At 45.9% G+C, this 288,358-nt stretch overlaps 1 protein-coding gene, 1 long non-coding RNA gene and 1 pseudogene across 4 annotated transcripts; 1 reads left to right on the top strand and 2 right to left on the bottom strand.

The window, feature by feature from the left end:
• The first annotated feature begins 72,390 nt into the window (after nucleotides 1–72,390).
• LOC146200545 (uncharacterized) lies at nucleotides 72,391–187,831 on the top strand. Its single transcript, XM_084595555.1, has 6 exons — nucleotides 72,391–72,537; nucleotides 96,894–97,120; nucleotides 98,492–98,592; nucleotides 107,061–107,166; nucleotides 114,916–115,047; nucleotides 187,589–187,831. The coding sequence occupies exons 1-6, from the start codon at nucleotides 72,438–72,440 to the stop codon at nucleotides 187,778–187,780; spliced, it is 858 nt and encodes a 285-aa protein (XP_084451681.1). The 5' UTR covers nucleotides 72,391–72,437; the 3' UTR covers nucleotides 187,781–187,831.
• LOC146200547 (uncharacterized) lies at nucleotides 134,139–140,107 on the bottom strand. Of its 3 annotated transcripts, none has more exons than XR_014705255.1 (4): nucleotides 139,958–140,107; nucleotides 138,745–138,833; nucleotides 137,980–138,034; nucleotides 134,139–134,174 (listed from the first exon to the last, which is right to left on the bottom strand). It is a non-coding gene; the product is annotated as an uncharacterized LOC146200547 (long non-coding RNA). The 3 variants fall into 3 exon arrangements; XR_014705256.1 differs by lacking the exon at nucleotides 134,139–134,174 and adding an exon at nucleotides 135,837–135,925; XR_014705257.1 differs by lacking the exon at nucleotides 134,139–134,174 and adding an exon at nucleotides 137,683–137,701.
• Nucleotides 161,659–162,907, bottom strand: LOC146200546 (uncharacterized; annotated as a pseudogene).
• Nucleotides 187,832–288,358: the final 100,527 nt, after the last annotated feature.

Raw genomic sequence — 288,358 nt, 5'->3', positions numbered from 1 at the left:
GAGCTTAAACAGAATGGGGACGTGTGAAACATCCGACAAGGTCATGTCGGAGTGATTTAAAAATATTCGCTTTGAAATGATATCGTACACACCCTTTTTTTTTTTTTTTGCTCTAGGATGCACTTAGCTATGCTAAATGAAGAAACTTGCCATAGTTGCAGTCTGAAGGTTGGAAATTTCAAAACAGTTGTGTTATGCATTCATATGGGTGCCACTTTAAGCTGCTGCTTGCTCCCACAAATGGCTTGTACCGCTGCATACTGCTTATGTAACAATTTGACAATTGTTCATAATGATGTAATTGCATATGCAATCTCCCCACAGTACAGGTCTCAGTCTTGACATAAGGGTAAAATTTTAGCAAAGGGCATTGTGTTCACTACTTATCCACCTCCATTCGAACACTTACAATGATGCTTGAGAAGCTGCATGTTTCACCTTTGATAGCATTGTTGGAAATAGAATAACGCAGTGTGTTCTCTTGAACTCTTTTTTTTTTCATCACCTTCAAGAGTAATTTATGAGCTGATAAGGTTGTTTTTCTTTGAGTTTTGAAGGCATATACTCGGTTCAAACATGCCATAATTGGGAAAAGGTTTCATGTGTTTTCATTTTATGCATAAAAGAAACATTCATACTCCTTTTAAGCACCAATTTTCTTATCTATTCTGTACCTTTAGAGTAGGTGAACCTCACACTCCTGGAGAAAAAATAGGCTCTTTTGAATCATGACCTTTTCATCTTTAGGGAAACTGGAAAGGCTCTCCTATACAAACGAGAAGCACACCATGCAGGCTGGTTGCTTTTGGCAAACAGTACATTGCATTGAGGCTGAAGTCCAGTACTTTCTTAGTTATTTGAGCAGTCGTCTTAAAGCTGTTTGCCCGGAATCCTTATGATTGTAGGTACTGAATATATAGCTGTGTCTCTTTTCATTACCAGGAAAATAGTTGTGTGCTCGGTCTCACTTGTCGATTTTTCCCTCTTTATATACGCAGTTACCTGAGCACTTCAGACTGGCCGATGCCTGGAGCCTGCCTGCTGCTCACCTACACCCCACAGCACGAATGAGGAACACACTAAATCATCTACCAGCAAGCACACTGCAGTGCCCTTCTGCAAGCCATCACCACATTCTATGACACGTTCAGGGATGCGTGATTAAGTACACACCCTAAGCATAGCTAAAAATGGTGGTATGAACGGATAGCTGCCTTGGTTTGGTTGCTTTAGCTCTTTCTTTGAAATCTTTGTTTTACTAACGGTGTAGTCAGCGAAAAAAATCATTCTGAAGAAAATTTGTTTGCATTGTTGTGAATAGCAAAACCAAATTTCGTACCATGTATGATGTATCTGAAAGTTATGGTTTTGTGTTTTCTCTGTGAACGGTGCAGCATGTTTCTTCCACCACCTGCTAACTATGAGGGTTTGAAATGGACAGGTACCAGGAAAACACAGTGAGTCATGCCTCTTGTGTCTGAAATTATCTCATGAGTCTTGTTCCACCTAACTTGGTTCCACATATGAATGCTTCAACGGCATGTGCTGAAGTGTGCGTAAGCTTATCCATGAGCTGGAAATGAAGCTTGAATTATTTTAAGTATTGTGAACAGTAATACAAAGCGATTTTATTTTGTATTTGTTAGGGTACACGTGCGACTACTTCATGACAATGCCGCTTCACCTCAAAAATGGCCTGTCTTCTATGCTGTGCAGGGAAATAAAGTAAGTTTATTTCCTTGCATAGCATAGAAAACAGGCATGCGAATGGCATCCAAGCTGTGCTGCACATTATGAATAAAAAAAGACCATTTTCACAAGATGCAATGTCTGTTTTTGGTTTCTGTAACTAAATATACCGGCACTAACTGAGTTGCATGTAGTGTCAGCAACCAAGATCACATCAAAAACTAAAGTGAAAGCCACCAGACGCTCAATGGTCAATACTCATGAAGAACTCACAAGAAATGCACACATTAAGTGCCAACGAGAAACACGGTGGCCAATTTGTTTTAGACACACAGGAAGAACTCAAGAGAAAATTCATTTGAAACTCAGAAGATACTCTGGTGTCGCCATTGTGAAAGAGCAACATACTCTCATCAGACACACACATAAAATTTTTATAAGGGGTATTGGGAGTAAGAGCCCCGGAAACATCTTCGAAGCAGCCGTCGTCGTCCTTTCGACGGACGCGGTTGCGTTTCTTCAGTTGGTGTGCGTATAGTAGCCCAGTTGGAGCAGACTGCCAGTCTCCCTCCCGTGCACGTTCGTTCCTCCGTATTTGATATCTGCGCAGGCAGGCTGTGCAATTAAATATTTGCCGAATATGCTGCTCGGCGTTTTCCCCTTCCGTTTCTCGTCATGCGCATAATAAGCTTGTGAACACAAACTGTAGTGAAAATTAACGGCGGCGCAACACACTAGACAAGAAAACGAAAGAAAAAAACAACGAGAAAGCAATCGTAGCAAAAGCAGAGTCAAAAAGGTGAAGCAAAAGCAGTCAGAAGCCTAAAAAAACCCAAACCGACAACAAAAGACGAACATAGCAAAAGCATATTAGTCAGAGGCAAAAGCAGTCAGAAACCTAAACCACCACCACCAATTAAAAGACGATCGTAGCAAAAGCAGAGTCAAACAAAAAAGAAGCAAAAGCATGCAGACAAAAACTTATACCAACAACAACGAAAAACCCCCCAAAAAAAGACGATCGATCGTAGCAAGTCAAACAAAAAAAGCAAAAGCAGTCAGAAACCTAAACCAACAAGAACACTCGTAGCTCAAGCAGAGTCAAACAAATGAAGCAAAGCAGTCAGAAAACCTAAAAAAACAAAACAATCGTAGCAAAAGCAATATAGTCAAAAAGGGAAGCAAAAGCAGTCAGAAACCTAAACACAACAACAAAAAACGATCGTAGCAAAACAAGAGTCAAACAAAAGAAGCAAAATCAATCAAACCTAAATAATAAGACGCTCGTAGCAAAGGTAGAGTCAAACGAATGAAGAAATGAATTAACAGCACACCTAACCACATAACGTCACGTTATATACTGACCGACTTTTAAGCCCTGAATGTTTTAGCGACCTAGCTTCTGTTGTTTGGTTAGGTGTCGTTTGACTCTGCCTTTGCTACGAGCGTCTTTTAGTATTGTTGTTTTAGGTTTGACCGATTTTGCGTCTTTTGTTTGATTCTGCTTTTGCTAAGATCATGTTTTGTTGTTTGTTTAGATTTCTGACTGCTTTTGCTTCTTTTGTTTGACTTTGCTTTTGCTACGTTCGTCTTTTGTTGTTGGTTTAGGTTTTTGTAGGTTTCTGACTGCTTTTGCTTCACCTTTTTTACTCTGCTATTGCTACATGTTTTCTCGGTTTTTTTTTTCGTTTTTTAGGGTCTGGACTGGTTTGCTTCTCATGTCTTGCTTTGCTGTTGCTACGAATGGTCCACACTGATTTTTCTAAGAGTTGGCCTGCCTTCCGTTTCGATTTTTTTTCCGTTTCGATTAGTTTATCTGCTTGGGTTAGAAATATCTTGTCTGGTATCCTGATGTTGCCGCCTGGCTTCCTCGTGTTGGGTTCTCAGCGGTTATTTGGCGATAAATGTCATGCTTGAGCTGCACGTATAAATATGCCACTTTTCCATTCGCAAAATTGTTGGTCCTGCTGCTTAAAATGCAGGTTACACACCGTGCTCCTGCCGCTTGGAATCCAGGGCTGTTTCCCTGACACTGAAAAGCAAGTAGGGCCATAACAGAAATGTACTTTGCGGACATCACTGAAGGCAACGGAAACTCTACCTTTACAGCATCAGCTGACGATCGCAACCCTTTCCTTCTAAAATGATCTCGCTATCACAACGGACGCCGTCGCCCGGAATGCTCGAATAAGGCGATCTTATAAGCATGTTTAAAAGCTGGTGCAGCTTCATAGCTTAAGTTTGGCTTGCCGCGAGATGTTCTTGAGCCACTGATTTCGTACCTCTGTAAGGTCCCTGTCGATGTTCACCCGCTCGACTTGCAGTGCGGCACGCAACGGTAGACCAAAGTGCGCGTAATGATGCCGCAAACGCGTAGGCATCCGCCGCCACCCACAGGCACAGGGCACGTCAAAACTGCCCCCGGTTAAGTTATTTAGTGCCTACTTAAAATAAACTCGCCGGCACCGAGCTTTGCGGCCGCTCCAGCCCGTATATCGACGGCCCACACGTGTTCAATCTTCGCGCTCCGTAGCCGGTCGACGCGTCTCGTCGTGGGGGTGAGTTACAGCGCCACTCTCAACAGTGACGTTTTAGAGAACTAAAAAAAAACATCACAAGCAAAAGCAAACCTCCGGCGCTGGGGAGGCGGCGCACGCGCAGGTCGCCCATTATGCAGTAGGTCGTGGTCCAAGTAGTGTCTGCATATTTTCCTGTAGCGCACCAAAAACAATAAAAAAAATCACCGCCTCTTCAGCCTTGTGAGCTAAGCTCTTCCTAACCGAGCCGCTTATTCTTAGATTTTGCTCATCTGACACTAGCGCAACCATACCCTGCCTATCCTCATACTCGGCGGCGTCGACATAGACTACGTCCCGTCGTCCTTGATATATCTTCTCCAGCATTTCCGGCCCTTTCTTCCTTCTTTCCTGGTGATGTTCAGAATGCATCTTCGTAGCAGCAGGGGAATGTTTAGTAGCTTCATGACTTCCATCGGGACATCCTTCTTCTGGTCCATTTGGCTTTCTTACCGAATGCCTAGTTTCCGCAGTATGCTGCTTCCAGTACAGGTCTCTGACAGTCTTTCGTACTGGGAGATTTGGTTGGCTTCTATGACCTCGTCTAGCGTATCGTACACCCCGAGCTTCTTTATCCGGTTCGTAGACGTACTGATGGGGAGAACAAGGGCTGTTTTTATGCTCATCCTGATAACTGCTTCAATCTTAGCCTTCTCGCAGTTAGCAAGGCGTAAGTACGGGACTGTGTAGGCGATCTTGCTGATGACATAACGCATGTACAAGTCCTAAGAGGTTTGCTTCTCTCATGCCCGACTTGCGATTTGCGATGTGTCTAATTAGACATATCGTCCGTTGAGCGCAGCCTTCGAGTTTCTTTATGGCTTCTCCGTGACGACCATCTTCCTGCAGCCACATACCTAGGATCCAATCTTGTCCACTCGGGGATAAGAACTCCGTCCGCATTTACTTCGATTCTCGGTTGTTCTTTGCTGCATGGTGGCTGGTACACGAGCATCTCGGACTTTTCAGGAGAGCATTTCAGGCCTCTAGGCGTTACGTATTCTTCAACCGTTTTCACAGCAGCCTGAAGGATGTTTTCAATTTGTTCATCACTACCTCCCGTGGTCCAGAGTGTGCTTTCGTCTGCGTAGATGCTGTAGTTTAGCCCCTCAATTTCTTCTAGCTTTGACAGAAGCTTGATGAGGGCAACATTGAAGAGCAGGGGTGAGAGGACTGAGCCCTGGGGTGTTCCTCTACTGCCCAATGTAAATTTCTCCGAATTGTGTTCTCCAATTTGGATGGTTGCTTCTCGCAGTGAGAGAAAGTCCCATACATGGTTGTAAGTGTTTTCACTTCAGCCGAGATCTTGTAGGTTCTGAAGTATTGCTTTGTGTTTGAGATTATCGAAGGCCTTGGTTAAGTCCAGGCCCAGGATAACTCGCGCTTCAATGGCCAGGTGTGGGATTTGCAGCATAATGTCCTGGGTTGACAGACCAGGTCTGAAGCCAATCATAGAGTTTGGGTGGAGTCCGTAGTCTTACATCTATCTGTTTAGTCTTGCCAAGATGACGTGTTCCATGAGTTTCTCCATACACGAGGTCAACGAAATTGGAAGGAGCAGAAAAAAATCGCCCCCGCAGAAGTCAGAAATACTTGCAGCGACGATTGAGCAGTGTATCTCGCGTCACGTGGTAGGTACAACACAAAAAAATACTTAAGAAGAGAAAGAATTCAAGCGCGAACAATTAGGAAAAAATATATATTTTATGCTACCTTGTCTCATGATAACAAATCGCGAGCACTAGCGCTTACAGATAGCAAGGAATAACAAAAACCACGACCACTGGAATAAACCTTACCCAAAGGAATCCGTACCTACTCCCTCGAACTGAAATACTAGATTGCAAATTGTAAAAGAACAGGAGATTATTTTCAAGTTAGCATAACAGAAAAATGGGTTATACGCTGGGATCGTCTTTTTCGGGAGAAGAGGGCCTCCCCTAGTTCTCGTGTTCTTTTATCCTGGTGCCAAAATATAATGCTTCTATTAGCAACAAAAGGGTGCAGGTCTTTCGTTTTTTCCCTTTTTTTGTGGTCCCGGAAAGACTTTCGCAAGTAACCGCTAGGCGGTCTTTTGTGGCTTCCCTATTTGTGGTACATTGACATATAGAACACATAATAGACACTTTGTTAATAAGGGTAAGCGGTAGTGAGACATGGTAGCTATAGAATTGTTATGCAGGCAGATGTTTTTCTTATTAATTTACAATGGTCTCACAATAATTATCAGATCAGACATTCCATAGCCAATAGTGGTAATAGCGACATCTGACATGAAGCAATAGGCAATAGCAATCCATACATAGCTTCCCTATTTAGCACTACGATTTTCCCTGTCAGTGGTGCAATTTTCGGTCAAGAACACATCTCTATACCTCTTATATCCTGTCAGAGTTGTGTATCTATCAGCACCATCACATCAGCAGCACATGGGCGGTGCAATGATAGACGACAAATTGTCACCTCTGTTCGCCCTACTGTGGAAGTTTGTGAAGAGAACGATAAATTCGGACTGACAATAATAGCTTGACATATACTACTGGCTTAGTACTGTATGACAATGAGTGTCCGAGAGAAAATAGAGGCACACATTTTGGGATTATCGCTCCATAAAAACTAGCAAAGTGCATTACGCGAAGAAGCATTGTGAAAGAGAAGCGCGGATAGGATCCGCTAGCGCTGTGCATTGATATTCTTAAACCGGAGTTTAAGGCAACTCTGGCTTTTTTATCATTTCGATTTAATATTACTTTCACAGTGCATTCGTTTCAGTTTGCTGGTCATTTGTTCCAAATTTCGTGGTGGTTTGAACGCAAAGTAATTCGAAATTGTCATATTTCGAGGATTCAATCAGTAAAAGGTCTAAGGACGGCTGCATAGGGTGGGTGACATGACTGGATGAGCGGCTATTATTACTCGTTCTGCTGTTGCTGCCAGATAAATATTTGAGCTTAGTTTCGGTCAGTTCAGACAGTGTCTCCACATTTAATTCACAGTCGCCAGTTTAGCTAATCAGTGTGCGGACGATTGTTTTCTTTTTTTTGCCACATCTCGGATGCCATAGATTTATATGTCGTGACGTCACAGGCTGCTCAAAGCTTAGTTCCTGTGTCTCAGGGATTGCTTTTGCAGAATACATCTTCTTAGTCTTTAAAACAATTTGTATTCCTGTGGCTAAGAGAGGCGGGTCTATAAGAAATGTGATGGGATGATAAACTCAGCATTCTCAAATATCAGCCGGGGTTGCCGTTTAAGTGTCGCGCCCATTCTCTTTCTACTGCATTAAACCGACCAGAGATATCTGCTTCATGCGCCTGTGTTTAAAGAAACCATTCTTGCCAACAAAGTGACACTCCCAATATTGTCGTTGTCAAAATTTAATATATCGTTTTGGTGTGTAAATGGAATGGATGAACAAAAGCAGGATGTAGGGAAGGAGCAGATGCAGCGCTCGGAAAAAATTTGGTGTGTGTTCTGACACCTCTTCCCCCTCACCCTGCTTACGCCAAGCTCGAGAATGCACAAGATGCGCAATGTAGGAAGCTGAGAAAAATGCTAGGGGTGACATATGGGCTGCTTCTTAATTAAAAAAACCCGGGCGCCGTAAAGTTTGTCAATGTATTATTCCTAAAATAAGTTCTTCTTATGCTTTGAAAATGTGAAACGCTTTTCTTGGTGCAAGACTTTTAGGAATTAGCGGCGACCCTGCTAAGAGAATGAGCGGCAACAACGATCAGTAGAACCACTGGCCGAGAGCATTATGGCTAACCTCTGCGCAGGACCAAGTCATCGAGCTCCGCAAGGCCGACCCTCACAGAAGAAAAGGACGACAAAGACAAGCGGGACAGGTTTCTCTGCATGCTCATAAGCTGCCTTCTGCTCCTGCTGCCAATGCTGTTTTCCTTGCTTTGGCTCACCACTGCAGGTTCGTGAGGGCAACTAGGCGCCGCTAGCATACCAATAGCGTTTCACTCAATATGGGAGACCGCTATAATTGCGGCTCGGCTCACTTTATCTGTGAAAATTATTTCGTGAGCAGCTTGGTGTGCACGTAACTAGAAAATTCGTCGTAGTTGCTGACATCACGCAGTGGTGTAGCGCTAGCATTTTTACAACGAAAGGCATATCTAGCGAAGTTTGTCAGAGCGAGGCTCAAGGCTGCTTGTAGCATTCAACATTTCACCACTTGCTTTACGGAGCTTCACATTAACGCCAAGGAAGAAGGTTTTCTCGTTATACATTCAAGTAGCTCATTCTATACGTTCTATATGTTATACGTTTTATTCGTTAAAGAAAAGTTTTTCTCTTGTTTCGGCAGTGCGTGGCTACGCTCAATAAAAACATTCAGAAAGTAGGATGAACTTAATTTTTGTGTTCAGGGGTTGAAACACTTTAAAACAAGGCAGCCTATTTGGTAGAACAGAAATCCTTAATATATAACCCTGCGCGCATACAGACAAGAATAGTGAAATTACAATAGTTGTGCAATACGGTCCGTTGCCTTGTAAATTAACAGCCTGTGTAGCCAACATTTTCAACACAATTTGAAAATTCTGCTGTGAAGGACATTTATCCGTGTCTGGGAGCCCTGACAGACATCAGCAAACATTTATAGGCGTCTGCTTTAGTAGACTTTATTCACATAAACTAAATATTTCTTTTAGAAACACAGTGCACATAAGTTGAAATCGGTTCCGTGGGTACAGAAACCAGTCGCTATGTGACATCGCACGTGAACTGAGCGTCGAGCACACCTCTTTCTGCGAGGCTCGTTTTTTGCGTAAAATTCGCGAACGTTGTTGAACTGTTGCGCTCAGGAAACGCTCTTTGATAAAAACAGGAATGTTTGGGCCGCGGAAAGAAACTCGGAATGAGGTAAAGCAACTATGCTCTATCGATCAAGCGTAATAAACTTTATTAAGTTAATAATTTAGGACTGCTGTAAACATTATCGACGTCCCTATATGTTGAAAGTTGTCCTTTAATTCGATCACACTATACATATACGTGTCCCGCAAGTACACTACAATGCTAAATTAGAATCCTCTTTTCCCAATTTAGCAGAATTTTTCAAAGTGTTTCTTGTGCGCAATTTTAGCCGCTGTGGACTGTGGACTGTGCAGAGTGCAGTGTGTGAATGCGGAAGTAATTTCTATCAACTTAAGCATAACTTAATATCCATGACAAAGAGAGTTGCGTTCCAAATTCACAATAATAGACATTTGTGGAACAGTATTTTGGTCAAACATGTCACTGACACATTTGATGCTTCGCACGCAGTTGTCGATACCACAACAGACGTCTTCGGTAAGTACAAAGGCATCGTTATACGAATGCTCGAATATAGTATATCGCGTTTAATTTGCCTGGTGCTTTCGGTACCTGTTGAGAAAAGAAAAAGAACCGCTAGACAGAAAATGGGAGTGCTCATTCAAGGTACAAAGCGTTTGAAGGCACACTACACAGAAACAAACTATTCTAAATCCATAGAGCAAAAATTAAGCAGACATCCACTGGCGATCCTGTCTTTCTTCTACCTTGAAAGCGGCAATCAAGAAACGGTGGGCATTGCGTCACTTTCGTCACACTTCTAAGGAGACACACCGGTGACTGCTTCACGAAATCTGGCAAAACTAATAAGAACAAAATGTGCTGACTCCATTAGCAGGCTAATAACTCCAGGGCAGCCTTTTTGAAAGGCTAGAATGTTGAGAAATACCCTTAGGCAATTCTAATTCGGCTAAAATCCGTAAGCTGAATCTGAGCACACTTGTTAGTAAGAACGTCCTCGCGCCTCAACACGATAAAGGGTCACCCCGCATAAATGACGACAAGGCTGCTTTCAACACGTTATTCTCAAACGTAACAGCACCTTCGCACTCGGTGCGTAATTACATCGATTCATGTACAAATCACTAAATATTTCTTTAGGTGCAAAAACAAAAAAAACTACCTTTTCACACTTGTGCATCTCTTGCAGAAACATTTGTTCCAGCCGATATAGAATTTCTTCGTGATAAACTTCGATTTTATATGCCTGTTGCTGCATTCTTCAAGTACTATGTTATTGTTGTGTTGGGTTTAATGGCACATAAGCAATTAAGGCTATCATGCGCCAAACACGAGATATCCCCTGGTAGTGCGTCCTCGTTAACGTATATGGTAACACTGTATCTAGGTTAAATTTGTAACATTGCTGCGCCGTTTGGCATCAGGTCCAACTACCTGACTCAGATGACGCCATATCTGAAATACGTATGTCAGAGCTGTCCTAAATCTCTGCACGCACCAGTTTAACGATAAAAGTCAAGAAAAGCTGGCAGCTACGTAATTCTTTTATTAGACAGTTCTAGCGTATCGTTTCAGTGTTTACGTTACCGTTTACCGGCTTAGCGGATGGCGAACATTACGGTTATCGTTGAAAAATTCCGAACACGCTTTCAGCATATCCTTTTGTCTCTATCTAGTTATCAACCCTACATTAGCCTAACGAAAATAGACTGATGGCGATGGCTGATGGTCCCGCGAACAGTACGAGCATACATCTGCGAATATGCTAAGATGTTTTCCCCCCAGAAATGTGCTGCACGCTCGCCACTATTGCAAATGCATGCGCATTCAAAGTATTTCGCCGCAGTGAGTGGCTGTATGCAAGTCAATAATCGTTACTTCGGGACGTACGTAAAAGCGAACAGCTTACTCATCTGCTTTTAAAATATTGGTAGCTTTAATGATAAACTGGCTGTTCTGTGACCAGCAGACTTATTTTAGTACATAGAGCGAAGATTGCGAACAAAGTGCTGAGTGGCTCACATAAAGTTCTGTAAGCAATGCGAATGCGTCCTCTTTCATTTCGCCCTCTGCGTAGTGGCTTTCGAGAGTGATGGCGACATATAGTGACAGCAAGTTAAAGCTCTCCAACTATGTTTGAAGAACCGTTTCCTTAACAAAAAAACTATTATCACCTATCAATGGTCATTCAATTACCAGTTTTATTTTTCCTCAGAGACGGAACTTATGAAAGTAGAGGACAGTTTACTAGCCCATAAAAACTGAAAGCACTAGTGTCATAGGCGTTAGAGCTTTCAGAGTGTACGCTTAGGCTCAACTGCTCGTAATAGGTCAATTACCTAGAAAAATTGGTTTAGTGGTCAGATATACCCACAGGTATAAGCGAGAGTGTGCGCAGTGAAAGTGAAGCGTTTAGAGACGTAACGAATAATGTGGTAGCAATGCTGTGTTTCGTCCGAAGCTGGCGACCATTGTGCAGCTGTGTTGGTCTTCTAGCTCTTCGAAACATTAAAATGAATCTTCTAAAGCGCTCGCAAAACGATAGCGGCCCAGCATGTACAAATGCCGCCTTCCTAGCCAGGTAAACGATAAGGTAAATACGGTAACGATATGCTATGACTCTATTTGCTCAGTTGAGCGTGATAAATACGATGAGTGCACAGTACGAAGGAGAAGTGAACAAGGGTTGAAGGTCGGCGTCAGTTCGCGAGTCGAGCCCACGTTTCGACAAGCAGACGTGTCCCTCATATTCGCCCTTCGGTAGTGGTAGATTCTATGGGATGCTTGTTCTGTTTATTTCTTTATTTGTTTTACAGGTACTGCCAGCCTTGTTATCAGGCCTTTGGCAGGAGTGGGCAGTTCAGGTGAACAAAAGCAAAAACAGCAAACAAGTTACTAGACACTGAAGGATAAATCACAACAAAAACACAGAATATTTACATGATGAGGCCATTTCACGGGGAGAGGCACATGTAATTGTGGCTTGGGCGCACGTGCGCAGGGCAATGAAGATATAGTTGGGGAATCAACAGTGTCGGCGGGTAACGCATTCCATTCGCAAATAATACGCCGAAAAAAAGGAATTTTAAATGTGTTAGTCCTGCACGAATTATCTATAACTTTGATTTGAATGAGACGAGCGCATGGAGCGGCGATTAGCTGGTAGAATGTGTAAGCTTTCATCTATTCCCAACTGATTCGCAATAGTTGGCTGCTGTGGAAACAGTTTCTTAAATAGGCCAATCAGAAGCAAAGTAATTCAAGGATATTTCACCTACTGATTAATGTCCGTAATTTTCGGAGGAGGCCGTGGCCTCCCAATAACAACTAGAGTCTTGAGTTGGGCTTGTTGGTAGAAATCCACACTAAAAATCGACAGCGCGAATTGACATGGAGAAAAATACAAGAGGACAGGCATTGTCCCATTGATAGGCTACAATATTTTTGATCGGCATTAATATAACGTTCCACTAGCTTTTTTCGGGTATCTGACTTAACGCCATTTTTAGACAGTTTTACTGATTACTCTGGCGTGGCGAATATGACAAGTTTTAATTTTCCATTCTGTGATATCATGTTGCAAGGAACAACGGAACCATTGTATGTCGGATCCAAAAGTGCACCACCAGCTCCGGCCAGCCTTGTCTTACCCGAGGAAGCAGCAACAGCATCAACAACGTGTAAGTGCTCGCCGCTTTTGAAGGTGTCTCATGCTTAGAGCGAAGAACATTATGAAGAGGCAGCTCATGGGATCCGGACCGACTTATGTCACGCTTCTTTTGCAAATTTCATTGTTATTTGATAATTTCAAAGTAGTGGGTTAAACGGGCTGCTCTTTCCTAGACGATGTGCATAATTTAGTCCTTTTATTTCGAAACTAATGCAGGCGGACTTCTGCTGTAAATGTTGACGTTTAGTACTAGCTACGACACCTGCCCTGTTTCACTTCTGTATCTTTTTTTTATTCAGACGATGCTTCTTTCGGATTTCTAACCGTGCTTGAGGTTAAATCTCGGAGTAGCCCTGTCTCTTTTTCAGCCGTCCTCCTCCCTCCTCCGCGCATAGGCACGAGGTATACAAAGGCGAAGAGCTTATATATGCAAATAAGAACTTATTTGCCTTATTGGTGTGAACATGCTAAGAAGAACAAAAGAATGAATACGTGGTTTTAATTATACTAAAATTAAAAGAAGGTTATAAAACAGCTGAAAAGTACCTAACTTCTTCGGAGGCATTTATACCGTGCTTAGCAGAAGTAAGAGAGAAAAATGACCAACAATAACATTTCCTTAGTAACATAGGAACTCCAAAATAAACAGATATTAAACTATCCGTGTCTAATAAACAGCGGAACATACCAACATTTCTGCATATAGCTAACAATGTCACATTTAAGGACTGTATATCGACTATCATGCATCTTTCAAAAATGTAACCGAAGATGAAAGCAGGAGTCAAAAAACAGAGGTAGTAACGACGAAGCGGCAACACTGGGAATTGAGTGCCGTTTTTATGCAAGCGGATAAGTTTAGCACAGAAGGTGCGGCATCTTCAAGAATGCTAGTGTATTTCACGGCGATTATGTTTGCCGTCCTTCATATTATGCAATGGCTAACGCGCAATCAAGAATGTGTTGCTACGCAAGGTAGATTACCGGATCGTATCGCCCACGATATCACTGAGATTTAGTTGGTAGGGGAACTGTACGTGCCTATGGAGAAGTGAAATGCAATTTAATTGTGATTGTACGTTGTTGATCTCAGTTAGGTTTTGACGCAATGAGCTATGAAAATGAATTCTCAGATCTGTATGACATGACGGGAACAGTAAAGCAATTTTCGGCACAAAGCTAGGCCTCTCTCCTGCTCACTGCTATTGCTCACATTCATCCCTACAACGCCTTGAAATGTTTTAAAACAAGTGTTGCGCTACATTCCTACATCTCGCCTCGAACAAAATACCCTTGGCTGCTAAATTAATATCGATGATTGTCTGGCTGTTTCCGCAGCGTAGACTATGGTTTTGGGCAGTCCGGTACGCATTTGTTACACTTCAGTAGGGTTCATTATTCCGAGTGAATTAGCAGCTCCTGAGTCGGGGAAACATCGTTCTTTCGTAAGCGCCGGCGGCCACAAGGCGAGCACCCCCTGGATGAAGAACGAGAGCGGGTTCGTCATTCCGGTGCCTGCGGTGCCGTCGATATATGCACTGCGCGCAGTGGACTTGGCGGCACCGCGTAGACCGGAATTCCGAATCCGCTCTTGTTCTTCCCTAGGTTGGTGAAAAGAAGTCCTTTAAATCTTTCAGACATATGAAAGTCGCCGTTTAACAGTGCTGCCAAGCCCACATGTCCTATGTTCAATTGCCTGTGAGCGTTAGAATGTTATTTAACTGTTGCTGCTGTGCTTTGGCTACATAGAAATAAAGAAATCCCGGCACAGATACAAGTACCATTGAACTGCGCCAACATTTTCTCAAGGGTAAGATGAAACTAGGCTCACATATCGCAGATGAAGATGAGGATGCTCACCCAGAAACAGCAATGTACAAGTTGACTGAGCTGTCAAATAAAGTTGAAGGATGGAAGAAGAAAATTGCGCATCTACGTTCAGCCATAGTTGGTTGGCAAGAATGATCGGTAACCTTGGATACTGAAGTCGTAAAAATAATCTGGTCATTCGAGGTATTAAATAGGAAACCGATGAATCATAAAATTAGAAACGTTGCTTGGTAGTAGGAGTATTTGACGAAAAGATGGGCGCCGTGTCACAACCCCAGATCGCATAAATCTAATTGAAAAATGTTTTACTCACTCCCATATTGTCTGTTATCTTAAGACTTGGCGGTCTTTCCAAAAGAAGCAGGTACTACGCAAAATAATTTGGAGAGAAGATGCATTTCAATGTCTGACGATGTTTCCGATATTACTCTAAATATACTGAACATCTGGAACAGCATTTCAGAAGAAAGAAAAATGGACGAAAGGGTTCTTGATTGTCGATAAACTCAGAATGAATGCTGTCTTGTACGCTTAGGATGATATCACCGTCCAAAGCTATCCTGCAATATTTCATTTGCTTAATAATATTGCGCGTAGGTTTGTGAATGGAGTATCGGACTTCAAACCTATTTTAACTGAATAAGAACCCGATATAGTCGTAGTAAAAAAACCCTCGCTAAAAATGGACATTTTAAACTGAAGTTATTCCCCGGTTACAGTGTTGTAAGAACTGACTGTTCTAGCAGAGGCGGTGGCGTGCTATTTTTATTCGTGTTCGCATAAAACACTGTGCCATTATTATTCCACCTGCAATGAAATCTTGTGGTGTATAATATTTCTAGACAATAACGAACTATAGTATGCAGATCTCTGATCAAATAACTGCGCTTAAAAGTACAAGCAAAAGTATTAAGGTGTGCACTGCAAACGATACTTCATGATTCACCGCAAAAATGTCGGAAACACTCGGTACCAACAAAGAAGTCAATTAGAGTAAATTTACCGTTCTTTTCGGTTAGACAGAAGCATATGCGTCTGTCGTTTTTACAGCATCATGAATGAAACTGTTGGCATTGCTTTATTGAACGTTGAAACTTAATAAACAAAGTCAGAATGTCAAAGAATTCAAAGCTGCTAAAGATTGCTTTAAAAATTCCTTTTTACGCTTACTGCCCACGACAAGATGAAGATACCTGCCGACGTGTTGCCTGCAATAACTCGCGATAAATTTTCATCTCTGGTTTATGATCGTTTGTGTACTATCTAGCGACCGTATTTTAGCTATTAGTTTGTGTGTATCCATTTTTCTTGCTATGTTGCATTGGTTGCTATTGGAAGTGATGGCCTCCACTCCTACCTTAGCCCTCTAAACGACTGATAGTATGTGATAAATAAATTATTCAGTTAGCAGACTACAGTGAATGCTGAGTCGCGTTAAAGCTCAAGATCTTGTCCGCGGAATTACAACACGTACTTCGTGTCACCATTTTCTGACAAAAACTTCTTAATCTGTTGCATGTGTTGTCACATTTCTGGTAGATACCTGCCGTTTAGCGATGAAATGTACTATGCCCACTATCTCACTGAACTGCTGACAGTACTTGTGCTCTAACGAAGGAAATAACGGAGGTACTGATCCGGCACTATACATCTGTGGAGTCTCCTTTCGTTGGGCGCAGTAGCGCTATTCTCTTTACGATCCAGTTACAATTCAGGCGCCTCTGCTTGATTTTCGTTCCAATGTCGACTCAGTACTTCTAAATACTTGCTTTCCATGTTCACGGATGCTGTCCCAGGTAGTCTGGTTAAATTTGTTTTCGCTAGTTAAAATCTCAATGATGGTTTCGGCAAAGAAGTGCTTACAGTTTGTAATCGTGAAAATACGAGTATGAAGAGACGGTGCATAAAGTATACGTCGAATTTCGACCACACTTTCAAAAATGCGCTGATTTCGGCTGTGGCGTCGATATGTTTTTTTTTTTTGGTTTGGTTGAAGGGATGAGATTAGGTGGATTTGTGGTGGTGCCAGACTTATATTCCAATTTCTCTCTCTGGAGCTCTGCAGCTGCCCAAATCCCACCTCAATGACTGATTGCAGCCCCAACACTACCGGCGCCGCTTCCTCGGCGCCTTATATTCCATGTTTCGGGGTGCTTCCCCTATTGCAAAAACCAGCCTCTTCCAGTGCGAAGCCAGTAAGAATTTCGCGCTGGTTTTGCACTGGATCTGCTGGGCACGCTGGAGGTCTGCGATATTCACTGGAGCAGTAATGGGAAGACACTGGCTGCACTGGTGCGATGGGAGAAAAACGCTGGGATTAGATTTTTGACGCTGGGTGTGTCGCTGGCATCCGCAATGCACTGGGAGAAGCGCTGTATGTGCGCTGGGGCCGCCCTGGTCCCAGTGCCCCAGTATAGCCGGTGCGGTCTGCGGCGGCAGCCGGAGTCGTCCCTCAGGGGCCAACATGGCAACAGCGTACTCGAAATCGACCATCGGGGCGCATATGAAAAATACGGTTCAAGCAAGCGCTTTTTGCTGCGAAGTCGTTGCACACCTGTAAGAACACGAAGGCAGTATCTTTTTCCTAGAGTTTCCATGTTTCGGTAGGTCGTTTCGAGCGTTTCGAGAGAGACCACGACCGCCGCGCCTCTATTTCATGACACACTGACGATTAAAGCAACACTAAAACTGGACTTCACTTCACTTTATTGAATAATGTGGGCTACCATGCATAACAAACTTCACAGCTGATATTAAGGGCACTCTAACACATTAAAAACTGCCAAAATATTCAATGCGGGCTCGATCGCAGGCGAGCGTAGCCTGCACCACTGCCCAGTATAAAGAGCAGAAAGAAAAAATAAAACGAGGAAGAGAGTAGTTTACCGAGTGATGGGCCTATGAGAGAAAAAACAACAAACAGCGCTTGTAATGCATAATATTTTGCGTGGTTCTCAAGCTTTTGCGCTCCTTTCTCAGCGTATAAAGCAGCCGAGCCCTCGGTCATCGCAACGCTTCCCGAAATGTTTACATACAAATAAGGTTTAGTTACACGCAATATAGGATCATCGCTGCGGCGCTTGCCGGTATTGAAGCTTGGTCGCACTTTTTTCCTTGAAGGTTTGTACTAAAGCTCCGTGTTCAGAAAAATTACGCCCACGGTAGCAGAGCACCACCGAAGAGCCGGCGTTGGTAAATTTGCCAGCGATGTCAAACTCCACATGTTAAAATGATTCCAGTGCACAAAATAGCACGCATAGGCACCCAGAACGTTAGTTGCAAGTCGTGAGAGCAGACAGCAAGCTCCAATGATGAAGGAATTGTAATTGTTAGAGCAGTAGCAATGGCCTGTAGACTGCTAAACATAAAGCCCCAACCTTATAAATGCGCGTCATGACATAAAATGCAGAAATGCTTTAAGAAATTCAAGTTCTCGGCGTAGCCGCGTGGTTAGCGTCGTGAGCTAGTGATTTAATAGGTTGCTGGGGGCCGAGTTCGAATTGCGCTTGGTGCGAGCTTTGTTTTTTTTTGTTTGTTTTTAATTTTTTGGGGGTTTTTATGTACCTAACTTGTTTCGTTACATTTTACTTTTTAATTTTTATCTCACGCCTTTTTTTCGCCGGGCGAACAGTGCCACCAGTGCGGAGCGTGCCAGTATGCCGCGTCCCAGTGTGCCCAGTTTCCAGCGTCATACTTGGACCATAATCAGGTGTGGCGCTGGGGCGCTGGGACCCAGTGGCACTGTTTTTTGCAATAGGGGATCGCCCCCAGAACCACCCAGTCTTCAGCAGTACTGAAGATCAGGACGCGGAAGAGTGGCTATCGTCTTAAGAACACGTAAGCACCCACAATAAGATGACGTCTTGAAGCTCAACAACATGATCATCTGGCTTACGCACGTAGCCACGTTGTGGTACGCAAATCACAAGGCTGAAATCCCAACTTGGTTCTTCCTGAAATGTCGCTTCATAGATGACCTTCGGTCGTCCTGCGGTCTGAAAGCATCGCGCCGAGCATCGTTTGCGAGAGAGCGCAGTAGACAGGAGAAACGTTCACTAGCTACATTAGAGATGTTTTATGTATGTGCCATTGTGTAAATACATCGATTTTTGAAGCCAGTAAGATTTGCCACATAATGAAAGTTATGCACGAAGGCGCATTCCTCATGATAATGGCCAAACATCCCAGCACTGTAACTAATCTTGTCAACATATCCCGAAGTTACGACGACCTTCGTTGCAAACGCGTCGTACTTCGACAACCTGAACCCACGAACGGGACTTTGTCTGGTGCCACCGTCACCTCCATCCTTATTTAAGAAGTCAGACTTTGTTCAACAAGTTGCTAGGCAATTGTCACTACTTCCAAGCATTCCGCACTCCAGATCACGCCTAGCTCCGACCATACGCCAGGTTATTCAGGAACAATTTGCCGAACCACTGCCGCCCCCTCTATAACCATCCCTTTACGCCGGTCCGCTCGCACCTCTGCTCACTAATGTCGACGCTGTCTGGACTAGGAGACCCAATATACTATCTTATGCTGAATTTGCTGCACTACTACACCCCCCTACGCTTTTTCTATCGTACGGTTCACCCCAGTTGGCATTTTGCACTCAGCGCCGTGTGCCGCCTATTCTACACCTTTAGCGTACCTCTGACTACCGGCCGATTTGCTTCGCATGTGGCCTCCCTGGCAATATTGTGCGCCTGTGCCGCCGTCGCCCGGCCCCGTACCTCTCCGATCAGAGCAGGGCTACCTATGCGCAGCTGCCGGCCCCTCCCCGTGGCCATCTCAGCCGTTGTCCCACTTTGACCACCCCATCTCACATGCCACCCGCTCAACTTTTCCGTGCCGTCGCTTGCCGTCGCCAATTCGTCGCGGTCCTACCTGAACATCGCCGGGTAACCACTAGACACAGAGAACTGCGATTTTGTCGAACACTGAAAGTCCTGCTCTGTCACCGAACAATTTAATCAAACTTACCATTGAAAATGGTTGTACCCTTGCTCTTGTAGATACTGGCGCTGCTATGTAAGTTACTGATGCCAGACTGTACCGCTTGCTACGAAAAAGGGGCCCTGCCGTTTTCTGGGGTTTCCATGCGCACCGCCACTATACAGCACTTTGAGTCGCATGGTACTTGCATGGCTCGAGTCATGATTCAGGACGTTCTCTACATCATTAGTTCTATTGTTCTGCGTGACTGCTCTCGTGACATTATTTTAGGCTGGGACTACTTGTCTCGTCATTGCTCCATAATTCATTGCGGCCGTACTGAAGCCGAGCTTTCTCCGGTGTGCACAGCACCGATCGCCGCTAACATTTTGAAGAAGCCAAATGTCCCGTTCCTGTTGCTGTCGGTACCCTCTCTTCATGGCTGTCCAGTGCTCTTCACCCCTTTTTTCCTTTTCGCCTCGCGAAACTTCCCTTGCCCGAAGCCATCCTAAGTGAACGCAGCAGCTGCATTGAACTAGCTATTAGTAACGATTCTTTCTACCCACTAACTTAGCGACGCGGCGAGTGCGTTGGCCAAGCCGAACCTCTTATTTCCGACATTTTTTTATTGCTAAAGAAATACTGGTAACACTTTTCTGCCGTCGCTGGAGGTCGTTCTTTCGCTACCGCGTGACAGCGTGACTTCACGACCAGAGGAGAGCAGGGGCCCTAACTCGTCTCTTCGGCCGTAGTCGTTCCTTCGCTCGCCGCGGCGGCTACCACGTGACAGCGTGACGTCACGACCAGAGGATGGCAGGGGCCCCAACTCGTCTCTTCGGCCGTAGTCGTTCCTTCGCTCGGCGCGGCGGCTACCACGTGACGGCCTCCTCGGCCCGCTGCGTGAGGGCGCTCGCTAGGAGAGGAACGAGACATCGCAGGCGCGCTCCATCTGTTCATGTCTGAGGAGTTGTACAAGGCGTCGCTGGTGCAACGTGCTGCGCGCAAACGCCGGCGCCGTGCCGAGGAGACAGATGAAGAAGGGCAAGATGGGCTGGCTAAACAACGCGCCTATGCCGCAGAATGGCGAGCCCGGCGGCGTTTTGCAAGTTCAGTGAGCGAGAGTAGTTTCATGGACTCTCTGAATGCCGAAGAATCGTCTATGAGTAGTGCCGAGCCACGGCCGCTAAATGGAGGCGCACTTGGGTTCCATTGAGCGGCCGTGGCAGAGCGATATAATTACCACAGACGAAAGCGCTGCGCAGAAGAGCCACCGAACCGGAGAGAAGAACGGCTTGCTAAAAGAAGAAAGACGTATGCAGAGAAGAAGCAAAAAGTTGTGGTGAACCGAGGCGGCGACATTATGGCTCAACGACTGGAAGAACAAGACATGAGAATCTGCGGGTTTGAGTGTGCTAGGCGTGAGTTTGAGAAACGCTTCACGAACAATTCGTTTTTAGCTTCAGGGCGTTCGTAGGCCATGTTTGGCGGTAAGTAGCCTCGCTGATTAAAGAACATGAGGCGCCCGTATCGACTTCGAATTTTAGCGGCCTTCCCTACCTTAGAGTCACTATTTCACGGACCACTAAAGCGTGTTCATTGGAATAAACAAACAGTAGAAACCATGTTGTGCCTAGAGTAAATCCTTTAGTTGCACAAAAGGCGAAGCCATGCCAAACCACCAGCAGAGCCAAGCGCAGCCATGGAGGTTTTGCTTTCGCAATCACTCAGGCTTAACCAGAGCTAAGCCACAGCTAATTTTTTTCTCTGTCCCGCCGTCTCTGTCCGCCTGTCCTGATACAATCTGCGACAGCGTTAGTGACCTCAGAAGACCTCGGTCCTCGTCCCCATCATCGATTCCGACTGCCTTCGAAAAAGCCGTCGACAGTGCTTTCTCTCCTGATCAACGCACCAAGCTCCTCGACTTGCTGAACTGATTCCGCGCTTCCTTTGGCATCCACCACCCATCTTTGGGTAGAAAATCATCTGTGGGCAATCACATCTATACTCGTACGTACACCCATTACGCCGACGTCTTATCTTGACTCAGCCTCGGAGCACCGCATTATTGATGAGCGTGTCGACCAGTTACTCAATAAAGGTATCGCTCGGCCTTCTAGTAGTCCCCGGGCATCCCCGGTCATTTTCTTCATGAAGACGGGTTTATTCGATTCTGCGTGGATGACCATCGCCAGAATGCGATTACACGAAAGGACGTCTATTCTCTACCACGCATACACGATGCGCTCGAAACTCTGCACGGAGTGGAATTTTTCTCTTTAATCGATTTATCATCTGGCTCCTGGCAAGTTGCAATACCTGAAGACGATCCTCTTAAGGCAGCTTTTGTCAATGCCAACGGGCTCTATGAGTTAAGGTAATATCGTTTGGCCTGTGTAACGCGTATTGAGCCATTGCGACCTGGCTGCTCCTATCGAACTGCACACCGATGTCAGTGACGCAGCCCTCGGCGTTGTTCTAGCCCGAAGAAAGGCCAGTGTTGAATACGTAGTGACGTACGCAAGTTGACCGTTGACCAGGACCAAGACCAACCACTCGGTGGCAGGAAAGGAATGCTTGGCCATTGTTTGTGCGCTTCAGAAATGTTGGGCCATATTTGTATGTGCGCTCACTCAATACTAAGGCAAAAGCCTTTAATGAGTCATCGTTGTCGACAGAATGTTCTCATCAGAGGTGTCACGCTTTCGAGAACGAGAGTTGAAAATAATATAATAAACCTTGTCTCCACAGGGAATTGAGGCTCCATCCTTTTGATCCCCAGTCCAGTGCTTTACCAACTGCTGACTCTGCCGGGCGTCCGATCAAGGCGTCCGTGTGGCGCCTTTTATGTGCAGCTTCATCAAACGCCACACCACACAGCAAACGGATTTTGTTGTGCCAACTAAATATTCCACGGGAAGTATTTTTGGTTACTTTAGAGAAGTTCAAAGGGGGGGATTTCTCTCTGGAAGATTTTCAAAAGAATAATTATCAACTATGAAAAAGAAAAAGTTATACAAAGGTTTGTGCGATGTTGTTCTTCCGGGACTCATCTTTAGGAACATATACAGGGCAGGAATGTACAGAAGAGGGTAAAGCGAATGAAAGTACCGGAAGCGGCTAAAAGTTCCTTTTTTAAGTTGCACACTGGAACTTTGCCAGTGAAAGTGGTTTTGCAAGAAAAAGATTTATTTCCTCCGTGGGGTGCAGATTTCTTAGTTTGTAAACAGCCAGAAACGATAGATCATGTATTTCTTCTCTGTTGGGAAGGGGTTTATTTTGGGACGTACTTTAAAGAACCATAAAGAAAGAATTACCTATCAATCCTTACGGAATACGGTACTTACCCACGCAAAATGAGGAGGGGGTTCCATATGATTCAGTCATGCTAATGGGCCTCCAGAGTATATGGCGTTCACGCATGGCAGGATCCTGATGCGCGTCCTGCACGAATTGTTTTCCGCGAGGCTGTCCATTGGTTTATCGAGATTGTGAAGTTGGACGATGATAATCCTGAGTGGTTGCCAAAGGTAGAACCTTTGATGGATCTAAAGGAATTTTTGAAAGACGAAGCTAGCCCCTGGTAGGCTTATTATATCAATGTCTTATGTGTGTTTGGGATGTCTTGCGAATATCAGGCAATAAAGAAAAAAACACACAGCAAACAGAAGAAACCCAGATGTCTATGAGACGTTAGTACAGCAGGCATCAGAGGCGTTTGAAGTTGATTGAATGGATAGAAAAGGCACATTATCTGTCACAATTCTCCGCGTTGTTGTTGTTGTTGTTATGAACTTTATTTTTCCACCGATGTAGGAGGCCCCCTACTCCCCGCCCCCGACACGCAGGCCTATGGGACAGAGGCTGGCGCCTCCGCGACTAAAGACAGGCGAAGCGACAGTGTTTCTTCGCGGCTTCAGCCGCCAGGCGGATAGCTTGCTGCTGGCTGGCGGGGGACTCGCTCCGCAGTAGCAGTTCCCAGGCTTCTCTACCATTTATGTTTTCCTTGGCGCCAGGGGAAACAAGGCACTGCAAGATTATGTGATCCAGAGTACCCCTTTCTCCGCATGGTTCGCATTTATCGTCCGCCTTTTCCTCCACTTGCGTGTGGGAAAGCCAGACGAGACTTGGGAAATTCCCAGCTTGCAGGCGCCGCCAAGCGATGGCCTTCTTGTTAGTTAGCGTTCGGTCCGGTGCTGGCAGGGACCTTCTGCTAAGTCTGTAGTGTTCTAAAATTTCCTTATAAGTTTGCATCCTCTCGTCCATCCCATCGCAATCAGGCTGCTCTACGGCTGCCCGGAAGTAGAGAGCTCGGGCTAGCTCGTGAGTCGCCTCGTTGCCGACCGAACGCCTCCTCGAAATGGGGGTGGACAATTCTCCGCGGACACTTGTACCACGTCATAAAGGAAGAAGGTGGGAGTGAAAAACGAGAGGGAGATAGATGTGCCATAGTGGAGGCCTACGATTCACCACGCTTTAATAGCTTTCGCCTCATCGCACTTTAGTGGTCCAAAGTGCCCTCTAGAATTTTTCGTTACAGACCTCCGCGCTTTGTGTTGGTTTTTTTTTCACTTAAAGGGCCCATCGGCATTTTCGCCCGCTGGTCGCATAGACTACAAACGTATGATATCAGAGTCGTCCATCGTGCAGGGCGCAAGAAGTGAGGTGCAGACGCTTTATCTCACTCGCCGATGCCGCCTTACAATCCGTTGTCCGCTGCCTCCAGCTCTGCCTTGTCTTCCTTTTCCATCGTCGGCATGCCATCGGAATAGCGCAAGGACCCATGGCTAGCATAACTCTTCGATCTTCTTACGAACTCGTCACTTTCGTCGGCCCCTCGCGTCCTTCGTCGTCAAACGCAGCATTTCGCCCTTCGTGACTGTCTTCTCTATCCAATCAACTATACGCCAAATGACCGTAAGTGACTGCTAGTCGTATCTCATCGCCTTAGTGGTTATCTGCGCACCTTACAGTAACAATCCACAGTGTGCCAATGTAGGTGTTTTTAAGACTTATGAACGCCTGCGACAGCGCCTTTACTGGCGCGGTATGTATCTTCATCAGTAGGTATGTCCGCTCGTGCATCGATTGCCAGCGTCGCAAGTCTCCTTCCCCAATTCGCTGGCTCCACTCATCGTGGCCGTCGATCACCTTACTCGATACGCGGAAACAGCATCACTTCAGGATGTCATCGCACCGAATATTGCATCCTTTCTTCATGACTTCATTATGCGGCTCGAGGCCCAAGTGAACTTTTAGATGCTAGAGGCAAATCTTTCTTATCTCAGGTGTTTGAAGCGCTTCTACAAGAATGTTAAAAAAATCCAGTGGACAGCCAGCGTTTATCACCCTCAAACCAACGGCCTGAAAGAGTGCTTCAATCGCACACTGGGTGAAAATTTCTCCAAGTACATCACCTCCGATCACTCCGATTCGTACAAGATTCTCCAATTTGTAATATATGCCTACAACACAGTTGTTCAAGTAACTACCGGATTCTCAAAATTTTTTGGTTGTACGGCCGCGAACCTTTACCTCCAGTCGTCACCATCCCCCAATAGTTTTGACATCTCAGAGTATACCTCGCTTTCAGCAGCTACCAAGCATGCTGAAGAATTCCGCCAGCTGGCTCGTTCGCTTACTTCAGAAGAACAAGTAGAAAGCGCACAGCGAACGCAGTTGCCCTGCCCGAAAAGTCTTTCCCGTTGCTCAGGCATGGCTCTGAGTCCCATCCACACCACCGAGTCTGTCCAGCAAGTTTATTGCTAAGCAACACGGACCCTATCCTGTGCTACAACATGCTTCTTTAACTACCTAGATGAATTGCCAGCCGCTTCAGCTGCCCTTCAATGCAGTGGATGTGAGATAGTTCACGCCGGCCATTTAAAGCTCTCTTACGATCCCGCTATCCTTTTGTCTCAGTGAGTCGCCAGGATGGCTCCTCTTTTCTGCGGGGACCAGATTTTAAATAATTTACCTTTATGCGGACAGATTGCTGAAAGAAAAAAAGAGGAAATGCTTGTGCGGACTAGCTGTCTACAAGCTAAACCACCACCGTTCGGGTCCTGCCCGCTATCAGTGCCTTAACCGCCCCCCCTCCCCTCCCCCGCTTAACAGTAAGATCTCTTCGCGTGTTTCAGCAAACTGTTCAGGATGCTGGACTACTTTTTGTAGCGGGTAGCTAGCGAAGCGTCAAAAGGCTGCTTCTTCGTTTTTATGCACAAATTTTCGTTTCACCGCATACTGCTTAATAAACTATTTGTCAGCCACGGATTGGGAGGAAATTTAAATTCTCTTTAAATTTCACTAGTGTTGGGCTCGCAGATATGTACTTAGAAAGGAGACGACAAAACGCTCCATTGGTCTCTCCGGTTTGATCGACAACAGACATGACCAGTCTGTGTTACTGATAGCGTCAACAAAATCTTCGTTATTGCATCTGGAAGTGTGGAAAATGAGCCGTGAAGGACGAGGAGGATCACAGTGCTTAATGAAAATATGAAAATGATCTGTAACGTCTACTACAATGATACCCAAGCTTGATGAAAGCAATATATTGGTCAGGGCCCCCCCGCCCCCCCCACCCCATGGTTCAATAAAGACGATCTAATTGAAGAACACATGCATGAAGCTGGGATGATAGATTCGTAGCCGAATCCACTGAAGCAATCGATATAGGAAACATTATGTTATTTGTATCTAAAATGTTAATAATGTTGCCAATAATTAAAATATTTTGCTTTCGAAAAACAGCTTTTTAAGCTTTTTAATGTGGTGTCAGATGTAACAAACTCCGATATTAGTGAAGACGGTGAGCGGTAAAATCAGCCGAGTGCCAACTTTTTATTTTTTTATTTTTTTTTATTTAGAACATACTGCAGGCCTACAGTAGGCCCAAGCAAGAGGGGCGAATACATAATATATGCAAAAAGAACAGGATTAGCAAAATTGAAAAATGTTAAAATACAAGTTGTAACACAAAATACAACAATAAATACAAGGCACAGATGCAAAATACAAAAAGTAAACGCAGAAATAAATGGCTCTCAAATTAAATGCTGTGAAGAAAACATTGAGTCAAAAGAATCAGCTCTGGTTAAAAGATCTGGCGGACATCTGTTCCACTCCTCAATGGTGCGTGGAAAAAATGAGTATTTAAAGGCGTTAATCCTAGCACTGTAAGGGGTTAATGATTGTGCATTATGATTTCGTGTTTGGCGCGTAGTGTTAGGTTTAAGGAAGGGGTCTGCATTCATAGACAGTTTATGGTTTTTTAGTAAGAAAAGTAGTTTCAGTCTTTGAATTTTCCGGCGCAGCTGTAATTTTTCAATACTGTGAGTTCTCATGAGGGTCGTTGGTGAGTCAGTTACACGATACTTTGAAAAAATAAGGCGGACGGCTTTGCGTTGAATCATTTCAAGGGCCTGGATGTTACGTTTAGTGTAAGGATCCCAGACGGTGCACGCATATTCTAGTGATGGCCTTATTATTGAAAAGTAGGTTAATTTTGTAAGTTCAGGTGGGGCAAGTTTTAGTTTATGTCTAAGAAAGCAGAGTTTACGTAAGGCTGAGGAGCATACGTTTGATACATGTTTATTCCAGCTAAGGTTTTTCGTTATTGTAACTCCTAGATACTTGTACTCGCTGACTTCGGTCAGAAGGTGAGATGAAATATTGTAAGGAAATGAGAAGGAAGCCTTTTAGTTAGTTATCTTCATGTATACTGTTTTCTCTAAATTTAGCTTCATGTCCCATTTATTACACCATGTATGTATGTTCTGAAGATTGGAGTTTAGTAAAACTTGATCATCATGGCAAGTAATTTGGTGAAATAAAACGCAGTCATCTGCAAATAATCTAATTTGAACAGGGGTAGTTATAAGGTTAGTAATGTCATTGATATATATCAAAAAGAGGAGAGGTCCGAAGACGCTTCCCTGTTGGACGCCTGAAGTGACCGGCAGGTAGTTTGAATAGCAATCATCAATACAAACAAATTGTGTGCGGTGAGAAAGGTATGAGGAAAACCAACGAATTATGAAATTAGGAAGACCAATAAGTTCAAGTTTGTAAATTAGTTTGGCATGAGAAATAACATCAAAGGTTTTGCTGAAGTCTAAAAAAATAACATCCATTTGACCAGCGCTATTTAGTACACTTGCAAAAGTATGAATGACAGAAGTTACCTGAGTGACAGTGGAAAAGCCTTTTCGAAACCCGTGCTGATGGGGGGTAAGCTCCTTGTTATCGTTTAGAAATGTAGTTATCTGGTTAGCTGTGATATGCTCAGCAAGTTTGCAACATGTGGAAGTTATTAATATGGGACGATAATTAGCAATCAAGGCAGGATCAGCCTTTTTCAGCACGGGCACAATCCGCGCTTTCCTCCAGTCGGAAGGAATGTTTCCTGTTTCAAATGATTCGCGGAGAATAACAACCAGGAACTCTGTGATGGCTTCTGCATAACGGCGCAAAAAAATATTTGGTATCCCGTCACGTCCAGCGGACGCTTTAGTTTTGAGGTTGAGTAGCATGGAGAATACGCCAGATGAAGAAACAATGTCGGAGGTCGAGTTGGGAGACATGGTACTAGGTTGAACAAATAAACCATGATGGGAAAACACACTGTGAAAATACTTATTGAATGCCTCAGAGATTTGTGATTTATCAGCAAGCTGCACACTTCGACATGAAATGTGCGTAATTGTTTTTTTCTTTTTCGATAAAAATTTCCAGAACTGATGTGGTGAGTCACGAAGGAAATTTGGCAGGCTATACTGAAAGTAATTTTGTTTAGCCTGCCGCAAAGCGCTTGTGAAGTTAGCCTGATGTATTTTAACTATGTTTCGACAGGCACCCCTACGCTTCAGTCGTTTGATTTTTCTTTTCAAATGTATTATTTCTCGCGTGATCCAAGGAGTTTTTTTACACGTTTTCTTTGTTCTATTAGGAATGTAGCTATCAATGCAGTACGTACACATTTCTTTAAATTTATTCCAGTTCATCAACATTAGTTGCTCGAAACATGTCAAGGCGTAAGCTGAAGTAATCTAACACACTTTCATCATTAGCTCTGGAGAAGTTTTTCATGGAAATAATTTTTGCTGGTTCACTATCGACATTTTGTTGAATGGGACAAGTAAAAACCACCATGCAGTGATCAGATAACCCAGTTTCAACTGATACAGTAAAACGTTCTGTTTCTTTGCTGAGAAAGACGAGGTCGAGAATAGATGCAGCTTCACCGTGTATGCGCGTTGGGTGCTTAACTCCCTGTTGCAAATTATGCATCAGCATAATATCACACATGTATGAAGCATTTATGTCATTGTTTGTACTAGAGAAGGGACTATTCCAGTCAATATTTGGGAGATTAAAACCACCGACAAGATATATTTTATCACGGCGAAATTTAGACATGTGATCGGCCAGATCACATAAATATTGAGGTGGTGAATCAGGTGGTCTGTATACAGCAAAAAACACAAACGATCTACCCCCGTACGATAGTTTTAAAGTCACACTTTCATGGTTAGCTATTTGCTGCAACGTGTGTGCCTCTGTGTTTTGATTCACCAGAACCGCAACTCCCCCTCCACGTGTTGCTCTATCACGGCGAAAAACTTGATACGGGGGAAAACAGTTTCATCATCAATATCATCTCGCAGCCAAGTCTCGGTTATAACTACGGCGTGTGGATTGTGAATCAACAAGATAGCCTCCAAAGCTTCCGAATTATTTACAACGCTACGTGCATTAATATTAAGTAAGCGAAATTTCTTAACACGAGGTTGTGAAAGTCAATCTTTGCTTTATAACTGTTTTTACCACCGAGTTGAACTCTGCTGTTATCGCTGTCATCCCAGGCGTAAAGCATTTTTTCGATTCGCAGCTTGTCATTTATCAAGGTATCTTTTTTCCCTTCATCCCTTTCTGTTTTTGCGCTGTCCCTCAGTAATTCACGCTTCCTAAGTGTGTTTTGTGAATAATTGTTCTGTATTGAAATATTACTGCCTTTTAGTTTATTGCAGTTTCTAAAGAATTCTTGCTTTTCGTTATAGTCCTGGAAGAACACAATTACAAGGCGGTTTGTTGCCTTTTTGCCCAGCCTGTGTATTCTGCCCACAGAACTGCAAGATACTTTAAGCTTTTCTGCAAAAACTTCAGTTAGAACCTTCTTTTTCAAGTCAGCCTCAGATTCCCCTGGTTCCTCTTTTACTCCAAAAACAATAAGGTTTGAGCGGCGGCTCCTGTCTTCTAAATCAGTTATTTTCGCCTGGAATTCATATATTGTTTGTTCTAGAGTGTCAATCCTGTTTGTCTGCTTCTCCAAGGCTGTAAACCTTAGTCTCATATCATTCATGAGGTTTTCCATATTGCTCTGTTGCTCTCTCAAAGCAGTCACTTCAGTGGCTAGGCCTTTTTGCCCTTCAAGTCATTCTTTCAGCATTTCATTAGTATCCGGACAGGGATTAGTTTCAACGTCTCCACATAGGAGCAGTTTGCACATACAAAAAGCATTGTAGGCAATTTCAACGCACTGCTGAGGGCACGGCAGGACCAGAAGACAGCGGCAATCACTTTTAACTGAACAGTAATCGGTACTAACCTGCACAAGGCAGAAGAGAAGCTTGTGAGACCACATGCCTACGCTGGTTCCGCCGCGCCCACTGAAGACAAATTCCTGTTGACGTTCTTTTAAAGGCGATTCGGACAAGGTCACGTGGTGGCTAGATGGCGTTCCAGGCTTGATGTCACGCGGGAATGGACAATCAAAACGAAGAGGCTCCAAAGGTGACGGTGCAGCCAGAAAACACGTGTCGATTGCTGATCCATTTACTGCAGTCGTTGATGCGGCAGAACTGGACAAAAAAACCTGCACAAGGCAGAAGAGAAGCTTGTGAGACCACATGCCTACGCTGGTTCCGCCGCGCCAAGGGGAGCAAGTCAAGGGGAGCAGTCTTGGTGGTCGAAGAAGATTTGACAGCAGGCGTTAACGCAGCGCCTACAAGGATTCTTCTCAGCGCCACCTCCTCACGGCGAGTTAAACCGCCGGAAAAGTTTGATCCACATGGTGGAACTAAAGCATGCGTGTAGCGGCGAAGAAAGTCTTTCGTAGGCACTACGGTATCTCCTGCAGGCAACTTTACCATAGGCAGAGGATATGTCAATCTCTGGGAACAGGACTTATGATCAGTGCTTACCTAATGCGCTACATCCAAATCGTATTCCCCTAATTATTTCACTTTTGCGTCCAGAATCTGCGCTTACTACTTGTCCCCAAGTAGACATATTCACCTACCAATTCCTGTGCATCACTCCCTAATAATGCGATAGCTTTTAATGGCTCGCGGATCGTGTCGTCCGTCCGTTGGCCCGCCCGCCCGTAACGTTTTCCTTCGGTGGGAGGCGGTAGCTGGCAGTTGCTGGCAGTTGAAATGGCCGAGCAATAACTGGACGTAGGGCATCCTGGCATTACGTTTGGCAGGAGCTGCCAACTCAGGTCTCTCCTTTCATATGCGAGAGTGATATCACAAACAGCCTGGCAAAACCCCTGCATACACGTTATCGATGGGCTACGCAGGTACGCTCATACGGCTCATTTAAGTCGAGTCTTTATATTGTGGCATGGTGGCATATGGTAAGCGGTGGAACATGGCAACACAACAGAAACAGAACGACGTGATGACATGATGAAATATGCTTTAATGGCCAGGGAGCCTAGCTCGAGCTCTTCGCCCAGCGCCACTGCCCGCTTCGTCGTCTTCGTAACATGACCCGGTGCCACCGAGCCATCGTCTTGATCGATTGCTTCGAATCCAATGCATGATGTGAGAAATGAACACAGGCGGAGGACTCGGAGATGAAATGCTTGGCACCACAATGAATGTAAAGATGGGATGAATGCTTGCCCAGAAGCATTAGGTCCAATGTTCACCGTTTGCCGAAGGCCAAGGCTCACGGACACGCCGAACGGCTTGGGCAGCTGAGCTGTCTTCGCTGGAGTAGTCGTGAGGTCGCTTCATCGTGGGGTCAGTCAGGTCAGGTTTTGGCTCTTCCTGGTCGTTGTGTGTTGTAGTAAGGGCTGGGGACAGGACTGGGGAAAGCAGCTGGTCGCGTTTGAGCAGAAAGGACTGGGGCAGAGCTGGGCGGCGATCTCCACAGGCTTTCGGCCGATGAACCCGGCCTACGGTTAGCGTCGACAGTGCTAGGCTAGGATGGGGATGAACCGCACCTCCAACCAAATGTTGCGCGGTGCCATATGGCAAGCAATGAAACACGGCGACACAACAGAAACAGAACGACGTAATGACATGGTGATGAAATATACTTTAATGGGCAGTGGGCCTAGCGCCAGCTCTCCGCCCCGCGCCATTGCCCGCTTCGTTGTCTTAGTAACAATATGTTGCCTGATATGTTATGCTATCGCGTCATCGTGAAGGTGGTATTTAAAACAGAGTGAACGAGGTACAGTAGTAGAAGGCTTTGGACCACCGAGTGATAGAGGCTTTCGCCTCACCGCAGTTTATTGATTTAAAGCGCCCCACAGAATTTTTGCCAACTGCTATTCCTTTTCGACGATATTCAGCAATACGTTAGCCTTGTGCAGACTAATTTACAAGACTAGCTACCAGCTTTGCTTGTCTACGTCATCAATTGTTCACTGAAGTTCATCAACAGTTATTTAGCAAGGCAATGTCACCAGGAAATCGCATGTACTGGGGCATTCTCCATCAACCCTTGTCCCTAACTGCTCCCATTTTAATTCTCCGAATGGTTATTGTATGCAAGCTGCGAATAAAACTTGATAGATTGTGTCGCCTCACCTTAATATATTTTACGAAAATTTGTTTTCCTTTAACTGTTTACAGATTGGTAATTTGAATATTGCCAGATATGCATCGGTGCAGTCCATTCAGGTGATTGTACATCGAGGCGGGCATTAGGTGCGTAATAAAGCTCAAAAAGATATTAATTAGGAAAGAATTAATAATTAACTTTTTATTCTTGACTTTAGGGGTCAGGATTATATGAAGAAGAGGATGGACGTGAAAATAAAGGCTAAGTCCAAATTCCCTTTATCGCATTTTTAGCCCCTAAAGTTGCCTTCCCGCAATGCAGATTTTTAAAACTGCGTCGCCGAGCTTGGCATTGTTGCGGAAATAATGCTCACTGCTTTTACAGCATCAAAAATACACAGCGACAGCGTTGTAAAATTTCGCATTGCGGGAAGCCAGCTTTACAAGCTAGAAGTGTATAATTGGCATTCAATTTTTCGAATCGCTTTGCCGGTGATGAAAACTTAAACGCTGGGCTCCCCTTTTCATTAAACATCCTTCGTGTTCTTAATGCAATAAACAAAAATACGAAATACATTAGATATGTAAATTATTTGATTATTTACTTAGCTCTGTCATGTAGACAATTTCCGCATTTCTTGTACAGTCAACCTACACAGACGGCACTGGTGTATCGTTCACAGGGTTGAAAATAACGACCTGTAACCAGCTGAAGAAAATACTTTGTATATATATTTTGCTACATTCACGTATGGATCATATACACCCTGACATCGCAATACCTGCAAGACTGCTGAGGTTTTTCACCGATTCAAATGCCGTGGTTCTGTGGTATGTAAGGACAGAGTTATGAAGGCCTAATGCAATACCATCGTGCATGCATGAAATGACAAACAGCGTTGCGAGGGCTGGAAGGAACGACGAAAAGCTGAAGGGTACCCTAACTGGTTTCCAATAAGTATGCCTTCATGTATTTCGAACGACGTTCCTGGCGCAGGTGTGCATGCTTGGTTGAAGAGTTGTTGAAGAGTAGCGTCGATCAGATGTTCATGCTCGGTTGTACCGCACCGGGGAAGTCCACCGAGAGAGGAGATAGCCGTCAGAGTCGCCATCGCTTTCCCCTGTGTCATGTAGAGGGAAGCTGAACAAACAGTCCGCGCGAGCGTGACGGCGTCCGCTTTTATATGGGATGCTGAAGCCATATTCATAGAGGCGCCAGGCCCAAAAAGCAAGTCGACCGGATGAATCGCGCCGACCAGAAAGCCAGCAAAAAGAATGATTATAAGCGAGGATGTTGAAAGGACGTCCATGTAGATATGATGCAACGTTTGGAGAGCAAAGACTATCCGCACGCTGCCTGTTACCGTGTTGTTCCTTTCTGTATGGCCAAAGTAGGGCTTGCATACTGTACTTGGATGTCGATAACAATCTGTATGAATCCCGCACTCAGCCCCAAGCTCTGGCATCGGTGCGGACTCCAGTAGATGCCACTGCGACAAAGTGGCGCAGAAATGTTAACAAGATCTGCAGCTGCTGGAAGGCAGAAATGCAGATTATCATACCAATGGAGCGTCGTTACTATAAGGTAGGAAAACAATGGATAGGCGAGCTGGTCCAATCTGAATGAACCGACGGAAGTAGCACAGTCAGGAAGTGTAATGAATGATGTTGAAAAGCTGAGAAAGTTATGAGGAATGTTGAGAGGTGAGGAACAGAAAAACAGGCATTTTGGCTGAGTTGCTGACCATAGCCTCACTAATCTGCTCAGTCCCCATCGTCATGAATAAACTCGTTTTATTCATTACACGTTTTTACCCCTTAGTGGTGGCACGCCATGTAGATTCAGGACCCACCAGCCATCCAAAAGAGCCGATCTTTGACCGGGCTGCGGCCACTGTTGCCCAGGATAAACTTGAAGGAAAACATCAGTCAGCGGAGCGTCTGGGACAAGGCACCGACATCCTTGGGATGGCCCCAAACTGGCAGGTTTTGGTGGCATAAAGCGTGGTGCGGATATTTTGACATAATTTTACAGATTTCTTGAACGGCGGAAGAACAAATTAAACTGCGGCTCAAGCATTACTACCAAGATGGAATTTTTAACTGCCGGGACAAGACCATGCAGCTGGTGAAGCTGATTTTCTTATTGAATGTCGACTCTCTTTTGGTGCGAGAACCATGTGTACTTGCTCACCACACGGAGCAGTTTCGTCAAAGAACTCAAACCCTTCTACGGCGCAAGCCTTTTCGGCGCAGAAATGGTGTGAATAAACTCATGTCCAACGAGCCCAGCGGCCGGGTGAGACCTCGAAAATGTACATAGATGAAGTACCAAAGTACCAAGGTTGTACAGCAGTGTTATCCACGCCGTGATAGACAAAGTCAAAGTTGGCCACCTTCTAAAAGGCACTGTTGAAGGCATATGCCATTTCCTTGTCACGAGCGGAAACCTCACTACTTCTGACGTCTTTCATGATAGCAAGACCTTTGAAGCATAAAAGATCCGCGTATTGTCTCAATGTTCGGCCATCTTGTCAACGTCCCCACTGTTCGCAAAATAGTGTTACAGCCATCACCACATGGTATCCTTCATTCAGCGGATTTTCCCGAAATTCTGTCGGAGGTAATTTCAGTACCCTCCAGCCGAGACTGTATACTATCAGTGGGCTGTACAATGAGTCCAGCCACTGCCCCTCAACTAGTGCCGGTTTTCAAGCCGTAACGTGGAAGGCACCTACGTCTCGCGGCTACTCCAGCCTCCAACGACTTCGCCGTTCCTCCATCGCACTGCTGCTACCATCCCTCCAATCACTTTCCCGTTCAACCAAAACTCATGAGGCTCCGGTTCGTTACTGCTGTGAAAGTCGCGACCAACATCCACGTTCTTGCCTCGTGCCTAGGCATCGCCCTCGCAGGCATTATATGACAAATTCCACAAATCAATCTCTGTCTCGGCCGCCGCAGCAACGAACACTCCACAACAACTGACGTGTTTACGGCCTCAATCTCACACCTACTATTAAGCGACGCGTCCTTTCGCCGTCGCCACAGTGTCGCACTTTACCGCCACTTCCTAAAAACAGTGCCATGCCCGATAGAAGTGAGGTCGCGGAGCTGTGAGCATAAGGTTAGCATAAAGTCTGTTTATCAGCGGGTATCTCTGTGTGTGTATATGTGCTGGTTTGCAAGCGTGTGTATGTGCACTACGTGAAGCTAACGTTGAAAACTACAAAATGGGCACTTTTCACATAAAATATTTCGAATTGTATTGGCGATAAAGAAAATTTAGAACTTTTAGCCTTCTAATTTCCGGGATGGCGGGAACTAGTATATATACATATATATCATGGCGTCTTGCCCTATCAAGTCCTGGAGCATCATAGGTTAAGAAGTGGAAGCTGTGACAGATTTTCTCTTCTTGGGCTCCAAGATTACGTAGTTGCACATACACACGCGTGCAAACCAGCACATATTGTCACGGACAACAGGGCTAGACTTGACTAAAACGACGGGACGAAGCTGTACCAGCAGGCAAAACGTTCGGCGCACAGCACGAGAGTCAACTTCAGTGTCCTCTTCTTCCAGGCGCAGCTAGAACATGGGGACACCAGGTGGCATTACTCCCCCTCTTAAAAAAAGAAATAAGGGACGGAGCGCGAGCGATGGCCAATGTAAGCGAAAAGAAAGATCCGCACATGGATAGCATAGATAGCGGAGGCGGGGTAAGGTGTCCTACGCGACAACGAAACAAGCGCATAGCGCACTACCGCGTGAAATAGGGCTTCATGCGGACAACGTGCACGACTTCGGAGCGTGGTTACCGACGCGAGGGCTGCACAGTACCCACTGGAAGAACTTCGTAAGTCACTTCCGTGACTCGGCGCAGAACTTCGTAAGGTCCAAAGTAACGGGAAATCAGTTTATCACACAAGCCGGACCGACGCACCGGGGTCCACACCCAAACTTTCTCTCCAGGATGGTATGCGACGTGTCGATGACAGAGGTTGTAGCGGCGTGCATCCGTGCCCTGCTGTTGTTGAATGTGAATGCGGGCAAGTTGACGTGCTTCCTCAGCGCGCTGAGCAAACTGCTCGGCGTCTGGCGTGAGTGGATGATCATCTAGGCTGCTCGGAAGCATGGCATCCAACATCGTCTGAACGTCACGTCCGTAGACTAGCCGAAATGGTGTAAAACGCGTCGTCTCTTGGGTGGCCGTGTTGCAGGCATACGTGATGTAGGGGAGAATTTCATCCCAGTTTTTGTGCTGCGAGTCTATGTACATTGCGATCATGTCGGCGATGGTTTTGTTGAATCTCTCCGTGAGGCCATTCGTCTGCGGGTGATATGCGGTAGTTTTTCGGTGGCAGGTATGACTAAGCTCGAACACGTCGTGCATGATCTGTGCCGTAAACGCGGTGCCTCGATCGGTTACGACTAGGGACGGCGCGCCATGACGCAACACGATTTGCTGCATAAAGAATTGAGCGATCTCAGTTGATGTGCCCCGCTGCACTGCCTTGGTTTCCGCATAATGTGTGAGATAGTCGGTCGCGACTATAATCCATTTGTTACCCATCGATGACAGCGGAAATGGGCCCATGTAGGTCGATGCCGACTTGGTCAAATGGCGTCTGAGGTGGAATAATAGGTTGGAGCAAACCCGGGGGCTTGAGAGGAGGCACCTTTCGACGTTGACACTCGCGGCAGCCTCTGACGTAGCGATGGACGGCGTCAGAAAGTTTAGGCCAATAATAGGCTTGACGAACTCGAGCGAGTCTGCGTGCAAAGCCCAAGTGTGAAGCACCGTATAATTACTCCCGACGATGCCTGCCATATACGCCAGCAGCCGTACCGCATCTCAACGACGGAACGTGAAGCAATTCAGACACAGGTTCAGGAGATGCTTCGTGATGGTGTCATCCAACCCTCCAACAGTCCGTGGTCTTCCCCTGTCGTGCTGGTGAAAAAAACGGATGGCACCCTTCGCTTCTGTGTTGATTATCGAAAGTTGAACGACATCACTAATAAAGACGTCTACCCGCTGCCCCGTATCGACGATTCGCTCGACAAGCTTCGTCGCGCCCAGTACTTCTCCTCCATTGACTTGAAGAGCGGGTACTGGCAGATTGAGGTCGATGAGCGGGACCGCGAAAAAACAGCTTTTGTCACCCCAGGTGGACTGTATGAGTTTAAAGTGCTGCCATTCGGCCTATGTTCAGCGCCGGCTACTTTTCAGCGCATGATGGACACCGTTCTCGCCGGCCTCAAATGGCAAATCGGATTAGTTTATCTCGACGACGTTGTCGTGTTCTCCGAAACCTTTGGAGAACACCTCGAACGCCTTCGCGCAGTATTAGATGCCCTCCGGTCAGCTGACTTGACGCTCAAGCCCGAGAAGTGCCACTTTAGCTACAAAGAGTTGAAGTTTCTCGGTCACCTTGTGAGTGCCGCAGGCGTTAGGCCTGACCCCGACAAAACTGCCGCTGTCGCCAAATTTCCCGTTCCTGCCACGAAGAGGAGTTTAAAACGTTTCCTGGGTTTGTGTGCGTACTACCGCCGCTTCATCGCCGACTTTTCCAAGATAGCCGCACCCCTGACCCGCCTCACGCGGAATGATACACAGTTCGTGTGGGCCGCCGAGCAACAGGAGGCTTTTGCGGAGCTGCGCAGACAACTGCAAACTACCCCTGTTCTTGCGCACTTTGATGAAGACGCTGCCACCGAAGTCCACACCGAGGCCAGCAACATCGGCCTTGGCGTTGTACTCGTTCAACACCAAGCTGGCGTGGAAAGGGTCATTGCGTATGCCAGCCGCACGCTCTCCCGCGCTGAAACTAATTATTCCACTACGGAAAAGGAAAGCCTCGCGGTTGTGTGGGCATCTATGAAATTTAGGACTTACCTCTATGGCCGTGCGTTTAAAGTCGTTACTGACCACCATTCTTTGTGCTGGCTGGCCAATCTCCGTGACCCATCGGGGAGCCTAGCACGATGGAGCCTTCGCCTCCAAGAATTTGATTACTCCATTGTGTACAAATCTGGTCAGAAGCACGAAGATGCTGACGCGCTCTCCCGGGCACCCGTCGGATTTGTGGATAACGTCACGGATGACAGAGGTTTTCTTGGACTAGTGAATGCCTCAGACGTAATGACCCGACAGCGAGCTGACCCAGACCTTCGACCTGTCATTGACCACGTGGAGGGTCGCGCTGCTGACGTCCCCCGCCAGTTTGGAAGACACCTGTCTGCATTCTGTCTTCGGAATGGCGTTTTATTCAAGAAAAACTCCAGCACTGTTGATCGAGCGCACCTCCTTGTCGTGCCGGCCGACCTTCGCGACGATATCTTTTTTGCTTGCCACGTGTCCCCATGTTCTAGCTGCGCCTGGAAGAAGAGGACAATATAAACACACAGAGATACCCGCTGATAAACAAAGACAAACACGCACATGCGTCCACAAAGACGCACGCACATTTGCACGCACGACCACGCAGAAGTGTGTGCAAACTCAACGCAGCAATCAGCAGTTGCCAGAGATTGAATCTTGGTATCGTATACAAAATATTTATTCGTAGAATTTCTTTCGTAGTATTCTGCACGAACTAGCGACACTACCAGCGGCCCAAGAGCAGTTTATCCTTTCTCGTATTAATAATGTCTAAATCGGTTTCAGAGGGGCCAAAGCTACCCAAGCATCGCGGATAGCACTGCGGGCGCCTCTGAACAATGCGCTCTTCTGGCAACGCCGCATACTTTATCGGCCAGAGCGAATAGCTTGCCTGTGTACTTTTGTGTTTTTGTGCTGTCTGCACGCGGAGCCAGCTCGCTTTCGCGTGCTCGCGTTTGTTGCTAGCTGCTCGAGCGCGCGCACCCTGACCGCAGAGATAACTCGCTTTGCGTGCGCTTTTGGTGATCGCGCTCGGATTTCTGTCGTGAAAGAAAGCTGTCTTCCGCGCGCGCAGGCTCCTGCTTCTCGCTTGCTCTTCACCGGCTGTAGGTAACAAACCCGCGATTGGGCGAAGTCGTGCTTAAAGTGAATGGGCAGCGATGTACACACTTTGACGTGCTCTGAAGAAAATAGCCGAAAAACTGTGGTCATTTTGCATTGCAAATGTAGTAAAGGGTGAGCTGTAGGTTCGCCGTCTGCATAGGGGACACTTTTTCCCATATGCTGTGAGGTGGCTGTAAAAATTTTGAAGCGCACTTCCATCATTTAGAGAATTGGTATCTTGCGCTTATCTCGTCAGGTAATTTTCTTTTGTGAGGGAATAACGACGTATACGAAGCAAAAATTAGAAAGATATCGTAAAGGAATCTGCGGCACAAATGAGTTTCGCTTTTTCGCGCCTTCATACTGCACTTGGTCGGCTTCCCGTGGTTGCTCCCGGCGAGTTCTTGTCCTGGTTTCATTTTCCTGTTATTTTTTGGTTTTGTTTCTGCTGTGCCTTATTCGCTTTGGCTCCAAGCTGCTGACGCGAACGTTTGTGATTGACACTTGGTGCTTTTTGATGTGGACCAAATACGAAAGCGCATTTTGTGATGTCGCTGCTCGTAACGTAAAGCAGGTGGCTGAAATTTCTGAATGACATACGTTTATATTGATTGTCCAAATCAAGACAGTTTTGCTGAGTTGGACGCGTCCGCTGGCGTGAAAATTCAACTAAACCGCCTGAGGCCGCTCCACGCGTCTGTACAACTGACTGCGCGGCGTCGCATATCGATGGCTTCGGCAAAAACTCCCCATTTTGTTTTCAGGGAAAGGCTTGGGTACGATGGACTGAAGCCTTGGACCGCTTTTGAGTTTAGGCCGCATTTCCCGTCCAGGACTCGACGGCATGGTGCTGCGTGCTCTCGTTCAAGTCGATGCGCCTAAATAACAATGTCCCTATTTTTGTTTTCGAAAATCAGCTTAGCACAACTGTGTCTCTCAAAGCACACACAATGGCGCCAGCGTGTTCACGCCTTTAAAATTGCACCTCATCTCCTCCTCGGCATCCCTGCGCAACAAGTGAATCGCGTGGGTGATTCGATATGTGACCGTTCTTGAACAATAATCACATTTATTTCCGAGCCCGTCATCACTATTTCCGGGCATCCGGCATCTTGCCGGAGAGGAGAGAATGTGCCATTTTGGTAATGTGTCAAGACCGCGCATGTGACTAAAAAGAATTACGTATTACACCTTATATATAAGGTATATTCTTCACCCAGGGACATATGCGCAAGAATGAAAAAGAAGGCCGAAAGTTCTCCGCTTCAGTGCTCACCGTATAAATAAACCTGCTCTCTATAAAATTCGGTCCATGCATCTCTGCTTCGACGACTACCACCCATCTATGACAGAGTGCCTGATGCCGGCACTTACTCAGCCCCTGGCTGCCTTGTAATCATAGACAGTGCTGCCTTAATTCACGGTCGTGGTTAGCGTATTTAACATATGGGCTGCTCTATGGCATTTCTTCTTATCCAAAGCCCTTCAAAACGATTTTGATCGCCCGTCGCAATCCTTCTTGGATGGAATCTCAAAAACTACTACCATGACATTGTTTTCGTATGTGCCTAATGTTGCACCACATCTGCGCCGTCATGCAGAAGTCTAATTTGGAAGGGTTACAAACTGCAGACCTGCGCTACTTGCTACCCACGTGTATGACAGAGCTTTGCATATGAGATGGCGTCTGCCATTTTCGTCTTTGAACTTGTGTGCACTGCCAGTTTACAAGGGCCGAATCAATGAATACTGTATAGTGAAGGGACACCGGTGTGCTAGTTGTTGCTGGCGATGTATCATTTCAATTACTTCCCAGTCACAACGATAGAGTCTTGACCGGCTTCTTTCGACATTTCACTCATATGCAATTCGTGCCACGTGCGTAGAGTTTCAGTGAATAACGCGCAAGAGAACTGGCGAATGCGTCATCTGACGAAAGCAAGGCGCAAGGGAAGCAAGCAAGACCCATCCAGGCTTTTAAGCAGTCGTGAAGTCCCTTCAAATATAAACTGCCCACCGACAAAAGCAATCGCTCTGTTGCCACCGGTAATATGCTTGCACCAGCCGCAGCGCCGCAGAATGTCGCCGCTTGGGCAGGAAAGCGCGCTGGAGTCGCGCAGCCAAACTTGAGGTTGGGAACCGACGACGCCGCGTAGTATAAATTCCCGCAGGGATACTCTACAAAGCACTAAGCTTGCTGCGTAGGAGAACGTTGCATATACTGAATAAGGAACGTTCTGTCCACAGCCCACCTATGGACGAGCGCGGTGTTGCGCGGTCGTGTCGCATGGAGAAATGATGCCAGCTTCTTCTCACTTATGAACTTATGCCTTTGCGAGATTTCCTGTCGTCTGGGAGAAATGAAATTCTCGCGGAGTTCACCTAATATCGGCACGTCAGTAGTGGCAAGCATAGACGCTCAGTGAATTTTGGCAAGAGCTCCACGTGAATGCGTTTAGTGTAATAAACGTCTGCTGTTATTGGAAATTTATATACTATCCACTTCATGGTATCAACTCGAAGCGCTTTAGTTTAAAATTTTGCAGGTTTGTTGTGGGGAACACTGGCAGAGGGTAGTTCAAGTATAAGTAAGGTTGAATGAGAGGCATGAAAATTTTTAAAAATATTTTTCGCCAGATCAGCTTTTAAGGACACACTTCGCTTCTCTGCAACGTTGGCGTAGCACAACTCCATAATTAGAAATCAGAGTACAACGATGTTGCGCATGATACCATTGACGATATGCTAATCAACTTATTTGTAAACAGGTGACACCACGAGCGACAGATTGGTGACGTCGAGTGCAAGCTTTCAGAACAAAAAATAGTAACGAGCAAAATTTACATCGCAGAGAAGTTTTGAATTAATATAGCGAGGGTTTAATAAATTTTTTTTACTCAGGATTATGCGCGACCATGGTGACAATTTTGCAAGGAGTACACTGTTCTTTTTTCTACTGTTACAGACAAGCCGCTCGACCCATCCTATCGCAGAAAAAGTAAGTATGCTTCACGAAACATCAGCGCATTTCCAGCTGCCGCGACTCCACAGTGCCCCGCGCCTGCTGTCTCCAAGCTGCTCGTAACCTAGCCAGCAGTACACGCAGTAGTGTGAGCTCGCTCTTGTCATTCAAAGATTCCTACAGCTATAGATATACTTTGGCAAAAAGCAACTTGCGAGCATGCACAAACCATAAGCAAAAGAAGAACGCTTGTAGTAAAACGCGGTACCGCGTTCTGCTCACGATGCCTGCAATGTGTCATTTTCCTGCAGAGCACGCTTTTTCAATACTCCATCTTATGGAATAGGTTGGACGTGTCTGGATGATGTCATCACAGTTCTGCAAAATCAGTCTTCGGGGAGGTTTGGTCAGTTTGGGTGGGACATGTTGCGAAAAATACGAGGCAGGATTTCAAAGTGATGGACGTCTCGTTTTATATAAAATTGCTTACAACCTTTAGACATGTACCAGAACAGCCACTACCGCCCAGAGGAGTTGGGAACGTTAGGCCAGATTTTGATTTTCAATATACCCTGTCTTGCTGGAGCTACGCGAAGGATTTCCTCGTTCTTCTGAATGCACAAAGTTCGTCCTGCTCTAATTTGTATTTTGTCACTCATCACCAAGGCCACTTGTCCAATATTATATCGCAGCGGCTACTGACAAATATCTGTAGACGAACAAGACCGCGAGAAGACAGCGTTCGTCCCACCAGATGGACTTTGCCAATTTAAGGTCATGCCGTTTAGACTTTGCAACGCCCCTGCAAAGTTTGAAAGGATTTTGGACTCCTTACTCCGCGACTGCAAATGGACGTTTGCTTATGTTATTTGGATGACGTGATTGTTTTCTCGCCGTCGTTTGAAAGCCACCTCCGTCGCCTTTCGTCCATCTTGGCACTTTTCCGACGTGCCGGACTTCAACTGAATTCAAAGAAGTGTAGTTTTGGTCGCCGCGAACAAATTAAAGTGCTTGGTCATTTAGTGAATGCCACCGGCGTGTAACCCGATCCCGACAAAGTTCGCGCTGTTCATGCTTTTCCTTCTCCCCGTTCACCCCGTGATGTCTGCAGTTTTTTAAGACTGTGCTCATATTTTCGCCGGTTTGGACCGAACTTTGCAGCTGTCGCTCGCCCTCTCACAAACCTGCTGAAGAAAGGCGTTCCTTTTTCTTGAGGGCCAGAGGAGGCTAACGCATTCTTCAGCCTTATCGCTGCTCACCTATCCTCCTGTGTTGGCCCATTTCAAACCGTCTGCCTCGACGTAACTACGAAATGACGACAGCGGCCAAGGGATTGGTGCCATTCTTGCACAGCGACAACACAGCCAACACTGCATGATTGCGTACGCCAGCGGCCTACTTTCTTCAGCGGAGCAGAACTATTCCATAACAGAACGGGAGTGAGTGGCTCTCGTTTGGGCCATTGTAAAATTCCGCCCCTACTTGTTTGGCCGACCCTTCACAGTTATTAGCGACCACCACGCCTTGTGTTGGCTATCTTCTCTCAAGGATCCTGCTGACCGCCTCGGCCGCTGGGCGCTACGCTTGCAGGAGTATACCTTTTCCATTGTGCCCAATTTCGGTCGGCTCCACCAAGAAACAGACTGCCTGTCACGTTATCTCGGCGATTCCCCTTCCCCTACAGACCATGAGTCGGACACCTGTGTCTTCTCTATATCCGACTTCTCCCACATCGCCGGCGAATAGCGCTTGGACCAAAACCTCCGCTCTATCATCGACCGCCTCCGCACAGACAGCCGTGACTCTTCCCTCGCCATGTTCTTGCTTCTTGAGAACACGCTGTACCGCCGCAACATGCGACCTGATGGCGCTCTGCACTTGCTGGTCGTTCCCCAACACTTACGCTCTGCTGTTCTCGAACAAATGCATGATGTTCCTACAGCTGGCCATGTTGGCCTTTCACGCACATACGGCCGCGTGCGCCGGCGATTCTTCTGGCCTGGCCTCTATCAATCCGTCTAACGTTATTTAGCCGCTTGCGATCTCTGTGAACGCCTGAAGAAATCCCTGCTCTGCCTCCTGGACAGCTGCAGCCGATTGCCATCCCGATTGAGCCATTTTGTCTAGTTGGCCTTGACCTCCTAGGGCCCCTCCTGGAATCTTCGTCAGGAAACAAATGGCTCGCTGTGGCCAACGATTATGCCACGCGGTACGTTATCACTCGCGCTATTCTGACTAGCTGCGCCACTGACGTTGCTCACTTCCTTCTGCACGAAGTCATATGTCACCATGGCGCTCCCCCTCAACTACTTACCGACCGTGGCCCCTGCTTCCTTTTCCGAGTTGTTAACGAATTACTTCGTTCGTGCTCCAGTCGTCACAAATTTACGACCGTATATCACCCTCAGACAAACGGCTTTACCAAACGTCTTAACCACACAATCACCGACATGCTCGCCATGTATGTTTCCGAGGGCCACCGCGACTTGGACATTAGCTTGCCATTTGTCACCTTCGCATAGAATGCATCGTGCCATGATACTGCTAGGTACTCTCCATTCTATCTTCTCTTTGGAAGAGACCCTTTACTGCCCTTCGACACTTTGCTGCCCGCAACTGGACCTGTCACTAGTTATGTCCACGATACCATCCCCCGAGCCGATGCCACTCGGCAGAATGCTCGTGACAAGCTCTCTGCCTCCCAGCAAGCACAAAAATGCCGCAACGACACTCACCCCTGTGATGTTTATTATCATCCCAGATCACTGGTATTACTCTGGCTCCCGTCCCGCCGTGTGCGGTTGTGCGAAAAACTTCTGCCCCATTACACAGGTCCGTATCGTGTATTACGCCCATGACTGACGTAACACATGGGATTACGCCGCTCAGCCTAAAGTCACGTTCCGCTACACCCACTTCTGAAATAGTGCACGTGACCCGACTCAAGCCATATTATTCCCCCGCTACACCGCACGCCAGCACGCACCGGGACGGTGCCTTTTGCCGAGGAGGATAATGGTACCGCTGAACGCGTGCACGATGAAGTGGTGTGGTCGCAGACGACGAAGGCGACCACCAAGGAGCGCGTGCAAGATTAAAGGCTGTTCCAGAAGACGACGATGCAGAAAGTGTGAATGCTAAACGACTCTTAAAGTCTATGCGCCGAGTTCGGCCCCTTGCAGCTGAAGTCCTACCTGATATATCCCAGTAACAAAAGTTTGGTTTAAAGAAGCCCTCTTCAGTCAGTTTGTCCAGCATTCTGCGGACCATTTTACTAGCTAGTCGGAAATGCGCTAATCGGAGAGGTTTCATCAAAACTGAACTGACCAATGTCAAACCAGTACGGACGAGTGTGTACCCGCGAGGATGGCGTAAATTCCACGAGGTCGTTTACCTCTTCCGTTTAAAGAGGGCAACGGGAGGCAACCGCCAAACAACAGCAAGCACATAATATCAGCACATTGAAATGCCACATCTACCTGCCATATTTTAGAGCATGCAGTATCAGAGTTCTACTGCCTCTCGGCAGATTGCAAAAATATTAACTAATCATTCGACAGTAAGCAGCGTGTTCTTCGTGCATGCCCCTGGCAGACAGTACACATTCGACGCCAGATACTACACTTTTCAATATTAATACGCCGTTGTTATATCTTTAACGTTATCGTGCACTTATATCGCACAGCACACGCGCATCTTTTTGTTTAGCCAGCATCGAAACCGAGCCGGCCCAAACCATAGTGCCTGTGTTAAAGGCGCTGATGTGAAAAGGTTGTAAAGTAATTTCGACCTTCTGGGGATCCTTAACACGCCCTGAGTTTGCATACGTCTAGGGCACATCCCCGTTTCGCCTTCATCAAACCGAAGCGTTTATAGGTCTTCGGGTTCTAACCGGGATACTACCTGCTGTAGCCGCATTCGCACCCGTAGCATAGGCTAAAATACCGCATTAAGCCCCGCTTTAACCAAGCCGCATCAACATGTCCGCAATGCCAGGGGTAAATTGAATTCAAATGTCATGATAGGCTTATTATAATATTCCTCTCCTGCATGAAAGAAAGGCAACCCTACTGATAGTCAGTCTGCGGCCATGTTCTCTACCAGCTACCGCCTGCCAGCGCCATGTTATGCCATATTTAACACACTCGGAGCAGTCTACGGAAGGGCATGGTAAAGGGTTCGCTTCATTAACTGCTAAAGCAACTTTAAAGGATGAAAATAAGTATAAAAAGCCAAGAGTGTGAACACTCGGTTCCACGCAGAAACTGTAAAACAAAATCGTAAAGCTACATTTATCGTTTCTAACTACTCGAGTGATACTAGCACTACAATCTCTAATATTGTCACGTGGTAGAGACAAGGTCGTAGGCACCAAAAGAGAAGGCAGGCATAATGGCACTGAAATCAAACATTTATTGTGCTTACTTGTGCCCGCAAAGAAATAACGTACCCGTCAACGTCCAATTTAAACGCGGCCAAGAAACATCGATATAAAGCCGCAAAAGGTGACTAGCACAACCTAAAACATTGCAGAAACATACGCTAGTGGCTGCAGACTTGGAGACATATCTCGGCGCATCTTGCGTGACAAATAATCTGATAATGCTGCATCGCACGGCAATGAACACAAAAAAACAAATAATACAACTGATCGCGCGCCAGAACCAGAGTGATAAGGCCGCATGCCGGTGGTTGTCAAAAAAAAGGAATAAATACAGATTTTAATGATTTGCCGCATTGCTCCCCCTATAAAAAGTCATCGACCCGATGCCTACAAAACTAAACACAGAAACGTAAACAAAATACTTGACATTAGAATAACTTTAGAGTACGAAATAAGGTTTGAGGCGCTCGAAGTGTACGATTCCTGGTTGTTCCCGGCGCTGTTTGGAAGAGGTCGTGCCGTCGTGGATGTCCTCGTAGTCAAGCTGGCCGATGCGTCGAATGACTCTGTATGATCCGAAGCCGCTCCGAAACAGCTTTTCACTCAGTCCGCGGCGGCTTATCGGCGTCCAAACTCACACGTGGTCTCCCTGTCTGTACTTTGCGGTCCCGTCGACGCAAGCTGTATCGTCTGGTGTCAGCGTGTTGCTGGTCGTTTATGCGCAGCGGGGCAAATCGTCGGGCTTCCTCTGCATGCTGAAGGTAGGCGGCGCAGTTGAGGTCCTCATCGTCGTTTACGTGCAGCAGTATTGCGTCGATCATCGTGTGTTCCCTGCCGTACACAAGCTTGAACGGGGTCGATCCGGTTCTCCTGGACGGCCGTGTTATACGCAATGGATGGATGGATGGAAAAACTTTATTTTCGTCAGAGAGCATGTATAGATGATTCCGTGTTAGATGGCCATCAAACCATGGCTGACGGCGACCTGGGTGGCCCACTCCACGGCGCTGGTCTGGACGACCGGGTCTGAGCTGGCCAACACGGCCTCCCACTGCTCGAGAGAAGGATCACGCATAATATCCGCCGGTGGCGGTGCTATGCTACAGCTCCATAATATGTGGTCATAGGTTGCCAATTCCTGACACCATTTGCACTCCAGCTGAATGTCCGGGTAGATTTTGCTCAACACATATGGGTTGAAGAAACATCTAGTCTGCAATCGTCGCCAGACGCATTCCTGCGCCTTCACCAATTGCTTGTCCGGGGGTGGGTAAATCCTCCGCTCAAGTTTGAAATGATTAGTAATGTCATGAAAGGATACCAGCCCATCTCTCGTGGACCTTCCCGGAACGTCCGGCTCACCTACTCGGCTGACGAAACCTCGAGCATTCATGTGAGCCGTCTCGTTCCCAGGATTTCCAGAGTGTGCTGGTACCCAGACAATTTCCGCCTCCGTAGTCCCTCGCCCCGTGGCCTGATTCAGCAATCGCGCCGCTGTGACAGCTATTCTGCCCCTCGCCAAATTTCGGATGGCTGTTTTGTAATCGCTGAAGATCAAGTCAGCATTACTACTAGTAATAGCTAGTGCTATCGCCGCTTCCTCTGCAGTTTCTGGGGAGCAGGTTTTGACTGATCCGGAGGCGATCAAGCGTCCCCGCCCGTCCACCCCCGCAATTGCAAATGCGTCCTTGTCCCTATACTCGGCGACATCTACATAGACTGCCCCGTTGTACTTCCCGTACTTAACATGTAAAGCTTTGGCTCTTGCCTTCCTGCGGTCCTCGTGATGTATTGGATGCATGTTCTTGGGCAAAGGTTTTATGTACAGCCTCGTCCACTTCTAGCTATAACACGTTCACTGCTTTCAAGGTGTCATTGCATCCGACCCGGCCACGCAGTAATCTAAAGAGGCTGGCCATGTGAAGCAGCACATCCGTGTCTCTGTGTGCTTGCATCGCTTTGCATCGATATCTGCCTGCGTCAGATACAATGTTGCTTTAAAAGCAGCGACCGTGTTCTAGCTAGAAGTGGACGACCCTGTACAAGCCCTTGTGCATTTCCCGCCTAATCTGAATTTTAGTGTCACCAGCTGGAGCATCAACTTCAATGCCGATCCTTTCCAATATGTCCCTTCCTGCTTTTGTTTTTGAAAGCCTACCGAGCTGCATCACCAAGTGCGCCTCCCGTAGTTCTTCTGGGGTGTTGTGCACCCCTAATCCCAGCAGCCTTTCGGTAGACGCATTGTGAGGCAACCCAAGGGCCGCTTTATATGCCTGCCTAATCATAGCCTCCACCTTGCCTTTTTCCGTCGCGTCCAACTTCAAATAAGGCGTCGCATACACTATTCTACTGAGTACAAACGCCTGCACCAGCTTACACAAGTCCTCTTCCTTAACACCTCTCTTACGATTAGCGATTCTCCTGATTAGCCTCACGGTAGCATTGACCGTATTTTTAAGCCTTTTCAAGGACTCGCTATTTTTCCTGTTAGTCTGCAGATACATACCCAGGATCCTGATCGTTTGGACCTCAGCGACCGGTACGCCCCCCACTTTGACCTCTAAAGGCGGTGGCGGCACATAGTGCCTCGCATGTATCCCTCTTGGTTTGTCCCTCCGCACAAAAAGCTCGGACTTGGGCTGAGAGCACGAGTTCTGCTTCCCCTGCTAGCTCCTCAACAATATCCACCGCGTGCTGTAGAGTTTCTTCCAAGTGTGCGTCACTGCCTCTTGTTACCCAAAGAGTAATGTCATCCGCATAAAATGTATGTTTAAGTCCCGACATTCCTTGCAGCCTGGGTGGTATCTTGATCAAGGCGAGATTAAATAGGAACGGCGATAATACCGACCCTTGCGGTGTCCCCCTGCCCGCCAATGGGAAGGGATCCGCTTTCATGTCTCCGACTATAATTTCTGCAGTCCTACGAGGGTGAACAGCGCAAAAAAGACGAGGACGAAGGAAGACACACACGAGCGCTGACTTTCAACTCGCTTTACTGCTTGTCCCGCGAAAATATATCCATGGAACAAACAACAATAAAACGTGAAGACACTGATAGTCAAAGATACAATAATCTCCAGCTGTGGATGACAACAGCGGCGTCATTGCCTTGCATTAAGAAACCTCATTTCCTTCGCTGTTAGAGCCACCGAAGCGCTACTAACACAATCATCCTCTATCTTCGCGATTTGAACGGCTTCCAGAATTTCCCGGGTTAACTGATTGCGGTGTTTGTTTATCACTCTCGTTTGTTCAAATTGTGGCGTGCAATTATCACAATCCCTGCAGTGAATGCCAAGGTGCCCTTTCACTGCTTCGTGCACATTGTAGTGATGTTCTTTGAGGCGTTCATTGAGGCAACGTCCCGTCTGTCCGATATATTGCTTACCGCAAGAAAGCGGAATAGCATAAACAACACTCTCCTGACAGGGCACAAATTGTTTCTTGTGTCTAACTGAGCAACGTTGTGCAACGAACGCGGCGTTGTTAACTTTCTTGCAAATCATCCCCAGCTTGTTGGGGGCCGAAAGGGCGACTCTGATATTAAATCGGCTTCCTATTTTCTTCAACTTGTGTGAAAGGCCGTGAATATATGGAACCACAGTAACTTTTTCTTTTTCTTTTTGCTGCACGGTCGCAGGTGGAGCCTCGTCCTCGTTCCTTTTCTTCGACCTTAGGCCTGAAAGAATTGATTCTGCTGTTGTGGCAAGCAGCTGCTTGGGATACCCGGCATTCACTAGACGTTGGGTTTGATACTCGAAGCTGTCTTTCATGGAATGGAAGCATGACTTTTTAAGTGCATTGATATAACAGGACTTGACAACAGCTCTTTTTACTAGTTTTGAGTGAGATGATGCAAATGGAAGTAATGGTTTACTGTTCCGTGGTTCGTACATCCAGCATGTGTGACTAGGTGAAAAGGACAGCTTGAGGTCAAGAAATCTGATCGTGTTATCTTTAGGAAACTCACAGGTTAACATCAGCGGATAAAGGCACTCTTCAAAAATAGATGTAATGTCGGGCATAATTCTCTCAAAGTCATTAACGTTAGTGTTGATCAGGACAAGAAAGTCATCAACGAAACGGAAGCACTGCACAACCTTCGACCCTTCCAAACGATTTCTCAACTTTCTGCCTTTTTGCGCTAAAAGAAGATCGCTTAGCACTGGTGCAATACATGAGCCAATGCATACCCCTTGTTTTTGCAAGTAGGTTTCGTTATTCCAGGTGGCAAAGGTGGAAGTCAGATATGTTAGTAATAATTCTAAAAAACCTGCCACAGACAGGCCTGTCTCGTTCTGGAACGACAAGACACCTTGACGGTCAATACAGTCTTCTATGCACGAAAGGAGCTCATCATGCGGTAGCGAGTAGTACAAATCTTTCACGTCAAACGAGCAAGCCATTAGACCTTTGTTCTTATGCACTTCAAAAGATTTTAACACATGCTCCGAATTCTTTACCTGGAAAGGGTCGTCTAAGGTTAATGAATCTAAGATTTTCTTTAAATAAGTTGCCACAGAGCTTTGCCACGTGCCTCTCTCGGAAACAATTACTCGAAATGGGTAGTTAGGTTTATGGGTCTTAGCGCTAAAGAATAACTGTAAACTAAGACCTTTACTATTACCGAGTGAATTTCTTAGACCTTCAAGGTTAAGTTTCTTACAAACTTTCTTTGCATTAGCTTTAGCCTTTGCCAAGGTGACATTTTTAATGGGATTGAAACATGAGAGGATAGCTTCTCGGCCTTTCGCAACATAAAGCTGTGAAGGCAGCACAAGAAAACCTCCTTCCTTGTCTGCCGGGAGCAGGCTTAACGAATGTACAAAGGTCAAAGAACAAAGGTCAAAGAGGTCAAAGGTCAAAGGTCAAAGAACAAAGGTCAAAGAACAAAGGTCAAAGAACAAAGGTCTAATGGCTTGCTCGTTTGACGTGAAAGATTTGTACTACTCGCTACCGCATGATGAGCTCCTTTCGTGCATAGAAGACTGTATTGACCGTCAAGGTGTCTTGTCGTTCCAGAACGAGACAGGCCTGTCTGTGGCAGGTTTTTTAGAATTATTACTAACATATCTGACTTCCACCTTTGCCACCTGGAATAACGAAACCTACTTGCAAAAACAAGGGGTATGCATTGGCTCATGTATTGCACCAGTGCTAAGCGATCTTCTTTTAGCGCAAAAAGGCAGAAAGTTGAGAAATCGTTTGGAAGGGTCGAAGGTTGTGCAGTGCTTCCGTTTCGTTGATGACTTTCTTGTCCTGATCAACACTAACGTTAATGACTTTGAGAGAATTATGCCCGACATTACATCTATTTTTGAAGAGTGCCTTTATCCGCTGATGTTAACCTGTGAGTTTCCTAAAGATAACACGATCAGATTTCTTGACCTCAAGCTGTCCTTTTCACCTAGTCACACATGCTGGATGTACGAACCACGGAACAGTAAACCATTACTTCCATTTGCATCATCTCACTCAAAACTAGTAAAAAGAGCTGTTGTCAAGTCCTGTTATATCAATGCACTTAAAAAGTCATGCTTCCATTCCATGAAAGACAGCTTCGAGTATCAAACCCAACGTCTAGTGAATGCCGGGTATCCCAAGCAGCTGCTTGCCACAACAGCAGAATCAATTCTTTCAGGCCTAAGGTCGAAGAAAAGGAACGAGGACGAGGCTCCACCTGCGACCGTGCAGCAAAAAGAAAAAGAAAAAGTTACTGTGGTTCCATATATTCACGGCCTTTCACACAAGTTGAAGAAAATAGGAAGCCGATTTAATATCAGAGTCGCCCTTTCGGCCCCCAACAAGCTGGGGATGATTTGCAAGAAAGTTAACAACGCCGCGTTCGTTGCACAACGTTGCTCAGTTAGACACAAGAAACAATTTGTGCCCTGTCAGGAGAGTGTTGTTTATGCTATTCCGCTTTCTTGCGGTAAGCAATATATCGGGCAGACGGGACGTTGCCTCAATGAACGCCTCAAAGAACATCACTACAATGTGCACGAAGCAGTGAAAGGGCACCTTGGCATTCACTGCAGGGATTGTGATAATTGCACGCCACAATTTGAACAAACGAGAGTGATAAACAAACACCGCAATCAGTTAACCCGGGAAATTCTGGAAGCCGTTCAAATCGCGAAGATAGAGGATGATTGTGTTAGTAGCGCTTCGGTGGCTCTAACAGCGAAGGAAATGAGGTTTCTTAATGCAAGGCAATGACGCCGCTGTTGTCATCCACAGCTGGAGATTATTGTATCTTTGACTATCAGTGTCTTCACGTTTTATTGTTGTTTGTTCCATGGATATATTTTCGCGGGACAAGCAGTAAAGCGAGTTGAAAGTCAGCGCTCGTGTGTGTCTTCCTTCGTCCTCGTCTTTTTTGCGCTGTTCACCCTCAATGGATTACCAACTTGCCCAAGCGTCTGTTTTATGCAGTCCTACCCTCCAGAAACGATCTGATGTACCGGAAGATTCTACCCCCCGGTCTTATGTCCGATAGGTTCCTCAATATTGCCTCATGGGTAACATTGTCAAAGGCCTTAGTTAGGAGATTCTACCCCCCGGTCCTATGTCCGATAGGTTCCTCAATATTGCCTCATGGGTAACATTGTCAAAGGCCTTAGTTAGGTCGAGCCCCAAGATGCCTTGGTGCCCGTGCCGTACCCAGGATCAACCACGTCTTTTTTAGCTGTATCATGACGTCTTGCGTTGATAAATTAGCCCTGAAACCAATCATTGTTTCAGGTATCAACTCCTTGTCCTCTACATAACCCTGAAGCCTGTTCGGGACCACATGCTCCATCAATTTGGCTAAACACGACGTTAGCGAGATGGGACGCAGATTCTCAATGCAGAGCTTCTTCCCTGCTTTAGGAATAAATGTAATCCTAGCATGCTTCCACTCTTGCGGAATCTCCCCGGCCACCCAAAATTTATTCATCAAATTCGTGAGTGCCCCTACTGACTTTAAATCCAGGTTCCTCAGCATCTTATTAGTAACCCCGTCCGGACCCGCTGCTGACGTGGTACGAAGCTGACCCATTGCAAACTTCACCTCCGCCACCGTAAAGTCTGCATCTAATTCAAGGTTTTCCTCTCCCGAGTAATCCGGCAAGGAACCGCCCGCCTCTGCGTTTATGTAACGTCTTCGGAGTTCATGTATAAACTCCCCAGTCGTATCTTGATATCGATGCACTAACCTAGCCATTTGCCCCTTCTGCGCAGATTTGGTTGCCATCGGGTCTAAAAGGTGCCTCAACAACTGCCATGTTTTTTTGCATCCGAATTGCCCATTCATCCGGTCACAAATCTGCCCCCACTGTTTGCACTGCAACTCCAATGTGTACGTTTCGATTTCTCGTTCTAACTTGGCCATCTTTCTACGGAGCACACCATTTTGCCTTTGCTTCCTCCACCTCCGAAGGAGACTCGCATGTGCTTCCCACATGTGTAACAATCTGGAGTCAGCCGTAGAGCCCTCCTCCTCCTCTGGAACCTCTTTTGTGCTACTCTTCACGGCCTGCTTGAGTGCCTCAACCCAGGCTCCTAAGTCCTCGATTTCCCCGGTCACTGTATCATTCCTGACTTCCCGAAATCGGTCCCAGTCCGTCACTCGAGTTCCTTTAACCTTGTCTTTGTGCTTAGCAGCACTAAATATCGTGGAAAGGATATAGTGATCACTTCCCAGTGGCTGTCCCGTGTTTACCCACTTTGCATCCCTGACATTATTCACAAATGTGAGGTCTGGAGAGGTGTCTATGCTCACGCTGTTGCCTATCCTCGTATGATCTAGCGGGTTGTTCAAGATCGTCCATCGCAGGTCCTGGGCAACCTGCCAAAGTTTATTTCCCTTCGGGCTGGCTCGGATGTAGCCCCACTCCGGATGAGGCGCATTGAAATCCCCCACCACGATGAGTTGAGACCTAGCCGCTAGCCGTTGCGTCTTTATCAGGAGGTCTGGCAAGCCCACCCCCTTATCTTTTGGAGAAGAGTATACATTAAGAGCAAAGAGACTCTTATCGCCTTTTCTTTTGGGTAAAATCTCCAGCAGGACGTAGCCCTCCCTGCTGCTATCTATGGTATGCTGAATGACTGTGGTGTTACGATGGACTAGCATGGCTGTAAAGACGCTCGATACGCCCCCTCGATCAATCTCTGGTTGTGTAAATGTCTTAAATCCCGGTAATTTAACCGAGCCGCTAGCCTCCTGCAAAGCTATAATGTCCGGCTTACTATCTAGATTTTGTATGTGCAACTGCAGGTTCCCCCGCTTGCGACGGAAGCCCCTGCAGTTCCACTGCCAAACCTCAATTTCCTGGCGAGGGGCCATGGTGAGGCACTAGGTTCACTAACATCGGCTCCTGGTCGACTATGTGAGGCAATCTAGCCTGTAGCATAGCATTTAGGTGTTTAAACATACCCATTACTTGGGTCTAGAAACCCCTTAAGTCATTGGTGAAGGCGTCAAGACGCTCCTCACTCTTGCCTAGTCTGGCTTCGATCTTGTCGACCCGACCTGCCAACCTATCCTTTCTTCCAGTTTTCCTACTCTCTCTGCAAGGGTAAGCATGTCCCTCCTAAGACTAGTGACTTTAACTACTGGCTGCGGCGTGTCCGCCGCCGAAGTTTCTGCTATTCTCTTTGCATGAGCTCCCTCATCTGCCAGCGGCGGCCTTTTGACCGTCCTCCGATTCTCCACTTCCATAGCTGTACAGTTATCGTCCACGCTAGAAGCGTTCGCCTGCGCCGCTTTCTGTGGGGCCTGGGCCAGCGGCGTCTGTACCCTTTCTACTCTGCCGGCTTTAAGCGCGCGTTCCATTTCTGCGATCCTAGCTTCCATCTTTTTGATAGTTTTGGCTTGCTGCAACACCTGCCTTTGTAGCTCCTTCGCTCGAGCAGTCTCATTTTGGGAGCCCGCGTTTGGCCAGCTCACCTTTTTCCTTGTGGCACTTGGACTTCTTCCATGACCGGAACCTTGCCCTCCTCCTTTGCCAGGCTCTGGTCCGAGCAGTGACGGGAAGGAAGCTGACCGGTTTCTTCTCTTGCTATCGCCTCTCGCACCGCTAGATGACCGCTTCCTGGACCTCGAACGCCGCTCTTCCTTGCCAGTTTGGCTCTTGTCCTCGTTGCTGTGCTGCAGACCCGTCGGCTGCTGACGGGCTAGACGAAACTTGCAGTTGCGGCTTCCCGTGCTGTGCGCCCCATGGCACACGATGCAGTCCGGCGTGCAGGTCACCGACCCTCCGTCCGGTGGTGCAGGATGTTCCTTCCCGCAACGGCGACACAGATTAATCTTCGGACGATAGCAAACGTCCGCCCGATGTCCCACTCGTCTGCAGTTATAGCAGATCTCGACTAACTCTCTATACGGGATCACAGAGTACAGACAGTTCCAATAAATAACTTGCCGGGGAACACGCTTCCCGCCGAAAGTGATCTGAATCGCCTTTGACTTGCCCAAAGGTCTGGCATCCAAAATGTCCATGTCTTCGTTCTTCTTCAAGAATCCTGCGCGAACTTCTGCCAATGGGCATCCGTTGTACGCATTGTAAATTACTCCGCGCACAGAGTTCTCCGGCGCCGCCACGTACGCCGAAACCTCAAGGTCACGACCGCCCAGCTTGAGCGTCTTTACATTCGCATATGCCCCACTACGATTCATACACGGCGTGCTCACCGTCATCGTGTTGTTTGTCTCATTGACCCGCACCAGGTCTTCTTCCACCGCAGTCGCGTTCGTCAGCTCCGCTTCCGCTCTCAAGACACATCCGAGCTCCCTCGGCGTCACTATACTCAAGTCCCAATTCTTGGGCCGGCACACAACCTTGAAATCCTTGGCTGGCATCTTCAGAAACGATCCCCGTTTCTTCCACACCGGCGCTTTCCCCCGCTTGACTTGGGCTGCTCCGTGCGTCTGGCGCCCGTCGCTGCCCGCCTGTTTCTCGGTAGGCCTACTCTCGGAGTGATCTCCGTACACAGACTTCTTGAATCGATCTTGCGCCTTCAAAACCCAGGTCCATTCTCCCGCCTCAAACTCTTCGGGCGTTATAGATTCTCCCTCAACAGAGTACTCCATTGCCTTCAGCCTCGCAAAGGCCCACAACCACAAGTCACAGCCCCGGAGCCCGGTGCCGCAGGCGTCGGCTCGGCCTAATGATTAGGCCTGATTTGCCGCACCGTGGTCGAGTACAAATCGTGGAAAAACCCCTAAAAGGGGGGAACACTTGCCAAAATATGGTGCCCACAGGTACAGGGCAACTGCCTGCAGACGATTCCACAAAAAGCAAGTCCAAGGCACAGCGCGTTCCGCCGAAAATCGGTCTCAAGGCGGGAGCTCATGCGGAACACGTCCGCACAGCGTCCGCTCTACAACAGATCTGTTATATGTAAAGATCCCATACGGCAGGATGGCGTCCCAGGTCTTGTGTTCGGCGTCGACGTAAATGGTGATGATGCCTACGAATGTTTTGTTGGGGCGCTCCGTACTCCAGGAGTCTGCGAGTGACAGGCAGTTGTCCTCTGGTGGTTCGTTTGACTGTAGTCCAAGATGGCCTGTGTGAGCTCCGCCGTAAATGATGATCGCCTGTCCGTGATGAGACCTTCGGGGGCGCCGTGCCGCAGGAGAATGCGTTCGACAAAGCACTTGGCGACTTCGTCCGCGGTGCCTTGAGGCAGTGTTTTCACTTCAGCGTAGCGGGTAAGGTAGTCAGTGGCCATGATGATCCGCTTGCTACCCGCAGATGAAGTTGGACTGGCGCCGAGATTTCCCCCAATTTGCTGAAATGGCCTATTCGGGTGTGGTATAGGATTGATTAGCCCAGCAGGTCTGACCGGGGTATCTTGCGTCCCTGGCACTCACGGCATGTTTTCACGTAATGGGCAACATCAGCACGCAACCGCGGCAAGTAGTACCTCTGGATTCGCTGCAACGTGTGCGCAAACCTGAGATGCCCAGCTGTAGGCTCATCATGCAACGCCTGCAGAATTTCTCGCCGGAGACTTTTAGGCTCAACAAGAAGCTGCGTGGCCCTGTTGGGTGCGACGTTCTTCGTCACGAGTACGTCAGCTTAAAGCGAACAACGACAAATTACGCCTGAACATAGCAGGAGGGCAAGTGGTCTTGCCTTTCAGATACTTGGCTAGGTCTTCAAGATCAGGATCTGAGCGCTGCTGGTGTGCGAAATTGTTGGCGCTTACCGTCCCCAAAAAGGCGTTGTCGCCGTCTTCGTTCTAGGTAACGTCGACGGGGGCTCGAGATATGCAGTCTGCGTTGCCATGCTTGCGGCCAAACTTGTAGACTACACAAATCTGAAATTCCTGAATACGTAGGCTCCATTGTGCAAGGCGGCCGGAGGGGTATTTCGAATTGCCGAGTCAGAAGAGCGGGCGATGATCGCCTGCCGCCTTGAATGGTCTGCGGTATAGGTAAGGGCGGAACTTCGAAGTGACCTAAGATGATCGCTAGACACTCCTTCTCGGTCGTCTAGTAATTGGCTTCAGCTTTTAATGGGGTCCTGCAGGCATACGCAATAACTTTCTCCTGTCCGCCACTCTTCTGAACGAGAACGGCGCCTAGGCCGACTCTACTTGCGTCGGTGAAAATTTCATCCTCGGCGTTTTCATCAAAGAGGCCTAGACAAAAAGGGGACTGTAGGCGGCGTTTAATTTCGTTGAAGGCTTGTGCTTGCGGCGCTTCCCGTTTAAAAGAGCCGTTAACCTTTGCAAGCTAAGTCAATGGCTTGGCGATGTGCGAAATGATGTCGGGTGTGCTCATCCGTGATAATGCGGTTATTTGCCGATCGAGTTCGCCGCACCTTCGAAACTAAAGATAAATGCTCGCTGTAGCTTTCTCGGAAGATAGCCAGTCCGATCTTGTCTGTCTTGGAATAGTGCTGCGTTGATGTCGAACATGGGCCGTCTGGCTCGGTTGTGTGCATCGTCTTCAGATTGGCTAGTGAGGGCGAAGATATCTCCAGTGCCCGCAGGTTCTAGGAAAGCGATTGTCGGGCTCTTTTTCAGGTGCCGGTATTTTTCAGGCAATTTTTTCACCGACCCTTGTGCTTGTTCATGGCGGAAATGAGCGACACCTGTTGTGATTCCAGTAGGCGCTCTAAAAGCAACTGAGTGTTTTATTCGGCGATACCTCAGTAGTTTCGATGTCGATGGCAACCACGGAGATGACGATGTCTTATCGGGGCAGCACGCTCAATACTTCATCGAGGGCCTTTAGAGACCGTGTTACGTACAAGTCGTCGTAGAAGGTATGGCTTTGTTCGTCAGGAGCTTGATGTGGTTGTATCGGAAGTCGATGATCGCCTGATGTTCATTTAGGAAGTATGTGCCCAAAATAACGTCGCGCCAGCACTACTTTAGAACCATGAAACTCGTTGGGTAAGTTCATTTACGTTTAGCCTTGCACTGCATCGGCCCATCAGAGTAATGAGGTTTCCGCCTGCGGTGCGGATCAGTAGGCCATGCCAAGGGGTCGTTACTGAGCTGGGAGGCAAACGGTCCACTGATGACTGTATAGTCGGCTCCGGCGTCCACTAAGGCGGTAACCGTGTGACCATCGACATCCATTTCGAGATCACTTTTTCGTGTCCTCGTATCATATGTTGGCGTCGGAGTTCGATCTCTACATCGTCATGCGTTGAGGTCGTGGCCGTGGCTCACTACTGTCACTTCGCAGGGCGGTGACGTCAACTTGGAATCTGGGTGCGTTACCGTCGAGAGCACCTTCATAAGAAGCGTTGGCGTAATAGGGTCGTCGTTACTCGTCGTCAGCGGCGAAGGCTCTTCGTTAGTGCCCCTTGATGCAACCTAACCTCCAAAGGTTTCTGCTTTTAGTTTCCCTTACGGGGGCTCGAAGACCTTCCTAGGGCGCAACTGTGGCGTGGCGATGCAAATCGGGCGCTGTACGGCGATTGAGAGCGGTACTGAAGGCTAGGTGGCTTTGCCCTCCGCAAGTAGTGTTCGATTTCATCTGGTCGTACGCCAGGACGTGGTCGTGGGGCATCGATGGCGAAGACACGCAGGGCGATGTGTCTGTGCGGGCAGTAGCGTAAAAGATGGCCGGCCTCACCGCAGTGGAAGGATAGAGGGCGGTCGTTCGCGGTCCACATGGCGTCGCGCTGCCTGAGCTGGGGGATAGTTCGTAAGCTTGGCGGATGGAGGTCAAGCGGCGGCGTTCAAGAACAGCCTGGTTTCATTGAGGGGCGAGGCTCGGAGTGTCACGTAGGAAAGGATTTCAGCGTAATGCAGCAGCATAGTTCATTATTGCTGTTGCTTGCGTGAGAGCTGTCTTAGCCGTCGCTTGAGAAACGTCCAGCGCCTGCTGGACTTCTTCGTGGACAACATCCGCTAGAGACGCAACCTGCGGCGGTGATGGTGATGTAGGATTCGGAGCAGCTCGTCTCGAATTACCTCATGGATGATCTGACGGAGGTTCGCCCCACTTCTAGCTGCGGCGTCGCAGTTGTCTGCGGAGTATACTTGAAGAGGCCGGTTGTACTGCCGGGTACGGGCGTCTGAGGATGCTTTTCGTTCGAATGTGGCCACTGTTTGGGCTGGGTTTCTGACGAGGCAAGCAAGGAGGGGTTCTTTGAAGCCACTTATTAAAAAGTTCAGTTTCATTTCCTCACTCATTGCAGGGTTTGCGCGTCGAAATAGATGCTTCATTTGTTCTGCGTACGTGATGGCAGACTCATTAGAGAGCTGGATACTCGACTGAATGAGTGGCCGGGCTCTTTCTTTTCTGATGGTGCTTGTAAAAGCGTTAATAGCAATACCTTGAAACTGGTCCAGTCCTTTGAAAGAGCCTCCTAGTTTTCAAACCAGATTCTGGCTGATCCCTGGCCAGCAAAGTACACTTGCCTCAGTTTCGTTTGACCATCCGAGGCATTGTACATTGACAGGCATTCGAACAGCTCGGGCCAGTCCTCCGCATCTTCAGTGGGCTGTTCTTGAAAGATGGGGGACTCCCTGGGCTGCACAAAGACAATCGGGCCTGTCGACATCGCCATTGTTAATGTCGACGCCTTCCGCGGTCGAACAGAGTCCAGTACCATAACAAGTTCGGGTTGCAGCCCTTGAGGTCGGCGGCTGGTTCAGTGGCCTGTTGGCTGGTCCCCCAGGGTAAAAGGAAAAGGGCTGTGGTCTTGGCGTGAAGCAGTAAAGCAGGACTCTGTGGGCACCACCTCCACCAGATGTCACGTGATGGTAACAAGGTCGTAGGCACAACAAGAGAAGACAGTCATAATCGCGCTGAAACCAACCATTTATTGGGCAGACTTGCGCCGTCAAACGAACTGAGCAATCGGTGATGGCGATAGCAACAGTCGTGGTCGTCGAACAAAGGAAAGCCCGTCGCACCCGTCGACGTTTAATTTAAACGCGGCCAAGAAGCATCAAGATAAAGCCACAAAAGGTGACTAGCTCAGCCTTAAGCACTGCAGAAACATACGCGAGTAGCCGGAATCTTGGAGACATCTTGGCGCGTCTTGCGCGAAAATTAATCTGATAATGCTGTATCTCGCGACAATGAGCATGAACAAACAAGAATACAAAACTGATCCGTATGCCAGAACCAGACTGATAAGGCCGGATGCCGGTGGCTGTCGAAAAAAGACCAAATACAGATTTGAATGGTTTGCAGCAATATGAATGTTTGAGCCAGTCTCCGGAGCTCTCAAGCACGGTGTGATATATATAAAGTCGGTTTATTTGACAACTTTTAGTATGCCTTATCGCCTATCACGACAGCCATTACGCCGATTCACCTGACACCCAGTCCTAACAGCTATTCTTTCAGAGCGCAGTCCACGCCGACCAAGCTGGAGAGCGGACGTGCAATCTATGGGCTTCATCGACCACGAACGCTTGCGCTCTATTTCGGCCACTGGATTTCGGAAATTTTCTGGGATTCGACTCTATTCAGGAAGCGCTCACCACGGATTATCAAGACTCCATGGTGGGCCGATTCTTTCGCACATTTTTGAGGCTTTGAAGAACTTCAAAAGCCACGGGGGACACTAGGCCTAGTTAGGCCTAGGCAAACAAAGACACCCCCGGCCGTTTAGAATTTCGACGAAAATGATGGAAACCGTGGAGGGAACGAGCATAGATCCTGCGGAGCTGAAAGAACCTGGCCAGTGGTTTATTGCTAAGAAAAGAGGAAATGTGGTGCCACTTGAGAAGGAGCGACGCCGCGTCACTGATGATCAAGGGAGAGAGCGAGCCGCGTACAAGCTCGCCGAAAAGAGATTGGCAGCAAAGTCGGTTGAAAGGCAATCGATCAAGATACCCGACGGAACTGACAAATAATTCTCCGCCCACGGGGAGGAGTCAGCCGCCTACTTACGTATGGCAACATTGAACTTGCGGAGTTGATCGCTCGCACCGCGAATAAAAACATCAGAGAGGCCGCGGAAGGTACCTTCTCGATCAACACAAAACAGCAGTCTATCCTCATCGCAACAGACAGTAAAGAACGGAAACGAAAATACGTCGCACTACGCGTCCTCGAATTCGAGGGCCAGAAAATTGAAATCACGGCGTACGTCGCTATGGCCGAAGACTGCGGTAAGGGGGTGGTACACGACATTCCCCTTCGCATCAAGGAGGAAGAAATAGTGCAACGGCTACGCACAATCAATGGCAACCCCCCCGAGCTAGGAGCCAGGCGCCTGGGCAGGAGCTCAACCACCGTGCTCATACTGTTTGAAAAACCAGAGGTTCCGAGGTGGGTGAAACTCTCACTTACATGGCAAAGATGTGTATTATATAGAAAGAAATACGAGGTTTGCAACGCATACGTGCGCCTGTCTGCCCAGATCCGAATAACGCTAAGTGCAGAGGATGCGGAGAAGAGCGCCCAGATCAGGGACACACCTGCGAAATAAAATGTCAGCTGTGCGGTAAAGACCATCCGCTTGGCGACAAGAAGTGCAGAGAACTCTACAGGACTCCCTACCAGACCAAAAAACGTCAATGGCAGCAAAAAATTGCCGAACAGCAGCAGCAACAGCAGCAGCACAACGAGCAGCACCAATATCCCAACACCACACATGAGAGCGGCCGCAGAGGACACTCGAAATTCAGAAGAGACCACCGTGACCGACGCGGATATTCTCAAGACAGGGACGGAGGCTTCCGGGCGCAGAGCGGGGACTTCCCGCAGTTGGAGGATGCCAACCGACGTCACCGTTCAAGCTCCCGCAGCAGCACGGAGCGGTCCGGATCCAAGTCCAGGTCGGGGTCCAAACCCAGAGTCACGGCTAACTCCAGGGACCCAAGGAACCCGTCGGCCACCCAAAAGCGAAGCGCGAGCGGGGACAGTAAAACCGTGAGTTTCAGCAGTGGGGTTCCCCAGGCTAAAGATGAAGAAAACAAAGAAAAAGATAAAGAAATAGAAAAGTTAAGAAAGGAAGTTGAGGAACTGAGGGAGATAATTAAGAAACTCACCCAGGACCAATACCAATCCAAATCACAGCCGAATTCCGGGGCTCCCCCGCCTCCACAGGCTCCCCCCGTAAAAAAAGTAGCCAAACCGACACCTCCACCTGCGACGCCAAAGGTGCTAACACCACCCGCGGCGTCAGACACGGAGGAGGACGCAATGGTCACTGAACAGTGCAGGCCACCTCCCCCGCAGAAACGAAGAGGCGGGGAAACGGATCCGCTGGCGGCAATAGAGCGTAGACTAGACGCCAAATACGGGGCGAGACTCGAGCGGCTCGAGACAGGCATGACCAACATCATAGGCGCCCTAAACCGAATTCAGGAATAATCTAAACAAACAAACGCGGCTCTTGCTGCTATGGCAGAAAGGTAAACAGTGAGAGAAGGGATACTTGACCAATTCCAACATGGGCAAAACGCAACCAAAGATTAATTCGACGGTATGGCAGTGGAACTACCGAAGATTCCCGCGCGAGCGAGCGTTAGTGCAACATCTCGAGCAAATAGTTGAAAAACCTCTAGCCGTAGCCCTACAGGAAACTGGCAAAGGAGTAATTAAATTATCAGGATATCAAGCGTTTGCTAGCGGCCGGGGAGAAAAATCCCGGGTCACTATATTCGTCAAAAGGAACGTAGCGGTGATCGAACATGAAATTAGTTCTCGCGACATTGAGGCGGTTTTCGTTGAAATCATCACGGGCAGGAAGAAGGAATCCAGTATTTTCGTCCTAAACATATATAGCTCTCCTCAGCAGCGCAAAGTTAGGTTCAAGACATTATTGCGCAAAGCAACGAAGGCAGCCGGAGCTAACCCCCTGCTAATTGTAGGACACTTCAACGCCTGCCACCAAGAGTGGGGATATAACAGGCAAGATCCGAAGGGCAGGCTGTTATGGGAAGATTTTCACGAATTAAACCTCACCCTGCAGACAGACTCTGGCTGCCCGACGAGGGTGGGAAACAGTGTGAGCAAAAACACAACCCCAGACTTAACATTTACAAAAACATAGAGGAGCTTAGGTGGAAGAACACAGAGCTCAACTTTGGAAGCGATCATTACGTCCTCGAAATAACGTTTAAACGGGGAGTCAAAGTAAGACGAGAAAAGATCATCAGCGCAATCGAATGGGAGAAATTCAGACAAATTAGTGAATCTGCAAACATGGACGAAAATATTGAAAATATCGACGATTGGACAGAAACCCTCATGCACCACGTTACATCCGCTACCATTACCCTAGAGGGGGACGATGCACCGAAAACAGTCGACAGGAAACTCCTACACATGTGGGAAGCAAAAAAAGGTATGGAAAGACGCCTCCGGTGTCAGAGATGGAACGAGAAACCTAAGGCGAAAAATAGCCAGGCACAATAAGGAAATTGAGTATTATGCAATTAAACTCTGCGAGCAAAACTGGTGTAACAGGTGCGATGAAATGGAGGGCAACATGAGCCTTTCAAAGACGTGGAGCCTGCTACGATATCTTCTTAATCCCGACAGTTCGAAAACACAGTCAAACACAACAATAGCAAAGGCAAGACACGCGTTCGAGGGGACTGACGCGGAACTAACTAAACTCGTAGACACATATGTCGGCGATACAACATCCCTCCCTCTTAGGCAATACGCGGGCCCACCGAACGAGGCCCTCGATGCGCCCATCTCAGAAGCGGAAGTTAGAGCCGAAATCCTTAGCTTACAGACGCGATCAGCTCCCGGCCCCGATGGAATAACAAATAAAATGATACGGAACCTAGACGACGCTTCCATAACGGCACTCGCCAACTATATGCAAGAAGTATGGAGTAGCGGTCGTCTTCCCCAGCAGTGGAAAACTGCAAACGTTGTGCTAATTCCAAAACATGGCAAGCCCCCGAAATGGGAAAACCTCAGACCTATTTCTCTAACCTCATGCATTGGAAAGCTTATGGAACGCGTAATCTAAACAAGGCTAACTAATTTCATGGAGAAAAACGACCAGTGGCCGCACGAGATGGTCGGGTTCCGACCGGGCCTGTGCACACAGGATGTAATGCTCCGATTACAACATGATATAATTGACTCGAAATCCAGAGACGCGAAGGTAATTCTAGCACTAGATCTGACAAAAGCATTTGACAACGTAAAACACCAGGCAATTCTCGCGGGACTACAGGAATTAGAAGTCAGCGAGAGGACATATAATTACGTAATGGATTTCCTGGCAAACAGGACGTTGAAACTAAAGTTTCAGGATCTAGAATCCCCCACTGTCCACCTAGGAAGTAAAGGAACTCCGCAAGGCTCGGTGCTCTCCCCCTTCCTTTTTAACGTGGTGATGAGAGGCCTTCCTGCCGCTCTTAAAGTCATAAAAGACCTGAAGTTCGGCATTTACGCGGACGACGTTAATCTCTGGATGAACAATGGCAGCGATGGCAGCATAGAGGAACGCCTACAGGCGGCGGCGGACAGCATTGTGTCCTACGCGTCCGAAAGGGGTCTTTCGTGCTCTCCGCAAAAATCCGAACTTTTCATATATAATCCAAAATCAATGAGGTGCAAGGGCGACTTTAACGTAGAAATTAAGGTCGACGGCAAAACCGTACCAAGCGTCCAGCAAATCAGAATCCTCGGACTTTTTTTTCAAGAGGACGGGTATAACGACGGAACGATAAAAAAACTCACTACCTACGCGACGCAAGTAACAGGAATATTTAGGAGGATTGCATTCAAAGACAGAGGCCTCAAAGAGAGAAGCCTCTTGAGACTGATGCAGGCGTACATAATAAGTCGAATATGCTATGCCACACCGGTCTTCAACATCAGGACCAATGAAAAAGATAAGACACGCACTGATCAGGCGTTGCGTCAAGAGGGCGCTGGGTCTACCCATCTCCTCTTCTACGGAACGCCTGATAGAAATGGGAGTGCATAATAGCTGGACGGAACTTGCTGAAGCGGTGAGAATCGCCCAACATGAAAGATTAAGTAGGTCGAGTACGGGTCGAACCATCTTAGAATGGGTGTGTCGAAAAATAGATAGGGGCACAGGCGACAAGGTTGCCCTACCACCACAATGTCGCGAGAACATCATTGTCCGTCCTCTCCCCCACAACATACACCCAGAATACCACAAGGAGAGACGGGAGAAGAGAGCAGAAGCACTGGTTAAAAGTGCAAAACAATTCAGAGTAAAAGAAGTTGCCTACGTAGACGCTGCAAGCGGCCTATCAGGGCCGGCAGTCGGCGCGGTAGTCGATGGTAGCGGCGCACCAGTCGTCTCCGCCACCATCCGAAGTAGAAACATAGACACGGCTGAAGAGGTCGCAATAGCGCTCGCTTGCGTCGGAATGAAGGCTAGATTGATCTTTAGCGACAGTAAAACTGCTCTCTGGAATATCGGAAAAGGCAGGGTCTCACAAGAAGCCGCCCGAATTCTAAAAGCTGCAACTAAAATCGATCGCAAAATCACCCTAATTTGGGTCCCAGCACACACGTCCGTCCCCGCAACGAGGCGGCCCATGATTTAGCCCGAGATCTCTACTTCCGGGCAAACGCGGAGCCGCCCGACTGCCAGGCGATGGACGAACGTTTGCAAACCTACAAAGAAATAATCGAAAATTATAGATTAGGAAGACAACTGATGCTGCCACCGGATCCTACCTTAAATAATAAAGAGGCCATAGCCTGGCGGCGATTACAAGCCGGAAATTTCCCGAACCCTGTCTGGTTGTTTCACACCCAGATAGAGGAGAGAAAAAACGATAAATGTAAAGCCTGCGAAGCGAGGGGGACCCTCGACCATATATTTTGGGAATGCCCTAAGTCTCCGGGCGCTAGGGACAACATTAAAAGTAGAGAAGCCTGGGTAACCCTGCTGCGAAGCGACGTCCCCGCTGACCAGCCGAAAGCCGTCCGCCTGGCGGCTGAGGCCGCGAATAACCAATGTATATTCGCCAGTCCTTAGTCGCGGAGGTTCCAGCCCCCGTTCCTCAGGCCTGCGTGCCGGGAGCGGGGAGTAGGGAGCCTCCTAAATCGGTGGAAATTAAAGTTTTAATCAATCAATCAATTCAGAGCGCAGCTCTTTGGGGCCCGTTCCTACGTTTTGCGGTGTAGGCGTTGTCCTTCGCAACCAGCTCCACTTTCACTCCCACCTTCCTTCCTTTCCTTACGGCGCGTTTCAGATGTCCACAGAAACAAGTGTGACAGATATTGCACCTTTCCATTCATGTGAACCAATTATGAAAGGCACGCTTCAGAGCTCAAGTGGTCTTTCACTCCCACTTTCCTTCCTTCTCTTACGGCATGAATCAGGCTTCCACAGAAAGGAGTTAGACAACTACTGCGCCTTTACATTCCTGTTGTTGTTGTGGCTGTAGGAAGAGGGAAAAGAAAATGCACGGTTCTGCTACTGGCTCTGTAGCTGAGCCACCTCCGCTGCCTTGTGTGGACAGAAGAGAGAAAGTAGAGAACCAAGAAAAAGAAGAGGGAGAGAAAGACGCGCGCCGCAACAGCCGTCGTCCACCACCTAAGCGGTGGCGGGTGGAATGGTGGCCTACAATGGATAAAAAGTCGATGGCAGGCTAGTCCCCGCCGCAAGCGGGGTTGACCTACCAGTCTCAGCCCCATCGGCAGGCTAGCCCTCGCAGAAAGCGGCGTTGACCTACCAGTCCCGACCCCATAGAGCCAGAAACAGCCACCCTTCACCACCACCCCCTTACGTTCCTGTGACCAAATTATAAAAGGCCTGCTTCACAGCTCAAGTGGAAGACGTGACCACACATAGTACACACTACAAAGATGATTCAGGTGTCCACAGAAACAAGTGCGGCAGATTGAGCTCATTTCCATTTCTGTGAACCAATTGTGAAAGGCACGCTTCAGTGCTCAAGTGGAAGACGTGACCACACATGGTCCACAATGCAAATATCATTTATGAATAATGCGAGCGCCCACACCGAACTGCAGGGTAACATGTGCAGTAACCGAGAATTGACACTCATAGAGAAAAGCATCATATTGATACGTGGCGAGGTTAGTGCACGAAGGTTAGTCCAGGTTGACGCAGCACACAAAGCACAGAATCACAACAGCCTTAACCTTCTAGCACTAAACGTTGCTACCACTTTGTCGTCGTCTGTGTCACCGTTTCTGATCGTTGTCTTCTTTAGCATCCAGCGATTCAGTGCATATATGTCATATATACCCCCCCCCCCCATGAAAAGCACAGTCCCGGTGCGCGCTAGGACGAACTACTGCAGGGGTAGTACGGCTTCATTCTGGCGACATGAACAATCTCGGTGCGTGGCATAGAGGACTGTCGCGGCGGATGTACAGGGGCGACCTCGTATGTCACAGGGGTGACTGGCCGTAAAACACGGTAGGGTCCTACGTAGCGTGGCAAGAGCTTCTCACACAGCCAAACTTTACGAGCGGGAGTCCAGAGCAAGACGAGAGAGTCCAGAGAGTAGTGGACATCCCGGTGGCGAGAATCATGGCGCCGTTTTTGAGAATTTTGGGAGGAGGCCAGTCGTCTGCGAGCAATAACACGGGCTGCGTCAGCTCGGGAGATGGCGTCACGAACGTAGCAACTGGCGTTAGCGGTGGGAGGCAATACGCTGTCAAATGGAAGGGGAGGGTCACGGCCGTATAGACGCCCCGTATCATCTTGGTGGAGGTGACCAAAGATCCCCGTGTGCACACATAAATCCATTTAAGCAGCCGAAAGCTGGATTTGCGCAGTGGCCGCCACCTACCTGGTATCACAACGTCAACAACGGTCACTATGACCACTAAGGCAGCTCCTACCACCGCAACAACATCGGCGCAACCAATCGTCCTCACAAAAATCCGCCACCCTCCGATCTTCAATGGCGAAGACAAGACAGATGTGGACGACTGGCTGGATGAATACGAGCGATGTAGCTGGAACAATCATTGGGACGCGACCATTATGCTGGCCAATCTGATATTCTATTTGGTGGTAACCGCTCGCACATGGTTTCAAAATCACGAGCATGAGCTGGTGACCTGCGAAATTTGCAAGCAAAAGCTTCATGACTCTTTCGGGAAGCCCATTGGACGGGCTCTCGCAGCCAAAACCGAACTTTCGTCTCGCGCCCAATCCACCACGGCCTACATCCAAGACGTGCTCGCGCTGCGTCGCACGGCGAACAGCTCCATGCTGGAAAGTGAAAAGGTAAGGCACATCCTCAAGGGCATCGCAGATGACGCGTTCAACATCCTCTTCTGCATGGATTGCTCTACCGTCGAGTCGGTGCTTCAAGTTTGCAAAAGATTCGAGCAGGCTAAACAACGACGCCTGGTACATCGCTTTGAGCGCCTTCCGAACACGGCAGCCACATCAACCTGTGATGATTTGGCTCCTCTGCAACAGCCTTCTCAGTCCGCGACAATGACTCGGATCGTCAGGCGAGAACTCGAGAACTTAGCTCCTGCACCATTCCCATCTCCAGTGCCTGACACCGTGGCCATGATACAGGCTGTTGTCCGACGGGAACTTGCCGACGTCGGTCTTTCCTCCAACGCCGTACCGCCCTCGTCACCATCTCATCCTGTTCTTGTAGTGGCTGCTGCAACCACTAGCCAAGCTCCCCCACGTCGCTACGTTAATCGCAATCCTGCAGAGTGGCGCACCTCAGATGACAGGCGAATTTGTTTTATTTGCTGTCGAGCCGGCCACACTTCCCGTTATTGCCGCAGTCGCACCTACCCCGCACCTCCACCAAGATGATACGTGGCGAGGTTAGTGCACGATAGTTAGTGCAGGTTGACGCAGCACACAAAGCACAGAATCACAACAGCGTTAACCTTCTTCTAGCACTAAACGTTGCTACCAATTTGTCGTCGTCTGTGTCAGCGTTTCTGATCGTTGTCTTCTTTAGCGTCCAGCGATGCAGGGCATATATGTCACAATATTTTAATCTATCTTGCGTATATACTCCTTGTTCCACCACGGTAAAAAATAAATTCGCTTTTCAAAAAATGCCTCGAATTGCATACTTTCAGCATTACGCTCTTTGGCGCCCGTTCCTGGGTTTTGTGTCGTCGTCGCCGATGTCCCTCGTAATCAGTTGTCTGTAATTGTACTTACATGCATGTCTTGCTGGAAGTCTTTGCTTCAATCTATCGAAACGCTGAAAAAGCTAACTAGCTCCTCTCAAATTTCGCATTAGGAAGTATCGTAATCAACGCCAATTTTTTTTTTTTTTCATTTTTCCGCCACATGCCCAAAAACAACGCATTTCGGCTCAGGGTAGAGGGTTATCTCTAGTGCTGACTTGCACCAAGGTCGTGTTGTTAAAATTCATTAGATTGGTTTATACGAAAGCAATGGGACAGTATCTCTCAAACTTTCTCCTTAAAGACCTGAGCCGCATGCCCTATGGAAATGAAGGAAGATGGGAGCAAATTAGGAGAGTGAAAAAGAGGTGCAATAGTAGTGGACGTGCCGCCTGCGGTCTGTGCAAATTCAGGGTACCATGTTTTGTAGTCAACGCCTTCACAATTGAGCAGTGTTGGTGGGATAATCGCGTTATTTCGAGTCTCCCAAACGAATGGCGATCAGTATGGAAACGACGTGAATCCTTCGTCTAGGAACAGGGCGTACCACGGGAAGGGAAGGCGCATTACCTGTAACTTTTCTGGGTAGACACCTGAACCGCGGCTTAAGGTAAAGAAAGAGAACGGGAGTAATTAATTGCTATTATTTTATTGGGAGACCTTAAGTCTAAAAATAAAATGATGTACGGTTGTGGATACCTATAGAATAGTTGCAACCATCAGGTGATTGTTAATGTGTTAATGTGCCTTGATTTTGTCACGTGGTGGTGACCAGGGTCGATGACACAAATGAAGACACAGGCTTGATGGTACTGAAATTGCCACTTTATTGGGCTGACTTGCGCCCGCAAAAGAACTAAGCAACTCGGCGGCGGCGATAGCAACAAGCGCGCTCATCGATCTTCGAACGAAGAATGCCCGTCACACTCGTCAACGCTCAATTTAAAGGCTGCACAGAACAATCTAGATAACGTCGCAAACAGCTACCAGCACGGGCTGAAACATTGTGGAAAGACACTCGAGTGGCCGGAACCTTCGAGACAGATCTCGGTGCATCTTGCGCTACAACACGAACCTGAAAAAGGTGTGACTCGCCACATCGAGCATTAACAAACAAAGATTACGGAACTGATACGCAGTCCAGAATCAGAGTGATAAGCCTGTATGCCGGCAGCTGTTAAAAAACATCAAATACAGTTTTGAAGGTTTCGCGACAATATTGCCCAGAACATGTTCGCCTTGCGTTTCTTTATCGAAAGGAGACCGCAGGGATAAGGTTGGAACGCGGGTGATATCAGTGCAGATCAAAGACTACCAGGTGGTCGATGTTTTTCTATTTCTAGCATTTCTCTCTTCTTTCGCTCCATCATTCCTCTCTTTGCTTCCTGCGCAGTCATGTGTCCGCCAAGAAGTGTGACAGGTACTGAACCTTTCCTTTCGTCCAGATGAGATTAAAAGTTTACTAATAAAATAAATAAAATTCCGAGAGCACAGTGGAATGTCCACTGTAGAAATACGAAAGCCTAAGCATTACTAGTGCACACGGTTCATGGTGCACCACGTTTGCTCTCATTATCATTATCAACTAAATGCGCCGTCATTCTCATTGCTTATGTCAACATTGTTATCTGTAATTGCAGCTTCATTATCATAACTGCTATCATCCTCAAGGTAGAAAAGAATGATTAGGATGTGCGTTTCGTGAACCCAGGCGTGGTGCAGTTGGCTAAACTGCTCGGCTCGGAATCCTAGAGATAGAGGTTCCATTCCTGGTGGAGACAGCCTCGCGCGACACGCCAAGCACACCGTTGCAATCATTTGTATCATGGCAAATGTTTATGTTGTGGACCACTATGTGAGTAGGGTGCTTTGCTGCTAGCTCGTTCTGCGGGTACTCGCGAGTTTTGCTGTGGCTCAATTTCCTCCTTTTTTTGTTTTCATTCTTCTCGGCAATATTTTGTTTCAAACTGCTGTCAGCTTTCAACACGATTCTTCGCTATATTTTGTCTGATATATTTGGTTGCTGTCATGCCACGTCTACCTTGGTTCGAAGAAGAATCAACCTCGCAAGGCTCATGGATTATAAGTCAGGCGCGCAAATCTTAGCTCACGCAGGCACGCTAATAGTGCTTGGTTAAAATCAGGGCTTTATACTTTCGATCTGTGCAGGAACAGCGAAAAAAAAGTGAGATTGCTCTGCAGTGCTATTTTACTCTTCTCTGTTCGCATTCGCAGATTTAACTGGCCTCCTCTGCCAGACAAAAGTTCACGAGTTTCTCTCGGTCAACATGCCAGACGCCTGCGACTTCTTCATCGTGGAATTTGGGCTCGCCACTGCGCGGCAGCATCCCATCTACCCATATATGGCGCTTGTTGAGAGTGTTTCAGGTAAGAACGGGTCGATTGCTTGCACGCTATCTTGAGCCACTTCCGATCGCAGCCTGGGCTCAAAAGCCGGAAGGCTCATCTTTGCAGACGGAGGCTGCGATTCCTGAATAATTGTAATATATTACGCAATAGCATATAGAGCTCGTCCGACGGAAAACCACACCGTCATGACCACATTCTAATTTGAGAAGAAGGTGCGAAGGAAGTGTTGATAAAGTGCTGTGGCGCTTGAATGCAGCTTCTTCAGGGACACCATCGTGAGTGGATAGAAATGGTGCTTCGCATTATAAGGTTACAACCAGTGTGTGCAGGGCAAACTACATCTACGTAGATTCCCTTAAAAAGAAAAAATAAAACAAGGAAGAGAGTAGTATACCCAGCATTTGGCCCATGAGAGATAAAACAATATTCAGCGCTTGTAATGCTTAATATTTTGCGTGTTTCTTAAGCTTTTACGATCGAGCTCTCGGTCATCGCAAAGCTTTTCGAAATGTTTGCATACAAATAAGGTTTAGTTACACGAAAAATAGCATCGTCGCTGCTGTGCTTGCCGGTATTGAAACTTGGTCGCACTTTTTTCCTTGAAGATTTGTACTAAATCTTGTGTTCAGCGAAAATTACGCCCACGGTAGCAGAGAACCACCGAACAGCCGGGGTTGGTAAACTTGCCAGCGATGTCAAACTCCACACGTTAAAATGATTCCAGTGCACAAAATAGTGCGCATAGGTTTCTAGAACATCAGTTGCAAATCGTAAGAGCAGGCAGCAAGCTTCAATGATCAAGAAGTTGCAGTTGTTAGAGCGGCGGAAATGGCCTGTAGACTGCGAAACATGAAGTCCCAACCTTATACATGCGGTCATGACAAAAAAGGCAAAAATGCGTAAAGCTTCCAGTTGTAGGCGTGGCCGAGTAGAACTGGAAGCTTTGACGCATTTCCAGTTCTACTCGGCCACGCCTACAACTGGAAGCTATGATGCATTGTTGCATTTTATGTCATGACCCGCATTTATAAGGTTGGGACTTCATGTTTCGCAGTCTAAAGGCCATTTCCGCCGCTCTAACAACTGCAACTTCTTGATCATTGAAGCTTGCTGCCTGCTCTTACGATTTGCAACTGATGTTCTAGAAACCAATGCGCACTATTTTGTGCACTGGAATCATTTTAACGTGTGGAGTTTGACATCGCTGGCAAGTTTACCAACCCCGGCTGTTCGGTGGTTCTCTGCTACCGTGGGCGTAATTTTCGCTGAACACGGACCTTTAGTAAAAACCTTCAAGGAAAAAAGAACGACCAAACTTCTATACCGGCAAGCGCAGCAGCGACGACACTATTTTTTGTGTAACTAAAACTTATTTCAATGTAAACATTTCGGAAAGCTTTGCGATGACCGAGGACTCGATCGCAAAAGCTTGAGAAACGCGCAAAATATTATGCATTACAATCGCTGTATGTTGTTTTTTTTTCTCTCATGGGGCCCATTGCTCGGTATACTACTCTCTTACTTGTTTTATTTTTTCTTTCTGATGTTTATGCTGGGTTACAGTGCGGGCTACGCTTGCTAATGCGTAGGCCCTGTTTACAGCCTGCGATTGAGCCCACATTGAATATTTTGGCAGTAATCATTCGGTTAGAGTGACCTCAAGATCAGCTGCGAAGATTGATAGGCATGGTAGCCCACATTATTCAATTACAGTTTTAGTTGGACGAAATAGTGTGTCATGAGATATCAGAGGCGCGACGATCGTGGTCTCTCTCCAAATGCTCGAAACGACCTATCGAAACAGGGAAACTCTAGAAAAAAAATACTGCCTTTCTTTTCTTACAGGTGCGCAACGACTTCGCAGCAAAAAGCGCTTACTGTACCATATTTTTCATATTTTTTTCATGGTCGATTGCGAGTACGCTGTTGCCTAGTTGGCCCCTGAGGGATGCTAACCGGTCGACGCCGCGGGCCGCACCGGCTCTACTGGGACCAGTGTGGCCCTAGCGCACATACAGCGCTCCTCCCAGTGCATCGCAAATGCCAGCGACGCACAGCGGAGGTGGCAGTTCCTGGCCCTACGGGGCTGGGACGGTAGGTCAACGCCGCTTGCGGTGGAGGCTAGCCAGGCACCGAATCTTTATCTGTTGTAGGCCGTTATTGCACCCGCCACCTCTTCGGTGGTGGACGACGGCTGTTGTTGCTGCGCGCGTCTTTCTCTCCCTCTTCTTTTTCCTTTCTTCTCTATTTCCTCTTTTGTCCGCACGAGGCTGCGGAGGCGGCTCAGAAACAGAGCCAATAGTAGCAGGCCCGTGCATTTTCTTTTCCTTCTTCCTAAAGCCACATCAACAACAACACACACAGCGTCAAAAAGCTAATCCCAGCGTTTTTCTCCCATCGTACCAGTGCAACCAATGTCTTCCCGTTACTGCTCCAGTGAATATCGCAGATCTCTAGCGTGCCCAGCAGACCCAGTGCAAAACCAGCGCGAAAATCTTACTGGTTTCGCACTGGGAGACGCTGGGAGACACTGGTTTTTGCAATAGGGATAGCACCTGGGTTCGAATACGACTGCCGGCGTCTGCGGTGGAGGCAAAACAGAGAGGCATTCATGTGCTGTGAGATGTGAATGCAGGTGAAACAACACCATGACAAAATTTCCGGAGCCCTCCACTACGGCATCTTTCTTAGCCTGAGTCGCTTTTGGACATTACACCCTATAAATCACACAAACCTGTGCATTTGTCCCGTATACCGTCCTTTGGCCAATCTAACAAGCTGACAGCGGCATGCCCAATATAAGACACCTCGACTTTCGTGAGTGCAAATTTAGACGCTGTCATTTGATGAGAGCGCATGTGGAGGATTGCGCTCAAAAATAGCGAAAGACCCTACAAGCCCACCAAGCTACCCCCGTAGCACTGCACAGTCGTGCGCGCCCACCTTCCTGTCCTGAACTTCAGTATGTCGCCCCAAGTTTTCCCAGAAGGCATACCCCTTGCTAACGCCCTCTCACAGACTGCACCGGCTCTGCTCTCAGGCCTGGCCCCCTTCAAGCATTCCTCACGTATCCGGAACCCCCCCCCCCCCCCCCTCCATTTCAGAACCCATGTCCGCGATGACTGCCTTCGACCTCTGCCCCGAGGACGCTCAGGATCTATGCATTCTTTTGTTGCCTTTTACCGATATATTTTATTTGTTACCGATCCTCCAGATCAAACATCAGTTGTGACTCCCGGTATGGACTTTGGTGATGCAAGACCTATGCATCGAATGCCTGATCATGTGTCCCTTTGAGAGCGCCAAGTCATCCAGCAGGAGGTCGAGAAGATGTTATCTAACGATATATTCAAACCTTGGAACAGCTCCTGTCATACTCATTAAAAAAGAAAGACAATAGACAGTTGACGCTTTTGCGCCGGTTGTCGACATCTGAACAACATTACAAAGAAGCCTTCTAGCTTCCTCGAATAGGCGATGCCTCGGATTTGTTACAAGGGTTAGGCTACTTTTATTGCATAGAACTGCATAGCTGCTACTGAAAAATCTATTTATGAAAAAGACCGTGAAAAGATTGCTTTCGTCCCACTCGATGGATTTCAATAACTTAAGCGGCTTTAAGTCGACGGCTCGTTTATAGTACTCTGGTAACGCCGTGCCGGCCTCCGAACGAACTCAAAGAAGTGTAGTTTTGATCGCCGCGAGCTTAAAGAGCTAGGCCATTTTGTAAATTCCATCGTCGTCCACCCTGATCCCGACAAAGTTCGCGCTGTCAGTTCTCCATCTCCTCATTTACCCAGTGACGTCGGCCGTTTTATAGGAATCTGCTCTTATTTTCGCTGCTTCGTCCCTAACTTCGCAGCAGTCGCTCGCCCTCTTACCAATCTGCTGAAGATAGGCGTTCCTTCCTCATGGGCACTAGAGCAGGCAATCGCATACTCCGCCCTCATTGCAGTTTTCACCAGTCCTCCTGTTTTTGCCCATTTTGACCCGTCTGCCCAGACGGAACTTCACACCAAAGCCAGTGGCAACAGGATTGACGCCATTCGTGGGCAGCGCCAACGCGCAAACACAGTGATTGCGTGCGCCAGCCGCCTCTAGAGCAGAGCAGAACTATTCTTTTAAGAAATAGAAGTGCCTGGTGCTGGTTTGGGCCATTTGAATATTCCGACCATAGTTTCTTGACCGATCTTTCACTGTTATACTGACCACCTTGCCTTGTGTTGGATGTCTCCTCTCAAAGACCCTGCTGGCCAGCTTGGCCGCAGCGCATTGCGCTTACAGGTGTATACTTTAACGTTTGTATAGAAATCCGATCGGCTCCACCAGGATTCAAACTGCCGTCACGTTATCTCGTCGATCCCCATTACCATGCAGACTACGAGTCGGACGCCCGTGTCTTGTCCATATCTGACTTCTTCCACAATGCTGACGAAATGCTCTTGTACCCAATCCTCAGCTCTCTCATCGACCGCCTTATCACAGATCGCCGCAACTCTTCTCTCGTCATGTTCTTGCTGCATAGGAACACGCTGTACTGCCGCAATATGCGACCTGATGGCACTGTGCATTTGGTAGTCATTCCACAACACATGCGCTCTGCCATCCTCGAGCAAATGCATGACGCTCCTACAGCTCGTCATCTTAATTGGTGTCTCACGCACGCATCACCACATGTGTTGGCGTTTCTTCTGGACACTATCGCTCCGTCTAACGTTATCGGTTCCCTTGCGACCTCTCGAAATTCCAGAGGCAGCCCCCGTTCTCCTTCTAAAAACTTTCAGCCGAATACCATCCCGACTAAGCAGTTTTCTCATGTTGGTCTTGACCTACTTGGCCCCTTCCCGGAGTCGTAATCAGACAGCAAATAGCTCGCTGTGGCCTTCCATTATCCCACGCGGTAATTGATCAACTGCGCGATTTTCCCCCGCTGTACCATTGAGTTTCCTGACTTCCTTCTCCACGATATCATACTCAACCATTACTCTTCCCGTCAACTACTTACCGACCATGGTTTCTGCTTGATCTCCCGGGTTGTCCCCGTGTTATTGAGGAAAGCCCTCGTTCGTGCTCTGTTGGTCACAAATTTAACACGACCTATCACCCTCAGAGTAATAGCCTTACGGAACGCCTCAAACCACACGCCATGCCCATATCTGACGGTCATCGTGACTGGGACATAGCCTGCCATTTGTCGCCTTCGCATAGACCTATGTTCACCATGGTACGGGTAATCTACATCCTGACTTCTCTTTAGAAGAGATCCCTTACTGCCCTTTGACGGTTTGCTTGCCGCAGCCTGCCCTGTCACTACTTAAACGCGTAATACTATCTCCCGAGCCGATGCCGCCCGCCAAAGTGCTCGTCACAAGCTATCCGCCTCCCAAGAAGATCAAAGCCGCCGCTGCGACGCTCACCACCATCATGTTCACTATCCTCTCGGATCTCCCGCCTTGCGCTGCCTTCCGTCCCGACGTGTGGGGTTGTGTGAAAAAATTCCGAGAGCACTGCATGATCTGAAAGCCTCAGCGTTGCTGGTAGAAATGATACATGCGAAAGCGTGGGAACGTACCTAACATGGGATTCGTAGTTTTGCCTAAATGCGTGCCTGAATGCCATCCGCATATTTGGTCAAATAACTAGACACAACAAAGTCCGGTATCACGTTGCCTAAGCGCATCTACATCAGTGTGTGCAACAAAGAATCTGTTTGATCGCGCAAAAAACGAAATCGGGAAATAACTTTTCTCATAAACAAGTTCGAAAGACCAAGGTCACCCCTTTTCATGGGAACAAACAATTTAGTGCAGCTAGTTTGATCCCAATTTGTGCTCCAAATAAAAACTGCGAATATTCTATGCAGTTTCTGCATATTCAATTGGGACATGCATAAAAATTGCAGCAAATACCAAACATTTGGTAATCAAAAACAAATCAAACACTTGCGCGTGCGAAACTCAGAGGTCGCGCCCTTTCCACCCTTCCGCTATTTGCTTAGTCTTTTGTGTTGTGTCGTTCCACAACTTTCTGCTGCTCTTAAATGCTGTAATGGTACACCCGAGTACTTGGCTAGAACAGTCGTCTACCGCATATTAGCAAAAATTGCCGATGTATTATCCCATTCACCGTTCCAGCAACCAATGTTCTCCCAGTGTTTCTTCTCCCAATTCTTCTCCCTGTCTTTTCGCAGTAGTCACACGCAACTCGAACGACTTCTTTAACACTTTCCCGATGTGCGCAAAAAACTGCGATATCGTTCTCGTAAGCCAGTAGTTTTACCTGCGTAGACTGGAGCGTGAACCCGTAGACACGTTCATTATGTATCAATGATAACAAAAACGGCTCAAGATAAATAGCAAAAAGCAAAGGTTAGAGCGGACAACCTTTCCGTAGTGAAGAAAAGGCAGCACACATTTTGAGAACTGCTTATTCACAATGATACAAGCGACACATTTTTCATACGCCATCCGCACACCTTTTGATATCACCGAGCCAAGATGTACATGTTCTAGTATTGCCAAAAGAATTTCGTGCGACACTCTATTGAAAGCCTTCGCAAGATCAAGCTGCATCATAGCAACACATTCCACAAAGGGCCACAGCGTTCAAGAACAGTTCTTGCAATGTAGACATTGGTTTCGATGGTTCGGCCTTTAATACCGTACATTTGATGTTGCCCTAAAAAAGATCTTTTATAACATTCTGCACTCTTCTGGCAAGTGTCTTCATAAATAGTTTATAAAGACATTTTATTGACATTTGTGAGGCTTATCGGACGATAAACCCCAAGCGACAACAATTTAGCATCGTCCTCACATTTAGGTATAAAACCACATGAGTCATTTTTTTTTTTCGTATAAATTTTTTTAAAGACAAAATGAAGAACCTCAGTGATTTTTCCTTTAAAACGCTTATAGAAGTCGGCACCTAAGCCGTCACGACCAGGAGATTTTCCAGCGCTCAACTCTTCGATAGCTCTTTCAATTTCTGTCATACTGATTGGCCTCTCCAGCTTTCTTTTAGTTTCGTCTTATAGTTTCAACAGGTGGGTCAAGAAAGTATTTCTAAACTCTTCTTTTTGGATCCGTCGTCGCTCAAACAAATCCCGGTTCTGCTCAACACAATCCAACATAATTATATCAGTGTCATTCATTACCTCGTTTTGTACTTTATTTTTTTTATTTCATTCTACGTCGAGTAATTCTTTTCTTCACTCAGCGAACGCTTAGTGGGCACTTTGTCGAGCCAGAGACGCTCGGCACGCGCACGTATCGTGGCAGCCCTGTAATTGTCTTCATTGATAATCTCAAGCTGACATTTTGTTTCTCTTACTTCTTTCTTGTTTGTTTTGTTTTTTATTACCGACTTTGGCATGGGACAGGTACAAAGCGTAAGTTTCACGCTGTTTCGTTCTAGTGAAGAGGCATCTTGTGTAAGCTTTTCTGTATGCTATGTCATTAGAAAGCACCTATTACAGAACTAAAACAAATGAAGCGAGTAACACAGTACGCTTACGTAAATATTGCACTTTAAAGGGATACTAAAGTGAAACATGATGTGGGCTTGGATCGATAGAATGCCAATTCCTGTTTACAAAAAATCCATCGTTACTGCACACAGAGCTGTGTAAGGCAGTAAAGAGGGAGAACAGAAAAGCAGGTATCGCCGCCGCAGCCGAAAAGGCCGAGACTCGCACCTACAAATCACGTGACGAGCAAGAGATCCAGGAGGCTGTCAAATGAGAAATACGTTGCCCATTTGAATGTGGTAGTAGGTTTTGTCTCGAATATAATAACACGTTTTTATCATACGTAAACGACGGCGATACGACAACGTAAACTTTGCAAGGCAAATACAAAAATATACTTGTAGGAGCCACAGGCGCCCAATTCAGTTTCGGTTATGTTCCGGCTCAGGCACTTCGTGCGTGCTTGGAGAGCTTCGTTTTGGACCTGCGGCGCCTGAAATACGAGCTCGAAGCAGCAGATGCGCCTGGATCGTCCACATGTGAGGATTCGGAGGCGCGAGCGAGCGAAATTCGCTGCCACTGACGCGCTCCTTCGTTCACACGCCTGAGCCAACCTATCGCCGCCGTCGCCACTTCGACTGCGAGCTCCCGTGAGCCCTGACCTGACCGCTCGAGGGCAGTTACGTAGGCCACGAAAAGCATACATCAGCTGGGTGCTGAAGGAAAAACGCATTATCATTCAATTGTTCACTAACTCATGGCACATCTGACCCACATAATGTGGCAACAAGAGCTTCAACGTGCTGTTTGCAGGCATCGTAAACACAAGGGGAACATACTTGCCGATCATACCAAGGAGAGCGTCGATCTTATTCCAAATGTCATTGTTCCCCTATTGCATCCTTCCCTATTGCTCCGGTCGCCAGGCGAAAAAAAGGCCTCGGATAAAAAGTAAAAACTAAAAAGTAACGAAGGACCACAAATACATTCAAAACGCTAAAAAAATCGATTTGTAGAAGACAAAAATCGACACAGCCCAAGCGGGATTCGAACTCATTACTTCTTCTTACGTACCGTCCTGCGCTAACCACTCCGCCATGCCGAGTTTTCTTTTCTTTACTGCCGGTCAACAAAATGCATACAGGCATATAAATCACTAGCCTACCTTTGACCTAAGATGTCTTAAAACATTTTGATTGTGAGTATTGCGTCATTCACATTCATCCACTGAGGCTGCCCAAACATAGGAAACTGGGAAATATCTGTGCACATTATGTCCCGTCCGCATTTATAATGAGACCATGTTTCGAGGTGTACAGGCCATTGCTGCTTGTCTAAAACTTACAGCGTCTTGACCATCGGAGCATGGTGCCTGCTCTCACCAATTGCAATTATTGTTCTGGATACCTATGAGCACTATATTGCGCACTGGAATCTTTTTAACATGTGGAATTTCAGAGCGCTGGCAAATTTAGGAGCGCCGGCTCTTCGGTCATGCTCTGCTACCGTGGACGTAATTTTCGCTGAACACGGAGTTGTAGCACAAACCTTGAAGGAAAAAAGTGCGACGAAGCTTCAAAACTGGCAAGCGTAGCAGCGAGGGCCCCATTTTGCTGGTAACAAAATCTTATTTGTATGTAAACATTTCGGTCAGCGTTGCGATTATCGAGGGCGTGGTTTGTTTATACGCAATGCAAGAAGGGGCGCAAAAGCTTTAGAAACGCGTAAAATAGTATGCATTACAAACGCCCTGTTTTTCTTTTCTTTCATGGGCCCATCACTCGGTAAATCCCTGTTTTCATCGTTTTATTTATTTCGGCTGTGGCCGTCACTTATTGTGAGCCAATGGTCGATTGCTAGCACGCTGTTGCCATGTTGGCCCCTGAGGGATTCTAACCGGTCGATGCCGCGCGTCGCGCCGGCTCAACTTCCAGCAGGCCTATGTGCCTCAAATTCATCGTGAAATAAAGTTTTTTCCTCCTCCTCCTTCTCCTCAATTCCGCTCTACGCGCGCAAGCAATCACGGAGTCTCCTCTTACGTCATAGTGTGCGTCATTCTACCCTACTACGTAGTAGGAGAAAACAGTTTAGAATTCGACCGGCGGGAACAAAAAAAAAACTCAACTTTTTAGCATAGTATGTCTGCAGTAATTCGATTTTTTGCTGCTGGATATGCGGCGTCAGTGTCACGAAATGCCGTTTATTAGATCTTGATAGCATATTTTGGTGACTTTAGTGTCCCTTAAACAATAATTGCAGAAGACTAAGGTAATGTTCAACAGCCTCGGGAAGGAACAGCAGTTTACATTAGGTAGCGAAGTACTGGAACTAGTAGGAGAATATGTCTACTTAGGACAGGTAGTAACCGCAGATCCGGTCCATGAAAAGGAAATAACAAAAAGAATAAGATTGGCATGGTGCGCATTTGACAAGCACTCGCAGATTATGACTAGCAGCTTACCGGTATCGCTCAAGAGGAAAGTATACAACAGTTGCATCTTACCTGTACTCGCCTATGGGGCTGAAACGTGGAGGCTAGCCAAGAGAGTTCTACTTAAGTTGAGGACAATCCAGAGGGCTATGGAACGAAAAATGGTAGGGGTAACATTAAGAGATAGGAAGCGTGCAGAGTGGGTCAGAGAAATACCTCAAGTTACCGACATTCTAGTAGAAATTAAGAAGAAGAAATGGACATGGGCAGTACATGTAGTGCGAAGAGAGGATAACCGATGGTCGCTTAGGGTAACAAACTGGATTCCAAGGGGAGGAAAGCGTAGCAGGAGCCGGCAGAAAGTTAGGTGGGCGGATGAGATTAAGAAGTTCGCAGGGGTCAAGTGGATGCAGCTAGCACAGAACCGGGTTAACTGAAGAAATATGGGAGAGGCCTTTGCCCTGCAGTAGGTATAGTCAGGCTGATGATGATGATGGTGATGACGACGACGACGATGATGATGATGATGAAGCAATAATTGCTTCACAGGGAATGGAAAGCGCAGTTTCTTTCACACGTTTTGTGGACATCTGGCCCACGCTGGAAGGAAAGGGAGGAAGGTGGGAGTGAAAGTGGAAATACAGAAAGAAAGAAGAGCTGTGGTGGAGAGCTCCGGACTAATTTCGACCACCTGTGGATCTTTAATGAGCACGAATCTGTCATAGCAGACTGATGCCTCTTCGTTTTGCCTCCATTTAAAGGCGGCCTTCGGCGTTCGTGTTCGAACCCGGGTTGCGGTTTGCTAACATGCAGTTTGGTGGCTACATCATGTGGGCTTCAACCAGAACCTGATATAGTATGTCTTCTTTAGGGTCGATGGCGCCACTACATTCATTAATTCAAAAACAATTATTTATGAGGATGACCTGAGGCCTCGAGGGGAAATGAGTGGGTTAGGTGAGGTTGAGGGCGCCAGACTCCAACATGAAGTCCAGCAGGGCACTAAGCTTGCGCTTGGCGTTGGTATTGGGGGCTGTTCAGACTTCGTAACTCTGAATGTGGTCTGCAGATATGTAGCGGAGGCCAGCCGTGCCAGGACAAGTCCACATCAAGTGCTGCAGGTCAACGGAGTCAGCAGGGCAGTTGGGGCAGCTCAGGAGGAGGAGGAGGAGGTAAACTTTATTAAAGAAGAGGTCGTAGGCGCGGGGTGGTTTGACGTTCCCGTCCCCGCGGTGGGCTCCTCTTCTCGGCCGGACGCCAGATGGCCGACCGACGATGTCGTTCGGCGACCTCTTCGGCCCACTCCGTGACTCTGAGTTGAACCTCCGGGTAGGAGCTGAGCAGCGCGGCCTCCCACTGAGATTGGGTAGAGAGCTGCAGACTCTGTGATGGCTTGTCTTGATTACTTGAGTATAGGATGTTTGGTGTGTCTGCCTTTTGATGTCCACAGAGAGAACAGACTGGGCTGAACTGATCTGGGAACCATATGGAGTACATGTACGGATTAAAGAAAGTGTCTGTTTGAAGCTGCCGCCAGGTGACTAGTTGTGTTTACTTAGAGATCTATGTGGTTCTGGGAAGATTTGTCTTTCTTTCTTGAAGTGGGTAATAATTTCTTTGTAGGTTGTCATCCGCTCTTTGGCCGACCTGAGCTCAGGGCAGCGCACCTCCCGGTTAACTACGAATCCTCGGGCAAATTGGTGCGTTGCCTCGTTCCCAGGATGGTCCGAATGGGCAGGGACCCAGATCAATGTGATAAAGCGGGTATGGGAGATTTTTTGTAAGATTTTGATGGCTGCGGTGGTTAGGACATGTAGTGCGAAGAGAGGATAACCGATGGTCGCTGAGGGTAACAAACTGGATTCCAAGGGAAGGAAAGCGTAGCAGGGGGCGGCAGAAAGTTAGGTGGGCGGATGAGATTAAGAAGTTCGCAGGGGTCAAGAGGATTGAGCTAGCACAGAACCGGATTAAGTGGAGAAATATGGGAGAGGCCTTCGCCCTGCAGTGGGTATAATCAGGCTGATGATGATGATGGCTGCGGAGGGGGCCCTTCCTTTTGCAAAATTTCGAATTGCGGTTTTAGAGTCGCTAAGGATGTATTTAGCAGTGGTGGAGGTAATGACTAAAGCTACGGCAGCCTCTTCGGCCTCCTCCGGAAATTTTGTTTTATTGATTGTCGCCGATGCAAGGGGAGAACCTCGATGATCGACAACTGCCTGGGAAAAGGCATCTCTTTCGGCATGTTCTGCCACGTCCACGTGCGCCGTGTCTCTCTGTACTGAAAATCTTTCGTGTAAATTTTGTGCCCTAGCCCTTCTGTTCATATCGTAGTCTGGATGCATGTTTTTAGGCAGAGGACGGACTATTAATTGCTCGCGCACGTGTCTTGGAATCGGCAAAGTGCGGGCACGGGTCCCTTCATATTGTATTCCTGCTTTTTTTAGGATGAAACGTCCCGTGTCAGTGCTTGATAGTCGTTCGTATTGTGCGGTGAGGTGTGCTTCCATCATTTCCGCTAAGGTGTTATGAATTCCTATCTTTAGTAGTGTTTCATTTGGGGAATGACGAGGGAGGTTAAGCGCAATTTTATAGGACTGTCTAATTAGAGAATCCAGGTCGTCTCTTTCTCTAACTGTGAGGGTGACGTATGGTATAGAGTATATATTTCTGCTAATAACGAAGGCTTCTACTAGGTTCCTGGTCTCAGCTTCTTTAACTCCTCCACGCTTATTCGCGATTCGTCTGAGGAGGAGGGAAATTTGGTTGACGGTGTTTTTCAGTTTCTTAATTAGTCTGTCGTTTTTTTGGTTTGACTGTATGAGCATTCGCAAGATTCTTAGTGTTTCCACTTCTTGGATGGCTGCACCTTCCGCGTAGATTTTGATCACAGGCGCTTTATTCTTTCTTTGACGCTTTGGGTGTAGAATGAGTAATTCAGATTTCTGGGGGGAACACGCTAGTCCCGCGGCTTGCGCCTCCTCTACGACTACGTCTACCGCTTGTTGTAGCGTATCTTGTATCGTGTCAATACTCCCCTTGGTGGTCCGAAGGGTGATATCGTCCGCGTACAAAGAGTGTTCTAGGTCTGGGATTTTTGCGAGTTCATGTGCCATTTTGATTAGGGTTATAATGAATAGAAAGGGGGAGATGACCGATCTTTGCGGAGTTCCTCTATCTCCTAAAGTGAAGGTGTCGGATTTGATAGTGCCAATTTGAATTTTAGCCGTCCTATCGGAGAGAAAGTCCTTGGTGTAGTTAAACGTTCTTGCGCCTACTATCAGCAGTGAAATAGATTCTAGGATTGCTTTGTGTTTAACGTTATCAAATGCTTTGGTTAAATCTAGGGCTAGGATTGCCCTGGTAATCATGAGATAGGACTTCGTTTGCTAGTCTTAGCATCGTATCCTGTGTTGATAAATGTGGTCTAAAGCCGACCATAGTGTTTGGATATAAATTCTCTTTTTGCATGTGGGACTGGAGTCTGTCTAGTATTACGTGCTCTATCAGTTTTCCTATGCAAGAAGTAAGCGAAATAGGTCTGAGGTTTTCGAGCGCGAGCTTTTTGCTAGGTTTTGGGATGAATTTAACGATGGCATGTTTCCAAGACGCTGGGAGTTTTCCCTCCCTCCAACGCTCGTTCGCAAAGTCCGCGAGGGCTGTGATAGAAGCTTCGTCTAGATTTCTGAGTGTGTTATTGTTAATGCCGTCCTCTCCTGGGGCGGATGTTGTACGTACCTTAAAGAGGGCTGCTCTTATTTCCGTCATTGTTATGTCCGCATCCAGGATGGAGTTAGGCTCTCCTTTATGATCGGGCAGGGACTTCGTCTCACGGGTTGTGCAGAAGCATTTCTGCTGTAGCGTGTCTATAAAGTCCTGAGCCGTGCCTGGGTCTATGTTTAAAATTTTGGTGATTTCCTTTTGAGTGGTAGCTTTGTTGGATTCCGGATAAGGAGATGCCGCAGAAGATTCCACGTCTCCCTCGTGCCTAGATTGCCATTCACATTTTTACAGATATGGTTCCACTGCTTTCTCGCTATTTCTGCGGTGTGGTGTTGAATTTCTTTCGTGAGTGTGACGATCCTGTTTCTAAGCTTTTTGTTATATTTTTGCTTAAGCCATCATTTTTGTAGGCTCTGCCTTGCCTCCCACATGTGCGTAAGTCGGCTGTCAACCGTATTTACGCCTAAGTCATGTACTAGTTCCTTAGTGGCATTTCCCACACCCGATAGGAGGGTCTGTGTCCAGTGTTCTAAGCTGATCCTGGTTTGGCGCCATTGACTCAGGATGTCCAGTGTGTACGCTGCACCGGCTCGCGCCTTGTGAGTCGTTGCTAACGGGCAGCGCTTCGCACTTTTCCCGCAATATGGCGCCACCAGCTCACACTCTCACCGGCCGGCCGGCTAAGCAACCACGCTGTATTTTGGCCTTGCAAATTTTAAGCCGAAGGCTTTTATTGCCTAGTCGTTGTCGAAAGAAGGTTATCAGCAGAAGGTCGTCAGTAGGCGTCACGCTTTCGAGAGCGAGAGTTAAAAATAGATTAATAATCATTGTCTCCATTGGGAATCGAAACTCCATCTCTTGGAAACCCAGCCCAGCGCTTTACGAACTGTGCCACGCCCCGGATCGTGAAATGCTCTTCATAATTCCATAGTGGGTGGAACAGAGCGAAAAGACGAAACACAAGAAGAGACGCACAACAGACAGCGCTCGTCTGTTGTGCGTCTCTTCTTATGTTTCGTCTTTTTGCGCGGTTCCACCCACTATGCAATTGTACCAACTCGCCCAACTGTCCATCCTACTTCATAATTCCCCTTGAATACCGTGTGGATGATTGCGAGATTCAGCGAATGACAGGTACTACGACTTTAATTTCCTGTAAAAGAATTATGCAACGCCGGTGAACTTCGATGCGTTCAATGAAATGCTGGTTATATTCGACAAGGGGCGCGCCATGTATCTTCAGAGCAGGCCATGGCGCCACCAGGCGATTCATGCATATACGTTCCATACGACGCACATGTATTTCGTGAGCGTGCGGATGGGGAGCGCTTGTAGACGGCGGCGGACACCGTAGTGTCCAACGCGGCCGAAAGGGGCCTCTCGTGCTTTCCCCAAATATCGGAACTGTTTATCTACCACCCCAAGGTGCTCAGGTGCAAACGCCAGATAAACATCAACACAGCAGTAGACGGCCAAACAGTGCTGAAAGTAGAAGAAATTAGGATCCTGGAGCTGTTTATACAAGCAGATGGGTATAAAGATACAACGGTAAAGAAACTGAACGCGTACGCCACGCAACTCGCGGGTCTGTTCAGGAGAATCGCACTCAAGGGTCGGGGCCTTAAGGCACGAAGCCTCCTGAAACTAATGCAGGCTTACATCACTAGTCGCATATGTTACGCCGCACCATTCCTAAACATCAGATCAGACAAAAATCAGAGAATAGACGCACTCATCAAACTATGCGCGAAGAGGGCTCTGGGACTACTCATCTCGACCTCGACTGAACGCCTCTTGGAAATGAGGGTACACAACAATTGGACGGAACTAGCGGAGGCTGTGCGCATGGCGTAACTAGATAGATTGAGCAGAAGCATCACGGGCAAAGCCATCTTCAGCTGGGTGGGACTGCAGTCAGATAGAGGAACAATCGACAAAGTGGGCATTCCACGAAATTGTCGCGAATATATAATAGTGACCCTCATACCTAGAAACATGCACCCTATGTAGAACAAGGAGAGGAGACAAACAAGGACCGAGACGCTCGCAAAGAAAGCGGGGAAAATGAAGCCGGGGGAGGTCGCCTACGTGGACGCGGCTAGCAGGTGGTCGGGGGCGGTGGTTACTGCGGTCATCAATGGCCGCGGCGTATAAACCGCCGCCGTGTCCGTTACAAGCCGAAATGTAGACACGGCTGCAGAAGTTGCGGTAGCACTCCCTTGCGCTTGAACGGAAGCCAGCATAGTTATTAGTGACAGAAAACGGTTGTCTGGAACTTTGGAAAAAGGAGGGCCTCGAAGGAGGCAGCCAAATTATTAAAGAAAGGAAAATTTGAAAGAAGGATTCGAATTATTTGGACCCCCGCGCACGAAGTCGTCCCCGGCAACGAGGCGGCGCACGAGCTAGGCCGAGCTCTCTACTTCTGGGCAGCCGTAGAACCGCCTGATTGCGATGGGATGGACGAGAGGCTGCAAACGTAGAAGGAAATCTTAGAGCACTACAGACTGAGCAGAAGGTCCCTGCTACCACCAGACCGAACGCTAACTAACAAGGAGGCCGTCGCTTGGCTGCGCCTGCAAGATGGAAATTTCCGAAGTCCGTCTAGCTTTTCTGTACGCAAGTGGAGGAAAAGGCGGACGATAAATGCGAAACCTGCGGAGAAAGGGGTACTCTGGATCATATAATTTGGCAATGCCTTGATTCTCCTGGCGCCAAGGAAAACATAAATAGTAAAGGAGTCTGGGAACTGCTATTGCTGAGGGAGTCCCCCGCCAATCAGCAGCAAGCTATCGGCCTGGCGGCTGAAGCAGCGAAGAAACACTATCGCTTCGCCTGTCTTTAGTCGCGGAGACCCTGCCCTTCGTCCTATAGGCCTGCGTGCCGGGGGCTAAGAGTAGGGGACCTCCTGCATCGGTCGAAAAATAAAGTTCTAAACAACAACAACATGCATATACGAAGCAGACGCCGCCGTGCGTCCGATCCAGGCGTCCGTGCTGCGCCTTTCATTGGCCGCTTCCTCGAACACCACACCACACAAGCCGTGTATACATGGACTAGACAGCACCGGATTGAGTCAGCGTCGCGTAAGCGAGATTACCATCACTCGACCCGGTTGGTGTCTACATGTACTCACTTTTTAGCGAGGAAGAATCGCAGCAGCGTGATAGCGTCGAAATTTGATGTTAGTGTGCAAGTTTCTTACTCGTATTTGATTCCGCTGCCTTTTACTATCGAGAGCTTCGATTATTATTTTTTTATCGTTGATGAGGGCTAAAATGCAGTCAACTTCGCTGACGCTCCTCGCTGCTCCGGTGGCTTTTTGATCCCAGAGTTCGCCATAACTCGACTCTCTGACTCGACAGCGTCTACATTCTTTTAGACAAACGGGTCAAGTGTGTTAAATAAACCCCCGCAAGCGAGTTAACGCGACCCGCTTCGCGCCTATTTTACTAGAATCGACTGCGTATACATGAACCCGACAACTGGTTTTTTACTCGACAGGCTTACTCGACCCTACTCTGTCGAGTCCATGCATACAGGGCTACAACAAACAGAAGCAGACCCAGAAGTCTAGGAGGCATGAGTACAACAGGCATCAACGGCGTTTGAAACTGATTAACACGATAGAAAAGGCGCTGTATCTTTCACAATTCTCCGCGGACACATGTACCACGCCGTAAAGGAAGGGAGGAAGATTGGAGTGAAAGAAGAGAGGGAGATAGAGGTGCCATAGTGGAGGTTACGATCCACAGTGCTATAATGGTTTTCGACTCATCACACTTTAGTGTTCCAAGGTGCCCTCTAGAATTTTAATGAAAGTATCTCTGTAAATAAATCAGTGATGTATGCGCTGCTGACGAACAGTGGGGGACGTTCGTATCAGTCGTCTTTGTCTTCTACAAGTGCGATGCTGTATCTATGTCTTGCTTGAGAGCCTTCTACGAGTGCGGACGCTATATGTACGTCTCGGAGGCAGCGTTGGTCAGCAAATCTGAAGCTGACCAGGCAAAGAAAAAGGTTAAGCTAGCAGAGATGATGAGGGTTAGGCGAAGAAAAAATGGCTGGATGCGGGCATGATAGGCGGAGGCAATGCTACAGTAGCGTGCCCGGCATGTGGATTATCGTGAGACCCCGCAGGAGGCCAACCGGTGTAGCCAACATCCCAATGTTCGCACTGTCATTTTGGATGGAATAAAGATAGCCGATAGTGACTGTGTCGCTAAGAGTAGAAAAACTAAAAAGCTCACGCGAACAATTTCAATTAACCGTGTCTGTCCAACAAGGACGTTCACTTTCCCCTCTTGATTTTGCCGCATATCTGGAATCCTTCTTTTTAAAAGTTATTTAAAATGAAAAGATTGAAGGTTTCAGTACAGTGTACCAGGGAAGTAAAAATACTATCTTACGCACATAATATTGTTGCGGGCGTGGCAATGGCGGGCAATGGCGTGGGCAGGCGCGCTCGCGCTAGGACCGCCATCATTCATTAAAGGTCATCTACCATCGCCATCGGCAATGTTCTGTCTCCTTTCTTCATCGGTTTGCTGCCCTGTAACGTTTGGTTGGAAGAGATTGTTATATCATCGTCACTCGGCATCCTAGCCCGGAGCTTATGCGCCCTGTGTCATCTTGCGCCATCGGCAGCGGGTTCTTGGGACGACGCATCACCTGGCTGTTCCCCAGCCTGCCGGACGAAGAAACGCAAGTAGTCCAACTTTAAGATCCCACCGACCCGAGACGCCATGAACGCGTGCAAGGACACATCACAAGACACAGTGCATGGAATACCTGACCTTAGGATCTGACCGATCCGAGACGCCGACCAGACGAACCCGCCGACCCGATACAACGCTACACGTGAAGACATCGCCCCCGCCTGTGCCGTTTGATGCGTTCCTAGGACACAGCCATCAAATCCTGGCGACCTGTTCAACGAGAGCTTCCTGGGCCAGGCTTCATTGACCATCATGGCGGCAAGCCATTACCTTCTTCCTCTTCTTTCTTCACCGGTCCGCATAAGATCACCGTCATGTCATGAATCCGATCAACTTTGACTTCTTCGTCCACCGATCAGGACGATCGCTCGGTGGCCCCGGGTAGTGTTACGGGCGTGGCAATAGGGGCAATAGTGTGGGCAGGCGCGCTCGCGCTAGGTCCGCCATCATTCATTAAACGTCATCTACCATCGCCATCGGTCGTGTTCTGTCTCCTTTCTTCATCGGTTTGCCGCCCCGTAACAATATAGCCATATTCTGTCGGAACAAAGAAAGAGTCGGCGAAGCTGTGCAAGTTGCGCTTTATTGTAAGATGACAGGCAGTGGCACATGTTGGGATCAGTGTACATATAGGCTCTTGCACAGCATCTGGGTCAATACACCGGTTAGTATTTAAAGCATACAGTGGTCAGTAGTCACTTAGACTAACAAAGAGGTGTAAACATTGGGGAGGGGTTGCAGGGTGGCTGCTTTTGGCCCTATGAGACTGGAACTGGTATGTCACTGCCGCTTTCGGCGGGGCTAGCCTGCTTTCATATTTTATCTTTTGTACGCCGTCATTACGCCCGCTACTGTTTCGATGGTGGGCGACGCCTGTTGCGACGCGCGTCTCTCCTTCTCTCTTCTTTTTATTCTCTATTTTCTCCTCTGTCCGCACGAGGCAGCGGAGCTGGTTCAGCTACAGAGCCAGTAGCAGGCCCGTGCATTTTCTTTTACTTTTTTCCTTCAGTCAAATCGACAACAACAACAATAACAGACCATCAAATTACCTGGGTGTCCCGCTTCAGCCTCACGAAAAACCCTGCCGACTAATGGAATGACGAGGTAGAAAGAGTACGTGGGAAAACGTTAAATTAAAGTGACAAAAATGTGTCCATAATTGTTCGTGCAACTATTTATAATATATTTCCTGTAGCCAAAGTGTGCTACGTACTACTGGCATTACGCATGGCTATATTTTTTGATACAGCGCAGCGGGCGTGGATGAGAAAAGGACACCAGCAAAACACATACGGGCCTTGAACAGTTCAGGGGGCTTTCCATATTATTTGCCGCCAAGCATCTACATTATGCATGCATTATTGCAAGTCAGGCTCCCTCTCGAACATCTCCCTGATTTTGTCATGTCATCGCACAGCGTTAAAATGACGAGGCTCAGGGGTTACCTCCGTGAAGTGGTGGACGTTTTTCATGGGAGTATCTGGGTACTGTTTCCAGAAAGAACCTCTATAGGGATCTTGATGATAGCATGTTGCCAATACCTATGTACCTCGAGGTACTGCATGTACGTCACCAATGACGTTTTGAAAAGAGTTACAATGATGCGTGTTTGACTTTTTGTCTAAACATTCTTTTTTCAACTTCAGAGTGACACGCTCCCTGTCAAAACTTGGCTCCAGGATAAACGTATTTTTGTTTATTGGGCAGCAAACTGTCTTCTTTGTCGGAAGCCAAAAACAGCCGAATGTTTTTCTCGATTGCTGGGATGCTGTTTTTCACTTGGATAGCCTTACGCGCACAATCAAAAAAGAACTGCCCATAACGCCATATGGAATGCGTTTCCTGTCCGTGGATGGCAATTGGAGCGTGTCCTACGGCATGTTAATGACCTTGATACTGCATGCCATGTAGAAAACGCTTGTGCTTGTGCACCACGCTGATGTCAACAATCGATTTGTAAAAGTTAATTTTATTAAGAGTGTCATATATGTTAGTGAAGTTTTCGAGGCTCAATAAGAGCCCCATCATGGTATCACTTTATTCGAGTTGGCTACTTTCAAGCGCTTTTAGTAATTAACAACAGCCATATTGTGGTTGTTGTTTTTGGAATGTCTGTTTATGCTTTTCGCTTTGGTTGTGGAATTGAGTAGGCAAGAAAGAACAAAGTCCTGCTGGAGATGCTGACTATGAAGCTAGGAAGACAGACGCCATGCGCCAGAAGCGGGCGGAAGATGCTCAGTACCAGTGAGAGAAGCCAGACACGGCGTGACATATTTATTATGGTCGCTCTGCCAGCCATCCAGCGTTTGAGCTAGTGTTGCAGCGAGATAGCAAGTACTCCTAGTCGACTCCCGAGGTTCACCCGCTGCTGTCAAGCCCACAGATCTTCGAGGGAGCGGCGCGCGCCTTATATAGCGGCCACATCGTGACTCTCCAGACGTCGGTCTGTGACAGTGCCCAGTGAACATTGCTTATTTGACGCCCTCGTCTTGTTCAGTGTTGTAAAGGCTTTGTACTATTGAATGCCTCTTTAGTAGCATGCTTTCCACTGCCTTTTTTGTGAACCGCATGTCTGTGTATTTCAGCGTTAGTGTATATTCCTCTGTATCGTCTCTTGCTGTGTACAAAGTTCGTTTTATTTGCCACTTCTGAGTTCGACCCTTACTCTGACATGAACCGGCAAAATCGGGCACTAAACAACCAACCCCTTCTGTCGCTACCAGGTAGTTGACTTCCGGCTGAGCTTGCCACGCAAATCGAGCGCGTCTCCTTTGACACCGGGACCGCTACCCCCACTCACTTTAAGGGTGTGCGCACCAATAAGTGTGCACACCAATAGTGGCGCTTCGTTAACTCATAATAATTAACGGGTGACACTATTGTGGGTGGTCCCGTTCCGCTGTAGCGGCCAGCCAGGTTGAGCACTCATCTGCGCCGTCATATCCTCCCTCTTTAAGCGCAGCTGCCGGGCGTTGTTCAGGCGTCCGTGTACTGTGCGATGTAAGCGCACGTTAAAGATCCCCAGGTGGTCGAAATTACTCCGTAGTCCTCCCACTACGGCTCCTCTTTCTCTCTTTCCACTTTCACTCCTACCTTTCTCCCTTCCTTAACCGGCGCGGTTGAGGTGTCCACAAAAAGCAAATGAGACAGTTACCGCGCCTTTCCCTTCCTATAACTCAATCAATTAACCAATCTCGCTGCAGCTACCTCCCCCTCGGTCTTCCCTCCTCAACAAGTGCGTAGCGAGAATTTCTTGCCTGTACTTTCCCGCCTAAAAACCACGCCGGGTGGTTTGATTCAGTTGAATTTCACGTCGACGCCGCTTACAAAAATTATTCAAGTTATTTATTAAGATTCATCAAGAGACTAATGTCTAATGGGTTCAGGTAGAACGAACGGAAGAAGATGGTTTGCACGGTATGAAAAAGAACTGAACAAAGGTAAATGGGGTACGCCTCAGTTCGCAGATGAGCCAAGGTTTCGACAAGTGGACTTGTCTTCGTCTGGCCCAGATTCGTCATGCGCAGACGTCATGCCCAGACGAAGACAAGTCCACTTGTCGAAACGTTGGCTCATCTGCACACTGAGGCGTACCCCATTTACCCTTGTTCAATGTCTAATGGGTGACGCTACATAGATTTCGTGGTAGAATGGAGAGATCCTTCGGCAATTGTTGGTTTAAAAATGAAACTTAAAGCAGGTAAATGTGGCGCAATAAAGGCACCAGGCCCGCGAGCGCAGCGCAGGCGTAGTGCGAACAAACGCTCTAGGAAATCACAATGCAGAGGTCTTGTGGTTAGGTGCGAGATTATTGTTTTAGAGCATATGCATTCAACGTTCGCGGATGACCTTCAAATGGAGAGGAGCGAATGTGTGTCTATGACGTCATAATACGCGACTCGCATCAGCGCTTAATTTCCGTTTGCCACAGCTACGCTCGATCTGAACCTCAACGCTAGCTCGGCCCCCGCCACAGCTGCGCCAATGCAGCGTAGATAAGAAACCGATTCTCTTTTTCGGTTACGAAAGGGCTGTGATTGGAAAAAAAGCATGCGTCATGTAGAGAATGACATGAAGACATATTTCATTAGCTTGGCAGTGTCTGTTGATGATCATGCTGTTTCGTGCGAGCACGCTCTTTGTCCGCCGGAACTGTACTTGTTATAATGGACGGACAAGTGTCCAGTGCGTCGCTTGGGGACACCTGCTTGGATATTTCTATTCGCATTGCTCATTGCAAGCGACGAAGCTACCAAGCGATCAGGGTTTAAGCGAGTGTCGTCCGATATACGATAGGCAGTGAGCGGTTACGATGGTGAAGTAACAAGATGGATATGTGCTCACTTTAATTACCCACCTCCCTGGTAAAGAACAATGCACGTCAGCTTGCCTGCAAGTTGTACCCGTGCAGTATACATACAGCAGTGCAGAAAAACTGTCCGCAAGATCCAGTATCTACCCTTCAGAATCGGCCCACATATCTGAGTAATATTCGGATTTAAATGTATCCACGAATTGCCAAAATGTGAATTTTTTAGGTGCACGGTCTTTTAGTGTGCATGTGTATATCGCTTGAAGGCTAGAATTTACTTTCATAGATGTTCAGCTGTACTACCAAATGCTAACGTTTCTGCCGTGTTGACCCATTAGCGGTACTAAATAATGAAGCTGTGTTTTGCATTGGAATATTTAAAACTTATGAGTACATTTTCTCTCACCTGTGCAAGAACCTGAAAATCAAACTTGTCGTTACAAAATATAAAACAGATATTTCCTCGTATTTAAGCAATTATAGTGCTGTAAAGCTGATGTGAGCACTCATCAGAATTGTTTACTATCTAGTTTGTGGGTACCTGCCTATTATTTTCTTCGTTTCGCCATGTCTTTCGCAGCAGACATATCCGTGAATCCTACATGCGCAGTGGCAAAAACAAAAACATATTTGTTACTATATTAAATCCTTATTCCCTCGGAATAGTGCTGAGAGCCAATACGATGGTCGACTCTGTGAAATGCTACTATATACCTGCCTGCTAATGATTATTCGACTTATCATGAATCTAGGTATTTTCAAAGGTTTGGGTATAAGCGTGCCTTGTTTTTTAGTCATTCAAAATGCGGCATAGCGTGCCTTATTTTATTGCTCTTTTTTTTTAGTTGAGAGTTCAAAGTTTATTCAGAAATAAATACAAATCTTTTCATTATACAGAAGGTTACAGAAAGAGGCGCCTATGTTTGATACTGTTTGGGACCGCTGTCGCTGTGTTGTGATTAAAAAAAGGAGTCATGCGTGAAATGGTTCTTCCTTCAGATTTTGCATTTTAGGTTCCTGATATGTATACGACGTGCGCGTACACCACAGAACAGGTTGCTCCTTCATTACATAAAAGAAGACGTAGACAGTGATTGCATGTACAAGCAGGCCGATGCCTTTCTTAAGCTGCTAGGGAGAGCAGTAGCCTGATATCCTTGAAAGCCAGCAAAGTACTAACTTCAGACCCTTCCGATTACTCTCGTTTTGTGCAGCCTTGAACATAAATACAACAAATGTGCCTTATTTCGTTATAGGCTCATTGGTTATGAGTGCACTTGCCATTGATCGACATATAGCTCTATTTCGCATAAACTAAATGCTTTTCACTTTAGTTTCATCTTTCCTTATTCTTGATGTTGAAGCATATTCGTCTTGTTTCCGCACGCCGGGCTCAAATTCTGAGAGTCTAGCTTAACAGCGCTTTTGCTCGTATAGTACGTTTAACAGTAGCCAAACTTCTGCAGTTCTGTCTGCAAATTGGCTCTTTTGTCCCTTTTTTTCCGATATAGCGTTTTTGTTATCACGCAAAATCGAAGAAACGTAAGGACTATATCACACATCACGATTTCTATCAATTGCATGGGTTATTTGATACGCTTTCTCCGACAAAAATCCAATCGTAAACCGCGAGCACCGCCAGCTATCGATAGTAGGGTAGAGCGACGGTGCTGCCTCTTGCCGGTGTGTTCCGCGACGAATATGCTCACACCGCACTTTGCTTTCCAGTGGCAGAGGAGAGGGAAGTGGTGGAGAAGATTCGGAGCTCGACCAAGGCGGCGCTGCTCATCCTTACGAATCGCCTTGTGCTTCGCGTTACTTCCGAAGGAGTGGGCCCGCGAGAAGTGATGCGTGGCCTGGTGCAGCTTGTGGTGAACACGGGAGCTCATGGCGTGGTGCTCAAATATGTGAACATGAAGGAAGAAGACCTGCCTGAACTGCTGGAAGACGCGCAGGTGCTATGAGTAGTTGTTTTTAAACCTAGCTGAACCTGCGTCTGTCTACGTGCTCAACATTTGAGGCCGTGAAATGCCCAATGTAATATTCCCTGGAAATAATTTCTAATGTCCACGTTTCCTAGAAGCTACAGTATCATGCACATCTGCTGCCTCATTACTGCCGACCGAACGTAGGGTATGTTGTCAGCAATTAATGTGGAGTCTTCTGAAGGAAGATATCTTGTACTAAGGGGATATCAGCTACTCATAAGCGTACACAACTGAAACCACGTGTAGTCACCAGGACTTATATTATAGCGAACGCGACACGCATGCTTGCACTTAGCGAGTTTAATATGCATTTGGCGCCACTTATAGTTTATATAATCTATGTTTATTTGGATGTTTCTCGGTCCTTTTTATTCATACCGCAAAGTTTCAGATGAATACTATTGACCTATTGTTTGAGCGCTTCATAGAGCACAATTTTCCATTTAGTGCTTGTCAATGCATCTCGTTTTGGGTATATGGGTCTGATGTTACACACTGGGCACACACACTTTTGCTTGTCTGTTGGCTTCTGCGAACAATATGTCATGCGTTGCATTTCAAGGGGGCTTTTCATCTCTTTGCAGAACTATATTAATTACTTTTAAGCGCAGAACAGGTAAGACAATGGCGAGTTGTTTAAATTACACTTAAAATCTAGATTCTGAGTTCATCTTGTCTCCTCCGAAACCGAACTAAACGTTCTGATTACTAAGTAAAGACGAACGCTGTAAGTTCACCCATTACAAACGGGGCCGGTGAAGTCGCCGCATCCTGGGACTGTCTCTGTTTTGACCTCTTGCCTCCTTGTAGATAAGGACACGTTCAGTGCAGAGGACACTTGCACCATTGCCGCCTAGCTGTACGTAGGAGATGCTCTCTTTTCTTGCCTGCATGAGTACACCGGCCAGCGGAAGCTCAGTGCGTAGTGAATGGCACCATGGTGAAACGTAGTATTTCTAGGAGCGCCATTTAATGCAATACGTGCATACTAATTGTTAACAACTGCATCTCACGCTTGCAACACTAGGACGGAAGCGAAATAAGAACAAATTTTCTGCCTACTATAGGCAGAAAAATATTGATCGACTGGATGACTCTCCGCCACTTCATGTAAAAGGTTTTTGTCGATTTAAAACCTGTGCGAGCTATAAATATGTGCTTATATTGCTTGCTCTCACCACTGCTTGTCATTATCATGCATATATAAAAAATAGGCTGCAAATATCGCCACGTAAAATGTTTTGCCTAGAACATCAGCAAAAGTGCTACGCAAAGAAATGGTGATCTTGAATTTAAAAAAAAAACCTAATAATTTTTCTATTGGCGTTTTCTTCCTAGGTCTTATCCGATGGAATCGAACCATACCACGGCCTCCTCAGATACAACACGTACACAGGAGACAAACAAGCATTCAGAGATGCTCTCATCCGTGTTGCCAGGTATGTGCCCCAGGCCTCTACTCTTGGGCCTCTACCTGTTATATTCTCACATGTGTTCACACTTATTGTTTCGTTGCAATTCCAGAATTGCTTATTGCAATTCTGGAATAAAGCAACGTTTTTGAAGGCTAAAAAGAGCCTTTTTGTCTTCCCGGTGAGATATGAGCGATGAACGTGTGTTTTGTTAGGGAGGAGAAGACTAATTCATGACCCCCACCCTGTTGCTTGGAAGTTGAACAAAACAAGGTGCGTAAGCAGGCCTACTTATAGTGCAGCAGTGGTTCGGCCCCTCAGCTTCGTAAATGATTGCCTATGCAATATATCATCAGCTGCTACTAAACAGGTCATATGCACAAACGAGAAGATAGGTGTATTAGCCCTAAAATCGACTCTTTATTGTTGTGACTTGCATCACAAAAGAACTAAGCAACTACGCGGCGCCGATAGCAGCCGACGGGCTCTCTGGTCGTCGGACTAAGAATACTCGTTGGATTTGTCAGCGCTGCAATTAAACTAGCCGAAGAACCATCTAAGCAACCAGCCAAAAGAGCCTGGAAACGTCGGAAGCGATATAGAAAGATTTTTACTTATCAGGCTAGAACAAAAGTGATAAAGCCACGTCTCGCGGCAACGAGATTGAACAAACAACGAGTAGAGTATCCATCCGTGAGCCAGAAATACGACATAAGGCCGCATGCTAGCGGCGGTCGAAAAAGATCCCCCCCCCCCCGTAAAAAGCCTTGCCTCGAGGCTGGCAAAATACACAGAAAAAAGACAAACAAAAAGTTACAAATTAAAACAACTAGGGCCTGTATCGCGTGTAATAAGGCATCAGGCACACATAATGCACAATTTAGGGGTGGGCGCAAGAACGCTGAGAAGTTTTTTTGCCGTCGGCTGTCCTAGCAGAGAAGTTGTCCGATGCGTCGAAGGACTTCGTATGTGCAGATACCACCTCAAGAGCGTTTCACTCAATCATCGGCGGCGTATAGGCGTCCAAACCACACTTGCTTTCCCTGCTTGTACTCCGTGTCCCGTCGTCGCAAGTTGTATTGTCGGTCTTAGGCACAAGAAGAAGCTTCGCCGTCATGCTTCCTCAGCACACTGAAGACAGGCGGCGACGTCCGGGTTCTCCTCGTCCGTTAAGTGCGGCAACATTATGTCCAGCTTCGTCGTGGGATCCCTGCCATGCACAAGGCTGAACGGGGTCTTCCTGGGTGTCCACTCAACGGAGGTTTTATACGCGAAGATGACGTAGGGTAGAATGGTGACCATGTTTTTTTGTTCGGTATCGACGTATATGGCCATCACCTTCGCAGAGTAAATCTGTTTGTCTGAAAAGGGTACGCAGGTCGTCATCGGTAGCTTTTACGTCTGTATGCCTGGATGCAGTGCGCCCTAAATGTTGTTCTTTTATCTGTAATGAGCACTTCTGGGGCGCCGGGTCGCAAGGACATTGTCCAACACAACATTTTTCGACTTCTTCCGGGGTTCTATTGGCCAATGCTTTTGCTTCGGCTTAGCGGGTAAGGCGTTCCGTGGCCACTATAATTCACGTGTTACCCATAGATGAAGAGGGAATAGGGCTGTGTAGATCTATCACAATTTGTTGAAGGGACATGGTTAAGGCCGCTATTGGTTTCAGTATCCCAGCTGTTCCGATCATCGGCATCTTGCATCGCTGATACTCAAGGCACGTTTACACGTAATGGGCAACGTCGGCGGGCAGTGGCGACCAGTAATACTTCTTATGGATTCGCTGCTATGCGCGAGCAAATCCGAGATGCACTGCTGTCGTTTTATCGTACAACGCATGAAAAATTTCCTGCCTGAGGCTTTTATGTACCACTGGAAGCTGTGCCGCCCTGTTGGGAGCGAAGTTCTTTTTCACGGCTTTGTCACTGTCTCAGGCGAACGACGACAACTGACGCCTGAACACACAAGCAGGGGAAGCGGGCTTGCATTCCAGGTATTCGACTAGGTCTTTCAATTCAAGGACAGGTCACTCCGTTCGTGATAAATGTCTGGCGCTTACCGGCTCAAGAAGGTGTCGTCGACGTCGTGTTTCGGGTAAACGCCGACGGGGGATAGGCATAGGCAGCCTGCGTCGGAATGCTTGCGGCCTTAAGAGTAGTCACGTCAAATTCTTGACGACGTAGGCTCAATCGGGCAAGACGGCCGGAAGGGTCTTTCAAATTTTCGAGTCGGCGCAGCGCATGGTGACTGCTTACCAGCTTTACTTGTCGACCGTATAAGTGCTAGTTGCACTTTGAAATCATCCAGATGATCGCAAGACACTCTTTCTCGGTCATCTAGTAATTGATTTCGGGTTTAGAGAGATGCCTGCTAGCTTAAGCCATTACTTTCTCGTGTCCAGCCTGACGACAACGGCGTCCATAGGCCCGTACTGCTTGCGTCAGTGTGAAGTTTTATTTAGACATTCTCATCAAAGTGACCTTAGACTGGAAGGGACTGTAGGCGGCGCTTCCCATTTAAAAGGTACGTCAGCCTTTTTAAGCTGCGTCAAAGGTTCAGCGATGCGCGAAACTTTTCTGACCAATCGTCGATAGTAAACGCATAGCTTTCTTCGCGGCACGTGGTAGAAACTACGATCGCAGCTGATTTCTCCGGGTTTGAGCGAACACCATCATTGCTGAAGGTGTGACTTAGAAACAGCAGTTCCTCGTAGGCGAAGGGTCATTTCTCTGATTTAAACATTAGCCCTGATGATCTTATTGATTCGAGCATTGCCCGAATCGTTTTAAGGTAGTCTTCAAAGCTTGAGGACAAGAAAACGACATCGTCTTTATATGCCAGAGAAATCTGGCACTCAAAGCACGCCAGCGCAGTGTTCATTATTCGTTGAAACATTGCTGGTGGGAGTAGAGGCCGAATAGCATCACCTTGAACATTAACAGCCCGTCCGCTGTGAAGAAAGCGACCTTCACGCGATCTCTTTCGTCAGCCTCAATTTGCCGAAAGCAGCACTTCAGGTACATTGAGGTGAATTATTTAGCGTTGCGTAACCGGTTCAGTCGGTCGTTGATGCGGGGGAGAGGGTAGACGTCATTCTTCGTTATGCTATTCAAGCGGCGGTAATCGACGCAGAAGTAAAAGATGCCGTATTTTTTACATGAATTGGCGCCGCTGAGGAGTTCTTCGATGGCCGGATAACATCGTTCCGAAGCATGTTTTCTGTTTGATCACGAATGGCCTGCCGTTCTCGCGGGGATGCATGGTAGGGGCTTTGGCGCAAAGGTCAGTCGGGTACGTATGTGACGATGTTGTGCTTTGAAAACGGAGTTTGGTGCACTTCAGCAGCTGTAGAAAAGCACTCATTGTAGATTTGTAGAAGGGTCCGTATATGGTCTTGCGTAACTGGGATAGTTCTGGACTGATATTGAACATGGGATGATAGCTTTGGTCAGGCTGATCTTTCGCGGGTCTGTTGGGGAGGAAGAAGACGTCTCGGATGTCTGCTAAATCTTCAAGGAAAGTGACCGTTAACTTCGTTACCAGCACCTGAGCTTGTACACTCCGGAAATCGCGATACGTCTTACGATGGCAAGTCCTCTGATCACAAACAACTGGGTGTTTTCTTCTACGACGCCTTCCGTGATTTTGATTTCTCTCGTACCCACGGACACGATGACGCTTGATAGAAGCGGAACGGCCGATTCTCCGCAATGGCCGTAGCAGATATGGCTTTGTCAGTCGAGAGCTTAATGAGATTATATCGGAGGTCGATGATCGCTCGATGCTTATTCAGATAATCCATACCCAAAATTACGTCACGCGAGTATTGCTGTACGTTGAAGAAGGTGGTAAAATAAGTACATCCATTTACTGTAACCCTTGTAGCGCACTGACCCGGCGGCATAATAGGATTACCACGACCGGTGTGGATCAACGGTTCGTCCCAAGTTGGGGTTGCATTGTTGAGTTGAGAGGCGAATGGCCCGCTGATGAGTGAGTTATCAGCTCCTGTATCTGCTAAGGCAGGAACCGAGTGATCGTTGATATTCACATCATGATCAGTGTTCGTGCCCTCGAATTCAATGTCAGCTTCGGTGTCGGTACTCGGCTTCGTCGTGTACTCAGGTCGTGGCTGGGGCACACCATTGTCGCTTCCTTGGGCGACACTGTCAGTTTGAGGTGTGATCGCGTCGTTAGGAACGCTGCAGTCTTGTTCTGCGTTGCTGTATATGGTGTGGCGTCGTAACTTGTCGATGGCGGCGGATTACCTTCGCCTTTTTGCCGTTACACGAGCTCACCTCCAAATGTTTCTGCGTTTAGTTTCTCCTACGAGGGCTATGGGGTCTTCCTCGGCCGATCTGGGAAGCTGGCCTGGGGACGTAGATCATGACTTGAGCGGCAATAGGGAGTGTAACAGATGGCTTGGCGTCGCGTGCTCTCCCCTACACCGGAAGCCGTCGTACTTCTGTGTTCACTTTACAGGACAAGGTCGTAGGGTATCGATGGAAAAACCACGCAGGCCGATTAGCCTGTACAAACAGTGACGGAGGATGTGTCAAGCCTCACCACAATGAAAGCAGAGTGGTCAGTTGTTAGAAATCCGCCAGGCGCATGGTCTTCTCGGGCTTGAGGGGGCTTTGTAGGCTTGGTGGGTGGGGGCCAAGGGGTGGGGTTCGGGAACAGGATAGTAGCGGCGAGGGCTTAGTGTCCCACGTCGTAGAAGTGAATTACGTAGCACGTCGGCGTAGCTCACAGCCTGGGGTTGTTCGAGAGCGGTCGTCGGTGTCGGAGTTGCACCAAGAGCTTGCTGAACCTCTTCGCGGACGATGTCAATGAGCATCGCTATTTGGGGCCGCGGTGACGATGACACCAACCGGCGCAGCTCTTTGTCGGAGAACCTCGCGAATAAGGTCCGAAAGGTTGTCCCCGCTCACTGAAGCGTTGCTGTAGTGGATTCCGATGCCGGCTGAAGTGGTCGATTTTAGTGGCGCATCCGGGACTACATCGCCTTCTGGGTGGTAGACACGTCATTTTTGAATTGCGCCACGGTGTTTGGCGGATTTCTGGCAAACTCTTTAACGCCTCTAATCAAAAATGGCGCTTTCTCTACTTCGGGAGTGTTATGGTTGTAGCAGCCAGAAAATGCGGTTTATGTCTTCTACGTAAGCAACGAGCGGTTCATTGATAAGTTGAATCCTTGATGAGAGCAGGGACTACACTTTTTTGTTTCCTGAAGACACTAATGAATGTTTTAAAAGCTCCCTTTTGAATGGGTCCCTTTCCCTCATAAATCTGAAGATATTTCAAACAGATTTTTGCAGATCCTTGAAGTGCAAAGTAGACTTGTCTCAACTTTGCAGCATCGTCTCAAGCATTAAATCTCGCTACGCAGTCGCAGAGGTCAAGTCATTCTTCCGCATCTTCATCGCGAAGTCTTTGAAAGATGGGTGCTTATGGATCTTTATGAAAACGAGAGCTGTGTCTGCTCGGTTGGCTTCATCTTCAAAGACTTACGAACGTTTACTGGGTCCAGCACCTCAATCAGATGTCAAGTGGCAGTGCTAATGCCCTAGGAACAAAAGCGAAGCCAGGCGTAATGGCACTGAAATCAACTCTTTATAGAGCTGACGCCCGCAGAATAACTAAGCAGCTCGTAGGCGGAGGTAGCAGCAGACGTGCCCAAGGTCTTCGGACTAAGAATGACCGTTGAAGTCGTCAGCACTCAATTTCATGTGCTCGAAGAACTATCTAGATAACTGACCAAAATAAACTGCGAACATCTCGAACGATATAGAAACAGTTTTACATCGCTTCGGTGACTCGGCAAAACTCTGGGTGCATCCCACGTTACAAGCAAACTCATAACCTGCGTCTCGCAACAACGAGCATGAACTAGCCAATGGCACAGTATCGATCCGTATTAATGGCCACGGTGATAACGGCGCCTGCTGGCGGCTTTCGCAAAAGGAGCAATTTAAGATTACAATTATTTGCGGCAATATCTACGAACTAAATGAGTTGGGGAGTGGGCGCGATATTTCATCATTTTCTTAAATGTGTTATAGGCACACGTTCTTCTTGCCTTAATCGCTTGAAAAAATGTTCTGTCGCTCATTTCGCTGAATAAGTAACGAGAATTCCACTTCAATGACAAAACGATGTAATAGATATAAACAAAAATTCAATGACAACCGTTCAGAGAAGGCGCCAACTGAGCCCACAAGTTTCAATGCAAGTTTTGCTGTAGCTGGTGCTGTTTCTCCAAAACCATTTACAGCTGCGTTTTTAATAATAGATTCCTTGCCTTTCAAGTGTTATGCACATATGTGGAGAAAAATTCAAACTGAAAAGAAAAGCTTTGCATAAATGACATTTTCACCTAATAAAAAACATTTCTTACTGTCGGGGTTTACAGTATCGGGTTTAAAAATCAAGTAAGATTTGAATGCAGCATAGCTACATGCTGTGCCAGTATTCCATTATTCTACTTTCCTCGAGCAGGTTAGGTGTCAATGCAACAGAACCCTGTAAACATGTCACTAGCAAAATTAGGAAAATATCTCCAACTAAATAAAGTGGTAGCTTGCTTTTTTGCGATTTTCAGAGAACTTTAAAAGCATTGGATGGTTTCTTGTGGTTATTACTGAGTGAGTTCAGGAAGGCAATAGGAAGAAGTTAGCACTCGCTGTTTACATACTTTATTTTCCTTTATTTATTTTCCTGCTATTCGCATCGACGAAGTGAATAACAAAGCTTCTTATCTAACGGTTCGGAAGGCGGATATAGTTCTTACACGAACACTGGAAATAAGAACTATGATAGTCTCACAGCCACAGAAGATGGCGCTTTGTTGTCGTTACATTTTGTCACCTATTGTTTCTCGTCGCTCTTGTCATAGACAGGCAGGTAAACCATCACGCCAAAAGCAGGCTTTGTTGAAGCTTTAGCATAGACTTTTTTGAAGTCTACAGGACCAAATAACTTTCCCATATGATTATCACCTTCTTTACAGCTTCGTATAGCGTATGGCTGACTATTGGCGCGCGGAGCCCCACAGGAACAAAGAATATATAGTGCATCTGTCCCCCGGGTGTTTCTAAAATAATGCCTTTACGATGGACAGCGTTCGTAAAAAGCAATGCGTTGTTTGTTACCGGCGAGAAGAAAATTAATACCATGCATAGCCTTTACGGAGCGGGCATCGATGCTCTATGCAGAAACGAAAATCGGTATTTAAGGGCGTCATGTTTGTGTTTTCAAGAAAAAGTTATCGGATACTCGCTGCATTGGTCCCAGCCGAGAGGGTTTTATGTAATCTACGATTACGCCTTATTTGCGCTAGAAATGTTTATTTCAGCAGTCTAACAAATATATAAGCGCATGTGCACCTGAGAAAAAAAAAAAGACAATACAGAGGCACGCTCCATCAGGAAGATGCAGAAGCATTGCTCAGTGGTGCGTGGTAGCAACCTTTGCGCACTGGTGTTGTCAACGTTGAGCATTATGAAAATACGATCACAGCCACGCCTGCTCATACAACCAAGCATACGCCGTGGATACTAACTTCCAAAGGCATTTAACGAAGCATTTCACATCTCCAAGCTGTAATCGCAACCAGTGATAAATTTATTAATTTCTTCTACCTCGCCTTCTTTAACATGATTTTTCTACCTGTTATACGTCTTATTCGGGTTGTACAGCATAGTAATGTGAGAGCGGTGATATGACGATAGCAACAGGTACCGAGGATAGACTGACGCAACAAAAATGAGTCGTTCTTGTTTCGTTTTTTTTTTGTATTTGTACCTATTTTGTACCTAACGCATCGAGTCAAAGGAAAGGGCAACCAAAAATCACCTCCGCACTGACATTTGCGAAAAAAAAAGCCAGAAATTCTATCACCATCCGAAGAGGTCATCTTTGTTGGCTTAGGCGCGAGGGCACTATACTGCTACGGCTGGAGCCACTCACACCTAGTGTAAGAGAGCCAAATACTCGCGTTGTGCAGCAAAGATTGCCTTTTTTTAAGTTGCAACTGCAAAGCGCTTTCGCAGTGTGCAGTGAACATCATCGTCTTTTTGAAATGACTTTATCCCCTCTCTTTAATTTATCATGGAAGAAGTTATCGGTCTCTAGATGGTACACGTTCTTTTTGGAAATAACGGAGTGGCAGTAATAGTGATTATGGTGATTGTGTGAGAAAAGCTTTCCCATTATTCCAAAAAGTAGCCTTGATGGCGTTCCCTGGACGTTTAACCGCGTCCTTCCACGCCACCATGTCTGAAAGGACTATGAGCGTCACTTGCGTTGTTTCTCCCCGTATCGCTTAAATTACGCTGGCCTTTGAATTGCTAGTTTACTTTTCTACGAGTATACTATTCGGATACGCACACAAGAAAGCATGTGTAACCAAACTTTCAGCGTGTTACTTCAGGATGCACATGATCGGATGTAGTTTATTAACACCAATTATATGAATTTTCTTCACGCAGCATGCCTTCACTTACGTTCGTGTACCGAGTGTCTGGCATAAGCCGCATCTTCACTCATCCCTACTATGACACGTTTTATTCGAGGAAGTTGCTACAAGAAAGCTTGGTGAGTGTGCCTTAGCCGTGCAGAGCTCTTGGCTGTTCAAATGCCGAGGAAGTGCATTTTTTTACTTTGTGGCCTCAGCCCGCTCACTAATAACCTGTTGAACCTTGCTGGAGTAAAAAAAAAATAAGCCAGTCAACAGGCACTAGGCAATGTTTTTAGCAATGAGAATGGAGCTCTACATGAGTGATGCTTTGGTCGATTCTGAATATTGGTTTTCCATTCAGGTGTTTGAAGTTCTTCTTAATGCATCCTAATGGATAAGTATTGTGTGACGATAGACAGTGCTCATTGAATATCGGCATCGAAAGAGAAGCTGATTGCAAGCAAGGCGCCTACATAACTACAGCAAAATGCAGAAAACGTTGTGCACCGCAAATGCATGCACTCAGAGGCGTACTGTTCGTCATAATATGTCACAACTCAAAGAATCTTTAAACTTTGCGCAGCTGCACAACTAACAAACATTGCTATATCGAATTTGTCATTTTTAAATCAGTCAATGAAATGCTTTTTTTTAATGAGCGAAAGACCAAAGGTTGATTTGTTATGTTGTAGCGGCTGTTAAGGAAAACCAAACGCATTTTTGTAGCACTGTACTGAAGTTCATCGAAAGTGAATAATGTATGAAAATTATAATTTCTGGCTATTCAGCTGATTTCCTTTACATTCAACAGATAGCTCCGTGATTGAAAAGATCCCATTTACTTTGTATATATCTGTTACTTGATACACGAAGAGCACATTTGTTGCTATCGCCACCGCCGAGTTGCTTAGTTCTTTTGAGCGCGCACGTCAGCCCCCCCCCCCCAAAAAAAAAAAGAGTTCATTTCAGTACCATCATGCCTTTGTCTTCTTTTAGTGTGTATGGCCTTGCCATCCCTACGTGACAATAGGGAACATGCACTGCATAAGTGGGGCTGTTCAAAAATGCTGCGGTTAGCCGCTCGGTTCGCGATAAACGACCAAGCGCACTCGGCGCCATTATAGATACGCGTGTGACAGATAACGTCCTTGCTCAGGCGCTCTCGATGTAGCCCAGTTATCTGGCACATGCCATGCAAGGCTTCAACAGAGCGTGCAATCTGATCCCTGAAAGCTCTGCAGGTGGCGTGAAAACGCCCTAAAAAGCTGCCTCTTAAGTGGTTGCTCTTCTCGCTAGGATATGTGTTATGGCGCGGCAATCGACACAGCAAGCTTCAATGCAGGTTGTCTATATCCAAGAATACCGCATGTTGAGAAGCATTACATGCCCAGATTGCATCTATTCGGCATTGTGATGGAAATGGCTGCCGTTGCACTGTTGTGTTCATGCTTTTCTTTTTGGCAGCCGGGCCTTAACTATTAGAAACGCTGTGCTGCAAAATGATGGAGTCCCATTCGATTGCATAGACTGGACATGCACAGTTCGGTAACCGCAGACATAAGGAAATTGAGTATCTCGTAAAGAGAAGAATCGAAGAGAGCAACTGCCACTGACATCAAGCACAGCGTAGTAGCCCTTTTCGGCGTTGAGTTTCGTGAAATAATTTTGTAATGAAGAAAATAAGTAATTTACAATGTATAATAAAGTGCAGCCAAATGTCGTTGCTAGGATGCTAAAAACCACGACCGACTTTGGAATTCTCTTCCTGTCCTCCATAAACTCAGATAGAGGGGGGGGGGGGAGGGAAGGGGGCTGCTCAGTTTACTTTTTTAGGTTTTATATTGTACGTAGTCTATCCTTGAGACCTTTCGCCAGCTCCATTCTCGTCCGTACATCTAGCAGCAGTCGTGGAATATTCTTTGTTAGTTTGTGTAGAAACAAGACATACTTCATCAACGTGAAAAAAACGGACAGGCTAGAATTGAGACCCCATGATGATGACTAGGAACTGAATTTTTACTCACTATTTACAGCTTTTATACACCAGAAAAAGAGAGGAACATTCGTGTAAGAAAACACTAAACAGAGAATACTTGATATTATTTATTTTCCTATCCAAAATAGAGTACATCACCTAGGCGAGAAAACATCAATATCACCTGGTGGACAATGATTACAGCCAAGCAACCTTAGTCCTTTGGAAGGTAATCGACGGTTTTGCCACACATTCCTTCCAGTCTTGCCGAGTAAGCAATACTTCAGCCACTATGTGCGATCCTTGATTATGATTTCTGTACTATGCGCGTACATTTAACTCTGCTTGATACCTCTCCAGCTCTGGCACTGAATAATTAGGCAGGAGGTGACTAGTTTGCCCAGGGTATCACGTAGTGCAGTCAGTCGCGTATTCACACATTGACCAGTTTACCGAGTATAAGCCTAATTTAATACACTACTCCCGCCCTGCACGGCAAGAACAGACTTCATCACAGCGGATACTGCATTCCTTAGTGTTAGCACGTCCATTGGTCACGCTCATGATGACAGTTGAACATATCTTCTCTAGCCTATTATCTGCTTTGAATGCGACATTGACCTAGACATCATATTTTTTACCAATTTTGTTCAAGAAGTGGGAAACGTCGTGAACGTATGTGATGGCCACCATTCGTTTTTAGGATTTATCCCTTTTTTCAGGCAAAGTTGCCTTTTTTTTCATCCTCTTAGCCATTCATTCAAAATTTGTCCGAGGGTCACTTCCTAAAACACCGCTTTCTTTAGGGGCTCAGACTATAATTAAAAAAAAAGGTTGTTGTTGCGATAATTGACCAAGTTGTCAGAATTTTTCAAGAGTCCTCACGTGAGGTCTAATTCAAAGTGGAAGCACGATAATAATAAAAAAATATATTACTTAGAGATGGAGATTTTTAAACAGAGAATTGAGGGAATATTTTTCTCAGTCAGCTAAACCACTGCTGAGAATTGACTACGGACGCTGAAGAGTCATCATGCCGGTAAAGGTTTTTTTCCAGTCTCAAAGCGGCACACGCAACGCGTGCCCTAAAAAAATTAAGGTCTCCTTAATATTCAAATCTCAGCACGTGAATAAAATGGGAGTTTCGCAACTGAAACTGCGGCAAATCTGTGAGCGAATGGCAAAGAGGATGACAAAAACAGTTGTGACAAAAGTGGTGAATCGGAAAAAAATGATGGTGGCCCCTCACATACGATTACAGGATTTCACACCGCCTGGAGAAAAGTAATCAAAATTTGACGTCAAATTTGTCTTCAAATCGGAAAAGAAGTTAGAGAAAATATGTCCAGCAGTCAGCATGACCGCGACCAATGGGCTTAAATTAAAACATCGAAAAATAATGCACTCTTCGTCATGACGAAGTTTTTTTGCCATGAAGGGCTACAGTTTATATCAAATTCTTCAATTCTATGAAAACTTACATTGGTCAGCCTGAGACTTGTTTGAATAGGCGCTTCATAAAACGCCGTGATCCTTCACGCTAAGTACCCAGCTCCAACCTAGTTCTTCGTTGTCACAATATAGAGGGTACCAACCAGACTGTAAATGCCAGCGTAGTTAATACAGAAATCATAATCAAGTATTTTGCGAAGTAGCCGAATCATTTTGTCTTCGTTGATTAGCCTTCACAAAAATGAGGTTGCATGGCGGCACTGTTCACCAGGCGAAACTTAGAACTTATTTATCGCTGTAGCGAATGTAGCAGTGAATGTTGCCGCTGAATGTATTTATCGCTGAATGTAGCCGAATGTAGCGATAGCTACATTCGGCTGCCAGTTGAGCGTTTAACTGTGGCACCGCTCTGGAATATGTCGAATGCACCGCGGAAAGGAGAAGCATATGCGAAGGGTGTGACACATGCTACCTATGCGAATAAATACGCATGCGCCACTGCTCGTATAAATGGAGGCAAGACATGACCGCCGCAGCAAAGTCGTTTCGCATGGAGGAGAGTCGGGCTGCCGCTCATTTGCGGTGTCGACAGGAGAGGCTCAATTCCTAGTATCTAGTAGTTGTCGACTGGCTATTGGCCTCCTGTCAGCAGAGAAAAAATAATATCGAAAGGCCGAGCCAGCACCAGAGACGCCTGAACAGAGGTAAGAACGTCTAGTTACGCAAAGACACCGGGATGCAGAGCGTAACAGGCGGCGCATAGCATCTCAGATGGAGTCTTCGGACGATCAAGAACCGACGACCTCGAAAGTAGAGGGCTTAAAAGGTGCCTTGGTCGAAACGGCCGCGTATTACTGTTCTGTTTACCGGGGCGTCTTAATTTCTGTGCCTGAAATATTCAAATGATTTGTGGAAACTAATGTCTCTTCATTGCTAATGAATACAAGCTAATTAGTATCGGCAACATAGCGAAACCACAGGAAATTGGCTTTCGTTACGTATATCCTGGCGTAGCCGAGCTAAACCACTGTCAATGTTTTCATCGGTCGCTTGTAAGACAGCAACAGGGACAGGGTGTCCACTGTTTACACTAAAAACATTGTTGATTTCAAGCATGTTATCAATACGCTGCTTATGCAACATCCAATACGATACATAGCCCAAGTTCTAGAATGCCGAGTAAAAGAGGTAATGAGGACAGTCATGTTTTATTAGCAGTGCGACGTTCGCGTCTAGGTGTCTTTTACCACATGATAGCAATTTTTGTATAATGCTGCTCTATGGATGACTGGGCTGCCATTCCTCACCAGTTCAAGTGTCCCAGGCTGAAGTTGTTTTACCTGCGTACTTTAAATTTGAAACGGCCTAAGCATTCGCTTCAATGGCACGGAGGCAAAAGCGCAGTCTTGCCAATGAAATGCACCGTCGTATTGATCTCACGACAGCTCACTGAACAACTTTACAGAGCCGCCTCATCGACGAAGACGTCGTTCGGCCGCTGAGAGCACTCAGTGGTGGCCGAAAATCAGTGGCCTTATCAATGACTCTGATGGCGAGGCGCTGTCCCAATAATACCATGGTCAACGGTGACAGAAAGGCTTACTGCCACGATATGCGACTTGATCTCAAAAAAGTAAGGAATGCAATACCGGGAATAATAAACTTCGCTTTTTTTACAAGAAAACAACTGCATGAATATTAAACTCGTTTGGAATCGTCGCACTCCAAATGTGCCACTTGCGTTGATCTGTCACATCCCTCAAGCCGGTAACTTAAATTACAGGCATTGTCTGGATAGTGAAACAGAGTGAACGATGTGCTAGCAAATTCGGCTAATAGACCGACAAATTTCTTAAAGGTGTAATATTTGCAGTTTTAATAATAATACGTACACAATTAAGTCAAAACTTTACATTACACCTCTAACGGATAAATATTTAACGACAAGCCAGAATGGTACGGCTTACAACATACTTATCGCAGCCAAATGCATTACCCATCGCTGAGCAGGGCAAAACGTTTAGGCTTTGGAAAAAAAAGTTGGCAGTGAAATTAAAAAGACTGCGACGAGTGTTTAAAAATCGTGCGCACATTGTCTTTGAGAGAAATGAAATGAATTGAACAGGAAGCGTTGACGTCTGTGTTTTGCTAGTAACTGAGCTCATTATGTGACAGTAATAACGAGAAAGCGAACAAGCACGCGCACCAATCCGGCCAAAACTGTAATAATACACATAGTGACGAGCACAGCTTCAGGCGGCATCAAGATGGCAACGAGGCACTCGCATGGTCAGCAGCGCAGGTTCAGCTTGTGCAGTGTAGTAATGATGCATACATATGATAAGCAGAGTGGGTTCAAGTAGTACCAAGGTGGTAATGGGGCAAGCAGAGTCGCGAGTGAATGGTACGATTGTATTTAGACTTTATCATGATGAAGAGGAGCAGCAGCCGGACTATATCCACTGTAGGGGCGAAATCTTCTCCCATTTGTTTCAAATAATTCTGCCCTGTGCCGGCTGCATCAACTTGAACCCTACGAACTTCATAACCTCATCCACTCTTCGAAGTTTCTCTCATTCCCTTCTTAAGCTTTAACTCCCTGTGCTATGCTTGCATTCCCTTGGAATCCAATTTGTTTCCCTCAATGACCATCGTCTATCCTTTCTTTCCACTACATGCCCTCCTTATGTATATTTCTTCGTCTTGATTTCGGCTAGAAGGTCAGCAACTGAAGATATTTCTCTCTACGCAACTCTCTTCCTACCTCTTAACTTTACATCTTCAATCTTCCGTTCCTTAGCTCTCTACGTTGTTCTTAACTTTAATAGGACCCTCTTCGTTAACTACCATGTTTCAATCCCTAGGTCAGTATTAGTAAGATGCAACTGTTATATACTTTCGTCTTCAGCACTATCAATGAGCTGCTTGTCATTGTCAGCGAATACTTGCCAAATGCGCTCCATCCCAGTATTAGTCTCCTAATTATTTTCCTTTCATATCCTGATCTGTAGTAACAATTGTGCTAATTAGACATATTTTTCCATCACTTTCAGTGCTTCCTTATCTGTTTTAAACTGGTGTTTTTTAACCACGCTGTTGAATATTACCTTAGTCCTTTGCATAATAATTATATTCGCACCATTCTGCGTTTCTTTCTTGCCTAGGCCATTTATCAATCATTGTAGTTTGTCCCCTGAGTTACATAGAAAGTGAATGTCATCAGTGAATCTAAGATTACTAAAATATTCTTGATAAATCCTTAGTGCTAACTTCTCCCATCCCACGTCTTTGAAAGCTTTCTCTAAGCAAGTCGTGAATAGCACTTGGAGATCGTGTCTCTTTTCCGAACCCTTTTTGTTGGAAATGTATTTCTTCCTTTATGCGGAACTATGGTTGCTGTTAAGATAACACAGATAACTTCCAATACTTTCACATAAGGCTCAATACATGCCGGTTTCGTTATTCCTGCATGACTGATGATATTTAGAAAATGCTTTCTCGGAGTCGATAAATGCCATGTATAGGGTTCGTTACGTTCCGTGCACGTTTTTATCACCTGGTTGATACTACGGATATGATCGATGATACTCCGTCCATAAACCTTGCCTGGCTCTGTGCTTGATAGAAATTTAAGGTTGTCCTGATTCTATTATCGATTAGCTTAGCACGTACCTTGTACCTAACACCTGGTATTAAATAGTACTAAGCATTCGCTCAAGGCTTAGATAACGTGAAATACACATAGTTATCAGTGCAGGTTCAGGTTATATTAAAGTGGCAGTAGCCAGCAGCAAATATTAAGGTTTTATTATTGTAGTAAGAAGCCAGCACTGAGGTGTTTCAGTATGCAACTGCGGGACCATCGCCAAATTTCATGCAGCGAAAACTTACCGCATCCTCTTACATTATAATCACCTATCACTAAGAGACATGAATGCAAAGGAAAGGAATTCAATTTAGTTTGAGGACAACACCGCAATCAAAGAGGGCAAATTAGGATCATGGGTGTAATGATACAGAGGCAGAAAGAAGAGCGGGTCAGAGAGCAAGCACCAGCTATTAGGATTTTAGTCGAAACCAGGAAGTAGAAATGGTTTTGGACTGGGCATGCAAAGCGGAGGATTCACAACCGGTTGATGTCCATGAAGGTTCTCTGGATCGATTCTATAGAATGCAAACATAGCTGGTTGGTGAAGGAAATTAGGAAGTTTGACAAATTAGGCAGCTCGGGATCGCATAGGACCGAACAAATTGAAGCTATATGGAACAGGCCTTTCCTCAGCAATGAATGTAGTCAGGCTTATGATGGTTGTGTTATTATAAAACGCTCATCGGTGTGTCACACGTGCAATGCTGTGTCCTAGTATTTCTAAACTTTTAATGTGCAATTATGTGTAATACAGCTTATTAGGATGCCACGAATTAACGAGCAAAATTTCCTTTTACTTAATTCCTGCAGCTATGTGCCATATACCCCGCTTACCTGATATCTCAGCGCTGGTCGCTGATGACACGCCGTTATAATGGCGGGCTAGATGGACAACTCACTGAAGATATCTTTTTCGAGACAAGCAACACTTTTGCTACGAAGGTAAGTAAAGACAACATTTTCTGGTTTTCGAATTGAATCCCAGTAGAAAAAAACTACAGACACTTTTGGAGGCGCCCTCGGCGCTTGAGGCTAACGGATAGGCTGGCATGAGTTCGATGTTTCTACACTGATATAAGCAATAATTTGAGGCATTGATCTCCAACCTTTTCTGAATCAAACCGCGGAAGTCATGAGAATCACGAAAACATAATATTTGGGCAAGGGATTCACTTTCCTCATTTTCGGAATATTGCAGTTTTCCATCGACGGGGGAATCAAAGCCTAGTGAGGCAGAGAGCCCGCGGAGGCAGCAGAGGAGTAGCCGGCGCAGCTGCGCAGGTGGAGAAGTGCACATATCCCCTGATGCAAAGATATAAAAATGCAAGTAGTCGTAAACGGAGAAAGTATAAAAGCCAAGGAACTCCATGTTTATAGCTGACAAGCCTTATATATGACGAAGGATCGTCAGCTATAAGGCTCGTAGTATGCGCTTTGAGCAAGCGCGTCGGCAAGAAGAGAAAGTGCGAGCTCTAGCCCTGGAGGAGGCAAAAAAGATGGCTGCGAACACGATGCAAAAACGGTAGGCACGGATCCAATGAAGCGGATATCATGATAAGACCGCGCGGCGGCCTGACGAAGCTTATGATGCACAAAACTGTGGCGCTGTGTGATAATTAAGTTTTTTGGGGTTTAAATCCAATACAAGAATGAGACAGGGACTGTCTCTCCAAGCCTGAAGCAATAGCGACGACAAGCGAAAGCTAAATATTTAAATACCAGAGCCAGCAAAAATGAAGATTCAATGGAGAGCCTACGGTGGTAATGGCATATCCAGCAACAATGCAGAAATTTGGCAAGATATTCGTGCAAGACGTCCCACTATTATACGTAAAACAACATGATAAGGCTGTACAGATATGACAGCACAAAATCTAGGGGATTAAGATACCAGAGAAAGAATCTAACTTTGGGATAATGCTGGTCTTAATGGGAATGGAGAATGGGAGGTCTTAAGGTATGAATCATATTTGCAGGAGTCACATTAAAGTGCCTGCTATACAAGAAGTACTATGTATGCTACGCATGCGCAAGAATAGGACACAGAGTGAACTTACGCCCGGATCCCAGGAACATAATATGCGCGGTGTGCACCAACGAAAACCGGCCACAGGTTCAAAACTCCGATCGTGTACACAACATATGAGGCAAAAAACACATTTTACGAGACAGCAAATGCAACGCCATCTACCATAAGATAGTCAAGAAGCGGTGCTTGGAGAAGGCAATAGATAAGGAATAGCAATCGAGGCCAGAATATGGATGGAGCCAAGGCTCGGATCACAAGAACGGATCCAAATACATTATCGGGCGAAGAATCCTTCCTAAGATACGGAGGGGAATGTGGAGGACACAAGTCGGGGTGAACCTCAGAGGGAGAAGATCGAGCCAAAAGGGAAACGCAAGTAAGGACGCAAGGGTCAACTGAGGGGAAAAGCACCTCCAGCATTCGATAACAAAGAAAAGAAAAGACGAAGCCAGGGGCCAAACCTACACAATAGAGAAACCTATAGCGAAGAGGCAATATGCCGTGACACAGGCGCATCAGCTTCGCAGAAGCGTCGCAACCAAGTGAGGAGGATGGTGAAGACGAGAAAATGAATAGGTTGATGAAGAAAATGGATGTAATGCAAGATATATTAAAACGTAAAGCGAAACCTTACGTGGACTTCAAAAACAGGATGATCCAACGCAGGCACACACTTAGACGCAACAACCCAGAGTTACAACACTAGTAGCACCAGAGATGAGGCTGAAGGTAATACCGACAAGGAAGAGCGACCGATTCTGCCGCCATCGGCCAAATGCAAAGTCAAAGATATGGGGTCTTCACAAGATCTGGAAACTAGGGCCACAAGATTGGCAAATGTCTTCATGATGCTAGAGCATGCGATCACGAACTTCACATAATTTATAAAAAAAATTTAAGCGCACGTACAGATTTAGATCCCAAACGAAGGGATGCAAACGTAAGCAGAGAGAATTAGTCTAATACAGATCCAGATGGCAAACAACAAAAGATGGCGGCAAGAAGAAGAGGAAGCTTTGGCTCGTCTTTAAGAGGAACAAAATAAAGAATACTAACAATTAAATCTTGCAATGAAATTTTCGAGTTTATAGAGAGAAGGAGGCCAGGGCTACCGTAGCATCTAAAATAATTAGAAGACCAATCTCTCAGAATAGCGCCGCACAGGAACAGGGGTCCTGCGAAATTGACAGGATACCAAGGCGTTCCGTAGCAACAAAGCAGACAAAACAAGACTAACAGTGCTATAAAAAAGAAATGGTGCTGCTCTGGAGAATAAAATAGGACGTATGGTCATAGAATCCGTGTTCGTGGAAATAACCAGGCGCATAACAGAGCCGAATATTTTCATACTCAAAATCTGCAGATCGCAAAAGAAGGAAAAGATAATATTCTGTGCATTACCCAAAAAGGCTAAAACACGCGGAAGGCAACATCTACTAATACTGGGAGACTTCAATGCACACCGTTAAGCCTAAGGTCATAGCAAGTCCTCAAAGGTGGCAACTCCGGGAAGATATTCAAGAGCAAGGCTTCGCACTCAATAAAATCCCGGACAGCCCGACAAGGAGAGGAAATAGTGTAAGCGAGGACGCACATCCAGGCCTCAAATTTTCAGAACACATAAGCTCTAGAGTAATACAGCATAGAATTAAACTTGGACAGTGCCTATTACATATTAGCAATTAATATAGAAGGAGGGCTGAAAGGTCTGGAAATCGAGAAAAGCAAAATCACTGAGTTGACACATGTACACTGAATAACTGAGGAAGAAAATGCACCCATACCTATCGAACAGTGATGTGATAGGGGTAAAAGAGACATCCAGAGGCACCAGGAGGAGCATGCTCCTGAGATGGAAGACAGCTGACTCTACACAAATGGGAAGCCAAGCATAGTTTCGAAAAAAGAGTTGACGAATATGAAACCGCTCTCTTAGAAGGAAGATAGCGAAGCTTAGAAAAGAAACAGAAGATCACGCAGAAAAGCTATGCGAAAAAAACGAGACGATAAATGCAATCAAACGTTAAACAAATTGGGTATGACCAGAGTTCTTCAATACTACTGGTGGTCATAAAACTCGTGCGGAAGGTTGTTACGCTGACAAAAGTGGCCGCGGGGGTCGCCAATGCCTACTGGGGGGCCGTGAGCGGGCGGTCTTTGCGGGGGGGTGCGGTGTGTTTGCACCCGAAATTCTTTTTTCGCTGGTGCTGCTTTGTCCTATTATTCATTTGTGCCAAGTTCAAGCTGAGGTCCGGTATTCGTTGCACATCCGTAATTGTAGTATCACTATCTTATATGAAGAAGGCGCTGCCTGCAGAGCCACGTGCAGCTGGTTCCTTACCCTTGATTGTCTAGCTCCTGCCGGGAGATTTATTACGTGGTGCACTAAAACTTTGCCCGAAGGGTGCGTCGTGTTAATAAACCTACTACTTATAAGTGGCCGCAAATAGTGCACGGTAAGGTAAAGGCTGTGTTAGCAGACAGCACTCCATAGAATCGCACTGCGGTTGTTGCTCGGCTGATCAGCACATTTGGTCATCCGACATGAACAGAGGTTTCATAGTACGTCACTTCATCTTGATGCACGCGCCGACTAGCTTAAGTGGGAGTCTACTGGATGTTTGATAACTAACGGTCTGGGACTGTTACGCGCAAACGTGCAGAAAGTCCAGTTCGTTGCTGCTGTGCGCGGCATTCAGGCGCTGACCAGAGCAGTGCATAGTGGCTCGCGATACTTTCACTTGTTCTTCTTTTGAGTATAATTTGAACATTTTGGAGCGCATAGGTCTACCATATTGACGACATGGTTTCATCATTTGTAAATTGAAAATGCTTCGACACGGTGTCGCTGAATTTTCCGACTCCAATCGGATAACGCCGTTTAGAATTAGAACATTCTTAGAGACACATTACAGCTACAGCTTTGCACCGAGGTGTTTACTATAACAATGTAAATTATTTGCTCCAACTTAGCCAGCGCTGTCATCAGCGGTGCATGTTGCCAAAATAAAAAAAAAAAGCGGACTCTTTATACAGAATGGACAATGTCCTCACATTCTCTCACGTAGTTCGGAAGTGAGGAAAACAGCGAATTGCTTTCCAAAGAAACGCTTTATTAGGTTGAAAAGTGCCAGCAAAGAAACGCACTCTAGGCTGCGCAGATAGCGAGAAAGTACTTGGCGCTCAAGGTAGCTCAGGTAAACGACGGTAGTAACTATGGTTTTCCCATGGAATTTAAACACCCCTTTGTCTGATTAAGTACGCGCATCAGGTTTTATGCCTTGAAGTGACTCAGGCTATCAGAGATGTCGTAGTGGAGGACTCCGGATTTTTCTAAGAAACCACACAGAGTTCTTTGACCTACACTAATATCGCAAGCAGCACACGGCCGCCCTGCTTTTCGCTCCACCAAAAAGCGGTCGCCAAGGCCGGCATTCGATTCCGGGTTCTTGGGCACAGCAGTCGAGCGCTATAACCACTGCACTATCACAGAGGGGCAGAAGATGTAAAATCGGACTGATAAGAAGTGCAGCTGTAGATTAAGCAAGTAAAGTAAAAGTAAATTTGAGTCTTCAGAAGAGCAACGAAATACAGAACCAACTCATAATAGAACTATGGCACGGAACTCAAAACTCAAAGTTGGCTTCTGTCCTGTTATTTTGGTGTTCCTTCCTTGTCCTCGTCCCTTTCGCGACGTCTTCATAATCCACTTCAACCATGAACCAACTAGCCCAAAGCAAAGTACTTCTTGAACTCAAAATAATTTCGCATTTCTGCACGTAAGGAGACAACCCTGTAAATTCGTGTCAAGTAGTCGATATTACCGGATGCTGTATGTTATTTCGTTAATTTGATTTACACCTGGCGCACCGTTTCTAATTTTTGTCACAAACTGTGGGTACTTATACGGTGGTTCGATCGTAATATTGTTTTCTTTCTGTTGCGGTGCTATGCATGTATATTTTCTCCCGCTTACTTGGGCCATGCATTTTGACCCTGACCTTACTTAAATACACATCTGGTGATATGCCTTCACAAATGCGACCTTGCTAAAGATTCTGCAGCCATGAAGGGCCGATGTATATCCTGGATGTAGCGGATCGGGTAGTGTCCAGGGACTGTGGCATTGTTGATAGCCCAGTAATTGGCCCACGGGCACCAGTCGCCAGTCTTTTTGGCCACTGTGTGGAGGTGCGATGCCAAAGTATTGGATGGAGCCAAGCTCCAGCATATTGTTACGGAGGAAGAAGAAGCGCGCAGTGGCGCGGGCAGGGAAGCTCGCGCTAGGCTCGCCGAGATTCATTAAAATTATCACTTGTCATCAGCCACCTTCTCTTTGTTCCCCTGTGTTCATCGGCTTTGCCACCCTGTATTTGTTTGGAGGTGCTGGGTGCGCCATCATCAGTCGTAATTCTGGCCCGGAGTTCCGAAGCCCTGTGTCTGCTTGCGCCATCGGCAGTGGGTTGCATAGAGTGCATCGCCAGGTTGTTCCCCAGCCTGCCACATCCGATGCGACCTTGCCGTTTCTCCGCCCTGTCCTCCACCCGACCACAAGGCACGACAACGGAGTGACCAAATGATCCCACCGGCCCGAGACGCGACCCACACGACTAAAGGACACTACGAGAGACCGGACTGGCCTGACGACCCCACTGTTGAGACGCTGACAAGAAGACCCCACCGATCCAAGACATCATATATGAGGAGGACAACCTCCCCGCCCATGCCATGCGGTGCGCGCCTAGGTTTCGGCTATCGGCTTTTGGTTACCTGTGACTCGAAAACGTCTTGGGCAAGGCTTCATCCAAGAATCATAGTGGCGGCAAGGCGTGATTCCATTTTATGAACGGTAGGGTCATCTGAGCAGGGTCACTCGGCAAAAAATAGCTGAAATATTGTTTAAACGGAGCTGGGTGCAATAAACGCCTGCTCTCCTCAACGCTTCTGTAGCGCAATGGGTTAACGCTGCGTTGTCGAACGAATAAAGATAGATTCTAACATACTTCTTCCGACATTTTTTCTGCACCTTTTTTATTCACAACAGTAAAATAAAGTAATAGTATATTTTGATGGCGCATGTCCCTTTTAGGCTGCATTATGTGAGGTATTTGATTACAGGTAGCCGTAAAAGGAGCCATTTACGAGCCAGGAAGCAACATCAAACGTTGTACTATGGCCCCACTCTCACTTTTAATTCCGTAATTATTTTGCTATATCCCGCCTTCAGTGAATGTGTGATACCTTTACATTGCGTTCCGAGAAACGTCTGGCCCGCAATCACCGTTTACCCCGCTGACATGGAAAAAGTGAGGAGAAAGATCCTGGATCCAACCGCTGAGAACAGAGTTACGCGGCGGCAAGCCTATTCTTCTTCTTCCTCTTCTATGATCAGCCATAGGGTCATGCCCATCGCCATGCCATGAATCCCATAGACAAACTTCCTCATCCACGATCGAGACGATAGCTCGGGGCCCCCGGGTAATGCTACGGACGAGGAAGAAGCGGGCAGTGGAGTGGGCAGGACGATCCGCTAGGTCCGCTCGGATTCGTTAGTCATCACACAGTCATCAGCCACCTTCGCTCTGTTCTGTGTTCATCGGCTTGCCACCCAGTAAAATATGCTACAATTCTTCTTTGGGGACTGCGAAGTGATCGGGTGCGAAGCCACGTGTGCGAGCAAGTACGGGAAGCGCAGTCGTCACAATATAATGAATTATGCTCACAACGACCGGGGGTTGAAGGGACAGGGGTCGTGAAACATCTGGCTACTCGATACGTATGCCGGAGCAAATGACGGGAACGGTGCTGTGCGCTTGGAGGAGCCTGAAGTTTGGATCGCGGCAAGAGACGCCTTGCCGATTAGGCGTGTTGCAGAATCCCGGAGGAGGTTTTGCCTCATATCAACTAGGAGCCTGTACTGTCATAGAAAGCCGGCGCCGATGATTCTCGAGCACACGTCCTTCATGACAAATAATCAACGAAAGGTGCAGCGGAGTCCATTGTCAAAAGTCACCGACTTCTGGCCGTGTGTTCGATGCGCTTGCTGTGGTCAGAGAAGGAGAGTCTGAAGGACGGCATCGCTTAATCAACATACGCAGAGGAACAAAGACTTCGGCACCAGTGTCGATGAGGTAGCGGACCTTCGTAACATTGTGATATGAAAGAAGAGAATAGATAGGGGGCCGGGAATACCAGTCGCCTTCAGTGTTCGGCCGGACCATTTCCCGCGATGGAGCAGGGATGCCGGCATTGACATGCGCAATACCCGTAGCGGCGGTGATACACCAAAAGGTTCTGGATGACGGAGAATGGCTGTCAGGAGTTCTGGGGTTGGTGGAGCGGGGTGGAGACGAGGAACGCGGCCGGCAAATACGAAGGGCCGTGACCTCAGCTGTAAGCCGCACTACCTGCCGGGTTAACTTCTCTTTAGGATCAGTGAGGCGGGCATGGCGATCGTCAGCAGCTGCGCTGGTTAACTGTGGAGAAAGAGGGCGATGGATTGCTGCCACAGAGGGAAAACCGGCGTCCGTGAATTTATCTGCCAGCATTGCCAGGGGTTCTACGGTCTCAGACGAAGCCAAGCTGAGGATCATGCGCACTTGCGGTGACAGGCGCTGCAGGAAGAGTTACCACAGGAAAGCGCTGTCGTGTGAAGTAGCCAAGTCTCCAGTCAGGGCGGTCATGTGACGAAGCAGCTTGGTAGGCTTCTGATCTCCGAGATCTCTTGAGATAAGAAGCAGCTGCAGAAGACGCAGCTCCGTTTCAGAAGTTCGCCGAATGGACGTCGTCCAACGATAGGCAGGCGGAGAGCGGAGGACATCGCGAACAGCCGCCGAAGAAAAAGCATGAGCGCAGTAACCACATGGTTGAACATGGCCACCTGCGTAGTTGCACGGTGCCGGTGGAACAAGGCCTCGATGGTAAGGAACGAACGTTCCGAGTTCGATGACCAGAAGTCGGGGAGCTTAGGGTCGGTGACCGTGCACTCTTGAGGTGGCCGCGTGAGAGGCGACGAAGGCTGTACATGCGTGGAGGGTTCCATGGCTATGACTAACACAACGGGAGTTAGGGGTATCGAGCTTCGGGTGATGGCCTAGCGAAGCAAGTGCTGGGCACGAGCAGAGAACGAAGACGCGAAGTCGGGAGTCACCAAATTTGTGGAGATGAATCACAGAAACATGCAATTGTCGGGTCTCCACAAATATATTTTGCAGGACCCGCTCAGCCAGGCTATAACACGACAGCGCGGCACCGGCATTCACTTGACCAGCCACGAAATCCAGTCTGAGCGTCCTGGGGCTGTCGTCTTTACGGCGGACCACCATATCACGCTGTAAATAACATTTTTCTCTCTCTATCTCTCACATACAATTCTATTTTGCAATAGAAATTCTATGTGCTATTAAGCAGTGAAAGTGTGAAAATAGAGGTGAAAATAGAGGTGTCTGTAGTAACAACAAATTCTTGCGTAGTTGCAGCAGAATATTGTAGAATTTGAGATCAAAGAAAAACGCACAAATAAATTTAAAGAACGCCAGAAACGCAGTACACAAATACAGAAAACCTGGCCTTACGGGAATACCTACAGTATTTTCTCGCATATTTGACGCCGTTCTGTAGTTTTTCTGAAGTGGAGTTATAGAAGGACCATTTGAAACGTCCGAGAGTACTAATCGATAGTATATACCTTGTGTTATTTTAAACTGTTTAGAGGTCGCTATTTTAAACTTTGCGACAAATACGTAGGTGCGGTGTATGCAGGTGGATTGTACAGTTAGACCAACATTGCGTGAAGTGACAGCGCTGAGTATTAAGCAATAATGCAAAATAACTAATAACGTTTCGTTTTTTATTCTAGAGGCCATCATTATCTGAAGAAAACTAAAGCCGTCAGCAACAATGCTGAGACAAGTTTTTAGTTTCATTATCGACAATCAGATCGAAATATTTAAATTAACTAATAAGGAAATTTTTTAATGGCCTAGCGTTGTCTGTTTTACAGCGCTGGAGCCGTTAGGATTACTTCCGTGACAGTACCACATACAGCGACGCAGTTTATACACAGTTTATACAGTGTTTAAAATAATGATCCGCTAACATATTAAAAAAAAGCAAACTCTATAGCAAGTTACGGCTTTAATTACAGAATACACATACCTTTTATCTGCTCTGTCTTTGCTGCCTTTACTCTTAGGCAGTTTTTTCATGATTAGGGTTGCCGATCGGCGCTATCTTCAGTATTCTTTATTCTTCTTTGTTCTTTTTTTGTGTTTTGGCATGGCTGACGCGGGGCGTTACTTTCCTTGTTACTGAGTAGTTAACATGTGTGCTCAGGGCGAATGTGCTTCAGTTGATGTTCCAGAATCCTAAACAGTGCCCTTAGCAAAAAACAGGCACACTAAAAATGCACTTCAAACGCATTGTATTTATTTCGTATCAATTTCGCATTTTTTTGTCCCAATGCCATACAAATATGTTATAAATATACTAAGAGTACAACACTGCATATCTTAATATAAATATGTTTAAAATATGCTTTTTGCCTATTGAGAATATTTCTAACATACTGAAAATGTACTTTCTTCAGCTTGGCAGGGTTCACAAAATCTTCCACCAATAGACTGACAATGTACTTTGAAAGTATTACTAATGTACTTGACCTATTTTTCATGCTGGCAGAAAGTACCCTTGGAATGGATTAAAAATATATGAAAAATAGGATGCGCTCATATTTTTTGGAGCATTACAAATATGTTGCAGTTATATTTTCCAAACCAAGAAAAATATACTAATAATATACTAAAAGCATAAATTTATACTATTCTCAGAATGCACTAAAAATGCATGAAAAATGTGATGCGCTCATATTTTGGTGCATTACAAAAATGTTGCAAAAATGCACCAAAAATATAGCTGCCAAATGCTGAAAATACGTCCGACATTTTGAAAACTAGCTACCGAGAAACATAAATAAAGGGCAATACCGACAAACACCTCAATGAGACATTTGTGTCCATTGTCATGACCCTTTTTCATGCTCCTTGGTTGACAGTTTTCAAAAGTCAATGTTACTTAAGCTAACTTACCGTTATTTCCGTCCCTGTATTTTACCCACCCAGTCTGAGTATATGTGACACAACTTCTTTTATATCTTTATTTGAAGCATTTGAGTACAATGACCCACCGTGGTGGTGCTGTGGTTAGGGTGCAAGACTTCTGTGCCCGAGGATGTGGGATCGAATCCCGGCCGCAGCAGCAACTTTTCGATGGAGGTGGAAAGCAAGGCGCCTGAGTGCTGTGCAATGTCAGTGCACATTAAAGAACCCCATGTGGTCGAAATTTCCAAAGCCCTCCACTATGGGGTCTTTCATAGTACTCGCAGCAAACAATTTCGGCCATACCATATCACACATTAAATCACAATACAGTCCATGGAAAGGAAATACGCCTATGCCACTCAATATCTATTTACAGAGTTTAATTTTCAAGAAACAGTGCTACAATACACCAATATATAGAGTAACAAAACACTGATCTCGTGCTAAACGAAAGCAAGTAGAAAGTCCGGACCGCAGGTCTGGATAGGTTCCAAACTTTGGACGCAACGTAGACTGAAAAGGAAGAAAACAAGACACAAATTGAAATAGGCTTTTTAACATTCTAATTAACAATAATATACTGCTACAAGAACTAGCTTTAGAAACCAGATGGTTCGTTCCTTCTTAACGTGGTTATGAATGATGACAAAACAAAAGTAAAAAAGCTGAGCTGGAGTTGGAAACCGCAATGTCTGGAACGCCGTATTTGAAATGTAGACTATGGCAAAGCCACCAACCTGTAATGGAAACCACAATGGAGCATTCTGTTTTTTTATCTGATCCTGACATGAATATAATAGTTCCATTTTTCAGAACAAAGTAGCGCGGGTTAGAATCTTGGAAGCATATATTTTTTTTTCTCAGAGAATGAGAAATGAAACATACTTCCCGTTTATGCATGAGGTTCCATAGCGTGCATCAAAGAAAGGACCGAACACGAGCGCTCGTGTTCTGTCCCTTCTTTAATGTGCGCTATGGAACCTCATGTAGATTACCCACTAGCCCGAACCCTGACCCTTCCTGTTTATGATTCTTTACTTGCTTTCTTCAATGCACTCGCTGCATTGTTGAATTTGTGACGCAAAAAACTCTGGACCATAGAGTAAGGTAGGTGGGGAAATTTTGACATCGCATGAACTGAAGAGGAAGGAAACAAGACACAAATTAAAGCCCTCTTTTTAACATTTAAAACAATCAAATACTGTAACAAAATAATAAATACTGTAAGCTGTAACAAATATGGCAGCCCCTATTAACGCAAAATAAGTGAATAAAATTCTCAAATACAGCCCGAATCTGGCCAGGTTAGATATACCAGTACCGCCCTTCTAAAAGCCGGTGTCATGATCACAGCTGACCGCATGCTTTCGTTGATGTATAAATGCAAGAATGGACAACTCTCACAAAAAAAAAAAAGATAAATGTGCCGCTTCTTAACATTCGCATCCACCATAGCTTATGCTACTCCGCACGTTCAGACGACAAGGACGGTCGTCTCTGGCAAAAAAACAAGAAAAAAAAATATATATCTGCCGCTTCTTAACGTCCGCCCTAATCCATCCTAATTTACAACGAAATTTTGTTTTTACACAGCAGCATTTGTATAAAAAAACACTGTTATATTACGAACTTCACTGCATGAACAGTTTGTTTTTTAGCGGTGTAGAAAATACAAAACCCAAGTTTTCGAACCCTTCCCTTTCCGCTTAATCTTGAATGCATGCATTTGTGACTATAATACAAGCGAATTTGGAAGAAACAGCAAACGAAACAAGTAAAGCTTTGGTAACATACAATTGCATACCTCAAAATATCAGTACAGTTGAAATTTTCTGTGGAGCCAAGCTGCTCCCAACAGGTGCTCTACCTTTAATTTTACCCACAGAAAACTTTTTGACCAAACTTGGGACATCTCAATTAAAATCCTGACTGACGGCTGGAGGTACAAACATTGCCATCAAAAATTATCATGAGCTTCATGTGTTGATACAACTGCCATGAAATGGGTGCTCCCACTCAATACGAAACCAATTGGCGCTGTGAATGTTTTAACGGTGCCTGAAAGTCTGCAACTGCATTGCAGGTATAATAGGAATGGGATGTGCAAACAAAGTCTCAGCAATATAGACCACCAAGTTCAGTTTGATTCTTGTACTGTAAGTTCTCAATGGTTTTCTCACATGAATGCAAACTAGCGCCCATATTGTAAACGTGCCTCGACTCGACGCTCTACCACCAGTGCTTGGAGTGGAGAAAACAGCCACTCCTCCACTTCAGGGCCAATTAGGATTCATGAATCCAACTCGGCATTTCCTCTGACAAGTTCTCTCTCCACTCGAAGCAGCGCAAATGGCGTATGGGGATGAAATTAAGGCGTACCTTTGGCCCGAAAACTGTGTGCTAAAGTATCACGCTTAGTTTTTCATGTTGAGTCTTCAACAACCTTCGCAAGCAAGTTCGATGTTAAGAGCATAGTGGAACTTGTTTTGCGGGCTAGATGAAAAGGGTGGCTGTGAAAAACGACCAAAAATGCTTTTGCGCCTGGCAACAGTCGCTGCTGGTGACATAGAGTTTACTCAGTACATGACATATGCTTTGAGAAATGGTGTGAATACTTCAGTTTATTTGTTTGGTGTGAGATGTTCTCGCCCTTTGCTGCTTTGCCTTTTTTTTTATTGCCATGCTTTGACAGACATCAAAATACATTTGAAAAAGAAAAAAAAAAGTAAAAGCCGGCACTTTCTATGAACATGGCTTTGGCCTTCAGAGGGCTCGGGGGCTAACGGTGAAAACCTGCATGCTGCTTCACAGTGCGTTTCAGCGCATACACACTGAATTCGGAGCCCTAACTGAAAATGTGCTTGAAGAGAATGCCTTCGCTGGCAGCGAATATCCTTCCGTAGGACAAGCACACCAATGCACTCCCTCGACAGTGCCGCGCGTCCGAAGACGCACTACGTACCCTCATGTGACAGGCAAGCCATTGATGCGTGGGGTGCAGCACAGATGTCCGCACAGCCCCACCGCGCCTTCGGTGCATCCCAGCTTACTGTATGTGACATGCTGTTCTCCCACGACAAGTTTGCCGCCGTTCATCAGACAAGGCGAGCTATGGAAGGAGTGCGCCTCCCCCACAGCACGAGTCCACCTGCAAGCAAGCTCACCATTAACCGTGAAATGCGCGCCTCAACTCTGCCCTCAGTAGGCTCCGAAAAGTTGTCCACTTCATCGGCAACGACTTGAAATGTACCCACACCACAGACGCATAATGCGATAATCAATTACAGTACTGGTACCGGCGGCGGATCACAGTTATAAAAGCTCGGCACGGGCAGCAAGAGGCTACGGCCACACCTGTAAAACGATAACGTGCCAGATGTCCTGGGTCGCTGTCACTTTCAGCCAATGCTTTAGAGAAAGGTTTGGTGCATCCTCGTCATATGCACTTTCGTGAAGTTTGGTATACCGGTAGAACAAAGTCCACACAGCGAGCAAACGATGTGATGTCCTCGGTGTTTACAAGTGGAGTGGTCGAGGAGCGGTGCCAAGGCAGCGGCACTGCGGACTAGAGATTCTTGAGAAAACTCGAGTTTTCTCTGCCACTGTGGGAGTTATACGAGTGGAGGTTGTTTTCTGAAACGAAAAACGGGCCTCGGGGGCCGCTTGGAGTAGAAGTTAGAGTGAAGGCGCAGTCGTGAATATGGCGGTAAGACTTAACTGCCACATTCACGACATGCCTTCACTGCAACTTCTACTCCAGGCCGCTTGGAGCGGCAGATGTTTTTTTTTTCTTTTCTTTTTTTTTTGCCAGAGTCGACCATCCTTATAGTCTGAACGTGCGGCATAGCATAAGCTTTGATAACTCTGATCAGCTGCCAGTACCAGTACTGTAATTGATCATCGCATTACACTTTTGTGGCATGGGCACATTTCAAGTCGTCACTGGTAAGCGAAAGTTTCGTGGCTTGCCCTGCGCGATGGCTTCCCCAGACGACGGTGAACTTGCAGGGGAGCAGTGTGTTACATGCAGTAAATTGGGGGAACTGGAGGTGCGGAGAAGCTGTGCGGACATCTGTTCTGCACCCCACGCATCAGTGCCTTGCCCATCGCAGTCGAGGAAGCGCATTCATTTGCTCATCCTACAGAGCGATATTTGAGTCAGCAAAGGGCATGGCTTTTCAAGCAGGTTTTCAATTATGGCTCCGAACTTGTCCGAAAGAGACTGGGCAATCAATGAACAGAAGGGTAAATGAACATCGGGCAGACACAGGCAAAAACCTCCCAAAAGCAGCTTCCCAGCATTTCAATCAGATGGGCCGTAAGGTTATTGAAATTTATTTATTTATTCTCCATGTTGGGCTTTAAATCTTCAAGGGACACAAAATATAGGGTGGCATATCTAATCCATAAATTTAGAAGATTGGAACCAACAGGAGCAAATATTGTTACGTGGAAACTATGTATTTACAGTATTTACAACAGCCTCAACAAGCATAGCCGCGAGCAGCAACATGGAACCAAGCCCACTTTGTTGTCATCTCCTTGTCCCTTCCAAGAGGCAAGTGAAGGAAACACTTCGTTGTCGTTATCTTGCAACAATATCTTGAAAGAAGCATTAGTATTCCTTAAATATATTTCCTCTCTGCCACAACTAGTCATGACAACAATCCCATAAAGTGTAAATAGTACACTTTATTCATAGCATATGTACAGCCTCGTCCACTTCTAGCTATAACACGGTCACTGCTTTCAAGGTGTCATTGCATCCGACCCGGCCACGCAGTAATCTAAAGTGGCTGGCCATGTGAAGCAACACATCCGTGTCTCTGTGTGCTTGCATCGCTTTGCATCGATATCTGCCTGCGTCAGATACAATGTTGCTTTAAAAGCAGTGACCGTGTTCTAGCTAGAAGTGGACGACCCTGTACATACTCTGTATCCCCGCCCCCCTCCTGTAATAGCAAAGGCTCCAAGTGTTTTTTCAAACATGTTCGTTTCTCATTACTTCTTACTTTGGTTCCCCCTTGAATCGTTTCAGACAATTCCATGCTTGGCAGGTATAGTATACTCTGATTTGTTATTTTAATTTTTTTTGTCCTTCTCTCCCCTTTCCAAAACCTCTTGATAGCTGTTCCCATGCAGCTAGCTGTATTGCTCATCAGGTCCCTTTGGAATGCTTGTCCCTTTCAATGTATGAAGGAGCACTGAACAAGGATAAAAGGGGTACAAGAATGCTGAATTGGGTTAGTTGGTGCGTTTGCATTTGTCCTTGTCTTCTTTGCGCTACGTTTCCTAAAATGTAAAAGGGGTACACCTCAGTTTGCAGGTCGAGCCAACGTTTCGACAAGTGGACTTGTCTTCGTCTGGGCAAAGCGATCATCAGTGGCAGGGGTTTAAATACGCTTTTGCTTCCAAAGAAGAAAAGCTGTGGAGGTGAAAGTGGGTGAGAATAAAGCAGGTGAAGGAGTGGGGAGGGGAGGATGGGTGAGAAGATGAGAATAAAGTAGGTCATGGAGTGAACAAAAAAAAACATCTTCAGTATGTATTTCTCAGCCTGGAACCAGGGATCCTGTGGCCAGCAAAAGAAGTAAAGCAGCATACCAGGAAAAACTACAATACCGGATAGATGATTAGTCACCACTTAAAAGAATCCCTTAGGTATATTCCTTATGCAACATAACTATTCGGGGAAACAATCCCACATAGCGTTAATTGTACAGTTTATTCACAACGCATGTACACTCTATTCCCTTCTGCAATAGCATAAGCTGTACATGCTTCTCCAAACACATTTCCCCTTTATCACTTGTTTCTTGTTTGTCCTCAAACTTTTTCTTTTGCATGTCATTTGTGGTTCACTGTGCAGTTATTATCCTGTGACTTTGTACTGACCTACCTCCCCCCCCCCCCCACCACCACCAGCTTTGCAGAAAGTTTTAAGAATTGGCCCCCTTAGATATATTCCTTATCAGGGCCCTTTGCAAAGCCTGTCCCTTTGTAAGGTGTATCTGCACCAAACCCTCTTAAGTGGTGACAAATCATCTACCCGGTATTGTAGTTTTTCCTGGTACGCTGCTTTTACTTCTTTTGCAGGCCACCACAAGATCCCTGGTTCCAGGCTGAGAAATACATACTGAAGATTTATTTTTTCACTGCATGATCTACTTCCTTCTCACCCATCCTCCCCTCCACACTCCTTCACCTACTTTCTTCTCACCCACTTTCCTCTCCTAAACTTTTCTTCTTCGGAAGCAAAAGCATATTTAAACCCTTGCCAGTGATAATCACTTTGCCCAGACGAAAACAAGTCCACTTGTCGAAACGTTGGCTCGACCTGTGAACTGAGGCGTACCCCTTTTAACCTTGTTCCGTACTTCTTCATACCGGGTAAACCATCTTCCTTTCGTTCTACCTGTCCCCTTTCAAGAAACACGTGTCAGCATCGAACCTGCTTTAGGTGCTGACAATCGTCTACTTCGCATATTAGATTTTCTTGCTGCTGCTGGTTTTCTTTTTCTTTTTCATGTGATGATGAAAGCACTGGTTCCATGCTCATAGAAATTCATACCCAAGGAAACATTCTTTCACTTCTCGCCCTGCTTCTTTCCCCCCCCCCCCCCAGCTTTTCTTCTTAGGAAGCAAAACCGTATTTAAAACCTCCACCAGTAATTGTGCTGCCCAGACGAAGACAAGTCCCCTTGTCGAAATGTTGGCTCGGCTTGCTAACTGAGGCTCCCCCTCTGCACTTGTTCAGTGCTCTTTCATCCTACAAGCGAATTCCCTACTTTGATCTAATAGATGTGCCACCTTCATGGTCCCAACAGCGCAACAAACATTGTTTAGACTTGATGTTAAACTCTTCTGTTTATAGTAAAACTGAAGGTGTATCTGGGACGATTAGATTTCTTACTGCTTAGACTGTGCAGCTCTGTCAGGTCAATTTTCAGTGCCCCAATGAGGCATTTACACTACCCAACTTGACACACAGTACTTTCTGAGAGAATCATGCTTAGCAACGGGTATAAAAAAATAATGCAGAATAGGTGCCTCTTATAAAGGGCTACAGGTTAACTTAATTTTCATTGCAACAGTTGATCAACACTTACAGGACAGCCAAAACACTCAGTACACCAATATTTCCTGCTGCTGCACCAGCCATTTCAGAAGTATTGAAGACGTCAACAAGTTCTCGCAACTCTAAAACAACATAACATTACAGAAAGAAAACATGAGCAACACTGCACATCGGAGCTTCAGATGGGTGAAGTTTAAATTTCCCAAACTTATTTAGCTACCGACAGCACAGAGCAACACAAAGGTGCTACTCAGCTAGAAATCATTTGCACTATGTCGTGCAGCAACCAACAATGCTACTGAGTAAAACTTATTTGCCTTTGTCTGGGTCTTAGAAAATAACCTTTTTTTTTCATTTGCTCCTGCACAAGGTCTGCAGACATAATCAGAAAGGTATCACTTGCAGAGTTTAGAAATCGTCCTTGAGGTGGCACCACAAAAGGCAGCTATGTATTGTACAACCAACGCAGATTGAGTTACCACTGCACAGCACCAACTATAAGATTGGAATGCAAGGAGGCAGTGTCCATATTCCAGTGTACATAAAGCAATACCTACAGGAAGAAGGTGTGCCTACATACACACCCGCCAGCTGCTCGGTTAAATGGACTCACTTGCTCAAAATAATGCGCAATGGTCTCAACTGCCTCAGATGAAATAGACAAAGCGAGCACTCAGATTAAATTATTCAAGCTGCATTCTGAATGAGTGAGCCCAAGAAAATTTGCACTTTTCTTTCTAGATGCAAGATTTCTGGTTCCCAATTCAACGAAAATGTTTGTACTCTAAAAAGTAGTCGCATACAGTGCTAAATCTGAACGACAAGCACTGTATCGCAACAGTGCTCAGATAACAACATTTTAGCGCACATAATTTGGATTACATGACTGGTATCAAAGCCTCCCTCGACCTTCACCCACTGGAAATTCCGACGGAAAATTGCACAACTTTGTCCTCATTGACCAAACTTGCTCTTAGAGTTGCCACTAGGCACTTCTCGTTGCCATTATAATTCAATGAGCGTTCAGCGTCTTCATGGTCACACTGATGCTTTCAACAGGTCCTTTTTTCCTAGACCAATTGCAGCATGGAATAAATTATCCGAATCAATAGCCTCCAAGCATGACATTTAAATTTACGACTATACTTGCTGCCGATCTAAACGAACAACTACAATGGTTTCCTTTCTGTGTAATTTTTATTCTTTCGAGTTTATGTGATTGTGGTCTACGTTGCATTTGTTTTTGCTCTTATACTGCCATAGTCTGTTTTAGGAGTTTTTGAATTGTGCTCAGGTACAATTTATGGTATTCTTGTATTGCTGTTGTAATACTGCATTGTAGTGCCTGTTCTCGTTTTTCATTTCCGGACCGCTGATACATATGTTATCGATTCCCCAGAGGCTCCCCCTCTGCACTTGTTCAGTGCTCTTTCATCCTACAAGCGAATTCCCTACTTTGATCTAATAGATGTGCCACCTTCATGGTCCCAACAGCGCAACAAACATTGTTTAGACTTGATTTTAAACTCTTCTGTTCATAGTAAAACTGAAGGTGTATCTGGGACGATTAGATTTCTTACTGCTTAGACTGTGCAGCTCTGTCAGGTCAATTTTCAGTGCCCCAATGAGGCATTTACACTACCCAACTTGACACACAGTACTTTCTGAGAGAATCATGCTTAGCAACGGGTATAAAAAAATAATGCAGAATAGGTGCCTCTTATAAAGGGCTACAGGTTAACTTAATTTTCATTGCAACAGTTGATCAACACTTACAGGACAGCCAAAACACTCAGTACACCAATATTTCCTGCTGCTGCACCAGCCATTTCAGAAGTATTGAAGACGTCAACAAGTTCTGGCAACTCTAAAACAACATAACATTACAGAAAGAAAACATGAGCAACACTGCACATCGGAGCTTCAGATGGGTGAAGTTTAAATTTCCCAAACTTATTTAGCTACCGACAGCACAGAGCAACACAAAGGTGCTACTCAGCTAGAAATCATTTGCACTATGTCGTGCAGCAACCAACAATGCTACTGAGTAAAACTTATTTGCCTTTGTCTGGGTCTTAGAAAATAACCTTTTTTTTTTTTCATTTGCTCCTGCACAAGGTCTGCAGACATAATCAGAAAGGTATCACTTGCAGAGTTTAGAAATCGTCCTTGAGGTGGCACCACAAAAGGCAGCTATGTATTGTACAACCAACGCAGATTGAGTTACCACTGCACAGCACCAACTATAAGATTGGAATGCAAGGAGGCAGTGTCCATATTCCAGTGTACATAAAGCAATACCTACAGGAAGAAGGTGTGCCTACATACACACCCGCCAGCTGCTCGGTTAAATGGACTCACTTGCTCAAAATAATGCGCAATGGTCTCAACTGCCTCAGATGAAATAGACAAAGCGAGCACTCAGATTAAAATATTCAAGGTGCATTCTGAATGAGTGAGCCCAAGAAAATTTGCACTTTTCTTTCTAGATGCAAGATTTCTGGTTCCCAATTCAACGAAAATGTTTGTACTCTAAAAAAGTAGTCGCATACAGTGCTAAATCTGAACGACAAGCACTGTATCGCAACAGTGCTCAGATAACAACATTTTAGCGCACATAATTTGGATTACATGACTGGTATCAAAGCCTCCCTTGACCTTCACCCACTGGAAATTCCGACGGAAAATTGCACAACTTTGTCCTCATTGACCAAACTTGCTCTTAGAGTTGCCACTAGGCACTTCTCGTTGCCATTATAATTCAATGAGCGTTCAGCGTCTTCATGGTCACACTGATGCTTTCAACAGGTCCTTTTTTCCTAGACCAATTGCAGCATGGAATAAATTATCCGAATCAATAGCCTCCAAGCATGACATTTAAATTTACGACTATACTTGCTGCCGATCTAAACGAACAACTACAATGGTTTCCTTTCTGTGTAATTTTTATTCTTTCGAGTTTATGTGATTGTGGTCTACGTTGCATTTGTTTTTGCTCTTATACTGCCATAGTCTGTTTTAGGAGTTTTTGAATTGTGCTCAGGTACAATTTATGGTATTCTTGTATTGCTGTTGTATTACTGCATTGTAGTGCCTGTTCTCGTTTTTCATTTCCGGACCGCTGATACATATGTTATCGATTCCCCCCCCCCATTTAATACCCCACTTGGGGCCTTTAAGGGATAGAAAAGGATGATGATAATGATGATGAGACAGACTATTTGGCTGGCAGAAAATGTCTGCTCCTTTCCAGCTCTTCAACACAGTAAAGGTTATGTGAACGCATAACTTTTTCTATCACGCAAACAAGACAGGCAGTCTTGCGCTCGTGCCAATAACTTTGGCATGTAAGTATGCGACATAGTACAGCTAGAAGCAATATAAGAGAGAACACAGGAGCACGTGGCCTCCACACTTTGCAAAGTGCTGCCACCGACATGTGATCAGAATCAGCAGTAAAGGCGCACGCAAAGTAAGCTTGGACGGCTCTTCTTTCCGAGGATGCCCTTTACATTATTTCTTTAAACAAAGAAATAAGTGGTCAGTGGTACCATATACTCATGGATTGACCCATAATTTGATGAAGATTGGACACAGACATGGCATCCGGATTGTGTCCTGCGACATAAAACAGAGCCAAAGGCAAGTTTGCTCGAGTGAATAACCAGGAGTTTAAGTCTAGATGCCAAACTGCGCACCGGACAAGGTACTCCGATTGTATCCAGGGGATTGTCTACCAGATTCCCTTACATTGTGGGAAGCAATACATTCATTAAAACTTCCTGCTGGGCGAGTTGGTAGTTCATTTTGATGTAGGTTTTTTCTTTTTTTTTAGTGCAAACGTCTCGCGATTCTTGTCTTTGTCTTTGCGCTAAAAAAAAACTACATCAAGCATTACATTGGACAAACAGGAAGATTCATTAATGACAAAATTAGACAGCACGCTGCAGCAGTATCGGAGAAGTTAGACACCAACCTCGCAGTGCACTGCAGAGGCTGCTTTATTTGTATTTGCAAAGACCAAAAATGTCCAGCTGACCTTCACAATGTGAAGGTTTTGAGAAGGAATAAGGACAGGTTAACAAGGGAAATTTTCGAAGCACGTGCAATCAGGAGCTCGGAAGACCAGTGTGTTACCACGCCTTCAGTGGTACTGTTGAAAAAGGAATTAGATTACGCTTGTTGGCAGGATGTTAAAGATAAGGAATAAGTTAGCTGCAGAGGTAAAGTGAAGGGAGAAAAGATGCGCGTGTTCAGATCAATATAGTTGTCAGTGCAGCGTTGTCCTTGTGTCTGTGTGCGCTTCTTCGGTTTTGTTCCCCTGCTCTGCTGCCTCCTTCCAAGATGTTACACCAACTAGCTCAACGTTCTACTCTATTATTGTTCAACTGAGTGATTTCATGTGAAAACCAAAGCCTTGAATGTACACGGCATTGCGTTCCACTGTTTAGGGCATTTAAAAGGCAATAGATGAGAAATGTATGTGACAGTCAAGCACAGCAAAACTGAACATGCCGCGCCTACATTTCTTGCCATCACTCCCTTGTGTTCCTCCCTGCAGCTCGGAAATTTCTTTCTTTCCCTACTTCTTGCTACGCTTTTCCGCTCTTTTACTTCTGAGTGAACTGCACCACCTTCCTTCCATATTCATAGCCAACTTTACTTTTTTATCCTATGCACTGCATTTTTTCCTTCACGGTTCTAAGGCTTATGTAAAGTTGGCTCCTTAGTGTTGGTGAGCCTGATGGTAAAGCCATTAAAAAAGCAGTTTTGCGTTTTTTTTTTTGTTTTTTTTTATATCTGCCCTTCGACTCTAAGTAGTGCGTGTGCAGCGATGTAATTTCAAGGGAAGTACATCCCCGTGGCCAGGTGCACTTTACGACAACTGATTGTTACCAAAAATGTTTTTACCATTTAGGCAAAAGATGTCACTTATGGAAGAGGAACTGGCACTTCAGTTTCATTTTACTATATCCGAGTTTACTATAGTGGGGTTCCACTGTATTAGCACTGCGCTGCGTGTTCGTTTATGGTTAGTTTCGCTGAGCTAAGACAGTGCGCTCTTAGACAGGCCCTTCAATGGTTAACTGGCTTCAAGACATAGCAATAAATGAACCAGCTGTGAATGGACCCCTTTCTAAGTCTAGCCAGAGCTTTGAAATCAATACTGGGTTGCAGGCAGTCACAAATTTGCAGTGATGGCAGAAAGGACTGGGACGGGCATTGAAAAACATTCCTCATCATGTGTCTAATTCTGCACATGCACCATGCCAACCATTTAATGTGCCAGAGAGTGCCATGTAATGATTGATCACAGGCCTTTAATTGTGACACTCAATTGTACCGTGAAAATCCTTCCCCATTTACAAAAGTAATCATTAGCTGTAACATGACCTGTACAAATTGACACAGAGAGCTCAGACTGTGTGATCACTACATGCATAATATGATGCTGCATTCCCAGGCCATTAAAATTGCAGACAAGCCATTCCTTTCTCCAGTAGACACAATATGAAAAATTTTTGCCTGATTTTAACTCTTATTTATGTGGAGGATCATAATATTGCAAAAGTGTATTTAAATTGCCAATGACAATTTTTTATTCAATATGAGTTATGCATAGATAAGCCTTCTAACTACTTCAACATAGCCAAAAACATGTAGTTGCTTACCTTTTGATCTAATTCCAGCCTAAGATGCTGTCTCCCCCTTTCGTTTTCCTGGCTTCTATTATACAAAAAAGAAACACCATAATTTTTTTTTTCAAAAATGAGGTTTAACTGCTTAAACACAAACAATTTAGAACTGATTCCTAGCTTTTAACAAGCAGCAGTCATTCATCAATAAGAGGCCTGGAGGAATGTAAGAGACTAATGGTATAATGAAGAATGCAATTTGAACATTATTTTCAATAGCAAGCTGTGGTACTTAAGAGAATAGTGAAAGCTTAGCATCAACACTAAGGCAACAGGTGATGCCACTAAGCTGCCCATTAAGGCTCAGAAAAATAATTTCTTTTGCCAATGTACTGCATGTTAAACTCGCTGAAATTGGTGTGCCAGACTTACTGAATAACATAAAAAGCTTTCTGCTGAATAATTTGACCATCTACCAGCTCCAAGATGCTGTGGAGCTGGCCGATACACATGGGGTTCACGACCACCCTGTACAGGATTTCTGGCTCAAACAGGCTTCTGCAGCACACTGCTAACTCGAATAAGGAAGTTGCTACATGATAATCTTAAAACATATCTTAATGGCTTGCAGATCTATTTAATTTCTGACTCTGTCTCAGGGATTAGATTGCAAAAGTAAGCATTTTATGCTGTTGTGAAAGAAGGAAAACAATACATTTTTACAGAAATCTAAAAAGCAATACAAAACATTTTCTCATTATGGCCTATAACACACGAATGGAAGGTACAGCAGACAGAAACCTTGCTGGTCTTCAGTCGATGGGCATCACCATATCCCTCCTCTTCCTCAAGCATTGCATTCAGTAATATTTCCAGATTGCTGCGCACAGCTAGGAAGAAGAAAACCTATTAGCAGACATTCTCATACCCGTCTTTGCTTCACTCTATATTATGGCTTGTGAATGACATCACTTGCCTTAACATACAAATGGCACAGTTCAAAATTGAGCTCTCGCTCTGAAAAAGCAATGACTACGTTCATATTTGTTTTTACATATCGAACACCCTGGGCGGGGACACTTATATCCCCACCCACGGTGTCCGATATGCAAGAACAAAAATGCTGAAGCCGACATTCACCACTTGCTGTGGGACTGCCCAGCACTGAAATTGACACGAATCCGGCACTTGGCGATAGCTAGCCTACCAGCAAACAATCCTGCCTCGTATATCACCTGGACGGAGGGACATCATTGCTCACTCCTTGACTTCATAAAATCACCCAACCTTTTTCCATTAATTTATTCATTTCTTCATTCTTCATCTCATACCCTACTGATGCCCTTAGGCAGTAAATATCGTTAAAAAAAACAGACGGCACAAGCAGGCAATGTACTTTCCGGTTCTAACAAAAAAACATTGATAAACATTCGCCGGTAAAAAAATTACGGCATCTGAAAAACCCAATAACGCCGGTTTTTGGTATCTAGGACCAGTTCTTGACGAAAAACTTTCCTCTTCCGTCCCTTCAGAGTACAGAAACAAGCACGAAGTATTTTAACCATGGCTCCACTTGTTTACGTCACTGCAAAATCCGGACACTGCGATATGTGCCAAAAGTGTTTCTGTGGCGTGACATCGTATTTTTTTTCTCCCTTAATACCAACGTTGGGGGAAAAAATTACTGCACTGTCGACATGTTGAGTACTACGTGCATGACCCTTCTCCCCAAGGAGGGCCGTAAATATAAATAACCAAAGAACCTGGGAGACCCTGCACAGCTCTGACCCTCACACCCAGCTGGGCGCGATCAACCTGACCGAAGAACAACGCGCACCAGCCAGCATCCGAGGCGAAGCGCCAGACGCGGGTGGAGGAGATACGCGAAGTCTATTCCTCCTTCTTGATAAACATGCATGCATACCGCCACAGCGAAATAGCAGCGCTATCTGGCTCAATGCAAGGGCGCCAGTTCTACATCTGCAAAAAATACAATAACAGTCTGTATACTTACGGCTGAACTTGACAGCTTGCGCGACGAGCAGCTTTGATGAGCCAGTTGCCCGCCGTTTTTTATCCTCTCGGGCCAGGCAACGTTTATCCGATTGACCTTCTGTGAAGGGCCGCTGAACGTCGGCAAGGTTTTTGAGTTACGTTTGACGACTGCGTCATGCCCCTGAATTACATTAACATACTCTACAGCAAAAGACATCGGAAAATTGGAACAGCGCGAACTTGAACAAGGTGTCACATGTCACCAATGGATCCCAAAATGGCCTAATCGCACGTGTATCGCACCCGCCACCTATAAGGAGTAAATAATGTTTCTGTCTCTTCTTTTAGTAGTAACTCACATCATTTAGCCCCAAATCTAGCCCTTGTTATTCTATTTTAACAATCTTTTTCCTCATTTATTTTTTTTTTCACTTATGACATCTTTTTACCATGTATACAAGCATGGCCTCCGAGATCAGCAAACGCGCGCGTTTGGTGATCTCGGAGGCCGTAATACAAGCGACTTTTTTATATATTTATTTTTCAAATTTTATAGGTCTACACGACACATTTTTGTCTCGCTTGACATTGACACACACAATGTTCTTACACAGCTCCTTCTGCATCTGCTTTTCTGTCTGCTTAGGTTTTGTAACGCACCATAATGTGTACAGCTTCATATACAAAGGCGTAGCAATTTCATTATCAACTCCATTCTTATTTTATTTTTATTTTTTTGTCAATTAGCGGTCGCCGTCGTCAGATAAGTCGTACTGCATGTTGCTCCTTTTGCCCGGAAGTTAACGAAGAACTCGTCCGCAGCGTTATGAGGACGATTGTTCGAAAGGATAACAATTCGGTTTTCTCGCTGTCTCGGCATCATTTCACTAGAACTGCTAGCTGAGAGGCGCACACGACCACAAAACATCAGTCATGATGTATGTGCACCCCTCGAATGTATTCAGGAAAACAAAAGGGACGCAGGAGGTTTAAGAGGTATGATCTAGTCCTGAAAGTGGTATACGTGAGTCCCTCTTAATCACTTGAGTAAGAGACAGAGAAGATCGGCATCCCATCGTGGCCACGGACGTTCCGCCACGCTACGCTCTGTGGCCATTTCAACGTGTTAGCAAACACATCGCAAGACATCGTCGCTGCCGTATTCAGCTGATTGTAGTACATATGTGAAAGAGCATATGTGTGATCCGTACTAAGCTCGCCATACGTGTCTGACACGACGTCCCGTATATTTGCTTGTGTTATATACGTGATCGGGATTGGGGCAGGGGGTCGGTAGAACACTGCACGGGAACGGGCCGCGGGCCGGGGCTTTCTGTGTATACAGCTTCTTTCGGAAATGAAGGAAACCTGCCGCTGAATTTGGTCCAGTGATTTATTTGACGCCGAATAAAAGAAAGCGTATTGTAGACAGAGGAGTAAAATGTCTTCCCAAAACTCTCTTGACGAAACCTTTGCTTCTACAGATGCTACTGCCCTTAATTCTCTGTTGAGAATATTATTACTGTAAGTTTCTTTTTTTTTTTTGGTCTCATCTTGGCTTATTTTTATGTACTGGCGGTAAGCAGTACATTTTTAAGGCGTCTGCGCATGCAGACTTTGTCGGGCCTGGGGCGGACCTAGTGGAAACGCGGGCCAGGTACGCGCCTGGTTCATGTGTGCATGGGCCAGGGCCAGTCCCGGGCTTGGCGGCCTTTAAACGGTGGGCATGGGCCGGGCCCGGACCGGAAAATCAGGTGCAGTGCTCTAGTCATGGGGCCGAGCGTGTGTTAATGCTGGAAGCACGTAGAGCAAAGCTTGCAGCGCGAACCCAAGACCCTTTTTGCAAGAAATTTCTATAAGCCAGCCAGATATATCAACTGGGAATTAAGTTCTATAAACAATTAGACCATGCAATTTACCATGGGCAGTATCAAATAACTATATATGGTCCCTGAAGAAGAAAACTATAGCAATTAGAACATAATCGTTCAGCGGTTCAATTGTGCAAGTGCGTTACTGCAGGAAAGCCAAATTCAATTTCGAGCGACCCGGGAATTAATCTTGTGCCCTGAACGTCCGTTTCAACTTGGATACCGCGGCTGCGCTCATGTACCCATGCATGTTCAACGGACAGTCTTTCACGCTCTTCAGCGTTTGAATTTTTATCCCGAAAATCAAGGATTCTGTGGCTTAAGGGCTACTGTTGCAAGGTAGTTTTCACAAAATACAAAAGGCAGGTGGCGCATAGTACCACTTAATTTCAGTGGTATGTACATTTACGTTCATGATCTACACTATTTGCCAGATATGTGGCAGTTATCTACTTAATCACAACACCAACCACATCAAACCCATAGAGTTAATCGACAAACACACACCGCTTTGCCAAGGGAAGGCCTAGGCCTAGCTGTAAATACAGGACGATTTCTGGATACGTTTTATTGGACTTATTCGTCGATGTGCGTTCTGTGACAAAAGGGGGACTGTGGAACCCGTGGAACGACGCGCGCTATGCCTTTAAGGTGCAAACGCCACCTTCAGCAAGATATGTGCTCATGCACAGAAAAACGGAAAATCGGCGGTTCAGAATGCACATGGCTGCCGAGACCTCTCACGCCCCTTCGAGCGGTGGAACTTCTGACTTCGACGCCCCCAGTTTGGCGAGATCTACGACGACGACAATTCTACCGACAACTCTGCAGTAGTACAAGGCGGCCGGAGAGGTAAATATATACGTTCGAACTCGGTTGGCTAAAGACGCGCGGACAGACTTTACTCAAATCTGGGCTTGCTGTTCAACCTCTAACCAGTGAAGATCATGGTGTTAATTCATTTTATTTGAAAACATAGAGCCGAGTCTCATAATTGTTCTGGGGTCGGAAAGCGCGGTCTTTGAGGAGCGTCTCATTTGCATAAGTGTGTGCGCAGTCGAGATCCCGTAAAAAAAAAAAGTGGCGCGGGGGGGTTATAAGTACGCCAAACATCTCGGAAGTTGCTACTTTGAATCTCTCACTGCCTGGGGGCTGGGCATTGCACTGACGCCATGTTTACTGACCTTTTACAGTAATTGGCATGGTATTCCGTACAGCACCTTCATAGAGTAAGTGTCATCTTAAATAAGCTCTCTGCTCCCGGTGGGCTGCAACCTATGAGAGTAGGAGGGGGGGGAGGAGGGGAAGGGACTTTGTTTTAAGCTGCATCATATATGCAATCACAAATAATAAAACTTTCCAGCAACAGGCACTTAGAGAGAAAACCAGAACGAGGAGACGGGGTCCCCGCATAATCTTTGTTTAGCTGTTGAGAGACCTTGTCGAGATGCAAAAACAGGATTTCTAGGAGGTCCCTTTTTTTGAGGTGATCTGCACTTGCTTAGTGACTGGAGAAGTGATTTTAATGGTTTACTGTGAATCTCACAGTCCTGTGGTGATAGACAACATTGAAAAAATGGAACTGCACAATAAATGAGATAATGAGGAAAATATTTTTCTGCCACCACCATCACAATTACCCTACATCTCTCAAATAGTTCCATCAATGTTTTTCTGCCGCTTTGGAGGAGGAAAACAGGCCATATCAGTGTGAGTCCAGGACTAGTCTTTTATGCATTACCTCCACGTCTGATTGTTAAATAGCTTGTGCTTGGATTCTGTGAGCTGAAATTAAACTAATGCATCACCCTTGCCCTAACTCTACTATTTTAGTTCCATGCGGTTAACATATGAACCAGGATATATTATTTACATTATTAGATATATAGCATAGTAGGAAGGGCCACTGTGTGTGTGTGTATGTGTGTGTGTAAGGGTGGGGGGTACATGCTCTTCAGCATGTTGCATAGAGCTCTGTATTCGAAGCTTTACTTGAATGTATGTTAACGGTGTGCCCGATGTTTCATGAAAGTCGGCTGATTTATTGTCTAACATCTATGCTCTTTGTTACCAGGTTACACAGAGCATTGATGAAGACAAGGATAGAGAGGTGCCCCTGGATTGATGCCAGGTATGAAAAAGGCTTTTGGCAGAGAAAGAGAATGCTCATGGCACAAAGTTGTCAGTGTTTAATTATATATTTGTTTCACTTGTCCCCACTACAAGGAACTTCATATTCGCACAGTACGAAGTTTCTCGATTTATAATCTGGTATCTAATTTTCAGCACAGTTCAAACTAAGCACAGTTAGCATAGTTTACACATGACATCTCACACTGCATTCTTTCCTTGATGATCTTTATTTTGAGATGTTTCAAAATACCTTTCATTTCTCAGTTGAGAAACTTGGTGTCCTAAAAGAGTTGCCACTAAAAAGTGATAAACGTGATAACCAATAACCCAGCCTTTCTTACACCAGGCCAAAGCAAGATATTGCTTGCCAGTAGGCACAGATGTGCATGACAGTCTCCTAGAGCAGCCGGCAACAGCGCAGGTAAAATTGTAACATTTTAGTTTGGCCAGTCCCAGAATTTGTTATGGAAACGTTACAGTAGCTCTTGTGCTTGTTTTTTTTTTGTAAACTATTGTGCTGCAAGTAGAAAAAAAAAGAAGATTGAGGTCTAAAGATTCAAACTAAAACTGCAACCAGGGTCTAAGATTTCAATTTTTTTTGTCAAGTTTCAAGTTTATTGCACTTAATATAGGATAGCATTACATACATAATAAATAAATACAAAAGGAGTCCCATAGTGAAATGTACTGTACTGGGACCTCCTCAGCTAATTAAAACGAGTTATGAAAGGGAGCAGTGGTAACAGCAAATGTACAAAGTAAAAATATAGTATGTTATAACAATAATAATTTTTTCTCCCTTGCCTCTATAACAAATAAATGTTATAGAGGCAAGGAAAAAAATTCATCCTTAAATTATAGAATACCCCACATAGAAGTAACCGTAGACACAAGTAGTATCATATCATAAAAAAAAATGAAAGGAAGAGCAGCAGCATAGCGTAAAGTAATACAAGAAAATACAAGTATTCATTATTCAAATATTAATACAAACAAGTGAACATGTGCAAAAAAAGTTTTAAAAGTAACTTTTTATGAAGTGTGTATGAAGTATTTCATTAGTTGGTGGCACTGAATGATTGAAGAATTGAAGAACAAAATGAGCGCCATTAAACAAATGTAGCAAAAGACTTGATTTGATGTCCGGAGGTATGTTATTCCATGCTTTGACTGATGTGAATCCAACTACGGTAATTAGTGCTCACTCTTGGCAGGAGAAAATTACTTCTTGATGAAAATCTAGTGGTATTGGGGTCAGTAAGATCTTGACGATATATAAACTAGAGAAGATTGTTGTCACTAACAAAACAATATGTGAAAGTGCCTAAGTTATACATGAGTAAGGCAGAGATGGGAAGAATGTTAAGTTGCTGAAAAAACTTGGGAATATTGGCACGATATGGGCTGAATGTAAATATACGTAAAGCTTGGTTTTGTACGTGTTGTAGTGGTGTGATGTCATGTGTGAATGATATGTGAAATCCCAAGTCGTAATGCAGTAATTAAGATGACTATGTATGAAAGCGTAGTATTATGTTCATATTCATGGAGAAAGGACCGTGCAGGTTTGAAATCCATTTATCGCTCTGAACGCTGATAGCCTCAGTGCCAGTTAGCTGTCGGCAAGAAACAGGAATTAGTGGCTGAGTTGTTGCTAAAGCAAGGAAATGGCTTGACAAAAGCTGAAAAATGAGAGCACCTGTAGGAGGACAGGGTTTCCAATGTCACCAAGTTTCAGTTTCCAAAATACACAGTGTTATCAAGTGTGTTTACCATGCTTAGGGGACACCCTATCTGAGGTTGGTCATCAATAAATATAAAGTCACTCACTAAAGCCTGTTAATTTGCTTCTGTCAAGCTTTATTGATGACTTTAAGATCATAATTTTAATGCCAATGACATCTATAGTTGTATGGATTTACTGAAAAGTCAGTGGCCTTCAGATACTTTTTATTTTTTTCTTTCCCACCTTTTAATACCTGACCCATATCACAAAACAGCACTTTAAACCCTGGTCACATTGTTGCATAAACAAGGATGTGACTTTGATGTGCACCACGCTGAAGGTTTTTTAGTTTTCTTTCAGCTTGAGTGTTACTCGCGCTACCAAGAGTGAAATTCTGTGATCAGTAATGCCTGCGATAATTATGCAAAAAGCAGTTCAGTGACTTAGAGAGGTATGTCATTGTGATTTTGGAGGGAAGTGGATAAACAAAAGTATGCTTCAAGGTTTAGTCAGGGCTTTGTCACCTTCTGTGCATCAAGGTTGGTGGGGCCTGAATTACTCTTTTCTCCTCTAATTTAGCAGCTGCGCAAGGTGGAAGCAAAAAATTGCTAAATAAATATATACTTAAATATTGTTTAGCAGAATCAGATCTATGTACGTATCTAGCTTGACCATTAGGAGGAGCCATGTGTGGCTCTGGAAGAAGCAAAATCATGGTCAGTCAGTGCTACCACGTGCATCTTCATGTTTTTGCTGCAACAAGAGCACGCCATAATTACCCCCTGCTGCACACAATTACTCATGTCTGCAATAGGATGCCACAATGTTAGGAGACTCAGGTTATCATAAAAGACATAAAAGATGAGTGCTTGACCTATGGCAATGTAGTCGCTTAAGATATACATTTTTCCAATGTACATTTAGTTATTTAAATGTTTAGTTCTGGAGAATTGCTGATTTTAACTCTAATGCCGCCAAGACTACTAAAAAAGGTGCTCTTCCTGGCTGAATATCGTTCCAGATACTGAAATTACGAACACTTTTTGGCTTGCAGTTGGCAAGCGGCCATGTAGCAAACTTGGCCTTCCAGCGTTCACCATGTAGCATTTCTCCTTTTCCTTCCATTGATACCCCTTAACATCCAAAGTGTTTACATATACGGCTTTAGGTGGGCGTTTCAATCAATTTCAGTTATAACAGTTGCTTTTAAAATTATAATTGCCTTATGAGCGCTTAAGCCTGTTTTACATGCAAGTGAAAACTCCAGCAATTTCTGCCGCAGTAACTAAAAAACTTATTTTGAGCTGTCACGGCAGCTCGAGCACTCCAGTTCCAACCTGTTGGAAATTTTTTGCTGTGTCGATGCCGCTCACCACTGAGTTCACTCAATTGCTTGCATGTGAACCAGCCTTTATGTGAAGATTTAAAAAGTAATTGAACAAATTTTAGTTAAATAGGAAACTAGCAGGGATAGCTATTGTCTCTTTAAACATTTATCGAGCCTCATAAACTGATTATAAAAATGAATTGCATGTAGTGGCCATCCTCTCTTTTTTTAAAGAATTGGATCTGTTGTGTCCACTTTTCTGCTCCCCCTCCTTGGTTTAATGAAACTGCCATGCAACATTGATTAATATGCTACTGTCATTTTATAGTTGTAAGCGGCGTGCAGTGCTGTTCATGAAGCTTTCCATGATATAAATATTTTAAGCTTCAATGATTTCAGAAAGGAAAGCTGGGCTAAGTTCTTATTGAGTGAGGCAAGATTTTCTCCTCTGGACTCACAACATTTTTTTTTATCAAAGCAGGAAGAAGTGCCAGTACCTTATCCTGTGCCAAATGATGCAGACAGCTCAGGTTCTGATGAAGACTGAGGTCCTCAAGTGAGCACGTTTCTTTTTTTCTGAAATGCTGAAGATTTAAATGCCATATAAATTAGAAGGATGCAACTTTCAGTATACATTAATTGTAGTTCAAAATTGAGCTTATGTGCATATAATTGTAAAGGATAATTCCATCTTGACACCAAAAGCTTTGAATGAAGCGCAAATGTTAAGCATTTTGGGCAGATAACCTTTCTCTGGCTTGCATGTTCAGTACATGCTCACCTTTATGCTGACCCTAACAAATGTAAAAAAATGGAATTTATCATGCAAGGAACCATATCGCACTGTTTGTCAGTAAAATACACCTGTCATTGTATCAGTTACTCTGCTATTTGGCACTTATGTATAAGTGGGCTGTAGGAAAATTTGATGTGAACTAACATTTTCCTCCAATTAATATTTGTGGAATATCTCATTTATTTTAAGATGCTGACTGCAGAGCTCAACAAAGTACTTTGCAAGTTGCTGATGAGAGGACACAAGTTGCAGCCCTTCTCATGTCCTATGTGATGCGCCATAAAGTCAGCGACCAGGGGGATGACAGACCCGCTGGACCTGCTGAATATAATCTAAAACCCAGGAAAAGCTCCAAAAATTGAAATATACTTGCTTTTCAAAGCTTTGGGTGTACACATTCCTGAAGCTGAGAACCACTTCTATTGTCTTGATTGTACCAGGTACTTGGGTAGTACAGCTCAGATTGAGATTCACTGCGAGAACTGTGAATGGGATATTGACATAGCCTTTTGCTCTTCCTTCCTTGTAATTCCTTTGAAAGAGCAGCTTCAACGAATTCTTGGGCAGCAAAACTTGAAGTACTTCCGCAAAGAATCAGAGGAAGTGTGATGACGTAGTGGATGGCATAGAACATGCCAGGTATGTCGGCTGATTTTTCAACTCACAATATTTCACTATTGTGGAATACAGATAGAATTAAAGTGTTTTAAAAATTAACTTTTGACATCTGGCCAGTTCAGTGTGATATTCTTGAGCTGGACCTGGACCTTGCAGTCTGAAAGCAGAACATGCTTATGCCTGCTATTTGTTTTGGTTTTTCAAAGCCAAACATGACCACTCTTTTTACACCCTTTGCAAAGGAGCTACAGAAGCTTTCCTTAGGATTTCTATTAGTTAAACATGGAGAACAGGTCCAAATAAGGGTATTTGCAGCTGCGTATTCAGTGGATGCCATTCGTTCAGCAGTCAGAAACTATAAACAATTTAATGGTTTTTATGGGTGTGGCTGGTGTTACTACCCCGGGGGCTCTTCATATGAATATTGAGATCCTGCTCCAGTGTGCAGGACTGCTGTGAAGCATATTGAAGTGGCTAGAAAAGGCACACCTCAAGTGCCTACTTATTAATAGAGTCAAGGGACCTGCCGTGACCTCGTTTTGATGTGGTGGATGGTTTCATCCCTGATTACCCACATTGTGCCTGCTTTGGTGTCATGTGACAGTTACTCAAACTGTGGCTAGAAAGCGAGTATGACTGCCCTTGGTAGAAAAGAAACAAATTGACTCAGCTAAATAGCCTGGTGTTGACCATCTCACCTCCGATAGAGATCACCTGCACCCCAATGAGGTTTGAAGACTGAGCTAGGTAATTGGAAGGTGTCAGACCCCCTGCAGACCCCCTACCATGCTCTGTAGAGAGGAGGGCTCCTGCTTCTTTGTCGAGCAAATAGTTACTTTGGGCATACCACTTCTTTCTATTAATATTTCTTTTATTTTCTATTATTATTTTTTTGCTGGAGGTGCTGCGATGTGCAGGTCTGACTTACTCCTTTAGACTGAACCAGCTCTGCTAGATGCTTTAACAATAGTTACACGAGTTGTGTCGATACATTTCATAACTCCTCTGTGGTGCACTGTTATTCACTGAGGCTTTGTTTTGAGCTCCAGAAGCGTGCAGTAGTGGTGCAATAGGCATTACCTTTAGTAAGTGTCGGTTTCCTCTTTCACTCCTTGTTTCCACTTGTGCAGCTTTATGCATTTTGGAAGTTTTCCAGTCATGGATGCTTACTGAGTTTTTTATTGCCTTTACTTTTACATTTGTCATTTTTGCTAATTCTTTTTCCAATTGTATACATACATATATATATATGTACATTTCACTTCTCCCTGCTAAGTTTTTTGCCATTGTTACAAGTAAGCTTGTTTTTTTTTCCTGTCATGTGGCTTCTATGAGGTATGTATTTATAGTTGTGCTTCATTTACCCTTTCATACATCTTTCCCAATTTTGCCTGCTTGGCGAGTATTTGGGTACAGTTTAAATCTGATGTAGTGAAGGATGTGTTCTCTGTGCATCTTCTTTTTCCCATTATTTTTTGTCTCTATGTTTGTTTGTTTTTTTCACTTTCTGGCTTTTTTTCATTCTTTTTTTTCTTTTGCACCTCTTACAATTGTAGTCTAACGGGCCTGGAGGAAAGTGGTGGCACATGGAGCACTGAACACAGGGCTCCACTTGGGAAGAAAGAGATAAATGAAATAAAAGTTGTTCCTCCTCCTAAATCTGCTACTAATATATCTTTGTCAGTTAATGAGAGTGGGTACGTTCCAGATATCTTGTCTTTGGTGAAGTGAATTCCTCGCTGCTGGCTTACTCAGGCACATTGACAAGATCTTGCCTTTATAAGACAAAGTTGCTTGCCAAACTGCACTATAAGCACTTGCTTCCACTCTGATCAGCTTTTGAAATGGTAATGAAGGCTTGGAGCATCATGTTTTGAAAGGGTGATATAAAACAGGAAAGAGGGGGGCAAGTGATCTGAAAAGGCAAGCTGTTGGGTATACTTATGATCATCTTGACATCTATTCATTAATAGCTTTCTGTTGCCATTGAAAGTCACAATCAAGGAGTCCAGCAAGGTCATATAACATTCACTGCTCTTGTGAATGCTTGAGGCAGCAAGGCTTGCCGATTCTGAAAGTCGACAGTTGGAACTTGCATGTTCTGGGCAGGGTCGGTGCCAGAGTTGGCTAGAGCTGTTGTGTCAGTGACAGAGTGGCAGGGTCAGTTGGTGGCAATATCAGTAAGAATATGGTAGATGATTTCGTCTTCATAACAAAATTGTTCAGCGATTACCAAGCCAGCGGCTTCCTCCCATTTGTTGAGTGTTATGGCAGCAGTAATGGGGCAAAGGGGGCAGGTGGGCATCAGCTTCTTAGACTTTTGACTGTCTAGGCTTTTGGCAAATATGGTCAGCTACGAATGGGCAGGATGCTTTGAAGTTAGTGTCTTTTATTGTGCCTTATGTGAGCATTAATGTATTTAGCACTAATCCAGGTGTTCAGGGCATAGCCAAATTGTCTAATGTTTGTGTGTCTGCTTGTAGTGCTTTCACACTAAAAAGAAACAATGGGGACATAGTGGATTCAAACCCAGGAATTACTCATGGGAAGCAAGTATGAAGTGCTGTAGCTATAACTGCAGTGGATCCCCCCATGTGCAGACTGCAACACACTCTTGCACTGTGCACTGGATGTCCTCATCTCCATCAACTGCCGCCTGTGCACAAAAGCTTTGGACGTCCTACTCGATTTAACTGTGTTATTTTTTTTTGACGCTCGAACAACTGGGTTACAGGCAACTACACAGAATGGCTAAAACAAAGGCTCATAACGCAAGATGAAGCCGTGGTTGTCTCTGGCTTCGTGAATGGGCTAAGCTTATTGTTTTGACTCCATTGCTCTTCGGGTGTCACTTGCTGATTCTAATGGATGGCTCGTATTCTCACTAATTTCATTTTGTAGAACAGGTGCTGTTATATTTTTATTCTATTATTTTCTTTGTGCAGTCACCATTCTTTGTTGGTTTAAAATGTGTAATAAAGTTTTTGAATGTCTTGCAACCTTCGTGATTATTGTCCTACAATGATTACGTCACTGAGAGCAGCTCATAAGTTGCAAAGGGACACATGAGTCATCATTTGTGCTGCCATATATCCGTAAAGTTTGAACACATTGTTTAAATATGATTTCAGCCATGCCTACTTGATGAAGCAGCCAGTCTAGAGCTCGAAACTTCATAGCTTTTTGCAGATTCATTAAAATAAAGATGCCAGATAAGAGATTTTCTTTTTTTTTGCACAGAAAGGAACAACTATAGATTGCGACAAACACTTGTTTGGAAAGTTAGAGGGCATAAAGAAAAGCTGTTTTCTTTTACCATGATGAAAATAACCACATTTTGCTCAGCCTGAGTGGATTTTGAGCGTTATGTTTGTAATGTCTTTTGCAGAGTTAAAAAATAGCCGTGGGCTAAAGCGCTTACATAAACACCCCCCCCCCTTTTTTTTTGTCCTTACTCACTTTTATCCTACACTTCTGCAATATGCCCCATTTTATTCTATCTATATTAAACTTATGAAGAACAAGATGTGATTATTGCGATTAGTGCGAGAGTGATGCATTAGTTTGGCACCACACAGAACAGAAGCAAAGCCATTAACAGTCAGATATGATATCCCTCTCAAAATTGCTGTAACCTTGCTCAATCATGCTTGACACAAATATATCCTTCACGCCTGGCAAGGGCGCACCGTAATATATCAGTTCGTTATTTTTCTGCGTTTTTTTTTCTCCGTCAATCTTGTAGTTCTATCGCGATCTGTATCAGTAAAGAGCACTCCAAAACCTCAGTAATGTCCAGAGGTGCTAAGGTTTGTGCCAGTTGGTTTCTGCGCTAGCTCGTCACGAAACCTATCTCGCCGCAACGAAAGTGGAAAGCACAATATGGTGCTGGCAACTGCGGGCTGCAGGGTCACATTTTTCTTAAGTGCATTTCCAACAACCCTTTCTTCAGGATGATTATCGCTCTCGACTTCAAGGAGGCATTTGATAAATTAAGCAAGCACTTTAATTTGAAAGTATTGTTAAATGGCGGCAAGCGATGGCAAAAGGAGAACAGAGGACAGAGAGAAGATGCTCGATGGTCGTGAGATGACGTTCAATGAATCTGTGAGCGGGCCTAGCGCACGCGCTCCTCCCGCGCCACTGCCCTCTTCTTCCTCCTTCGTCCGTCACATGACCCGGACCCACCGAGCCATCATCCCGATAGAAGACGACGAAGTTTACCGATGATGGTTCCATGGCATGATTATGGGCGTGTCTGGATGCTTGAAGAAAAGGAAGAAGTAAGAATAGAACGGCTTGCCGCTACGATGTCTGATGCGTGGGTGATCCGCCTCCCCTGGAGCTGTCAACCATCCGTCACCAGATTCCATGGGACCGATGGCTCGAGGTCATGTCGGGCAGCTTGGGCGGGGGTTGCGTGTTCGTGTGCATTAGTTCCTTCGGGTCATTCTTGGCTTTCGGGTCCTTCGTCTCGGTCTGATTGGTCTGTCTGTTCTTGTCTTCAGGTCCGGGCTGGGGGCTGGGCGGTGGTAGTCTGTCAGGTCTGGGCTTGAAGGCTGGGGCAAAGCTGCTCGGCGGTGCCCCTGGGCCCTCGGTCGATGGTCCCGGCTTACAGATGGCGTCGATGCTCCAAGGCGAGAATGGGGATGAAGTACGCCGCACCTCCAACCAAATGTTACGCGGTGGCAAGCGATGACAACAGGAGAACAGGGGACAGAGAGAAGACGCTCGATGGTTGTGATATGACGTTTAATGACTCTGTGAGCGGGCCTAGCGCGCGCGCTCCTGCCCGCACCACTGCCCTCTTCTTCCTCGTTTGTCCGTAAGAATATCAGTCACATAAATTGCGGTGAGAAAGCCTATGCACATGCCTGAGATTTCCTTCACCCCTGCACGGCATCCGCCGATCTCGGTCTAGCACCCCAAAGTCGAACACAAATAGGCACACGTGGTACGCCAAAAGGGGCTGGTCGCTCGCCCTACTTTTCAATATAGGTTAAACCAAACTCCCCGTCCAGATAAATCGGGCACCGCATCTGAGGCATGCCTTTTACATGGGTGACTTCAGCATCTGTAGCCCAGCCTATTCCACCGCGAAAATTTAGCTCCTCAATTAAAACTTTAAGAGAGCAGCAAGCTTCGTGCAAGCCTACACCGTTAACCGCGGCCTCACATACAGCTCGGAAAAATCGGAGCTGTTGTTAATACACGACTTTCGACAACGCAGAGCCATCCATGAGACCTACCTCAATGGAGACCCAATACCACAGGACACCATCGCGATCCTAGAGCTTCCCTTCAACGAAAGGATAAAAATAGGTAGGCCCTCACTCGACTCAAACACACCAGCTATCATGGTGCGCTTATGATAGACAGTCATTCCTACTACTAGGGTCATCATCATCATCACCAGCCTGACTATACCCACTGCAGGGTAAAGGCCTCTCCCATATTTCTCCAATTAACCCGGTTCTGTGCTAGCAGCATCCATTTCACCCCTGCGAAATTCTTAACCTCATCCGCCAACCTAACGTTCTGCCGCCCCTTGTACACTTTCCTTCCCTTGGATTCCAGTTTGTTACCCTGAGCGACCATCTGTTATCCTCTCTTTGCACTACATGCCCTGCCTCTGCCGATTACTTTTTGATCTCCACTAGAATCTTAGTAACTTGAGTCATTCTGCACGCTTCCTATGTTTTAATGGTACTCCTACCATTTTTCGTTCCATAGCCCTCTGCGTTGTCATAAACTTAAGTAGAACCCTCTTGGTTAGCCTCAACGTTTCAGCCCCATAGGTGAGTACAGGTAAGATGCAACTGTTGTATACTTTCCTCTTTAGTGATACCGGTAAGCTGATAGTAAAATCTGGGAGTGCTTGCCAAATGAGCTCGATCCCGATCTTAATCTCCTTGTTATTTCCCTTTCATGGTCAGGATCCGCTGTTACTCCCTGTACTAAGTAGACATATTCGCCTACTGCTTCCAGTGCTTCGCTACTTAACATAAACTGGTGTTCCTCCTCGAGGCTGTTGAACATTACCTCAGTCTTCTGCATATTGATTTTCAATCCTACCTTTCTACTTTTCCTGTCTGGGTCACCAATCATTTTTGCAGTTCATCTCCTGGTTTACTTAGCAAGGCAATGTCATCAGCAAATAGCACATTACTGAGGTAATTTCCATCTACTCTTGTCCCTAACTGCTCCCATTCCAAGTCTCTGAATACTTCCTCTAAGCAAGCATTGAATAGTACTAGGCAGATTGTCTCCTAGCCTAACACCTTTCTTTATGGCAATTTTGCTACTTTCTTTATGCAGAACCATGGTTGCTGTGTAGCTGCTATATATATCTTCCAGCACTTTCACGTACGGCTCGTCTACCCCCTGATTTCACAATGCCTGTATCACCGCCGAGGTTTCTACTGAGTCAAATGGTTTTTCGTAATCAATGCATGCTATGTATAAGGGCTGGTTATAATGCGAGTATTTTTCTACCACCTGGTTGATGGTATGAATATGATCGATAGTAGAGTACCGTTTCCGAAAACCTGATTGATCCTTTGCTTGATTGCAGTCTAAGGTTTATCTGATTCTAATAGTGATTACCTTAGTAAATACGTAACAGACAGTGAGCTGATTGGTCTATCATTTTTAAGGCCCTTAGCGTCTCCTTTCTTATGAATAAGGATAATGTTAGCGTTCTTCCATGGTTCCAGTACCGTCGATGGCACCATAAATTACGTATGGCCAGTGTTTATTGCACGGTATCTCTCCTTTCCTTCAACAGACCTATACTTATCTGATCCTCTCCAGCTGTTTTCCCTCTTTTCATAGCTTCTATTGCTTTCTTAACCTCGTCCTTCGCCACTGGTGGAACGTCTGACTGTTTTTCCCTACCGCCAATCTCATTACGGTCCTGACTACTTTGGCTACTGTAGAGATCAGTATTCGCCGCGAGATCGACCTAGAGGTGGCGCCACCGTCACTCCGGTAGTATGCATCGGCAGCCGGCGGCGCTCGCAGAAACGCACGCTGCGTACGTCTGCTTCCGAGTTTACGACGGGTTTTTTGGCGATGAAAACGTGTCTTCTGCAATATTGCAGAAAATAATACGATGGTTTCGCCAATGCAGCAGTAGAAGAGCGGATTTTAGGCAAACGAAGCACGCAACCACCAGTCTTATAGATTTACTTTGCACGTTTCTTGCGCTGTACCGCGTTCACGCGCCTAATGCTTGGGCCTGCCTAATGACAGCTTTTAGTTTTTCGTATCGACTTTTAAGCAGTTTGCACGTGTCTCATGCGAGTGAGACCGGCGAAATTGGTGTCAAGCCCACGCAGATACAAGGTTCGTGCTCTGACCTGCAGTAAATTAGATTGAACCGAGGCAGCCTGGTTCATTATATCGTATTTGACTCGAGGATTAAGCAGGTTAAATGTAGCATTGGCAGCGCACTGCAGGGCGAGTTGCTTTAGACTGAGTGCACATCAACTCTGGCCCAGACAACCACGCACAAGTATTTCCCAAAATTGAGATCACGCCGACACTATACAGGAAACCTCGCCGCGCTGGAAAGCTGATTGTTCACGTGTACAGCGCTGAGTGGATTGAATTCGCCGAGATGCTTTTTGCGGTCGCTGTCATAGAATGTGATAGTGTATTAATGCATGCGCCACTAACTTTAAATGATTTCCTGAAACCGAGGAAAGTTAAGGGATTTCTGATGTGTGCGATGTTAATATATAACGGTAAATTAGTAGTGTAATTATTTTGTTTTGCAATGTGAATAAATTTCACCCTATGAGAGAACCTTTACACACTTGACAGAATTTACAATAATCAGCGAATAATTTTCAGTAACGTTAAAGTGCAAGCTACGAATAACTCGCTGCATTGACATCGTTATAAACTGCGCATGGGCACCGTCATGGTCTCGAAACCTATTTTACAGGCTGAAAATTTTTTTATCACTAATTATTTAACAGTGACTAAATCTTATGCGAAGTAAAATATTAGGGTTGCTTCCAAAACAGATGCCGGATATAAAACTATTCCGAAAGAAATGGAGGTCATCTTATCATGCGACAATAAAAATGTATTTATTCCCGAACCACACACTGATATTTAATCCCGCATGAAGCTGTTTTACTCCCCTTGTCAGAAATGATGAGTTTTGTCGGAAGATAGCACTTGGAGAAAAGGGATTATGATTATAATAGGCTACCACTAAAGTACATTGATTAGGTGTAATATGTAATATTTAGGGTAACAATTAGGTGCAGGGAATATGTTTCCCAAACATTTGAGCATTTCTCTAAACCAAAATGTGCTCATTAAATCTTTTACGGACGCACAGAAGCCTTCAACAACAAAAGAAAATAAAATAAAAGAGAATTGCATATTGGCCCGGGTTTAACGCATGAAAGCGGCATCGGCTATGACGGGTGACTGCAGAGGCCGGTTTTGGTGTCGTTTTTTTTTCAGTATTAACATCACATTTACCACGTGGGATTGTTTATTGTGCAGTCAAATCCCACAGCAGAGGAACGCCTTTCGAAACGGTTGTAATTGAATACCCCCTTCTCGAAATCAGCAGTCGAGCGCCCTTACCATTAAGACACCACTACAGAGGTTTAAAAGCAAAAACAACAAACTAGCAAAGTACTCACACAACTCTACGGCATAGCAGGCATAGAGTGGTCTGTTCAAACTGCATTCTGCTATATGAAGCAGTCTGCGGTGGCATATGTTTTAGTAGCTGCGGTATTTCAAACAGAAACGGGAATATGCGATTTTTGAGTGTTTGCATTAATTTTTCTTGACGACAACGACCTGTTTTGCTTTGACACAACGGTAACGACAGTACCACTTCGTTTGAGACATTGCATGTCAAACAATCTCAAGCGCCGAAGACCGCGATGGATGATGTCCTTATCCAAGCATGACATGCTCGATACGGACAAGTATACATATTTTTTAATGAGGCGTGGGATAGACTGTTAATATTTATTTTGCAAGAGGCATATAGGTAAGCAAAAGCTCACAGGAACTGCGAAACAAACAAAAACACTCCTGTACACTCCGCATGCGCGCGCGTAAATCACTGCGGGCTGGCACGCGACGCGAAAACGCATCCACAGTGAGTAGGTTTCGCCGCTGAGCCGCAAGGTGACGACTCTGCTCGATCTCGAGGCCAATAGAACTCCTCAGCTACTTTGACTATCTTGTCCATATTCGTGATGATGTTGCCCGCCTAGCCCATTAGCGCATACAGCTGATGTTTGCCTATGCCCAATGTGCTCTTCACCAATAAGATGTGTTGTCGGCCTAATTGGTGCAGTACTTCAGACATCTTATGTTGCGTGAACAAAGACACACGCAAGACAGGGTACAGGACGAGCGCTGGAACCCTCTGCCGCTCAGGCGTTTGTAGCTCCTTCGCACTCACCCCACCCGGTATCAAAATGCATCAATGACAAGCCTAGGCATGTATGTTTAAATACAATGTTAGCGATAAATAAACGGCACAGATCTTAACAGCCAATCGTAGCAAAGCAGTATCATGACTTGAAGTAAAAGCAATAAAAACCAAATAACGTAAAAATTTGAACACAACAGGTAAAAACCAAAGGTAACTAGCAAGAAAAGCAATAGCAGTCGTAGCCCTCGTAGCAATAGCAGTGTCGCATAACGAAGCAAAAGCAATCTAACAAAAAATCAGTAAAAGACAACAAAAAACAAAGTAACAAAAGCAATCTAATAAAAAAACAAGAACAAACACGATAAAAAAAACAAATTCAAGGGTAATTAACAAAAAAATTGTCAATCTCTTAGCAAAGGCAGTGTAATGTATACGAAACAAAAGCAGTCAAAACCTAAAATAATAAACAAGGTAAAATAAAACAATAATAATAAACAAATAAAAATATATATATATACACATTATTCGGTCATTATTTATTTTTTGCTTTACCTACCAGCCACTACCAGCAAAGACAGGTCGTCAGAAGCAGGGTACAAACAGTAGGCAGTAGACACTGGGACACTCTTTCAGATACCTCACTGCTGTAGAGCACTGCAGAAGACTCACTGATACAGTCAGTCTCTCTTATCTTTATAAAGTACGCTTCCATGATTTCACGTGCGAGTGAATTGCAGCTCTTGCCGAGAATTCTAATCTCCCCCTGTGTTGTGTATGTCTTTGTTCCCACAACTTAAGATGTCTAAAATCTTCCTCTAAGGCTTCCTCCTTTCTTTACAGCATGCTCAATTTTTTCCACTTTATACTTCTTTATATCGGCCATTAGCGCTTATTGATTATCTTTGATATCTCTGCCAATACAATCTGGACTATTGGATTGGAAGCTTTCACACTCTGGCGTTTCTTAATCAAATCTTTCGTCACCCTAGGCAGCTTACCGCAATCCTCTCCAACTATCGTACCGCCTATTTCTACAGCGCAGTCAGTAATGATATCTCTGAAACTATTGTTTATTGCTACTAGGGTAATGTCGGCATCCTCGCTTAGAGCTGGATATCTACTCTGTAGCGAGATTCTGAACTCTTCTGCCCTGCCTCTCACACCTAATTCGTTGATGAGATTCGGTTTTACTAATATGTTGCGTTAATTCTTCAGTTTTAGACTAATTCGGCACCTCGCAATCCTGTGCTCACTGCATCGCACTTTCCCAATTACCTCTCCATCTTACATAACGGCGGGGGTTGAACACAGTACGAAGTCAATTTCATTTTTAGTCTTCACGTTAGGACATTTCCAAGTTCATATCTGGCTCTTCCATTTGCTGAAGAAGGCATTCATGATTCTCAAGTTATTGCGCTCTGCAAACTCAACTAGTAACTCCCCCCTGCTATTCCTAGAGCCAATGTCATAGTCACGTACTGCCTGATCTCCTGCCTGCTTTTTCCCTAACTTGACGTCGAAGTCGCCCGTTAGTACAGTATACTGCGCTTTACGTTTCGCATTCCCGATTCTACGTCTTCGTAGAAGCTTTCAACTGCCTGGTCATCATAACTATATGTGGGTGCATAGGCTTGTACAACCTTCAGTTTGAAGCGTTTATTAAGCCTAATTTACGATGCCTGCAACTCTTTAATAATGCTATAGAATTCATCTATATTACCCGCTATATACGTATCGGCAAGGAAACCTCCTCCTAGTTCTCGCCTCTGCGGTAAACCTTGGTAACACAGTACATGCCAATCCTACACTACAGTATATACCTCATTCGGCCTCCTAACCTCGCTAAGCGCTATGACATCCCATTTCATACTCTGTAGTTCCTCTAACAGCACTGCTAAACTAACTTCACTAGCTAGGGTTCTAGCGTTAAACGTTGCCAGGGTCAGCTTCCAAGAGCGGCCTGTCCAGCGCAGCCAGGAATTCTTAGCACCCCTTGCTGCGTCACCGAACTGACCACCGCCGTGGTCAGTTGTTCCGCAGCCGCTGGTGACTGAGGGCCGGAGTTTTATAAGACGAATCATGGAAGGTTGCGGTCAATTACTGCACCAGGGTGGCCAACTCCTGTTCTGGTGAGGGAGTGCGTTGCCAGAGGTGTTCACCGGCACCAGGTCGCACCCCAAAACTGTTTATGGAAATCCATCGACACGCGAATTTTTTTTTTCTTATCCGGTGAAGTGCGCGGCACCGGGATTCAAAACCCGATCATCTTGCAAGTTAGGCGGATGTTCTACCACTACGCCACCGCTGCACACTAGGGTATGCGCTGGGGTATGCTCGAATAAGACACGCTGTGCATGGTTATAGCATTCATCAGCATTCATCATGAATAGACAGGTGTACTCTGTACCGTATTTGCAATTGAACACGGCAAATTACAACAAAATAGGTACCCTGATCACATACGCACTCAAACAGGTAACGGAAATATCCAGACTCACTCTCAATCGGCAAATTTTTAGTTAGGAGTCCGCTATACAGACGAACTCCTAGCCTCCTAACACAACACAAAATTGACTGATAGCTACCGGTGTGTGCTATACGGTTTTCATGGACCTTATTCTGCCTGGTCCGAAAGGTTCCATACAAAAAAAAAGCTACACCACTTGGGCGGTCAGACTCGTTTATATCCAATCACAACTTCAAATATGGGTCCTTTGTCCGACCAAGGAAGCCAATGGGCGGGGGTCAAATATATTCAGGAGAAATATGGGCAAGACACTGAGGCCTACTTAATGCAACAGAATAGTCACAGGCGGGAAGCATGATGGATATTGTGATACATTACCGACAAATGGTTGATGTCAGCACCTCCTGCGAGGACAATATAGAAATGGCGGACGAAATGGCTTTTGGTTTAGCCGCCACTCGTGCGAAATACGCCTATATAACCATGCATTCCATGGCTGTCTACAGCAAGTACTTCCAAGCTCTGCTGCGAAATCATAACCACCCCCAAACAGAGATATACATGCTCTAAACACCGGGACAACAATGCGTAGGAGGTAACGAGTGCGCCCATTCCACTGGCTGAGATCTGCTCGCCTGGAACCCGTCCTCCATAATTCATTCCACTCTTCGTACGGCATACCTACACGTAACAAGTGCATGGCACATGAACAGTATACCGGAACACACTAAATGACATTATCAAATGAATATCGTTTTCATCGAACTAGATGAAACGTCTTCCATTGGTCACAACCTCAGTAAGCTTTCGGGCACTGAATGAAAACCGTTATTGCGCGATAAGGGAGTGGGATGTGTACAGGTAGCCTAAGAGAGTTATCACAGCACCCGCCTTTCCTGTTAGACCACGTTCTACTTGGCACTGAGGATTTCGCAGAACGTTTCATGTCCGCCGCTTTGGTGCATGGTTGCGCTGGCGTACACTCTCAACGACAGTTTACAGGTACCATGAATGCCTAAGAATGTACAACAACAGTAAAACTGCGTCATCGTAGCTCAGAGGTAGGGTCCCGGACGCGAAATTCGGGGGTCATGGGTTCGGATACCAACGCCGGCATGTAGTTGTTTTTCATACTTTCTAAGCAGTTACTTTCACGAAAGAGGGCAAGAGTTCTAGGGTGTTCGCTAGCTGGTCAAAGAAAGCAATCGGAATGCCCTTGTTCAGGTGCCGGTATTCGTCGGGAAATTTCGTTGCGAACACTTGAGCTTGTCCATAAGGAATGATGATAAGGAAAAGCATTTCTTGGAATACATGCAGGGAGGGTACGGGAGCGGTCCTTAAGGGGCCGTCTCTTGCAATTGCTAGGTGGTTTTCCTTTTACGAGCGCCCATTGCCGCGGCCGGGGCCGGAGCCCACTCGGCCAACGCTCGTTGCGCCGTAAGGTCAGAGCAGCCGAGTAGAGCCGCCTCTCAGTCCTCCTGGTAATTGTTGGGTAGGGGAGTAGATTGGGGGTTTTTCGACATGCCCACACCATGTGGAAAACGTCCGAGGTCTTTTCCTCACAGTGCGTGCATTTCCTCGTGCAAGCGGGGTCAAAGTATTTTAATACTGCCGGGCACAGTAAAGGTTAGGTGTAAAGGCGAAGGACAATGCGCTACTCCGCCTATGTGAGGCCCTTGCAGGGCTTAGGTTAGATTGTGTGGCTGGACTGATAAATATGAATTATTTCTTTGAAAGTGTTGGCGGGATTGGGTTCAGAGTCCGGATCGATAGGAGACGAAGTTGGTGCCCGGAAACTGAGCGCGTGGGCGGCGGCATCGGCCGTTTCATTTCCCTCGACGCCAGTGCAAGCCGGAGTCCAGATAATCGTTCAATGCGCAAGGTCACCGACATAATCCCTGCTTTGTAGCATTTTGCTGGCGAAGTAAGATATGTATCCCTGCTTGATATTGCGGCAGGCACCCCTCGAGTCGGTCATGCTGACCCGTGAGTCCTGATCTGCGGCGGCTAGTGCGATAGTAACCTCTTCCGCGTGTGTTACATTATGTGCATGGAAAGGAAGTCCATTTATTACAATGTTTGATGAACGACTGCGGTGTGCCAACCCCCATGGTGCGGGCCGGAGGCGTCCACGTAGAAAACTCCATGTTTGTATCCGTAGTGCTGAGCCAAGGCTTCCGCCCGCGCTAGACGTCTGCCATTATGGACCTCTAATGTCATGTAGGCCGGAAGAGGGCGTACGTGCAAGGCATATCTCCACTCTGTAGGGATATGTACGCGCTTCTCCGAGTGTATTGAGTGGTGAATGTGTAGTCGGGCAAGGAGACGGCGACCCGACAGCGTTTTAGACATCTTGTGTATTGCTTCATCAAGTGTGCCTCTCACAGTTCATTAAAGGTGTTCACCATCCCCAGGTCAAGTAGGCGCTCGTTGGAGGTGTTGATCTGGAGGTCAAGGACACGCTTGTATAGTTTACGGAGCATGACTTCTAGTCCATTCTCGTCCATTTTGCGCAGGTGGAGGTATAGAGCCGAGTATAGGACTCGACCGGTTACACATGCATTCGGCGACTTTGCATAGTAACCCTCCGCGCTTGTTCGAAACCCGGTGGACTATGCGGCCCACCTGGTCCCCACCTTACGCAATTTGGCGAATAAAGAGGCCCAGTGCTCGGATGTCGTCGTGTTCGGGTATGGGTTCACTGTTAGAATGAGGTCGAGTTTAGTGGTGCACTTTGATGAGGAGTGTATGTGCACAAATTCCGATTTGGAAGGGGAGCACTGAAGGCCACAACGACGGGCGTAGTTGTCTACAATGTCCGCCGCTTGCTGCAGGTTGGCATTCATTTCTTTAACCGAGCCGTGTTTAGCCCAGGTGCTTATGTCTGCATTACGGAAACGGGCGACGCCTCTTTTGACTCCTAGTCCGCGTTCCAAAACCAACTGCGTGTTTCCTTCGACACCTTCAGCAGTTTCGATGTCGCTGGTAACCACGGAGACGACGATGCTTGTTCGGGTGGTACACTTAATACTTCGTCGAGGACGTTTGCGTCGAAGTCGTCGTAGGAGGTATGGCTTTGCTATGACCCGAGGTCGATGATCAGCCGATGCTCATTCAGAAAGTCCCTACCCAAAATCACATTCACAAGCACTGCTGCAAGATCACGAAGCTCGGAGGGTAACTGTGTTCATTCACTGTCCCTCTTGCGGTACATGGGCCGGATGACGTAATAAGGTTAGCACCAGCGGTGCAGATTAGAGGGCCATGCCCAGGCAGTCACTGGGCGGCGAAAGTTCCAATAATAACAGAATAGTCGGCCCCGCCGTCCACCAAGGCGGTTACAGTATGACCATCGACAGTAACTTCGAGGTCACTTTTCATGCCTCGTATTACATGTTGGTTTCGGTGTTCGATTTTTACTTCAGAGAAGGTCGCGGCCGGGGCTCATCGCTGCCACTTCAACGGTCGGTGGCGTTGATTTGGAGTCTGGTCGTGTTGTCATCGATGTTGCCGTCGTACGTAGCCGCTATGTCACTTTGAAGTCTGGGCGCGGAATTGTGGAGGGCGTCGTAAGGAGCCTCTACATAATAGCGGCATCGTCATTTGTCAGCGAAGGAGGATTTTTGTGAGTTCGCCGTATAGCAAGCTTACCTGAAAAGGCTGCTGCCTTTAGTTTCCCCTACGGGTGCTAGGAGACCTTCCTTGCACGTAAATGTGGCCCGGTGATGCAGATCGGATGCTATACGGCGATGGAGAGCGATACCGACGGCTTGGTGATGCTACCCTGCGCACGTAGTCGTCAATTTCCTGCAGTCGCTCGCAAGGACGGGGGCGTGGGGCGTCGGCTGCGAAACCACGTAGTCCAATACGCTGTACGGATAGTGACGGAAGGTGTGCTCAGCACAATAGAAGCATAGTGGTAGGATGTTCGACGTCCTCCAGGCGATACATTTCCTTGGGCTTGACTGTCGTTTGTAGACTCGCAGGACAGCACGAGACGGCTTGCGACAGCGGCGTAGTTTATAGCTGTTGGCTGTTGCGTCTGAGCTGTCGTGGCCATCGTGGCTGCTGGACTTCTTCTCGGACGTCTGCGAGCGACGCCACTTGAAGTTGCATGGGCTATGGTAGCAGCCGGCACAGTTCTTCACGAAGATCACGGAGCAGTTCCGCAGATTACCTGCACTTGTAGCTGCAGCGTCGCATTGGTTTGTGGTAAACATGTGAAGTGGCCGGTTGTACTGACGCATCCTGATTTCTAAAGTCTTTTCAATTGTTGCTGCTTCCTGGCAGAATTCCGCCACAGTCTTTGCCGACTGGCGTAGAAGGCGAGCAAATAACTGATATTTCACACCGTGCATGAGCAGGTTCACTTTAGTGTCCTCGTTCATGTTGGCATAGTTCCGACGGAAGAGACGCTTCATCTCTTCAACGTAAGCCAAGACCGACTCATTAGGCTGCTGAATTCATGATTGAAGGAGGGACTGGGCTCTTTCTTTTCTCATGGTACTCTTAAACACTTTAGACATTTCTGTCTTGAATGTGTCCCAATCCTTCAAATAAGTCTCATGATTCTCAAACCGTATGCGGGCTGACCACTGGAATGCAAAGTACACTTGCCTTAGCTGGGCTTCCTCGTTCCATGCGCTGAACGTTACCACTCGAACAGGTCGAGGGAGTCTTCCGCATCCTCATCAGATCGTCGTTAGAAGCAGGGGGGCTCACGGGTCTGGACCACAACAACTAGTGCTTTAGGCTGGGTTTATGCTTTTATGCTTTATGGTGTCCGGGGTTGAACGAGGTGCAGAAGCAGACCGTGTTCCGGTTGGAGCCCTGGAACTCAGCCTGTTGGCTAGTCTCCAAGAGGGATAGGAACATGAATGTTGTCTTGGCTTAAAGGGCAGCACCTCCAACAGGTGTCACGTAGTCGTGACAAGCTTGTAGGTGCCAAAAGAGGAGACAGGCGTAATAGCACTGAAACGATATTCGGCTGAACTACGCCAGAAAAAGAACTAAGCAACTCTGCGACGGTGGTGGTGGTGGTAAAAACGTTTATAAAAAAAAGAGATACATGGAGGCTCCGCTGTGGTCAGGACTAGTGCCTTTCCCTTCACAAACACTACGTGGAGTCCCTAGTTCGAAACCCCTGTGGCTTTCGCTGCCGCCATTGCTTGTTTGACCAACGCTTATTGGGCTTTCAGGTCGGAGCAGTCCCAGTCCTCCCGGGGAGGGTGTAGGAGGTTTGGGTTAGGTGCAAAGGCAGGGTTGGAGGGGCACACTCACACCATGTCGAAGAGGTCTGAAGACATTTCCTTACAGTGCGGGCACTCTCTGGAGAAGGCAATGTCAAAGTGTTTAAGTAACGCCGGGCACATCATGGTGTTCGTAAGGAGGCGAAAAAACACGAGTTCCACCACCCTCGTTTACCCTTTACACGGGTGGGGATAAAGATTGTGTCTGTTTTGGTACAGCTACGTAATTTGTCTGAAAGTGTGGCCCGGTGTGAATTCTTCTGAGGAGGGGAACGAGGATGCCCGGTTAGAAAGCGCGCAGGCGGCAGCATCTGCTGCATCGTTTCCTCCTAGCCGCGAGTGGGCCGGGTCTCAGACTATCAAGCGGCAGGATGGACTTCCTACGTACGAGCTGCTTTGCTGTAGGCGGTAGACCAGGTCCGAACTGTTGTTTTAGTAACCGGTAGGCCAGGTACGGGACGTTCCTACACGCCCCTCGCGAGCCCGTTATGATTGCTTTGGAATCGGAGTGTGTTGCTACTAACGCTATGGCAAGCTCCTCTGCCTGTGTACGTTTCGGGCTTTACATGTGTACCAGTTCACCGTTTTGGACTCGTGGATTACTGCCGCTGTGTGCCACCCGCCTTGGTGCGGGCCGGATGCGTCCACATAGTACACTCCGTCTTTCCTTCCGTAGTGGTGAGCTAAGACCTCTGCCCTGGCCATGCGTCAACCCTCATAAAGTCACACTTTCCTCGGCTACAGTTGTGTGTTGTACGTGTAGACGCGTTATTAGGCGATGCCCTGACGGTGTCTGCGATAATCGCGTGTATTGGCTTGTAAGGTGTGCTTCTCTCAGCTTCTCGAGTGAGTTCGTGATACCCAGACCTCGGAGTCACAGGTTCGACGTGGCTATAGGGAGGTCGAGGGCCTTCACTATTTTGCGCGTGATCACCTCAAGCATATTGTCGCGAAACCTTCAAACTGTATTCGTTGTTTTTAGCAGCCGCCGGCATGCGGCCTTATCACTGTGATTCTGGCACGCGTATCAATTCTGTATCCCGTGTTTGTTCATGCTCGTTGTCTTGAATGATGCGCCGAGATCTGTCTCGAAGATTCCGATCACTTGAGTATGCTTCTACAATGTTCCAGGTTTTGCTAGTAGCAGTTTGCGACATTATCTAGATTGTTCTAAGCAGCCTTTAAATTTAGTGTTGACGAGCGTGACGGGCATTCTTTGTTCGACGATCGACGAGCACGTTTGATGCTATCGCTGCAGCCGAGTAGGCTAGTTCTTTTGCGGGCGCGTCAGCCCAATAAAGTTAATTTCAGTACCACCAAGGCTGTGTCTTCTTTTGGTGTCTACGGCCTTGTCACCACTACGTGACAATATTTTCGTCGTGTGTTTTGAGGTGGAGAGGGGGGGTCGAGTATCCGTCATCGAACAAAGACTGCAATTCTCGCCCGTCAACGCTCAATTTAAAGGCTTCGAAGAAACATCGAGATAAAGCCGCAAACGGTAACTAGCACAATCTGAAACATTGTAGAAACACATGCGAGTGGTTGCAACCATCCAGGAACATCTCGGCGCATCTTGCGCGACAAAAGAAATGATACAGCATTGTCTCGGAACAGCAGGAATGAATGAACAAACGCAGAATCGATACGCGCGCTAGATTTACAGTGATAAGGCCCTGTGCCAGCGGTTGTCTAAAAAGAGCAAAGATCTGAATGATTCGCGGCAATATGTAGTGCAATGAAAAGCAGATGAATCGCTATTAACACAATGGATAGAAGAGGTATCATAAATGCAGCTCTGCAGGTGTTTACTTAATATGAATAACCGTATCAGTTTTTACACCAATGCTAAACAATAGTTCAGTTCAGTTCAGGCGTTCAGTCGTGTCCGACTCTTCGTGACCCTATGGACCATGTCACGCCACGCTTTCCGGTCTCTCACTATCTTCTTAACATCACATAGCTTCATCTGCAATGCCTCGAGAATGCCATCTAACCATCGCGTTCGCTGCCTACCCCTTCTCCGGCGACCCTCAACCTTTCCCAATATCAAATCTTTCTCCAGCGACTCCTCTCTTCTCATCAGATGACCAAAGTAGCTGAGCTTTAACTTTAGAATTTGACCCACCAATGAGCAGTCAGGGTTTATAGTCGACAATATCGACTGATTTGATCTTCTGGCAGTCCAAGGAACTCTTAAGAGTCTTCGCCAGCACCACAATTCAAACGCGTCAATTCTTCTGCGGTCAGCCTTTTTCACAGTCCAACTCTCGCATCCATACATCACAACTGGAAAGACCATAGCACGGGTTATACGGATCTTGGTTGGCAGACTAATGTCCCTGCTCTTTACTAGGCGGTCAAGGCTAACCATTGTTCTCTTTCCCAGAAGCAGGCGTCTCCTAATTTCATGGCTGCAGTCTCCTTCCGAGGTAATCTTGGCGCCCAAGAACAGAAAATCTGTCACAGCATCCACTTCTTGTCCATTGATGCTCCAGGACTTGATAGGGCAAGACGCCATGATCTTCGTCTTTTTAATGTTCAGTTTAAGCCCAAAATTCTCACTCTCTTCTTGTACGCGCATCAGAAGTCTCTTGAGTTCCACTTCACTTTCTGCCATTAAAGTGGTATCATCCGCATATCTAAGGTTGTTGATACGTTTTCCAGCAATCTTCACTCCAGCTGAAGACTCGTCCAGACCGGCCTTCCTCATGATGCACTCTGCATATAGGTTAAACAGGCAGGGCGACAGTATGCAGCCTTGCCTCAGCCCTTTCTCAATCGGAAACCAATCAGTAAGACCATGCCCAGTTCTGACTGTGGCCTCTTGCCCTTCATAAAGGTTCCTGATTAGACAGATGAGGTGAATTGGAACTCCCATCTCTTGGAGAGCTTGCCACAATCTGCTGTGATCTACGCAGTCAAACGCTTTCGCATAATCAATAAAGCAGAAGTAAATGGGTTCCTCGAACTCTCTTGCTTTTTCCATGATCCAGCGAAGGTTGGCAATTTGGTCTCTAGTTCCTCTGCCCTTGCGAAACTCAGCTTGCACGTCCGGAAGCTCCCGATCCACATACTGCTGCAGCCTACCTTGCAGGATTTTTAACATCACCTTGCTAGCATGCGAAATAAGCGCGATCGTGCGGTAGTTGGAACAATCTTTGGCACTGCCTTTCTTTGGAATGGGGATGTAAACTGACCTCCTCCAATCCTGTGGCCACTGCAGGGTTGTCCAAATCTTTTGACATAATGTATGCAGTGTGTTAACATCGTCGTGGTTGAGGTTTTGAAGCAACTCAGCTGGAATACCATCAATTCCGCTAGCTTTGTTCTTAGCAAGGCTGGCTAAGGCCCATTCAACTTCACTCTTCAGGATGCCCGGCTTGAGATCAGTAATCACAAGCGTCCTATGTTGGGTTTGCACATCCGGGTCCTTCTTGTACAGTTCTGTGTATTCATGCCACCTCCTTAATTGGCTGTTGTCCTCAACTGCTTGACACTGTATGTTCAGGAAGGCATTCTTATCTCTCCTTGCTATTTTCTGAAAATCTGCATTGAGAACCTTGTATCTTCCTCTTTCCCCCATACCTTTTGCCATCCTCCTTTCCTCAGCTATTTGCAAAGCCTCTTCAGATAACCAGTTTGCTTTTTTGCATTTCTTTTGCTTTGGAACTACCTTAGTAGCAACTTCTTGTATTATATCACGAACATCAGTCCACATCTCTTCGGGCTCTTTGTCTTCTAGATCTAATTCTTGAAATCGATTCCTCACTTCCACAGCATATTCTAATGGAATCTGATCCAGATCATACCTGAAAAGCCTTCTAGTTTTCTGCGTTTTCCTCAATCGAAGCTTAATTTTGGCAACAAGAAGCTGATGATCGGTGCCACAATCGGCCCCAGGCCTTGTTTTTACTGCTTGTATAGTGCTTCTCCATCTCTGCCGGCAAATAATATTATCGATCTGATTCCTGTACAGACCGTCCGGTGAAATCCATGTGTACAGGCGCCTCTTGTGCTGTTGAAAATGAGTATTCGCTATGGTCAGGTTGTTTTCTTGACAGAACTCTACTAGCCTCTGCCCAGCTTCATTTGGCTCACCAAGACCGAACTTGCCTGTAATTTCGGATATTTCTTCACTCCCGACCTTAGCATTCCAGTCTCCTATGAGAAAAACGACGTCTGATGATGGGGTGCGGTCTAAAAGGCATTGTAGGTCCGCATAAAATCTCTCAACGTCAGCTTCTTCAGCAGCAGTGGGCGGTGCATAGACTTGAATAACTGTTATGTTGAAAGGGTGACCTTGGATCCGAAGAGAAATCATTCGGTCGTTTTTGGGGTTGTACCCTAGCACTGCTTTGCCCATTCTTCTGTTTACTATGAGAGCGACCCCATTCCTTCTCTTGGATTCGTGCCCACAATAAAAAACGTAATGGTCGCCGGAGTTAAATTCTCCCATTCCGGTCCACTTGAGCTCGCTGATACCCAAGATATCAATGTTCAATCTGTCCATTTCTCGCTTGACGATATCCAGTTTACCTTGCGTCATAGATCTTACATTCCATGTTGCTATGTGATATATCTCCTTGCAACATCGGACTTTCCGGTCGCTTCCCGACACATCCACAGCTGAGCGTCCTTTTGGCTTTAGCCCAGCCGCTTCATTCGTCCTGGAGCTACTAGGAATCGCCCTATGTCCATCCCCAGTAACATGTGGGACGCCTTCCAACCTGGGGGGCTCATCTTCCGGCGCCATATCGATAATGGTATTGTGACTGGCCATAGGGTTTTCTTGGCAGGAAATACTGGAGTGGGTTGCCATTACCTTCTCCAGTGAATCACATTTTGTCAGAACTCTCTGCCGTGACCTGTCTATCTTGGGTGGCCCTACACAGCAGAGCTCACGACTTCATCGAGTTTCGCAAGCCCCTCCGCCACGACAAGGCAGTGATCCATGAAGGGGTAAACAATAGTAGCTAAGGTGTAAAGTTGTCGTTGGAGCGCTACACCAGAAGACGAGGGAGCGCGGTGCGAGTGTACGGGACAAACGTGCTAGAGAAGTAAAGAAGAACGGCCACGGGGCCGGTGTGGTTTAGCCAGGGCCCTTCGATCTTGGGGGTCTTCTAGGGAGCTGGCCCGTGAAACCATAAAATTTCGTCGCAGCGTTGGGATTTGGGCACAGCGGCGTGAGTAAGCAGGGCGATGAGTCCGTGAGTCTGATTATTGCTCGGCGTGCAAACAGTATGAAAAAGAATGAAGGCCAACACAAGAAGCCAGTGTTCGAGCCAGACACGGCGGCCGCGTTCACTGAAGTGGAAATTGAGGTCATAGTGGTCGTAGCACAGCAGCACGTCTTCAAGCTCAACCCGTCCAACTTCAACCAAGTGGTTAACAAACGCGCCACCTACTCATCAACTTCTATTCGCCGTGATGGGAACGTATAGCTGCAAGCTGAGTACGCCCGCACGGCCGCCGTGTTTGCGACAGCGGGATCCGCAGGTGCTGCTGGGCAAGCTGGACGCTACCGCCAGAATATTGTATTTTGTGTGCAACGTCTAGGCCCCGCTGCACTGGAGTGAGCGGCCGTTGCCGTGTGACGGCATTACTTAGTTGAGACTGTCTTGCCCACCGGCCAATCTTCCTGAACAGGAACTTTGATTAGACATTCGACTTTCCCTTCCTCTTCTTCCCTTGGGGAAAGATGTTACGGCGCATGCCGCAGAAGAGCGCTGCGTCCGAAGACGAGCAAGCGCGGTGCGTGGATGAGAGATGCTGGAAAAGAAGGTCGGTTAGTACCAGTTTGCCGGTGAACCGTGAGTGCCATCCCACACGATACCTACCATGGAAGGAGCACAATAGCAGGCAACAAAAGCTGCTTTTTGTTCCTTTTTTATTTCATGGAGACGCGACAACGGTGTGTGCCTTTTTCTTTCTTTTGTTTGATTGAGCCTCCCCTCAATTTTATGTGGTCATCACGGGCGTAAAGACAACAGCTGACCCGACGTGCGCTGCTCCGCAACTCCTTGTGGTCGGAATTTGTGCGCAGCAGGAAGTGATATACGTCTACGAATCAAAATTGATCGATAAGTAGAAAATAAGGGAAATGGAGAAGCGAATGCGTAATGCTAATCCTATTAAGCGCTAACGGCGTGAGGCGACAATTCGCGGCGACCCGCCGCGCGGCACTTTCGCACGTTGGGCTGAGGGCTGACAAAGCATTGCCGCTCGTCGCTGTCGCTCAGATGCTGCGTATTTAGAAAAAGTTCACGTCGCCCGGATGCAGCTCGCGACACAGACAATGGCAGAAGGCCTTCGGGTACTCAACTTCCGTTCTGGCTTTTATTTTGCGATTGTTTGTTTTTTCTAGTCCGGTTTGAGCGAATAACCTGCAGACCTTCACTTCCTTTGATATGTGCATACATGAGCGCATCGAGACAATTCAGTAAAAACATGGTATGGTATGAAGGAAACATGGTGGCTACTGAGGATAGATGTTGCTAATTTTCGAAATGAACAACAGAAAATCACTGCTCGCTAGTCATGTCTGCAGCACAGTGTAGTAGCCCACCGCTGCGCTCTGTCTTATTTTTTAAACGCCATGCGTTGCAAACAATTTCATTAGGTTTTGGCTTCACAACCCACTACAAATGGGCCAAATGAGGTAGTGCAGAGTAGGGCATGACCCCGGGTCGACGTTTTAACCCGTCGTTTGCCGGCTCCTTGTTAAAGTTATACGTGCATACATACATACATACATACATACATACATACATACATACATACATACATACATACATACATACATACATACATACATACATACATACATACATACATACATACATACATACATACATACATACATACATACATACATACATACATACATACATACATACATACATACATACATACATACATACATACAATTCATCAGTGTTTTATTGTACTTTATACCCCAGTTGGAAAAAACTACAGAAAATATTCTGATGTTACGACAGAATTTCTGTGCGGTTTTTGACGGGAAACCTGTTGTGACAACAGAACATTCTGTAGTAACATCAGAAATTTCTGTAGTTACATACAGAAAAGTGGTACAGAACTACAGACAACAGAAATATACTACAGAAAAACTACAGAACTACAGAAAAATCTGCTGGTTACGACAGAACTACAGGATATTTTGTCGTATTTTTGACAAAGTTCTGTAGTATTTTTCGACTGGGACTGTTTAGTGTTAGAAACGGGATATAGCGTAACTGCTCTGCCCTTGACAGAATGACGAGACGCCAGTAACAAAGCAACTCTGAAAACGCACCTGTATGTCGCCTAGTCCCGTCGCTCCGTGCGCTGTTCACCAGCGGCAAGTACAGGCGTTGACGCATCGCAGTGTGACGGATTGCCATGGATTGTTGCCTCATGTGGTTTCCGCTTTAGCAGAACGCGAGAAACGATAAGAGAATTTAGCGACCACCACAGGCCAGATAACAGAGCAAATAAAATATAAGATATGGAAAAATGTAATGACGATTTCATGTGCGGGGAAACTTCGAACACAACCGGTCGTATATGCTGCAGGCAATGCTGCATCAATGCAAAATGTAGGGAGAATGAGGAGCTCAGTTATAAAATAATACAAAGGGAGTTAACAGCTACTAAAGCTAAGGAAAGCATGGCGTAGGGGTCCTTAAATAGATCAGTGGCAAATAATGGGGTGTCATTGGATATAAGTGACTTTTACAAACCAGAAAAAAAAGCAACCACGTTTTGAATGTGGGTCGGAATCGTCGAGATCTCGATTTGGCGTCCAAGTAAAAACTAGATTAATTCCTTGGACATTGAACTGCATTATAAAACTGGCATTATACGTTTAGATAATGTGGTACAGTATAGATCCCGCGTTAACGTAGCGTTATGGAGTATCTCATAGTATGGTTTCGAGCACCCCCCTGCACCGCTGGAATATACAGGTGTTATTTTTGGAAGGTCCGAAATTAAAAAAACAAAAACGGTAAAAGACTTTAGAATAATTTTAGCCCTGGGCCCATATTTGAGTCTGTGAGGGACACAATTTGACATGTAAAATACTTCAATTAGTTGACTAATTACCTAGATATTATGTTAAACATTAGAAATGTTCTCCTTTATAGAGTGTGTAGCTTTTGAAGAATTAGAGCCCGTCCTCCAAAGCAGTGTAACTCCCAAAAACATTTTCCTAAAAGGATTGTAGCGGGCGTTACAAGCCACAAAAATGTGACCCTGATAGGCAGTTTCATCCAATAACACAGCGCAGGTTCGCTGCAGATCGCTCGGCCAGTGCGCGTTTTGAGTCCAGAGCCACGGCCGCTAGATGGAAGCGCTTCCATCGAGCGGCCGTGCCAGAGCATGGTAGAAAGAGTAAATGGTAGCGAAACTCCCATGGAAGCCTGCGTGTAGACTCTGAGCGAGGCTTTAGTTTCTTCGCGCCCCTGCGAACTGTGCGGCTAAGCAACCACGTAACGTTGTGACGTCGCAAAAGCTTGTGACGTCACAGTGACGTACTACTGGTATGGAATTTCATTTTTGTTTATACTTTTAGGCGAAAAGGAAGGCCAACGACGACATAGGCAGAATGATGCTCGAATAAGGCGAGAAAATGGACACTGTATCTATTTCTCAGCCAACTTCGCTTGACACGGATTTCTACTGGCGAGTTTTCGCTAACTAAAATGTTACGGCATCCTCAACCACATTATAGCATCATTTTCATTCCATCGTCATTTCATTTCATTTTATTTCCTTGAAGGCCCCAGGAAGGGGTACTACCTAAGGGGTCTTTCGTCACGCGTAACTTAAAGACATTCTGGGGCTTATTTACTCTGACAAATTTCTGAACACAAAGAGCCTTCAAGTTAATTCAGCAAACACATGAATAAGAATCACATGGCTTGAGGGATTTCACTGAGGGCATAAAGATTGTAGGTGTGCTGTATCCAAGGCCACGCTTTATTAACACAAGATTGCGCACATACAGGCGTCACAACAATGGGAATCTTGAACAGTATACGAAAGCGACCACCCTTCATTCGCCTGTCATGGTCTACATGTAACCCTCGAGATAACAAAATGACCCAAGAGTAGGTCTGAAAACGAGACGGGCTAAGATAATAAAAGGTTTAGAGATTTTGCGACCAAGCAAAGTACATGTCAGAGTCAAAGAAGAAAAAGAAATTGTTAGGGTTTAGCTTTAGGTAAACCTGGTAGGTTGCGTAAGCAAAGCCCACGTAGCTTCTCTTTCTGTTCTTTCTTCTTATTTTTTCTCCTCTTTCTTATTCTTTTTCTTCTTTTCCGTTTTCTTCTTTTCTTTCTCTTTTTCTTTTCTTCTTTGTTCTGTTTCTTTTTCCTGTCCTTCTTTTTCTTCTTATTCTGCGCCGCTCATGGCGACGGCAGCGCCCCCACTCGACAACGGCGGGCGGCGTTCGATCTACGGCGCACCGGCGTACTGTGCCGTCTGCCGCCGGCGAAGTGGTCGTTTCAGCGATGACAGGAGATAGGGCGCTGTGTGTAAGAGGAGCGCATGAGCGCTGAGCAGACAGCTAGGTGAACTGCCTCTGTCAACGCTAGTTCTTCGGACCCTGAAGACGCGCAACAATAAACTGTGCCGTTTTAGCTCCCACACGATAGTCTGAATGTATTAAACCGAATATGTGCATGAATAGATGAGCTAGTTCCCTATAAAAGCAGCCGTCGTCGGCGAACTTATGTATAAGCGGCGAGACACATACATCCGAGGCCTTTCTTCTCCCACAGAAATGGCTTGGGAAGAATGAGGTTTTGAAAAAACGGTGTCGTCATAATTTCAATCTGCCAGGAATCCGACAACTTGCCATGACTATGCGGGATTGTATTTAAGACTGCTTTTCTGATGTTGGGTCAGATACAGATTGCCGATGAACTGACAAGCAACATTAAGCAATTTCCTGAACGTATTCGGTACCTTATTTGTCAAACGTTAATATTAAGGAGGTCCAATGACGAATGCCTAACGTATATTTAGGATCACATAGATTTTTATTTCGGATGCGCAGGCTTATGCGGGCTTGACTGCGGTCCCCCATCGTCGCTCGCGTGGACTAAAAAACCAATAGAGGGCGTTTCAGGCTATGCTAGCGTACTTTATTATTAATTGTTCGCGCCATAGGTAAATAGAGATATGTGAAGATTGCTTGGAGAAAGAAATTATGTCAGGGGCTATTGAATATACTTATTTGAATGTGGGCGGATATATATATATAGTCAGTTGTATAAAAAAAGACACGAAGCAGATTAGCGAGAGCTTATACAAATGCACGAAACCACATAGCGGACGGCTTCAAAAACCGGCAGGGTAAACAATTCGGGATTTAAGTGAATATAAACAAATAGCTCAAGAATATGGTACTGACATATGTATTGATACAGAATTATGTGAAAAATCACTGAACTACGAGCGCCTGAATGAATTAGGTTGCTAAATTTGAAAGCACACAAGACGCGGACAGGGTTATTAAATAGACCCCTCAAGCATGATTATTTGCACCTCCTTACCTTCAATTGCTTTATTTGCTCTGATTTAGAGCTCTGATCTTGATTTAGTGACTTCACATAAAAATGAAATTGCATTTGGACGTCGAAGTTCAGTTTGCGAAGCGTCATTTCTCTATCATGGGTAGGACATTCAGGCTCGGGAACCTGCGCGCTTTGAAAGAACATCGCAAAATCACGGATTCTGCGGGGATTATTCATAATTCCTGAGCTAAAAAAAATATAACTCTACCAGCGTGTTTACGATATTTGCAAGCTCCACAGACGTATAAAGAAGATTCCGTGGTCGAAGTTTGAGGTGATGGTTTGGTTTGTGGGGTTTAACGTCCCAAAGCGACTCAGGCTATGAGAGACGCCGTAGTGGAGGACTCTGGAAATTTCGACCACTTGGGGTTCTTTAATGTGCACTGACATCGCACAGCACACGGGCGCATTGCTTTTCGCCTCCATCGAAAAGCGGCCGCCGAGGCCGGGATTCGATCCCGCGTCCTTGGGAACAATATTCCAGCGCCGTAACCACTGCGCATTCATTGTCTTATTTTTGTGCGCACATGATTTGCTCGAAATGAAATACGCAGAACAAGTATTACATTTTGATTTCTGCACGAACTTTCAAGCCACATAAACTGTAATATAAATTGCGACCTAGAACTGTGCCTATATATAGTGACGTACTTGTGGTCATCTGGAGTAAGGGCATTCAATATATAGCTTCGACGTCCTCGAACATTCCCTAGTGAATCAAGCGGTCACACTCATAAATCGGAAAGGACGCGCAGTGAGCAAAAAAAAAAACGAAAAAGACAGCGTTCAGCAGGGGAGGGCACAAGAGCCAAAGCAGACGAACTGTAACTATGACTGTGCTATCTGCAGACACGTGTTATGCTGCATAGGCTTCCAAAGCACCGTCGAGCGGCGCTGCTGCTCCTGACAGGCAGCGCCATCTCTGACAGAAAAATAGAAACTGGGGATACACACGGCGGCACCACCTAGGCATAGGGAACCAAAGCTGGAGTTTGCTCCGCGACGCCAGCGCTCGGTTTCCAGCGGAGCGGAGAGTAACTACAAAACCTACGCGCATCCGCGCCCGCGCTGCGCGCGGCTGTCTGCGGAGTCTGCGCAGCCCGCTCGCTCGGGAGCGCGTGCTGGAGGCAGCCGCACGTGCAAGCGGAGCGGGAGAAGGAGAGTGAGGACGAGGGGGGATGGTCATGCGTCTGTGCGCGCAAAGCCGGCGCTCTTTACCAGTGGTGTTTCTTATTTTTGCTTTTTTCTGTGCCCCGGCTGACATAGAGGCTGGCTGGAGGCACGCTGTTTATCGGTTCTTTGGAAAGTTAGAAATTATGATTAGTGGATCGCCGCGGACATTGTTTTCAAAGAGCGCTTGTTGGCAGGCTCAGACAAACAAAAAAAAACATGAACGCGAATTCGGTATTTGAAGGCAGAGGCAAGCGACAGGTATTTTGAAGGACTTGAGGCGGCACCTCTTGATGTCTCTTCCATGTTGTTCAGAGAATGAAGGGTCCAGCCTTCTCGTTGAGAATTGATACACGTGTACACAGCGACGAGTGCTCCGGGCGCTGGTTGGGGGGCTCCCTTTCCATTTGTGACTGCTCACTTGAAAAGGGCCCATTCAACTATTTGGGGACAGACGTTTTAGGCGATGCTGCTGGCGCCGTGGTGCCTGCTTTGGGCGCGTTTAGGACGCATTCCCTACAAAGGCACGAAGCATGCCACCTTACCCTTTCGTTACTGCTGACAGCGGTTAGGGGAGTTCGCTGCTGTGGCGCTGCCATCCGAAATCGATTACTTATTTACCTTTAACGATGAGAGGTTTCTTAACGACCTGGATCACTGACGAGAAGCCGAGGCATGCCATTTTGTCGGCAGTTTCCTCTCTCCGCGAGACGAAGAGCGAGGAAATGCCTGACGACTTTTCATGCAGGCGGGGACATCTCTCCAAGTAAACCTTTGTCTTCTTAATTCCACAGCTACGCTGTGCAATCCCTAGTTCAGTTATCTCCTCTAGCGAATGCGCAGGTTTGAGCTCCCGAAGCAGGATCGCGTATGAGGATAGAACGATTAACGTATGTGTTTTCTCTTTATAAGCGCCGAGGGACGGCATTAATGACATATATCTGTTTCTTGAGGCCGACTTAGTTCCGCGATGGCTGCTGCGGCACCGCCAGTTACAAACAGAGGTGCGAGATACGACCGGTACGAGATACCTAAAAAAAACCGACAACCATCGTTTTAACACGAAAAAGAGAAGAGAGAAAAACACTTTCACGAGTTTTGCGAAAAAGCGCGCCGTCACTTTTTCATTCCAGATTTTTTTTTCTTGCCCCCTTTGTTGGAGCGCGACGGCGGCCAGAATCCGGCCGGAGGAGGAGAGAAACAATCGAACGCGCGAGCGCAAAAACACGTGCTGGAAAGCAGCGCGGAGCAGACGACAGCATGCTTTTCTATGCGGCGGGGAGCAGACGACGCGGCCGCACTGCGCGGAGGTTTTGACGGGGTCTCCTTGGAGGGCGCTGACGCACAGAACGGCGAAGCGCCCCCTGGCCCAGGGAACCCAAGCTCAAGTTTCGCCGCGCCTGACTCCTTTGACCTGGAGCACTTAGTCTGGACCTGTCCTGGCACGGCTGGCCTCCGCGCACGCTACACATCTGCTCACCACATTCAGAGTTACGAAGACTGGACAGCCCCCAACACCAACGCCAAGCGCAAGCTTAGTGCTCTGCTAGACTTCATGTCGGAGTCTAGCGCCCTCAACCTCACCTAACCCACCCCCTTCCCCTCTAGGCCTCAGGTCACCCTCATGAATAAAGGTTTATGAATGAATGAATGAATGACGGCAGCGCCGCATTCCTGGCGTGGTGGCGAAATGTGAAACGATGGAGCTTCGCCGGAGCAGACGCACCGCTAGCTGCCTGTGCACGCGCGGCGATCGCGTTGTGCCTAGAGGTTATTTGGCGATACAAAAACGCTTCCGCTGATACGAAACGGATGTACTAAGTAGCATTGTGTCATGTGAAGCCACAATAGTAGGCGAAGCACCAAAAGACGAGGCTCACGTGTGAAACTTTGCAGGTTCCTTTGGAAGCGTGTCCGCAAGACCGGTTTTTCCAAAAGCATGACAGCGTTCTGAGAAGTCTCGCGTTCTTTGTGGAAACGAAAAGAGCCAATTTCCCCTTTCTTCGTAAACTCAGAAATGTTGACAGTTGACAAAGACTGCTTGGAGAGGCATCAAAAAAGTAGTGGTTTAACACCATGCATAAAAGGTAAAGAGGATGTGCTCTTCGCTCCCCGCGTGTCTAGTTTTGCCGATTTTCTGTACTCTCTCCCTGCTTTGTGAATGCTCTGAAAGCAACCAAATCAACAGATGCGACGTCCGCGATCGAGACTGATGTGTGAATGCGCCCTAGGTGTCCACAGCTGCCTTTTCATTTTTAGATTGACCAAGAAATTATCTAGGAACGAGGCCTTTTTTTTTTTTCGAGGGTGGGAGCGGCGTTGGAAAACATGCTTTGCTGAGACACTTTTACAGATTTTCGCAAATTGGCCAATAAGTGAACCAATTATTATTATTATTAATATTATTATTATTATTATTAACGAAGATATGTCGGAAGTGCCGTACAAAAGTGATCCTAGCTATGGCTCGACTGACACTACTCGCACGGAGCACGCCATTCGCGTCACAGGGTTCGTGAGTGCAAACTAAACATTATCACAAATGAAGCACAACCATTTAATAAGAACCGAAATAAAACAATGTAGTACAAGCTTGGATTTTACCTGTCTTCCGAGCCAGCGAGCCGGTTGTGTCGCTTGCAGCGCACGGAGCACGCACGTGCTTAATAGATTACTAGCGTTCTTGTCTTTGAAGAAACACCTCCTTCGGACTATATACTTATTCTTCTACTGCAAGATTTCCTTTGGTAACGCCATAATAATAAAAATCAAATCCGTATACAAATCGCATGCTACAGGCCAAAACGATGGTCAACGAGCGGGCCACTTTATTTCACAGTACTGATGATACTTTAGCCATTTTTAAACATATTATATACGACAATATATTTACATAGCGGACTTACCTCGAGATGCACTTCCTACGTTTTTGGTAACGTGGGACGCATTCACAATCAATATTTACTCATCCCCGTCTGTTATCTGCTCTACAGTGCAGACGTGAGTAAAAAGTTTCCCACCTATAATTAAGTATACTTCATGAAAATACGCGTCAAGTTTCCAGGTGGAATGTCGCGGTGCGCCTGCGGGGGCGCGTCAAGGCGCATGCTCGTGCGAGAAAAAGCGCACGCACGGGGCACGCCGTGAAGGCAGCGGGCTGAGCCGGCGGCGTCCAGTTATTGCCCGCGCGACAAAGCAGCGCGAGACCTCTGCACGTGCGCGGAAGCGAGCGAGCGAAAGGAGAAAACTTGCACGGAATGTCTAGGTGGTGCCGCCGCGTGTATCCCCAGTTTCTATTTTTCTGTCAGAGATGGCGCTCCCTGTCAGGAGCAGCAGCGCCGCTCGACGGTGCTTTGGAAGCCTCTTAAGCTCAAGTTTCGCCGCGCGACGGCAGCGCCGCATTCCTGGCGTGGTGGCGAAATGTGAAACGATGGGGCTTCGCCGGAGCAGACGCTCCGCTAGCTTCCTGTGCATGCCCGGCGATCGCGTTGCGCCTGGCGGTTATTTGGCGATACAAAAACGCTTCCGCTGATGCGAAACGGATGTACTAAGTACCATTGTGTCATGGGAAGGCACAATAGTAGGCGAAGCACCAAAAGACGAGGCTCACATGTGAAACTTTGCAGATTCCTTTGGAAGCGTGTCCGCAAGACCCGTTCCAAAGAAATCTGCCGTGTCCGCAAGAAGCGTTCTGAGAAGTCTCGCGTTCTTTGTTGAAACGAAAAGAGCCAATTTCCCCTTTCTTCGTAAACTCAGAAATATTGACAGTTGACAAAGACGGCTTGGAGAGGCATCAAAAAGTACAGTGGTTTAACACCATGCATAAAAAGAGAAGAGGGTGGAAGATTATCCTGCTCTTCGCTCCCCGCGTGTCTAGTTTTGCTGATTTTCTGTGCTCTCTCCCTGCTTTGTGAGTGCTCTGAAAGCAACCAAATCAACAGATGCGATGTCCGCGATCGAAACGGATGTGTGATTGTACCCTAAGTGTCCACAGCTGCCTTTTTATTCTTAGATTGACCAAGAAAATATCCAGGAACGAGGCCTTTTTTTTTCGGGGGTGGGGGTGGCGTTGGAAAACATGCCTTGCTGAGACACTTTTACAGATTTTCTGCAAATTGGCCAATAAGTGAACCAATTATTGTTATTATTATTATTAACGAAGATATGTCTGAGGTGCAGTAGAAAAGTGATCCTAGCTATCTCTACTGACACTACTCGCTCGGAGCACCCCATTCGCGTCACAGGGTTCGCGAGTGCAAACCGAATATCATAAATGACGAATCACCATTTAATAAGAACAAAAATAAAACACTATGTAGTACAAGCTTGGATTTCACCTGCCTTCAGAGCCAGTAAGCCGGTTATGTCGCGTGCAGCGTACGGAGCACGCATGTGCTTATGAGATTGCTAGCGTTCTTTTCTTTGAAGAAACACCTCCTTCGGACTATATACTTATTCTAATACTGCAAGATTTCCTTTGGTAACGCCGTAATAATAAAAAGCAAATCTGTATATATAGATCGCATGCTACAGGCCAAAGCGATGGTCAACGAGCGGGCCACTTTATTTTACAGTATTTATGATACTTTAGCAGTTTTTAAACATATTATATACGACAATATAATTACATAGCGGACTTACCTCGAGATGCACTTCCTACCTTTTTGCTAACGTGGGACGCATTCACAATCAACATTTACTCATCCCCGTCTGTTGTTTGCTCTACAGTGCAGACGTGAATAAAAAGTTTCCCGTCTATACTTAAGTATCCTGCATGGAAATACGCGTTAGGTTGCCCAATCAAGACGGAATACAGGTGGCATGTCGCGGTGCGCCTGCGGGGGCGCGTCAAGGCACGTGCTCATGCGAGAGAAGGCGCACGCACGGCGCACGCCGTGAAGGCAGCGAGCTGAGCCATGCGTCCAGTGTGTGCCCGCGTGACAAAGCACCGCGAGACGTCTGCACGTGCGCGGAAGCGAGCGGGTCGCTCCAACGAAATTTACACAGGACACGAGCCGCAGAAGCAAACGCCCCGAGCCTTTTCTCTGCTGCGCGCGCGCTTCTGATGCGCTCCTGCGACTGGCAGCGCCACCTACGGTTTTCATCACTCTGGCGACCACATCGATCCCATTGCCGCGCGCTGAAGACGGTACCATGGTGGATGCCACACTTCTCAATTCTAGAACACTATACCGTGGCTACCGGCCGCGGCCACATGACGACTTGAGCTGGGAGCCCAGCGGCAGCCGCTCATGGCGACGGCAGTGTCCCCACTCGGCAGCGGTGCCGCTCCATCTGCGGCGCACGATGGAAGCTAGCTTTCGACGCCAGATTGAACGCCTTATGGGAACTGGGTACCCTTCACACCTACTTATATCCGTCGCGGAACGGTTAGGCAAGAAACATATAAACTGCGCGACAGCAGCAGGAAGCCGAAAGACGAACGAAGGATTGTTAACATTGTGCTTACAGCCCCGAATAAATTAAAGAGCCTTTGCCGGCGAGTCCACGGCGAAGAGCCAGAAAACCTACGCGGGTGTACTACAAATTACCAGACTCGATTAGTAGAATGCGCGGAAGGTATTGTTTATTCGCTGCCGTCGAATTGTGGAAAAAAGTACATAAGACAGACCGGCTGATGTACTAACGATATACTGAAAGAACATCAAATTAACGTCGATCAAACACGTGGGCATATTGGAATACATGTGAGAGATTGCCCATCCACATCTTGTATATCTGAGTATGCACAATGTACAGTTGTCGATAAACACGCCGAGCAGCTGGTTCGGGATATAATTGAATCAGCCGAGATGGCTAAGCTCGGAGATGCCTAAAAAAGAACTGGAGCCGTTGGATATTGTATAATGATGACATGTGTGGCAGAAGTCACGTGTGTGTGTCTCGTGCGTTGCGAAACAGTGTATAAAGCAATGTATGTCCCGGGATAAACTTGTTGAAAGTCAGCGCTCGTGTGTTTTTGCTCTTGTGTCCCGTCCATGTTTTTTTGCGCTGTTATCTGAAAATGACTGACCAACACGCCCATGCTGCTGCTCTGACGTATCATCAGCAAGAGATGGGCTAAACGGCTCACTTCAATGAGTGGCTCGGAAGTGCTGAGCTCAGTAAAATGAGCCAGCTCATTTGAACGGCTCAACAGCTCAATCTGTCTCTGTCACTGGATGGCTGGCTCGCTCATGAGTGGCTCCTGCTGGAGCAAGCAGGAATTTTGATTGAAATCGAGCGCGTTTTTAAAATGCACAATGCGCATCGAAGCCGGAGTCCGCGTTAGTGAATTTTCTATTTCTGAATTGCGCTTCTTTGCAACTCCTGTCCCCCGCCCTGTTTTTCTTTTCCTTTATCTCTTTCGTTTTTCATATATTCTTATAACCGTTTTGTTCAACTTTGCTGCAGTTTTTCTCAATGCGCATGATTTTGAGCCCCCCGCCTTCTCCCCTTGTTTCCGTCCTACCTGGCGATAGGTTTCTACCCAGGTCCGCTAGCTCCCACTTCTTGAACGTTCTTGTTCTCCGCACCACATACACGCGCCGACCGGTTTTCATTCATTCTGTGTCTACTTGAAGCCGCATCGCTGGCCGTTCATGTTGTAAAGTATCGTTTTATTTTGAAAGACAATTCTTTACTTTTTAGAGCAGCCGATGCGCTACAGTCGGTGATGTGCTTACGTGAAGGAACAGGATTTTTATTCTGTTGGGCTGGCTGCGGAAGGGCTGTGCATTTGACATTCGCCTTGTAACTCAAGGTGAGTAACGTACGCCTAGCAAGCATGGAAGGCGTTCCAGTCTCGACAAGCAAAGCAAGATGCACGAAACCAGCGACGACCATCCGAAGCATACCTGCAGTACTGACGGGTCGACGACGGCGGCGAGGCAGCCGACCGCGCTCCGACTGCGTGCAGCATACGAGCGCGTTCAACCGTGGGGACGGCTGACTACCAAGTTTTCTCAGGGACCATAGCAGCTGAGCCGTAGCACCGCTCTGCCTCGATCGTTTTTTTTTCTGCGTGCGGGCTGGTCCTCCCCACAATGCGACTGCGTTCTAATGGTGTAAAAATTGTTCCTGGCAGAAAATCTGGCTCTGACGGAACGGTTCCTCAGGGCTCACTGAACGAGTTGTCTCCAAGGGAACCGGCGCTCATGGTTCCTCATGGCTCACTGATCGACGGCTGTTCAAATGAACCGCTGCTCTGTAAGCCGTGGCTAAATCTCGCTCATTTGAAAGAGCGTCTTGAAAGACAGCCGAAGAACAAGGGATAGTTGCAACTGTTGTGAGAAGGCACAGTAGGAAGTTTCTTTCTCGCATAGCTTAGAGATGGCGCCAAATTCGCATCTGCTCCGACGGAACGGTTCGGCGTGGCTTACTGAACGAGAAAGAACCGGTTCTCCAAAAGAACCAATGCTAATATTAACGCGATAGCGTTAAGGAGCTCGTGTCGCAGAAAAGCCGGTGTCGTCGGTGGCGTTCGCCCTGAGCGATAAATCCCGGCATGCACTTCATAAATAAAAAGCAACTTCCAAAATGGGCTGGGTGGGAATCGAACCAGGGTCTCCGGAGTGTGAGACGGAGACGCTGCCACTCAGCCACGAGTTTTTTTTTTTTTGTTCTTTATTGCCGACTTGGACATTCAAAACAAGACGATGAACAATAAAACGTACCAGCACACTTTCGCGTGACACGGCGGGTTAAAACTTTTTCAGTTTTACCAAACTGTCAAGCACATGAATCCATTGTGGCTGCTAAGGGAGTGTCATATGCACTTCCCTGAACCGCACAACACTGTGTATGAAATGTTCTCGTACAGGATTGACTTGTATATCTACATTGTTAAACTGCATTCTGGTTTTCCACAATCTGTGGAGGCCCAGGAGCATTATTGTATCAAAGGGAAACTCCTCTGTATTAGGAAAAGGTAAAAATCGTATGCCATATGCATCTAGAGGTAGCTCTTTTATTAAAGTTCTCTGAAGCACATCCCAGAAAAAATGGCATCCCAACAGTCCAAAAACACGTGTTCTATCGTCTCTGGTCTGTTACACAAGAAACAGTTTGTTGACGAAGGGACGAACAGGCCTTTAGCGTGCATCCATGCTTTGACTGATAATGTGCTAGTGTGGAGTTTAAAGAAAAATGATCTGACTGGTGGTGATATTGGCATCTTCTTAACTCTCTTGAGTACATCATCTCCTGGGCCTGGACAGTGCGCCAAACGGTATATCGGTACAGGAAGCATTGTGTCCACTAGGTCCGCACACAATTTTTTTCCGCTTAACATTGCACAAATACTCCACGGAAAAGCGCACATGCAGCAATCTGTAGCATCGAACTCGTGGCTGAGTGGCACTCAGCCACGCGTTCGATGCTTGAAAGCGGTACAAAAGCGCTTCTAGTGAATGCGGTGTTGCCTTAGAAACGTGCCGTAGAACGTTATACTGCCGTGTATATCGGTAATTATGAGCATGTTACTTACAGAAGTCGCAGTTACACGAGTAGCGAAGTACCTTTCCGCTACATTTTTTCTGGGCTCTGCGCACATGCAGAGCCATCTTGCGGCAAACACAGAAGAACCCCTCCTCGCAATGTGCGGCGCTGCCCCGACACGTGGCGTGCCACTCGTCCCTGACGCTTCAGCTTCGCCTTCAAGAGTGGAACGCGATAGTGTTATTACACCTCGTTCGCACCGCCCACTCATTCGCTCGGTATGCTCGGTGCGAACGAGGTGCAATAATGCTATCGCGTTCCACTCTTGAAGGCAAAGCTTAAGCGTCCTCCAAATTTTTTTTTTAGTGAGCTACCGCTGACTAACTCTTTTGAAAGAGCGGCTCAAATGTCCCAGCTCGCTCCGAGCTACACTTCTCTGCCATCAACAATTGGCAATAAGATAACGGCGTGCCACCCGACCGCTCTGTTCCGATCTCAATGACGTATCACCGACGCAGCCACAAGACATGAGGTCGCTTCTTGCTTCTATGCATCGCCAAGAGGGTGGAGAACAAATGCTTTCTGAAGGCTTGATGCTAAATGTAACCAAGTGTGACCGGGCCTGCCGAATGTTGAGTAGGGATGGCGGAACCATTCTTTCTTTAATTTTGAAAGCTTGTCGGTCAATGAGAACAGAGTGCATGCAGAAGTGAAGCAAACGGCTTTACGGTTAGTGCAATCAGTGCCTTTAGATATTAGAATGCCGCCAAGGTAGTTTTACGACAATCATCAGATATAGTGAGGTATTCATACACAATTACGGCTGTCATTACTGCATTTGCTAATTAGAGCGCGCTAACCCCATTCTGAAACTAAACGATGGGGGGCACTCTAAAGTAGGCGAACAATGCAGTCGCTAAACATTTTTGAGCGTTTAGGTGCGAATATAACAGAATATAGTAAATTAAACTCCAAAATATAGTACCTGCTGGCGGACTCTATTGCACGTCGACACACACCTCTAGCAGGCGTCGGCTGCTTTAGCGGCCGTATGAAACTACGGAGAATTGCTTTTTACCAAAAGCACTGAATAACTTTTTAAGGCTTTGTAGGGATAAAAAAAATAAAACGGCCAAGTTAAACAAATCGCGTCAGCCTTCATTAGGTTATGCTGCTGTTTAAGGTTTCAGATCTGCGTAACAGACTTGATCAGGCAACGACTCAGCAGCGCCTGTCACTGAATCCAATAGCCAAGCAGAAGATTCGTAAATAAATTAGTTTTGCGTAAACAAGTTGCACGTTTTGCTTCTGTATTGCTCCTCTCCTCTTATGTTCCTCTGCACGCCATTTCGCTCTGGGGGGCGTGCTTGCAACTGCAGATATCCTCATTTGCACCGCGATAGGTGGGTACGGTAGCATGTCTGGTCCAAAGCGGCGCGATGTGGTGGTCGCTATATTATAAAAATGCCGTGGTTGCTCATCAAGCCTCAAACAACCTATTTGAAAGATTGGTGCTTATTTGAGTTCTCTATAGCGCCACGGTGCTCGACGGCAAAAGCCTACAGTGGCGTGTTTGGCAGTGATGCTTCCGTCAAGCGCATAATGGAATTGGTACCTCCTTTAGCATATCTCATTCACATCTCTTTGCTCAAAGCCAAACTGCTATGATTCGGGTGAGTCTATATTTGCCAGGAGCGACATATTTATGCAGCATTATCCAGGGCTGCTATTGTTTATTTAGCAGATTTCTAGTTTGATTAACAAGCATTCTAAATTTGAGAGATATGCAATATGTTGCACTTGTTGAATCCCACCTCCGGCGATAATGTGGCATTCTTTTTCCATGCAGGCGTACCTGATGGCGAAGCAGGTGGCCTACGTGAGCCCATTGATTTTTATTCTCGAGGATTATCATCAAGAGCCTCAAAAGGACGTTATCTTCTACTATGTGATCACTGGAAAAGACATAAGTTGCAAAGCCGAGCCCTTCGGCTACACCAACCAGACCAAAAAGAAGCTGCTCACGTTGTCACCAAACTAAGGCGCCCAACATGCGCGCTTCTGAAACTTTTTTGAATACAAACATCGCTTTCTCACCTCTCTCATACGTCATTTAGTGCTGCCCACAGAAAGTTGAAGTGAACTACAATGGCTAGCACTGCATATTTAGTTTTATGCTGAGACTGCTACTGCCATATTTTATCAGTTTTCTGCATAATTCAGAGTCGCCGTCTACACAGCGGAGAAGACGCGATTTTGGAGGTGCACGAAAACACACCAGTGTAGGCCGCTAGGAACATGAGCGTTTTTGTCGTTGACCTGTGAGGCGAAAGGGAAGAGCCCAGTTGTACCGCAGCTTTAAAAAAAAAACGCTCCTTTCGGGACTTCCGTGCTTCGAAGCAAGCGGCTCTCACTGATTGTTACATAAGCACCTCGCCACAATGGTGTCTGTTGTTAAAGCCAACGTCATCCTCATCGCTTCGGCAGACGTCGCTATCAGGTTTGAAATCACTCATGCGTAGCCTCAAACCATAGCAGCCAATTCGCCTAATGTTTGCATGTCCGCGTACTGGTTGCGCCTCGCGTAGGCGGTGCCGACTCTAACTCGCCTTGTCTAGTATACTCCTGCATCTGAGACAGCCTACTCTGCTGGCAGCAGGGTATGTGTGCTTTCGCGCTTTTTAACAAGATTTAAGCACAGGTAAAGCTGAGCCATTTTTTTGCGATACACATGGATTTTTTAAATCTTTTGTCTCTTATCTCTTCGATTCTCTTGTATTGCACAAATCAGAGTTAGTGGCTTACCGTTGACGCTCCATAAGCCCGCGTGCTATGCTTTTCCTTCTTCCTTTAGTTGCGACAACAATGCCTGCAGCACGTCTGACCGACGCAGGGCTGGCAGGACGCGATTGGCGGTCAACAACTACTTCACCACAGAGTTCAGTTCAGGCGTTCAGTCGTGTCCGACTCTTCGTGACCCTATGGACCATGTCACGCCACGCTTTCCGGTCTCTGACTATCTTCTTAACATCACATAACTTCATCTGCAGTGCCTCGAGGATGCCATCTAACCATCGCGTTCGCTGCCTACCCCTTCTCCGGCGACCCTCAACCTTTCCCAACATCAAATCTTTCTCCAGCGACTCCTCTCTTCTCATCAGATGACCAAAGTAGCTGAGCTTTAACTTTAGAATTTGACCCTCCAATGAGCAGTCAGGGTTTATGGTCGACAATATCGACTGATTTGATCTTCTGGCAGTCCAAGGAACTCTCAAGAATCTTCGCCAGCACCACAATTCAAACGCGTCAATTCTTCGGCGGTCAGCCTTCTTCACAGTCCAACTCTCGCATCCATACATCACAACTGGAAAGACCATAGCACGATTTATACGGATCTTGGTTGGCAGACTAATGTCTCTGCTCTTTACTAGGCGGTCAAGGCTAACCATTGCTCTTTCCCAGAAGCAAGCGTCTCCTAATTTCATGGCTGCAGTCTCCTTCCGAGGTAATCTTTGAGCCCAAGAACAGAAAATCTGTCACAGCTTCCACTTCTTGTCCATTGATGCTCCAGGACTTGATAGGGCAAGACGCCATGATCTTTGTCTTTTTAATGTTCAGTTTAAGCCCAAAATTCTCACTCTCTTCTTGTACGCGCATCAGAAGTCTCTTGAGTTCCACTTCACTTTCTGCCATTAAAGTGGTATCATGCGCATATCTAAGGTTGTTGATACGTTTACCAGCAATCTTCACTCCAGCTGAAGACTCGTCCAGACCGGCCTTCCTCATGATGCACTCTGCATATAGGTTAAATAGGCAGGGCGACAGTATGCAGCCTTGCCTCACCCCTTTCTCAATCGGAAACCAATCAGTAAGACCATGCCCAGTTCTGACTGTGGCCTCTTGCCCTTCATACAAGTTCCTGAGGAGACAGATGAGGTGAATTGGAACTCCCATCTCTTGGAGAGCTTGCCACAATCTGCTGTGATCTACGCAGTCAAACGCTTTCGCATAATCAATAAAGCAGAAGTAAATGGGTTTCTGGAACTCTCTTGCTTTTTCCATGATCCAGCGAAGGTTGCCAATTTGGTCTCTAGTTCCTCTGCCCTTGCGAAACCCAGCTTGCACGTCCGGAAGCTCTTGATCCACATACTGCTGCAGCCTACCTTGGAGGATTTTCAACATCACCTTGCTAGCATGCGAAATAAGCGCGATCGTGCGGTAGTTGGAACAATCTTTGGCACTGCCTTTCTTTGGAATGGGGATGTAAACTGACCTCCTCCAATCCTGTGGCCACTGCAGGGTTGTCCAAATCTCCTGACATAATGTATGCAGAGTGTTAACAGCGTCGTGGTTGAGGTTTTGAAGCAACTCAGCTGGAATACCATCATTTCCGCTAGCTTTTTTCTTAGCAAGGCTGGCTAAGGCCCCTTCAACTTCACCCTTCAGGGTGCCCGGCTCGAGATCAGTAATGACAACCGTCTTATGTTGGGTTTGCACATCCGGGTCCTTCTTGTACAGTTCTTCTGTGTATTCCTGCCACGTCTTCTTTATCTCTGAGGCTTCAGTGAGGTCCTTGCCTCGTTTGTCCTTTATCACGCCCAGCTTAGCACAGAAGCTTCCTTTGATATCTTTGATTGTCTTATACAGAACTCTTGTGTTCCTTAATTGGCTGTTCTCCTCAACTGCTTGGCACTGTATGTTCAGGAAGGCATTCTTATCTCTCCTTGCTATTTTCTGAAAATCCGCATTGAGAACCTTGTATCTTTCTCTTTCCCCCATAACTTTTGCCACCCTCCTTTCCTCAGCTATTTGCAAAGCCTCTTCAGATAACCAGTTTGCTTTTTTGCAATTTCTTTTGCTTTGGAACTACCTTAGTAGCAACTTCTTGTATTATATCACGAACATCAGTCCACATCTCTTCGGGCTCTTTGTCTTCTGGATCTAATTCTTGAAATCGATTCCTCACTTCCACAGCATATTCTAATGGAATTTGATCCAGATAATACCTGAAAGGCCTTCTAGTTTTCTGCGTTTTCCTCAATCGAAGCTTAATTTTGGCAACAAGAAGCTGATGATCGGTGCCACAATCGGCCCCAGGCCTTGTTTTTACTGCTTGTATAGCGCTTCTCGATCTCTGCCGGCAAATAATATAATCGATCTGATTCCTGTACAGACCGTCCGGTGAAATCCATGTGTACAGGCGCCTCTTGTGCTGTTGAAAATGAGTATTCGCTATGGTCAGGTTGTTTTCTTGACAAAACTCTACTAGCCTCTGCCCAGCTTCATTTGGCTCGCCAAGACCGAACTTGCCTGTAATTCCGGATATTTTTTCACTCCCGACCTTAGCATTCCAGTCTCCTATGAGAAAAACGACGTCTGATGATGGGGTGCGGTCTAAAAGGCATTGTAGGTCCGCATAAAATCTCTCAACGTCAGCTTCCTCAGCAGTAGTGGTCGGTGCATAGACATGGATAACGGTTATGTTCAAAGGGTGACCTTGGATCCGAAGTTGCATCATTCGGTCGTTTTTGGGGTTGTACCTTATCACTGCTTTGCCCATTCTTCTGTTTACTATGAGAGCGACCCCATTCCTTCTCTTGGATTCGTGCCCACAATAAAAGACATAATGGTCGCCGGAGTTAAATTCTCCCATTCCGGTCCACTTGAGCTCGCTCATACCCAAGATATCAATGTTCAATCTGTCCATTTCTCGCTTGACGATATCCAGTTTACCTTGCGTCATAGATCTTACATTCCATGTTGCTATGTGATATATCTCCTTACAACATCGGACTTTCCGGTCGCTTCCCGACACATCCACAACTGAGCGTCCTTTTGGCTTTAGCCCAGCTGCTTCATTCGTCCTGGAGCTACTAGGAATCGCCCTTTGTTCATCCCCAGTAACATGTGGGACGCCTTCCAACCTGGGGGGCTCATCTTCTGGCACCATATCAATAATGGTATTGTGACTGGCCATAGGGTTTTCTTGGCAGGAAATACTGGAGTGGGTTGCCATTACCTTCTCCAGTGAATCACATTTTGTCAGAACTCTCTGCCGTGACCTGTCTATCTTGGGTGGCCCTACACAGCAGAGCTCTCGACTTTATTGAGTTTCGCAAGCCCCTCCGCCACGACAAGGCAGTGATCCATGAACCGAAGCGGTGGCCTTTTGGTAGCGCATCCGCCTCGCATTCGGGAGGTACCGGGTTCGATCCCTGGTGCCGCCGGTTAACCACCGGTTTTTAAATGGGTACAAGCTTTCCCCCGGCCTGGTGCTCGGCTCTTCTGGGGTGAAATGCTTGGGAAAAGGGGTCACGGCCCAAATAGTTGCGCCGATGTGGCAGTGATTCGTTCCGCCATCGGACAACAATAAGTCCACCTTGCGCGGCAACAGCCCATTATGTGGCCTTTTTTTTGCTTTTGTTTTTTTAGGACTGCTGCAGCTGAGGCTCTAAGGGAGCACTTCAGGTGAGGGTCAAAGGAAGTACCTTTGCAAGGCAAACAGAACCACCTTTGCAGGCTGCGAGGTTCGAAACTGGGTTTGGGCCCACTGCGGAGGAGGGGCGCGCAGCGGGGTTTACGGAGCTTCTCCCAAACGCACACCCGTGGAAAAGCCGAGCGCCAGGCCGGGGCACGCTGTACCCATTTTTACCGGTGGGTGTCCGGCGGTGGGTTTCGAACTAACCACCTCCCGCAGCCGAGACGGGCGCTCTAACCACAGAGTAGCTACAAGGAAAACAGCCGGTCTATATTACACGTATACATGAGCGCCACTGCAATCTCTTCCAAACAGCCCGCAAAGTGGAGGGAGAGAAATAACAGCAGTGTGCACGTTGCTGCTTCTCCAGGGTCAGCAATTATTCGATGGCAAGACCGGGCTGTTTGCACCATAAAACCAGCTGCAAGTGACAGCCAACGGTTGACCTAGTTGGCTCGCTGACTTTCGCGTAAATCGTTACCAAAAAATCTTTCTTTTAATAACACAACATATTGTTCCGCTCCTCAGGGCCTTTCTTGGGATTGTTGGTTTGTGTTTAATGGCTCAAGTTAGAACAGGTTGCTCTGGTGAAGATATTCGTTTTAAAGCATTCTACGCTTTTTATTAATTGAAATGTGAAAGCGTCCTGGACGATTTCCTCCCTTGGTCATCATCAGCAGCATGACGACATGAGTACTCCAAGATGGTAAGTGATATAAGTGCGCAACAAAGATGAGACAAAGAGGAGAAGTGAAAAACGGCGGCGCAGAACTGACAACTGATTTAATGGAAGAACGGAGGAGCATATATATACACACACTTGTTGTACCCACATGCGCATAAGCAAAATTTATAAAAATATATCAGCTCACGTAAAACGCCCCCGATCACACGCACCTGGTGAAACCTGCCGACGCACTATCCATTGTGCAGCATGGGCATCTCTTTTTCTCTTAATGCGACGTACGTTTTACTGACACAAACATTTTGCTTCCGTTTAATATGGAAAGCCTCGGCGATTTCTCGAATAGTCTGGTCTTTATGAAGAAACAGTATATTAGTATCAACAAAGAAAGGTACACACTCACACGCGTTACAATGTTTTGCTAAGTTTGTTTCATTCTTTTTTATAAACTGTGCGTGTTTCATCAGCCTAATGTTGATGCAACGGCCTGTTTGCCCAACATACGTACAGCCACAGGAGAATGGTATTTGATACACTACACCCATCCTACACCTAATGAAACTCTTGGGGCGATTAACCTGGCATCTGTTCTTACTTGTGCCCCCCAGCCTTCTTTGAACTGCTGCACCAACCTTGCCAATCTTATTAGGGACGGAAAACAACACCTGTGCGCCATATTTTGCGCCTACTTTTTTAAATCGATGTGACAATGCATGTATATAAGGCACGACTACAATTTTATTTCTTTCATTTTTTTCTTTCTAGCTCTCCGGAACACTTCAGAGAATGCAGAACCTTATCACCACTAGCTACAAGCACTGAGTCTGGATAACCAGCCTCCCTACATCTATTAGCTTGGATTTCAAGGCTATTAAACATTTGATGAGCGCAAGACTTATTGACGGCCATCCTAAAATATGCTGTTACTTTTCCAGATTTAACAAGTTTGGAGTGTCATGACTTGTAGTTTAATAGAAGCTTTACACTCCTAGGAGAGTACTGACAACACACATGATTCATATTGAAAGTCAACTTTAAATCTAGAAATTGCAATACGTTTTTTCTGAGAAACCTCAAAGGTGAACTTCAGTCCTGTACCATTGCGAGCAAAAATGTCGTGGATCTGAGGCACAGTTACAGCATCCAAGAATCTAACTAAAACAAGTAAATCATCTACGTATCGGAATATACGGAAGACCTTTCCGGTTAGGTCGCTCAATATTTTCCTGTCGACATAACTAAGATAAATATTGCTGAGAACGGGGGCTACTTTAGCGCCTATATACACACCAGACTTCTGCATGAATAATTTATCATCCCACATTACATAGGTGTTCTGAAGATAAAATGACAAAAGTTCCAGGAAGGATCCAATAGTTATACCGCACTCATTCCGAAACAAACACTCATCATTATCCTGTGTTACCAAGATACTTTGTTGGGCGAGTTGGTACTTATTCATTATTAATATAAACAGCTGTTTATATTAATAATGAATTATCCTGTGTGATGCAATTCTTCACACACTGTAGAAATTGATTATGGGGAAGAGAATAAAACAAGTCAACTACGTCTATGCTAAAGCCATAGCAAGAAGCCGTATTCTCGTCCAAAAGATGCTTTAAAACGGTCTCTGAGTTAGGCACAAGAAACGGGTCAATAACGGAGAGTGCTGAAAAATGATTGTTAAGGTAAGACGATACGACTACTTGCCAAGTTTGGCGGTCAGAAACATTGCCCGGAAAGGGATGCCCGGCTTATGCATTTTTGCTGAAAATAAAATTTCAAGAACTGGAAGTTCAGCTTTATTTACATTGCTTGCCAAATTCTCTAGCCCAGAGTCATGCAATAACGCCACAGTCTCTTTCTTGCACTCAACCGGATCATTTCTGCTCACTCTAAAATGCTTCCTTAGTGACTCACATGCTTCTTTTGAAAACTGTTTCTCGGAAAGTACAACAAATTAGCCTTCTTTATCAGACTGTACAACATGCAAACGATAGTCATACAGGTAATTGACCAACGAGCGGAACCTGTTATTCCGCAGACGACTACACTTACTAGTGACTACAGCATCAACACACTCTGAAATACACCTAGACATATCGTCGAACTGAGCTTTGGACGACACATTACGAGCAAAAGCCAACTTCTCAACCGTTAACATCCCAGGGTCAAGACAGAACTTTGGCCCGAGGCGTAAAGTCTTTTTATGCTTAGAATCCAAAACGACATCATCCAAGACCAAAAGCTTTCCTTCTGAGGCCGGTCCTCTCGTACCTTTTGGGAGGGTTGGACGGACTGCGCTCCAAAGGAATTCCGTCAGCTTATCGGTAGTCGTACACCAATCACGAAACACACGCTGATTACGGCGAGTGTTCTCAACCAGGCACTTAGTCCGAAGTAAGTCCTGGAAGAGCCTCGCCTGCCGCCACCATTCTCTTTTGAGAATTCTGCAGATTCTTCTGTTGTGCTCCGTAAAAGGCGGTAACCAGCCACAAAGTGCTTGCACATCTGGAGGGCAGGTATCGTATCGACAATATGCCATGACGCAGTGCGGGCTCGGCAGATACACACGGCGATGATGGGATACAGTATTGCTGGGTTAGACAAATCGATGTTTCGACACGAAATAGAAGCCCATGTACAAGAAATGAAATGTAGAAGAACGGCTGATAGGGCGATGTGGTTAACCATGATGGACAGTGATATATGTGCGCAACAAAGGCGAGACAAATAGGCTAAGTGGACAACGACGGCGCAGAACTGACAACAGATTTAATGGAGGAACGGAAGAGCATATATATACACACACTTGTTGTACCCACACGCGCATAGTCAAAATTTATAAAAATATATCAACACATCTAGAACGCCCCCCATCACACGCACGTGGTGAAATCTGCCGACGCACTATCGATTGTGCAGCATGATCATCTCTTTTTCTGTCAATGCGACGGACGTTTTACTAACACAAACATTTTGCTTCCGGTTAATATGGAAAGCCTCGGCCATTTCTCAAATAGTCTGGTCTTTTTGAAGAAGCAGTATATTAGCACCAACAAAGAAAGGTACACACTCACACGCGTTACGCCAAGAGTTTCATTAGGTGTAGAATGGGTGTAGTGTATCAAATACCATTGTCCTGTGGCAGTACGTATGTTGGGCAGACAGGCCGTTGCATCAACGTTAGGCTGATGGAACACGCACAGTCTCTAAAAAAGAATGAAACAAACTTAGCAAAACATTGTAACGCGTGTGAGTGTGTACTTTTCTTTGTTGATACTAATATACTGTTTCTTCATAAAGACCAGACTATTCGAGAAATCGCCGAGGCTTTCCATAATAAAGGGAAGCAAAATGTTTGTGTTAGTAAAACGTCCGTCGCATTGACAGAAAAAGAGATGTCCATGCTGCACAATCGATAGTGCGTCGGCAGGTTTCACCACGTGCGTGTGATCGGGGGCGTTTTACATATGCTGATATTTTTTTTTTTATTTTGACTATGCGTATGTGGGTACAAGTGTGTATATATATGCTCTTCCGTTCTTCCATTAAATAAGTTGTAAGTTCTGCGCCGTCGTTGTCTACTTCTCCTCTTTGTCTCGTCTTTTTTGCGCACTTATATCACTGACCATCATGGTTCACCAACTCGCCCAATCAGCCGTTCTTCTAGAGTACTCCACGGCAGACACATTGCCCTCATCCTTAAGATTAGCAGTGTTGTGCCAGCTACAACCTTTTGTTGACAAAATTACCTAATATTATCCGCCCATCTGACTTTCTTCTATACCTTGCTACACTTGCCTTCCCTTGGAATACATTTTGTCCCATTTAGGAGCAATCGTTTACCGCGCATCCGCATTACATGACCTAGCTGTGTCTGCTGATTTCGGCTAGAAAGTCATTTCTTCGAGTTTGTTCCCTCACCGTCTCCGCTAGCTTCTTTTCTTTTAAAGCAGCATCTACCATTTTTCGTTCCATTGATATCTCAGTGGCTTCGTATTTCAGCCGCCATATTTCTGTCCCATATGCGAGTACCGGTAAGATATGCAACTGGTATTTACGGACCTCTTAGAAGATCTGTTAACCTGCCATTTATAACCTGATATTATACAAGTCAGATGCTCTTGGTCACTTCGAGTCATCTAGTTACTACACTTTCGTGACTAGGATCTGATGACACTACCTATCTTAAATACACTTACTGACTTACTACTTCCACCTCCTCGTTACCTATTTCAAACTGTCTTTTATTTCCGGCCGTGCTGAACAATACTTTAGCCTTTACATATTAAATTTAGGCCTAGCATTTTGCTTGCTCATGTGTGAAGCTACTCGTTTCTTGGCAGTCTAGCAAAGCAGTGTCATAACGTAATCTCATATAAAGAATGTATTCTCCATAAAACCCTATCTCTTTTAAACGCTTCCTCTAGGTAAGCGGTAGATAGTACTGGATAGTTCCTGTATCCAAGGGTAACAGTTTCTTGTCGGCATTTCACTTTATCGTTGAATACTGTCACGTAGGGGTGACAAGGTCGATGACATAAAGAGTCGGTGATTGCACTCAAGAAACTCTTTATTGGGCTGACATGCGCCCGCAAAATAACTAAGCAACTCGGCTGCGGCGATAGCAACAAACGTCCTCGTCGATCGTCGAACAAAGAATGCCCGTCACTGTCGTCAACACTCAATTTAAAGACTGCTCAGAACAATCTAGATAACGTCGCAAACTGCTACTAGCACAGGCTGGAACATTGTAGAAAGACACATGAGTGGCCGGAATCTTTGAGACAGATCTCGGTGCATCTTGCGCTACAACGAAAACTGATAAAGGGGTTACTCTCGACATCGAGCATTGACAAACAAAGAATACGAAACTGCTACGCGATCCACATCAGAGTGATAAGGCCGTATGCTGGCGGCTGTTAACAAAAAATACAGTTTTGAAGGTTTCGCGGCAATACGATGCCTCTTCAGCAAGCACAAATAACTTGAAGTACTTTCACATAAGACTCTTTTTCTACGTCCTTATTTCGCAATTCCTTCACGACTGCTGAATAGTCGATTCAGTCAAGTGCTTTTTGAAGCGAGAGCTTTACTACGCCATGCAGAGGCGCGCTTCGAGTGTCTCAAGTGATATTTATGGACACTGCGCCTTTCCTATATTATAAACGAATTTACAATTGAAGCGATAGCTTCGCTATTACTGGAAGAGCCGGTGTTCGCATGGCACCAGGGAAAACGCCGGTAGCCGAAGCGAGCGGATGCACTTCACGTGCATTGCGCTGAATCTGACAGTCATTCTTGCTTTTCTGACTTTTGTGACGGCTGAATTAAGAGGACCACAAGGACGCCAGTGGAACGTCATTTTCTCCTATTTTGGACTTTGTGTGTTTGAAGCAGCACGTAACTGAGTTGACCGTAACGGCGCTAAGTCTACCAACACCGACCGGGCACTAGCCGTCCCCACCGGGGAATCGCTTGCCGCTCGTAGGGGTGCGAGAGCTCTAATGGTGGAAGGAATCATGGATACATCCGAGGCATTTTGTGCACCTGACAATGGCGAGCGATGGAGGAAATTACGTGCCACTGGATAAGAGTCGGCCGATAACGGCGAAACAGCGAACCCAGGAGAGGCGAGCAGGTAGGAAAATGGCGGCCAAGTCGACCGAACGTCAGCAGACGCGCGTTTCAGCCAGCGTCCAGAAAATTGGCCTCCGAACGCATGGCTGTCTACCTAAGCTTATGGAACACCACATCTGATTGATATCATCAAAATATCGACGGGGTCAACCCCGTCGAAGAGAATGAGGATATATTAACTCCAAATATGAAGCAGCACTCCATTCTCGTCCTTTCTACGACTGCATAGAAAAAAATGATTTAGGCGAGCGTGGAACAACTCATGTTCGACGGTGAACAAATCCCGACTTCCGCCTACGGGGCCTATTCAGAGCCCTGCGGCAAGGGAGTCTTCCGTTGAGTTCTGCTCCGATACTCTATTGACATTTTGTACCGCCTGGACCGCAAGAATAACCCCGAGAATTTTGGCGTCTGCAGGCTGGGCAAACATTCTATGTCGATCTTAATTCTTCTAATTGAGAAAATTGCAAAAGTGGATTTATCTCAACGGGCTGCAGCACAGGTCCAAGCTGTACCACAGCAAATACGAAGTGTGCGTCGCTTGTGGCCAACTCGGGCATCGCGATGACATGTTCCCGGATCCGACGAACGTCAAGTGCCGTGGCGGCCGCCTCGAGAATCCAACTGAACACAAATGCGAGGTAAAATGCCACCTGTACGGCAAAGGCCACGCACTAGGAAACCCTAAGTGTCGTGAACACTTCCGCACTCCCTACAAATTCAATAGCGACAACGAAGAAAGATGAACAAGCAACGACGCTGGTGGGGACATCAGTGTCGACAATGCGAACTCAGAGGGAGAGAAGTCTTCATATTCCATGAAGACTCTTTCCCTACACTGTAAAAGAATCAAGGCAGACCCCCGCTGCCAACAGAGGACGCTCCGATTTCTGTGCCAGGAGCCATTCTAGGGGGAGCTCGATATCAAGAGATCCTGCCAATCCACGGAACGAGGCAAAAGGAAGGAGCTTAAGGGTGGAACTTTTGCGGGCAAGGTCTGCCAGGAAAGTAATCAAATCAATGAACGTAACGAGTAAATGAGGAATATTAGCGAAATGGTTCAAACGTAACGCGCATAGTCGAATCACAATGATCGCGCATGGACTGAAATCCGAACTACAGAGGGAGGCAACCTTTCCTCCGCAACAACCCAATATACTAACGATCTCCGCAATGCCATGTCAACAGGCGGAGGTAGAGGAGAAGGTAGTCAGAGAGGCGTCCCTCCCACCACCATTGATAGGCGAAATTCGAGACATTGACTTTATTCAGGCTATAGAGAGAATTATGAAACATTTTTTAAGGTTAGATGAAAAGATGACTGAATTTATGAACTATATCGACATCCAAATTCAAGCTCTCCTCGGGGCCGTTCAGAAACAGGCTGAAGAATGTCAAATGTTAAATAACGAGTTGGCAGCCGTAAACGGGTGACAACAAAATATGGAGCAGATTGTCTTGCAGCTGCAATGGCCAGGTGCGCAAATAAAAATCGAATTTGGCAGTGGCACTGTCGCGGCTTCCTGCGCAAGCATCCGATACTGCAACAGTGCCTTCCGCTTATAGATGAGGCTAAACTGGTGATTGCTCCCTAAAAACCTGGGGGTCTGCAAAATTGTCAGACTATCAAGAATTTAATAGGGGCAGGGGGGAGAAATTCTCGGTTACAAAGTTCTCGAAAATAAATATAGCGGCCATTGGACATGATCTAGAGTCGAGAGGAATCAAGAACGTGTTTGTCAAAATTTTAACCGGAAAACAGATGGACCTTCTATATTTATACAGCTCACCCAGGCAAAGGAAGGTGAGGTTCGGAGCTCTGCTTTGTAAGGCCCTCAAAATTTCTAGCAACCAGCCAATATTGATATTGGCGGAGTTAAATGCGCATCGTCATGACGGGGCGTGCCCGCACCAATTCCCAAAAGGCAGGCGGCTGTCGGAGGGTGAAAAATAAAAAAGACAAGTTCTACGATGTGGAGAAGTGACAACGGGAGATGGACACGCCACGACACTGGTGGGGACCTTAGTGTCGACAATACAAACCCTCTTCTGCGAAGAAGCCAGGCAGGAGCGACAACCTTGTAAGTAGTTACAAGGTCTTCGCTCCTTCCGAGTCACTTCTCACAAGAAAAGAAACAAAGACGCCAGCTGGAACCCCTGCATATGCGGCTCTGTAACGCATCATAGCGTGTACCCAACTCCTCCCGTCTCATTTCTTTCACACCCATCTCACCTCCTCGCTTCTCCGTTACTTTACTTGTAGATGCACCAAGCCCCGCGTCACACACACCTATAGAAAGAGTGAGCCTTCCGAAACGTTGGGGTTCAGTGAAATGAAAAGGTAATAGAGAGTTTTCAAGTTTCGCTTAGTTATCAACGCAACCAGACAGGCAAACCTGTCGAAATGTATAGCTTCCGAGCTATCGGAGGAAACGCATGACCTCGGGTTCAGCTTGCACACGAACTCTGAGAGTCCAGCGAGGGTGGGCAATAGCGTTAGTAAGGATGCGTCTCCTGATCTGACATCTAGAAAAACGTAAAAGCTCTAGAATCGCATAATTCGGATCAAAATTGCGGCAGCAATCTTTATAAAATTGTTTCCATACTGAAAGAAGGCCTGACACGCTCAGGGCTCTTGCGCCGGCCCGCGTTGAATGGGATCAATTTAGGGATATCAGGAGGGCTCAGGAACTGGAGCCCATCAGAAACTCGAGAAACAGGCGCCGATGCTCAAATCAGTCGTTAGAGATTAGACGAAAGTGCTCGAAGGGGAGAACAGCTCGGAATTAGCAGACAGCCATTTCCTGCATATGTGGGAGGCTAAGCAAAGCATGAAGCGTCGTGTCAAAAAGCATAAAGGAAACGGCAGACTCAACATTCGGATTTCGACACATAATAAAGAAATTGAAGATTATACTTTCAAATTATACGAACAAAATTTGGACAAGTGTGACGAAATGGAGGGGAAGCATAAACCTCTCTAACACTCCGATACTTACTGGACCACGAAAACTTGAAGGCGCTGTCCAGTATAAGATTGGTTAATGGCAGGCACGCGTTCGAAGGAAGCGAGGAGAATTTGATCAACAAATTAATTCAGACGTACGAGCGAGAAACTTCACAACTTCACTTCCTGACTATGGTGGAGCGCCTAACGATGCGCTGCAAGCCCCATTCAGAGAAGCGGAAGTAAGGGCGGAGTTGGTAACAACGTTTGGTGACGAACAAAATGATCAAGAACCTAACCGATGATTCCATTCGGTATTTAACAGATTACATGCAGGAATGTAGGGAAAAACGCGAGCTCCCTCAACACGGGAAGACCGCAAGCATTGTTTTAATGCCGAAAGCAGGAAAGCCACCTCAACTGGTAAATTTACCAGCAATGGTTCTATATTTATGCGTGGGTAAATGATGGAGCACGTCGTCCAGGCCAGACTGATGAATTCATACAGTACGGCATTCTGTGGCCACATGAGATGGTCGGATGCCGCCCTAACTTGTGTACGCAGGACGTCATGCTCCAAACCAAAGATGACATAATATAGACTCGACGTTCAAATATTCGAAAGCGATTTTGGTCCTGGACTTCACGAAGACTTTCGGCAACGTAAAGCATGAGGTGGTCTTGGAAGGGCTGAACCAGATTAACATAGGCAACAGGACATATCGCTGCATCAGAGACGTCTTGACTGTCAGAACTGCCTGCGTGAAGTTCCAAACGTTGGCATCCCCGCAATTCAGCTAGAGAGAAAGGATACGCCTAAGGGGTCTGTGCTGTCTCCCCTAATCTTCAACGTGGCTATAAAAAAGACTCAGTGTAATTATAAAAGTTCGAGTAATCAAAGGTTAGCATATATGCCAATGATATCACCCTTTGGCTCAACCGTGGAAGTGATTTGGCCGTGGAAAACCAACTCCAGGCCTCCAGCGACACTCTAGTCGATGACGCGGCCGTGAGGGCTCTAGCGGGCTCGCTGCAGAAGTAGTAATTGTGTATATAGAATCCGAAGGTGATGCAGGCATTGCAAAATCAGGGGCTAGACGAGCCGTATGTGACATTGCTGAAAGATATATGTAGTGGCGTGTACAGCAACCATAGTTCTGCACAAAGAAAGTAACAAAATTCCCGTAAAAGGTGTTAGGCAAGAAGACACAATCTCCCCAGTACTATTTGCAGCTTGCTTAGAGGAAGTATTCAGAGACTTGAAATGGGAGCAGTTAGGGATAAAGGTAGATGGAGAATACCTCAGTAATCTGCGATTTGCTGATGACATTGCCTTGCTGAGAAGCTCGGGGGATGAACTGCAAATAATGATTGATGACCTAGACAGGAAACGTAGAAAGGTAGGTCTGAAAATCAATATGCAGAAGACTAAGGTAATGTTCAACAGCCTCGGGAAGGAACAGCAGTTTATATTAGGTAGCGAAGTGCTGGAAGTAGTAGGCGAATATGTCTACTTGGGACAAGTAGTAACCGCAGATCCGGACCACGAAAAGGAAATAATAAGAAGAAAAAGATTGGGATGGAGCGCATTTGGCAAGCACTCGCAGATAATGACTAGTAGCTTACCGGTATCGCTCAAGAGGAAAGTATAAAAGTATACAACAGTTTATTTCATCTTACCTGTACTCACCTATAGGCCTGAAACGTGGAGGCTAACCAAGACAGTTCTAATTAAGTTGAAGACAACCCAGAGGGCTATGGAACGAAAAATGGTAGGGATAACATTAAGAGATAGGAAGCGTGCAGACTGGGTCAGAGAAATAACTGAAGTTACTGACGTTCTAGTGGAAATTAAGAAGAAGAAATGGGTATGGGCAGGACATGTAGTGCGAAGAGAGGATAACCGATGGTCGCTTAGGGTAACAAACTGGATTCCAACGGAAGGAAAGCGTAGCAGGTGGCGGAAGAAAGTTAGGTGGGCGGATGAGTTAAAGAAGTTCGCTGGGGTCAAGTGGATGCAGCTAGCACAGAACGGGGTTAAGTTGAGAAATATGGGAGAGGCCTTCGCCCTGCAGTCGGTATAGTTAGGCTGATGATGGTCATGACGAATCCGAAGCGCTTAAGGTGCAAGGCATCGTCATAGATCAAAATTGAAGTGACTGGTAATTAGGTATAAATAGCCGAGCAAATCAGAGTCTTGGGCCTGATTCTGCAGTTACGCGGACATAAAGGCGAGACCATCAAGAGGTTAGAGAATCATGCGATGTAGATTCTAAACCTTTCTGCGGATGGCCAGTAGGGGCCGAGGGTTAAACGTAAAAAAATTGATTAAACTGGTACAAGCGTTCATCATCAACCGGGTGAACTACGCAACGCCGTATTTAGATTTGAAATTTGTCGAAAGAGAAAAGATTGAGCCTGTACTGAGAAATTCTGGTAAAAGAGCGCTGGGACTACCAATGGGCACAACCATCGGAAGAAGGTGGACTCTATATGTACACATCACATAAGCAGAACTGGCGGAGGCGGTGTGAACCTCTCAAATTGAGACTTAGCACGACAACGACAACAAGAGCCATTTTGAACAACGTTGGAATAAATCCGTACAGGAATTCATAATTGTAAAACAGCGCGAACAAAGGTGAACAAGCACGAGGAACACACGAAACGAGCGCTGACTCTCAGTTAAGGTTTTAATGCCATCAATTGGCGCATATGAAGGAGAGACACAATGCACATTCCACGTCACACTGAAGTCGATAAAAAAAAGGCACAGACACGTGCGACAATCAAACGTCACCAAGAAAAGCTACCTCTGCCATTTAGAATGACAGATGGTTTGCTTATACATTTTGGGTCTTGATTGATATGGAAGGCTTCCATTATTTCCCGCGTTGTCTGATCGCAATGCTTGTAAAGTATATCTGGCTCCGCAATCAGGCGGTGCAGATTCCCTTCTTCTTCTTCATTGCTTCGCACTTCTTGCAGTGGTTTACAAGGTAAGAAAGCTCCTTGCTACTGTCTAGGTTATTTTTTTGTCAAGCAACCTTTTATTTATGCAGCGTCCCGTGTGCCAAATGTACAGCGCTCCGCAGGAGAGTAGAATTCTGTAAACAACTACATTGCGATAGGCGACGAACTTGTCCTTGTGCGCCATGCCAAACCGTTCTTTTTTTCCGATCGTTCCTTCTCCTTTGGATTGCCGCAGTGGTGTCGCTAGGGTTACCTGCCCCCTGTGCAGAGGCGTGGCTTAAACGCGTAATTCCGTCTTCTCAACGGTTGGGTCCCGCAACTTCTTTCTCGTCACTGGTTGCCTCTAAGCGGGTTAAACGGCGATTGTTACTGAGAGGTGTCTCTGAACGCAACCTAAAGGTAACATACACTCACTAAAGGCAGGAAATGATTACGTTGAAAATTATTAATTAGAGTAAGCGTTGTCATTGTGTAGTCTCGCGGCTGTGTTCACGGCAGGTTTTATGGCTATTAAGAATTGAAAACATACATGATGCAGCCTAAAAGGGAACACCCTCCACAAAAATATTAGTAGCTTATTTTGATATTGCAATTTCAAAAACAAATTTGGAAAAAAAATTACGAACGCGTGACTCGAACATACATTTTATTCACTAAGTACTCAGGTAAGTAATGTTAATCCATTGCGCCACTGAGGCAACGGGCATGGCAGGCTTTAAATGTGCTCTTATTCATTTTTAGAATATTTCCGCTATCTGTCGCCAGGTGACGCTGCTCAGAGGACCCTGCCGTTGAGAGAACGGAATCACGCGGCTTAAACCCCTCTCTCCCCCCCCCCCACCCACACACACAAATAGAAGATGAGAGGGAGAAGAGGGTGGGGAAGGAACATGAAGGAAGAAAAAATTCTAGGACTCTTTGGTGACTAAAGTGAATTAAATTGTTCTTGCGACTAACGGAAGAAGGAAAAGAAAATGCACGGGCCTGCTACTGGCTCTGTAGCTGAGCCACCTCCGCTGCCTCGCACAGTGCTGAACGGCGAAAGCCTGAGTGCTGCATTCTGTTACGCGACTGTTGCGCATGTAGTGATGAATGCTGCTACGAGTAAAGCGAGCGACTACTCTTTCACATTCTGCGAGGGCATTTATTCAGTGTATTCTGCTTGGCAGCAACGAGATAGCGCTCCTTGCATCTTCTCAGCGGTTCTACATTTACAGTTGTGTGGTGGATTTTACCTAGTGCGTAGCAGTAAATAGTCATTAATTAGCAATTACGTAATTAGAAGGTTATTAACAAATTATTGTTGATTGGCATTGTCCATATAAGGCACGCATGCGCGCATACTGTGGTGGTGCTTTATGATTGGTCGAGACCTCGACCAGTCAGAGCCGCCACAAAAGCGTGACACTTTTTCTGACGACAACGATAAGGCAATACCTCAAAAAGCAGGGCGGCTCGAGGTATCGACTAACTGGGGACGATGCGGCGCTCTCATCAAAAGACCGACCAGATGCAACGGGGAGTGAAAGCGGGCGGCCGACATTGTTTTCCCACGCTTCGTGGCTGGATATCACGTATTCATCCTAGCACCGCGCGTACTCGTTGTCATCCACAGAGGCTCTCTGTCGTTCCTTACAAAGTTTGTACCCTAAGGTTCGTACTCAGTCGCAGCTTGAAAAAGAACCCATTTGCTCCTGCTCAGGGCGTCGTTCGGGGCCCCTAAGCGATCATAAGATCAACTCTTGCAAACACGGACCTTGCTGCCAGGGGCCACTCCAACAATCCTTTGATCAGTGGCGCGGCTGAAGCACGTTCCAAAAAGGCAGGCGCCTCTGAAATGTTGCAACCGGAAGTCTTCACCATGCTGCAGCTAACTGTTTTGAAATGTTCGGCTGCATTGGTCGGTACCAAGAGGGTGGTGGTTGTCAGCGAGGTCGCATAATGGGATTTCACATCAGGAACACTTCCAGCTCAATCTGTAACTGAACCCGTTCCCCAAAAATTTCAATGCCAGGCGTTGTAGAATTAGATCACAAGCAGAGCGTTGCACGTGCCGCACGCATAAGTGAAAACATTTTACAAAGCCATCTCTACATTTAACTTTTCTTTCATCCTTTCCTCCGAAAGATGCAAGTTGACTTCCGCATCCAGACTGCAAAGTTACCAAACGTGCATTGATGCCGTACTAACCGAAAATATTAAGCGTGAAGTGCCCTTTTGGAGATGGCAGACTAGTGAAAAAATTTAAGAAGCGCATGACCACCTTAGATATTTACTCTCAATTCCCCTTTTAAAGCACCTGGCCTTACTAAAGGTGCCATTCTCATAATTATGATTATTTTTTTCTATTCAGCGCTTCGGTGTTTTGAAAGTATGAGGGGGATGTGTGGCTAGTCCGAGGGGCGAAAAAGGCACAGGAGATATATGAACAAGACAAAAGACTGCTGACGAGATACTGACAGCGTTCCGCGCTAGGGAAGGGGAATGAGCTGCACATAGACAAAAAGAGGCGATGCGGCGGTGCGGCCGCCGATGGGTATCGTCTAGCTCCGGTGCAGGGGTTTCCGATGGGTGTCGGGTTAATGCTGGTGTTTCCAGTGTACACGCACGTAAATAGGCCCAGTCAAACGTTAAAATGGCGATGAGTCTCTGGCATAAACTAAGGCATGTGTTTTCAAGCACTGCTCACAACAGAATAATTCGTTCTACGAGAAGATCACACCCACCAGTCAGTGGCACGGACGCGCGCCTTTTCGCGTCTTTAAACAATGATCATTTCGCCCTCACCCCTTTATTCCTCCCACTGCCCAGCTGCACCCCCTGAGCGTTGCACCCGGTGCGGGACGCACCCCCCGCACCCCCCACGCGACGCCACTGGATTGCCGGACATATCAGTTTAAGTTTGCTGGGTGCTGATACGGCTACAGTCACTTCTTACCGGCCTGCCACATTTTTCATCCCCTGGGTGATGCGCTGTTTCACCCACTTGAGCAAACGAGAGCAGGCCTCTGTGACCGTAAACATTGGGTACCAGGCAAGTCTTATATGGAGAGTTGTGAATGGAAACTATCGCTGATACCGTGTTGGCAAGATTTTGTAAAATAATTTCGAAGGTAAGAACCTACAATGCCGTTTTGACAAAGTTGAAATGACCTGAGTGGGAACTAAGAGCGCTTTTGTTGAATTTGGGTTATATTTCCAGCAAATATGCCCGGGACCGAATCGTAACCGTATGTCGAAGAACTGCAACTCGTCATTGGATGGGGCCTCGAAGGTGAATTCAAGGCCTGAACCGCAAAGTCTAAAGACATTCAAAATGTAATTCATGCGCTCTGTCAAACAACAATGGTCCGTAAATACCAGGTAATCATCCACAAACCTCATGCTGCAGTCTCGATAGTGCCCTCTCGATGTCGCTATCCACGTACATGAGAAATATTGCACTGAGGACTGAGGTGACACTGGATCCGATACACACTCCTGCTTTCTGTGAATAGAGTCTGCCCTGCCAACCCACGACAGTCGAACATAGGTAAAACCGGAGTAGTTCTAGGAAACTTTGAACTGCCAGACCACACTACATGACAAAGGCTAGCTCATCGTTGTCTTCTTTAATACACCTTTTCACATGTCCCAATAGTTTTTCATGCGGCAAGCTGTAATACAAATCCTTGACGTCAACGCTGAAGGCTACACGGCTTCCTGGGTTGCGACCCTTAAGTAATGACCCAAGCTAAGCCTAATTTGGAATCCTTAATGGGTCATTCAAGTTCAGATATGAAATGTGTCGTTGCAAAAAGAGTGGCGCATGTTGTTGCCACCTGTTCGTCTCTGAGACGATGGGCCGAAACGGAATTTCAACCTTGTGTGTTTTTGCAGTGAAAAAGGTTTCCAGGTGAAGCTTCTTGCACTTGCGAATCTGCGAGCATAGGCGTTCAAGGCCAAGGTTGTTGAGAAGGGCAAGCTTCTTTCAGAGGTGAAGTTTGGAAGCTCTTCAAAACCAGTGCTAACGCTTTTTCTTGAAATTACTGTTAAGAAAAGGCAGCAAAGCCGCCTTCTTTACCTGATAAAATCACCATCAGGTCATGCGAACACATCCACTTTGCAATGGTAGGTACTGGACTGGGCGTTTTTTTCTCCTTCGTGGAGTCAAGCACGTGCAAACACTCAGTAATGCACCGGTGCCTTTCATTATCATCGACTTTTCTTGCTACTGATCATGTCATTGCAAGTTTTTTAGCCCTATCTAGCCTACTAGAAGGCATGCTTGGGTCCGAGCTCGAGGACCTCGGTTATGTCTGTCGGGACCTTTTCTTCGGAAAAGATGAAAATCTTCTCTTCTTGGGAGTATCTGTCCTTCTTTGACGGCAGTTGAGGACGCACTGTGTTCAAATGTCGCAGGCCGACGAAGTGAATGTAGCCATATCAGCACCCATCAAACTAAAACAGATATGTCCGGCAATCCAAAAGTGGAGGGAACGGTCGCCAAAAGGAACGGGTGTGGCATCGCGGACAAGGACAAGTTCACAGAAAGCAGGAGTGTGTATCGGATCCAGTGTCGTCCCGGTCCTCAGTGAAATATTTCTCATGCACGTGGATAGGGACCTCGAGAAGAAACTATCGGTACTGCAGCATAACACCATGAGTTTTGTAGACGACTACCTTGTAGACGACTGCCTGGTATTTACGGGCCATAATGGTTTGACAGCGCGCATTGATAACATTTTTAAGGTCTTTAGACTTTGCGGTTCGGGCCTTGAATTCACCTTCGAGGCACCATCCAACGACGAGTTGTAATTTTTGGACATACGGTTACGATTCGGTCCCGGGCATATTTACTGGAAATTTAACCCGAGGTCAACAAAAGAGCTCCATGGTTCCCATTCAGGTCGTTGAAAAATTAAAAAGAAAACGGCATTGTTCTTACCTTTGGAATTCTTTGACAAATCCTGCCAACACGGTATCAGAGACAGTTTCCATTCACAACTCCCGAGGATAAGGATTGCTGGGTACCTAATGTTTACGGTGATAGAGACCTGCTCTCGTTTGTTCAAGTGGGTGAAACAGCCGGATGCTCAGCAAACTCCTGACCACCGAGGGGAAAGAAGAAAAAAAATGCTGTTCTTCCATACCTGCATCGCATCACCCTTGGGCTGAAAAATGTGGCAGGCCGGTCAGAAGTGAACGTGGATATATCAGCACCTATCAAACTAAAACAGATATGTCCGGCAATCCAAAAGGAGAGCGAACGGACGAAAAAAAGGAACGGGTGTAGCATCGCGCACAGGGACAAGTTCATCGCTTGTGAATAGGAGTTGTTAACAGAATTTCATTTTTTTTTTGCTTGAGCACTAAAATAACCTCGACAGTAACAAGGAGCTTTCTTACCTGGTAATCCACGCTGCAAGAAGTGTGAAGCAATGAAGAAGAGGGGAATTTGTACCGCCTTATGGTGGAGCAGAGATATATTTTACAAACACTGCGATCAGACACCGCAGGAAATAATAGAAGCCTTCTATATCAATCAAGACCGAAAATGTATAAGCAAGGAGGAGGAGAAAACATTTATTTTCAATAAAATGATATCAGAAGGGAGGTGCATATGATTGTGGAGCTGAGTGGTAGACCCTATTCCGGGGCGCCATTGGCCGCCGCCGCTGCCCGAGCTCTCTGAACCAGGGCACGCTGGGCCACCAGGTCAGACATATTCTACAAACACTGCGATCAGACACCGCAGGAAATAATAGAAGCCTTCTATATCAATCAAGACCGAAAATGTATAAGCAAGGAGGAGGAGAAATCATTTATTTTCAATAAAATGATTTCAGAAGGGAGGTGCATATGATTGTGGAGCTGAGTGCTAGACCCTATTCCAGGGCGCCATTGGCCGCCGCCGCTGCCCGAGCTCTCTGAACCAGGGCACGCTGGGCCACCAGGTCAGAAATGAAGAGGGCCGCCTCCCAGCCCTCCTTAGTTGGCTGCTTTATAACTTTTATTTTTGTATTTTGCTGGCAGGTCCACAACGTGTGGCATAGGTCAGCCCGCAAACTTTGCATCTACCCGTGAATGTCGGGTCCAAGTGTTTTAGTATGGCGGGATTTAGAAAACACCCGGTTTGGAGCCGTCTAAGGTGGCACTCCTCAGACCTGTCGAGACCTTTGGTGGGTACCGGGAGTGCCTTCCTGCAGAGGTGTAAATAATTTGTAATGTCGCGTAAGTTGTGAGCGGGATTGGTGTGGCTGCCTCGGTAGAACTGGAGGATTGAGCGGTACCCTGGGGGAGGAACGCTCGGACAGCCGCGTGAGCGGTCTCGTTTCCCTCACCCTCTGGTGACCGGGCACCCATATAATCTCTTCTTTACTAATAGCTGAATCTGAATTTTTCGCATGTGCCAATAATATTAAACCGTATGTCACTTTAAATGACAAAGAGGTAGATTTTCTTGGAGACCTTTGAGTGTCGTACGTGCCTCTGCCTTCATTTTTATAAACTTCAGTTTGACTGATATGTGCCCTGGTAGCCTGTGTGTACTATCAATGCAAACCAATTTCTTACAAAGAAAAATAGTACTAGTACCATCAAAACCATGGCCTCTGCTGACAGGCTAGGTGTGCAGTTGGCATGACCAAAAAGACATGCCCTATCAATATGTGCGTAGCTATAGCAGTCAGTGGATTAGCCAGCATGGCATTAATGAGGTCTTTCACTTATCTCTCAAATGAATGAAGTCTTGAGCTACAGCAGTTGCAGCATTACCAGCTTCTCCACCACCTTATTTGACACCTATTTTGCACCAGTTACAATTTTAACGAGCCTGCCACTCCCATTCTCAAAAACAAAAACACTATGTCCCCACAGATATCCAAAGTTTCTATTAGCTGTTACGAGGTGAAGCAATTGATGCAGATTGAATATCATCATTTGCCGGTTATAGAGTCTTCCTCCAACAAACTCTTGTAGCAAGTGACCTGCACCACAGAAAAGAACAAATAAAGCATGTATTAGCACTGACAAAACATTCTGTACAATAAGCAAAACAATTGCAAAGGCAGAGAAGTTTGGTTTGTTCAGTCTGTTGTCATAGAATCTGCTGAATTTGACCGGGTGCCCGTTCTATTTTCCTGGGGAATATTATTCATTTTAGCTATATGCTAAAATATGACTATAAAGCGTACATCGGCATCTTCATGCAAAATCTGACACAGGGATTCTGGTTAGTTAAATTGTCCGACAGATATCAAATTTGATATTCTGCATGGCTTAACAAATTTTTTTATCCCTATTAAAGTGAAATGATACCTTGTTAACTGAAATCACGCTTTGTAAAATGCACTGCATTATTTAATTCGCAATATCCACAATGGTAGACCTAGCAGCTCTGGAGCATTTCAACCCGCTGGGGTTCTTCAAAGCGCACTGCATCATGCAGTACACGGGTGCCTTGCTTTTCATCTCCAATGAAAAGCAGCAGTCGTCCTGTGTTTTATTCCGCATCCTTAGGCACAGCAATCAAGTGCGCTAACCACTGATCCTTTGCAGAAGGGCAAATCCACCAAGAGTGCAAGCTCAACTGTTACTTAGTATTTGAACAGCTATTATTATTATTATGTTGTGACATCCAGCAACTGCTTTGTCTGAGGAATGTGTAAATGACAATACTTACAGCTCTCACTTAGTTTAATTGAAGCCAGTGATTGCAATCCCTGTACATTTAGAAATATGTCGTATGTATCTTTCTTTTTAATCTCTTTTATGTCGTGCATAATTGTTAGATAAGTGTGAACAATTAAAATATTGAAACAACAGAGCTGAATAAAATTTTTGAACTTACCAGTATGCTGTAGCTGTTCTTCACTCAACTCTTCTAAAAGTAGTATGAATACTGCATCAACAAACAGCATGAAATGGTGTAAATTCGGTTAGGGAAGGATGCCTGAACAGCACAGCACAGTGTAAAATATGAGCCACATCTCGCCAGCGGTTGGCAGTGGTATGTACATCTCAGGTCAATAATGTGTCAGAGCATATACTACAATGATAACATAGTTGTATAAAGCAGTGTTGTTTACATATATGTATATGAACTTCAACTTGTATTATGTGCTCCCTTGCATTGTTTCAGACAGATGTAAGAATATTGAAAGAGAAAATTTCGCACCAAAAGTTAAAAAATAAATTATTGTAAATATGACAATTTTTGACCATGCCCCCCCCCCCCCCCCCCATCATTTCACTAGTAGGAAGATGGTCGCCCAGAAGTGCACTCATTTTTTTTTTTAATAATTCAAAGGCGTGCCATGTGGCATAGATTGAGGCTGTCTTCTTAAAGGAAGTCATGCTGTCTGTTTTTTGCAAGATACCGGAGCAAGCTCCGGCTCTTAATATTGTTCATTGACCACAATTAAGTGTAAATGTTCCTCCCTTGTAGCCGACAGTCCAGCTTCTTGTAGTCGTTTTATTCTTGACGGCTACATTCCTGGCCACGTCCATAAAAGTTGGCGAACATCCACCTCAGCAGTTGGCCTTGTACACTTAGGGCATGTGCTCTGCACTGCATCCTCTTCAGAGCCCCCTCGGCATGTCACCAACAGGATAAGGGCCCTAATCCTTGTAAGGGACACCTCTCTCGATATGTTATGAGGGAGGGAATAAATGCACGAGGGAATAAAGGAACGTGCATTTTTCCTTGTAACAGACACCAAGGTTGGGAAAGTGGAGCGAGGATCAAATGGGAGGCTTCGGGGCGAGGCATTCGTGTTAGGGGCTTGGTGTGTAAGCGTATCCGTTTTTTTTTATGATCTACGTTATTGCTGTCTTCTTGTATCCAATGAACCTGAATGCATTTTGTTATTTTCTTATTTAGAGCATGTATCTCTTGGGTAACGCTTAGGGTTCTTGTAACTCGAGTTATTTAATAGCCGCTAGAGTCAGTGTAAATTTGAGCTTCGATTATAGATGGTATGGCATTTATAGCCTTCATCACATCATGGTTAGCATACAGCTCCATTACAAGTGAGTGCACACAATTTGTTTTTTCTCTTTGAGACCATTGATTTTACTCACACAAAACATGTATGCTGAGGAGCTGATGTGCATGTGCATGCATGATCAGCATAAAATGTATTCCAGTGACTACTTTTGAAAAAGGGATTTGCACAGTGCACGTTAATTTTATGAGCTTTTGTTTTGATTTCTTTGAATTGAATAAACTGCCAAATTACCCAAACGTGCTCTTTATGCAGCATACCATATATATCCTCTACTGCGGAATCCCTTTGAAAAACCGCATGCGTGGAGTTAGGGACACAGCTGAAGATGCATTTCTACAGGACGTATAGTAACATGCATGCTTTGTTTTCCTGTTAATGCTGAATGCAATGAGATAAAATTGAAGTACGAACATTTAAGGTGACGGTCATTATAATTGCAGAGGAAACCTATGGTAAAAATAGTGTGCTAATATCATCGGGCATACAGGGCTTGATATGGCTTCCAAATTTCATTTCGTGCAGCTGTATGAATTAAGTCATATATCAAGTGGCAGCCTGCAAGTCGGACTTGAACATAGCAGCATTGCATGCAAATAAAGCTATATATGAAAAGCGTGAACCGCGACAACACTTCGTCGTCGGGCCTCGTTACAGCTTGCGCTATTCTGAAGACCATGCTGGGGACCAACCCTTCGATTTTGGCTGTGATATGGCATTGGACTGTACATTTAATGCAGGGATACTGAACTTAACATATGCTGGGGCACTTAGATTTACAGCAAAATTACGCTGGCAACGACGTTGGATCGACGTACTGTGCCACAAAAATTAAATAGTAGTACGTGGTTATATTTTTCATTACATATCAAAAAGGAAGGAAAAGATGTTTGATAGCTCCGGCAGCACCTGGATGAGGCGGCGAAAATAGAAGGATAGTCAGGAAGCGGTAGAGGAAATCAAAGAAGAGTGACAGAGAGAGACACTGTAGGCGAAAATAAGAAAATAGAGATATATACACTATATATGGTATATAATATACAGTAGAATCGCGACCGCGCCTTTCGCAGTAATGTGGTAGTCAGAAAAACAAAATCTAATAGCACAAAAATTGCATCACGTGATATAATAATACCGCGGTAGTATGTATGCTACCATGAATGCACACATTAATGAGCAACACGTCCTCCATCAAAGCTCACAGAAAAGGGGGTAACGTGAACGCGCCGTCATGTTAACCTCCTTGATTATGAGAGTGTACATTTGTTTCCTTTGGCCATATGACCACGGTGGACATGAGTAATAAAATGATAATTTTCTTTACTTTAAATAGCAGCAAGTGTTTCTTATTTGTTAAAAACTACATGACAAATCTCTGACCTAACCGGTTTTTCTGTCTGAAGACGATAATTTACTAGCAGACGATACCACGTCGCAAAACGAACGAAGCCAGAGCCATCCAAAGCTTTAGGCATTCCTGTAGCCAAGGGCATACCAAGAGTCTGGGAGGCTGCTTTAATGGCGGTGTTTGTGCGCGGTCATGGTGTACAAGTATTCAATGTTTCATATCTGCCAGTCGCTGCCTGCTGGCAGTCTGTCGCGTGGCATGGGAGCTCGACAATAGCCTACGCGGTATGCGACGACGGGGGAAAGCTTTCGTGAACGTATCGCTTGTGAAAGCATACAAGCCACAGACTACAAAGAATGTTGCGAAAGGTGGGCCAGCAGATGACCGCAACAGAAGAAATTTTATCATGGAAATCGTGAAGAATTGGCAGGTAAGTGCTGTAAATATGTTTACACGGGCGTACCTTTTCCCTATTCCTTTTTCTCATTGCAATGGCAGTAGGGCTAGCAGTAGCAGTATCGGCAGTTGCGCATCACTAGAGAAACAAAACTTTATTGTCGGAAGCTGAGTTACGGGGTCCTCTAGTGGAAGAGCCAAGTAGCCGTTAGCTGGTGGCTCGCGGTTTACGGCTCCTAGTTTTATGCATCGGGACGCGCGTTACGCGTTACGTAGCACTGGGGGGGGAGCCAAGTGGCCGTCAGCTGGTGGCTTCCGGCGACTTTTTCAGAGCGGTGCGCACGGCGCCCAGTTGTATGTACCTATCAGGGTTTGTGTTAAGGCAGCAGCAAGGGGGTGGGGGGGCGAGGGAGGATGGAGTCTTCAACAATCTACAGTGAAGAGCCCACGGCATCATCAGATGTGCCACCAGTTTTGCATTTGATGCGGCCATCTTCACTGAATAGAGGCTTTGTCTGTACATTCATCTTTCATGGCCTTAATATTTAAATTGCCTGCACACCTCAAAGGGCAGTGAGACATTTCCAGTAATGCTGAGGGTGACGCTTAAATCAGTCGTGCAAATTCAAGCAAGCTATCAAACTATTGCAAAGATGCATTCAAAATACGTATTGCTTCATTGCTTCGAATGGAATACAGCCTGGTTCACTCCTGTGAATGCGTTCCGAATTTGCGTCCTGCGAGGAAAAATCAAAGGGTTCACATTCCAAAAAAAGAAACAAAAGCACCCAACACGCAGGTGATAAATTCCTATTTTAGTTTTTGATCAGTTCCATTTGGCATGCATGGGTTCAAGTAATTGAAAAAAAAAAAGCAGCACGATTGGCTGAAAGTACATGTTGTTGTTGTTGTTGTTATGAACTTTATTTTTCCACCGATGTAGGATTCCCCCTACTCCCCGCTCCCGGCACGCAGGCCTATAGGACGGAGGCCGGGGCCTCCGCGACTAAAGACAGCTAGGCGAAGCGACAGTGTTTCTTCGCGGCTTCAGCCGCCAGGCGGACAGCTTGCTGCTGGTTGGCGGGGGACTCGCTCCGCATTAGCAGTTCCCAGGCTCCTCTACTATTTATGTTTTCCTTGGCGCCAGGGGAATCAAGGCATTGCCAGATTATGTGATCCAGAGTACCCCTTTCTCCGCAGGTTTCGCATTTATCGTCCGCCTTTTCCTCCACTTGCGTATGGAAAAGCCAGACGGGACTTGGAAAATTTCCAGCTTGCAGGCGCCGCCAAGCGACGGCCTCCTTGTTAGTTAGCGTTCAGTCCGGTGGTGGCAGGGACCTTCTGCTAAGTCTGTAGTGTTCTAAAATTTCCTTATAAGTTTGCAGCCTCTCGTCCACCCCATCGCAATCAGGCGGCTCTACGGCTGCCCGGAAGTAGAGAGCTCGGGCTAGCTCGTGCGCCGCATCGTTGCCGGGGACGGACTCGTGCGCAAGGGTGCAAATAATTCAAATGTTTCTTTCAAGTTTTCCTTTCTCTAAAATTTTGGCTGCCTCCGTCGAGGCCCTCCCTTTTCCAAAGTTCCTGACAGCTGTTTTGCTGTCACTAATAACTATGCTGGCTTCCGTTCCAACGCAAGCGAGCGCTATTGCAACTTCTTCAGCCGTGTCTACATTTCGGCTTCTAACGGACGCGGCGGGCACGCCGCCCCCGACTTCCCGTTAGCCGCGTCCACGTAGGCGACCTCCCCAGGCTTCATTCTCCCCGCTTTCTTTGCGAGAGCCTCGGCCCTCTTTTGTCTCCTCTCCTTGATGTACGTAGGGCGCATGTTTTTAGGTAGGGGGGGGGGGGGCACTATTATATATTCGCGACACTCTCGTGGAATGTCTACTTTGTGGCTTGTTCCTCTATCTGACTGGAGTCCCAGCCAGCCGAGGATGGTTCTGCCCGTGGTGGTTCTGCTCAATCTTTCTAGTTGCGCCATGCGCACAGCCTCCGCTAGTTCCGTCCAATTGTTGTGCACCCCTTTTCAAGGAGGCGTTCAGTCGAGGTCGAGATGGGTAGTCCCAGAGCCCTCTTCGCGCATCGTCTGATGAGTGCGTCTATTCTCTGCTTTTCGTCTGACCTAATGTTTAGGAATAGTGTGGCGTAAAATATGCGGCTAGTGATGTAAGCCTGCATTAGTTTCAGGAAGCTTCGTTCCTTAGGCCCCGACCCTTGAGTGCGATTTTCCTGAACAGACCCGTGACTTGCGTGGCGTACGTGTTCAGTTTCTTTACCGTTGTATCGTTGTACCGATCTGCTTTTAGAAACAGCCTCAAGATCCTAATTTGTTCGACTTTTGGCCATATTTGGCCGTCTACTGTTACGCTGATGTTTATGTGGCGTTTACACCTGAGCGCCTTCGGGTTGTAGATAAACAGTTCCGATTTTTGTGGAGAGCACGAGAGGCCCCTTTCGGCCGCGTAGGACACCACGGTGTCCGCCGCCACTTGCAAGCGCTCCTCGATGCTCGCGTCGCTGCCCTCGGTGACCCACAGGTTGACGTCGTCCGCGTACATGCTGAATTTCAAGTTTTCCACTTTCCTCAGTTCTGCCGGGAGGTTTCGCATGACAACATTAAAGAGGAACGGGGACAGCACCGAACTCTGTGGCGTACCCCTGCTTCCTAGTTTGACGGTGGAGGATTCAATGTCCTGAAACTTTAGTATCTTTATCGTTCTACCCGACAGGAAGTCTTTTAAGTAGTCGTACGTTTTCTTTCCAACCCCAATTCTTGGAGGCCAGAAAGAATTGCCGCGTGTTTTACGTTATCGAACGCCTTTGTCAGGTCTAGACCTAGTAGTACCCTCGCGTCCCTGGTTTCGCTTTCTATGATGTCGTGTCTCAAGCGAAGCATTACGTCCTGCGTGCACAGGCCGGGCCGGAACCCAACCATTTCGTGCGGCCACAGGTCGTTAAGCTCCATGAAACGCGTTAGTCGCGTTTGGACTACCCGCTCCATCAATTTCCCTATACAGGATGTTAGAGAGATTGGTCGTAAGTTCTCTAGTTTGAGGGGTTTGCCTGGCTTCGGTATCAAAATTACGTTTGCCGTCTTCCACTGTTGTGGGAGGCGGCCTATGTCCCATACGATTCTCATGTATTTGGTGAGCGTGCGGATGGAATTATCGTCCAAATTTCGGAGAACCTTGTTTGTGATTCCGTCTTTTGCCGGGAGCCAATTTTGTTTTTAGGCCTAATATTTCGGCGCGAACCTCCGCCTCCGTGATCGGCGCGTTAAGGGCCTCGTTTAAGGATCCTTCGTAATGCGGCAGGGGTAAGGTTTGTGTGTCGCATACGTACATGTTAATTAGTTTCGCCATGAGCTCCCCGTCCGTGCCCTCGAACGCGTGTCTGGCCTTCGTCAGTCTTATGCCCGATTGAGTTTTCGGATTATCAGGATCAAGTAGGTGTCTGAGTATAGGCTCCACGTATTAGCAAGGCTCATGTTCCCTTCCATCTCGTCACACCTACTACACCAGTATTGTTCGCAAAGTTTTACTGCGTAATCTTCAATCTGTTTGTTATATCTTGCTATCCTTCGCCTAAGGTTCCTGTTCCATCTTTGCGACCGAAGACGCCTTTCCATGCCGCATTTTGCTTCCCACATATGAAGGAGTTTGCTGTCAACCGTCACCGGCGCATTGTCCTCCCGTAGGGTCGTGGTTGCTTTCTCTACTTGTTTCTTAAGCGTCTCTGCCCATTGATCTATGTTTTGGATTTCATCTCCCGATTCGCAGTTTTCTCTGATTTGCCTAAACCTGTCCCAATCGATGATTTTGGGTTTTTTGAGGCGACGCGTTTTGACGCCCTTGCTGAGGGTGAGGGCCAGAACAAAGTGGTCGCTGCCAAAATTTTGAGCTGTGTTTTTCCAGACTGCGTCTCCCGTGTTTTTTCCTAGGGTAAGGCCCGGGTTGGTGTCTGCACGGACGCTGTTTCCCATCCTGGATGGACAGCTAGGGTCCGTTAGGAGGGTGAGGCCGAGCTCATGTATGTCCTCCCACAGTTGCCTATCCTCTGGGTCGTGTCTATTGTAGCCCCATTCTTGGTGGGCGGCATTGAAGTCTCCTAGAATTATAAGAGTATTGTTTCCTGCTGTTTTGATCTCTTTGCGGAAGAGGGCACGGAAACGTACCTTTCTCTGCTAGGGGTTGCTTTACACGTTTAAAATGAAGAGACTAGCCTCTTCCTTGCGACCAGTGATAATTTCTATTAATACAGCTTCGATGTCTCGCGAGTTGACCTCATGCTCGACTACCGCTATGTGTCTTTTAACTAGCGTGTAGATGCGGGATTTTTCTCCCCGGTCACCGTGGAACGCATGATATCCCGATAATTTTGGTAGACCTTTTCCTTTTTCCTGAAGGGCTATAGCTACAGGTTTTTCTTCGCTCTGCTCTAAGTGCTGTTGCAAGAGCGCTCGCTTTCGTTGGAAGCCGCGGCAGTTCCACTGCCATACCAGAGAGTCTTCATTTTTACTGCTCCTGTCCATTTTGTTGCATTTGGGTCACAGTCTTTTCTAATGTAGTTAGTCTCTCGGTGAAGGCGTTCTGCATCGCGGTGAATTGCGTCTGCATTTGATTTACCGCACCCATTAATTGGGTGAGGAGGCTCTCGATTCTTTCAAATCTTGCTTCGTATTTAGCGTCCAGTCTCCTTTATAATGCCACCAGCGAATCCGCCTCGTCCCCTTTACGTTTCTGCGGGGGTGGCCTGATTGTTTCAGTAATCATTTTCTCCTCTTCATTATCCCTCGGCTCAGTGCGCGCGACTACGACCTTTGTAGGCGGGGGAGAGGGCATCTGTTTTTGTACCTGTTTTTGGGGTACCAGTTGGTTTCTCGGTGGAGGAGGGGGGTGCTCTTTTCCATTCCTAAATTTTGAATCTCTGTAGTGAGCGTGCTGAACATGCTCTTGAGCTCTCGATTCTCGTTTTATAGTTTTTTAGTTCTCTCGTCTGCCTCCCTATTTACCTGGGAACTGCTAACCGTGAAGATTATCGTTTTTCGATCTCCGCTCGGTCTGCGTGTAGGTGGTCCCCACGACGTCTTGGGGTCCTGTGTAAAGCTCCCGGAGCTGCTGGCAGTGGATAAGTCGGCCAAGGTCCTCGAACTGGAGCACCTTCGTCCAGAGCTGGATCGGTCCCTGGTACCGGAGCTCGAGCGGCGTCGCGTAGAGTTTGCGGTGGCTCCTTCCTCCAGCCTTGGGAAGTCTCCCTCTTTGGCTGTGAAGTGGTGGCAGTCCTTGCTGTTTGATCTCGATCTCCTCCTTAGTAGCCGGGGGTCCTCTTCACCATTTCTGGTTCTTGAGCGTCCCTCGCGCTCGCAGTTTTGCGTTGCATCAGCCATTTTCAGTTGTTCCTGCTGACCCAGTTTTTTCTCCCAACGTCTTTTTTGGTGATGTATGGGGTTCTATATATCTCCCGGCATCGCTTGTCGCCGAAGAGGTGATTCTTTCCGCATAGCTGGCACTTCGGTTCGCAAAGATGACCTTCTTTCGGGTTTTCCATGCCGCATCCGCGGCACTTTTTATTCGTCAGATCCGGACAGACGTCGTCTCGGTGTTCCATGCGGCCGCACGCGTGGCAAACTTCATATTTCTTCTTGTACAAGACGCATCTTTGCGCGAAAGGAGATAGGTACACCCAGCGCGGTACCTTCTGATCTCCGAAGAGGATTAGTATTGTCTTGGAGGTTGCTCCTAGTCTGTGAATTCCGAGCACTGAAGGGTTCTCCTTTCTCCTGCGTATTCGCTCCAATAGCTCTTCGTTGGAATAGCGTAGGGGGACGTCGTGCACGTCTCCCTTGCCGCAATCTTCAGGCATAGCGGGATAGGCCTTTACTTCTATATTTTCGCTGCCGCAAAGAACTACGCGCAAAGCCGCGTATACTCAGCCAGTTCAATCATTCCACCTTCTATTAGGCGGCTGACTCCGCCCCGGGGGCGTATTATTATTTTTTCGGCGTCGTCCGGTATCTGCACGGACTGCTTCTCCACCGATTTTGCCGCTAGCTTTCTTCCGATGGCGGCCTTTTGACCTGTAGTCCGCCGCTCTTCCTAATCTTTGGTCGCGGTTCGCGTTTCCTCTTCGAGGGGCACTACGCGGTCTTTCTTTTTCGTAATAAACCACGTACCCTTAGTTAGCCCCGCGGGGTCGATAGTCTCTCCCTCCACCAGCTCCATTGCGTTGCTCATGCTCTTCTGTGGCTCCCGCCACCGAGAGCGTCTTTCTTCTGCTAGGCCTACGGGTAGGCCTAGTGGTCCCGCGTGGGCTGCCGAAAAATAGGCAAATTAGTGTGCCTACCTCCGAACTTGCGGTCTCCTCGCACTTCACTTCACGTGTGTAGTCGAATCCAGCGGTATAATTTTATCCGCGTTGCGTCAACAGACGCTTCGGCAAAAAAAAAAAAGGAAACGCGTGTCCCATAGATATAAATACGTCGTTTTTTTTTCCTAGCGACAATGAAGCAAGGCAAAAAAAAAAGGAATGGTGCGCTTGCGGTAAATTTCTCTGACTTTCCTGTGCTCCACTATAACCTGGCGCTGACAATCCACGCAGCCGATGGTAATGCAATATTATAAATAATCCAAAGGGATGTAAGCTCTCAACAAGTGTACTCACGTGCGTTAATCTGACTGAAAACAAAGTCGACAGGCGAGAGCACAGTGAGCTGCTGCCAAGGACGTTACTCGTTATGGTGAGTCTTTGAGAAAAGAACAGCAGTGAAAACATTGCAAACTCTTTTATGTATGAACATCGATAGGCTCCGATCGGAACGAGCTTTCACTGTTTAGCCAATGCGCACGATAGTTACTTTTTTCAATCAATGTTTTGCGTAAATGCCTGCCACCGCCATCACCGCGTCGCATCGTTGCCACCGTTGGTTGTAGCCAGTGAATGCCGAATCTTTGGCGAACCTTCAAAGGAGTTTCGAAGGCGTGCTCGAGTGAAATGTGCCGAGCACACCCGCCGCTTCAGTTGCTCGTGAATGCCAAGATCTTCCATCAATATTTGTTTCGCTCATTCTGAGAGGGAAATATATAAAAAACATTCTTCCACTGCCTTCGCTCCTCGAGTAGCATGGTGCTGCCTAGTTTTCGTCCTCATGGCAGCGCAAAATTCAACGAGATATCGCTTACGAGAAGCCAGCTGTTTAGGCAGGAGTTTGCACGTGCATAGAGGGTATACGCTATACTTGCCAAAGCCATTTATGTAGAGCGACGCAAAGTTCTCCGAGGCAGAATAATAGCCAGAAGCCTGAGCCTGTAGCAATGTTTATTTTTTTGGAATTTCTTTGGAGTGCTTTGACGAAAGCAAACATGCTGGTTTTGTAGATGAAAACACAAAAATATGACAGAACATATATTTACTTATGAGCCCTTTTAGCTGTGAATTTATCGTTCGTCCAATCATCAACCCCCACCCCCCCTCTGATATCACATCCGCTGCCAAAAATGGCCATTGTGTGCCAGCACCCTCAATGGCCCGAACTCATTTTTCGCAAGAAACTTAAAGCATTAAATACCGGATAATACACAAAATAACCACCACTTATAGTGCCATCATCATCATCAGCCTGACTATACTCACTGCAGGGCGAAGGCCTCTCCCATATTTCTCCACTTAACCCGGTCCTGTGCTAGCTGCAACCACTTGACCCCTGCGAACTTCTTAATCTCATCCGCCCACCTAACTTTCTGCCGCCCCCTGCTACGCTTTCCTTCCCTTGAAATCCAGTTTGTTACCCTAAGCAACCATCGGTTATCTTCTCTTCGCACTAAATGCCCTGCCCATGTCCATTTCTTCTTCTTAATTTCCACTAGAATGTCGGTAACTAGAGTTATTTCTCTGACCCACTCTGCACGCTTCCTATCTCTTAATGTTACCCCTACCATTTTTCGTTCCATAGCCCTCCGGATTGTCCTCAACTTAAGCAGAACTCTCTTGGTTAGCCTCCACATTTCAGCCCCATAGGTGACTACAGGTAAGATGCAACTATTGTATACTTTCCTCTTGAGCGATACCGGTAAGCTGCTAGTCATAATCTGCGAGTGCTTGCCAAATGCGCTCCATCCCAGTCTTATTTTTCTTGTTATTTCCTTTTCTTGGTCCGGATCTGCGGATACTATCTGTCCTAAGTAGACATATTCGCCTACTACTTCCAGTACTTCGCTGCCTAATGTAAACTGCTGTTCCTTCCCGAGGCTGTTGAACATTACCTTAGTCTTCTGCATATTGATTTTCAAGCCTACCTTTCTACTTTTCCTGTCTAGGTCATCAATCATTATTTGCAGTTCATCCCCCGAGTTGCTTAGCAAGGCAATGTCATCAGCAAATCGCAGATTACTGCGGTATTCTCCATCTACCCTTATCCCTAACTGCTCCCATTCCAAGTCTCTGAATACTTCCTCTAAGCAAGCTGTGAAAAGTACTGGGGAGATTGTCTCCTTGCCTAACAGCTTTCTTTATGGGAATTTTGTTACTTTCTTTATGCAGAACTATGGTTGCTGTGCAGCCACTCTATATGTCTTACAGCACTTTCACGTACGGCTCGTCTACCCCCTGATTTCGCAATGCCTGCATCACCGCCGAGGTTTCAACTGAGTGAAATGCTTTTTCGTAATCAATGAATAGTTCAGTAGCGTTGTTTTTTGGGCTTGTTGGTACATGATTCCAATACACTATAGCGCAGCAAAAGACGAGGACACAAGAGCGAGAGACGAACACCACGAGCGCTAACTTCCAACAAATTTTATTCTCCTTAAGCATTCTATACAAACGCCAGAAAAACATGAATCACATGTGCCAACAGTATCAATTCCTTAGAAAGACAAGCTCTTTATCTGAGAGGAGAATGGAAGGTGTGCTTACACACATAAATAGTTCAGGATGCGCGTGTGTAAGCACACCTTTCATTCTCCTCTCAGATAAAGAGCTTGTCTTTCTAAGGAATTGTTACTGTTGGCACACATGATTCATGTTTTTCTGGCGTTTATATATGATGCTTCAGGAGAATAAAATTTGTTGGAAGTTAGCACTCGTGGTGTTCGTCTCTCGCTCTTGTGTCGTCGTCTTTTGCTGCGCTATAGTGTATTGCGATGAATAGTATAGTGTTACTAACTACGTAACCAAGAGGCAGAACAATGTGCTTAAATAGCATTTTGGAGCTCCTTTAAGGCTTTCTCTTTGCTGTAAACAATGTTTTTCATTGTAGCTTGCATGCAAGGAGTTTTCAAATGTGGGTCACTTGAAAAAATGTTTGGCATTGATGCATGCATTACTCTGTTTGTGCAATGCATGAAGTAAGCTTTCAAACATCAGCTTATTGTTAATTACCTATAACGAGGTTGCAAACACTACTTGATTTGTTTCTTTTTACATGTGTTCGCAGAGAATATTGAAATGGATTTGGATACCCACCTTGCACATGGCTAAATGGTAGGGAGAAGAATGAGGTAAGTGTACTGAGTATTGAAACCCCTGTGTTTATCTCTGATTATTGCTTTCTGCTTTTGCTGTTACGTAAGAAGTGGTACCTGCAGCACTCCCAAAGATGAGCTGCTTGGCAGCTGGCTAAGCCATGATGTTGTACAGCTGGAATACCTCTTATGAAGGGCTTTTGGGGCCCCATTGTTGAGTTTTACCTGTCTCTAAAGATTAGAAAATTATTGTTACAGGGACCCCTCCAAGGTAGCGCAGGGGTTACGGCGCTCGACTACTGTTCCCAAGGACGCGGGATCGAATCCCGGCGTCGGCGGCAGCTTTTCGATAGAGGCGAAAAGCAAGGCGCCCGTGTGCTGTGCGATGTCAGTGCACGTTAAAGAACCCCAGGTGATCGAAATTTCCAGAGTCCTCCACTACGGCGTCTCTCATAGCCTTAGTTGCTTTGGGACGTTAAACCCCACCAACCAACCAACCAACCAGCCAACCATTGTTACAGGGTGGGAAGCTAGTGACGAAAGATAATTACCGATGTTGATGGGATGGGATGGTTTTTAATAATGGGAGCAGGCCTGGAGCAAGTGCTCATGCCTATGCCACTGCTTGCTTCATCTTCATTGTCCTTAGCAATTATGAGTGTTGAAAAGAAATTAAAGATGTTAATTACTTTCCTAAACTTGACTAGCTGCTCATTTAATAGATGTCTGCACATACTCTAACAGTTAAACGCCTTGTGACAAGGCCAATGTTGGGGGCATGCCCAATCCTTCCCTTAAAGCATGCCAATTTTCATGCTATGGGTTGCTTCTTATTGGTCGTCAAGAATGTGCTTCTAGGTTATTGTTGCACTACTGGCACCCCGCTGACTAATTGGCATGGTCAGGTGCGTCTCATGCACTTACCCAGGAGCTTTTATGCAATTATGATTATGCTTGCCTTCAGCACTTCTAAACACAATATTAAAAGGCCATATTAGGAAATTAAAACAACAAATGTAGTGCTGTAAACAGAGCATTTTTAAAATGGTAATTTACTGTCTCTTTATATTTGAAGGGCCAGGTGAGAACTGTGGTCTCGATTTAGTACTTGGGATCTATAAACAAGCAGAAACCATAAGTTAGTGTAACGTTGAGGAGAACAATAGAAAAATTTAGTACTGTGACTTGTGCATATGAATTGAAGTTTTCTTTCAATAAGGAATAATGCATGGTTCCTCTATCAGTGCTAGATTTCATTCTTAACTCATAGACGAGGGAGGCACAGTGACTGTGTGTGTGTCTTCTCCCTCATTTGTGGCTTGTTAGGGCTGGCCAAGCAGGGGCTTAGCAAGGAGGTGGGGAGGGGGGGGGGGGGTTCGGTGTCGGAGAAGGCCCCCAAAATTCTCTGAACATTGCACCCACCTTCCTTTCCCCGCTTTCCCCTTCCGGTTGATCTTTTTTGTCTGTTGTATTCGGCTAGCAACTTATAACACTCCCGAAAAATATTTCTGGCTATGCCACCGGTACCAAGAATACTGTCAAAAACTTGCCCAAGCTTCCTTATCTGCTAATGTGATTCAGATGTCGCAAAAAGCAATTGTGCCACTATGAGCCACCGCACTCCATGCGTATCAATATGAATGGACACTGCCACAGTTCTCATGAATGTAGTTCTGCAATAGAGCTACATATTAAATGATCTACCAACAAGGAAAATGGTTGGTATTTCTATTGCATCAGTTAAGGGGTGGTCACCAAACATATACAGCGAGAATTCAGCACCAGGTGCTTGCATAAGCGATAACCCATGGACAGATGCAATTGATATCTTGAGCAAGTATGAGCAATACCCACACAGCTATAGTTTTCTATATTTTGTTTTTATGTACAATATTAGCCTGATTCATTGCTATTGTGTATAGGTGCTCCCCAGTGCATGCTCAAGTTTGCAACATCTTGTCTGCCTGTGCAAACATAAAGAAGCAGTGACGTGCAGACTGGAATTTTTTGTAATGAATGCGTTGCATGCGGCAGTGTATTTATGCTAATACGCAGTACCGAAGATGTGCATTATCACAATGGTGTGCAAATGGCTGAGCAAGGGAACAAGAGGCACCTGTTCACGCTGGGGAGTCAGCAGAATGCCACTGCTGCAACAGTGCCTTGCAGCACGCCCCTGGCAATCAATAAGCAGCAACTGAGTGACAGAAAAATAGCATGCTTGTTGGTAAGGAAGGACACGCATGGTCCTAGAGCCAGTCTCGTTACCTGGTGTGTTACCATGAGTGAGTGCATGATATGCTGCTGTGGAGTGGTCCAGTAAATTTTGTCCTTGATGGCAGACTTCTATCCATGACACTTAAGAAGCCAGAAGGTAGACATGGACAGTATCTTTGTACATAGTGTAGGCACATGAAGTAAACACTCTACTGCATGATATTCTGTGCGCAGTCTGCTACACATAAGTATAGGGCATTTCTTTCACTTCCTTTTATTACCTGTTTATATAGCTTGGGGTCATGGAAGTAAAAATATCATTTGCCAAGAGTATTTCCTTTTGCGTTGCATGGCCAAATAAATCGACAGGAATAGGAAATGAGAGCTTCACTTCTTAATTTCGGTGTTGTAAATAGCGGCTAGTGATCCTGTTTGCTAAAAATGCATTGCTAAGTGATTGGTGGCTGATTGGTGTGGGGCTCAGCTCTTGATCTGAAGTTTTTCTGACTGCATTCAACTTTCTGGTTGGCTGTTAACTATTTGTATAACAATGTTCAAATAACTGTGTGCTGTTTGCTTCTTTTCGCACCCCAGGTTTTTATGCAACCCCCCTCCCCCACCTCACATAATACCCCAGTTGGAGCCTGTGAGGTATGTGAGTAAAAAAAATACAGTAAACCCTCGTTAACACGAACTCTCATATCTCGAAAAATCGGTTAAGTTGAAAAATTTCCACGCCGTGCTTTCACCTCCCATAGGTACTACGTATTAGCTCCCATTTATCTCGAAGCATTTTTCAGGTGTAATGCGGATATCGAAATTTTGACCGCAAAGATCGAAGGCAAAGGTCATTACCGAAAAGTGATAGGGGCACCGAGCGAGCGTTTTGTTCTTATACTAAGTGCCGAATGCAGTCACGTTCAAAGAGCGAATACAAAATTCCCGCAGATGCAGCCATTTTTCACCTTGGGAGCAGTCACGTGAGCACCGATCGCACGCGGGGGCTGATGGGTCTTATTGGGCGTGGTTTAGTCAGCTGCCCTCCGCACGTGCATACCGCCAAGAGCAGTTTAGTGATTGTGTGGTTCTGTTTTGTTGCGTCATGTTCACGAAGTGTTGACTGATTATTGTTGTGTATGTGGTGTGCACAACACAGTTGAATGCAGCGGTGGCGACCAACGACTTGGGCGATGCATTTAGCAGCTTGAGGACGCTTTTGTCGGGCCGAATGCCAATGCGAAGCGGGCAGGCATTACCCAGTTCTTCCTTCAAAAATCATTGAGGTTTTCCTGAGAATTTTTTTTGTTTATTACAAAACCTCCCCCTTTGTGCTGTGGAGCGTTGACGGACGTGACGGGCCGCGGGCCGCCAAAGCATTTTCGCTCTTCGCTGTCGTGCTCACGTTCTGGGTTTGTAGAAAATTTCACGTATCACCCAGAAGCAGCTCGCTGGGCAGCCAATCGCAGAAGGCATTGGGCTAGTAAATTTTCATCCTGGTTCTTTTTTTTTTTTTCGTGAGCGAAGTTGGTTTTCCTAGCCCGGTTTGAGCAAAGAACCTGCAGACGCTCACTTCGTCTGATCCGTGCATATATGAGCGCATCGAGACAATTCAGTAAAAACTTGGTAGGGTAGTAAAGGAAAACAAAAATGCTAGTGTGGCTAGATATTAATTTTCTAAGTTAGCAAGAGGAAGTCACTGCTTGCATCGCAGTGTAATAGCGCACCGCCGAGCTGTGACTTTTTTGTTAAACGCGATGCATTACAAAAACATTCATTACTGTTTTACCGTACGTCAAGCTGTTTACTGTTAGAATCGGGATATAGCGTAATTGTACTTCCTCTCACCGAAAGACGAGGAGGCGGTAACAAAGAAACGCTGAAAACGCGCCTCTGTCGCACAGTTTCGTCGCTCTGTGCGGTGTGCACCAGCGGCAATGACAGGCATTGGCGGCGGCGGCGCGCGGCTGATCGCCAGGGATTGTCGCCAGAAATATTTGGCATTTTGCTTAACTCGAAACTGCTTACCTCGAAATTTTTCCCAGATTTTACAACTTCGAGTTAACGAGGGTTTGCATAAATAAATGAAGATGTGGTTTCTTCCCGTGCCACTCACATTTTGATGGAAGCAAAATGCTGAGGAGAAGGAAGAAACATTATTGTCGTAGGCGTCTGCACTGCCTCCTCGGTGTCTTGTTCCATGCCGTTCCCGTCCTCCACAACGGCTTTTTCTTGGACACTTTCAGTTATTGCACTGTAGTCCAGTTCTTTGGTTGTGATGGTACATTCATCACAAGTGACGAAGTCTTTAAGCCTAACATCCTCGATTGATGCTCGTTAGGCTAGTTGGTTAATCATGAATTCAATAACAACGCAGGTAGGAAGAAGGGACGGGAAGGCACAAGAGAATAGGGCGCTGACTTCCGACTATTTATTTCACCAAGCGTACCATGTATATGTATATACACCAGCAAGTATGAAATCATAGAAAGGGAAAGAGAAACGACACTTGTCATGATGCCACATCATAGCAACAAGGACCCAGTCTCATCCATCTAAAAATCTTAGTTCCTTCTGGTTCAAAAACACCGATGGCATGCTCACACACTTATCTCTCGCACGCGTAATCTTCACAGCCTTGATAATTTCTCTAACACCCTGATTGTGATGTTTACTTTCAATTGTGCATTGCTGAAAAGCTAGTACGCATTGCTTTTCCGGTTTTTTTTTTTCCGAACGACTAAAGTTTTTTGATGATCCCATTTGGTGGTGTTATGAACCTCGAGCCAAGAAAGCGCTTCTCCCTGAGGCATCGGCACACTCGAAGCTGGTAAAGCGAGGTGTAGTGAAATACTGTATCAGCAATTCCCTAAATACGTGCTGTGTACATATGATCCGTGGAGCCCTGGCGCAACAGATTAGTTGGTTTTATGATGCTGGTTACCCTGAACCCCTTGTTAGTGCTGTGGCTGAAGGTATGCTTAGGAAGAAACAATCAGGACACGAGAACGATAGTCGCAGAAAAGTAGCTGTAATTCCATATGTGCACCAGACATCACATAATCTGAAAAAAAAAAATCGGAAAGCGAATAGGGGTTCAAGTTATGTTTTCTGCTCTGTTGCAACTATCAGTATTATTAAGAAAACAAACCCATTCGCAACTAAGGAGAGCCCTTGCAGTATTAATCATCAAAATCGCTTCGTCAGTTATCAATAGGGTGTAGTATATTGCGTGGCTTTGTCATGGCCGCGAATATATCGAAAAGACAGGCAGATGTGTTAACACAAAATTGAGAGAACACAATGTAAAAAAAGGAAAACAGGGTCAGCTCAGCCTGCACTGCCGTAATTGCGACAATAAATGTGAACGTCAGCATTAGAAAAAGCCATGCGTACCAGCTTTTCACCAATGCACAATTCAAAGTAAACATCCGGATCAGGAAGTTAGAGAAATCATTGAGGCGGTGAAGGTTGCGCGTGCGGGAGATAAGTGTGTGAGCATGTCATCGGACTTTTTGAGCCAGAAGGAACTCAGAATTTTAGATGGATGAGATTGGGTTCGTGGTGCTATGCTGTGGCATCATGACGAGTGTCATTTCCCTTTTCCTTTCTGTGATTTTACACTTGCCGGTTTATATACATATACATGGCACGCTTGTGAAATAAATAGTTGGAAGTCAGCACTCCATTCTCTTCTGCCTTCCCGTCCCTTCTTTCTGCCTGCGCTGTTATTGAAGTAACATCCTCACAGGTGTTGCCAAGCGTCAGCATAATCTGACTGCAATCGCCGCCTCTCCTTCACTAGCTTCATTGTTGTCTTCCTCACCTGAAGAATTGCACAGAGCTTTAATGCCAGCCTTCCTGAAGCAGCTGACAATTATGTCCTTGCTGGTTGACTGCCAGGACGCAGACAACATTTCTGTTCCCATAAAAATGTTAATCTTTGTTTCCTGTTTATGGTGCATGTTCAGTAAAATTTGCTGGAACAAGCCCTTCTTGTATGCACACTTCACACATGCACATGTTAACTATTCTGTGCTCAACTCACCTGCAGTGTACATGTGGTGCTGTTGTTACCAAGCAACATTGTGGCTTATATTTTGCATCTGTTACAAATTTTGCCATGAATTTATGTAGGCAGGTTTCATTATGTCAGTACTGTCGAATGCGTAACTGCCAACCAACCCTACCGATTTGCTCAGAAGACTTCTTATTTTTGATCAAACTTTCAGATTGTATTAACACTGCCCTAAATCTTCCAGTAATTGGCCTCTGCCCGCATAAGAACGATTTTTTCAAAACCGGCAGTGAGGCATCTGCAGCTGCATTGTAATCAGAGGTCGCACTAGCAGCACTGGCTACATATGCTATGCGCTTCTAGCAGTTGGCCGGGCCTCTGTTGACCGCACGTGCCCGCTGATTGGACTGGCCCAATTGAACTTCATTTCCCGAGCTAGGGAACTGGAGATTGCGGATGCTTTATTAATGTGTGGAGCTATCCACGGTAGCTAAGTAGCAGCTCGGTAGCTAAGGAGTTCAGCTCGGCTCCGCTCTTCTCGTCTGAGTTTCTCTTCCTCTTTTGACATGCGAATAATGTATATAAATCTTCTTTGCCAGCTCTACCTGCTGCTCCCCGTCCGATGTCTTGTCCGCCTGATCATGCCACCCAGAAGCCTTGGCCCCCGAACCGGATCGCATCAAATGGATGGCTACGGTGTAATGGTCTGCGCCCCCAGTCACGACTCTGGTACAGTAAATGCACGGTCCTTCTCTTGGAACATTGTCAGGTTTTACAAATTGTGGATATTTGTAAGCTTCGGCAAATGAAGGGTGGTTTTAGAGGCAGATTGGTTTCCTCTAACCACGTAGTGCAGGGACTTGCCATTGCTGCAGTAGTCATGGACTGAAAAAAGTTGCGCAAACCAGAGCTGGTTTTAATCTTTGGGGAATTGGGCATTGACTGTGGGCCCATCCGCAGAAAACCAGAACTCATTAGGGCAATTGAGGACATCGGTGCGGACGCGGAGGAGATATTCAAGAAGAGTTAAAGAAGGCTGAGGGACAAGAAAAGCTCAAAAACGATCTTGAAGACGAATAGAATGAAAGGGGGATCGAGAAAAAAATGGCTCGATCTGCAGTTAGCACAGGTAGAACGCACTGGACACACCAAACTCCGTGGTGAGTCAGGAAGTATTGAGTGTTAAAACAAAAAAGCCTCTTGCTACCGTACAAACTAGGAGAAGACATAGGGCTTTTTCTCGTAAAGTTCGAGTGGGCGAGTGAAAATGTTGAGTTACCGTCTGAGTTTTGGCCCCAGAAACTGCTGACCGTCCTCCCATGTGAGGCAGCCCAAGTGCTTGTTCAGCTGACAAAAGAAGAAGCGGCCGACTATGCCAAACCAAAGGCAGTGCTTCTCAAAACGGCGGCAAAACGCATCTGAGGAATAGGCGGTACGCCTATTCCTCAGATGCGTTTTGCCGCCGTTTCAGGGAAACCAGGTAACAACGTAATCAGTCTCTACATTTCTCTTACAATCTGAAGGCAGACCAGACAGAATGGCTAAAAGAGGAGAACAGGCTTTCGGAACTCACGACAAAGTAATAGAAGTGATCTGCCTGGAACAATTCTATAGCTGTCTAGGAGCAGAAACGCGTGTGTGGGTGCAGGACAGGCCGGGAAATAAAAGCTTAGAACGGGCAGCAGAGCTGGCCGAAGAATTTCATGCTAGGTGGGAAACAGAAGGATAGCGTTCTCGGGTAAACCCTAAAGCAAACGAAAAGTTTTCGCGAACCCAGACTAGAAACCTAGCAAGCGGCATCTTGGAGCGAGACCAAAGCCAAAGAGCAGAGTCGAGTAACTACTCTAAAGGGACAGCCGACAAAGGGAAGGAAACCGAGAGAAAAATCGTTTCCGATGCAACGAGCCCGGTCACTTTTCCAACAGATGCAGGAAGTTCAAGGTTTTTCTCTCTTTGGCGGATACAGATGAAAAAAAAACATGCGCCTGCTAGAGCCATACCTAAAAGAGATGCAGGTTAATGGGTAGCATTAATGGGTAGCCGTAAAAGACATGGTAAAAATGAAGATAATACAAAAAACATTTGTGGTGAACACCCCTCCTCAAACGTGTGGCACACCTTCACAAAGGCCAACCTAGAACGCCCCAAGCTGGGTTGGCTGCGGAAATAAAAAAGAATGCTGCGGGGAATTGAGCGGCCGAGAAGGATGGAACGAGTATGGGAGAAGAATAGGAATTGATGAAACTGGAGTCGAAGATAAAAAAGCCCCTCCCCCCCCCCCCCCCCCCAAAAAAAAAAAAAAAAAGCGACAAGCCTGGAAACTTGAGAACGCGATTACCGGGGCCAGAAGATGCTGCAGGCCCCTTTATTAAGCAGATGGCTTTTGAAGCGCTTCAGTCGTTTTCTGGTGAGGCGGTTGCCACTTTTCTTGATGACAAAGAAAAGGATGGCAGATGGCACGCGGTCGCTGATACAGTGACACAGCTGTGAGAATGAAAACTCCCTACAGCACGGCACAACAAGCGATCTAGAGTTTCTAATACACATGCATGTCTTCCTATCTGCCACTTGTCAGAGAGGACCGCGCGTGCCCACTGATTGGACTGGCCCAATTGAACTTCATTTCTCCACCTAGGGAACTGGGGATTGCAGACGCTTTATTAATGCGTGGAACTGTATCCACGGTAGCTAAGGAGCTCAACTTCGCTCTTCTCGTCCAAGTTCCTCTTCCTGTTTTGACATGTAAATATTGTAAATGACTTCTTCTTTGCCAACTCTACTTTGTCAACTCTACCTGCTGCTCCCCGTCCGAAGTCTTGTCCGCTGATCACGCTACGCAGAAGCCTTGGCCCCCGAAACCGATCTCATCAGCATAAAGAAAACGCTTTGTCAATTGCGAACAATAGTGGTGTGGTGGTCTTTTCTTGTAGGGAGCGGCTGTGCACAGTTAATGCTGTCACAGTAAATATAGAAGTTTCGGCTTCGGTCTCTGATTGAATAAAGTCACAGATGGAATTGCATGTAAAAAGGTTATTATAGATTATGCGCATAAAGGACAAAGATGGCAAACCGATGGTGCTGAGGGAAAATGGTGGTTGTGCCAGGCCGATTAGTTTGCGTTGGCTGTGGAGGCATAGCTAGAACACTTGGCGATCTAGGACTCATTTCGTGCTTTTTGTCACTGCTTGTGTGTATGTTTATTTTAGGACTCATTCACACTGTGTGAAAGTGCTCATCACTCCACCCCACCCCCCTTCCTCCTCCTCTAAAGTCAGAACATTGAACAAGCCTGCTCCCTCTTGTGCAAGTAAAAAAAAAATCTTCAAACTTTTGATATCAGAAGGTTGGCCGGTATTTAGATGTTAACATTGGTGCTGGATCTGTGTTATACAGCCTACTTAGTTCAAAAATACTGCTGTCTTGTATAGGCAGTGTGTATGTGGAGGCACAATTGGGAGTTCTAAAGGTGAATACAGGTGTTAACGTGGAAATAACAAGTAGGCCACTGGAAGTTGAATTCACCAGCTGTGCAAGGGAATACATACGCAAGTCCTTTCTATGGGTAGTATGGCTTTTATGGCAAGGGCCATTTTGTGGAACAACTTGAGCTGAGCATCAGTGTAACCAGATGGCGCAGCATTCTTTACGCTTGAAATAAGGAAAAGCAGATGGCTGACACAAGAGAGATATAAGAATTTGATACCTTTGACTAGATCTAGCGGTACACAACAGCTTTTGCCCAGCTGCCGTGAAGCTTAAGGTAAGGAAAATCAGGGCAGGTGCTTAAATTGACCTGACACAAGAGCCACATACCGGACGGCTAAGGTCAAAGATATGGTATGGTACTATATATTGTAAGGCTGTGATATTAAAGTTAAGGACCAGCCGCTCGCGACTGTTGCACCTAGCAGCGTGAAAGACATTGCTGCAGAGCAGACCTTATCATACACACTGCTGAGCAGAAAGTTGATTGTTGCCACAAATTGAGCATGTGAGACGAGGCATAAGCTCATTTCTTTTTTAAGCCATCTTTTGCAATGTTTGACAACCAATACAGTAAGCCAAGCTTCACTGAGTTAGTACTTAGGGTAGTGAAAATACTGTTCAGCTCTGCATACTTTGAAAGATGCCATTTGAACTCTGATTGCCTGAAAATACTTTGCACTTGAAGTCAAATGTTTTTGTTTGATTTTTTTTTTTCAGATGCAATTGAGCAGCACACCCTGAATTTCCTGGAGAGCACACAAAATTCGAAGCGGCGCAGCTCTGTCAACTGCTGTCTTGCAGACATGTTGAAAGTTAAGAAATGAGGGCCAAGTGAAAAAAAAATTTACTTTTGATGCTGCTGCTTCTGTGCTTCCTGCACCTTGGTTTTGAGGTCTCCGACCTTGAAGCTGAGGTGTGGGAGTCTTACCCATAGGACCTGTAGACCAATGTTTTTCAAATGGAGGTCTGCAAAACCCATGCCCACAAAAAAAGGTCACACAGTAGCTCTTTCCTGGCTAGCAGTTTTGTAGGGTTAAAAGCATGCAGGCTCAAAGCTGCATTTAGTTTCTCCAAGCAAAAGAAATGCGAGAAGTGTGCGGAAATGAAGAGCCTGTGAAAGGAAAGGAGAGCATCTGCGACATTTGTTGCTGGCATCTGAAACTCGCTCTAGCTGTACCACTCAATGGGGCAGCAAATGCTAAACATCTCGGGTGTCCGATGAGCGAGCGGCGCAGTGTTAGGAGCAGTCGAATGCCTGCCACTAGAGTGGCATGCTGCAAAACATAGAATCATATTTCCATATACGCGCAGTCGTATAAACTCCGTATCATACAAAGTGCGTATGATTTCTGTATCGTACGAAATCTGTATGATTTCTGTATCGTACGAAGTCCGTACGATTTCTGTATCAATGGAGTTCTGTACGATTTCTGTACCATACGGAATTCCGCACGATTTCTGTATCATACAGAGTTCCCTATTCCAATAATTGCGTATGAACGGAAAATACGGATTCCATCTATGCGGATTTTTTCAGTAGGGATCTCTGTAGAAAACTGTAATCGCTCTGAGCAAAGACTTCGAAGTTCCGGACAACTGTTCAGTCAATTCTGGGTTTGCATACTTGAACGTTTTCACGCCATGTGCCTGGCCCATTTGAACGCCCTTCCTGCCCACCGCCGGAACATCGAGTAGGACGATCTGGCTCTTTCTTTTGAGGACCAGGTCGGAATTATGCTCTGTGTAGAACGGGAATAGCGCTTTAACATGAGATAAAATCCGAGCTCCCTTGCCGTTTTGCAGCGTATTGTCTTGAAAAACGGGTCAACACTTCACAAAAAAGACGGAGGCTTTACAAAGCAGCAGCATTCCGTCGCCAGAGCGCGAACGCACTTCAACGTGGTTTTCTTTCAGGCGCCACTTGAGAACACCAGGTGGCATTACTCCCCATCCTCAAAAAAACCGAGGCTGAGCACGAGCAATGAGGGGTATAAGCGAAAACAAAAAGATCACCACAGGAATAAAATTGACAACGGAGACGGGGAGGCACACTGCACACTACCGCGTCAACTACGGATTCCTGTGGACAACCTGCATGATCTCGGAGCGTGGTTGCCTATCTGAGGGCTGTACAGTGCCAGCTGGAAGGACTTCGTATGTCACTTCAGTGACACGGCGCAAAACTTTGTATGGTTCAAAGTAAAGTGAGATCAGTTTGTCACACAAGTCAGACCAGCGCACCGGGGTCCACACCCACACTATCTCTCCAGGATGGAATGTTACGTGTCGATGACGGCGGTTGTAGCGACGTGCATTTTTTTGCTCTCCTGTTGCTGGATGTGAATGCGGGCAAGTTGGCGTGCTTCCTCGGCACGCTGATCAAACTGCTTGGTCTGGCGTGGGCGGGTGATTATTAGTGCAGCACGGAAGCATGGCATCCAGCAACGTTTGTAAAACGCGTCGTCTATTGGATAGCTGTATTGTAGGCATATGTGATGAGGAGAGAATCTCATCCAAGGGTTAGTGCTGCGAGTTTATGTACATTACGATCATGTCGGCGATGATGTTGAGACTCTCTGTGAGGTCATTCGTCTGTGAATGAGAAGCAGTGGTTTTGTGGTGACTCGTGTTACTAAGCTCAAACACGTCGTACATGAGCTGGGCTGTAAACGCGGCGCCTCGATCGGTGACGGCTAGGGACAGGTGCGCCATGACGCAAAACAATTTGGTGCATAAAGAACTGAGCGAACCCAAATAATGTGCCAAGCTGCACCGCCTTGGTTTCCGCATACCTTATGAGATAGTCGGTCGCGACTATAATTAATTTGTTACCGGCCGATGATCACAAAAATGGGCCCAGAAGGTCGATGCGTAGTTTGTAAAACGGCGTCCGCGGCAGCGTAATAGCTTGGAGGAAATCCGCAGGCTTGAGAGGCGGCGCCTTTCTACGTTGGCAATCGCGACAGCCTCTGATATAGCGATGGACCGCGTCTAAAAGTTTAGGCTAATAATAGGCTTGAGGAACGCGAGCGAGTGTGCATGCAAACCCCAAGGTACCGGAGGTGGGCTCATCGTGGTAAGGAAAAAGGACATCGGCGCGGAGGTCGGCCGCCACGACGATGAGGTGCGCTCGGTCAACAGTGCTGAAATTGATCTTGAATAAAACGCCATTCAAGAGACTGAATACAGACAGGTTCCTAGAAAACTGGCGAGGGACGTCAGCAGCGCAACCTTTCAGGTTGTCAATGAGAGTTCGAAGGTCAGGGTCAGTTCACTGTCTGCTCGTTACGTCTGAGGCACTCACCAGTCGAATAAAGTCGGTCGCATTATCCGTGCTCTCATCGAATAACTCGACAGGTGTTCCCGACAGCGCTTCAGCAACTTCGTGTTTCTGGCCAAATTTATACACAAAGGTGTAATCAAATTTTTGGAGCCGAAGGCTCCATTGTGCTAGGCACCCCGATGGTTTGCGGATATTGGGAACCCAGTACAAAGACTGGTGGTGGGTAACCATTTTACATCGACGGCCATAAAGGTAAGGCCTAAATTTCATGGTTGCCCACACAATCGCAAGGCATTCTATTTCCGCAGTGAAGTATATGCTATGACCTTTTCTACGCCAGTTAGAACAGCGAGGAGGCCGATGTTGCTAGCGTCGGTGTGAACTTCGGTGTCAGCGTCTTCAGAAAGAACCGGGGTTGTTTGCAGTCGTTTGGGCAGCTCCGCAAAAGCCTCCTGTTGCTCGGCAATCCATACGAACTGTGTATCATTCCGCGCAAGACGGGTCAAGGGTGCGGCTACCTAGAAAAAGTCTGCTATGAAGCGACGGTAGTATCCACATAGACCCAGGAAGCGTTTCAAACTTCTCTTGGTAACATGAACGGGCAAATTTCGGCCGCAGCAGCTTTATCAGAATCTTGCCTAATGCCGCCGGCGCTCAGAAGATGACCGGGAAACTTCAACTCTTTGTAGCCAATGTGGCACTTCTTCGACTTCAGCGTCAAGTCAGCTGACCGGAGAGCGTCTAATGTTGCACGCTCGCGTTCACTTTGTTCGCCATAGGTTGCACAGAACGCAACGACGCCATCGAGATAAACTAAGCAAGTTTGCCATTTGACGCCGGCGAAAACCATGCACGTCATATGGTGAAAAGCAGCCGACGCTGGACATAGGCCGAAAGGCAGCTAGCACTCTAAACTCTTCCAGTACTTCTGTGGTGTTAAAAGCGGTTTTTTCTAGGTCCCGCTCATCGACCTCAATGTGCCGGTACCCGCTCTTGAATTGAGGAGAAGTACTGCGTGAAGCCTTTACAGCGAATCGTGAATGCGGAGCCGCGGGTAGACGTCTATTTAGTGATGTCGTTCAAATTTCGATAATCGACACAGAAGCGAAGGTTCCCATCCTCTTTCTTTACCGGCAGGAGAAGGGATGACGTCGGGCTGTTGGACAGATGTATGAAGCCATCACAAAGCATATTCTGAGCCAGTGTCTAAATCGCTTCACATTCCGTCGTTGAGTTACGGTACGGCTGCTGGTGGATAAAGCGGGCATCGTCGGGATTAATGATGTGGTGCTTCACAGGAGACATGTGCTGTATTTTCGATGAGGGCACGAAATAAGTGCTGTATTCTAGTAGGAGGGCACGTAGGCCACTCTTCTGTGTTTCCCGAGAGATCCGGACTGTTGTCAAGACGCTTAAGGGGCGGATAGACAGTACTAACAGCCCCCAACGTGCAACATTCCGAACCACCCGCTAAGGAGTAGGCGAATGCGATGACAGTAGTACGAAATTAATTCCGGGGTTCGTTGGTGAAGTTATTCACCTGGAGCTCAGACCGGCCGTCGCGGAAATGAATGAGGCTGCGCCCTGTACAGTTTCCGTGGGTGAGCAAAGAGACTGGTTGCCTTCCGCGACTGCTGTCTTGTCACGCAGTTCGTCGCAGGCAACAGTCACAAAAACAGTGGCCCGTGGCGAAATCGAGGCGCTCTCGGCGGACATTCGGAGGGCGGCGTGGCGTTCGTGGTTCGCAGTGTCGGAATAAGCAGGTTTCTCGGTCGAAAATGTCACTACGCTTCCGGAGTTGTTATAATACCTCAATATTTCCGGATAACATCTACGCTAAGGACACAGTCACGGGAGCAGTAAAGTATAACAAGGCAGCTGACAATGAACGTGGAGCTACGATTTTGAACTTTTGCCATTGAATAGCCACTCGGAGTTACGATGTCCGCCAGCGGTGCGAATCTGCCTGCCAGACCATGGAGTCATTACTTTTTTAAGAAGCGCCGCTAGCGTCCCGCTTAAAACCGAAATATCAGTGCAAGTTTCCACCAGTGCGCTAACCTTATAGCAGTCAAGAACCACGGGTATATCCAGCGTGAATCGATCGCCAAGTGTAAGAACTGTCGTCGATGTCGTCAAGTCGCTGTTGCTCACAGGTCTCGTTGTTGGGGGGGGGGGGGGGGGGGGTAATCGTAACGTTGATTGCAAGCGGCCTCGCCCCCGCAGGTCACTGTTTTTAGTTTTCCCGATGGAGCTTGGCGACCGTCGCTGCACCGTCCAGGAGGATCTCGGCTGCGGCGATTGTAGGCGTGGGGATGGGAAGCATGATTACCGATGGTAATGTGCCGCCATGCGCTGCTGGGCTACGTAGTGCTGAATCTCACGGAATCGTTGACCTAATGGAAGGCGAAACATGACGATGGGAAATCCCTGCAGTGCCAGGTGTCGATAGAGGCACTGGCAATACAGATGACCTGCTTCCCCGCAATATAAGCACAGGCGCCGCCGCTTTGGGGCGCGCCACTCGTCCGCCTTCCATTGAAGTGGTCGTCGGTTGTCAATATACGGCTCAGTGTGTGCGGAATACAGAGAGCCTTGATCGCGTGGGTGTAATGGCGCCGACGCAGGCACAGAGTGTCCCAAGATGTCGTCATAAGTTTCACGATGGTACTCTGTGGGAAAAGGTGGGGGAGCAGCAGACGGTACCGAAGGCTTCAGTGCTTGAGGAAGCTCATCGCTGACAATGCTACCGACTGATCCCACCATGGGCTTGAGAGCACCGAAAAGCGTCTGGATCTCCGCGTAAAACTGAGCGGATGATGTCGCGAAGATTCGGTATGGCCCCGAAGATCAAAAGCGGCTCCGTAACCAAAGCGGTGACTACCGGCATTCGTAGGTGGTAGACCGCTGCTGGAGCATCCTCTCCATTGTGATGGCTTCCGTAAGAAACTCGCCAACCGTGCTTATAGATTACGCACGTGTCCAGCGAACAGTTGCTCTCTAATACCGCGCATAATGTGGCGCACCTTTGTTTTCAGGCATGGCCGGGTCAGAGTGTCAAAAGTGTCGCGTCATGTCCTCCACGTGCACGGTTACAGTCTCAAGCGCGACTGCATGCGCGACTGCAAAGCCCTTTCTGCTCGTTCTCGCCGATCCGCGGTGGTATAGGTCTCAAGGATGCGTCGGCAAAACTCGAGTCAAGATGTTAGGGCGTCTTCTGGGTTCTCGTACAAACTATGAGCGCCATCTTCCAGGCTGAAGAAGGTGTTGTAAGCTTGTTGCGTCGTTCCATTAAACGAGGCAACCCTTTCAAACTGGACAAGCCAATCTTCAACGTCTTCAATCTGACTGCCATGGAATGGCTGAGGCAGTTTTGGACTCTGCACAGTAGCAACCTGGAGCTTGAATAACAGGTTTTGGGGCGGTTGCGGTTCTAAACTCCAACGACCCTTCCTTAGGGGACATTCTAGGATGGTGCACAGGGGTGTCGACTGGTACATGACTTGAGTTCTGGGCGTGCGGAGGAGTGCAGGACATCTACTGTTTCCCCGCAGGGGGCACCTGTTAAAGCAGGTGTTTGTGTTCTGTGCGACACCACGGACCCCGAGCACCCACGTTTAGCCGTGCGTGGCATCGCCGTGTCCGGGGAAAAGGGGATCCTGGTGGTTGAGCCGATGCCGAGTGTTCGGACCTTTAAGGCCCCTCGGCGGAGGCAACACACCACTTTGGCCCCGGCTTCACGTAGACGGGACCTCCGGGCTGACCCACCCGGGGGAAATCGGCAGTCACCTTTTCCTGTTCTCCCCTCCATCTTTCACTTTCCTATTTTCTTTCTTAGAACTGTCCTGTCCTCTCTTACCTTCATTTCGTCCTACTTCCAGGCGGCGAGGGTTAACCTTGTGTGGCTAGCTCCCCCGAGTTACGCCATATTGGGTTATAGTTACGGTGTACAGCTGGCGTGGGCAGGAATTGACAATTTCTGTACCGTCCCCTCGTTGGGCTCCATGGTGGGTGCCTGGCACTGCAGCCGAACAATATACTTTTTTATGGCATCTAAACTCCTTAATCCCGATCGTCCTCCTTCTAAAATGGGGCGCACCGAGACCACCACGTTCTTCTCAAAGAACATAAACAACTTTCCTCGTTTCAGTGACCACGAGGAAATCACTGCACGACTTGTGTCCCCATTTGTTGTTTCTCGAATGTTGACTGAGGCCATTGGCCAGGGCTATAAGATAAAGAAACTTGGAAACGGTGACCTGCTACTAGAATTAATATACAATCATCAGTATCAGAAGCTAAGTGCAGTCGAATCATTTGGAGAAATACCGGTACAGATTAGCCCGCACCGATCACTAAACATTGCCCGAGGAGTCATCTCTGATGATGACTTTAGGTACGTGAGTGAACAAGAACTTCTTGAAGGCCTGAAGGAACGAACTGTCACAGATGTTTAGCGGATAAAGATCAGACGAGATTACAAAGAGATAGAAACAAAGCACATTGTACTCACCTTTGCTGCAAGCACTCTCCCAGAATCTGTCGAAGTAGGCTGCACAAAGATAAAACTGAGGCCCTACGTCCCTAACCCACGCCGTTGCTTCAAATGTCAGAAATATGGCCATGGCTCTCAGAGTTGCCGTGGCCAACTCACATGTGCAAAGTGTGCCTCGCACGAACACCCTACAGACAACTGCGAAGAACCGCCGCTTCTCTGCTCAAACTGTGAAGGTAACCACCCAGCTTATTCATGCTCATGCCCGTACTGGAAAAAAAGAAAAAGAAATAATTACACTGAAAGTCACCGAAAACATATCTTACGGAGAGGCACGAAAGCGGCTTTCTCTTCCTCAAAAGCCACACTACTCCGTTGTGACGCAACAGGGCGCGGCATCACAGCGGTCGTCGGGACCTGCCCAGGAAGCACACATTTCTTCCAGGGCAGCGCCACCTGCGCCCTCGGTGGAGTCAGCTAGCGCTACTCCACCGCCACCCGCAAAGCTGGCTGTGCGGACCCCCAGGTCAGCCGGCCCAAAGGCCTCGACCCATGAGTCGAGGCCTGAAACTGACAATACTGTGCTTTCTGCACAGTCGTCCACCGCATCTGAAGATGCGATGGACACAACTTCTTCACCCCAGCTGCCTAGGCGGCAAAGCTCACTGGAGCGAAAAAGAAGGGGATAAGTCCCACTAACAGGTCCCAAGGACCTACAAACCTAAGTTTAAACTTGTCCCCTAAATAACTTTTAATTATGGCGCTCCTCATTTATTGGAACTGCCGAGGACTGTTTAAAAATTTAGATGATATATATGAAATTCTTGCGGACTATCAACCAAACATACTTTGTCTGCAAGAAACCCATTTAAAACCAGCAGACTCAAATTGCCTTAAGCAATATAATGTATTCAGGAACGACAGGCAAGGCAGCTCTCACTCCTCTGGTGGCGTTGCCATTGTAACACAAAAATCAATCCCCTCTCGAAACATCTCACTTAACACAGACTTAGAGGCAGTGGCAATCAGAAGCTTAGTTTATGGTAAAATAACAACGGTACGTTCCCTGTATATTGCTCCAACTTATAAGCTAAGTAGCGAAAGTTTTGAAAAATTGATTGATCAACTTCCGGAACCTTGGTTGCTGGTCGGAGACTTTAATGCTCACCACCCTTTATGCGGATGTACACTAACGGACTCCCGAGGTGTTCTAATCGAAAAATTCTTATTGTCCTCGGGATCATGCTTACTAAACACGAAACAGCCAACTTACTACAATATAGCACATAACTCTTACACATCCATAGATCTAGCCATTGGCTCCTCGTTGTTCCTGGCAGCTACAGAGTGGACTGTCATTAACAATCTATACGGAAGTGACCATTTTCCGATCTTAATAAAATATACTGGGAACGGAAATGAAAATGTGTCAAATCCCAGAAAATGCAAAGAAAATGCAGCCAACTGGAAGATGTTCAGGGAACACTGATCACTGCCTTGTTCATCCATTAGTGGTCTAGATGTAGATGAAACTCAGCGCTTGATCACACTGCACATTATAGAAGCTGCAGAAAAATGCATCCCACAAACGTCAAGTAAGCCACGAAACGAACGAAGACCCTGGTGGAATGCAGAATGTAAGACTGCTCGTGAAGCTCAGAACAAGGCATGGTCGAACTTGCGACGACACCCCACAGCTGAAAACTTAATTGCCTTTAAGCGAGCAAAGGAAAATGGCAGGCGTCTTCGACGCATCTCCAAGCGAGAAAGCTGGGCCTCGTTCCTTTCGCCTGTGAACTCTTATACTGACGTACACAAAGTCTACTACAGAATAAGAGCACTGAAATGATATAACACTCGCACAACACCTTTTGTCGGTGCCAGTGGCGACACACTAGAACATCAAGCAGACACACTAGGGAAACACTTTGAATACATATTTAGCTCGGCACACTATACAGATTCCTTTCTGCGGCACAAGGTGACCGAAGAGAGTAAACCTATACATGATAAGAGACCATGCACAGGAGGGTACAATAGCCCGTTCACACTACAGGAGCTGAAGAGTGCACTAGACACATGCAAGAACGCAGCAGCTGGTGCTGACAGGATCACATATGCAATGCTCAGGCACCTCGATGTGGACACCCTCGAAACCCTGCTCTGCCTGCATAATAAAATATGGGCCACAGGACGCTTTCCTCAAGCATGGAAGGAAGCAATCATTGTCCCGATATTAAAACCTGGCAAAGAACCCACACTTGCAGCGAGCTATCGGCCAATCGCCCTAACCAGTTGCTTATGCAAGCTTTTCGAAAAAATGGTAAACCGTCGTCTTGTTCACTTCCTAGAATACAATGGCCTTCTTGACACAAACCAAGCTGGTTTTAGGGCTGGGCGATCAACAAACGATCAGCTCATTGCATTTGAGTCCTATGCAAGGGATGCTTTTGTACACAAACAACACTGTCTATCTGTCTTTTTTGATCTTGAAAAAGCAAATGATACCACATGGCGCTATGGTATCATCCGCGACCTCTTCTCTCTCGGTATCACAGGGAACATGTTGAACACGTTAAAAAGCTACTTGTCTGAACGAACCTTCAACGTTCGTGTTGGCAATACATACTCGAAGCTGTTTATACAGGAAAATGGTGTCCCTCAAGGTGGTGTTCTCAGCTGCATGCTTTTTATTGTCAAAATGAACTCGCTAAAAGGCGTGCTGCCAAGAACCATCTCTTATTATTTATATGTCGATGACGTCCAGATAAGTTTTAAATCTTGCAACCTGGCCATCTGTGAACGCCAGATTCAACTAGGCGTCAACAAACTGTCTAGGTGGGCTGACGACAATGGGTTCAAGTTTAACTCTGCAAAGACTATCTGCGTGCTTTTCACTAAGCAGCGTGGCAATAGATCTGAGCCCAACATTACACTGAGTGGTCAGAGCCTTGCCGTTCAAAAAGAACATAAATTTCTCGGTGTAGTTTTTGATGAAAAGGTTTCCTTCATATCACACATAAAACAGCTGAGATTAAAATGTCTGAAGGCAATGAACCTGCTAAAAGTTCTTTCCCACCAGTCCTGGGGCACAGATCATGACTGCCTCTTGAGCCTTCTGAATAGCGTAGTTTTGTCTCGTATTGACTATGGCTGAATGGTTTACGGGTCAGCTTCACCTTCTGCCCTAAAAATGCTCGATCCAGTGCACCACCTTGGCCTTCGCCTTGCCACGGGTGCTTTTCGAACTAGCCCAATTGCTAGCCTCTATATTGAGGCTAACCGTTGGTCATTACAGCGAAGAAGACAATTTACTGCTGTAAGATATGCTACCAAAATATTGTCTCAACTGGACCATCCTTGTCGCCGGCTCCTGCTTGACACAGCTAACACAGAACTATTCACAAGAAAACCGTCACTAACACCACCATACCTAATAAGACTAGCCACTCACATTGAATATCTGGACATCCCGGTTGGCAGCCTCCATACAACTTCCATAAAAGACTTCATCGCTCCGTGGGAAATGCACGCTGTTAATTGCGACCTAACATTCCTTCAAGTCGCAAAACATGCCCTTCCAATAGCCATACAACAGCACTTCATGTCTCTGCAGGCAAAATACATTTGTAATGAGTATTACACTGATGCTTCAAAGTCGACTCAAGTCGCATGTACCGCACATGGACCACAATTTTCACTGACAAAGACACTGAACAGACATACAAGTATATTTACTGCAGAACCCCACGGTATCCTGTTAGCTGTGAGACACATTATAGAAAACAAAATACAGTCATCGGTCATCTACACAGACTCCCTTAGTGTTTTAACCTCCCTAACTTCTTAGAAATGGCACAATAAGAACCCAGTCCTGAATACTCTATTTAACAACCTTATCACTGCCCATAAATTACAACTTAAAATTACACTTTGCTGGGTGCGAGGCCACCGTAGCATACCAGGTAACGAGGCGGCTGATAGGTTTGCTGTGTCAGCTGCCTGTCGAAATACTACAGACATCGACAAAATAATATACCAGGACCTCAAGACACAAGCCCATTCCTCTTGCCACACAACAGTGGCAAAAGGAATGGGACACAGCGACTGAAAATAAACTACACACTATAAAACCTATCATAAGCAGGTACACTACAGACAAAGGAGACAGATTCAAAGAAGTAGCCTTGTGAAGGCTGAGAATAGGTCACACACATACTACACACTCATACCTTTTAACGAACTCTCCTGCACCACGCTGCTCGAGATGTGGTGGTCATCTTACAGTAATACATATTTTAATTCAATGTCCAACACTTCAAAAACAAAGACGACGTCATTTTCCCGAAATACACAAAAAACATATACAGAAACATCCGTGCATATTTCTCGGCGATGACCCAATGTTCTCACCCGAAAGAATTCTTAAATATTTTCCAAAAGTAGGCTTTTTATGTCAAATTTTTTATCAACGTGGGCTTCAACCCGTCCCTCTTACTTAGATAACTAGCGTTTTAACATTTACATTTCTTCTTTTAATATTTTACTCAGACCACTATACATCTCGGAACGTTTTAGGCTCTATACACCACTGTTTTTAGAGATCATACACTGCAAACGAACTTTTAGGCCCTATACACCATAGCTTTTAGCACATCATCATCATAACGCCAAAGCTATCACATCAACCGGAGATGGCATTTCACCTTGTGTTTGGCGCTCTTTGGCCATAGATGCCCTTGCGCCAGAAAAAAATAAGTTCATCATCGACATCTACTGTTGACAGATACCCGGCACCTCCAAAATATATCACGGAAAACTAGTCTAGACTTCACGAAAAATACGGACGAGGCTTAATGAGCCAGCAGAGTTCCACCGACAGCATGCGAACCTACCTCAACATGCATTTCTTCCAGGCGCCTCCTGACAACACAAGGAAAACAAGGAGGCAATTGCTTACAACACTGTCATGATTTGATATTCGAACCTAGTCACTCCGAATGCAAATTAAACAAAAGTGCCCGAGAGTTTTAGGAGCGCAACACTCTGCGCGACACTGCATCTGAACGTCAGCTCGGCCTCTTTCGGTCCGGGCGAGCAAGGCATACAGTAAAAGCGAAACTTAGGTTGAAGTCACGCCCCGTTATCAGGTGCATGCCTTCACTTATCTACTTACTCACCCCTGGTCACTTCCCAGTACCACGTAGCGCCATCCGCGCTGGCCTAGAGCTTTTCCTTTCAATAAGTTTATGCTCTTCTTGGTGCATTTTAGGCCGACAATGTTGTACATACATATTTCTCACTGTTTTATATTTCCTTTAAAATTAAATGCCTTTTTGCAAATTCCCCACAGGTGTCGTTTTCATAGTTGTTAAAACCAGCCATGCGCTTTAAACGCAGGCAGGAAATGCAGTTACCATGGACAAAATCTAAACCCCACATCGAAACGGGCACGTGGAAATGTGTTGGGCTGCATCGTGCGGCAGGCGTAGCCAACGCGACACGGTGGCTCGGACCGCCTTATCGGGTTTCGTCATCTTGGGGGCGTCGGTCCCAGCACAACCCTGCGCATGAAGCGACTCAACAAGTGCGTAACACTACCAAACGCTGCTGCGGCTTTAGTGGAGCTTTAGTAACTCATTGCAGGAGAAGTTTCAACTCCGTCTCGGATTCGATGGCTGCATACCCGGGGGCAAGAAAGTGAGCCCTAGGTAACACCATGTTGTTTCAGCCGTTGCTGTCCGAACTATATTCCCTCCAATGCTGATATTCGATTCCGTCTCAACTTTTAAAATCTTCCTCTTGACAACCGCCACAAGTGGCACAGTTAGGCTCTTAGCTGCATTTATGTCCGACCCTCTATGAGTGAAGTATGAATTTAAACTAATTGATCCTGCAATCCTTCCGGGGTAGAAGACAACAAAATTAATTCGTCCGCTAAAACCGTGGTGTTTACGGAAAGGAAATCGCTGCCGAACCTGTTTCGGCAAGACACGCGGTCAGTCTCCCGTTGAAGGAGATAAACGCTTGCTTCCGTACGTCCAAAGAAACTTCATTTTGCAGCCGGAATGGTAACACTATGCAAAAACCGCACCAGTATCAGGGCAATGTTGATGGGTCTGAAGTCTCTGGGAGCGCTTGCGTTCTCCTTCTTGGAAATAAAAATTGTTCTCACCGCCCGCAAGCATTCGAGGAGCCTCCCAAGGATCATCAGTAGACAAAGAACAACCTTGAAGACCTTTACGGGAACGGTCCGTAGGTCCTTATCTATTAGACCGTCCGATGCAGCAGCCAAGTTGAGTTTAGACATGGCCGTCTTCAATTCGTTTGAATGTATACTGGCTGGAAAATTGTAATTTCAGCATTTGCGCTGGCATGAGATGTGCCGAAGTCCCGTGCTGGCGGTGCGGTCCCCATTATTTGTCTCCATACGACCAATTAACTACACGTCCTCAACGTCTCCCTGCTTAGAGCAATCAAGCACCTCACGAGAACATCAATTTATACATTTTTTGAAGGCTTACTGCGTTTCTGCATCTCTGCATTGCCACCATCTGCTCCTGCTTATTCCTTTTATTCCGTTTGCGCGCTCTGCGGCGTGATGTCACGAAAAAAATGATCCCTCAAATAAATATTAAATACAAGAGAAATATCCTCATGACCGAGATATAATTTCAACAAAGTCCATAAGATCTCATCCCCAGCATGTCTCGGACAGGGCCGGTTGTGTTAAGAGCGCAGGCCATCTCAGAACATATCCTGGGATGACTGGCTCACCACAAGCCAATCAGAAGAGACCGGCGGCTCATCCATCGCACTACCTAGGGAACCCTACTCAAGTAGGGGATCAAGAGTGGAAGCTAGCAGATCCTTTAGCAAAGCTTTACAGTCCACTCGTCTTCTATGAGACATTAAGCTGTCTAACGTTCTATGCTTGAAAAATTCAAGTAGCCTTTCATTCGTGTATATATGTCCAACTTGCGTTCTGCGTAGTTTCGTAATCTGAGCTTCCCGTTTCGCTAGCCTGAAATTCTCCTCACAAGTTCATCTTGGCTTTGTTTTCCTTATCATAATGTCAGAATTATATGCACCTAAGTGAGCTTTCTTGGAGGCTCAGACCTGAAATTCTCCTCACAAGTTCATCTTGGCTTTGTTTTCCTTATCATAATGTCAGAATTATATGCACCTAAGTGAGCTTTCTTGGAGGCTCAGACCAGCTCAGACCCACCTTAGTTAATGTGAAAGCACGGCTACATTAACTGCATGTATTGTGGGATGGTTTAGGCCTAGGAGAACTTACAACCTCACGCCTTAACCGTTCCAGCCGGCCCACCATAGCAGTAGACGAACCAGCACCCGTGCGTAAGTCTGGCTGCCGGTCACTGGTGTCACTACTACTGCTATAATCACTTACAATTCGTTGGCGCCTAACGCCTGGAGGTTTCCGCGCTGGTTTATCCTCTGTGGAACGAGACATAGTAATATATCCACACGCGGACGCCTCTGGGGACAACCGTGAACCGATCGGGGCGCTGGCGGAATAGACCTCATCGGGGCGGAATGGACATCGCCGAGGCAGAATGGACGTCGCCGGGGCGTAATGGACAACGCCAACGTAAGGTGAGCTCAACCTGTGCTGAACATGTTCTGGACCATCATGGAGAACACTTCAAGCCCGCGACACCGTTGGAACGACCGAACGAGATCACCCTCGACACTTCGGGATAGCAAAACCGCATTTGCTGAGGCAAAAGGCATTGGCGTCTGCCGAGGTGGTATCACAAATCACGTAACACGATGTCTCAGAATGCCATATCACGTGCCATTCCACGACGCCTTAGAATAGCCCAGAATGACTGCAGAAATTTATTCAAGCAGCTGAGGAAGCCTTGTGATAGTATTCATCATGCGAATGGCCAAGCTACCTACTCATGCGACACTGTCCCTAAGCGAGTACTGCGCCAAGCACTGAATGTGCAAATGTGTGCAAGTCGAGACGTCAGTCATGCATGATGCATGCAGATATAAGACCAAAATATGGGTCTGATTTTCAAGCATGCAGCTTAGAAACATGAGGACGCTGCTGATATTGTGCGATCCGTTTAAACAAGCTGGGGCCTTATGCCTACGCTAAAAAGGTCGATAGAAGACATCAGAAGAAACAGAAAAGTAAAAACAAAGTCAAGAGAGATACAATGGTACAAATAAGTCTGCACGCGAAAAGAGAATATATGAATGATTGTACGAGGTTCTTCTCAATTCTCTCTGGACGCTCAGCGAGTGTTTCGATGTCGTGGAGTATTTGCACGAGAACGACCTTGCTGCATGGCGCCAGTAGGGCACAAAACAGAGTGGTTTTTTTTTTGTCTCTGCAACCTCTCCTTAGCTGTGCTCTCATGCGGGAAGCTACTGTCCAGCTATTTAATTTACAACAGCATGAAAAGTTTGCAATAGTTTTGGCTACAGTGCGGCTTCATTGGCTTCAAATTTCACTTGCAACGAATTTCAGCATTCGCTCAATCGCTTAGGGGGAATTTTTGTTAAGCGAGAAAGGGGGCGGAAACTATTGGACCTTAAATTCCATTTGGCTATTGTTTCTGACATGTCAAATTGCCTCCAGATTTTGTAGCTGCTATGTATTGGCGGGATCACATAAAAAGAAGTATATCCACCTGCAGACTCTGTTAGTACTATCTTTTGATGACTAAAGTATATACAAAAAGTTAGTTTTTATTAACCTGGTAATAAAACATGTTCAACAGATTAAAAGTACGTACAAATATCTTAGATTCAATAAGAGGTTAATACAGATTCTCAAGATACCTGACTTCCATTTTTGTAAGGGTCGCAATGTTTGCCCCTTTTCAGTTATTGCTCATTCTTGAATACATGAGCGGATGCCTCAAGAGTTTTGAGTTGTATTTCGCCTGCTAAATTGCTGCCCTCAGTCAGTCATTTGTGGATATCTAAGTTTACGTGGCGCCTGCTTCGAATAAGCTGGGTCTATATTGCTTTGAGCTACGAGCATATATGACACGTGTGAGTATGTGAGTGTCGGATGGAAGGTACAATTTGTATATATTGTAATAGGGCGTTTATTGACGCTCAGATGGAGAGCTGTGAGGAGAGGACCTTGCAATGGCGAGCCCAGCGTACTTCTTTGTCTTCGTTGCACAACGCACTGGTGCATGTCGATGGCTGAAGTGCTGACTATCACAGTACATTTTCCCCCCGGGTAAAAAAAAAGGAGCCATCCTGGCGACTTATGGCGCGGAAAGCACAGCGGGGTCATAGAATGGCTTCAATCGGTTCACGTGAACTGTTTCACGACCACAGCGACGCGAGTCCGCAGAGGGCGTGACGGGCTCAACTACGTAGTTGACTGCAGATGTTTGCTGGAGGACCCTATATGGCCCGTGGTAGCGAGCAAGAAATTTCTCTGAAAGGCCAGGGATTGTGGAGGGCACCCAGAGCCACACCAGAGAGTTCGGCAGATATGACGAAGCTTCGCCGGTATCACGGAGGTATTTTTGTTGCCACTGATTTTCTGTTGTGAGAGAGCGGGTGAGCTGACGGCATTCTTCTGCGTATGTGACGGCATCGGATAGCGGGGAAGATTCGGAAACGTCAGGGCGGTAGGGAAAAAGTGTGTCCATGGTACAGGGTGGCTCGCGCCCGTAAAGGAGAAAGAATGGAGAGAATCCAGTAGTGGTCTGTGCCGCGGTGTTATATGCGTAAGTAACAAACGGTAGAACTTGGTCCCAATTGGAATGGTCGGTGTTCACGTACATAGCCAGCATGTCACCGAGAGTGCGGTTGAAACGTTCTGTCAGTCCATTCGTCTGAGGGTGGTACGAGGTAGTGTGCGGTGTATGATGCGGCATTCTTTCAGGAGAGCCTCAAGAGCGTGTGATAAGAAAACGCGTCCGCGGTCACTGAGCAGTTCGCGAGGGGCACCATGGCGAAGAACCAGGTTTTTCAAAATAAAGGCAGCCACGTCGCGTGCGGAAGCAGAGGGCAGTGATGATGTCTCAGTGTAGCGGGTCAGATGATCCACTGCCACGATAATCCAGCGGTTGCCAGCTGAAGTTGTGAAGGGGACCGTATAGATCTATGCCGACACGATCAAACGGACGGGTAGGACAGGGCAACGGCTGCAATGGAGCAAGAGACTTGAGAGGAGTTTTTCGACGTTGGCAAGACTGGCAAGAGCGGACAAAATGGCGGACAAAGCGGTACATTCCACGCCAGAAGAAGCGTAGACGCAAGCGCGTGTAGGTTTTCAACACTCCGCCGTGGGCGCACTGGGGATCAGTATGGAAAGCAGCACAAATTTCGGCGCGGAGATGACGGGGGATGACTAAAAGCCACTTCCTTCCGTCGTGAACATAATTGCGGCGATAGAGCAGCCCGTACGAATTGAAAAATGGTGAGCTTGGCGGGCAAGCGCCCTAGACAAACGACCTGGAGAGTGACTTGAAAGAAAGTCCAGAAGTGAAGATATCCACGGGTCGCGCCGCTGTTCTGTGGCCATGTCGATAGTGGCAAGCGAAGACAAATCGTAGGCGCAGATCTCATCAGACAACGAAGAGGGAGGCAGTGGCGAGCGCGAAAGAGCGTCCGCGTCAGTATGCTTGAGGCCTGAGCGATATATGACACGAATGTCATACTCTTGGAGGCGAAGAGCCCAGCGAGCAAGGCGGCCGGACGGGTCCTTGAGGGACGCCAGCCAGCACAGAGCGTGATGATCAGTGACCACATAAAATGGTCGGCCATAGACATACGGACGGAATTTGCCGATGGCCCAAATAATGGCCAAGCATTCTCTTTCCGTAACAGAATAATTTGACTCTGCCTTGGTCAAGGTGCGGCTTGCGTACGCCACCACATAGTCTCGGATACCAGGTTTGCGTTGGGTGAGAACGGCGCCTATCCCAATACCGCTAGCGTCAGTGTGAATCTCAGTTGACGCATTCGGGTCGAAGTGGCGGAGGATGGGAGGCGAGACCAAAAGACGGCGTAAGGTGTTGAAGGCGTCATCACAAGCAGGTGTCCATGCGGAGAGGTCGGAGCTGCCGGAGAGGAGCTGGATGAGAGGAGCAATAATAGAGGCGAAATTTAAGATGAAGCGGCAAAAGTAGGAGCACAGGCTGATGAAACTTCGTAGCTGCTTCAGTGATTTTGGGCGTGGGAATTCGGCAACTGCACGAAGTTTGGCGGGATCGGGAAGAATGCCATCCTTAGAAACGACATGACCTAGAATAGTTAGTCGGCGAGCAGCAAAGCGGCACTTCTTCAGATTCAGTTGGAGGCCGGCGGTAGCGAGACAAGTGAGAACGTCCTTCAGTCGGAGTAGGTGGGATTGAAAATCGGTAGAAAAGACTACGATATCATCGAGATAGCAAAGACAGGTTCGCCACTTGAATCCACGAAGCACAGTGTCCATGAGGCGTTCAAATGTGGCCGGGGCGTTGCAAAGCCCAAAGGGCATGGCGTTGAATTCATATAATCCATCTGGTGTGATGAAGGCAGCTTTAGAGCGCTCAGCGTCATCCATTGGCACCTGCCAGTAGCCAGATCGTAAATCCAACGAGGAGAAAAACTCGGCGCCCTGCAAGCAGTCCAGTGCGTCATCGATGCGTGGCAGAGGATAGACGTCCTTGCGCGTGATCTTGTTGAGCCGGCGGTTGTAGAGGGTAGTGTACGGCTTCGCAGTTCCAGTTTGGATGGGATCGTTTCCGGCACCTCCACCAATTGTAATAGGGCGTTTATTGACGCTCAGATGGAGAGCTGTGAGGAGAGGACCTTGCAACGGCGAGCCCAGCGTACTTCTTCTTTGTCTTCGTTGCACAACGCACTGGTGCATGTCGATGGCTGAAGTGTTGACTATCACAGTACAATATATATTGTGTACTCCGGTACAGATAGCCCGTGATAGCAGCAAAAAAGCACGTATGAACTTCCACAGAAATTCCTGTCTCTTAGAAGGACGGGAACAAGGGTTTCTTTCATCTTGGTTAGGAATTCTCGTCATTTGATACGGCATGCTTTGGAAGCAAACCTCTACAGAACCTACACCGAAAATGCCGTACAAAGCAGCTGTGAAAGATATCGTGAGCACAGCTGGAAAATGTCTGCCTACAGGATGGGCAGGTTGATGAGTACTGCACAGATTGTAGCTATGTGAAAAGCATATTCTTATCATTAGAACAAATTACCATCAACAACAACTTGAAACTTATGTGCAATGTGCAATGGATACTTGCTTAAGCTAGCCATGTGGTGCCCATGAACAGGTATTACATTTCAATGTAATAAATTTGGAAACCCTTTCAAACAATTAAGCACGTGTTGTTTTACTTTTATGCACTTGCAGATCAATTTACAGTCTGTATATGCTGCTTACATAGATAATAGTTGCCAATTTGGTCTTGGTGTATCAGTGCTTTCATTTCTTATTGTGCCAAAAGACCACCATGCTGATACATTGAAATATTGCTATGGGTATGGCATGCGCGATTTTTGGCTATCAGGTTCATTGCTTTAAATACCTCTGAGTTCTTAGCATAAAACGTTTAGATACTTATTATTGTATAAAGCAGTAAAAATTGTAGAATGCGCTTATGTGCCGAGACTATAGCTTGACAGGCCTGTGTATCGTGTAGTCGTTCTATTTTGTGTTTGTTATATTTAATCTGTCTAGGAGAGGCACTCTATTTCCTTACACCAAAGCAAGGCTGTCAAAAAGCCAAATTATCACGATTTTGTTCGCAGACACACTAAGGCTCTAGACTGAGAAAGAGGGAAAGGAAAGCCTGCTTACTCTGCGTGAAACACATATGCTACTAGAAGTTCACTTTCGAACCAAAATTTATTCAAGGATGTTTCATCGCTTTCGGCGTTCCAACCTCTACACACGCATCATCCAAGTTGCTTTGAGTACTTGGAGCCACTACCCTGTTCAAGCGGTGAAATAAAATGCGCGCTCTTCAGATCATTACGTAATTTGTAAAAACAATGAAAGACATTTGAACATGTACAGTGCAAGTTGAATACATGCACGCCGTGTGAATTGAGTCTGTGAGGTCCAGAGCTTTCATTTAGTTACACAGGAAACACCACTTCCAATATCGGCTCACAAGACACCTCAAGAAAAGAAAGAGATGGAATAATACGTCAGCTAACACCTATATCGTAGATGACACAGCTACCATGATCTGGCTCTGAAACTAAATACTGGAAATCATCGGAGTGCCGGTATTAAGTAGCAGTTTTGTGCATTTCTAAAACCTTACGCTCTTCACTCAGTTCCTTGAAACTCTAAGAAAAGCCACATTGCGCAGTTTCAGTGAAGATCTTTATCAAAAAGGACGTATGGAAGAGGCCATTAGTAGGTACAAGAAGCAAGATTTAGCGCAAAAACAAACGGTGTCACTTATTATATAAATCTTGGGGAATTCTTTTCGGCGTTTGTGACACGACCTGGCATTTCTTTAAACAACATTTAGTGTAATTCATACGCTTCCTGTGCCCTATTGCACCCTCAAAGGTAGAAGAATAACTTGTGCTTGAGCAGTTTCAAGCGAGCTAAGTAGCATTCAATCGACTCACTAAAATGGACAATGAATAATCCATAGGAAACTCGTAGCAGCTTCTGATGCGGTCAACACGGTTTTCACTCTCCCCCCACTCGAGTCGCACGATACCTCAGAATCTGCCAGCATGACATAAGGACATTATTAAAGCCGCTGGGGAGGCCTTGTGATACGAGTCAGCATCACAATTGCCTAGCAGCAGTGCACCAAACCCTAAATACTAAAATCTGTTGCTAGCGTGTCGCAGCTCGAGTCGTCAGTCGGGCATGATGCATGCAGGTACACGACCAAAAGTGAAGTAGGGTTTTCCAGCGTGCGGCACAAGAGCAGGAGGACGCTGCTGATAATGTACGATCTGTTTAAACAGGCTGGGTCCCTGTGCCTACGCTAACAATGCCGATAGAAGACGTCAGGGGGAACATAAAAGAAAAAAATTGAGTCGACAGATACAGTAGTACAAATAAGTCTGCACCCGAATAGAGGACGATGTATGAATGATTGCACACGTTCTTCTCGCTGGACGCTGAGCGAGTGTTTCGACTTCGTGAAGTATTTGCACAAGAACGACCTTTCTGAATGGCGTCAGTAGGGGACGGAATAGAGTAGCGTTATTTTAGTCACTGCAGCCTCTCCTTAGCTGTGCTATCATACGGGCAGCTACGTTCAGCTATTTAATTCACAACAGCATGAAAAGCTTACAGTATTTCGGGCTACAGTGCGGCTTCATTGGTCTCATCTGGACGTTTATTATGGCGCCAACCACAAATGACGTCATTGGTGACAGTGAACAAGTCGTCTTATGCGGTGGAAAACTAAGTACCTTTGATTAACTTCTCTCGTTAACTAAAGATGACTGCTCAAATTAAGGAGAGGGTACTGCACGGGTTTACCGTGCCGAAGATGCAGATACACTGGCATTGGCACCATAGTGGGAGAATCTGAAAATAATTTTAACCGCCTGAAGTTCTTTTATTTGCGATGACATCTAAATGCACAAGCGCAATTTTCAAATGCCCTGGAAGCGAAATGTGGCCACCTATGATGGGGTTTGGCACCACCTGTCTGGACAGGGTAGCTAAAATATGAAGCCACGGAGACACACAGATGGTTGCTGTTGAGACGACAATGAGCGTCCGTAATATAAGGGAATATCTCATATGACGTGGTTGCCTCAGGTTTTGTGTTTTTATATTTGAAGAGCTGAGTGTCTGAAGCAAGAACTTTGTCAACATTCTCTCTTTAGGGGAGGCTCATTATGAAGACTTTTCAGTCAGCCTTTTCATACTTTCGTGGTAAATAATTGCTATCGGGGGCCCATTGCTTTGGATTATGAACTGGCACAAAAGCTATTCGCAAATCTAGACTGAAAATTACTAACGAGCACCCTGCTAACCACCCAGGTCGCGGGATGAAATGTGTGCACCGCAGCAGAAATGCATTACAAGCGCTAGCGCCAAGTCTTCGCTCAGTGACGCTCATACTACTGGAGTTGGCAGCGTAATGAACAACTGGGGTGTATAGAGAGTTCGTGTTATTTAATGCAGATAAGCCCAAAACTTGGACCCCTGGGGGTGGACGGCTGTCGCGTCGCTCGCAGCCTGCTCTGGGCGCCTACGAGGCACCTGTCGCTCTGTTATGGATAACCCACTCAGAGCTTTTGTGTCATGTGTCATGTACTTGACAAAAATGATAACTGCATCATTGTATGAATGCATAAAGAACAGATTTTGCATGATTTTACCGAAATCGTCATTTAGTGTAACCCGGTTACTTTCACACTATGCTTGTATTCATGCACAAAATACCTCTATCATGCATATGTTTGTGTGTGGTGCACAATATACAAAACCTAGGTATATCATTATCACAGAATAACAGGTCTTAATTGAATTTATTTGTAGGATTACCCGCATGATTATTCCGGGAAGATTACATTCACACATGTGCACCGCAAAGTACATACGGATGAATGGAATAAGTACATACACGATGAACGTTTTAGGATTAGGACTGCGCTAAAAGGAGAAATATTTAGCATTGATGTAAACACATAAAGTGCTTCTAGAACCACGCAATAAAGCTTAAAACTTAGTTGCCACGCAAACGAACAGAATTCAGTTAACACACAGTTGCGTAGCCTAATGAGACGATGAGCCTCATCTACAACCTACGCGTGATGACTGATTCAACAGCAGTGCATTGCCTTCTTGTCCATTACTCAGAAAACTGAAATGATCGACCACAGTTAATAGTGCCCACTGTTGACCATGAGCAACAGCCTAAAAACTTTTTTTTTCTTGAACGCGCCCTGCTCAACGATACCGCTGGCGCCATCTGTGGAATGTAATAAGACTAGCGAGCATTTTTAGTTTGAAGTAAATGCGTAGAAATGGTAGCACCGCTTCTTTGTTGTTTTTTCTTTACTGTTCTCAGAGGTACCAGTGCAAGGACCGCACACGTGAGTAAAATTGCTCACTTACGGTGTACTATGACAACTGTCAGACTTAGAATAGCTCATAAGGCCTTGTACAACATTTATGAGGAGGCTAAATGATGTGGCCGCAATTTGAACAGCAAACGTTTACGCGCCAAAAGTGATGTTGCCCAGGAGCTACAACGCGCATATGAGGAGGCATTATCACATTTAGGGAGATATCTTTTGTGGCAGTTTTTACTGTGCTGAAGGTAAAGCAAAGCAATAGCAGAGTTTCATTCTACCCAATAGAATAAGCGTCCCTAATAAGGTCGAATCGTGTGTCCTTCATACATAGATGGCGATGTCAAAAGATAAAAGGTAGCTTACTGATGAAAACATTCAGAAGCTTATCTTTCTTCCGAATGGTGAATTGTCCGACGCTTATTTTGACAGCGTACCGAATGACCCCGACTACGATCCACGAGATGCTCGACTCGAAAATTGATTGATACCTGTCCACTAGAGTTATTAACCAATCTTCGCTGCAAAGAGCCATGCGTAGAGGATGACGACGGAATGTCAGGCGATAATGTTGAAGCTTTGCTGGGTAATTCTCATGCCCACTCGGTGGCTCCGCGAAAGAAAAAGAAAACGTTCGCCGAACATGGAGCAAAGGAGACCTTTCAGTTCATGACACTGACTGGACGGGCGAGACTTCCATGTGTAGTGGGACCACAGATGCCCAATGTTGCTCTGGAGCAAAACCTCACTACGCAGCTATGAAGAAAAAAATTTTCTTACAGCCTAATTGGCATATTTTGTCTGTCCCTTATGCATGTTACAGTTTCTGTGACGCTCCATATTGAATTAAAGTTTTGAGCATCAAAGGCTTAAATAAGGCTACGCAGGTAGCGATGTTGCTTCCGTGTTGCTCTGGCTGCGGTCTTTGCCATTTTGTAGGCCGCAAGCAAAAACTAAAATTTGTCGTAGATATTACTGCAGGGACGTCAGTAATGAATCAAATTACATTGCTGACACGACATCAAAGGTTGCGTTCTTGCCAAACAATTTAAAAGCAGGGATCTGAAGAAATAAACAAACTACTGTTTGGGCGCGCAGCAGCCTCCAAGGTCGCGGGGGCGCGGAGGTCGAAACTTCAAAACGCATCGAGACCGAGATACTTCCACTAAAAAATTTATTGGCTTCCTGGTGAAGATATGCAAGAATGCGCTTCGATGTACGTAAGAAAAAACTGGGTCTAGTTTCCTGAATTGTCTTATAGCAGACTGCGCTAGATGTAAGCAATAAGATCCACCATAGTAACGCGCTCGGATTTTCTGTTCTGGTTGGACGTGATGCCATCGAGCGAAAGGCAGAAAACGAAATGATTACATTGCAAGACTATTTCTTCGTTACATCTAGCATGCCTTGTCACTGCAAATTCCACCGATTATATTAGTTTGCCCTTTCTCCAGATAAGCTGAGGACGCGCACCGATGTACGTTAAAGACAAAAATTACTCCAAATAGATTTACTGTGACCAAGGTCGTTTGTTAGAAACATATAAGCCAGAAAAATTCCTTATTTTCAACTGTCGTCACTTTGCCTTTTATTCTGAGATCATGGGTTCGCTTTGCAGGCGAGCCGTCATTGACAACTTAATTTGCCCAGAGACTGACTTTGGTATCACCAGCTGCTTTAACGTCTATGATATTGACTGTAGCCATCGAGAGTTACTTTTTATAGCAAACAGTTAAGTGCGCCGAGCAGCTGGCAGTATCTCGGTGAGCATGGCCATATCCAAAGCCGTACAAGTGCACCACAGGGCCACTGTAAATGAGGGAAAGTAGGCTACAAGTTATTTAGAAAGGAAGGCGTAGATACCGCATCGCAAGTCACATTTAAAGGAATTATTCCCCGCATTCCGATCCTAAGTGGTGACGCGCGCTTGAAACCGTTGACGCACCGGCTGTGGCGAACAGGGTAACCTGGACAGTAAGCAGGAATCTTTGCGTTAGCTACATGATCCCCGGCGCCCCACCGAGCCCACTCGGCATTATTGCTGCTTAGCTGCCTTTAAACCATTGCTTGTTTGGAACCTAGAAAAGGACGTTGCAAAGCGTCCTAGTCAATGTTTCTCTGCGCTCTGCTCTTCTGAAGCGCACCGCGCTGACGAAATATGCGAGTGCTGGTTCCCAACACAGACTGCAAGTCACGGCTTCCCATGTGGATGAGTTGTTGACGCTGGAAACATAAAACAAAATGTATTTGCTGTTATCTATTCGTTAAAAGGTAGTCAATGCTTGCCCCCTTCTACTTCTAGTGCCTTTGTGATCGAACACCTGTAGAAGAAAGACGTCGTCATAACTGCATGCTTCAAATCAATAGCTTTCCTTTGAATAGCTTTCGTTAGGGATAGATTGCTGCAAGAACTAAAAGAAAGTACAAAAGAAAAAAAGACGCAAAAAATGGCAGTCGCACTTCGACCGCGGCTGCTAAAATTAGTCTACATCGCATCATTACTGCAAACAGAACATTTTAAAATTTGTCAGAGTCAGCCAAAACAACGTACGACACAGATGCTTTGGGGTTTCTATGATGTACTCAAATTCAAAAATAAAGAAATCTATAGCTTAGCATCACGTTTGTTGTGGGAACAAGTTTGTACGTGTGGTAAAGTATAAGAACTATGGTAGCAACTGTAAATAAGAATCCCCTTTTCAGAATTTTTTTTCATACAGTTCTTCGCGCGGACAGTAGAAGCTCTTGCACGTAGAAGAAAAAGTGTCATGTTTCAGGCAAGCCCCTTTTTTCTGCGCGATATAACAATTAATAATTGTGGATACGGGCATTTTTGAACGAAAACATTTTTTCCATTATTTCCGCAAATGATCAAATTTAGCAGTAAGAATAAGTGCGTCGGCAGATCTTCTTTCCGGATGCTTTTAGTTTTCTACAATTGATAGTAAAACTGCACCTGCTTGATATTTTATGACACTACTACTACTCGGGATTAGCGCAGAAGAACGATCAAACACGTGAATAAGCTACACGTCGTTTAGACCATTCCAAACGCGCATTCATAACGGCAAATTACAATATTAAATATTCGTTCCCAAATAACAATCATGTTCCAGAAAGCTCAACTTAACCATGAGTTTTGAATAAAGTATGTAAAAGAAATTGATCACTTCAGACGCACAACACGCGCGATAAAGTTGTAACCTGAAAATCACACAAAACACGCATCATGTTTGACAGGACAGGGCCACATTTTTCTTTTGCAATACAAATTGGCTACTTCTGCGCCGTAAATTTTGTCTTTGTGACCAGAGTTTATGCATACAATATTTTGTATGCATAAACTCTGGTGCGCTGAAAATACAGTTCAGAATTGACTGGCGTAGTGCGGTCGAAATAAATGGCTTTCCGTTCTCGTAAGCATATCGGTTATTCACATGAGGATCAAGGCTGCCAACGTACAGCACCAAATCAAGCAAAAAAAGATATCTTACCTTACGGCTAGCGCAGATTCCCAGATCTCAGTTCCAACAATCCAAAATGAGTATTGCCACGCGAAGCACATCCCAGTGATCTGATGCTTTATTAATCTGGTAAGAAAAAATAGCGATCTTACGACGAGGCAAAGTAAGAAATAATCTCAGAAAGCTCAGTTATGAACAAACAACTTAAAATGCTGGTGGTACTCACAGATATTGTTTTCAGGCATGGTCAATAAAACGAATTGGAACTTTCACAATGCTTGGTTGTTCGGTTCTGCTGTCCAAAGCTGCAGGAGCTCGAGCAGCTCGAGCGGGTGGGGATTGTGTGGCCGGCCGGACGCCTCTGAATCAGCCGCTTGTGTCGAGTTTCGAGGCACGGTTGGAAGGGGGCAGAAGGGTAGTTGTGTTTTCACTCTCTCTCTCTCTCTCTTTTTTTTTGCTTGAGATCTGTCGAAAGAGGAGGCATAAAGCTCGAAAGGCGGTGAGAGAAATGAAAGAGGTCCCGTAGGACCTCGCGAGCCCAGAAGGCTGCCGGCCAAGAACATTGGCTCCCCCCACCCTTCCCCACGTCCCATCGCCGCGACATTAGGCCGGTATAACCCGCGTCCGGTTATACCCCCACCCCCCTCCCCTCAAGAATATCCCACAGATCCTAGAAGAAGAAGATGGCGGGAAGGAAAGGAAGAGTGCGGGAGAGTAGAGTGGGGGGCATTGTGAGCAACGCATGCCTAGCCGGGAAGAAAGAAGGGCAGTGAAAGTCGCTGCCCTTCCGCGATGACTGCTTCACGGGGAGAAAAGGCTACAAGATGTGAAGTTGAAAGCGGTTTGGAAAATTGCTTTAGTCAAGGCCCTCGGGCGGAGAGGCGACGAAAGGACGAGAGAATGGAAACCATATGTTCTTTGCGCCAAGCTTGTGAGGAGGAATGCGCAGAGGTTTGCCCTCCGCCTCGCTAAAATAACGAGAAGTGCGTTCGTAGCTTTTTGGTCGCCTCGACTGTTGGCTCGGTAACGAATTCAGTGGCACGATAATTTCGCTACATTTTTTTTTGTTAATGCAAAATGTGTTACCTATGTGTTTCAGCAATAATCACATACGTAAAACAATCTTCAGTTTTGACGGAATCATTCTCGGTTCGAACAAATGGACATATTTTTGAACTAAAGATGGAACTCAGGTTCATGACGGAGTGCTCTAGAAACGTCATGACGCGCAACTGAGCGATGCAGAAGCACGTATACTTGCTGTATTCCTATTAAGGAAAAGAAAAGAGAAAACGACCATAACTACGGGTACTTCAAGGTTAAAATTCCCATGTTATTCATTTTTTTTTCAAATCACGTCAACATTTAGAGCAAGAAAAAATCCGCATAGAACTAAGCGTGGGCATATAAAGCAGCAAGAAATACAAAATAAATGACGAGCTATGATCTGAAGAACTAAATTGGCAGTAAATAAAGAATAGAAAGAAAGCAAGGGTTAACATTGAAACTATATCTACGAACTTAGGGCAAGGTGTAGTCCTCAGAAACGTGCGTGGTAAAATCATCTTTCAGCCTGCGGAAGCTGCGCTTGTCAAAGCGGCAGATAAATATAGAGAGGAAACCTAATTCTCAATCGTGCTAAATTCTTCGAGAGTGGCGTTCTCTAAAAATGCCCCAAAACTGTCTACATAACGCACTCGCATTACTTTTAATATATATGAATTGCCATTAGCTACCTGGTTGACACGATGGGATAGAATTGTTTAGTTCTCTGGAGGAAAACGCCTTCGGTGCGGTGATTATATGGTTGGATAATAAGCCATAGAATGCCTGAAGAATAGTTTCTGATCAGTGCTTAGGAGAACGCTGTCAAAAGCTGTAGTCAAATGAATCATTATGAGTCATGTATTGCAGCTTTTGAACAAAAATAACTTCCATGGAGCATATGTTATTATGCAATTTCAATTTTGTTACCATACATGCTGGCGACACATGGCCGCGCATTCATTGCACTGTAGATAATTGTTTAAAATTTATATTTTTTTCAGTTGCCTTGCCACATGTAGTGCTGTTGATTTTTTTTATTACCTTCCACATGCACACAACGTTTCGGCAGTGTACGATTTACGTCGCATTAGAATAAGAACCATTCTAGTACAGTTCAGATTTCTTTTCTTGTCAAGTGAAATAGCTAGACATAGCGTGTAGAATATATGTTGCCTGTATTTTTTCTTTCAGCTGAAATATTTTATGCGCTGCTGAAACGATGGCCAAAGTCGTTCAGTCTTTATCTGTCTGTTTCTGAAGCCCACAGCAGAGCGCTAAAGAGTACAGGAATAAGATGAAAATTTGTGTTTAGTAGATATTATTACTCGAAGGCCTTGAAAGCAGCCCAACATATCTGTCTATAAGAACAGCTAGTACTGAGATGTGGTATAGTCGGTGCTGATGCTGAATGCTGGAACCAGCTAGCATAATGGCGAATCATGCAGTGAGTGTTCGATTGGTTAGCAAGATCGATCTCTCCCACCTCTGCTATCGCTTGAACATATGTAGGGTTTCTTTGTAACGCGTAAAAAAAGGCGGAAATAATGATGCCACGCGTGCGTGTTTCCAATCATAGACAAACGTTTACAAGATGTGGATTCACCGGAAATATTCGATCGTTTCTGCGTTTGCTATCCAAACGTAGCCACTGGTGTTTGTCCAAGCGACCCACACGTTCTGTTGTGTTCTTTGCATTTGATTACCTTGCGTTTCTTGACTGCGCAGGAGTTTTTTCGCGGACACGCATCTATTAAACGTTTGCTTGTCAGATGTGTGCTCGAGCGTGTGCGTATGCTTATGCACTCGTATGCGTATATAGGCCCATGGAACGAAATTCCATGCGCGAGAGTTTTTGCCGAGATGTGTTCAGGATCTGCGCACTGATGTGTCTATCACTTTCAATCATCCTGGTTTGACGAGATCAGAAAAATAAATCGTCTCCACCTGGAATCGGACTCCTAGCCTAGCTAGCGCTTTAACCAACTGCGCTAAACCCTGGATCGAGAAACAAGCAGCATAAATAATTCTCCTTGTCTACCGTGATGATAGCGACGAGAATGACGCCGCAATTAGTGGTAATGACAATGATGACAGTATCAATGGTAATGACGCTGCGTTTAGTTGATAACGATAACGATACGTGATGCACCGTGTGCAGCAACATTAATCTCGCCTTCGCAAATTTCTGCCGTGTAGATTCCACGTGCTGTCAATTTTTTCAACACTTGGCTAAAGTTTGGAACATTATCTGTGTTATCTACGTCCACGCGTGATCGATATCCGGCCCTCTAGTCTGCAGGAATTGTGTCGAAGATATTATATGCAGAATTTTACATAGCAATTAATCGTGCCTAAAATCATAAATAAAAGAGTACTCTACCAAAATCGTCAAATATAATCGCAGGTCATCCGCAACAATTATAAATCACGAAAAATATATTCATAAAAATATATCCTACATTCTCCGTGATGGGTGCTTCCGTGCATTTTGTGTGGTCAGCTCAGTCAAACAATTTTAAGACAATCTGTACATTAATCCCAAAAAAAGCATTATGTAAATGGTAGCGGAAACTACGTATGGCATATAAATATCTACAGTTGAACGTAAACTGATGTCCACGCCAGCGAAAAATTTAGTTGGGGCGAAATTAGCCCAAAAACGCTGTCATATTGGGATACATGCACATTGAAAAATGTCTGTGTCGGTCAGAGCTGCTTCTACTGTTTCTTTAGCGCCGCCGCAGCCTGAAATGTGCAATGGTGACCAGGCATCAAAGCTCGTTATACAATATTGACTACTAGAAACCACGATATATACAATATTGGGATGCCACCAATTCTGATGGGACAATATTGACCAATCTATGTCAAGATATATTCCAACTTGACAAGCCATCCCTATGGCAGAACATTATTGCCCAACCTATGCCATTAGGGTGCAATGCTGGCTAGGCATCCCAGTCCATCAAACAATATTGAACAATAAAATTCAATGTGTATAGATTACTGGCAGGCCGCCATGACAGGCGGGTCAGTATTGACCAATATATGCCAAGATTTATTTATAGCTGACAAATCAACCATAATGGCCCGACAATATTAACCAATTTATGCCATTATATATGCAATGCTAGCCAGCCATCAAAGCTCATTAGACAATATTGACCACTATAAACCAAGATATATGCAATGTTAGTATGCCACCAAAGCTGGTGGGACAATATTGACCAATGCATGCCAAGATATGTTCAATGTTATAAAGACAACCATAATGGCCGGACAATATTACCCAAGCTATGTCATGATATGTCAAATGCTGGTTAGCCATCACAGTCCATCAAACAATATTGACCACCATAAGCCTATCTGTATTCATTGTTGGCAGGCAACCATGACTGTCAGAACAATATTGACCAATGCATGCCAATATATATTCAATGTTGACAAAACAGCCATATTGGCAGAACATTATTGCCCAACCTATGCCATGATATGTGCAATGCTGGCCAGCCATCAAGGCTCATTACACAATATCGACCAGTAGAAACCAAGATATTATAATGTTAGGAAGCCGCCAAAGTTGGTTGGACATTATTGACCACTGTATGCCTAGATATATTGAATATTGAGAAGCCGTTGTTTTTGACCGGACAATAATTACCAGGTTATACCATGGGGTGGAAGATATTGGCAATCCATTGTAGCTGGTTCGCCAATAATGACTAGGTTGCCTCATTGTGTATACAATAATGGCAAGCGGTTCAATATGCGTGGGCATTATTGACCGCTGTTAGCCGGTTGAATGCCAATAACGGATATGGGTGAAGTTCACTGGGCCAATAATGCTTATGTTATAGCATGGCTTCGCATTATTGGTTGCTCATTGGCACCATTGGGCCACTTGTGGGCCAGTAATTCCCAATCAATCCCCAATGCTGCCTGGGCAGGTGCTTCTGGTGTCATCATTCCAGGTACCTCGGATAATGCAACAGCCGGCTGTAAAGGAAGGGAGCGTTGCACCAATCAAGCTGCTGACAATGGACAGAATAGAACGCGTGGAGTCACTTCGATGAGAACTAGGAACCTCCTTGCCTATAGTCTTTTCGCACTTTTTGCAGCATTCGGAAAAGTCGTTACGGCATAAGCGCTGCCGTCCCAAACAATTTTATTTTGAGAGCTATTTCGTGAGGCTGACTGTCCGATGGCATCTCTAAGGCTAATGATTTCGGAATGTTGGTTATCCGGTATGATAAAGCAGAAATCGCTGGCTACAACAGTCAGCCCGTCTACGTCAAAACGCTGAGTATTCAACGTCACAATCAACAAATCGCAGCACAGCAACAAGGTCTACTGGTATACAACAAACCGACATCGTACGAAAAATTTTATTCATGTTTTGCGTTTTTATCAGCAACGGAACTTTTACGCAGCACCGAATAAAGAACTTTGATGCAAAACGTGATTATGGTCACCTCTAGTTTCACACTATACTCTAGTCTCAAAAAAACCTACAGAATATGTTGAGAATGTAATTGATCACGAATATAGCCCTGAAAAAGCATAGGCAAGGAAAAGTTGAAGACGTCATTGCGGTGTTTGCTATGATCTATATATATATATATATATATATATATATATATATATATATATATATATATATATATATATATATATATATATATACATATATATATATATTACTGTCGGTGGTCAGCTAATTTCTTTGTTATATTCTCCATCCTTCCAGACCCGAGAGATTTTGCTGTTGCCACAAGAACTGCAACGGACATTCTGTTTTCCTGCAAGACCGAAATTATTGTCCTGAACGCCAAGCCACGGGTTATTTATGTAAGCTCTCCATGTTACAGTAGCATTGGCAGGGCTTATAGCCATAGTAAAATTTGTCGGGCTAGTTGGTTCATAGTTCAATGTAATAAAAACTGGCGCTAGTAAGACACGGACGAAGGAAAGGCAGGACGCACACAAACGCAGACTGGTAACTTTCAAGCTGTCTTTCTGCGTTTCTGTGCGTCCTGCCTTTCCTTCGTCCGTGTCTCATTAGCGCAGCTTTTTAATGCATTACAGCCATAGTTGTACGTCGAGAAACACGGAAGTATTGAGCTTAAGACGTTTTCTCATAAAAACCATTCCTATATATGTGAAAGACGAGCTTTGCCATGGTAGCGCGCACTTATTACTGCGGTCACTGAAAGCGTGCTAAAATGTATTGCCATCTGCTTAGTCTGTACACACATATATCCGCGTTGCGTATACCTATACATAACAGCACTTCCTCTCGTAAATCGGGGAACGACGAGCTGAATGCTGAGAGGTCTGTACTTGTGGCCTCCCGAGTTCCTGTAGGTATACCGTACGGCTGCAGTGCCCATGCCACTGTATGTACAGGTCTCTGGTGCCTTGCCTGACCCAAGAAACGCAAAGCACGTTGGTTAAGCAACGTGTGACATGTCAAATTCTGTGTTGTGTCAAAACCGAACGCATCTTCAATCATTTTGTGCTCAATTTGTGTTTAAGATGAGCAATTTTCAAGATCCATTGCAACTTGGCGATACGGAAAACAGAGTATGTATGGGTATTTAGATACCTTAGCAACCCACCTGTTATGGAAATAATTTCTGAGGGCTTCCATTTGATTACTATGAGCTTCTCGTCCTTCCACACTTTCCCGCCCATATCTCCCTTTACCACCTCTGTCTTGATTTTCCCGCATCCACTTAGTGCCAAATCTGTACCAAAAGATATCTCATTTATTTCCAATCTCGACAGGCCCTCTACCTTTAGACCCCAACCCGCAATACAGCGCAAGCCTTGGCACCACCCTATTGTGATAACATATATGTTATCGTGAACGGTATACCGTTCATGCTTTTCCACATATCAGTCCTTCGTTTACCCATACCTCGAGATATTCATATTGTGCCATACTGGGTATTGCATGGCCTTGCATTTTAAGCAACTGACAAATTAAGCCTTTGAAAATCACCAGTGCGGACATGACTGCGCTAATCCTAAGCCTTCGTCTCCATAATAATGAAATAGTTTGCAAGTGTTCCTGGCCATCTGCTCCCACTACAATATATGTCGTCCGCCTACAGTAAACAGAAGAAGCGCTGCTCCACGATATTTCCGGCTAATCTACAGACCATATTTAAACCGAGATTACATCTTGTAGCATTATTTCCATATTTAAAGCATAAACAGTACTGATGATAGATGGCAACCTTGTCTTGGTCATTTGCATACCTCGATAGTTTCCTTACTTCTTATTCCTTCCGATGTAATTGGCGCTCTATTGTCCTGGCGTATATCCTGTAGTAAATATGTTACCCTATGACTCATACCTTCACCCCTTAATAAATTCCGCAGATTTTTTATGTGTGTATTGTTGTATGCCCGTTTATCTATAATAAAGGTGTTTTATCTGTAACATAAAGGTGTTTTCCACCCAAGCTGTTTTTATGGATTGGGTGAGCACAAAAAGCTATCATTCAAAGCATCTATCATTTCTAAACCCGTTTTAAAGTTCGGCGAGTACTTTATTACTTTCCACCCATGACTGCAATTTTAATTATACCATTTACAACACCAGCCTGTATATAACAGGTGCCTTCGTAATTGGCCTGTAGGATTAAATGTGCATCTTAGTTCCCTTCCTTTTATTAATCAAATTCATTTTCTCTGCCGCAAGCTGTCTAGAATTCCTTTATTCGTTACGACGGTTTCCAATGTCTTAAAACGTGTCCTTGCTTCCGATTCAAGTTCATTAGTCAGATTGATTGGAATTTAGTTTATTCCTGCTGATGTGCATTTATGAATATTTGTTTGTCTTTTTCAGTTAATATTTGAAAGTTCAAGGCTGGTTTCTATCCCGCTGCCCTGTGTTGATGTGGAGAACCCTATTGTCGCTCCATAAATGCACAAATATAAGTTGTGCAGTTCAGTCCACAGAGTCCTCTCTCTTAACACACGTTTCCTCGGCACCTTGAATTCGCTCCTAATTTCTTGAGCCTTTTTACCTAAGCTCATATGATTCAAGAATTTTCTTGACCCATCTTCAATTGCAAAGAGGGCTTCAGCCATCCAGATATTTGCGGTGTGATTTATTTCGCTTTGGAGGAGGCCCATAGAACCTGTTTCTTTTGTGGGACGATTCCCATTTTCATTCCATTTTGTCTTGAGCTAACTGCGCCTTCTTTTTGTCCCGGTGTTCCCTTGAAGCCACCGATCGTTTATTTATTTTATTTAAAATACCCTCAGGGCCATACGGCATTACAGAGGGGAGTGGTTATACAGTGTAATAAAAAGCAAAACAACAATATGAGCATAGGTTTATAAAATGTTGCTGGTTATACATTTTTAGCTGAGGCATTCTTGAAATAAACCGTGGCCATTGGTTAGTGCCAGTGATGCGGGAAGGTGATTCCACTCGTCGGATGTACGGGGTAAAAAGGAATGAAAGTAGGTTTTTGTTCTGCAGAACGGTACTACAACTTTGTGGGCGTGGTCCATCCGAGCCGAAACGTACTGTGGGGGTGAAATAAGTTCTTCGCGCAGGTGAAAATGGTCAAATATTTTATGCAAAAGACGAAGACGAAGTGTTTTGCGACGAAACGCGAGAAATGACAGACCCAGGCTGGCTTTCATGCATGCATACGCTTGCTGCTCTGTTATAATTAGAGGATAAACCGTACAGAAATGTCTTGGATCATTTCCAGTGAGTCCTTTAATCTTTGTTGGTAAGGATCCTATATTGATGCTGCATACTCTAATTTAGGTAATACGAGTGTCTTGTAAAGTAGAAGTATAAGAAAAGAAGGTGCTTTGCGAAAGTTACGACGAAGATATCCAAGTGTTTTGTTGGCGTTATCATAGTAACATGAACAGTCCAGGTAAGGTTGCTAGTAATGTAAACACCGAGGTATTTATACGAGAATACGGAGTGTAGAAGCATGCCGTTACGGTTATAGGAGGGCAGATTAGTAGCCACTCTACACACCCGCACGAATTTGCGCTTGTTAACATTGAGGTCCGTTTGCCAAGATTTACACCAGGTTGAGATGGAATCAAGGTCAGATTGAAGAGTTAGTACGTCGCTTTGGCATTTTATTTCCCTAAATATTACGCAGTCGTCGGCGAATAGGCGAATGTTAGATAAAATGTCGGAAGGTGGAAAATTAATATAAATAAGGAAAAAAAAGCGAACCGAGTATGGAGCCTTGAGGGACACCAGAGTGAACCATACTCGGATCCTAGGTGAGGTCATTAACCGAAACGAACTGTTGACGGTTAGTAGGAAAAGCTTCAAGCCAGTTGACAATCTTTGAGTCGACATTAAGCTTGGGTAGTTTGTACAGTAGTAAGCTGTGGAACTTTTTATCGAACGCTTTGGCGAAACCAATGAATACGCAGTCGGTTAGTAATTACGATGAAGAATGACATGCAGCTTGTTAGTGAAAGATGCAAGTTGAAATTCGCATGAGTATGACTTGCGGAAACCGTGTTGAAATCGCGAGATGAGTTTGATTCTAAGAAATTAGCTATATTAGTAAACAGGATGTGTTCAAGAACTTTACAAGGAATGCTGGTGAGCGAGATTGGCCGGTAGTTTAGTGGAGAATGCTTGTTACCCGATTTGTGCAGTGGAATCACCTTTCCGACCTTCCATGCGGCTGGCAGCGAACCCTGGTCAAGCGATTGCTGGACAATAATTGTTAGTATGATGGAAGAAAAAGCACTGGTATACTATAAAAACTTGGCGTTGATTAGATCGCAACCCGGAGCGGCGGGTATTTTTAGAGAGTTAATTTCACAACACCATCAAGGTCAATTGTAATAGGATACATGGGCAAATAACCGAGTGATTCTGTACTTGGAAGAGGGGGATTAGTGCAGATAGAAAAATTGGATGTGAAAACCTCGTTTAACGCAGATGTCTGCAGTTCGGGGGGGCTGCTAGTGACAGTATTGCCAACAAGAGTTATGCTATCGCTATCGCTTGGGTTAATCGTGCGCCAAACCTTTCGTACGTCCGTGGATAGCATTGATGGAAGGGTAACTTGTAAAAATGTATTCTTTGCCTGTTGTAGAGCTGTTACATACTCGCGCGAAACTGTTTTATAAGCGTTCCAGCGGTTGTTGTTAGAGGAATTGTTTGCGAGCTTATACAGGCGCTTTTTCTTGTTAGACAACCGGTTGATATTTGCGTTGTACCAAGGAGCGTTGCTGTTAGAAGTAATCTTGCGTGTTGGTATGTGCCTAGCTGCTGAGTCTTTAATTTTCGCTATATACAAGTCCGAGTTGGATTGAACGCTGCGGTTGTTAAAGTCTTCCAAGAAAGTTTCCAGGAATATGCAGAGCTCACTGTTTATGGTGCCAAAGTCAGCGATACTGTAATTATAAATTGTTTTTGTTTTCTTCACATTTTTCGGAGAAGTGTTATTTCAAAGGTTATGAGAGTATGGTCGCTGGGACATGGAAGGTAAGTAATTTTGGAAACGAATGAAGGTTGCGTTGTAAAGCTGGATTAAGAGTGTTTGAAACAGTATCTTGTTCTAATGGGTTCTTTTACGAGTTGCGTAACGGAGAAAACAGAGCATAAGTCAAAGAAGTCATTAGCTAGTGTAGAGCATGAATTAATGATAATGGGGTCAGTGTCCCATGTAATGTTTGGAATATTAAAATCACCAAGTAGAAACATTGGTAATGAAGGGTAACGAGATGCGACCAGGTTAATTGCAACGTGTAGCTCATTCAAAAAGTCAGAAGATTCAGATGGAGGATGGTAACAAACTCCAACTATAAGCTTCTGGTTATTGAAAGCGATGTTAGCCCAAATTAACTCCAAGGAACTGGGTACCTGAATGCATTGTGATTGCAAGTTTTTATTGATGGCTAAAAGAACACCGCCTCCCTGCCTGGTTGTGCGGTCACAACGATAGAAATAAAACTTTCAGGCGGTCGGGAAAAGTTTCCAGTCGTTAACATGTGGTCGAAGCCAGGTCTCTGTTAATACAATAATGTCGGCGTTACTCACCTATGGGGCTGAAACGTGGAGGCTAACCAAGAGAGTTCTACTTAAGTTGAGGACAACCCAGAGGGCTATGGAACAAAAAATGGTAGGGGTAACATTAAAAGATAGAAAGCGTGCAGAGTGGGTCAGAGAAATAACTGAAGTTACCGACATTCTAGTAGAAATTAAGAAGAAATGGAAATGGGTAGGACATGTAGTGCGAAGAGAGGATAACCGATGGTCGCTGAGGGTAACAAACTGGATTCCAAGGGAAGGAAAGCGTAGCAGAGGGCGGCAGAAAGTTAGGTGGGCGGAGGAGATTAAGAAGTTCGCAGGGGTCAAGTGGATGCAGCTAGCACAGAACCGGGGAAAGCGGAGAAATATGTGAGAGGCCTTCGCACTGCAGTGGGTATAATCAGGCTGATGATGATGATGATGATATTAGTATCAATGGTGGAGGCTAATTCGCTACGTTTGTTGAGGACGCTACGGATGTTGCAAAAGAGAACTTGTGTGTTAGGTAGGCATGCTCCACTTCCCCTCTCGATTTCGTAACTGTCGTCCTGTAACGATGCTTCTCCGTTGCAAGTATCAGTTTTCTGTGGCGTCGTTATTTCGGTGATGCTGTCAGTGGTAGCATAGTATGCATAGAGTTTATCGTTCACTGTTACTTTGTTGTAACGCAACTGAAAACTCGGTGCGTCTGGTAAGCTTTTCGCGCATGCAACTAGCTTGGTTCTGGCAGTGCGAGTGGCAGGGGATAATCTTGAGAAACAGTTATCTTCTTATCTTTCAGTTTGCTGCGTATTGAAAGTACACGTTCTTTAAGTTTGAAGTTGTTGAATTTTACAAGGATGGGACGACATCTGAAAGAAGGAAAATGGCCGAGGCGATGCGTACGTTCTATCGATAAGTCGGATAAATTATCGACAATGCCTTTTAGGGGTTCTGTCACCCTTTCTTCAGTTTGCTGCCAAGACTCGCGCGAGTCAGGAATCCCTCTAAAACGTAGGTTATTCGGCGCAATCTGTCCTCCAGTTCATCGAGGCGAGATTGCATAGAATCGTGCTGAGTGGACAAGGCTTTCAGCGAATTCTGGATACCAGTCGCCTTTTTAGCAAACTGGTCAAGCGTGCAAGCTTTTCTTCAAGCACGTCCAACCTTCCTTGAATGCGGCCAATTTGGTTTTCTGCGTTTTTCTGGCTGGCTTTGATTGTTTTAATGTCAGCGACAAATTCAGCTTGAATCTTTGTAGATTGGACAGATCGCGCATGCACATCTTTAAGAAGGTTGAACGCAGCACCCATTTGTTGGGAAGCTCGTCCGGTAAAGACAGGCTTTCGAACGCGGTTTCAGAGCGAGTGTTGGGTCCCGGATTTGTTTCCACGTCACCGGAACGTAATAGCAGGAAGAACGTTGAGAAGCATTCACAAACAATATCAAGAAACACTCCTGGGCACGGGAGCAACAACAAGCATCTATTACTGCTTTTCTTAGCATAGAGAGAAAGAGGCTTAAATACCTGCGGAACACAGAAGCGTGGTACGTAAGACATGCTGTCGACGTTGCTTTCGTGCCCACTAATGATGCCCTCGTGTTGCCTGTCGTTTAAGTAGGCGCCAGGAGAACACAATTTTGTGGATGACGTTGGTGCGCAGTAGGTCATGCGCGATGATGGAAGGAAAACCACCCCTAATTGGTCGTTAGGATACGCCCCGTTGAAGCTATCCTCTTGTGGTGTCCGCGGGAGAGCCGGGCCGTGTGGTAAGGAATGGGTCGATGCTGACATGCACAACAGGAAACCCAGGAATGCCTGCGGAACACAGAAGCGTGGTACGTAAGACATGCTGTCGACGTTGCTTTCGTGCCCACTCATTGGCTGCTCAAAGTTCCTTATTCTCCAAGCATCATGGCTTCCTCTTTCCGTACCAATGTTTTGTACCTTTACGAGTTTAATTGTCATACTTATGAGTAATCCTACATAATTACTATCTCACTTTGCCATGGAGCGTTTCTCCATTACTTCTTCCATATCTGCTGTTCAACAGTTCCCTGAACGCTGCCACCAATACACCAGCAACCTACAGAGCCTACAGAGTCAAAACAATCAGTGTTGTGTTCCATGCAGCTGGTCATAGAAGAGGGAATAATACAGGTATTTTATGTCGACATACATTGCAGCCATGCCTTCACCGAACCTAAACAGCCTAATTCAAATGATAAATATAAAAAAATAGCTCATCTATTTGACGCTTTCACATATCTTGAGCAGTCTCTGGTCCGTACGTTTCCGGTTGCCCCATGCACTTAGAAGAACGCGCAAACACGCGTCTCCACAGCATGGCTATCAGCTTCGTTTTCACATATCCACATTATCTACACTACTTGCCAGGTGGTGGGAATAACGTCGCACGCACAGGGAGGGAGGCAAAACCTTGGCTAGCGAGGAATTACCTAAACCACTAAAAGCTGCAGGAATTGGCCCTGGAGCCACCCTATGTGCACTTATTTTATTCAATTTTCTGGTTGCAAAATATTGATTACTATAGGAAAATGTTCAACAGTGCGAGCCCACACAACCACAAACGAAGAAGAACGACGAGACACAAACGCGTCTTCTTTTGTGACTGTGTGTGTTAGCCCTGTTTCAAATTTTCCTATAGTCAAAATGAACCAACTCGCCCAAGAATGAAATGTTAATGAAAACATTGTTTTCCGTAAAAATAGCACGTTGTGCTTCAGTTGACGTTCATCAATCTTAGATGGCGGGCACTTTCTACTCTGCGTCCCTTTTTTTTCACAGTTGTTGACTGATATTCTGCACCCTATTTCTTTTCTAGGAAGCGAAACGAGGTTGCGCTGTGCTTAGGTTGTGCTACGCGTACGCCGGCAACATAAGCGTAAGTTGTTGACGAACGTGTTTGGTGCATCTCTTTTTTACAACGGACATGTGCTGTTGCAGTCCCTGGCCGAGATACGGAACAAAGTTTTCTGGTGCATTGGGAAACTCTTTATGGTTGCTGATGCTATCAACTCAGTAAGTAGACGCTTATAGACCGTAAATGACGTGTATGCCTTAAAGCTATGTGCATCTGTATTTTTTGCTCTGGTCAGGACCTTTTCCGGAGTTATGGCGTAACAGTTCCGGACGTGATGAAAGCAATAAATGTAAGTACAGAGGTACTTTCTTTCTTTCTCTTTCGTTCTTTATTTCAAAGTAGACAAGGGATTACATCAGACACTGAAGGATCCTTAGCCAGAGGCTGGTCGTGGATCCGAAAATGGATACAAGTATGTCTACTGACGACGCAGGAAGAAAACAAAATACATATTTACCGGTGCAAAATGAAACAGTTATAATACAAAACAACATGATACAAACTAGAAATCTATTACATGACAAAAATAACCAAGCGAGAAAAAAAAATAGGTGACTTCATATTCAGAATACAAGGCCACAGGTAGAGTATGCAAATAGCCACTTTACTGAGACACTTCTGTATAGAGGAAAAAAGTTTTAAGTGCTCTAAATGTACTAGGTGAGGATATGACTGAGCATGGGACAGCATTCCAAAAATTAACACCACAGAAACGGAGACATCTATGGCCATAATGATTGTTAGATGTTGGAAGTAAGTACTTTCTATGTGCGGCTGAACGAGAACTAGACGGAGGGACTTGAATGAAACTAAAGGAAAGATGATGGGGTTGCAAACCACACGTTTTACAAAAATGGCTAAGCAGTAGTCTCTTAGGTTAGTCAGTCACATGATACTATTTTGTTTAAATAAAGGCCGCGATGGAGTTCTAGGTGCAATGAAGTTGATCATTCTGAGAGCCCTTTTTTGCAGCCTTACCAGAGGATCAATATAAGATGGGTGTGTAAGGCCCCAGGCCTCAATACAGTATGCAAGCTGGGATTGAAACAAAGGGAAATATAATTTTTTTACAGTATTCATCTGAAAATATTTCGATGCTTTCGCTAATGTATAGCAAGAATATGACAACTTTTTACACAGGGCACCAATGTGATGATGCCAATTAAAATTTTTATCCATGATCACTCCTAAGTATAATATTGTGTCAACCTGCTGTAACACATCTTCTCCAATATGCAAGCTGCAGGGTTATATGCACGCGGCCTTATGCAGTTATTTGAAAGTAATATATTTGGTATTTTCGGTGTTTAGCGATAGACGGTTAGATTGGAACCAGGTTTTAATGCACTGGAGCTCCCTATTAAGCACGATTGCGTCATCTTCTATCGGTTTGGCGGTAACCACCATAGCCGTGTCGTCCGCATACATAATGACATGTGAGTTTTGTGCATATAAAGGAAGGTCATTCACTTAAGGGAAAAAGAATAGGTCCCAGAAGCGAGCCTTGCGGAATGCCCATGGGCACCGTTAGCACATTCGAGACATTGTCATCAATTTGGACTCTTTGGGAACGGTCGCATTAATAACTTCTCAACAACTGCAACACGAAACCTCTAAAGCAAAGTCTCAAGTTTTTTGGAGATAATTTCGTTGTCCGCAGTGTCAAAAGCGTTTTTTTTATGTCTAAGAACACGCCTATTGCTATAAAGTTGCTGTTAAGTGCATCATTAACGAGTTCGGATAGAGACAAGATTGCAGTAGTAGTTGATCTTGACTCCTGAATTCCATGTTGATCAGTGCGTAGAATGGCATATTTCTTCAAAAAGTTCTTAATACGTTTGGCAAGCAGCTTCTCGAAAAGGGTGGTAATGCAGCATAAGACAGAAATTGGTCTGTAATTGTTTAGGTTATCTGGATCTCCATTTTTGTATACTGGGACGACTTTTGCTACCTTCAATGCAATCAGGCACAATGCAATCGGGTATGTGGCACCATAAAAACACTTGTTAAATAAAGAAACCAAAGTAGGCGCTAGAATTTCGATATTGTTTTTCAATAATGACACAAAAATTCCATTTCATCAGCGCGCTTTTCCCGTATCCAGTTGGCTACTAACTGATATAAGTTCATGACAAGTTATGTCATCATATCTGAAGCTGGATTCCTGCCATGGAGGAAGAAGAGCAGGCTCCAGGCTTTGTGCTTTGGGGACCACATTCCGAGCTATGGAGCAAAAATGCCTGTTGAATTCATCTGCCATGTTAATTGCGCTTGGGGACAAGGTTTTTGATGGTAGTACCCTTTTTGCTCCTGCTGGCTGAATGATAGAATTTAAAATTTCTCACAGTGTCTTCGCATTGCTAGCATTAGCATTAATTTTTGAATGATAATAACACGTTTTTTGCCGACGCACCAACGCAAGGGCTTCATTCCTTTGAGTTCTATATTGAGCTGCGTAATATTCGTTGCCCCTGTTCTGTTTCATCTTCGTATGCCAATGTTCGCGTTGCTTCATGCCTTCGAGCACAGAAGAAGTCATCCAAGGGTAAATTGGCACCATGAGATATTTCGCTTTTTTAGTTACCTTGCATTCATTTATTAACATATTTACTTGTTCTATGAGGTGTTGGCAGTGTTCGTCAGCATTTAAAGGTTCGAAATCGTAAAAGCTAACACTTGAAACCAACCGATAAAACGTTTCGTGGTCAATTCCGGTAAATAATTTGATGGGTGGTTCGGGGTGGCATGGCATGGAGTATTGAAGCAGTACAACAGTGCAATAGGTAGATGATCGGTAAGCGCGGTATTGAATACTCCAGCGAGACTACGGGTGGGTTGAAAGTTACACAGGATGTGATCCAAACCTGTTGAAGTATGACTCGTAATGCGGGTCGGGGATGTGATATGATTATGGAAACCAAATGAAGAGAGGAGGGTCGAATAGTCACTATGATTTGCACCCAGTGTATCAATGTTCATATCACCAGTAATTATAGCATTTTTTGAGCACTTAGTTATGTTAATGAATATAGTTTTAAGGTCACTTAAGAATATGTTACGATTATTAAGCGGTGCTCGGTAAACAACACCGACCATTACACTGTCCATTTCCACAAATATTGCCTCTTTGTCATCGTTTGTTCTATTAACAATATGAAGGCATTCTGTAATGCTTAGAGAGTTTTTAATATAGATGCCGACGCCAACACCCCCATTTCTGGCACAACGAGGGTGTGACAAAAAAACATAATTCGGTATATTGAGACATTCATTTCGAAATAGCCAAGTTTCTGAGACTGCAATTACGTCGTATGTATTTTTGTGTTCATCTGACAACGAGCAAGGAAAACCAAAAATATTTTGATATACTCCTTATATTGCAATGCAGTACTGACCGAGTACAGTTCAAATCTCATAAGTTATCAACTTTATCAGCCGTAAGCATTTCAAAATCTTCAAGCTATCTTGTCAAGGTCGGTTACCGGGTTAATCTATCGTGCCAAGGTCGGCTGCCGTGACTATGTGATGTATTTTTGAGCTATCTATCTTTCTCATCAGAATTTTACCTCTAGAAACCCAAGCATACTTCCAGTTGTGTTCTTTCTTTGCAGTGATGGCCTTTGAAAGCAACAGCTTATTCTCGGGACAAAGGTGTTCATTCACAAACACCGATGTAGTGCCGCTCAAGCCTGCATCTGAAGTAGTTAGGCGTTTCTTTCTTGTGGCATTTAGTACTACATCACGCTTGCTGCACTAGGCGAATTTGACAGTGATATTGTGTGGCTTATGTTTGGACGGTAAACGTTGAACCACGTCGATGCCTTCTTTTGTTATCGGGACACCAGCCTTAGCTCCGAGAGTAGATACAATGTTGTGCAGGTATTCTTTGGGAGACTCCAGGGCCGGCTTGCACGATAAAGTCCGAGCTAAGTCCAGACTTAAATGGTGTCTTTAGAAAGACCAAGCTTATTTAAGACTGCTCGTGTTCTGAACGTCGAACGCTTCGGGTTCATGTTCACCAGAGTGGCTTCCCAGAACGGCCATAGCAACCACTTGGGGCATTTTTCCTCGTAACACAATCTTAAGCCGCAAAAAGCAATGGCACGGATTTTACACAATGCAAAATTGACGGAATGTGTACATCTTACAGCAGGGACAGTGCCAGCGCATCCCTGTATTTCCCTAATTTCTCTACTTAGACACCTGGCGTCCTTGTGTCTTAACCAAGACAGCACTAGAGTCGTAATCATACAAGCGACTTATCCAAGTCAGGACTGAAGCCCAGTCTTGACTCCAGTCTTAAGCGGCCATGCTAGTGGCTTTAGACTCCAGTTAAGTCTGGACTTAGCTAAGACAGTCTTAAGATTGTTTTGTGCAAGCGGGCCCAGTATACCTTTTAGTTCTAGATTTGTATTGCTGAATTTCCGTTAGCTCAGTTCTAGCTTTTGTAAGCTCCTTCTGAAGAAAGAGGTCGCTCCTCAGTAGCTCTTGGTCGGTCTTAAGCAGAGTTATTTCCTTTTCATGTTTCGCGGTAGTTACCTTAAATTGTTCAAAGCCTTCGTTAATAAATGACACAGATCTGTAAGACTGCTTAAGTCTCTTGTTATGTTTGTCTCCATTGCTTTAACCTTGATGTTGAGCTTGACGAGTAATGCTGCTATTTCCTTGACAGTGGTAGGGTACTTCTCAAACAGCTTCTCTTTTTCGGGTTGCCACGACACAGTAGCATCCGATTCATCATCCCTAATTGCTGATGGACGACCAAGGTACACAATAGATAGATACAAGTCCTAGAAAAAAAACACAACACACCTTTATATGCACAAATCTGCGGTCAGTGAAGTGCGTGCTTTGCGCGCCTGGGTCCTCAGCAGTGGCCGTCCCTCCCTTGGCGACGACGTTATATGCTTTGCTGGGTCGCTGCACCAAGTTCCGGTTCAGGGATGACAGCACCGTTTCTTTTCCGATGGCGCCAACGTCGACAGGTTCCTTCGAGCCAGTTCCAGGGGGCTTTGTCTTTTGAAAAATTCGCAGTCTGTAAATGCACAAATTTGCGGTCAGTGAAGTGCGTGCTGTGCGCTTCTGGGTCGTCCTCATTAAATTTTTCAAAATGATGTTCTATAGCAATCTGAATTATCAACGCTCAACCCGTAAGTGACTTCCTATCTTCTAAATTTCATTGAATTTAAGTCAGTCGTCTTCACTTCACTTCACTTTATTACCTTAAAGACCCTCATTAGAGGGTATTACATAAGGGGTGGGGCGCACAGAAATGAAAAACAGAATAGGTAACATATATGTGTAAGTAAGGTATACAAATACAAGATTTTCACTGCGCAAGTACACGTGTGATTCGTTCAAGAAATAAAGATGGACATGTGATAGCAGCAAGTTCTCGGGGAAGGCCGTTCCAGTCGTTGGCAGTCCGGGGGAAGAATGATGAAGAAAATAGTGGTGCGGGCGCGAGGTCGGGACACTTGCTGCTGATGACTGGTGCGGAGGGAGATACGTGGTGGGGGTGCGCAGATGTAAGGTTCCTGTCGTAGCTCGGAGTAAAAAACTTGTGAAACAAACATAAACTAGCAATGTACCGACGATGAGCAAGGGTAGGTATTTTGGACTGTGATTTTAAGGATGATATGCTGATATCAAAAGAATGCGATGAATGAATAAATCTAGTTGCTCGGTTTTGAACTGCTTCAATTTAATTACGCAGATATGCTTGTTTTGGAGACCAGATGGGAGATGCATATTCTAATTTTGGTCTAACTAGTGATTTGTGTGCAAGGAGCTTTACATGCTGAGGTCTCAAACTCGCGTTCTAATTCAGGCCGCATTGACGAAATGTCAGCCCTCGAGGACCAAGAGCCAGAAACTACAAAAAACAAAAATACGGAGAATACAATATAATAACAGGAATATAAACTATTTAAGGATAAGACGCGATAGCGTTAAAGGATGCTGTCTGCGAGTTCCCTTGTAATGTCATCTTTCTTAATGAGCAATTTGTTGATGTATGCCCCTCATATGTCGCACATTAATATTAGCATACTCTCTAAGGTTACCACATTACACAACTATCCGACATGATAAAGCACGGCTCTAAACAAGCTGTATGCATACGTCTGCATGGCCTAGGATTAGCGCGCTTGATTCGGCATCCATGAGCAATTGAAGGATGAATCTTATTCCATCTCAAATCAGCAACCCAACTCGTACCAACTTTGCGATGTCATGTGGTGTCGTTTAGTCTGCAGTCTGTCAAATAATTTGTGCCCACATGTAACCTACCACCTTGCTACCTGCCGGAGCCACACCTGTGAGTTGTTTCTCACAAAGGCGGCAACACCGAATTTTTCGGAGAGCGAGTGCTGAACGCTATCAAGTTAAAATCAACCAAAAATCTTGTCTCCAGACACAAGTCTTTATTGTCCGTAAAAATAAAACAGACTGCATGCTTCCTATACCTGCATACCGGACGGTCGCTACTTCGTGGTGTCTCGGAGAGAACCACGGAAAAGATACTGAAGTTGATAGGACTGTAAGATATCCTCCAAAGCATAATACTTGATTTTGAAATAGAGGCTGTGTTGTTCGGTTCCCGGCTCTTGAAGGCAGCGTGCATCCTTGCTATGCTCGTTTCTAGGAAATTTGTGACCACAAGTTAATATTTTTAAGGTGGCTGTCACAAAATCAAACGCAGCAGAAAAAAAGACAGAGTAGTAAAATACTTTTCCAGGACTAATAATGTTACAATATTTGATTACTTGGATATCCAGTTTGACAAGGTGGTCAATAATGTTGAAATTTCTTGGAAAAATTTTTCCGGCACCATCAGATTTTGTGTTAACAACTATATACCATCAGGGAATCTTCGTAGTCGACGTTTCAGTCCCTGGGTTACCGGTGACACTAGCCATGCAAACGTAAGATGAAGCAAATAAGGAAACGCCACAACACGACAACTACAGGCTTTCACGAACCAAGGCAACAGTTATCGGCAAAGGTTAGGGATTGTAGGAATAATTACATTAGTCATCTTCTTACTGACTACATAAAAAGCGATGCCAGAAAATTCTGGCGTCATCTAAATGGAAGCAATGAGGAAATTAAGAAAATTAAAATCGGTGATACGACAATATCTGATCCCCCTCAAATCGCCGAACTCTTGAACGCTTACTTCCAGAATTCAGAGTTCAGAGTCCACATTTAGCAGGCCCGGATGAACTTAGAGCTCGATACTAAAAAAACCTTCTGGTCCTGAAGGTATACCGAATTTATTTTGCAACGGTACGCGGAACAACTATCTCCATTCTCGACTGATGCCTTCAGCTTATCACTTGCCGCAAGGCAAATACCACACGACTGGCGGAAAGCACGTGTGGATCCCATTTACAAAAATAGTGATCGTTTGTCTGTGCAAAATTACCGCCCCATTTCAGTCATAAGTACGTGCTGTAAGCTCTTAGAGCATGTCATTGCCACCTACATCCGAGAGTTCTTAAAGCCGCAACCTTCTATCACAGTTTTAGTACGGTGTTAGGAAGGGCATGGTCAACTGTTCCCCACCTTGTTTGTACTGTTCATGAATTCGCACAAGCTCGTGACATGTATAGACAGCAAGATGGGCTGTTTTTATGCTTCTCGAAGACCTTCGATAATGTGCCGAATGGAAAGATATTGTACAAATTGGACTGCATTGGTTTTCCTTCCTGTGTATTGCAGTGGATTTGTGCCTGCCTTAGAGATAGGCAGCAGTTTGTTGAAATTATAAATTGCTCGTCAGAAACTCTATCTGTGACTACTGGTGGCCGACAAGGCAGCGTCTTGGGGCTGGTATTTTTTTTTATATACTATAATGATTTGCTGATGTCTTTCATGGTGACGTTGCTATCCTAATGTTCCCAGATAATTGTGTGGTTTTTAAGCGCATTATAGAGCATAATGACTATACAACACTACAAGCAAACCTAGATGCTATTCATGAGTGATGAATACGATAGAGAATACAACTTAGTACACAAAAAAAGCAGTTCTATTGGGAGTTACAAGGAAGAAAACTATCAGCACCTGTTCTTGCTTATCAGCAATATTACAACAGTAGTAGACGCCGATAAATATCTTGGTGTGACGCTTACTAATAAAGTAACCTGGTCTCCGCACATATCCGCCATTTGTTCGTCCGCTCTCAGTAATCTGTGGCCCCTAAAGAGTAAATTTAAAGGTGCACCTGTCCAAGATAAGCTTTCAGCTGATATTACCTGCATTAGAGTCAAGCTCGAATATTGCTCCATTGTATGGGAACCGCAGAACAAGAAGAAAATACTGAAGGAAATACTGCACCTCGAGCGGGTCCAGAGAAAAGCTGTTCGGTGTATTTTTAGCAAATATAAAAGGCACGAATCTCCTTCCCTGTTGATGAGGGAGCATAGTACAGAATCATTGAAATCTCGTCAAAATATTTGCCGAATCGCTTTTTTCTACAACTCCTTCTCAAGTATGCTGAGGTTAAACATGCCCGACTGCGTTAAGCCACATTGCACCCGTAAACATACACACACACCCTCACTCCATGGCTCCAATTTTCGTACGAACAAACCTCTAAACATAGCTTTTTTCCCAGAACTACCACTGAATTGAATTCCTTGCCTTCGCACACGTTTGCAGCCAGATACCTTGTTAAAGAATTGGGCCGTCAGTTCTTGTGTTGTTCATTGTACGCCGCTCGTTATGAAGTTCTGCATGAAGTTTGTTTTTGTACAGTCATATGCGTGTTATATGTTTATTTATTTTTTGCCGCGGATGCCCCTCCTGCCTGCACCATCTGTATGTATGGTCTGCAATATCTGCAAATACAAAAAAGGAGACCAAGGGCCAGTGCCTATTTTCATTTCCCTAAAGAACGCCTGTCCTCTGGGGATGAGACATGTCATTTTATATTAGGTAGAAGGCAAGTGTAGCAGTAAAGCTTACTCGTGAATCTTGCGCGTGCTTTCGAAATAAAGGCTGAAATTTGCTGAGGTGGACCGGTCACATCAACAGCGCTCCTCGCAGTACGCCTGTCTTTACACTGCATGTAAAATTATTTCAGACAAATAAATGAAGCGAAGCACTGGAGACCAATAATTAAAAAAGAGAGGATTCCATATATTACCAAATAAAGTGTCCCTTATCTCATAAGTCGAGTGTTTCTGGGAATCCTGCAGGTTGCCACAATAATTGTAAATACCGGCATCTTCAAATACAGGGTGCTATTTTGGCCTTAGTGTAGCGCTCATAAAAAAAGAAGATTGGTTCAAAGCTGCTGAACAGAATGTGGAGCGATAGCATTAGCTTCGAGTGACCGAGCGTCCTTATTCCTCTTCTCCTTCCTCGTCGTCGTTTTCTGCTTCATCGTCTTCTTCTGATTGTCTTCCTCTTCCTCTTCGTGTTCTTTGCTTTTTGTTCTTCTTCGTCTTCTTTGTCTTCTTCGCGACTGTTCAAGGTAATTCGTGACTGCGGCCACGGACTACGCGGCGGGCCGAAACCTGAAGTAATATTGCTTCCGCAAAAAAAATACATGAATCATTTAACCTGGAAGCCTGGTTAATTAAGGCTCAACTTTTACTATGTTGAAAGGGCTTCACACACAATTAGAAAATGACGAATGTTGCAATGCCTTATGCGCAACGTGAAATGCTTGTATCGACGGAACCGCTGCCCTATTAGCGCTGTACTTTGGCATAGAAAGAACGTACAACCATCCAGAAAAAAAGTTATTTGGGCTAGTTGGTGCATATTCATGATGTAAACAGCGCAAAAAAAAAAAAAAAAAACAAGGGACAAGAGGAAGGGACAAAGGACAAGCGCTGACTCGCAGCTAAAGGTTTATTGATTAAAATGAAAAGAATGAATAACAGAAAAACCATGCGATCACAACACATGTGGTTAAGCATTGTCTGGAGTATAAAGTGATCAAAAAGAAAGAGTGGACTGCATTGTTTAGTCACACACGTGTACTATATATCCACAGAGCTCAGACAACACGGGGAGTTGTCGAGGCTTTTCATATCTCAAATGACGAACAGAATTGCGTCAGCAAACCGACAGCTTTTCTTTGCGATGGGGAGATTGGTTTTCTCGGGAGTGCATATCTGAAGGATTTTTAGCATTGTGTTCTCGTTTTTTTTTTGTTTTTTATCCTTTGATTGTCTCTTTATACATGAAGGTTTTCACGAATATACGGAGCCACCATTTGTCCTGTGTTTCTTACTCTTGTCTGTTTTTGGGGGCTGTTTACATCATGAGAACAGCCGTCTATCGCTTTCGATACCATATTGGGGGTTAAGGAGGATGTTTAATTGCCTGGTTCGATCGCTGTGTCGGCTGCAACATTAGCGACCGAAGTGAAACCGCTTTCTCGTAGATGTACAGCTGGCGTCATGTGACGAATATCCGCAGAACTTGCAAAAGGGCATGGAACCCGGTATAGAGGCTTGTTCGAACATGCAATCTCTACTGCTTTAAGTATAATGAGCGCAGAAAACGTTCTTTGTACTAAATATACCGAGGGTCTATGAATTTTATTCTTGCCAGCCGAAATAAAATGCTTGAATCTAGCATGCGTCGTCTGCCTTCGCTTTCTGGCTCCATTTTAAATACGCATTCACCACGACATAAATGCTAACGGTATTTTAATGCGAAGTTGCAAATACCCACTGTACCTCGTCTGTGCTGATAGCGTACTGTCCGGGTTTAGCTGTAGAGAGTAGGGCACGGAGCTGTGGTGGCATATGCTCTGGACCAGGCAGAGAATGGGTGGCCCTGAAAAAGGCTTGCTTGCTGTGCAGTCTTCCAGCCAGCGTTATCTAGCCTAGCATCTGGCCCCCGTTCGCATAGATGTCAGCAGTTAAGCGCTTTTGTTCGTCTGAAAACTCCAGTCATCGAGGCAGGTCATCCTGAATCAGTTCGTGCAGCCCTTGAATGTTGTACGGCCGCAGACGTTTGTTCTTTAAAGCTTTCCTCATAGTCGGGACTGAGAACAGGAACATCATCGCTGCACGCCTCCTTGAAAGTATCGGGTTCGATTCAAACGAACTCTCAGCGACATCACAAATACCACATCGAGAGTAGTTGGGATTGTATTTATTTACTCTCGCTACAGTGACTGAGATGAAATTTCTTTTTATCCACCTTTCAACAGATGAGCGATGGGGACGTCGGCGAAAAAAAATTCACTTCGAACTTTGCACTTACGGAGTGCATACAGTTCGACAACGGATGCCAGGCCACACCCATGGCCTTCTGTAATCAATGTATGGTTTCATATTATCGGTGCGTTGTTTGTACACATAGGAAGACAGAAACTCAGTATTTTTTCAGCATCTAAACAGTGCTCTACTGCTAGAGACAGAAAGCAAAGGCGAACGACACAGAAGTATATATACAAATAGTTTATTCGGGCAAGCAAGAAAAAGATATTTAAAAAATTCGGCACATTAATTGCAACCTTTTCTGCGCTCATTATTTTTAAAGCAGTCAAGAAGGCATCTTGAAATGAGTCGCTGATCTGCGGAGTCTTCGAAGTTCCGCTGATGTTAACCAGATGATGCCATCGGTATTCCCTACTCAAACGTGACTTCCTTTGAGTCGCCGATGATGCAGACGAGGCGGATTTCGAATTAATTCTGATGAATGAGGCAAGTAGAGACACTAAATCTGGTATTGAAAGCGATAGACGCCTGTATGTTATCTCCGTGCCAGATTTCAGCGTTAATATTCGAGCGGATTAATCGACACAAACATTTTTCGGTATGCATAAAGCATTGCAACACTCATGATTTCAATGAATATTAAAGCAAATAACACTTCCAAAACCTGCTTCAGTGTGATAGGCTTAGTTCGGCTGCAGAGGCGTATATGAGCGTAAGAGACTATAGGGCCACAATACAACAGTAAGTTGCTGTCACAAAACGCTTTAGCCGTAATGTCACCTTGCTATTACTAATCGAACCTGAGTCCCTATTTCAAGTTTGCGCTATTTTTGAACTATCGTTCTCGCATCGATCTGATTCTTCCAAACACCGGAGACGAGAAGTGCCGGTTGTATGCAGGGAAAAGTTCTGGATACACTAGGCCGTTACGCATGCAAACAGTATAAAGCGCAGGTTCCCATCGCACATATTGAAGCACCCGAATGAACAAAATACCGCGGCCAGTTCTGAAGGCCGGTAGCTCTGGAACAAACTCGTTGGTGTTAATGCGTTTCTTTTCACATCAGCAGGCTATAAATTCAGTACAAGGCTATCACTTATATCGACTGTAAGAAGTAGGATGGACGAAATCCTTCGCTTTTTTTTTCATTTCCTAAGAAGGCCCGGCCGTTCCTATGCCTAAAAAACACTTTTTTTAACGGCTAAAGCATTATTTGTCTATGTAAAAGAACATGGCCGAATACCATATTTGATCAATGGTGAGTGATTAGTTAGGTGCACGAAAAAGTGAATTTGATGTCGAAATAACCACGGACTTTAATATAGTGCGAGGACATGCAATCCAGTAATGACGTAGAATTGTGCCGAAGGCGTCACAATTGTGGCAAAAAAATGCAAATAGGAAGGGTAAATGGTTGGAATAAATGCGAAACTAAGTATAAAATAATCAATGGACGATCAATATCGTTAACTGACATGATTTCTGTATGCACGAGCTCTGTTTTGCAGCTATGTTGTGTGCAATATAGGGGAGATAGCACTCAATAATTAGCACAAAATT

Source organism: Amblyomma maculatum, chromosome 2, assembly GCF_055883805.1.
Source record: "Amblyomma maculatum isolate TAMU_Amacu chromosome 2, ASM5588380v1, whole genome shotgun sequence".
Lineage (NCBI taxonomy): Eukaryota > Metazoa > Arthropoda > Arachnida > Ixodida > Ixodidae > Amblyomma > Amblyomma maculatum.
Note: the sequence above shows the minus strand (reverse complement) of the source record. Positions and strands in the feature narration are given on the sequence as shown.

Coding starts and splice junctions, on each gene's coding strand:
- LOC146200545 (XM_084595555.1), top strand. CDS start 72,438: ATGCCAGACGCCTGCGACTTCTTCATCGTGGAATTTGGGCTCGCCACT. Junction 72,538..96,893: donor GCTTGTTGAGAGTGTTTCAG/GTAAGAACGGGT, acceptor TTTGCTTTCCAG/TGGCAGAGGAGAGGGAAGTG. Junction 97,121..98,491: donor AACTGCTGGAAGACGCGCAG/GTGCTATGAGTA, acceptor TTTTCTTCCTAG/GTCTTATCCGATGGAATCGA.